The sequence below is a fragment of the Panthera pardus genome, unplaced genomic scaffold (genome assembly GCF_024362965.1).
Source record: "Panthera pardus isolate Hobbes unplaced genomic scaffold, ASM2436296v1 HiC_scaffold_3, whole genome shotgun sequence".
Taxonomy (NCBI): Eukaryota; Metazoa; Chordata; class Mammalia; order Carnivora; family Felidae; genus Panthera; species Panthera pardus.
The window spans coordinates 14,233,914-14,477,706 of record NW_026526876.1 but is presented as its reverse complement, the minus strand read 5'-3'; the positions used below and the strand labels follow the sequence as shown (position 1 = coordinate 14,477,706).

The 243,793-nt window shown below is 62.8% G+C and overlaps 7 protein-coding genes, 2 long non-coding RNA genes and 1 other non-coding gene across 26 annotated transcripts; 4 read left to right on the top strand and 6 right to left on the bottom strand.

The window, feature by feature from the left end:
• Positions 1-983: 983 nt before the first annotated feature.
• LOC109276798 (uncharacterized) lies at positions 984-2,428 on the bottom strand. The gene is made up of 2 exons (XR_002084842.2): positions 2,008-2,428; positions 984-1,328 (listed from the first exon to the last, which is right to left on the bottom strand). It is a non-coding gene; the product is annotated as an uncharacterized LOC109276798 (long non-coding RNA).
• Positions 2,429-2,568: 140 nt separating this feature from the next.
• BAIAP2 (BAR/IMD domain containing adaptor protein 2) lies at positions 2,569-65,506 on the top strand. Of its 3 annotated transcripts, none has more exons than XM_019465968.2 (15): positions 2,569-2,736; positions 16,954-17,029; positions 19,654-19,740; positions 41,075-41,136; positions 41,910-41,981; positions 42,544-42,681; positions 51,793-51,945; positions 54,332-54,547; positions 54,705-54,906; positions 55,498-55,699; positions 56,658-56,726; positions 57,088-57,250; positions 58,927-58,961; positions 61,439-61,482; positions 65,143-65,506. In XM_019465968.2, exons 1-14 carry the CDS (start codon positions 2,683-2,685, stop codon positions 61,464-61,466), a joined length of 1,557 nt encoding a protein of 518 aa, XP_019321513.1. In that variant the 5' UTR covers positions 2,569-2,682; the 3' UTR covers positions 61,467-61,482; positions 65,143-65,506. The 3 variants fall into 3 exon arrangements, with proteins under 3 accessions (XP_019321513.1, XP_019321512.1, XP_019321509.1); XM_019465967.2 differs by having other exon boundaries at positions 61,439-61,486; XM_019465964.2 differs by lacking the exon at positions 61,439-61,482.
• A 1,004-nt stretch (positions 65,507-66,510) lies between these two features.
• On the bottom strand, positions 66,511-99,208 carry AATK (apoptosis associated tyrosine kinase). 6 transcript variants are annotated; one of them, XM_053892273.1, is made up of 14 exons: positions 98,882-99,208; positions 82,622-82,755; positions 79,579-79,726; positions 77,189-77,268; positions 76,591-76,709; positions 76,307-76,472; positions 75,365-75,498; positions 73,895-73,979; positions 73,678-73,799; positions 72,254-72,403; positions 69,178-71,788; positions 68,896-69,043; positions 68,580-68,765; positions 66,511-67,587 (listed from the first exon to the last, which is right to left on the bottom strand). In XM_053892273.1, the coding sequence occupies exons 1-14, from the start codon at positions 98,961-98,963 to the stop codon at positions 67,547-67,549; spliced, it is 4,206 nt and encodes a 1,401-aa protein (XP_053748248.1). In that variant the 5' UTR covers positions 98,964-99,208; the 3' UTR covers positions 66,511-67,546. The 6 variants fall into 6 exon arrangements, with proteins under 6 accessions (XP_053748248.1, XP_053748249.1, XP_053748250.1 ...); XM_053892274.1 differs by having other exon boundaries at positions 76,307-76,394; positions 98,882-99,207; XM_053892275.1 differs by lacking the exon at positions 98,882-99,208 and adding an exon at positions 81,111-82,252 and having other exon boundaries at positions 82,622-82,734.
• TRNAR-CCG (transfer RNA arginine (anticodon CCG)) lies at positions 85,545-85,629 on the bottom strand. Its single transcript has one exon. It is a non-coding gene; the product is annotated as a tRNA-Arg (tRNA).
• Positions 99,209-109,272: 10,064 nt separating the features above from the next.
• On the top strand, positions 109,273-111,317 carry PVALEF (parvalbumin like EF-hand containing). Its single transcript, XM_019466684.2, has 4 exons — positions 109,273-109,378; positions 109,609-109,744; positions 110,043-110,158; positions 111,134-111,317. Exons 1-4 carry the CDS (start codon positions 109,273-109,275, stop codon positions 111,175-111,177), a joined length of 402 nt encoding a protein of 133 aa, XP_019322229.1. The 3' UTR covers positions 111,178-111,317.
• Positions 111,318-116,194: 4,877 nt separating this feature from the next.
• Positions 116,195-136,170, bottom strand: CEP131 (centrosomal protein 131). 6 transcript variants are annotated; one of them, XM_019465960.2, is made up of 27 exons: positions 135,956-136,170; positions 135,609-135,814; positions 133,591-133,792; positions 132,869-132,978; positions 132,286-132,400; positions 131,948-132,087; positions 127,697-127,810; positions 126,703-126,858; positions 125,315-125,432; positions 124,886-125,002; positions 124,473-124,638; positions 123,901-123,995; positions 123,150-123,446; positions 122,833-123,009; positions 122,639-122,758; positions 122,344-122,469; positions 121,848-121,964; positions 120,948-121,050; positions 120,017-120,218; positions 119,724-119,831; positions 119,525-119,642; positions 119,054-119,128; positions 118,034-118,176; positions 117,778-117,955; positions 117,535-117,698; positions 116,517-116,577; positions 116,195-116,439 (listed from the first exon to the last, which is right to left on the bottom strand). In XM_019465960.2, the coding sequence occupies exons 3-27, from the start codon at positions 133,774-133,776 to the stop codon at positions 116,365-116,367; spliced, it is 3,381 nt and encodes a 1,126-aa protein (XP_019321505.2). In that variant the 5' UTR covers positions 133,777-133,792; positions 135,609-135,814; positions 135,956-136,170; the 3' UTR covers positions 116,195-116,364. The 6 variants fall into 6 exon arrangements, with proteins under 6 accessions (XP_019321505.2, XP_053748255.1, XP_053748254.1 ...); XM_053892280.1 differs by having other exon boundaries at positions 123,264-123,446; positions 135,956-136,169; XM_053892279.1 differs by having other exon boundaries at positions 131,948-132,075; positions 135,956-136,169.
• Positions 136,171-142,144: 5,974 nt separating this feature from the next.
• On the bottom strand, positions 142,145-153,467 carry TEPSIN (TEPSIN adaptor related protein complex 4 accessory protein). 2 transcript variants are annotated; one of them, XR_002084839.2, is made up of 14 exons: positions 153,298-153,467; positions 152,137-152,209; positions 151,758-151,849; positions 151,527-151,620; positions 149,671-149,738; positions 149,431-149,509; positions 149,218-149,289; positions 148,277-148,486; positions 147,323-147,500; positions 147,121-147,234; positions 146,963-147,041; positions 146,588-146,722; positions 144,846-145,625; positions 142,145-143,183 (listed from the first exon to the last, which is right to left on the bottom strand). XR_002084839.2 is itself a non-coding variant. In XM_019465945.2 (13 exons), exons 1-13 carry the CDS (start codon positions 153,343-153,345, stop codon positions 145,113-145,115), a joined length of 1,755 nt encoding a protein of 584 aa, XP_019321490.1. In that variant the 5' UTR covers positions 153,346-153,467; the 3' UTR covers positions 143,923-145,112. The 2 variants fall into 2 exon arrangements, 1 of the variants encoding a protein (XP_019321490.1); XM_019465945.2 differs by lacking the exon at positions 142,145-143,183 and having other exon boundaries at positions 143,923-145,625.
• Positions 153,468-153,589: 122 nt separating this feature from the next.
• Positions 153,590-156,315, top strand: NDUFAF8 (NADH:ubiquinone oxidoreductase complex assembly factor 8). 4 transcript variants are annotated; one of them, XM_053892289.1, is made up of 4 exons: positions 153,590-153,788; positions 153,926-154,009; positions 155,494-155,550; positions 156,074-156,315. In XM_053892289.1, exons 1-4 carry the CDS (start codon positions 153,705-153,707, stop codon positions 156,101-156,103), a joined length of 255 nt encoding a protein of 84 aa, XP_053748264.1. In that variant the 5' UTR covers positions 153,590-153,704; the 3' UTR covers positions 156,104-156,315. The 4 variants fall into 4 exon arrangements, with proteins under 4 accessions (XP_053748264.1, XP_053748262.1, XP_053748263.1 ...); XM_053892287.1 differs by having other exon boundaries at positions 153,899-154,009; XM_053892288.1 differs by lacking the exon at positions 155,494-155,550 and adding an exon at positions 155,287-155,366 and having other exon boundaries at positions 153,899-154,009.
• A 1,469-nt stretch (positions 156,316-157,784) lies between these two features.
• On the bottom strand, positions 157,785-204,259 carry SLC38A10 (solute carrier family 38 member 10). The gene is given in 18 exon segments (XM_053892282.1): positions 157,785-159,956; positions 159,958-160,133; positions 160,355-160,516; positions 162,574-162,597; positions 163,758-163,898; positions 164,540-164,995; positions 165,298-165,465; positions 170,689-170,845; positions 182,162-182,268; positions 183,341-183,452; positions 187,235-187,417; positions 188,341-188,443; positions 191,207-191,331; positions 192,547-192,690; positions 192,897-192,990; positions 193,750-193,795; positions 198,468-198,585; positions 203,852-204,259. Coding segments are annotated over 18 exon segments (3,294 nt in total). The 5' UTR covers positions 203,951-204,259; the 3' UTR covers positions 157,785-159,077.
• Positions 204,260-204,476: 217 nt separating this feature from the next.
• LOC109276789 (uncharacterized) lies at positions 204,477-206,754 on the top strand. Its single transcript, XR_002084838.2, has 2 exons — positions 204,477-204,605; positions 206,192-206,754. It is a non-coding gene; the product is annotated as an uncharacterized LOC109276789 (long non-coding RNA).
• Positions 206,755-243,793: the final 37,039 nt, after the last annotated feature.

Below are 243,793 nucleotides of genomic sequence, written 5' to 3'. Positions count from 1 at the left end.
CCTGGGAGCTGGTGCTGCTGCTGACCTGTCAGTACCCCGCCCACCATCTCGTCTCGTCCACCACTCAGGCCCTAGGACCTTACCCTTGGTCCTCAGCCCCGGCCCCAGACACCATCACCACGTGAAAGAGCTTCCACACAAGTAAGAAAACCCCCAGAGAACACTGGTGGTCTCCTGGCGGGGTGGGGGTGGGGGGCTAAGACCCCTCCTCACAGCTGAAGGACTGAGCACGCCTATGCTGGAGACCTTTCTGGAGTCTGGTGGCTCGGAGAGGCCGCCAGGCCGGGTCCAGGTCTCCAGGTCTTAATAGGACAGCCTCGCCCGCATCTCACTCTGTGCCTGCCATCAGCCCCGTTCGCTTTCTGGGTGACACTCCACGAGAGGCTCGCTCAGTTCCACTTGTGGCAGGGTGCTGACAGCGCCCCTCCCCCACCGCTCACCTCCTGCCCAGCTGCCAGGGAGAGGGAGAGGCCCAGGATGGCTGCTGGAAGGCAGGCCAGGCTCGGAGTGGCTCCCCTACCTCAGCTGCTACCAAAGGGGAGCATGCCCTTGGGCAGGAGAACGATAGTCAAGGGCAGAACCTTCCAGAGAGTGGAGCGGTGCTTAGGACTACAGATGCTTCTCAGGAGAGGACTCTCTCCTCCCTCCACTGTCTTGAGACCGAGGGGAGCGGCCAGCCCAGGACTCTCCAGACTATACCCCTCCCCACCCCCTCCCCGGTTTTCCTGCCGGCTTCCACCTGTCATTCTTCTGACCCCAACCACGTCACTTCCCTTTGGGCAAGCAGCAGCCAGCTCTACCCCGCCCCCACCCAGCTCCACCTCAGCCCCTGACCCCGGTCAGTTCAACAGACGCTGGTCCTAGGGCCAGCGGGATGCAAGCGTGCACCACACCATGGTGGCCGGGAAGGAAAGAGAAAGAAGGGGAAGGAGACAACCCTAACTTCACAGCCGCACAAGCAGATAAATGTCCCAGTCGTCAGAGCCGGTTGGAATTGCTTTCTGTCACTTACAACCAAAAGAATCCCAAAACCTATAAACGCAGGAATCTACTTTAAAACTCTGCAAACAACAAATAAAGAAGAGGAAGCCACAGCTGGTTTCAGGAAGGAAATTCAACCAAAAAGGATCTGCCTGTGACGGAAGGCTTGCAGACAGGAGGGCAGGCAACCTCGTCCTACACGTTGCTGTCCTTTCTTCGGGATGATCCTACGAAGCAGAATGCGGTCCACTTGGGTCCTGGTAGACTGGCTGTGACTTCGGGACTTGTCTTAGTCCCGGTCTGTCGGACTGATGTCTTGTGGGGCTATGTCTCCCTGGGCACCTGGGCTTGAAGGGAAAGTATGAGTGACCATCCTGGATGGGATGCTGGCACAATGTCAGGGCTTTGTTATAAGGAAACACTCAGATCTGGTGTTTCACAACGTAAAGCAAATAATTCCTCCAAATGCAACTCTAATTTATATAAATATTTTTTCAAAGGAACTGTACTGGGATCCCTGTGCACCAGCTTGGTCAGCTTCCCCCGTGGAACCTCCCTGGAAAACCAGGCAGCTCTGGCCCCTTGATCCTTCAAGGAAGGCTCTCCTCCACCCACAGGGTCCTCCCTCCCCAAAGAAACTGCCCCCAGCAAGGGTCGTCTGCCATCACAGGGTCCTCTCCTTCCCTGGGGGTCCCCCGCCGTCCTCTCCACAGGGTCCTCTCCCCACCCCCCATCCGCCCCCTCTACCATCTTCCTGGCAAGTTCTCCTCCCCGAGCCCCAGGGTGCCCCTCCCCAGGGTTTTCCTCAGGGCCCACCCCACCCCCATGCTCACCCCTTCCAGGGTCCTCCCCTCCCAGGGTCTTCCCGCAGAGCACCACCCCCTCCCAAGGTCCAGCCTTCCCAGCGCCCTCCCCAGAGTCCACCCCCCCCGTTAGGTACCACCCCCCCAGTATCCTTCCGTCTCAGGATCCTCCCCAGGGCCCATCCTCCCCGTGGCCCGAGTCTCCGCCGTCTCGCAGACTTACCTCCCAAAACTCCGGGTCCGGGCCGGACCGTGCGGCTGCGTGCCGGCCTCTCCCCATCATTCACTCCGCCCGCGCGGCCGGCTGCCCAGGGACTCTCCCCCGCCCTGCGCGAGCCCGCGCCCCCCGCCACTAGCAGGGAGCGGCGCCCAGGGGCCGCCCCGACTCGCGACTCAGCGAGGAGCCGCCCCCACGCGCTCTCGCCCACCTTCCGCTCTCCGCCTCCAGCGCCACCGGCCCACGCCGCCCCGCCCCCAGCCCGGCTGTCGCCCGGCCCCCAGGCTGTTCCCAGGGCCGAGGCCCGCGCCGCGCCTCCGCCTCCTCCCCCGCGATCGACAGCGCTACCGGCCAATTGCTGCCCTCAGCCGGCCCGCGGGCCCCGCCTCCTCCTCCATCTCCGGAACCTACCAATGGGAAGGGCGGTGCGGGGGCGGGGCCTGCCGGTTGCCTGGCAGCGGCGCGGCAGGGCGGGGGCGGGCGGCCGGGGGCGGTGATCCGGGTGCGGGGGGCGGAGCCTGCGGGGGGCGGGGCCTGGGTGGTTATAAAGGCGGCCGCCGGCGGGGTGCCGCGTTTCTGGTCCGGCTTCGCGCGCTGCCCGCCCGTTCCTGCCGCGCCCGCCTCCGTCGCCGCCGTCGCCCGTGCCCCCGCTCCGCTCCGCGGTGCCGCCGGACCAGCACCATGTCGCTGTCGCGCACGGAGGAGATGCACCGGCTCACGGAAAATGTCTACAAGGTGAGCCCCGCGCCGTCCGCGCGCCCGGGCCCGACCGGGGCGGCCCCTGGGCCCTTGGGGGGTCTTCTCGGAGCGGCAGCGGGGACCCGGCGCCAGCCGCTCGTTCGCAGGTGGGCTCAGGAGCCCCGCGCCCCGGCAGCCCTGCGTCGCCCCCGCGCGCCCCTTCCGCGCGCGTCCGCGCCGGCGCCCGGGGGACGGGGCCCCTCGGACCGGAGTGGAGCGGGGCGGGGGCCGCCGGGGGTCCAGGGGCCGCGCCGCGCGTCGCCCTGCACCCCGGACGGCGTGATGGCCCCGTGGTGGCCCCTCCAGCCAGGTTACGCAAGCCTTTGGGCACTTTCTCCTCAACAGGCTTTCCCCTTCCGCAACTCCTTCTCGGGCAGTGATGGACGGGGCCCCAGGTGGGAGGTCGCGCGCGGGCAGGTTGGAGGGGTGGACAGATAATCCATCATCTTATGTAACCGCGGAGGAGAAGACTAATTGTGTAGGAGGCTGGCGCGCCTGCCTCTGATGTGTGTGGAGAGTGGGGTTCGCGTCCTCCTCTGCACACTGTCGCTGTCACGTCTGAGTCCGCGGAGCCCCGCGGGAAGACCCCTCGGAGGCCCCCTCCCTGGTCATTTTGTGCCTTGTCGAGGTTAACAGGCCCTTGGGTTTCTGTTTCTCCAGCGTCTGTTTTCTCGGTTTAGACCCTCACCCCCAGTAAAACAGACCCAGGCTCCCAGGGGCTCAGGGCCCAGTGCAGTCCCAGGCGGGCATTTTCTCCAGAGGGAGAATCGGCCCCGGGCGTCCACAGCAATCCTCTTACAGAGGCTGCTTATTTCAGAACCGTATCTGAAGGTTAAGTGGTAGGCTGGGAGATTCAGGTGTTTACGCCGTGGCTGCTGGTTCACGGCCACTAAATGGGATTGCAGGGCCCCCAATTGTGTTAACAATTGTGGCTGTGCCTCCTTAGCCAGTGGCCTGTGAGGCCCTCCCCCTTAGGCTGGCTCAGGCTCTGGACGGCCAGAGGGAGACCTCCCAGGTGGCCCCCTTTTCTTTCAGCTGGGTTTAGGGTGGCAGACTGTCCGGTAACGCGGCTTCTCACGGAGGGTTTCAAGTTAGAGCTGGGTCATGGCAGGAATGCTGAAGCCGGGTCGGGATTGAGTAAGTCGGCTCTGGAGCCATGTTGGAGCTGCTGGTGAACATGAGTCGAAGAGGGCTGAGGACTCGGCACGGAAAAGGAACAGCCTCTGGGGTTTTGTGTTTGGTGTCACGGAGTGTGTGGCATACGTTTCTGGTCGTGTTGCTCTGCAAACGCTGTCGGGGAAGGGAGCTTCGTTAAGTCATTAGTCATTAGTTCCGTAACCATGTGCTCGTTCTTGAAGGGGGGGGGGCGGGGAGGGAAGTGCCGGGCAGAGGGTCTCTTTCCTATTTTCCTTGCTTCTGCAACGAAACCATTAAACAGGAACTTCCATGGCGAGGATCGGGAGGGGTGCACGGCCTGGCTTCGCTCTGGGGAACCCACGATCATCCGCACTAAAACTCTCACAGCCTGGGCGGTGAGGCGTGCAGTCACCGCCGAGCGGCTTCCAGGCGGAGCTGTGATTTACCTGGAGCTCTGCAGGCAGCATGACGGCAAGGGCTGTGAACCCCCGGGAGCAGCCTGGAGGGTTGGGGGTGCACATTCAACAGGCAAGTCTGTGGCGTGTGCTGTCGCTCAGTTCACTAATGAGCTCCCGTGGGCAAGCGCGGCAGAGAGAGACCCAGGATCTGCAGGGCTGGACGCAGCCGGCTTTGGTGAGAGCAGGGCTTGTGCCCCCCGCGACCGCGACCGCTCCGGGCCTCACAGCAGGCCCGCGCTGCAACGCAGGCCAGGCGGGTTGGGTTGTAGGCGGTGCTCTTCCCGAGGCTCTGTGGCCCGACTGCCAAGTCTCGAGTGCCGGTGCTGTGTTACCCTTTTGTGTTCTGTCGCTGGGGAGCTCGGGGCTCCGCAGCAGAGCCGGTGCAGGTGGGGCGGCGGGGGCACGCCGGCCAGGCAGACAGCAGCCCACACGGAGACACGGCTGGAGCCACCCGTGTGGACCCGGCTGGCCCTCTGTTTCGGCTGGGGGCCGCGCTGCCCCCGTTCCCGGGTCGGTGGCTTGCGGAAGGGTGGCCGGGATGTGGCCCCTCTCTGTGTCCCCTGCGCTGCAGCGCGGCTGTTTGCTTTGGCCCTGCATCCTTTCAGCTCCAGCTCTGAGTGCTGTTTGCCTTGGCAGAGGCGGGAGCGGCGGGGACACTCGTCCTTGGCCTTGCTGATTAAAAATGTGAGAATAGACCGCACTCCTCCCTGGAAGAACCAGCAACACAGACTTTCACCTTTTTCTCTGTGGCCCAGCTTCTGCCGGAGCCGCGTCCTCGGGGAATTTCACGGAAGCTGAAGGGGAGAGCAGCAGAATGCCTTCTTGATGTCCCCTGAGAACTCACCCTCGGGGCTGGGCAGGGCGACAGGCACTGGGCCGGGTCCTTCAGGGGATGGGGGTGCAGGCAGCAGACCCCAGAGTCGAAGACCTGGCCAAGGGGGCAGCCCTGGGGGGTTGCCTGGAGTGAGGGACAGAGTGGGGCGGGGGCCAGCACGAAGTGCTCAGAATGAAGCCCCAACTACAGCCCTCTCGGGAGAGACCTCTGATGACCCGATGTAGGGAAAGGGGCTTCTGTAGCAGCTGGCCTCTGTTCCTGGGGATTCTGGGGAGCGACTGTCAGGTTGGTGTTCTCGTCGTCCGGTAGGCCAGGAGCAGCCGTGGCTCTCAGGTGACCTTGTGACCCTGGAGGGGAGAGGCTGTGCAGCGTCTCCAGGAATAGGGGCATCCGTGGCTTGTCCTGAGGACGTGGGAAGGTGGGAGACAGCCTGAGAAGGACGAGTTCCCAGGAAAGCCGTGGATGTGATTGTTTATGGTGTTGAGGCTTCTGGTCCTTGGTCCACACGACCCGGCCGGTCACTAGAGGCTGTCTGGTCGTCCCCACCGTGTAGCTGTTGTGGGGAAGCCGGCCCGGCCGCAGCTGCCTCGTGAAGGTGGTGGGTGAGCCTGGGGCTCCCGGAGCTGGAGTCAGGCAGGTTGGCTGCCGCTGGTGCCGTTGGTAAGGCTGGTGCAAGGTGGTGGGTGTTGGGTGCTCGTGGGAGGGAGCTGACCTGGGCAGGTGAGAGCCCGCGGCTGGCTTTTCCCATTGAGGCCCGGCTGCCCGGGCCCTGCCCACTACCCTCTGCTGTGTCCCACATTCTCCTCCAGGTGGGTGCCCGGGGGAGCCCCGGGAAGCCTTGTGCCGCTGACCCCGGGCCCGCTTTCCCTCACACACAGCTGGACAATCACGCTGGAGTGATTGCTGCCATCGGAAGCCTGGGGTCTGGCGTGGACGGAGCTCAGTGGACCCTCGGCCGGAGAAGGCCCGCTGGGCTGTGATAGGCAGCTTCCCTGGCAATGGAAGTGCCTGCTGTGTGTGCTTGCGTGTGCTTGTGCGTGCTTGCCTGCGCGCGTGTGTGAACGTGAGGACGCGTGTGTATGCGTGTGGCGTGTTTGCTTAAGAGGCACTCCCGGGGGTGCCCCGTCGGGGGGTGTCTTCTGGGGGGGTGGCAGCGCCCGCCATCACTGCTCTCCGGTGTGCTGCGGGGTGCACGTCCCGGCCTGCCACCGTCCCGCGCCCTGTCTGGAGTAGCCGGCTGGTGAGGGGCAGTTTCTCTGTTGTGCCGACCTCGGAGCTGCCTGGCTGTGGCAGCTTCTTGTGCCTAAGTCACGTCCCAGAGACTGTCGGCTCTGCACAGGCTCCTCGTTGGCTGGATGCCTGGGGCACGGACGCTGAACACAATGGGGTGGCCTCGAGGCACTGGGGCCCAGCCCTGGGGTTCTGTGGAGTCCCGAGCTGGCTCGGGAGGGTCTTGCCTGGGCTGTCCCTGTGGGTCTGGCGTCCAGCACACGTCCTGTGTCCGGGAGGTTGGCTTGGCTCACGGGACTGACCGCTGTGCGCCGGGGGCTTCAGGTCGGAATGGTGGCTGGCGCTGGCCCCGGGCTTTCGGGTGCCATCAGCAGGGAGAGGCGCTCGCAGGTGCCGTGCGGTTCTGGATGCCGCTCCCTCGGGGCCATCCCCCCTGGCATGGATGTGCTGGCTGGGCTGCCTGGGACAGGCTGCCTTTCGTGGGAGGGTTGGGTGCTGAGAGAGAGGGCCTTGTCCCCTCCTCCCGGGCTCGGGGAGGAGGGCCGCACTCCTCCTGGGTTTGCAGGTCTCAGTCCTGCTCAGGAGATCCCCGCGATGTTACCGTGGGACGTGGGGGCACTGGGGGGCCACGGACCCGGCTGGCCTCGCTGCCCACTCGTCCCCGTTCAGCCTGGCATGGCGCCCTGGACATGGGCTGTGTGCTGTCACCCTCCAGTCAGGACACCTGAGCCGTCGGTCCAGCACGGGGCGCCCTGGGCCGCTGGCCTGGCTGGCTCCGGGCCTCTTTCCTCCCTCCTGCGTGTACTGAGCCAGGGCCTGCCCGCGTTGCCTTCTTGGCCCCTCTACTTGGGCCTCAGGGTGGGGCAGGTGTCCCCATTGTAGCGCAGACCGTGTCCCCCGGACACACAACACTGGGGCGCCTTTGGTGGGGCGGTCGGTGCCAGGCTGCTGTCCGATGGCAGCCGTAGTGGCGACGGACGGCATGGACTGAGCCAGCACCCGCCTCCCCGGCTCTGATCCGCTCCTGGCCCTGACTGGGCTGCGTTGCCGGGATGGGGGTGGGGGGCTCGAGGGGCCCCGCCCCAGTGGGCACAGGTGGCTCCGGACAGTGGCCCGAGGGGAGGTGGGTGCCTAGGCTTCTCCTAAAGAGAGAACCTTTTGTCTCCAAGTGACATGCTCCCCAGTAAGGCCAGCCTTCCCCTGAGACCCAGGTGTGCTGACTCAGGACCGGCGTGGAGCCCTGACTGGGGCCTGCACGTGAGCACAGCGCTTGGAGGAACAGGCCGGGTTCTGGGGCGCCCCTCCCGGTCTGCCCTTCCGGCTGCTCCCGGAGCAGCAGCTCGGTGTCTCGTGGGTCCTAGAAGCTGTGGCAGGTCTGTGGCCCCAAGCACAACGTGTCCGTCTCTCTCAGGGCCCGAGGCATGCCGGGTGCCGCCTGGGAAGCGGTCGGTCCTGTGGCATCCTGGGCCTTGGCATTGGTCCCCACAGCAGGGGGCCACGGGCCTGTGAAGAGAGGGGCTGGGTGGGGAGGGGGGGCCCGGAACCACACCGGGCCCGTCTCTAAGAGGTGACCTTGGGGACGGGCCAGGGGGTCCGTGCCCACACTGTCCACAGGAGCCTTCTCCTGTCTCCAGCTCCTCCTGCCGACGTGCACCGCAGGAGCCCCCGTCTGGCCCCTGGGCCCCTGCAGGCCAGCAGGGTGGAGGCTCACCTGGCCTGTCCCTGCCCTGGCTCTGTGACCCAGCGGGATCAGTCCTTCTGCAGGCACCCGGTGTCCAGGGTGGTCCCAGGTCCCTGCAGGCACCCCTTCCCACTTCGGGGCCCGTCTGGGGTCTGTGGAGCCTGTCTTGAGGTCTTCGGCTACGAGATGAGCGTCTGAGGGCACTGCCGTGGGGGGCGGAGCGCAGGAGGTGTCTGGACGCGCGTCCCCGGACTCACACCCCGAACTGAGATGCCGGGGGCCGGTGAGGGCCACCAGGAGGAAACAAGGCCGCCGATCAGAACACAGTGCTTTCTTTGTGGTTGGGATTTTAACGATTTACTTACGGAGGTAGTTTTTTAGAACCATTGGACGATTTTTAGAAAGTCCTGTGTTAAACACGCGTGAAATAAATCGGTAGGGTTTGCGTGAAACTGCTTCATGTTCAGAGTCGGGCTCTCCCGAGTTTTGTTCTGGCTCACAGCCCAGTGTCACGGTGTCCCCCTCCGCCTCCCCCTCCCCCGGGGCCATCGGGTGTCGGTGTTTCCTGAGCGAGGCTTTGGTGTTTCGTTCCAAGCCTTGAGACCCATCCCGCCTTCTTTGTTGCCTTCTTGTTTCTCTGATTGAAGGTTTCCAGACAACAGCCAGGACCCCTGTTCCTTCTGAGTTGGTAATGGTTTGTGGATGTGACGTCCACGTTTGCCTGTGGCCAGCCATACCAGGGACAGTCATGGGTCGGCGTGTGGCAGGTGACGACGCGTGTAATAAATAGATCACCAAACCAGGGCACCTGTAACCAAGATGTCATAGGTGTTTGTGCTGGGAAACAAATCGATGTTTTGATGTTGGAGTTGGCGGTGAGAACGGGGTGGGGGCCCCCCATCCTGGAGCTAGAATACTGTCCAGCAGGGCACAGCCATCACCCGGGGCCACACACGGAGGCAGAGTGGACTTGCCGTTTCTGGTGGGACTTTTAAAAGAAGAGGTTGGGGCAGAAGGGCCGCTGCCCAAGGTGAAGTACACCCAGGGCCTCTCTGCACCCGTGTGAGCCTCCCATGGGGCTGGTCAAGCCCTCTCTGCCCTGGGAGACTCTCTGGTGAAAGAGGCCTGTTGTCTGTCCCTCCTTCCATTCTCTCTGCTACTCCTATGGAAGCCTCGTCTTTTGCAGTCCAGAGCGGAGGTCAGGCCATGGCCTGTCTTGCCCTTGGGAATCCGGGGCCTTGCTGGCCCCAGGCTGGAGTGGCTTGGATGCACCCGTCTGCTGGGGGCTGGGGTCAACCCAGCAGCCGGAGTCATGATTTCAGGCCCCACCTGGGGAGGGGGCTGTGAAGTCAGGTGTCTCACACTCTGTCTCTGGCTCTGCCTCGGCAGCGGGGGGCAGGCCGTGGGCCACCTGGGCTTTCCAGCCTGCTGGTAGTCGTGAGTAACTTTGACAGCCATGGGCCAGGCACTGTGTGCTGAGAGCCGTGCACCTGACCTTGCTTATCCCTCAGCCCACTGCTCGAGGGGACCCTGGCTGGCCCCGGCGGGCAGGGCGGCCTCTGTGAGGTGAAGCAGTGTGGTCTAGCCGTCAGCTGGTCAGGGCTGAGCCGGGGCTGGACCCGGGCCTGTTGAGGCCTGGAGCCGGCTGTTTTTCCATTCGAGGGTCCCGCAGATTTCAGGCAAGTTTTTTCTCCTTAACGAGTAAACGGGCCCGTAGAGTGCTTCCTAGCGTATGGAAGGTGCTGGGCGGGTGGTGGCTGTGGGAGTTCTTGAGGTAGCAGGAGGTCAGCGCCAGAGTGGGCAGGCCCAGGCGGAGGCTGACTTCCTGAGTGCTGCGTGGCCTGTGTTCCCATCAGCGTGACCGCCTCCTGGCAGGGACATCCTACCTTATGTGAGGGCAGCGGGAGGGGGCGGTTCCAGAACATTCCAAGGCTGCATCCCTGCTTGCTCATAGGTAGTTTCTCACTGGAGCCCAGCCCTGTGAAACTCCGGTCAGAGTCTTCCCGGGGACGAGGACGGGTCAGTGGCCTTGGAATGTTCTAACTGGGCAAGCAGGAACCAGACTTAGTTTTGCTGTCAGTGTTGGGCCTTCTCGCTGCGAGTGGGGGTTGTCCCAGTGTCTCCGAGGGCTCCGGCCCTGCCAACACAGGGCAGCCTCAATGGGACGCTTACTCCTGACTGCTCAGGGGCTGGGAGCCCGAGATCTGGCACGGGCAGGGCTGGGTTCTCCTGAGGCCTCTCCCCTGGGCTCCCAGACAGCCACGTTCTGCCTGTGTCGTCACATAGTTGTCCCCTGTGTGTGTCTGTGTCCGATCTCTTCTGAGAAGGACACTGGCGCCATCGGGTTAGGGCCCACCCCGATGACCTCGTGCAACCTGATGTCTTCTGTCAGGACTGTCTCCAAGGACAGCCACGTTCTGAGGGGCTGGGGGCTGGAATTTCAATGTATGGACTTAGGGGACACCAACGTGCCATTGGGCCCCCACCCCAGGGTGCAGTGGGCTCATACAGGTGGCAGGGGTCCTGCGTGCCGTCTCTCTGAATCGGGGTGACGGGTTTCCAGGCGGGTCGTATTGTGGGCTCGCGATGGTTTTCTGTCCACCCTCAATCAAACGGCAGTCGTGATTACGACACTAAGATTTCCACGGGAGCACGCTGTGATTTCGTCACGGAAGTGGTCGGCGGGAGCGTGGGTTGCAGCTTAGTGCTAAGCGCAGACAGAAAGCAGTGTGGGTGCGGGGTCCCGTTGGCACAGGGCCGAGCGGGGCGGGGGGGCAGGGGCGTGGGCACTGGAAGGTGTGTGTGGCGGGGGCCCGCTGAAGTCGAGATGGGTAGAGAGTGTGTCTCAGACAGGGGAGGAGAAGGCGGGCTGTGGGGTCCGTGTTTGGACCCTGCTGCAGGGATTGCCTGGTTCCTGGGGTCGGGGAGGGGTGTCAAGGCGTAGGGAAATTGTGGTGCCCCCCCAAGGGGGGAGCGGGGGGCCTGTGGCTCCTTGTTCTCGTGTGGGCTCGAGCCAGGGCCACCAAGTGGGCCAGAACGTTGTCTTCCGTCCCTGCGTTGCTGTGCCAGTGGCTCCTGGGGCCTCGGGGCCCCTCACCCCTCTGGGGGCTGTGGCAGAGACCGAGTTGTTACTTTATTGTAAGTTGGCGGCTCTCCCGAGAGCTGCCGGAGGCAGGAACGACTGCCTCACCACGGAGCTGCTTCTCAGCCTCTCTGACCCCTGGGCAAGGCCCACTGTGGCCGCCCTCCCTTGGGGGTCAGGAGCTCCGGCTCCGTCTATTCTAGAACAGTCTGGTACCTTGTTTGCTGCTGCCAGGTCACGTTGCTTTTTGGCGCTCTATCCTCGGGGGGCTGTGGCCAGCTCGGCCTCTCCGTGGCCCCGTGTGGCCCTCGTTTCTGCTGGCAGCTGTGGGGCAGAGGCCATGAGTGCCGTGGTGGCGGGGTGTGGCCTGAGGGGAGCTGGTGGGCTGTCGGCGGGGGGAGGGGGGGGGGTCGTGGCCCATGGGGGTGTGGGAAGGGGAGCCCGGTGCTGTTAAAGTGTAATTGGTCTGTGTGGAGTGCTGTGTGGCTTGTCCCTGTTCCCAAGGGGGCTTTTTCTGCTTCCCCTGCTGGCCTTCACTCTCCCACCATCCCCCCATGAGCTGTTTTGTTCTGGAAGCTTCCTTGTATGCAGTCATTTTCTGAACAAGCATGAACACGTTCTTATTTTCTCTCTGGTTGTAACCTAGTGAGATCCAGCTCAAGATTTGCCTCCTCTAGGAAGCCCCCCAGCACTCACTGAACTCCCCAAGTTGGTTTATTCCTTCAAAAAGGGTCCCCGGGATAGATGTCCCCATCTTTAGAGGGGAAACCTTCCACCTGCCCCCACCCCCAGGCGGGAGTCAAGCAGAGCTGCCCTGAGAAGCCAAGCTTCCTGGCTTGGCCTGATGGTCCTTCCCACCCCCCATCCCCTGCCCCTCGCGCATGAGCCGGGCCCTCCGTCCAGGGCGCCAGCGTATCAGTGCTCTCTGTGGGGGCTGCAGCGGGTAGGCCTTGCCCCCGCCTCCCCCCGAGGGGGAGGGCAGTGCAAGTGGCAGGGCAGCAGGCACCGGGCCCCTCGGTGGCTGGACGTCGTGTGTCCCGGGTTGGCAGGGGGGGCAGGCCCCCTGGCATCAGCCCTCCCGCAGGTGTGTGTCGCCTCAGCACCCCCCTAGTTCTGGTGTTGCTGGACGGGCTCGAGGGAGCAGCTGGTCCAGCTTGACGGGCATCGGGACAGCACCGAGGCCCGTGTGCAGCGAGGGGTGAGCTCGGCTGTGTGGCCGGAGCTGGTGGGCAGGCGCTTAACTCCCTCAGCCTCTCCCCGTGCGTCTGCAAAACGGGCACTGGCACTCACGGGTCAGTCAGCTGAGGGCGCAGGATGCGGGGGTGGAAGGCCAGGGGGGTCCCTGTGCCGTCTCGTCCTCGCAGGTGTCAACTGTGTAGAGGGAAAGGTGGCCTGGCTTGGCCACTCAGCACGTGCCCGTGTGCCCGCCTGTCCTTCCTTTAACGCACACGAGGGGCTGGAGGGGAAGCAGAGGCTTGTCACTTCCCTCTGTCAGCAGAGGGACTTTGCTCTCTGTGACGGCCCTGCCAGGAAGGTGCTGGAGGGGGGCCATCGCTGGAGCCAGACCTAGGGAGTAATCAGGATTCCTGAGCCGCTGAGCAGCAGACCCGGGCACGGGCACGGGAGCAGGCTGGGGCAAAGTCCTTGGGCAGAACTCCCTTCTAGAAATGTGTTGACTCCTCTCCTCGTTACCCCGCCTCGTTCCCAAGGGTGTCCCACTGCCCATTCTCCTCACTGGCCGGCAGACTGTGACCGCAGAGTAAATCTAAGTGCCCACCAGTGTGCTGGAGGCTGGGAGTGTCCCGGGGCATCCGGGCAGGAAGGCTCCCAGCGCGCTCGGCTTGGTGGGGTCCTGCGACAGCCGCCTGTGCACCGCGGCTCCCCTCCTGACTGCTCTTGTGGAAATGCGTGGCCGTGTCCCCGGGGTCAGGGTAGGGCGGCCCTGAGCTGGGGGTTCGGTTAGGCCCGGATGGCTGCGACCCCAGGGCCGGCAGGAGCGGCCAGCTTTGGGCTGTCCTGGCAAGGGGGTGACTTCCCATCATGCCCTGGGTTCACCCCTCACTTGTGAGTGTGTCTGGCAGAGACCCCTCCTCTCTCTCACCCTTTCACCGTGTGTATCTTGTGGGGTGTCCAGGACCCCCTTGCAGAGACCCTGGCAGGTCACCTGGTAACTGGAGGCTGTTTGGAGATAAATATTGGCTGAACCGGCAGATAAGCGGAAGAATACTGATGCTAACTACAGTCGATGCTTGAATGTCGGGGAGCTTAGGGGCGCCGACCTCCCATCCAGGTGAAAATCTGTGTGTGACTTTTGACACCCCCCCCCCCCCCAATAGACTACTGTTGGCTGGAAGCCTTCCCGGTCACGTGAGCGGTCGGTTACGCTTTGTATGGGACGTGTGTCACGTGCTGTGTCATCAGGACAAAGTAAGGCAGAGGAGGGGAATTGCCATCAAGGAGACCATTGGAAAGTACGTTTACGGTGCTGCACGAGTCTGCTGAAAAAACCCCCACAGACGTGGGCCCGCAGAGTTCTGTGTTGTTTAAGGGTCAGGGGAGTGGTTCTTGGCCCCCAAATCTGCCCGAGGAGTAAACGCACAGCCTCCACATACGACATCGAGTCTGAGCCCATTTGGGATGCATTTGCATAGTGCACGTGTCAGAGCTGGAAGAAAACACTGGATGTTGCTCACGTTGTGGCATGGTGTCCTGGCCGGGGTGGGGGTGGGGGGGGCGGTCCTGGAGTGTAGGGTCGTGGGGCCAATGTGAGGCCGGCAGCGCGTGGCCCTGGCTGCCCGCGGCCCAAAGACGGTGGGCAGGGTAGGGTGTCCCCGGCCTCGCTCCTGTTTTCAGCGCCCCAGGTGGGTTAATTCCCTCTCCTCGCAAAGGAGGCGGGCGGGCCCCTGCTGGAGGGGTTGGGTGCCGGGATCTGCGCTCCCTGCAGAAGAGCCGTGAAGACAGTTACTCTGTCACTTCTGAGAAAAGGTGTCCAGCGTCAGTCCCGAGTCGCCCCCTTGTGATAACCGATAGAAGGCCCTGCTGCCCCCGCCTCCATCGGCTCTGCCCCACCCCCACCCCCACCCCCACCCCCACCCAGGGCCTGGTTAGGGAGCCGGTGGTGGGGCCGGTGTAGAGGGTGCCGAGGGGGGCGGTGGAGGAACCCCATGCCAGGCCTGCAAGGTGGTCCTGGCTGGTCTACGGCTGCCAGGCTTTGCGGAGATCCAGTGACGTGAAGGCAGGTGGGTGACTGTTGGCCGAGAGGCCCGCCTTCAGGCCGGGGAGCGGGCATCTGTGTGGGGCCGCAAGGACACTTCTGCCTTTGCCATCGCCTCCGGTTGAGACCGCGGCACCTGTGTGACCAGGCCCGGTGTCCTGGCCACCCGCCCCTTCGCGGCAGAGTGGAGCAGAGGCCGTGCCCTGCCCCCTCACTCTTGCATTCCTCGTGCGTGAGCTCAGCCGCGGTGCCGAGGAAGTGAAACCTGGCGGCTGTCCCCGTGTGTCATTGGGAGAGTGTGGGCAGGCTGCCACGGTGATCCCCTCGCTTGGCCTGGGCGGCTCCTGGCCTGTTTTCTGCTGTCACTCGGAATGTTAATGGGGATCAAACGATGAGCTTGGACGGAGTGTCCTCTTATGACCGGGAGCCTGGGGGTGTCACCCAGGAGCCAGGTGGCAGTGGTCCTGGGGATGTGAGTTGTGTTTTACCATCACGTTCACGCGCACACGCGGGAGCACACGCACGAGCACACGCTCTCACACGATCTGCGGGCACCCTGGGACCCCGGGACACCAGGCTCAGGGACCCAAGCCGCCCTGAGTGGCTCAACACCCTCTGTCCTTCGCAGAACAGACGCACAGGGACCGTGTGGCGCTCTTCTGCCCTGAGGCCCAGGCAGCGGGAGCCTCAGAGCTCCCACGGGCCCTGCAGTCACCCCTCGCTGGTGAACCCCAGACCCGGCTTCCCGCTCAGAACCCTCCCCGGTGCCCACCCGTCTGCTCTGGCATCACTCTTCCGACTCCCAGGCGCTCCCTGGATTCGAGGCGTCCAGATTCCTGGGTCCCCAGACCAGGCTGCATGCCACCTGCTGTCCCCACGTCGCGGTGTCGTGCGTATGGACGGGTGGGGCCGGCCCCCTCTCCTCCTGAGGGCCTCCCCTTCTTGGATCCCAGAGCAGCTCCAACAGGGTCCCCGCATGGGCTGGCGCCCTTGGCTGCCTCCTGGTCTCCCCTGAGCAGCGAGGGGTCCCTTTGGAATGTAGTCGGATTGCATGGCTCTGCTCAGAACCCCCTGGGCTTCCTCTCCGGCCAGGCAGAGCAGGGCCTTCCCACGCGGGCTGTGAGGCGGCGGGCTGGCTACTTCTTACCTCCCCGCCGACGTTTCGGCCTGGGTGCCGCCCTGCCGTCCCCGAGCATGCCGTGGCTGGTCCCGGGGCCGCCTCCCTGTCGACCCCACTGCCCGGCTCTCCTGCCTGTGCGAGCTGGGTCCCGCTGTCGCGTTCTCGGCCCGCACAGGGTCCTCACGGTCCGGCGTGGTGTGGGCGTGCCTTCCCTCGTGGGGTGCCGGCCCCGTGGGGGTGGGAGTTGGGCAGGGTCCCTGCGGCGTCCCCTGCACACCTTAGCTCTAGTGCAGCTGTAGCAGGGCCCCTGCCTGCCTGCGGATCAGGCTGCCTGCCGGGCTCTCCCTCGTCGCACCTCGGGCCCGGCCCCGTGTGTGCCTAGGCAGTAGCCTGGATGCAGGGCCTTGTCCCGTGGACACGGGTCTCTGTTCCTGTGCACCGCGCCCCAGGGCGGGCGGATGGCGGCACGGGACCGGTACCCACTTTTCCGGCACCAGACCCCACGGCCCTCGACGCCGGCCGAGGAGGGCTGTCACCTGGGGCTGGGGCTGCAGCACAGATGTCGGGGGAGGGCGGGGGCGCCCCGCCTCTGCTCACACAGAAGCCTCTGGGGCCTGCGTGCTCTGTGGTAGGATCAGGCGGTTTCTCCCACCCCCCCCCCCCCAGGGCGTCCGTTCTCTCATCCTCGTCAGACTGTCCTCAGACAGACGCCCATTGTGATAACGGATCTGAAGACATCGGATGTGGCCGCGACGGGTTTTCTTTGGAAGTCCTGTGCCGTGTGCTCGCTGGCTGGGCCGGCTCCCAGTGCCTGTTACCCCGTGGAGCTCACATTTGGCCGTGGTTCGCGTGTGCCTGTTTTTACGCCTCGTAATTAAAACATTTATTTGGCCTTCACGGTGAAAATCTAATTTCTTCCGTCTAAGAACGGCGGTCCGTTGGGCAAACGGAGCCAGAGTCTGTTGGATTATTCATAGCGTGGTATTTGCAGATCAGGCTGTGCGTCCCTCTAATCAGAGCTGATGTTTGGTAATTGATGTGTCGAGTGAAGACTTTAGTGGGAGGGGGCGCTGGGCGGCGCTGAGCCGTTTGTGCGTGGCCGGCGGGAGGGCTTTCCTCGGCTGACTCAGCCCCGCCAGACGGGGTAATGGCACCCCGGCTGCAACACTTCTGAGCGCCGGTTGTCTGCCAGGCACCGCCACGCGCGCTCTGTGTTTACTTGTCCGTTTGATCCGCAGAGCCTCGATGCAGCAAGGTCTGTCCTCACCCCCATCGTACAGATGTGAAAACTGAGGCTCAGAGGGTCCGCTCAAGGGCAGGGCTGGGGTTTTGACTCCAGAAGCCCGAATGTGGCTTCATGGTCTCGACCCTCTGGGTTTTCTCCTCCCGTTGGGACCCTCCTAGAGCCACCACGTCACCTGGGCCACTCATGCCTTTTTTCTCGTTGCTTTCCTCAGACCATCATGGAGCAGTTCAACCCCAGCCTTCGGAACTTCATCGCCATGGGGAAGAACTACGAGAAAGCCCTGGCAGGTGAGGCCGCGGGGTGGGGGCCACGGCCTCCCAGCAGGTGGACAGCTTGTGGAGCCAGATGAGAGGCGGAAGGACGTGCTTTGTTCCGGAAACAAACTCGCCAGAGGGAGGGTGTGGGGCCGCACCCTGGAGGCCTGTGAGCCCTGGAATCTACGCCCACTGTTGTAGGGACAGCCATGTCCTCAGCCCTGTCCCAGGCTGTGGCGAAGGCACGGGGTCTGGCTTCTGTTTTAGTCCACAGCACGTAAAGACGCAGGTGCGGGTGTCTGTCCTGCACAGTCGTCTCGAAGCTGTAGGACTGGGGTCTGGGCTTGGGGCCACACCGTCTCCCTGGCTGGTGAGCACCCTGTACCTCCAGAGACCTGGGGCGGGGGCGCTGGGGGCAGGGCACTCAGTCTCCACCAGGGAGGGGACGTTGGTGCCAGGGTCTGGGCCCTTCAGTCCCAGTGGGGGCCGGCTGACTCACGCCGTGGTCCGGGACGCCTGGGGGGACCGACTGCCCGTCTCCCCACCCTCGACTGTGTCTCTCTGGGCTCGGTGTCAGTGTCACTCTAACTGTGGCGTCCTTGTGAGCAGAGCCCCCACCCCTAACAGGGACGTTGTGTCTGCAGAGCGTGCACTAGCCCCAGCCAGCTGCCCTGGGGTGTCCGCGGCCCCATGGGGGCCTTGTGGGGGGACCTCTGGTGGCGGCAGCTCCTGTTTCTTTCTGTTCCTGTGGTCACCTGGGAGCAGAGCACCCAGCAGAACTGGCTTGCTCCCGGACAGTGGCCTGGGTGGTCTCCAGGGGAAGGTGTCTGGCCACGGTCCTGCCCTCGCTGTGTCCAGGGGACAGAGGACCTCTCGTCATGCAGCAGCCCGGCAGGTGGCCTGCACCCTGGCCCTCCACCTCGGCCCTGGTCCTTCCCTCTAGGGGACGCTGCTGCAGACATTTTTGGGGGACTGGGGCCTTGACGTCACACACCAACGGAGCCAAGAACGCGGGTTCTCGCGTGGCTGCTGTGCGTGGACTGGTGGCGTTGACCGGCAGCCGCTGGCCATCTCCCTGTTTCCCTGTGGGTCTTGCACTGCCCTCTGTTCGGGGGGCACGCTAGTGTTCTACACCCTGCCAGGCTCTCCTGAGCTGCCCGGCCCTGAGCCCAGGGCCACTGCCGCAGCAAGAAAGGAGGTGCACCTGCTCATTGAACACAGGTTCCGTCCCTTCCTTGAGCTGGAACCCGGGCTGTAGGATCTCCGTGACGATGGCAGGTCCCAGGCTGTGGCGGGTACCTCTGTGCCTGCCAGGGGTTAGGGGCTGGCTTGGCCTCTGTGCAGACATCCCACATCGGGTCTGCTGCCCCCCCGGGGCTCTGCACGCAAGACAGGCTGTGGCGGGTCGTGTGGGAGCGGAGTCTGTGTCCTGTCTGCAAAGCGGGGGGACAGAGGAGGCAGGAGGGCAGGGCACAGGCGAGCTTACAGGGCACAGGCCTGGCGTGTTCCGTTACCGCAGGGGCTCCGAGCAGGGGCCCTGCCGTGCCCGTGGGAGAGGCCCAGACTTTCATCTCTTCCTGGCTGTGGACCATCTTCCCTGTGCTCTGTGGATGCGGCTGACGGTTCCCTTCAGTGGAGCCACCGTCTGTAGGACACTTGTCACCCTCACCCAGCCTCCTCGTGGGGCGACACCATTCCACTCCAGTCCCGATCAAAGCCACGCCGCGGTCTCCTCTGTGATGAGGCCGGGTGTCCTTCTGGGTCTTTCCGCCCCCACTGGGGTTCCCCATGAGGCTCTCCAGGGGACCGCGTGTGGAGCCTCTGAGGGCTGCTTCCTGGACTGTCCCATAGGACAGAGCCCCGCGGGCACGTCACCTCCGTCTCCTCCGTGCTCTCAGCCTCCCCTGCCCCAGGCTTGTGGCACCTTTGGCTTTTCTGTCATCAGTACGGAGCTGCCCACCTCTCCTGGAAGCAGGCACATGTCAGCCGGCAGGGCCGCGGGACAAACGGCCCTTCATTGAAGGCCACCTAAATGGAAGGTGACCAGGTGCCCGTTCGGCGCCCCTAAGCGGGTCCCGTAGAGAACGGAGGAGTAGATGTCCTCACGCTGCTGGCGCTGCCCCCGGCGCCCTGTCCGCCCTCCGGCTGGCAGGGCCCCTTCTCAGACGAGGGGTTTGCGGGCCCACCTGTGGGCGGGGGGCCCTGAGCCCTTCCCTGGGATGCCGGGTCCGCTTCCGACGGTGGCCGGAGCCGCAGGGAGCAGCGTGAGCCCCGCGGTGTGGCTTCGGCCTGCCGGGAGAGCTGAGGGGCGCCGTCTGCGCACCTCGCTGGGGACCTCTGAGCACGTGGCCTCCTGCCTGGCGGGGTCTGCGCTCGGCACCCCCTGCCGCCCCTTGCCAGATACAGGGTGGTGGGGACGGCACCCAGCAGAGTGACTGGGGTAGCTCTGGGCCTGACTGGTGCGCCGTGTTCTCGCGAACAAGAGGAGCCCTAACGGTCGCAACGAGAGAATTTCAGCCAGAAATGGGGTGAGATCAGTGCGGGAGGAGCGCCTTGGAGCGCGGGAGGCTGGCGTGCACCGCGGTCACCGCATTGGTGCTGAGGGTCCGGTCCGTCCCCCGCGAGGGCAGTAACCACGCCCTTCTCTCCTCTCTCAGGTGTGACCTACGCTGCTAAGGGCTATTTTGATGCCCTCGTGAAGATGGGCGAGCTGGCCAGCGAGAGCCAGGGCTCCAAAGAACTCGGTAAGACCCCTGGCGCAGTGGAGACCCCCAGATTCCTCGCATGTGCCCCGGTGGGTCTGGGGTCCTGTCCTGTGACTGGTCCTTCTTCCACTCGGATCAGGTTTTCCTTGTCAAACAAGGAACTTTTCTGAGATGACCGTGACCCTCAGAGCTGGCGAGGGCTGTGACTTACACGTCCAGCCGCAAGCGGGGTGTGCTGGGCGGCTTGGGGGTGCCCCTCAGAGTGCACGCAGGTGGGCCGGTCCCCGCCGAACGAGCGTAGCTGGTGGTGAGGACAGGTGCAGAAGCGCGTGGCTGACGTGGGGAGCCGTGCGGAGACTGGACCGAGGTGACGGCAAGCCTTCCCGGTGTGACAGTGGGAAGGGACGCCAGCCCATCGCGCAGGGTGACCCAGTTTTGCAAAAGTGCACACGGGCGTGCCTATCACACGGTAAACAGGGAAAGACCCCAGATGCGTAGCAGACGGAGCTCCGGGGACGGGTTCTTTTGTTTGTGGTTTCGCGGTTTTGCAAGTTCTCTAGCCGGAGCCCGTTCCGGCCTCGTAATCCAGGCAACACGCAATGAAGGGTGGAGAGTGTCGGTGTCCCTCACAGGCCGGGAGACCCTGGTTCGCTGGCAGGTGCGGGGCGCTGGCCGCCCGCGTCCGCGGTCCCGGGCCGCGGAGCCATCTTGCTCCCACTCTCACACTGTCTCATGCCACACGCCGGGCCTGTCCGCTGTGGTGCTTTGCAGGGGCCTCTGGCACTCCTGTGTTGGAGGAAACGGAGGCCTGTGCCCAGCTGGCCGGGTCCCCCGCAGGCCTGCCAGGAGCGCCCGGTGCCCAGATTTTCCACGAAGCCAGTGTGAAAACGCAGCTGTGTGTCAACGGACACAGCTCAGAGCTATGGCAGTTTCCAGGGCTGGGGGTAGGGGGAGCAGGGGCAGGGGGCGACATGCCGCGTGGAATGTGTGGTGACCGGGGCCAGACCCCTCACGCCGGCGGGCCTTCGTCCGCATCTGAGAAGCTGAGCTGCTCCCGGCCCCGGAAGGAAGCTGTCTGGCCTCCGTGGGCACAGGGCCGAGCTGCCCCTGCAGACCTGGGGGAGCGTGCAGGGACTGAGAGGCGCTCAGGGGGTCAGGCCTGCAGGTGCGGCCTTGCTGCTAGTGTGCAGGACACCCGGCAGGGGAGGCCCGGACGCCCCTGCGATGACGCCTCTGTGCTCGTGGGCCCAGAGGCCACACGTGGGCCTGCCTGGCGCTGCCGGGTCTCCAGGCTGCAGCTCCTACAGCCACCATCTGGGCCCCCGACCCCCTGGGACGTCCGTGTCATGCGTGAGCCACGCGTGTTTGCGCGCAGGCTCCTGCCTGCAACGGGGGCATTTTATTGTTATAGGTAGTCATGCGGCGGCCCTAGGGACACGTGTGCTGGGGGCCCCGGTGTGTTTACTGTCTGTGGTCACACTCACAGAAGGGCAGATGTCTGCCCGCGGGAAACCACGTGTGTGGCCCCAAGGCGAGGGGTGGGCTTGCGCGAAACTGCGGCGACGGTCCAGAACTTCCTGCTGGCTGGGTCCTGGGCGCTGCCCTACCACGGGCCCGCTGAGCAGCTGGGCGGCCTTGTGCGGCGGAGCTGGGCCCCGAGCCAGGAGCAGGTTGGGGGAGGACGGCCCTGCAGCCTCCCGGTGACCCACATTCGGGCATCTTCCTGACCAGCCAGCGTCTCGAGCACCTTCTCACGTGCTCGCTTCTCTTCCTTGGCCAAGTGTGCGTTCACGTCTTCCTGTCTCTTCGTCAGGTTTCTGTCCTGTAATCATGTCGTACAAATTCTCCGCGTACTCTGGACGAGCCGTGTCGGGCACCGTCTTGCACGCGTTTTCTCGCCATCTCGTTCGCCTGTCGGTTCTGTGATCCTGTTTGTCGAAGAACGGGAGCTCGTTTTCAAGTTTGTTTCCTTTGAGAAAGAGACAGAGCAACCCGGGGAGGGACAGAGAGGGGCTGCGAATCTCCACACTGTCATCGCAGAGCCCAACGTGGGGCTCGATCCCACAGACCGTGAGATCGTGACCTAGGCCGAAATCAAGAGTTGGACGTTTAACCGACTGAGCCCCCCACGCACCCCAACAGCATTTCATTTTAATGAAGTCCAACTGCTTGCTTGTTTTCCTTGAATCATACGACTTACGGGTTTTTCTTACTGTCATTGTGACTCCAGTGGTGATTTTTATTTTGACAGCTTTGTTTTTCCATTTGCTCTGTTCTCAGCGTGCTCGTGCTGGTTTGTCCCCAGTCCCCCAGACGCAGCTCCAGACTCCTCAGGCACCTCTGGGGCGCCTGGGGGGCTCAGTGCTTTGAGCGTCTGACTCTTGGTTTCAGCAGGTCGTGATCTCACGGTACATGAGCTCGAGCCCTGTGTCAGGCTCTGTGCTGATGGTGCGGGGTCTGCTTGGAATTCTCTCTCTCCTTTGTCATCTCTCTGCCCCCTCCTTCACTTGATCTGTCTTCCAAAAATAAACGAGTACGCTTAAACAAAATTTTTATTTTTTTAATTACACAAAATTTTTTTAATGTTTATTTTCGAGACAGAGAGAGACAGAACGTGAGTGGGTTAGGGGTAGAGAGAGAGGGAGACACAGAATCCGAGGCAGGCTCCAGGCTCTGAGCTGTCAGCACAGAGCCCGAGGTGGGGCTCAAACCCACGAACCGCGAGATCATGACCTGAGCCATAGTCAGACGCCCAACTGACTAAGCCACCCAGGCACCCCGAGGCGTCCCCTTTCCATCCCCGGGCCTGGGGACTGAGTTTCCTGGGTCCTGTTTCTCCCTGGGTCAGCACGTTGTCCTTTTATAAAAATGCTTCCTCGGCACGTAAGTGGGAAAATACCTGACGCCTCGTCTGTCTGCAGCTGTCCTCCACTTGGCAGAAGGCCTGGCTGACTGGAGTTCTGGGTAGGATTCGGTCTTCCAGACTTTCCCTCAGGGTCAGGAGGCCCCGCCCACCGTCGTCTGACCCCAGTGTTGCCTTCTTCCATGCTGCTCGGATGCTGATTTTTACCTGTGCGTGAATTTTTTTGTTTTTCTCCTCCCGGAAGCTTTTAAGATGTTTGCGTGTGGTGGCAGATCTCATACCGCGTCTGTGTGTGCGTGGAGGGCCCAGGCGGGGCTGGAGAGCTGAGCATCCCGCATCACGGGCTAGGCGTCGACCTCCGGGGCCACGAGCGGGGTGACCACGGGCCAGTGTTGAGGCCGCGACCAGATGTGGAGGAACGGAGGGGACCCTGGCAGGGGCCGAGGACAGACGCCAGGGGCGACGGTGTGCTGGGGGGGAGGTGGCGAGGCTGCTGGGGGCGGGGCCTGGTGCTGCGGGACGGGCTCGTGCCTTGTGAGCATCTGTCCCTGCCGTCCCCACAGCTGGTGCGTTTGCTGTCGCTACTGGAGAACATTCCATGGATTTCTCCATTCTCCCTGTCGGCAGTAGGGTTATTCCCCGTGGGTTTTGCTGCTCTGGACGCATAACGTCCACAGGACCGTGATGCTGAGCCCCGCCGCACGGTGACCTCCACGGTGCTCCCTGCAAGGGCGCCTCTGACGTGGTGCCAGGGCTGCTCTGCAGGTGGCCGCGGCCTCTCCCTGCCAACCTGTGGTCTTGCTTGGGGACAGGAGTAAGCAAGTGGCTCACGCCTGGCTTGTGAGGCTTCTGAGAGTCTTGGTGGGGTTCCCATGTGAGCGAGGCTCCCAGGCCACCTTCCACGTGGGCAGGAGCCCTGCAGGCCGCCCCGACCCCTGGGCCGGAAACCGCAGCCACTGGCCAGCTTGGCCAACCTGGCTCTTGGGTGGGGGAGGGGCAAGTCACAGCCCCAAGGAGGCCAACAGGCGACCGTTTCCACCTTGGTATGACTTGTGGTATCCAAGGGGCCTGCGTGCCAGGGGCAGGTGATGCAGCCCAGGGGGATGCCCGGCCTGGACCTGTCCCACGCAGCGACTTGCTGAAAAAGGCGAGGTCTTCTGGGCCTTTCTGAGCGCCTTGCGTCTGTTCTGTGTGGCAGAAATGTCACAGTTGGAGTCCTTTGCTCGTGGCCAAGTGTGCAGGGACAGGAGTTCGGTGGCTTATTTTGGCCACTGCTCCTGTGGAACCCTGTCATTGGGGTTTTAGGTGTTGAGGTCACTGGCCGAGGCAACGGTTCCTCAGTTCCTTGGTCCCATAAGCCTGCCAGCCCCTCGGGGGGGGGGGGTCATCTGTATGGGCTCCGCACCCCTCCCTGCAGGCTGGTTGGTCAGGACCCCGATGTGAGGGGCCCACACGTATTCCCGGCTGGCCCCGAGTCCAAGCTGTTCTGTGGAGCACGTGGCCGTGCGTGAGTGTGTGTGCGCGTGTGCGTTTGAGGAGAACACCTGTTCCCTGATTCCAGACATGGGGTTCCTTGTCCCATTCCAGGCACGAGGCTCCTGGTCTTGATGGTTTCCTCGACTGATCAGTAAACAGAGGATCCGTGCACCGTGGCCCGAGGACAACGGGCTGTGGGTGTCTCCACCTGGTTCTGGCTTTCTGTGGTCGCGCAGTGTGTCCGTGAGTGTGTAAGCTGCACGCTGTGCGGTCACGTCTTCCTGAGGAGCCGAACCTCGTCACCACGGTGGCCTTCTCTGTCCCTTTGTTTGGTGTGGAGATTGATTTCCTGCTCCTCTTCCGCCTGTAGCCCCCAGGGGCTTGCTGTTTTGCGATCATTTCCTCCCAGCAGACCTTTCCTCCCCCCAGGATGGGAGGGAAGAGGTGTGAGCCTCTGTCCTGGGAAGGAACCGGCCTCAGGGGGCGAGTGCCCCGTGGCGCCCCAGCCCAGGTGCTGGGAAGGCTGCCACCGCCTTTTGACCAGAGGTGGTTTGCAGACACATCGTCCAGACGCCCAGCACAGTGGGGCGTCGCCTGCCCTCTGGCTGCTGCCTCCCTGCCTGGGTCTGCTGCCGTGGCCCCTGGGAGCTGTAGGGTCAGGCATGGCCAGGTGCGCAGAGGCAGAGACCCTGGCCGCTCCCTTTTGTGTCCTGATGGCCCTGCCGTCCCCCGCAGAGCCCTGCACCTGCTTCCCGCCCGGCATGAGGGTCTTGAGCAGCACAGGCCTACACGTTAGCCCCACGGTGCTGCTCCGGGCTGAACCGGAAGTCGTGAGGGCCGAGAGGCTTCCCGTGTGTGGTTTTCCACTCCTGAGCGGGAGCCGCAGCCTCGTGGCGGTCCCCTGTGCTCTCTGGAGGCACTGCCCACGGCCAGGCTGCCCCTGGGCCCTCCTCTCTCCGTGTGCAGGAGGCGGGCGGCCTCTCTGCTTTGGTCCTGCCGGTCCCTGTGCCATGAGGTCCAGACCTCACGGAGGGGACCCTCTCTGTTCCGCTCTGATCTTTCCCCTGCCCCGCAGGGAAGAGACTCACTTTGATACAGCAAGCGGCTGGGGAACACGGGGACTGCCCTTCTAACCTGCTCGCCAGCAGCCGCCTGCACCTGGCCGTGTGCAGGGCCCCCACGTCTCTGCTGAGGCAGGCCCCAGTGCCACCTCCCGCCCCGCCACAGGGCGCTTCCAGGGGCGCCTTTGGTCTGCGTGTGCCCGGGGGAGGGGCGGCTCTTCCCACACCCTGCTCTGCGCCTCCGCCCGCACGGTTGCTGTGCTCGCTCAGGGCGACGGCGTGTCCAGCCTGGGCCCCAGGCTGCAAGCCCGTCCCAGTGTGTGGCCCACGGAAGGGCAACCCGACCGCATGCTTGTCCCGGGAACCTGCTGGATCCAAGCATGGCTGCCGCCCTTCCGCCTGGGTCCCCGTCCGTCTGAGCCCCTTGGAACAGCCTCCCTGACCCTGCCTGACCTCGAGCCGTCAGAAGTGACATCAGCTTGGCGTGGGAGCACGGCACCGAGCCGTGGGCATTTCCAGAACTCCCACGTGGGCTCTGTGGTGGGTCAGGTTCGCCTTGCTCTAAGTGAGGACAGTGGTTTCACGGCTGAGCGGGTGCTGGCTCCACTCAAGTGCCAGCCCTGAGCAGGACTGAGCCCAGGGGACTCAGGCGGTGGCCGGGGCCCTTCCACACTCTCCACTGTTTTAAGCTTTAAGTGACTGGACGTTTCAGTTCGCAGAAAAGCGGGAAGGTCAGTGGAAGGAACCCCGGGGGCCGTCTCGTCTGCCCTGCAGCCACTCTGCCCGGTCGTCTCTGACTTTACCTCGTTTCTCCTGTCTGCCCGCCTCCCTGTATGCCACAGGCACATGCGTGGGGCTCACAGCACATGTGTCCCCTGCCCAGGCGTGGAGCGGCTGGCTCCTGGGCCTTCTGTGCCACTGTCATGGCCACTAGAGAGTGGGCCTCGGCCCCGGGTCACAGTGTGCAGTTGTGTGTGCTGTCCTCTGCAGCGTTGGCTCCTGGGGTGCCAGCCGCTGCTCTGGGTTTCTGTGCAGGGGAGGGTGCTGTCCAGTCGGCTCACTGACAGCAGTGCCTGGGTGCTGTGTACTTGGACGAGGCCGCAGGCACACCCCCGGCTCTTCTCTCCAGGGCCACGGTGTGGCAGGGGCCGGGCTGAGCCCAGGTAGGGAGTGGGACATGGGGGCCGGAGTCCCAGTGTGCCCGGGCTCCTGGTACGTGTGTGCGGTGACTCAGGCCTTTTGTGCTGCAATCACTCAGGCAGAAGATGGTCACGTCACCTGCCCTCGGCCTTCCCTGGCTTTCTGGAGGGTTCTAGACTTTTCTGGAAGGTGGCACTACTTAAAGGGAAAGCAGCAGTCATGGGGCGCGGGGCACAGTCTCTGCCGAGCCTCCGTTTCCCCAGCGCGAGGCCAGGCTTCGTGCCGAGCCCGCCCCGCCCCGTCCACGGCCTCCTCTGGGGCCTCATCCGTGTGAAAGGCCGTTCTTTCTCTGTTCTCTGCCTTTGAAGGGGCCGCTTGTTTGTGATCCTGGCGTGTGTGTTCTTGCAGGGCCCGTCTGCCCACACCGAACCCGCCCAAGGGCAGCGGGAGCTCTGTGCTGGGCGCGGCCTGGCGGCGGGATGCTTGCTGCTGGGAGGCGGCCTGAAACCCGGCCTGCTTTGGCCCCTGAGTCACTGGATTAAGGGAGGTGCGACCTGAGCACTCCCCTGCCGTTTGGCTGCGCTCCATTTGGCTGCGCTCCACGCGTGGCCGCAGAGTGAACCTCTCGGGCCAGCTTCCCCATGCCCGCCTCTGGAGACCCCGCTGTGGGCTTTGGTGCTGCTTCTCGGCCCCGCCCTCACAGCCGGCTTTTGTCAGGCTTGGCTTCAGGCTCAGAGGGCCCAGAGGCACGGGTGCCTGTTCCTGAGTGCGGTGTGGCTGGAATGCAGGGCCCAGCAGAGGGGAATGCCCTTGACTCTGTGACCCCAGGGACTTGGAGACTATGGCTGGAGGGCTTCTGTTGGCAGAGGTCATTCTGAGACGCTGCCCTGGGCCGCCCACCTGCGCGGGCCCCTGTTCTCTCAGTGAGCGTCGCCGCCCCTCCCGCGGCCCCTGCACCTGTCCAAGGAGGGCCTCTCTCAGGCACGTGACTACGCTGAGTCTGACGTGCCACCTGCTGTCAGACCCCGACAGTAGAAAGTGCCCTTGCTAAACCCTCCCACCACTTGCAGGCCTCAGCCAGACCCATCTCACACCCAAGGGGCCTGACTCCGAGCCCCCACGCCACCCGTCCCAGCCTGGAATAGGACCCCTTCCCAGCCGGTGACACCAAGGCTCCCCCAACAGCACGTGGAGGTGGGGGCGCCCCTAGACAGAGGCAGTCGCTGGACCCCAAAGATAAGGCCGCTCTTTCCCGCTCTTCCTTGGCCGAGTGGACCTGCCAGGGCTTGACACACAGATCTCTGTGGACTCCCCGTCCTGCCCGTGGTCACTAAGGCTCGAAGCCAGCCCGGGAGCTGTCGTGGGTTGTGTCCGCTCGGCCCAGTGTGGCAGCCGAGGCCTCGGGACTGAACACAGCAGGGCCGGGACGGTGTGGGGTCCCCCTCAGGGCCCCTGGGCCAACTAAGCAGCTCTCCTGCCCGGGCCTCCAGAGTAGCAGCTTAGCCCGCCCTCACGGGAGTGGTGTGGGCCAGATCGGCCCTCATCAGGAGACGTCGGTAAATGTTAGCTGGACTGCCGTGTCCCCTGGGGCAGGAAGGCCAACGGGGGACGGCAGTCTCGGCTGGATCTCGTCCTGAGGACGGGCTGGGGACCGCCGGGCCCGTCGCCTGGTTTCCAGGGTCCCTGCTTGGAAGGCGGGAAGTGGAGCCTGCGGCCGGACTTCTGCGCTGACGTGGGGCTGGGCACAGCCTGTCGGGACCTGGCCCGGGGCCTCTGCTGGCAGCTTGTTCCTGCTCTGAGAGGGAGCGTCCGACCTGTCCCGCATCCCGGCATTTGGCAGGAGGCTTGCCGGGGCCCGGTACACCCCACCCTCCCCTGCAGTGGCACGCCCAGGCCGGCCCTGGGGCCCAGAGCTTCCCCACTATGGCCAGCGTAGCTGCAAGGTCCCCGGCCCGTGACCCCACCCTGTCACCCCCGAATCGAGGCGCGGCAGGCAGACTGCACTGTGCCTGGTATGGTGGCAGTGCCCCGCTGAGAGTGTCCGAGGAGAGCAGCCCCTCCCTTTCCCTCGAGCGGCGGCCGGTGTCCACGTGGCGGCCCAGGGCTGGCGCAGGAGGAGGGTAGGCATGTCACAGGCAGTGTGACGCTCTGACCGTGGCGACCTGGTACTCCAGTGACCGGTCCTCTCCGAGTGACCTCTGTCCCTGCTTCTGTCTTGCGAGAGTTCGAGCAAGTTGGTGCTTAGGAACCTGTCCCGGCAGAGCCGATGTCCACTTGGACAGTTAGCCAGGGAGCGCGATGGGCAGGTTCCTGGAAAGTCGCGCCCGGTGGAGGGTCCTCGGTGGCACTTGGGAAGGAGCCGAGCAGCAGCACCTCCCCGCAGCTGGGGGCACAGACTCACGTTGCTCCGGGCCAGGGCCGGGGCCTGTGTGGCTGCAGGGCCCCGCTCTGCCTACTCCTGACGAGGTCCAGGTGGCCCCCTGTCGCCCAGTGTCGGGGTTTGCTCCCTCCGTGACTTTGGTCACTGGCATCTCCTTTGGGTAGGAACGTAGGCAGAAACCCCCGCTGTGTTCACACCGAGTGTCTCCTGGCAAAGTCATACCAGGCAGAGTGAAAGACGAGGCTGGTGGGCGGTGAGCCTGCCGGAGACGCGCCCTGGTGGACGCGTGAGGTGGGGGGAGGGGAGCGCGCGGGGATACTGTCCCCTCTGCCTCCCCGCAGGGGCTGCGTCTCCCTGTGCTCACACCATGGGGTCCCCGGGGGAGAAGGGGTCAGATGGAGTCGGTGCCCCTGCCAAGCCCCGTGCCCAGCTCCGCGCCACCCGGGGTTCACACGCTCGTGTGCTGCAGTCTCGGCAGGCACCTTGAGGCGGCACCCCTGCCATCCTGGACAGATGTCCTAGGGACCCCAGTGCCCACCGTGTGCCCGTGGGACACACCTGAGGACCGTGTCCGAGCACAGATTTATTTGGCAGCAGGAGGCCGGGGGCGGGCTTGAGACTCTAAGATCCGAACAGACTCCCAGGTGCGGCTGATGCCAGCCCAGGATCTGACCCGGAACAGGTCCGGTTGGGGGCGCATAGGGCGGGGGCCGAGTGTGGTTGGCCTCACCTCTGCCGTGAAGGGCCGGTGCCCAGGCGTGGACGGTTGACGCGGCACCGACACTAAAGGGCCCCGCGCTCTCACTGTGCCTCAGAAGAGCGCATCGGTGAGGATCGCCGGCTGCTGTCATCGCCATGGCAACACAGCCATCGATTTTTCTCCTGGTACCCCCCCCACCCCCCAAATCAGCCGCTTTCCATTTCTGCCTTTTTTGTGGGCGGGAGAAGAACCCGCTTCTCCCAGGGAGGAGCTGGTGGCTTCGAGGCCAGTGGAGAGGGTGGTGTTGGCAGCTCCTCCCGGGGGCAGGGTCCCCTTGGCGACGTCTGAGCGCCGCGTCCGGTGGCCCTGACGGTGCAACGCCTCCTCAGCCCCTGTGCTGTCTTCCCCTTAAGAGAGCTCTATATTTGTGCCTTGTTCAGGCATATGCTAATTAGCTCTTGGAGGCGCCTTCCGCTCTGGAAGCCACCAGAATAATTGAGCATTATGGATATTTGGTTCAGAAGGTTCCAGAAGGTGGTGTGCGTTCACAGCCAAGTTTGAGCAGCTGACCCCTTGGCTCTGGGCCCCTCCCGAAATGACAGACACCAGAGACGTGAGCTCTCGGTGGCCTCTAGTGACCACAGGGGACGCCGTGATCTCCGAGCAGCACCGGAGCAGCCCTCCCACCAGGTCCGTCCAGCTCCAGGAAAACCAGAGGGAGCTCACGTCCCTCCTGTGTGCCCTCTGGCACCGTCTGGGGCTCTGAGGACTCGCCTGGTGCGGGGCTCTGCCGGGAGGAGGCAGAGAGCATTGGCGAATCCCGAATCCCGCTCCACCACGGTGCGCACAGCGCCCCAGGCTGCAGAGTCCTCGCCGGGTGGGTCTCTGCTCTGCTCCTCCAGGGCTGGATGCCGAGTAGCAGAGCCCTAGCAGGGTTGGGGCTCCTGGCAGGCCTGTGGCTGCCGTGGTCTTCCCCTGGGCTCTGGGTCCCAGACCCCCAGGAGAGACTGGCTGAATCACAGGTTCCACAGGGTTCCACTGGCGTGCCGGTCGAATAACAAACACTCCCTTCTCCCGAGGGCTCCCACCCTGAGGGCGCACCACAGCCCTTGCCCTCACCCCTCCCTGGCCTCAGGCTCCCTCAGGCCCCTCCAGTGAGGCCCTGGTGGCTCTGGCCTGACCAGACCTCTCCTGATCAGAGCGCGTACTCCTGCAGTCGTGTCTCGGGGTCCCTCTGGCTTCACATGACACCTGTGCTCATCAGCATGGCCTCGGATGGCACCACATTCTGCTCCGGATCCTACCTGGGCCACCCCGACCCCTGCCTTGAAGAGTCCTGGTGGCTGTGTCCCTAGGGTCCTGGAAGGGCCTTGGCTCTGAGGGCACAGCCTATAGCCCTGGGGCCTTCCTGCCTTTCCAACATGGTCACATCCAGTTCTGCCAGGGCGTGGTGCCCCCCCTACCCCCCCCCCCCCCCTCAACAGGACTTAACTGCTGGGAGGGAGGAACATCAACCACTTGAGCTTGGGGCGGGGGAAGGGCCGGGCGGGTGGCACACGTCTGCTCCCAGACCTTGTCTGGCCGGCCTCCTGTACCCTGGGAGGGGGTGGCGAGTGTGTGCAGGACCCTCCCCAGCACCAGTCCTAGCTGCTCCTGGGGCTCTGTCCGGGCTTAGTCTAGCTGGGGCTGGTGTCACAGGCTTGACTGTTCCCTGGTGCAGGTGAGCAGGTATGGGATTTGAGTAGAGGGCTTGGGGCAGCCACAGGGAGACTCTCAGAGGAGATGGGGCCCGACTCGGGCCCCCGGTGACCCAGGGCTCACATGTGAGGACCCTTCACCATGGGATGTCCCCCTCCTAGAAGCTGAGTGCTTCCTGTGAGCACCCAGCCTGGTCTGAGTGCTGATCTTCCCTAAGGGCCAGTGGGCCAGGCACCTGGTCTCGTCGTCGTCCCCACCCAGTCACGGCGCTGCTGAAGACACCCCCTGTCTTGTGGCGTCAGCTCCCCTGGCTCCTGCCGACACCACTCCTTTGTGGGTGGCTGCCCCTCACACAGCTCCTCGCGTCCACAGGGCCCTGTGAAGTTTGTAGCAGCCGGGATCAGAGACCGGAGACCAGACCGGCGGCCAGTCCCCACTGTGGGAAAGGCTCGGGCAGGCCAGCAAGGAAGATGTCTGGTGCTCGGGACCCCCACCCAGGCCTGACTTTGTCACTGAGGGGGAAGGGTGGCAGGGGTGGGAGGTTAGGGGGCGCCTGTGGTGCCCACCCCTTGACCCTGAGGGGGTGGCGGCTTCCCGCAGGCGAAGGCCTGGTTCCACAGGGAGACTGAGTGTTGTCCCCCTGCTGGGGCTTTTCCCGTCTCTTTCCCTATTTCCTTAACTGTTCCAACCACCACCATCCTGCCTAAGCAGGGAGGGGTGTGTGTGGAGGGGCTGCTGGTACCGAGGCAGTGCTGTGCCCACGTTCCTCATGGTCATTGTCGCTGTTGCTGACGGAGTCCATCGATTGCCCAGCCCGGTCCCCCTGATCGTGAGATGCACGGCCCTACTGATTTAATCACAACACCGGGTACACACATCCGTGCTTGTTAACTGTGAGAAAATTAGTTCAGCCCGGGAAAGGCTGTCCTGGAGCCCTTCCCCCACAGACTCCTTCTCTGTGAGGGTCGGTCACCCCGTAGGTGGCCCTCCCTGGTGAGCACCCCCTGCTCTGTAGACAGGCCACCCAGCAGAAGCTGGTCTCTGCCCCTGGGGCTCAGTCCCGCTGTGTGTGGCAGTGGGTTTTAGAGGCCCGGTGGGTGTCTGATCCTCTCCCCCCTCCCCCAAGTCAGGCCGCAGCCAGCCTGTGCCTCAGAGATTGAAGCTGCCTTCCTTGAGTTTCCTCAGAAAGTTAAAAATGGAACTGTCTTAACGATCCAGTAATCACACCGCTGGATATCTACCCAAAGAATACAAGAAACACTAATTCGAAGGGATTCGTGCACTCGGTGTTCAATGCGTTATCAGCGATAGCCAGGCTACGGGAGAAGCCCCAGTGTCCATCGATAGACGAACAGATGAAGGAAACGTGTATATACAATGGGATATTACTCAGCCATAAAAAAGAATGAGATCCTGGCATTTGCCACGGCGTGGATGGAGCTAGAGAGTATGATACCGAGTGAAATAAGCCAGTCGGAGAAAGACAGATACCATATGGTTTCACTGATATGTGGGATTTAACAAAAAACAGATGAACAAAGGGGAAAAAAGAGACAAATCAGGAGCCAGACTCTTAACTGCAGAGAGCACACCGATGGTTACCCCAGGGAGGTGGCGGACGGGGTGGGGGGGGAGGGGACCGGTGATGGGTGGTGAGGGGCGCACCTGTCATGGCGAGCAGCGGAGGGAATTGCGTCACCGTATGGTACGCCTGAAGCTGTCACGCTGGGTGATAACCGAGTGGGATTAAGATAAAGACAGAAACTGCCCTCCTGGGCCATCTCCACCGGAGGTCCCCAGCTTCCTCCCCGTTTCTTGGGTCAGGTTTTACGAGCGTCCCCACCTCCAGACCTGTCAGTTTGGAGGTGATGCTGACCTGGCCCTCCACGGGGCACCCAGCCCTGTCCCCTGGTGGCAGGCTTGCTCCCTTTCACCATGGGGTCGGCACGGGCCACTGTCTGGCTTTGCGGGAGCCATCCCCCAGCCGCCTCCTCGGGCCTGTGGAGCGCTGGCAGAAATTGTTCTTTTTTAAGCCTCAATGGGGTGTTAACTCATCCTTGTGAAATGGCGTCCTCACTCCTTGGGGATTAGGAACCGGCGGGAGGGCCCCGGAGGGGCTCTCAGCGGACTCTGGCGCCCGCCCCGGCCTTGCATGCATGAGCGAGCCCCGGGCCCCCTCCCCAGCCTGTGTTTGTTGCAATCTGCCAGATTCACGCTGCCGTTCAGCTCCTTGTCATTTGAGGATTTTAAGAACACTTCGTATCTTCTGCAAAAAAGAAAAGAAACAAAAACCCAGCCGGAATCTTTACAAACGTCCGTGTCGTGAAAGCGTGGGGGGCTCCCATGGATCCAAAGACCCCAGTGCCCAAGGAGGAAGACGCAACTCTGGGCACCGGTCCACGCTCCTTCCTGGAACCTGTCTCCAAGCCCGGTTAGGACACTGGGTTCCGAGCGCTTGAAGCAGCCTTTGGATACACAGAGCGCTGAGTCCCCGAGAGAAACCAGAGCCAGCCAGAGCTTAGCGTGCGGTCCCAGGCGGGGACAAGTTCTGGATGCACTCTGCGCGCTGTCCTGTGGAGAGTCTGTGTCGGTGGTGGCTCTCCTCACGGGGGCAGGGGTGTGCTGCCGTGGCACCGGGCCCTGTTCTCAGCATGCAGGCTGGGGCCACGTCCCGACGCTTGCTGCTGAATCCCAAGCGGTTCTGCAGAAGGGGTATGTGCGTGCGTGCGTGTGCATACGCGTCAGGAGCAGAGAGTTAAAGCAAACACGGCCAAACGTCGAGCACGCGGGGACCTGGGTGGTGGCGAACTGGTATTTGCGTTGTTACTCTTGCAGTCTTCTGAAGGTCTGGGAGATGCGGCTGAGGGAGCGTGTGTTGTGCTCTAAGCCACGGAAGAAGGGACTCTGAAGCCGTGGCTCGTGGCTCTTCTGATCTACCAGCGGCTCCCACTGTGTTTACCCAGGGCCGTCAGGGGAAACTTCTGGGTGCGGCTGTAGAACCTGCCTCTGACGTGCCCCCGGGCCTCCTCCCGGCCCACAGAGGAGTCCTGGGTGCCGGCCATCGCTGCTGTAGGGGCCTGGCCGGTGCTGCCGCTTCCCACAGGAGGCGGCTCTGCGCCTGTGCTGGTCCTGGGGTCCGAGAAGCTGCGGGACAGGTGTCCCTGCTGCCGGCTGCCAGCCCTGGCTGTGGCCTCTGTGCCACGTGGTGGCCACCAGGATCCTTGGAACCCCGAGGCCGGGTCCCCGTCTGCTGCCAGCCCCGCTGACTTTCTTGGCCTTCTGTGGGCGTGCCAAGCAGCCCCGCCGTCCTGGCGGCCTCCGGGAGGGGGCACAGGTGCCACGCCGAGGGCCTCTGTTAGTTGTCTCACCTGGAGCAGGTGCTCACTGCAGTCATGGGGCCCCGGCCGCAGAGGATGAAGGTGTGAGCAGCGGCCCCAGGCTGGGAGCGGCCTCCTCTACCGGGTGATGGTTCTCGTGTCAGCATACCAGCCTGCAACTTGTAGAGTTCGTACTTTTAAAAACTCGGGTACACGTAATTTTCTTAGTTTTCTGCAATCTTTTCTCTTTTCCCAAAGAGCCCCGCTTGGGGAAACCTTTGAAGGTTTCCCGGGTTCCGCGATGTCACCGGTGTGGTCCTGTGTCCCCGGACGTGTATGAAGCCGCTGGCCGAGTCCCGCTCGGTGTGGTTTGGGCGGCCCACGCCTCCGTGCTGTCGCTCTGGAGGTTCCGAGAGCATCCTGGGAGGCTGATTCTTCTGTCATCTGCTCGCGGGACACGGCCGCGCACCAGCAGGGCACTCCTTCCCGTGTCCTGTCCTCACCTCGAGTGCCAGGGCCCTCTCGGGAGCCCTAGTCCTGCTCTCGTGCCGCACATCTGCCCAGCCTGGCTGTCCTCCCTGGTGAGGGCCCGTCAGCTGGACCTCCCGCGTGTTCAGCCGCGCACTGCTGGGTCCCTCTGGGCTCCCCCTGGGCTGCTGCGGCCTCTCGCTCCTGCCTTTTTCGCTCCTTGGTGGCTGGCACCTGACACTGTGTGGGGCCGCCCAGGCCCCCGGTGCCGAGGTTCTTGCCGGGGCCCGTGCAGAGTCGTGGAGGTCCGGCAGAAGTTCTGGAGCGCGGGGTGAAACGCGTGGTAACAGTAGCGACTGGGTTCTGGCGTTCCCTGCGCTCGCCATCCTGCTGGGCGGCCGGCGGTGGCAGGGGCTTCCCCAAGGACAGCCTCCGCCCTCCCCTGCCCTCCTGCGCGGCTCTGGCCTGCTGGAGGCTCAGCTCCCGTTAGGATGCGCGGCTTCGTCGGTAGCGTCCCTGCTTCACGTTCCCAGCCGCTGGCGCCAGTCCGGAGCAGGGCCGCCGGCGCGGGCTCCCTCTGGGGTCCCGAGCCCCCGGCCCCCACAAGTGGCGGCTCTGGCTGCTGGAGCCCGGCTCTGCTTGTCTCCGCCGGTCGGGGGGCAGTCGTGCTACCGCGGATGGGAAAACCTCAGCGTGTGTCGTGAACGCCAGCGGTGTGTCGGCGGAGTTCGGGGCTGTCGGGGCGAGGGCGGAGCGTCACGGCCGCGCTGCTGGCACCTGCCCCGGGCGGTGGCCTCCACGTGTCCGGCCTGAGGAACGACAAGCCTTCGATCCCCGCGCCGGGGCAGCGTTCCCCCGCGAGAGGCCTGAGGGGTTGACACGCCGCAGCTGGATGAAGCTCAGCGAAGAAGCCACGGGGGGCGGCGTCCACGCGTCCGACTCCTCTTACGTGCCACGTCCCGGCAGGGAGATCCGTAAGGACAAGAGGACCGATGCTTGTCGGCGGCTGGAGGGGAGGGAGTGTGTGGGGACAGAATTGCCTCTGCGGGGATGGTCTCTTCTGGAGTTCGGGGTGATGGTCACTCAACGCAACGAATATACTTAACGCAGCTGCCTCTCGGGGGCTCACAGGCCCGGGCTCCCGCACCGTGTCCTCGTTGGGGGCCGGGTCCCGGGGGCTCAGGGCCCTGGCCCAGTGTCCTTATTGGGGGCCGGGTCCCCACTGCAAGGCTGGAGAGTCTCTTGTGTCCCTGTCACCCCAGGGCTGGGCCAGCACCCTGCGGTTCCAGGGCCCCCGGCCCATCTTCGGTGACACGTGGACCTGCCTACAAGATGCCCAGGCTCCCGGGTCACGGTTGGTCACGCCTGTCCCGCCGCCGTCCACACGAGAGTTAGCCACAGGAGACAAAACCGGCTTGAGTCCAGCCAAACATCCCCTGCACGTCCCCCCCCCCCCCCCACGGTGGGCTGTGCTGTCTCGTGTGCGTGCACCTGCGTGTGTTCGTGTGTGCCTTGTGTGTGCACGTGCCTGTGCACGCATGTTTTCCTGTGCACGCACGCACACGTGTGGATGTGCTGGCTGTCCCCCCGGGGGAGGGGCGTTGCTGTGGGTACCGAGCTCCACTCTTCACCTGAAGGCGTCTGAGGTCCCTGAAAAGACTTGACGTGTTCGAACTCCGAGCCGAGGGGGTTCAGCCAGAGGCGACTCACTGCTCAGCTGGCTGTGTGACCAGCAAGGCAAACACTTGGTGTGAGGGCTGCAGAGGGCGCGGCTTCCCCTCAGACACCTTTGGTCCCGTATGAAGCGTGGCCCCCGTGTGTGGCTCGCCCCTTCTCTTGTCCTTGCTCCTGAAGGCCCTCGCCCCTTCCTCGCTCCAGACCCTCCTCCCCACCTGGGACTCCTTGAGCCAACGTGGCCCCTCCGCTCCAAGCCGGCCACCAGGCTCCAGGCTTTGCTGACTCACTGGCCCCGGGTGTGGCCCGGCCGCCCTCCCCCCTCCCGTTGCGCCTGGGGCGTGGTCACCTGCCGCCTGCCACCCCTTCTGTTGACGCTTTGGAGCCCTGGCGGTTCGTCAGGCAGTGGTGCTCGGTGCTGAGCTGTCCCACTCTTCCACTGTTTGCTCTGGCAAGGTTGGGTCGGAGCTGCTATTTTAAACCCGGTTTTTCGAGTTTGGGACTCACCTGTGCTGTGAACCCAGGACATGGCTTCCCAGGGCCCCATGCGCCTACACAGAGGAGTCCACGGGAAGGTCTGCAGCCGCCTCTTTCCTGGGCAGCGGGTCCCGGAAGGGTGTCCCCACCCCATGCTGTCCTTCGCACATGGGAGATGGCGTGGAGGGAGTCGCGGAACCCCAAAATCAGACCCAGCTCCTGCGAGGGGGGCTCTAGGGACCCGCACCAGCTTGCCTTCTGGGACCTGGTAAGGGGACAGGTGAGCATTAGTGCTGACACCTCAGGTTTGGGCTCCTCCTGGCAGGGGTGAGGCTGCCCTGCAGCCAGCTTGGGGCCGGCAGCGCCCCAGGGGCCCAGTGGCTGGTGGGGCTGTTCACCAACCCCCCCCCCCCCCCGCCCCCGCCCCGTTCCTGCAGCTGCGTGTACAATGCAGTTTAAAAATTGACTGTGTGGGCTGGTTTGTGCAGCCACGGGCCTGCAGCTCAGAGCCGTGTGTGCACTGGCTGCGTGTTCCCCAGCGTGTGCACCGGCAGCTCGGCCACGGGCCCCGGGGCGCCTCTGAGTGTGTCTGCAGCGGGGCGCACAGCAGGAGCCCCCCAAGGGCTGCAGGTGTTTTCGGCCTCGGGCGTTCACCGTGGTGCTTACTGCTGTCAGTTGTTCGTGAGCTGGTGCGCAGGCTCTCCGGGAAATACGTGCTTTCAACGTGACCTTGACGTTGACTTCTGATTCCAGGGTCTAGAGCTTGGCCGATGCCGTGGACGCCGCCCTAGGCAGGAGACTTTGCTGGACCATGTGAGAACGTGGACAGGCTGCTTGCCACGTGTCTTCCTTCCGGACTTGATGCCCCTCCAGGGGGCTGTGGGGGCAGAGGAGTGTGGGTGAGGGCGGTGCCCGCAGGCTGGGTCTGGGGGCTCTCCCCATGCCCCCCAGACCTCGTGCTGTGTGGGTGCTGCGCCCCTTGGCCTCCGTTTAACCAAGTCCCAGATGCCCGCAGCCAGAGAGCCCAAAGGTGTGTCCGAGGGCCCCAACCCTCGGGAAGACCCCTGCGTCACAAAGAAAATCCTAGGTGTTTTCCCGATCTTCGGGCGAGGGGCGTTCTGGGAAACTTCCAGAAGGATGCAAAGCACAAAGAAGCAGAACGAATGTGGGGCTGCCCCTCTGGGGTCCTGGACTGCCTCTGAGCACCCGGGGGCCGGGCCCGTGGATCTGGGTTTGGGACACGTCCCCTCCACGCACACCAGATCGGGTGTGCACGGACGGAGGGCGATGCCCAGGTGCCGGTGGGGCCGCGGGTCTGCACTAGGCAGGTGGCGGCAGCCTGGCCTCCTCCGCGGGGCTGCCCTGGCTGGGGCCCGTGCGCTCCTGTTCATCCCAGTGGCTTTCCTCCGGCCAGCGCTGGGGACCCGGGCCTTCACGTCACCTTCCGTCTCCTGTGGCTCTTGGCCTATTCCCTAGCACGTCAGACTCCCAGGGTCAGGATTGGGTGGGAGTAGTGTCTCGACCTCTCCTGCAGGGGTGAGTCAGCTCAGCCCCTCGGCATGCGGTCAGCCATTGGCCGCGTGGGGTCACAGCTCCGACCTGACCATAGGAAGCCTCGGTGGAGGCAGGGCCTTCTCCCCAGGGCCGCCCCTCCCTGCCCTGCCACGTCCCACAGCACCCTCAGGCCCGAGGTCAGACCAGGAATGGGAGTAACTTGAGGACCTCTGGGTCCTGCCGGGCATGGCCCATGCCGTGGCTCTGGTGCTGGCGTCTGTGGTGGTGCCAGCACGCCGTGGCACTTGTCGCGTCGAATTAGGTGGTTTGTGTACTGGGAGCTTCTGGGGTCTGCCTCCATTGCCTCCCAGCTTGTGGGTCCTAAAGACGACCCGGTGGGACACAGCCCTGGTCTGGGGGCCACGTGCTCACAGCCCAGCCACTGAGATTCCTGTGTCCGTGGGGCCGTGGCAGCATGCAGGTCTGAGGCCGAGGCTCACACACACCCTCTCTCACTGGCACACACACGCCAGGGCCGTGGCAGTGGCCCTTCCGGGGGCAAGGGTGCCCCTCCTCCGTCCCAGGCCTCCCACAGGCCAGGCCCCAGACTGGCAGGCATGAAGGGGTCTCTGTACCCGTTGGGCTCAGTGTTGGGTGAGGAAGAGGGCTGGGTCAGCCTTGCAGGGCCTACGGTGGGACAGCGGGGGTCCCGGCTGCCGGATGAGTCAGTCAGCAGAAGTCTGCGTGTCTGGGGCCGAGCGGGCATCTGGGGACGCATCCAGTGGCCCTGAGAATCGGGGTGAGTGAGCTCAGGCCGAGGCTCAGGGCCCCGCAGGGTGGGGTCCCACTCGCTCGAGCCGAGCCTGGCAGTCTGTGCCGAACAGCAGGTCTGTCTGTACGGCTCCTGGTCCCAGCCAGTGCTCAGCGTGCCCTGTGGCCCTCAGGCCAGGATGGTGTCAGCGGCCCGTGGAGCAGCCAGTGAGCAGGAAAAGCGGGTCTCCCCGGAACCCCGCTGTGCTTCTGGGAGGGAAGGCGACCCCGGTGAGGCCGTCCGTGCGTCCAGTGGGCAGCACGACCCCGTTGAGGCTTCTCACAGAGGCCACGGGAACCGCTTTCCGCTTCTGTCCGGCCTTGCTGGGGGCCAGGGTTCCCCTCGTGACTGCCCCCCGAAAGGATCCTCTGGGTCACGTGACCCCGGGGGTCTCAGGCACAAGCACAGAGGGCTCGCTGGTGTGGGCGGCACCTCAGGGACGGGGTTTGTCGGAAGTGCCCACCCTCGAGGGCAGAGCGGGCCCCCTGCTCCATCGTGTCCACAGCACGGGGACGGTGTTTGCTCCACGAGTGGCCTCCAGGGGAGGACCAGCCGCTCAGGTGAATGCAGCCTGGCTGCCCGTTCCAGCTCTCCCCTCTGCCCTAGGTGGGGGTCCTTCGTGCCAGTGCTGGGGGGCAGCTGGGCAGCCCTGAGGGTCTTGGGAGGGAGGTGCCACTGAATGGTCTCCGGCCTAGAGCTTGTGTCCTGTGGGCACTGACTTGGGGGCGGGTTTTGGGGCTCTGTTGACCCTGGTTGTGTCTTGAGCTGCACGGCGTCCCTCCCTCCATGGCCACAGCCTGGAACGCTCAGGGCTGTGCCCCTGTCGGTCACAGTGACCACGCCTCAGGATGGAGCTGTGTGGAACCTTCAGGAGCTTTGGGAGAAGGGAGCGCTCGGCTGAGCTCCCTGTCCCCAGAGGCCTGTCTCCTTCCCCTTCGTGGAGCTGCGCGGGCCGAGTGGGGTGTTGGAGGCGCCTCGCGGCCGATCGTCTGCTACCGAGAGAGAGAGAGTTTGGGGTATGGGCTGATATCAGGTCACCCAGAAACCTGCAGAGCCCCGGCATGTGCCCTGCCTGCAGGTGGAGTGAGCCGTGTCCTTGACACGCAGGCTGGAGACAGCCTCTGGGTGACGGCCTGCGCCTTTGTGCTGCCACGTTCAGTTTCCTCGTGTGTCTCTGGAGACGGGCCCAGGACACGTCAGTGTCCCTGAAGCGTCGCTGCTCCAGAAAAGGTGTTTGGAGAGCTGTGCCACATGCTCCGATTGTCCCCAGAGGCCCTCGTGAGGTCAGCCAGGCCTGTGCACCTCGCATACCTCCTCGGGCGCCCTCCCCTCTGGGGCCTGCAGCCAGGTCTCGTGTTTGCCCCAAGTAACGCAGACGTTTGTTGGCCCTGGTGGCAGCTGGGCCCAGAGTAGGCGGGGGGCAGTTGTTGGGGGCTGTGTGTGAGAGCGAGATGCGGGATGAGAGCCGCGTGTGCTCGGGGCTCGCTCGTGGGCTTGAGGCGGCCTGTTTCTCTGTCGTGAACCTGGGCTCAGTGCCGACGCTTGGGGACTGTGACCCCTCAAAGTCACCCGGGGATTGTGTGCTCGAGGCCTGGCCTCCCTTGTCATTCTAGAATCTTCTGTCTCACTTCGCTGGCGCCATCAGGAGACACGGTGCCCTCCCTCCTGCCCCTGGCGCACTTCTGCCTGTGGGCCCAGGCGCCTGCGCCCGCCTCCGGCACCCTGGTCCCCTGCCACGAGAGGGGTGCGGGGCGGAGGGCCCGTCCCGCAGAGTGCTTAACTTTGCTCCCTTCTCTGCCTTCCTGCCTTTCCAGGAGACGTTCTCTTTCAGATGGCTGAAGTCCACAGGCAGATTCAAAATCAGTTGGAAGAAATGGTGAGACCCCCAGGGTGGGAGGGTCAAGGGCAGGAGGGCAGGTGGGCAGACGGGCAAGGGCAGGCAGGCAGGCCAGTCAGAGGTGAGGGGAGAGCCGGCTGTGCACCATGGCCACACGTCCACCTGGGGACCTTGCATAGTGGCCGCGCTCAGAAAGATGCAGATGTGCTTTAGGCCCAGGACAGGAAGTCACATGCTGGGGAGGAGGCTCGCTGTGGGGAGCAAGTACATACAGAAGGACACGGGGGCACAGGGCCCAAGTCAGACAGGATCCCACAGGGGCCAGGTGGGGACACAACGCATGACGGGCCTGGGGAGCAACATGCTCCCAGGTCATACGGGCCCAGCCAGGACCCAGCGGGTCTAAAGCGAGGGGTCACTCAGGCCTTTCCCGGTTTGCATTCAGGCCCGTGGCTCACGTCAGCGCGAGTAACTCCCCAGAGCAGGCAGGGACAGCAGGGAGCTGTTTCTGTCCCCCCCACCCCCCACTGGGAGCGGAGTCCCGAGGCCATCAAAGACCAGAATGGTCTGACATCCTGACCTCTGTTCAGCTGTCGGTCCTGGAGCCTCCCGGCTCCTCTGGGCCCACCTGTCTGTGCAGGGCCACCGGCTGAGGGATGAGACGGGCCCCTTTCCCCTCGGGGTGGCCAGTGTCCCGGGTGCTGCGGTGGCCGTCCGCCTCTCCCGGGCTCCCTGCCCCCTTCCCTGCCTGCCTCCTGCCCCGGCCTGCGCCTCGTGTGGTGCTGACGGCCGTGTGTTCTGTCCGTCCGCAGCTGAAGTCTTTCCACAACGAGCTGCTCACACAGCTGGAGCAGAAGGTGGAACTGGACTCCAGGTACCTGAGTGTAAGTAGCTCTGCCCACGCCGGTCGGGTCACCCGCGCCGGACCCCCGCCCCCGTGCACAGGCTGCCGGCTCGCTGGGGGCTGGCCTTCCAGCAGGGTCCCCGCGGGCCTCCGTGGCCCGGTGGGCGGGGGGTGGGGGGTGGACGCCTGCCTGTCCTGCTGCCCCCCCCCCCCCCCCCAGCTCACTGCTTTGGGGAAGGACAGTGGCACGGTGTTGCCAGCCCGCGGAGCCTGCACAGACTCCCCGACCTGCCGTAATTTCACCGTCGTCCCCCCCGATGGTGCCCGTGCTGGCATCACCCTCCGCCGCGGCTGTGGGGCCTTATGTGCCGGGCTCTGGTGGGTGTGTGACAGGACTTCACGCTCTGGCTCTCGGCGGCACAGGAGGGGACGAGGCGAGACCCGGTTTTCATCTCTGGGAGCAGAGGGCCCCCGAGGCCCTGGCCTCGCTCTCCCCTCTCGGCCCGCCGTCCCTCGGTGCTGGGGTGGCGGCCGCCCTGCGGAGAGCGGGAAGGGCCGGCCACTCACGGGTCCCCGCTCTGTGCTGTGTGCTTGGACCGCAGGCTGCGTTGAAGAAATACCAGACGGAGCAAAGGAGCAGGGGCGATGCGCTGGACAAGTGCCAGGCCGAGCTGAAGAAGCTTCGCAAGAAGAGCCAAGGCAGCAAGAACCCGCAGAAGTACTCGGACAAGGAGCTGCAGGTAGGGCCCGGCCGGTGCCGCGGCGGCCTCCGTGGGTTCGGGGCAGCGAGCGCCGCCCGTCCTGGAGCCGGCACGCGGCCCCCGCCCTGCTCCCGCCTCCTCCGCGGGGCACCGGAAGGCTGGCCACCAAAGGAGCAGAGACCCCGGGGACAGCTTCCTGCCCCGTTCCTCTGGACTGTGCCTCGGAGGCAGACCCCAGACTGGCAGTCTAATCAGCCTGTGGCCGCCCGGCCCCAGGACTGGGCCCGGAGCCCTCACGGGCAGACGCCGGCCGGTCAAGCGTCTCAGCGGCCCCGCCGCGAGAGGCAGATGGCACGGGAGGGGCCGGCGCTGGTGCGGCTTCCCTCACTGTTGTGCCCGGCCCGGCAGGCGTCGTGTCCTGAGCAGGGCTAGGATTTAGGACAGCACGGCCCGTGACGGGCACGGGCCCAATACACCTGATTGGCCGGAACCCCCCGGCCAGTTGACACAGATCAGGCCCAGAATACCCAACCCCCGAGGTCACACGACTCGGATAAGGAGGAGACAAAACAGGAAACCGCAGGAGAACCTGTCCCAGCTGCTTCAGGGGAAGCACCGCGGGGACGGGCATGAGCCCCTCACCTCCCGGGGCCCCACCCTTCGTGTCAGCCGTCAAATCGGCACCCCGGAGGTGCGCCGCGCCCCTGCTCTGGGGCTCCTGTGTGCGCCCACGGGGCCTTGGCCGCAGGCGGGAACTGACTGGTGGGCCGTGGGGCACGCGGGGCACGCGCCCTCCCTGCGCCTGGTGCCGACGAGAGGCCCACCTGCTCCCCGACGCGGTCCCGCCTGGCGGGGAGCACGGACCGGGCGACGGCGGGGCAGAGCCGTCGCCCTGTGTGCGAAGCGGCGCAGCCCCGTGAGGGAGGGGAGGCCCCTGTCGCAGGGCAGCGGCGGGGACAGCCCTCCTGCTGCTCTCAGCGCGCCTTTCCCGCCTTTCCCGTCTCGGGCTTGCCCGTAGCCCGTCACTGACCTGTAGGGCTGCCACCTGAGACCGTCTGGCTGGGTCCCTTGCAGCCCAGCCCTGTCGGGGGCCAGTATGAGGCTGAGGGGTAGAGAAAGCCTGAGGCCATCTGGCCGGGGGCGGGGGCGGGGGACCGGGAGCCTGCGCGCCCCTCTCCTCGCGGCCCTTTTTCCTTTTGGGTTAGTTGAGAAGTGATTCACGCGCGGAGCCGCCGCCGCACGTGGACGGTGAGGCGGTGTTGAGCGTATCCGCACAGCCGTCCCCACCCCCCGTTTTAGAGCATTTCCGGCACCCCAGAAACGAAGCCCTGCCCGTCAGCAGTTGTCCCCTCCCCCAGCCAGCCAGCAGTCAGGTCTGGGCGTCTCGCGGGAACGGGGTCACCCGGGTGTGGCCTTCTGCACGTGGCCTCTTGCGGTCGACGCAAGGCTGTCGGAGCCCGTCCGTGCTGTGGCCTGTGCTGCGCTCCCCTGTCCGGCCCTCGTGGAGGCTCTGAGCCCCGGAGGTCCTCCAAGGGTCTGCAGCACGAGGGTAGAGGGAGGGTGTGTCAGCGCCTGGGTGGTGGGAGGCGGGGGGTGGGTTACGCTCCACAGGGAGCCTGGGGGCACCGACCACCCCCTCCCCCCCCCCCTCCCTGGGGAGGAACCCGGCTGTGCGCTGAGCCTGTTTGGGTTGGTTTTTGCCTGGGGGCTGAGGTCCTGGCCCGCACAGGGAAAGGGCCCATGACTTTTCCCACCAGGATGAGTGAGACACCCCCCCACCCCCTTCTGCTCTCTCTGCCTCCGTTTTCCAGGGCGCCTGCCCCACGCACCCTGTGTTCCGAGGACCAGCTCAAGGGGCTGGGTGCTGTGGTCAGGCCAGGCTGCCGTTCACAGCACCCCCAACCAGGACACCAGGAGTTCTGCCTGGGGGGATGTCAAGGCCACAGACTCACTTACTTGCTCCCAGCACTTAATTCCTGTGTTCACAGTTCGCGGGGGGCTTTAGAGATTGTCCCCAACCCCCAACCCTAAGGAAGAGCTGGGGGAGGCAGGTGTGGGGGTGGGAGTCTGACCTGTTGGGCCCTTGGGCCTTCGTCCTTGAGCTGACAGGAGATGGTCAATGACCCCAGGGAAGGGGGGTGACCTGGGTTCCAAACACAGATGAGGCCTTTTTTTCCCTGCTCCTTTGGAGACTGTTTTGCTCCCAGGAGGCTCTCCTGTCCGCAGGACCCCTCACCAGGAGGCCCGGCCCTATGCAGCCCGCTGGGCAGCATGTGCAGGTGCAGGCAGGTTCTGCACCCCGGGACTCACACGGGGGGCCCTCCCGGGGGGCCCTCCCGGGGGTCCTCAAGCTGCACCAAAGCCCCTGTCCTGACAGCTTCCTCTCGGCAGAGCAGGGGGCTCCAGTGAGTGATTGCAGGTGTGGGTCTGCTCAGTGCTGCGGAGAGGGGGGTGGTCTGTCCTGAGCCTTGATTGCTGGGATCCCCTGGCTGCCGCTGAACCCCCAGCCCCCACGTCCTCCTTCCCCGACTTGAGCTTCGTGTTTGCAGAAACCCTCGGCCAGGGAGAGCAGTGAGGCTGCTCGCCAGGCAGGGGCCCGACCTTCGGAGCCCTTGGCAGGCAGTTCTGTGCCCTCCAGGGAGGCCGACTGGCCCAGGAAGGGCCCCCACACGCTCTGTCCTACCCCGAGGCCTCTGGGCCCGTGGCCAGGCTGGCGGCCCGAGCTGCACCAATGACAGGCCGTGCAGGAGCGGTGGTCACTGCCTGTGGAGTGGGGGAAGGTAGGGTTGCGGAAGACGGAGAGCGTCCGTCTGTCCGTCAGGGGCAGGTTCCCTGTGAGTGGGACTGGGTCAGAGCCGGCCCTTTTCAGGAACTGCTGGTAATTGAGACTGTGTTTTGGGATTTCCACGAAGAGAACTGATTTAATTATAGGTCAGGCCACAGGCGCTCGCAGACATTTGGGGCACTAAGTAGGACGAGGGCTCCATCTGGAAGCGGGGAAGGTGCTGGTGCTGTGCTCACGGCCAAGGCCACTGCCCAGACCTCCCGGCACCCGCGGAAGTGCCCGTCTGTGTGAAGGGGGCCGGAGGGCACGTGGCTGGTGAAGGGCGCGCTGTGGCGGCAGGCCTCATGCAGCCACCCTGAGTCTCTGGCCTTCCGGGCCTCAGCTGCTGTGTCCCCTCCCAGGCAGGCAGGTGTGAGTGGCTACACCATGGCCTGTGTCGGGGCCCTCAGAGCTTCTGGGTGATTCTGAAGGACAGCCGGTCCCGCTGGCCATCTGGTGGTCCCAAGGGCTTCCGAGTGAGGGTCTGGGAGGCTGGTATGAAGTGTCGTACTTTTGTCCCTGCAAACCCCGTAGGGCCAGGGTCAAGATCTCTCCTGTTTCTACCATTTGTCTCTAGCCGCAGCCCTGCTCTGACTAGAACATGACCGAACGAACACCCTCCAAGGGGTGTCGTGACTGGTAGAAAATCCGGGGACGCGTGGTGGGCTGTGGTGGGCTGGGGGCCACAGACAAGCAGTGTGTCCTTCCCAACCTGTATGCGGGCTCCGTACTCGGAGGGACGGGCTGCCAAGACCCCAGGCAGTGTCAGGGCCCCCAAGGCAGAGGTGAGCGCCCGGGAAGAGAGAACTGGAGACAGAGTGGCGGACCCCTGCGCAGGGTCACCCGCGTGTGGGCCAGAGCTGCGGCCAGAGCACAGGGGGCCGTGGGCAGCCTCGTCCTTGGAGCCCCTGATCTGGGCAGCGTCCGGCTTTTGAGGAGGGCAGAAGGGGCTGGGGGCTGCAGGGAGCGCCGGCCGGATCCCCCTCCTGTGCGATGCGGCTGTGGGAGGAGCAGTGGCTGAGGCCCGGCTGGCCAGTTGTGCTGGAGGAGAGCAGGCCTACCTCGGGAGCCCGTGGGGCAGGCTTTCCTTGGGGCCCCCGGTCACTTTGCTCCCCCGCTCACTGGGTTCGCGTGTTCTGGGAGGCACACACATCTAGATCTCAGTCTGGGAAAGGGGGAGATTTGTTCTATTTAAAGGGATGTGTAATTAACAAAGCAAAAACAAAATAACCATAATTTAGATCTTCAAAAAAGATAATGGCAGAGACTGGTCCGTTAAGATGTGGCGTTTGACGCCCTGCTGGTGGTTCAGGACCTTTATGGGTCTCTTGCTCTCACTTTTAAAAATCTCTTCAACACCAAAGGCAGCCTGTGGACGAAACCGCTGGCCTCCGCGGTGCAGGCGTTTTCCTTCCTTGGAGGTAAATCGGGGGCCCTCGCCGGGGGAAAAACCAGTGTGGGAAACAGAGACCGTGTTCCCCTGTCAGGGCTTACATGTCCAGAGGTGCAGGGGCTCAGGGTCCCCGGGACAGGCCAGCTGGGGAAGGACAGTCTGTTCCTTTGAACTTGTTGGGCCACTTCAGGCCCCACACCTCTCCCGTGGCTGCCCACTCACCCCCAGTTCTCCCGATGGAGCCGCACAGGGGCTATGGCCTCGATGGCACCGGGAGTGATTCGGAGCACCTGCGGCCGTCAGAGCTGGAGGGCACCTTGGAGAGCAGTGTTGGGCACATGCCCCCGCCATTTCACACCCCGGAATGTCTGTGTTCGGAACGTGAACAGCAGGGAGCATTGGTCTTAATGACGTGCATTGTAATAAATTCTTAATAATCTTTAAACAACACGCTCTGTTTGAACGTACATAGCACGTCACTTCGACGTGTCATCGCTGCGGGAAACGTTGGTGAGGTACGTCACGTCCTTTTCCTGTTGAGTCCGTGAACTCGGGTGTGGACTTTGAGCTGTAGAGCCTCGGTGGCTGCGGGAGGCAAGGGCTCCCCTGTTGGGAAGTGCCAACAGGAGTGACGGGGTTCGGCCCCTTCGCTTCCCACGTGGGGAAGCCAGGACCCAGAGGGCTTTGCAGCCGAGTAGGGTGACCCGGCAGAGCCGGTGCTGGAGCCCAATCTGACCTGCAGGCCCGCGGGCGGAGCTCCCACCAGACCTGGAGAGTGTGGGTCCCCGAGTGCTGGCCACGCAAGGCCATGGCTCAGGTTTGCCGAGACCCGTCCCCTTGGGTCTCCGGGACAGGCTGATCTGTGGGCCCTAAGCCTTTGTCAGAGCATCTGGCCTACTGGTGTGGACATAAGTGGCCCCACGCTCCCTCCTGGGCCTCTGGGCACACGGGACGCTGGGCATGGGGGTGCCGTGGGCATGTCGTGTGCTGGGGCAGGCACGAGCAGCTGGGGTCTGATGACAGCAGTGAGCCCTTTCGCCAGAAAACGGGAACCCCCGGGGCTCAGGGAGCCCTTCCCCCCACGGGCCTGTGGGCACGACGGTGTGGTGGCCTCAGCCCTGAGTCTCGCTCTGAGCTCTCTCGTCGAAATGAAACTTTAAGGGTCCAGCCGTGGCCCAGCAGATTGAGGCTGGTTGAGGCTTTGTCCGCTGGCCTGTGGCGCCAGGTCCATCAGCCTGGAGAAGGGGCGCAGGCCAGCTCAGCGAGCCCCAGGGCGCCGCTGGCTGCGGCCAGCGGGTCCCCCGTCACTGAACGCATCGCGGGCGTCCGATTTTTGCTGTCCCTTCCCTGAATATCACGGCCGATCGGGTTCCTTCTGGTCTCCTGGGAGTAGTAGTTGCCGGCAGTGACAGCTGAGGGCCAAGAATTCCACTCTCATTCATGAGCCGTGGGGACCGACAGGGGCAGAGTCAGGTGTTTGAGAAACGTGGGAAAGCCACAGCGCGGCCATGTCGGAGGAGGTAAAGGGAGCCGTTTGTTCTTGAGGGCCCCTCCCCCACCTCTGAGTCACCGCCCGCTTTGGAGAGGAGACATATGTTCTGATCACTTTTGTCTTCTCGGATTACAGGGCTGTTCAGCCCAGGGTGACTAAATGGGAGCATTCTGTGGTCTTAAATGCTTTCAGCTGGGTGTTTCTATAGCACTGTCACCATAGCACCGCCAAGCCGGGAGCAGGAGAGGCGGGAGTAGAGAGCCGGCCACAGCACCCACCTGCCCGCCTGCCCACGGCAGGGACAGGCTCAGGGCCATTTCCATCAGCCTGTTGCTAAGTCGTCAGAAGTGTGGGGCCAGGCCGAGTTCTGTCCTCCACCGGGCGAGCCAGAGCGGCCTGGACCCTGTGGGTGGGGCGCCCTCCGCTCTTCCCCCACCCCTGGGGTGGGGGGGGGAGGGGGAGGGGAAGGTCCTTACTTGCCCACATTTCCAGGGTCTGCCCCCGGGAAGTTGTGGTCTCTCTCCGCAAGGGGCAGCATCCTGGGAAAGGAGAGCTGGCTGTCATTCCTGGAAGGAAGAGGCAGTCCTGTGTCCCCACTGACCGGGAATCTGCCCTGGGGCAGCCGGACAGCCCAGGGGCCCCGTGGTGGTGTAGCTCAGGAGGCTGTCCCGCCTGCTCCCCAGGACACGTGGTCCCCGGGGGTGATGGCGCCCCCCGGGCAGTGCTCTCCACCTCAGTCCCGCTCCCCCTGAGGCCTGCGCTGCCCCTGGCTGTTCACGGGGCTTGATGGAATAAATGGAAATCTTAAAAATAACCCCCCACTCCCTCCCCCCCACGGGAGGCCACCAGACCCCGATAATGGGGCCAGCGCCCTGCACCGCACAGGCCCGGCGCTCGTGGAGAACACTGCTGTGAAAGAGGTACCACAGCCTAAAAACCCAGAAACCATCTGCAGGTGGGACAGCTGGCTCGAGGGGCCGCGGTTCGGAAGGAGCTGTCCTCAGCTGCGTGCTCAGGGCGAGCGGACCCAGGGGGCCCCGCGTCCCGGTTTCCGCGCTGTCCTGTGCTAACCGTTCACGGTGGCCCCTCTTTTTCTTCAGAGTCCCCGCTGGATGACAGCTGGCATGGAGGCCGGCACTCTGGGCAGCCTCCCCTTGGGCCTCCCTTCACGAGGCTGCGTGCCGAACTCCGTGCACTAGCTGTCACCGGGCGTGGGCCTCCACGTGCCTGGCTCACCCCCAGCCCACCGGCCTTGAAGGCCTGGCCGCTGCTGAGTTGGTGGGGACGCTAGAGCGGCCCCAGGGAGAGCAGGAGGTGGGGGCACGAGGGAGGTGGATTGGGGGTTTTCCTGGGGGGTTAAACCCTGATCTCCTCCTGGAACCTTGCAGAAACTTCTCCTGAGGCTGCCCCCTTATGCAGCTCTCGGGCACTGGGCTGAGTCCCTGTGTGTGGAGTCGAGGAAGGGCTTGTGGGCTAGTGGAAGCCGGTAGGGTCACGGCAGCGTCCCTGACAGGCCCTGGGGGAGTGTGCATGGGACCCTCCAGGCGACATGAGCACTGGGTGCAGGGGGACGGGCGCCTCCCCTCCCCTCCCCTCCCCTCCCGGTGCACACACCCTTCCAGCCCCTTCCATCCAGCGGGTGTTGTCTCCTGGGTCTCTGCCCCCGCCCCCCCTCACAGGCACCTCCCGGGGCCCCTAGGAGCGGGTGTGGGTGTGAGCGGTCCCCTTGGCAGGCACCCTCTTCCCGCAGTAGCCGGGTGGCGTCTGAGGAATGGCGCAGGGGGGCCTCGGCCGCCGTGTCCCCCACCCCCGGGGGCGCCACACACCTGGAAGCCTCCCGGAAGAGCCGCCATGCAGGGGAGGTCCCGCGGGAGCACGTTCCAGAACCGGAGGAGTCGTCCTGGGGCAGCCCTGAGGAACAGGGTGGAGGAGGGGAGAAGGGGGAGGAGGCGGCAGGGCTGGGGGAGCAGAGCAGCAAGCCCGCCAGGGGGGCCTCTTACCTGTGTTCAGACTTTTCTCCCAGGCTGGCAGGGGTTTGCCATCCCGGTCCCCTCCCCTTTCCGAAGGGAGCCCCTTCTCAGCTGCAGAAGTCCCTCCCAGCTCCCTTCCTCTGCTTCTCTGCTTACGGGGGGCGGGGTGGCCACGCTGCCACTCTGCAGGGGTCTCTGTAGCCCGGGGGTCTTTCCTGGAGCAGCCCCACCTCTGGCAAGAGCCATCCCAGGTCCCCTCAGTCCCACGGGCTGCAGAGCCCTGTGGCCATTTGGAGGGCTGAGGCCTACTCCTCAGGGCTGTGGCCTCCATGGGGCTGGGGGCGACGGGCTGCCCATTTTGAGGCCCATTTAAGCTGCCCTCGGCGTGGTGAGGTGGGTGGTCTGTGGGGCAGAGGGAGCAGGCCCCTGGGTTTCGGTGGCCCGGACGGGTAGGCCTTGTCGTGGGGCGTCGTGGCTCCCTCACGCTGGCCGAGCCACGCCCACAGGCCGGTCCTTGCCACCCCCCCACCCCCCCAGCTGAGCGAGGCTGGGAAGGGAGGCGGTGGCGGGAACAGCCTGTTCTGCTCACCTCCTCCGGTCGCCCACGTCAGCTCAGCACCGCCTACCCTCTCTGAGTCAGAGCCGGGCGGGGGAGGCGCCCCTGGAGGCCGGGGCTGGCCCCTACCAGAGGTGGGGCTGCTCCAGGAAAAACCCCTGGGCTGCAGAGACCCCTGCAGGGCAGCAGCGTGGCCGCGCCCCACCCCACCCCCGCCCCCCGGGAGCAGAGGAAGGGGGCTGGAAGGGACTTCTGCAGCCGAGAAGGGGCTCCCTTCGGAAAGAGCCCAGACCCCAGAGACCCCAACGCACTCACACCCTGGAGAGGGAGCTGCGAACCCTGGCGGTGTGCGTCTGGGTGCTCCTGCCTCCCTGTGACGGCTGCCTGCAGTCCTGAGGGTGCTTTGTTTCTGGAAGTTTCAAAAAAATCGGAACGTTCCCGTGTGCCCCAGCATCAAGCAGTGTCTCCTGCGTCCCCTGCCCACCCCCGCAGGGCCTGGGTGTCTCCTGTGCTCGCTGCCCACCTCTGCGGGGTTTGGGTGTGGATTAGTCATTCTTGTGCACACAGAGTGCCCGGTGCGCTTTCCCGCTCCACTGTCAGGGTGGCTTTAGATGCTCGGAATCAGCACCCACAGGCGGTGCCATGCTGCCACCGGGTCCCACCGTGTGATCCGCCAGCACGCCCCCCACGTGTATGGCTGCTGGGGCACTGAGGGGACAGGGGTCGGCGAGACACAAGCTCCTGGGGGACAGAGGTGCGGTGGGCTGGGGAGGCCCTGGTGTCACTTCTGTCCTCATCCTCTTGGCTCGAGTGAGCTGTGGCCAAACCCCAGCAGTGGGCCGGTGGGAGGTGCCTCCACCCCTAGCTGAGCCTGACCCTGTGCCGTCCCCCCACGCTCTCTCCTGTCCCCCCCAGTACATTGACGCCATCAGCAACAAGCAGGGCGAGCTGGAGAACTACGTGTCGGACGGCTACAAGACCGCGCTCACCGAGGAGAGAAGGAGGTTCTGCTTCCTGGTGGAGAAGCAGTGCGCCGTGGCCAAGAACTCCGCCGCCTACCACTCCAAGGTGGGGCTGCTCGCGGCGCAGGGGCAGGGTCCTCGTGGGCTCAAGTGGACCGGCTCCCTGGCAGACATCGGGGGCCTGTCCGCCCAGAGCTGTGATGACAGTAATTCTGTGCATTGAGGCTGCCCCCAGGGACACAGCGTTCTGGTCAGAAGATCCCCAGGGTAAACGCTGCAGACGTTTTGAGGCCTTTCTCAGAAACTGCCAGCTGCTCTTTTAGGGACAGTGGCACCAAAGGGTCTCCTCTGAGGAGGGCTAGGTCCTCGGGGAGGGCTACGGTGTGGGGAACTGCAGGCCAGCATTGCGCTGGGGGCTGGCGAGCCCCAGAGGCCACAGCCCCCCGCCCCCTGCACCCCCCCCAGGAACAGGCAGATTCAGAGGAGCCCCTGTTCATAGTCCTCAATTCAGAGCCGGGGTGGGAACATATCTGTCCACTGGAACATTCCAGAGCATTCCAAGAGCTCAACCGGTGTGGTGAGAAACCCCAGTTCACATCCTTTTCCCACAAAGGTGCCTGTGGGGCAGCAGGGTAAATGCACATTCACACACGTGTGCCGGATCTAAGCCCTGCCCTCTGGTCCCCGCGGCCTGGGCAGGGAGGAGGTAGACGCCCCCCTCTGCCTGCCCGGGCCTACGCCAGGGCCTGTGCGCAGGTGCAAGGCAAGTACGGCGAAGAGAGCCGCGTCCCCTGTGGGAGCTGGGAAGGCTCCCCGGGGCAGCCTCGCCAGCAGGCTTTCCAGAGCAGGGGGGCCACCCCGGCCTGACTCCAGGCTGCGCTGTGGCGGACGTGTGCGCCCTCTGGTGGCGGTCTGGCGGTGTGGCAGGTCAGGGAGAGCGCGGGGACGGAGGGCAGGAGAGCCACGGTCCCCGGGGAGCTGGACCCAGCCCTCCCTAGCGGGTTTAGAGAGGCACAGAGGTTGGGGTACCCGGGCAGGACCGCCCAGGCGCTTCCCAGTAGCAGGCCACCGGGCGCCTCCTACAGACAGAGCTGTTGTCACCGGTTGGGAGCCCCAGTTGGCCAGCCACCTTAGCTGTGGAGCCCTTCTGAGGGTCACGCTCAGCCATGCTGAGCCTGGGGTTGCCCCCATTGGTGCCAGGCCCCTGTTGGCCCGCCTTGTCACCGCCACCCAGAGCTGTCACCCGTTTATCTCGGCCGGGGTCCAGAAGCACTTTGGGCTTGTGGTGGTCCCACGCAGGAGCAGCCCCAGATGTGTGAGCCAACAGACAGCCGCGTTCAATCAAACTTTATTTATGAAACACCCGGCCAGCCCTCAGGCCTTGGCCCGCGGGTCCCTGGTTCAAACCAGCAGGCGATGGAGGGCAGGATCTGCTCACAGGGGCCATTTTCCAGCTTCCTCCAGCTTACCCCACAGACGCCCCCTCCCTCCCAGACACAGGCCAGAAGTGGGAGGGCGAGCAGGGAGAGGCAGTGACGACAGCTGCTCCGTAGGTCCCGGAGACAGCCATTGCCCTGAGCTGAGGAGCACTGCCCCCAGGAGCTCCAGGCTCTGCACGGGACTCAGGTTATGGCGTCGGCTGCGGGTCAGGTGGCCCATAGCGGCCACGGTGGCCTCCCGGCCCTGGACCTGCCCGTGTGTTAGGCACAAGGCCCCAGGTGGGCTACAGGGAGCCACAGGCTGCTGGCTGTCCCTCCCATGCTGGGACTCCTCACTACACCGTGGCTTCTCCATTCTTTGTTAGAGCCCTACATTTGTGGGGCTGGCGGGGCCCCGGGCACACCCCGGTGCACACCAAAGGGACGTCTGGGCTCTTGGGCCCCTGGGTGCGGGGGCAGGAACACCTAGCACCCCGCGTCTCCCAAGTGCCGCCGGACGGGACCCTGCCTTCCGCATCCTCCCCGTAGCCTGGCATGACTGCAGCTAGGCCCTGGCAGCTCTGTCCCTTTGCCATCACGGCTCCCGCCCTGTCCTTTTACCACCTGGTTTCTGGCCCTGGGGTACCCCGGGGTGACACTCTTCCCGGGACCTCACGGTTGCCCGTGAAGGCCCTGCCCATTTCGTGCCTGAGTGTGAGCCACCGTCCCTCTTTCTTTCTTTGGGGGTCCCTGCCCCGGTTGGACCTTGGTTTCATCTCAGCCCCAGCGGCCCCTTCAGCACACGGCTCACCGCAGCGTACCAGCCTCTTTCCCGGGTCGGGGTCAGGGACTCACAGGTGGCCCATCTGGCTGTGAGTCACCACCTGGTGAAGAGCGGCCCTTAGCCTTAGACAGGTGACCTCACCTGGGGTGGGACGCGTCGCCAGGGGGCTGCGTCCGAGGTGAGCGTGGCCCGGCGGGGCGCCCCCACCCCCCCCCCCGCCCCGCCCCCCGCGTGTGCCCAGCCACAAGCCTGCGGCCGGCCCTGACCCCTCCCCGCTTCCTCTGCTCCAGGGCAAGGAGCTGCTGGCACAGAAGCTGCCGCTGTGGCAACAGGCCTGCGCCGACCCCAACAAGATCCCAGAGCGCGCGGTGCAGCTGATGGCCAGCAGCAACGGCTCCGTCCTCCCCAGCGCCTTGTCGGCCTCCAAGTCCAGCCTGGTCATCTCAGACCCCATTCCGGGGGCCAAGCCTCTGCCGGTGCCCCCTGAGCTGGCCCCGTTCGTGGGGGTGAGTCCGCAGCTTCCCGCGAGCTTCCTGGGTGTGAGAAGACGGCCCCCGCCCCTTGCACCTGGGGCGCCCTCACCAGGGTGAGGGGTCTCCACGCCGGCCTCACCTGACCGGGCCCTCCCGTGACGCCGCCCCCCCCCCCCCCCCTTCTCAACAGCGGCTGTCCGCCCAGGAGAGCGCGCCCGTCATGAATGGCGTCTCGGGCCCCGATGGCGAGGACTACAGCCCCTGGGCCGACCGCAAGGCCGCCCAGCCTAAGGCCTCGTCCCCACCACAGTCACAGAGCAAGCTGAGCGACTCCTACTCCAACACGCTCCCCGTGCGCAAGAGCGTGACTCCGAAAAACAGCTACGCTGCCAGTAAGGGCTGGGACGTGTCCCTGGTTGTGCTGCACCCGCGGGGAGGTGGGGAAGGTCTCCAGAGCCCCGGGCACGTGTGCTCCTGTGCAGCACCCCTGGGCCCGCATGGAGATACAGTCCTGGACCCTCGGGCTTCGCCCGGCCCTCCTCGTTGTCTCTGGCAAGCCGCAGGCCGTGAGCGCGATAGGTGGGGCCGTGCCAGGACGCCATCGGCTCAGCCTGTGATGGCAGCATGCGGGTGATGTCCAACTGGGCTGTGATGGACAGTGGGATGCCCCCGCCCCCGCTACTGCCCGGGTCCCTGGACTGTGCCTCCCCATCCTGTGGCCGGCGGCCTGCCCCTTCCCCCAGCCCGTGAGCGCCTCCCGAGGACGGATGGGAGAGCCGAGGCCAGGCTCCGGCCGGGAATTCCCTGCAGCGGGTGGGCGGCGGTCCGTGGCTGGATCCTTCCTGAGTCTCTGTCCAAATGGCCCCGGAGGCTGGCGAGCGTCCCCTCCAGGCCCACCTGGGGCCTTCTAGCATCTCGCCACCAGGCGGCCGAGCCGACAGGCGTGCGGTCAGTCCCCTCACTCCTGCCCTGTCGTCCCGCAGCTGAGACCAAGACCCTGCCCCGCTCCAGCTCCATGGCAGCCGGCCTGGAGCGCAACGGCCGCATGCGAGTGAAAGCCATCTTCTCCCACGCGGCCGGGGACAACAGCACCCTGCTGAGCTTCAAGGAGGGCGACCTCATCACCCTGCTAGTGCCCGAGGCCCGTGACGGCTGGCACTACGGGGAGAGCGAGAAGACAAAAATGTAAGTGTCCGTAGGCCGGGCCCTCCCCGCCAGCCGTCGGGGCCTCTCGGGCCGCCGGGACTCCGATGAGCTCAGGGACACCCCCTCCTGACCCTGCAGCCTCCAGAGGTCCCGGTGGCTCTGGCTCCTTCCCAGCCTGATTATCCCGCCGTGGGCCTTCAGTCGGAAAATCTTTGTGGCGCAGACGTGACCGCGTCTCAGAACCACAGCCGTCTCTGGCCAGCCCGTCACCCTCACTGCCCACGTCACCCACTTGGCCCGGGGCCCCGCACACACACACCGCGGCCCGTCTGGCGCCTTCCCTGCTGTCGGGTGTACGGCTTCCCAGTTGGCCGTCAGCCCCAAAGCCTTCTGCTGTCCCCAAGTCTGTTTCGATCAGCCTTTGTGCTGGGGTTCTAGAAGCCACACGGTCACGTTCTGGGAGCTGTGTCCTCACGGCCTCACTGAGCACATCGTGCAGAGGCTGCACCAGCATCTCACATTCACTGCGCCTCAGGGCTGCCTGGCCGGGTGCTGCCCCCCCCCCCCCCCCCACCACTGTCATCCAGATGTTTCTGGATGCGGCTGTCGGTGGCGTGGGAGGCTCCCATCCCGGAGCAGAGTCAGCCCTGACGTTTCGTCGGCCCCCAGGCAGCCACACCATCTTGGGAGGGGGCAATGAGGAACAGGGAAATCGGTAGGGAGCCTCAGTCCCGGACACGGTACCCATCTCCCCCCACCAGACAGCTTCTCAGGTGTCGGCACCCCTGCTCCGCGTGGCTGCCTGTGGCTGTGTGGCCAGAGACCAGCCCTGCCCAGGGGTCCCCAGCCTCCCGTCCAGTGGCTCGTATGAGCTCCCTCTGTAGACGGTCGCAGCCCGGCAGGGACCCGGGGGGCCGGAACCCCTCGCCCCCCCCGCCCCACCCCCCCATGCTGGCAGCCCGGCCCTGGAGCCCTCTCACCCAGCCTTGTCTTCCAGGCGGGGCTGGTTTCCGTTCTCCTACACCCGGGTTCTGGACAGCGACGGCAGCGACAGGTTGCACATGAGGTGAGTGTGCCTTTCCCTCGCTCCACAGAGGCTGCCGTGAGAGCAGGGCACTGCGGGGGCACCTCTCTGGGCGGCCCCCGCTCTCTGCTCACGGTGCTGCCCCCACGCCCCGCACGGAAGTGTTTGAGGCTCCTGGGGTGTGTGGGTGCAGGGTGCTCTGTGAGGAGGGTCTGCGGGCCTCGGGGGTCGCCAAGGGGCTCACGGGCTGCGGGACGTCCCTCCCGCCGCCCCTCCGGGCCCCGTCCACCGGCTTAGGGAGGCCGAGGCCTCCGTAGGGGGCCCAAGGGAGGCAGGGGAGGTGGAGGGCCAGAGGGGGACCGGGGCGGCCAGGCCCCTAAGCACCACCCCTCTCCCCCCGCAGCCTGCAGCAGGGAAAGAGCAGCAGCACGGGCAACCTCCTGGACAAGGAGGAGCTGGCACTGCCACCGCCCGACTACGGCACGTCCTCGCGCGCCTTCCCTGCCCAGACGGCCGGCACCTTCAAGCAGAGGCCCTACAGCGTGGCTGTGCCTGCCTTCTCCCAGGTGAGCTCCACAGCAGGGTGGGGGGGGGGGCCAAAGGGGCGACCAGCAGGCACCCTCTACAGGCGCGGGGCTTTGATGAAGGCACGGCGGCCCCTCTGCCTGTCCTTTCCTCCGCCGGGGCGGTGGCTGCGGCCGTGATGCTGCCCCGGACCCCAGCTCTTGGGAGGAGCCTGGGCGTCAGCGAGGAGCCCCCTCCTCGAGGCTGTCGGGCTTTGGCGGTCGTGGGTCCGTGTGGATGTGAGCACCTGCACTTGAGACCTGTGCTGTGGCCGGAACCTTTCCGTGTGCGTCTGGGTCTCTGGAGACAGGACCAGGCACTCATGCCCAGGCCACCCGGGCCAGAGTAGAGCCCCTGGAGGGTGTGATGTTGGTCTCAAAGCCCAGGTGGGATTGGGGTGTGGCTGTGGAGGGTACTTGCTGGGACCCCCACTGCTCTGGTCTGGGGAGGCTCACAGGGTTAGAGGAGCCCAAGGCTTCTAGAACATTTGCTGTTGGCTGTGGTGGGAACAGGGGCCAAGCAATACGTTCTGGGTCCCGATGTCCAGGATTGAGCCCCAGCTTAAGGGTCAGTGCGCCCCCACCACCCCTCGCCCTGGACAGCAGCAGGGAGGAGAAGAAAAGTTTTTCTAAGATCTGGGCCTCATGAGTGAAAACCAAGGATCTGGGTCGACGGAGGCTGTGTGTGAGCGGTGTCATGGGTGGGTGGGGCCCAAGAAGGGCCGCGCCCCAGCCCCGTCCCCGAGCAGCCTCGTCCCAGCGAGGAGGGTATAACCGCGGCCAGCTGGGCGAGGTCGTTGCCCACCAGAGAAGCTCACTGTCGCACAGTGAGAACATGTAGTTTGAGATTAGGTTGCTGGGAAGCATCAGACTGGGGAGGTGTGGCTCAGGCTCTTGGATGGAACCTTCCAGAGAAGGTGAGACTGGAGCTGGAGCTCAGGGAGAGGCCGATCCAGCCTGGGAGAGGCACGCACCCCGGAGTCACCAGGCCAGCCTGCCCCATGCGGCCCCACCTGGCCCCCCCCGACCCCACACACAGCTGGCTGGGCCCAGGCGGGTGTGGCCCTGCTCCTCCCACCTCCCTGCTCTCTGGGTGTGGTTTTGGCCCTGAGACAGCTAATACCCCTTGACGGCCCTAGGCCGGGCCGGCAAGAGATGTGGTGGCTGACCAGCCCCCGTCCCTCAGCCCCACCACCCAGGGCCCCACACCCCCCGAGGCCAGAAGCCACAGCCGCTGTCTGGGGCTGCAGGAGCCTGCTCGGACCTTGCCAGGCTCGCTTTCCTGCCCAGCCGTCACCCCTCCCCGCAAGTGGCACCGGTTCCGTCCCTGGCGCGGCCCCGCTACCTGCCCAGAGGCTTCCACGCAGCCCCAACCTCACCTGCCTTGGTGCTCCTGTTAGGTAACCTGCAGGTGTCCTGGGGCCCGGCCCACTCACCTCGCGAGTCGCATATGGGAGGGGCCGGCACCTGGACTGTCTGTGTGTGCCCGTGAGCGTGAGCTCACGTGATCCGTGATCTGCTGGTCAGATGAGGAGATGCCCCCACGCACTTGGGAGGTCACCGCTGTGCACGTACGAGGGGGCCCTCCGTGCCCTTGGCTACGGGCAGCGCCTTGCCCTGCAGACCCCACTTCGCCCCCAGAACCCCCCAGCCTGACCTGTGTTCCTGTTTCTCCCCAGGGTCTAGACGACTACGGAGCGCGGGCTGTGAGCAGGTAAGGGGCTTTCCACGCGTGTCCTGGGGCGCTGGCGTGGGGGGAGCTGGCCCCTCTCACGGGCCCTCCGGGGCCTGCTCCGCGAGATGGGGCTGCAGACTGTGGGAGGCCCCTCTCCGGGGCCTCTCTGAGCCACGGGGGCCGCGGGGCAGTCGCGCACGGTCCTGGGAGGTCGCCTTCATGCTCTCACCCCTGGGTCGGTGGGAGCGGGGCCCTCCCACCGCGGGAGCCTACCTGCTTCTGTGCCCACCACGGCCCCTGGGCTCCCGGCCTTCCAGGAAGCCCCTCGGCCGGGTTCTGTCGCACCCCCCTCTTCCTTCCTGGGTGGCCAGGCCTGCGTCGGCCAGCGGGGTGCGGCCCGCCCCTGGGCTCATCTCCCCAGAACCAGCCCAGGCCGTCCCGTCCCCCCCCCCCCACCCCCCCCACCCCACCAGCCTGGGCTCGGCCCGCGTCCCGCCTTTCCTCCAGGGCCGGGCAGCCGGCCGACCCCGAACCGTGGGCAGAGCTGCGGCAAGAGAGGCGTGCGGCCTGGCAGTGTCCTGTGCTTTGTCCCACAGCGGGCAGCGGCACGCTGGTGTCCACAGTGTGAGGAACGCTGACCACGGGCGGCCGCCGCTCGGAAGAGTCCCCCCCATCTGTGTGGTCTCCATCGGTTCCCTCCTCTGCTCTCGTTGGTTTGTTCTCGGGTTGTTTTTCTTTCCCACCTGCCCTCATCCCCGCCTTTTGGTTGGTGACCCCAGACTCTGAGATCCCCAGGGGTCCATGGTGCTGCCCCACCTCTGCTCCCCGTGTTTACACGCCCCCCGCCCCCGTGTGCCCACCGGGCAGGAGCTGCCGGCGGGGCAGCGGGGGCAGGGCGTCCTTGCCTCTGCTCCGCGTCTGCCGTGTTCACGATGCACTGTCCCCTTTTGAAGGCTCACCACGAGCCAAGTCTAAAGTTTGAAGAAAAAGAAAAATCTAAAAAAAAAAAAAAAAAAAGAAAAGACAAGAAAAAAAAGAAAAAAAGCAAAGCAAAAACCGGAAAAGGACTCTTCTTTCCTGAACCACAAAAACATATGCATGGACTTCCGGTGTACGTACTGTTATTCTGCATCTGACTCCCCCAGCGGACGCTGCATCTGCCGGGAAAGGGAAGGCGCCGGGAGCTCCCGGAGGCTCGTGGCCCCCGCGGGCGCGCCCTTCCGAGGGCCGCGCGCACCCACGGAGGGGCTCGTGCCCGGCTCGGGGGGCCTCCTGAGGAAGCTGGACGCTCCTGTGAGGGAGGCCACGGCCCCCGGCCCCCACCCGGCCCAGCAGGCCGGGCCCCCGAGCGCTTCCTTGTCCTCGGCCACCGTCGGACGGTGTACAGAGTCCAGAGCGAGGGCGTGTGGCCTCCCCCGGCGCACTGGCGGGGCGGGGGGTCGGAGCAGGCGCCGCCCGGCCACACTCGGACATTCCAAAGACCTCCAGAGACCACCCCCACCCCCACGTGTTCTGGAAACCGCTTCACAGCCTCGTGAGGGAGTCTCGGCCCCCAGGCTGCACCGGGCAGGGTGCGGGGCTGGCCCCGGGAGGGCGGCTTTGGGCCCCCCACCCCGGCCCGCCCGCGCCCGCCGCCTGGGGGAAGCGGGCGGTCCCCGCCCCCCGACCTCCCCGAACACTCTCGTCTTTTTGTGTGTCTTGCTGACCAGAAACAGACACGCTGGGCTCAGTGGCCTCTTCACACCCCGAGTCTGGGAAGTGAGCGAGGGCACGGCCCCGCTTGGCCCTTCCGCCGAGGGAGCCCCTGTGAAGCTGTGGACGCTCCTTTTTCTGATGCGATTTAACAAAACCCTCCGCCCGCTCTCGTGTGGACTGGTGTTTGTGAGAGAAGCCGCTCGAGACACAGACGGACCCGTTTTCTATTTGAGGAAAAAACAAAGCCAGAACATGGACCCGTGTGAACAGCCTTCCGTGTTGGTGTTCTCGTTTTGCTCACAGCTCTCAAATCCAGGGGATTCCATGCTCAACGGATGAATGTAGACACAAACTGCAAAACTTGTATGAACCTGTAAAGTGCTGAAAATATTTTTCCTGTTTTCTTTCCTCTTTTTTTTTTTTTTTAAACTCTGAATTGTGCCCTGTGCCGCAGTCGTTTGAATAAAAGTTTTATTTATTGCATTGAGCTTGGTGTGGCGCCTCCTTCCAGGTCCACCGCGTGGGATCGGGGCCGCGTGCGGGGCCCGGCCGCCTCGGCAGGCCGGCCTCCAGGGAGCGACGGAGGCGCGCCCCTCTCGGGTCCTGGGCCGCGGGGTCGGGTCGGGGGCGGGGGAGCACCTGCCCGCCGGCTCGCCCCTCTCTTCCCGGCAGCCACGCGACAGCGCGGTCCCCCGCGGCCGGGTCTCGCGCTCCTGGCGGGTGTCCTCTGGCCCCAGGTGTCTCCCCACGTCCCCCTCGGGGGACACAGACCCCTTTTCCGCACCCACCTGCCCCAACTGAGCCCTTGTGTTTCCTTGCAGCGCCGATGTGGAAGTGGCCAGGTTCTGAGCCGCCCCTGACTAGAGTTAGTAAGTTGCCCGGCTTTCTCACGCTGGCCGGTCTGCCTTCCCAGCGGCTCTGCAGACCCCGCGGCCTCGGCCCTGGCGGGCGGGGACGGGGCGCGGGGGTCTGCCGAGCCTGCCTCTGCTCTGGGCTCTGGGCTTTCGCTTCCCCTTGGATTGCTCCTCGGGCTCTGGGACTTGCTGCCTCTGTCTGGAAGCTTGTGGGCCTGACTGGCTGCCCCCGCTGCACCCCAGCGCCCACGGCACCTCCCTGCACCGCTGGCCTGGTCCGGCCCCGGTCCTCTGCCTCGGTTTCTCTCTCCGGGGCGCTTCGGCCACAATCAGGGTGAGGCCCGGTGATCGGCTGTGAGGCCAGCTCTGGGCTCCTTTGGCTGAGCGTCCCCTCGGGCCGCGCCTGTGGGTGTGGGTGTGAGCCCGGCCTGGCCGGCTCCCTGGGTGGTGAGCCCTGCAGCCCCTCGGGGGCTGGGGAGATCTGGGTGGGCCTCAGGGACGGTGCCACGGCTCGTGCCCGCGTGAGGGCCTCAGGCACACCGGAGCAGGAGCACGTGCCTGGGCCGCTGGGGCAGGTGGATATACGGTGGCCCTGGTGCCCGCTCTGCCCGGACTCGCATGTGCCCCAAGGGGCGCCAGGAGGCTGCGCCAGGCTTTCTAGATCGGGCCTTCACCACTGCGTGTGGGTGCCCTTGTGGGCCTGCTACAGCCAACCCCGTGACGGCCCCTTCCTCACCGCCCTGGGACAGCCGGCACCCTGGGCTCCGGGCCTCGGTCAGGGTGGCAGTGCCACCCATCTGTCTCTGCCCCCGCCACCCCAGGACACTGGCACCTGTGTCCTTTGTAGCAGATGGTGCTCACTGGACCCCACTGGGCACCAGTGACGTGGCCCCTCCAAGGTCAGTGGCTGCTCCCAAAGGGTCCTGGACTCCCTCTCCTTTCACTGTGTCTGAGCTACAGTGTGAGGAGTTTCTGGAAGATTCTGGAGACCAGTGCTCCTGGAATTTGAGGACAGGGTGAAAATGCCTTCGCTGCCTCTAGATTCCCCTTCTTCCAGGATGCAGAGAGGCTTCCATTTCCACCCCACCCCCCCCCCCCCCCCGCCGACGCCCCACCGCTGCCCCTGCTGCCCCCATCGCTCTGAGCTGCAGGCCTGGCCTCTGCCTGGGACCACGTCCCCCGGTGTAGGACGGGGCCCCGGGGGCACGGTGGGCATCAGCACAGCGCCACCAGCCAGCCTCCCGGCCGCAGAATCAGCCTGGCTCCAAGATTCGGCTGGGGGTGGGGTGCCAAAAGTCCCCCAGGTCGGTCAAAGCACCCTGACCAAGCCTGCCTGAGGTGTGGCCCTGGGGGGACCGAACGACAAGGATCCGATCCCAGAAGGGCCGAAGTCCCGAAGGCACGGCAACCGCTTTGGTCTCGGAGGAGGAAGTTCAGGAGGAAGTGGAAATGCACCCCGGCCGCCCTCACTCTGCTCCAGGATCACCGAAGGACGGAAACCGTACCCTGTGAGGAGACGCGGCCGTTCCCAGCCGACCCGGTTCTCGCTCGGTTGGCGGATTCGGAACAATTACAGGCGACTCCCTAAACCCTCGGCATAGCGCTCCCCTCGAGATTGGAACGGAAAGGCGCTCGGCCCTCCTCGGGCTGCAGGGTTTGCAGGCGGGGGCTGTGGGCTCAGGACCCCGCGATGCCCCCAAGGGCTGCCCCTTGAATGCAGCGCCGGACCCGCCGGGGGCTTCAGCCTGCCCTGCCTGCGGGAGCAGCCTGGACAGCTCCTGTGGCCTCTGCTCGGTTCCGTCCGCTGAGTTTGCTTACGTCTTGGTGGTTTGCTGCCGGGCGTCCGCCCCTGGCAAGCACCCCAAGCGGGGACAAATGTCCCCGGGGCCAGAGACTGGGCCTTGGGTCTGAACTTAGTCCTGTTTTGCCATCTTGGTGTTGACCCGCCCAGGGTCGCACTGACACCCTCCCGTTCCTTCACAGAAGGTGGTAGGCGCCCTAGACGGCCCCACCCAGGGGCCTCTGGTCGGGGCCGGGCTGGGCGCGGCTGCAGGGGGAGGCCGGGGGCGTCTTCGGCCCGCAGTGTTGACGGTGCGTGCTCCCCGCTCACCCCGTTTGGGGGAAGATGAAGAAAGTGGGGCTCAGAGGCCAGACACCGTCTTGCGGGGAGGCCTGTCTGGCTGTGCTGCCGCCCCGACCCACCTGGCCTGACCCCTGTGTACTGGCTCCAGCCAGCACGGGAGCTGCCCTCCCTCCCCGGGCTTAGGGCCGGAGCTCCGTCCTCGGCTCGGTCCCCATCTCCAGATGAACAAGACCGGCCGAGTTCCAGCCCCCCAGGGCATCTGCCTCGACCCGGGCCGGGAACAGCCAAGGCCCGGAGCCTTGCTTCAGAACCAGAGTCTAGGCGAGGTGGCAGTCAGGGCACGGGCCACCGCCCTGTCCTGGGGGCGGATGTCACTGGTCACAGGAGGCTTGGCCTTGGGAGCTTCCAGGCGGCCAAAAAGCTGAAACTCGTCTGTACGCATCAGCGGAACAGAGCGCCAGAGCACGCGGAGGAGCCTGAGGCCCCACGTGGGGCTGCAAGCGGCCTCGAAGCCAGGGGTCGATGACTCCGAGGACCGTCGTAAGCAGTGTGCCCACACGGGACTCTCAGCCATCATCCCGGAGACGGGGACGGGGACCTCATTCGCCAAGAAGTTAGCTACTGTCTGCCGCTGCTCCCCTTAAAAGTTCAGTCCCAAGTGTCTCAGTTTTTTAGAAAACACAGGGAGGCGCCCCCGCCCCACGCGCTCTCCCTGGGCACTGGACAGAGCGCCCGCCCGCCGCGTGGACACCAGCCCAGCTGCGCCAGAGGCGACTCCGGCCCCAGGTAACGGCTGCAGAGCCGAGCGCTTCGCCGGGAGTGCGGTCCCGTCCGTGCCGGCCCTCCGTGTCCCACGTGCCGTCTGTGCCGCCACCCCCAGCCCGCTGTCCCGTGCTGTCCCTGCCCAGGCGGGTCCTCCGGGCCGGGTGCCGGCGTCCGCTGTGCTCATCTCGTCCCATCTCCACCTCTTGTCTGGCGCGTCCATCTGTCCGTCAGCTGTGGCCTCGGGGGTCACCCCCCGGGTGACAGGTGCCTGAGCCCTCGTCCACCCCTGCTGGCCTCCTTGCTGCCAGTGTGCGTGCACCCCCGTGTGTCGTCTTGGCGTGGGGCGGGTCTGCACCCAGCCACCTTCTGGGAGCCCGGGACGCATGGGCCGGGTTTGTGTGCGCTGAACTGTCTGTGTCTGTCGATGGCGTGTCTTGAAAAATGGGTCCGCCGCTGCCCTTGGGCCGATGGGAGGCGCCTCCTTGGCCTTGTGGGGCGGCTCACGAAACCTGGATGCAGGCCCGTTCAGGGCTCAGGTCGCAGAGAAGGAACCATCCTGTGGCTCGGTGGCCCCACGGCCCCCACCCGCCCCGTGAGGGTTGACGGCCGCAGATGGGGCGCACTGGCGGCCAGCGAGCACCCTTCCCGGGCTCCCCCGAGCGGCCTCCATCGTCCACCTGCTCTGAGCTCAGAGGCTGGGCCATCGGGGCCCAGGCCGGTGCCATCCGCAGGGCTGGGGGCCCCCCGGGCGTAGGGCAGCCCAGGACGGCATTGCGCCCTCACAGTGCCCCTCCCACACTAAAACCCCTCTTCTCTTTTTCAGGAATCCCTTCGCCAACGTCCAGCTGAAGCCGACAGTGACCAACGACAGGTCCGCCCCCCTCCTCAGCTGATGGCCAAGTCCCCACCGCTGCCCGCCAGGACCCTCCTGCCCCGCCCACACACACAACCTCTTTTGTAACAATCCGCGTGGTCCCCATTTAGAGAATTTTCTCCTTCACCTGCCTGGCTCTGCCCCCACCGGAGTCTGGCCTGGGCTGGACCCCGGCTGTTTTCGGAGGTGGCCCCTGGGCCATGGCTGAGGAGAGTGGGGCCGACATTGGGCCCCGCAAGCAGGCACTTGGCCCCCGCTCGTGCAGGGAGGGACGCTCCACCAGCCCCACGTGTCTGGTCAATAAACAGGCTGCCCCACATGTGCCCGCTCGTGCTCTGTCAGCCCCAGGGGGTGGGAGGCCTGGGACAGAGGACGTGGGAGAGGCCGCCACCGTCTTCGGGGCACAGATTTATTCTGAGCCCTCGACTGTGGCTCTCCTGGGCCCCACTCCCACTGGCAGTGCTGGGGGACCCCTCCATGCCCCCCGCACTCCCGTCCAGAGCTGGCTGCTGGCCCCCAGCTCTCTTCCCTGTCCCTGGAGTGAACAGCAGGCCCCACGGCCGGGGACGCCTCTGCGCCCCAGCTGCTTCGTGCAGAGATCCCCATCGTTCGCAGTGACTGGCCTTGGGGCCAGGCGCCCCCAGCTGACAAGTTCCAGGCAGCAGTCACCCCTCCCCGGCCCTAGAAGGAGGGAGGGCCCTGGAGCCCTGCTCTGCCCAAAGCCTGTCCCTACCCCTGTACCAGAAACAAAATGGGTCATGGGTGGGACACAGGCCTCTGGCCCCGCAGAAGCTGTGGAGACGGGCCCAGTGGGGTCGTAGAGCCCATGTTTGGGGTGGAGAAGCACAGAAGCCCTGGCTCCTCAGAAACCCTCTTACCTCACCCTTACCCTGCCCCGACCCCGTGCTCTGGGCCTTCGAAGGAGCTTTCCCATGGGGGAAGGGGCCTGCAGGCCCGCCACCTCGTTCTTACCTAGTCAGCACCAACTAAAGAACAGGAAGAGAGGGCTGTTGGGGTCAGTCCCCTCCCCTGCTCTGTGTAGATCTCCACCAGAGGAGAGGTAGGGCCCAAGTCACTGTCCCCCTCCACCAGGGTGCAGCAAGGACGGCCCGGGGCAGGGGGGGCGGGGGGGGGGCCGGGGGCAGGTGGGTAGGTGGCACCCTCCCGCACCCCACTGGCATTGGGCAGAAGGGACTACTGTGCCCTCCCAGGCAGAGCTGGCAGCCAGGCCCCACCCCAGCACCACCCGGCCTCCCCACCCCCGCCCAGGGATTTATGCGCAAACCCCAAAAGAAAACACACGCTTAGCATGAAGGCTTGTTTTCTTAGCTTGATTTCTTTTAAAAAACAAACAAAAAAGGAACAAGGAAATCATGGCACCAGCATCCGAAGCCTCAGACTAATGAAAACAAAAAACACAAACCCAAAACAAGTCCCCCACCCCCACCCCCAAAGCAACAGTAAATCTGACATCTCTTTGGCAACAATAACTTAAAATCACCCCGCTTCCATTTGCTCAGACAACAGCAGTTACAAAAATACTCCCTGTGCTGCCCAGCCCCCCACTTCCCTCCCACCCGCACCCCCACCCCTGCAGGCAGGGCCCCTGACGCGGATTGTGGGCGCTGCCGGGCCAGGCTGGCCAGCCGCGGGCACCTCTAGAACAGGTGTGGCCGGAAGCCCCCATCTTTTGGGCCACCCGCCTTGCCCCACCTGCCGAGGCTCCAGCCGTGGACTCAGATGGGAGCTGGCCCAGACAGGTAGGGAGGGAGGGTGTGCGGGTCCAGCTGAGTCACCGAGGGGAAATACAGCCACAGACTCTGAGGTAAGGGTGGCTGGGGACACACAAGCCCAGGGTCCTCTTCTTGCAAACCCAGAACCAGGCAGAAGGGGAGAAGGGGACAGAGAGAGGCCGTCCCAGCGGGCCTGTGTCGTTCACCACAGGAACTAGTGGGCAGGGTGTGCAAAGTCCTCCCCCCACCCCAACCCCCCCCCCCCCCCCGTGGCCAAGAGCCGGTCCCCTGGCCTCAGAAGCCAAGCAGCCCGCTAGCAGAGTCAGGGCAGAGGGGCAGCTGTACGGAGGGGACCTGCTCAGGCCTGAGGCTAGAGGGCATCCTCAGCAGGTATCAACAAACCCGTGTTCAGGAGAAGTCCTGCCCCTCGGGCAGCCCAGGACTGGCGCACACGGCCGGAGGAGGCCTCTTGTCCCGCCCTGCTCCGGGGCCCTGCATGGGGCACCGAGGCTCTGGAAGCTGCTGATGACCACCAACACCGAGGTCTCCACTCTCGGTCACCATCTTCACTGCTGCCTGGAGCAGGACTGGCAGGAGCTCCAAGGGTGCCCGCCTGGGCCTCAAGCCTCTTTACAGCTGCCCCCGGCACCTGCTACAGGGCCTGGCAAACAGGTGTCACATGAGTGTTTGGAGAGACAGCGGGGACAGAGATGCCTGAGAGGGCCCTGCCCTCTGAGGACAGCCGACAGAGTCCCCTGCCCCAGCACTCCCCCCTGACCTCCACCCTTGGCCTAGGGACCAATGACCACTGGGGCTGCCCCCCTCGGGCCCCTTCACCGCAATGGGTCTGCCTATCCGTCTAGGTGGGAGCCGGACCCTTTCTCTTTCCACCACCTCACCAGGGCTCAGGCGCAACAAAGCTCATCCAACAAAGGAAATGCCCCGGCTCTTCCCCAGACGGACGGAGCCTGCCTGGGGACAGAGAGATCTCATTTCCTGGGTGGGCTTTCAGGGAAGGCTGGCAGGAATGCAAAAGAACTTGTCAGGCACATGGTGGGGGTCAATCTGGCAGGGACGAGCCCGCCTGGTCGGAGGCTGACCGAGGAATGGAGCCTGGAGGGAGGGGTGACCTGGGCACATTAGCCACAGTCATTTGTGTCTCCAGACAAGAGCCATCGGGTCTGATATGTGCCAGGTCAGGGGGAGAGGGGCAGGCAGTGGATGAAGCACATCATGGGGGGGGGGGGGGGGGAAGGGGCTGGGAAGGTCGTGATGCGAGAGGCTGCTGCCGGTTTGGGGGACTAGGGTCAGGCAGAGGGCGAAGTGGGGGGCGCTCAGTGTCCAGCCTGGTGCCTCCAGAGAAGGGAGAAGAGGGCGAGGCCCAAGGGCCAGGTGGCATCCCATCTAGGCACCCAGAGAGGTGCTGGGCCTGCCAGGTGCGGGGCACTGCATCTCCCCAGAAGGCAGAGAGGCGAGGCCAAGGTGGCCAGGACAGACAGGCCTGGGCGTGACCCCGCCTCTCCCAGCCTCAGTTTCCCCGTCTGAAAACTGAGCTTGTCCAGAGCCTCGGCCCCTAGCAGGTAACCTCCCGGCCGCCCTCTCCACTGTCCCGACTCCGTGTCCCCCCTCCCGCCAGCCCCGCCGCAGCCTCACCTCCCACGGATCCGGCGTCCGAGTCGGAGACGTGCGTAATGGAGAAGCGGGACGCGGGCGCAGGCGACACGGTGAAGCGCGAGAAGGGGCCGGGTGCGGTCTGCTTGGGGGGCGCGGCGGGAGCGGGCCGGGCGGCCTCCGGGGCCGGCGTCGGCGGGAAGCCGTCGTCCCACGCGAGCCCTCCACCTGCAGGCCGGCCGCCCGGTCACTCGCGTGGCGTGGTCCCGCCCACCCGCGACGTCACGCAGACCCACCCACCCTGACGTCACGGCCCACCCGGCGGCCCCGCCCCCGCCGCGCCCAGCGCCCCGCTCACCCTCTTCCGCCGCGGAGCCGTCGGGGGAGCGGTCTGCCCGCCGCGGCCGGCCGGGGGCGCTGGGGGAGCGGGGGCCGCCCGCCAGGAACGCGGGGGGTGACTCCTTGGCTCCAGGGAAGGGTTCCCCGAGCTCCCGGGTGGGGCTTTCCTGGAGGAGCAGAGCAGCACGTGGCTCCCGCGCCACCAGCGGCCACGCCCACGGCCTCCCGTCCCGCGCGGGAGGGGGGGAGGGTCAGGGAGGGGACCCTCACCCCCGCGCAGAGCCCGGGGCCGGCCGCGCACCTGGTCGAAGAGGTAGACGGTGACGTCGTCGAAGAAGGACACGGCTTTCTTCTTGCGCTCCAGGTCCTCGCAGAAGGCCTCCGACAACAGGCTGGGTATCTTGAGCAGACTGCGCAGGTTGCGCGCGCTCTGGCTCTCGGCCACCACCACGGGCACGGGAGGCGCCTCCTCCTCGCTCTCCTCGCTGGGCTCCTGGATGCTGTAGCAGCGGAGCTCTTCATCCGACTCATCGCTCTCCTCGCTGTCCTCCTCTTCCTCCTCCGAGCGGCCCTCCGGGGCTGCGGGCAGTCCCGGCAGGGCCAGGCAGAGTGGGGTCCTGGGGGCACCCGGGCTCCCTGTCCGTTCCTGCTGGGCGGGTCCGGACGGCAGTACTGGGGCCTCCTGGAGCTCAGGGAGGTGGCTCTCTGAGCTCAGCGGGACCGGGGTCAGCAGGAAAATCTTGGAACCCCCGGGGCTGGGCACTGGAGGCCCTTGGGCAGGGCCCTGGGGCCAGGGAGGGTCCGGTCTGGGGCCCTCCGGGCATGTACTTGGCCCTGGAGAAAAGTCCTCAGGCAGCAGCGGCAGCACCTCTCTGGGACCAGTGCCTCGCGTCCCCCCAGCCACACCAGACTCAGGGGAGGGCTGTGCGGCCCGCAGCCCAGAGCTCTCCACGTCCAGCTCTAGCCTGGAGGTCAAGTCACCTCCTCCCTTCTCCTGGGGGCCCGAAGTGCAGTCAGGCTCTGTATCCAGGTCCGAAAAGTAGGCTGAGTCACGGTAGGGGTTCTTCTGGCCAAGGCCACCAAGAGAGGTGGAGAGCTGAGTCTCGGGCCCAGGGCTCTCCTCCTCGGAGACCAGCTCCCCACAGGCCTCGGGCTCACATGGCTCGTGTGCCTCCTTGAGCACAAACTCAGGGGACTCGTAGTTCTCTGTGTCATAGCCACTGTCCAGGGCTCGGGGCTGCCCGCCGGGAGTGCCGATACCTGATGGGCTGAAGGCCTCGCGGCCACCACCATCACCGGCTGAAGGTGGGATATCCAGGGAGTCCCCAGAGTCGGGGGTCCCCGCCTGCTTCTGCAAAGAGCGGAAGGCCAGAGTCACGTCCGGCTTCTCGGCCAGTGGGCCATCGCTGGACAAATCAGCGAAGACACCAGAAGCGGCCTCTGTCATGTCCTCTTCCTCACTGACTGGCGCCCCCGGCTCAGGGGAAACCCTGTAGCTGTCTGGGGTCTGGGCTGCCTCAGTGGCAGTCTCCCAGCTGCCAGCAGGCGTGGGCAAGGCGGGCAGGGTGTCGAGGGCACTGGCCGCCTCGGCAGGAAGCAGGGCTCCCTCTTGGGATGGGGCTGGGACAGAGGGAAGGGGTAGCTGAGGTCTGGCAGAGCCCTCAGCTTCCTCAGCAAGCCTGGGCTCCGTCTGGGGGCTGTTAGCCTGGCTAATGGCCGCCTGTGTCCGGGAGGATGTCACCAGGCAGATGGCCGGTGCCAGGCCCTCAGCAGGACACAGATGAGGAAGGCCAAAGCAGCGGCCTAGCTCCTGGCCAGAGGAGGCCCCCTTTGACCCAAGGAGAGGCTCTGTGGGGTCCTCTAGGGCCAGGGGACCGCCTAGCTCAGGGGCAGCCCGTAAGGTGTGCTCTGGGCCAGGGCAGCAGCCCACGCAGCCAGCCACGTGTCCCGGGTCCCAGGAGCCTGGTGCTCGGCTGCCACTGTTGTTGTTGGCGGACACGTTGGAGCTCCAGTGTCTGGGCTGGGCGGCCCTGCAGGCCTCGGTGGCCCCCGTCTCCTCCCTGCCCGAGGGGGACGTGCCCACTGGGTCCTCCAAGAAGGGTGGGCAGAAGGCAGCTGTGCCCCAGTCGGCGTCCTCCTCCCTGGGCCCCGCCGGCACGAGGGTCCCGGGTGAAGGCGAGCTCAGAGGACAGGACGGTTCCCGGGCACAGCTCCCATGCAGGTAGTAGTCACAGCGGCCCCAGGACCCCTCGGGGGGCGGCACGTGGCCCAGCAGGGGCTCCATGGCCGACGAGGTGGCCGCGCTGCCCTCCGAGTCATCGTCCTGGTCACCACCATCGGGGAGCAGGTCCACGGCATGGGGGCTGAGGGTGCAGCCGGCGCAGTCAGGGTCGTGGCCGGCGGCGGGCGTCGGCTCCTCCAACCGGATGAAGTACTCGCTGCCCACCGAGGGGCTGTGCGCGCTGAGCACAGGCACCACGCCCGGGGGCGCACCGTCAGCGGCACACAGCTCCTGCGGGCAAGCGGCGCGGCTAGGGCTCGCTGCAGCCCCGGGGGGTGGGAAGGCCTCGGTGCCGCGGCCCGCTTCCCACTTGTACTCGAAGTTGAGGCCGCGACTCGTCTCGGTCACCGTCAGCACGTCGTCCCCGTCCGCGTGGAAGCCGTCGCCTGCGAACTGCTCCAGCAGCGGGAAGGACGAGGCGGAGGCCAGCTCGCCCGCGCCCCCCAGAGCCAGGCCTGCCAGCCCAGGGCCTGCGCCACCCCCGCCCGGCCGCAGCGAGCGCCAGCGCCGCTCAAATTCTTCCTCCGCCTCGGTGGCGCCCTTGGCACAGAGGTAGGACAGCAGCAGGTGCACCTCCTCGGCCGTGGGCCGCTGTTCAGGCTGCAGCCAGCAGAACTGCATCACCTCGTACCTGCGGGCAGGGAGGCCTGGGGCTCAGCCCCTGCCCAGGGGTCCCTGCCCACCCCGCACCCGGGGCACCGCCCTGCCAGGACCCCACTTCCCTGCAGAAGAGCAGATCGGCCCTCCGCGCGAAAGTCTGGGGGCCTCTCCTCATACTCAGAGTTCTCCAAGGACGTTGACGAGAACTTCCAAGCTCATTACAGGAGCCCCAGCTCTCCCAAGGTGGGCCCAGAGGTTTGGGGGCCGAAGCACTTTTCCGTGAGTGCACCACCCCCCCCCCCCCACCCCCGCCCCGGCTGCAGGTGAGTTTGAGTTTTGGTTGAAAAGGCTCCTTTCTTTGTGGGCTCAGGATGGGGCCTGGAGGGGAGAGCCAGCGGGGGCTGGAAACCGAGGCGCTCACACTCAGAGCACCCTCCGTGGTCTTGACCTTCCTACTGGGGACACACTGCCCAGCCTGGCGTCACAGGGTCCTCACCAGCGGTCAGACAGCGTCAGCTGCAGCTGGGGCTTGGGGAGCTTCAGCTGCTGCTCCCGGACTGCGTAGGCCAGCACCTGCCGGTCGGAGTGGTGGGGGTAGGGCTGTGCGCCCAGCTCAAAGAGCTCCCAGATGGTCACGCCCAGGGACCTGCGGAGGCAAGGGCCATCAGAGGGGGCCGGCCTGGCTGGCCACGGCAAGGCTGCGTGGGATCTCAGAGCCGTGGGCACCACGGGGCAGCTCCTGTCACCACCCCAGTGTCCTAGGGACGCCCCTCCCAAAGGACAGCACTTTCCTTCAGTTAACTGGCAGGACGTGCCACCCGGCCAGGCCCAAGCCTGTGTCCAGGGCACCTGGGCAAATAAAAACCACACTGGTCTTTCCACAAACTCAAGTCTATTCCTTTGTGTGCTCGTTCCCTTGCTGCGGTGAAGGCCAGACACTGTTCCGGGGGTGGGGGTGGGGGCCTGGAGAAGCTCCCAGCCCTTGGGTGCCACTGGGGGCTAGAACGAGGGAGGGGCGCGTCTAGGTGCTCCCCAGCCCGGCGGGAGTGGGCCCGGGGGACAGGCAGGGCTCTGAGAAGGCGACTGGGTTCCTTCTGGTATACTTCCCCCAGCTCCTTGGGGCCCCAGGCCGTCCCGGGAGACCGGGAACGTGAGGAACAGAACAAATCTGGCAACAAAGAAGTCAGGGGGCCCGGCCCAGAACCATCTAAGAGACCCCAGTCAGCGTGCGGCGGGGTAGGGAGGTTGGGGAGATCGGTGATGGAACGGAGTGGCTGATGGGCTGCAGTTAAGCGACTCAGGGGTGCTCAGGAGGGAGGGTGGGTCTGTGGATCCAGGCTCTGAGGGCTCGCCAGGAGCAGAGGGAGGACAGGCAGACCCGGGGAGTGGGGGTTGGGGGAGGGGCTGGTCAGGCACAGGGATCCCCACAGAGGAGCGTCTGGAGGCTGCAGGACTGAGTCTGTGCCCCACTTGGTGCAGGTGCTGAGGATGGGCGGTGCCTCCACACGGCGGTCGTGGGAGATCACCGGCCCCTCCACGGAGGGCACTCGGCACCTGCTGCCGCTCCCAGCGGGCCTTCCAGCCTGCACGCTCGCTCTAACCCTGAGGTCCGTGGGCGTCAGCGGGGCCTGGGGTGGGGCGGGGCCGCGGGCCACTGGCACCGGGAAGCGACGGGTGGCCCAGCAGCCCCACCTCCTACAGGGTGACGAAGTGGGGCAGAGAAGCACGTCACCGCACGTGTGGCTCTCCTGGCCCTCACCCCCTCCAGCGCGGGGCGGGAGAGGACTCGACCCGCTGGAGCCTGCGGGCCCTGGGCCCTGGCCTGGCAGCCGTGAGCTGTGATGGCGGGGGACAGGACGAGGGCGGGCACTGAGTGCGGGGGGGGCACGCCCCGGCCGCGCCCCCGGGACCCCCGCTCACCACACGTTGCTGGCCTTGGTCTGGTCCACCACCAGCAGGTTGCAGTGCACCTCGTCCACCAGCTCGGGCGCGATCCAGCGCAGCGGCACCCACAGCTGGTCGGCAGTCACAAAGTAGTCTTCCTGCAGGCGCGGGGCCCAGGGTCACCCCAGGGTGCTGGGCGGCCGGCCCTGACCCCCCCCCCACCCCCGCCCCCCGCGCGGCCCCGCCCGCTTACTCTGTATTTGCCGTGGGACAGGCCGTAGTCGCCGATCTTCACCGTCAGGTCGGCCGCGAGCAGGCAGTTCCTGAGGGCCAGGTCACTGGAGGGCGGGAGGGCAGGAGGGCGGGGGTCAGCGGCAGCGCCGGGCTGGGGGCGCTCGGGGCGCTGAGGGGCCGGCCCGCTCGTGGCCAAGGGCATTGCCGCGAGCCGGTGGGAAGGGGCGTCTGAGAGGCGGCCCATCCACCCGCTGCCCCGAGCCCCGGGTCCCTCACCCAGCACGGGGCTCCCCGGGGCGTCCACGTGGACAGGGCCTCGAATGTTACAACGCAGACGAGGAAAGCGAGGCCCAGAAAGGGCCGGGGCGGGCCACAGGGCCCTCGTGAAGGCACTGCCCCGCCGTTACCGGACCCCTCTCCTGACCCCAGCGGCTCAACGTCTGCTGACCCGTCCCGGGCACGAGCCAGCCAGGGCCGCTGCAGGCTTCCTTCCCGCCCGCTACGCCCTCACCCTCAGCTCCCCAGGAGGCGGGCAGCGGCAGGGAAACGGAGGTCCCAAGTGTCCCAGGGGATCCTGCCCCTGCCCTGCTCGCACAGGGCTGGGCACCGTTTCCGGCCCAGGGCAAGGTGGGTGCAGGGAGTGACCGCCTGCGGCCCCGTCGGTACCCCCACCGGGTGGCCTTGGGCTGCGGGCTTCTGCCCTGCCCGCTGGGTGGCCACAGGGGGTCTGGGGGCACAAGGCACTGGGGCAAGCATGGGGCCAGCGCACGTCCACCAGGGCCACAGACAGGCCTGCGCCCGTCGGGTGTGCGGGGGCCTGGGGCTGGGCGGGCCCGGCGGGCAGGTCAGGAGGCTGGCAGCTGCCCTCTTCAACAAAATCACTGATGCTGGAGTTGTATGTGTCATCACTCAGCACCAGGATATTGTTGGGGAGGACGGCCTGGGCAGAGTCCGGGAGCACCAGCACATTGTAGGGGAGGGCGGCCCGTGCGGAGTCCGGGAGCACCGGGACATTGTTGGGGAGGACGGCCCGGGCAGAGTCCGGGGCTGGGGGTTGCCGCTTGACTGTTACCACTTCTTCTGGGCACATCCTCCTACGCTGGGCACCCTGGTCCACCCCTCCGACTTCCAGGGCCAGGGAGGGAAGCAGGACAGAGCCATCCCCCCCCCCCCCCCCCGCCGGGGTCTAAGGGAGACAGAGGCCAGCAGGGCCAGTGTGGTGGCTCTGACCCCCTGGAGACAGAGGATGGGCCTTGGGCCCCCCCGGGTGCTGCCCAGGCCGGCCAGCCCCCCCCTGCAGAAGCAAGCATCCACCTCCCCACACCCTCTCTGGTGGTTTTTCTTTAACCAGATTCCTTGGCACAATGGTCCCTAGAGGCTGAATAAATAAAGCCAGCTAACCCTCACACAAGCCCCGAGGCAGGGGCAGAGGCCGCACAGAGAGCTCAGGGGGACCCCCCGGAGAGCCGCCAGCCCCGCACCCCCTCACCTGTGCACATAGTTGTTGCGATGCAGGTGCAGGACGCCACAGGCCACCTCGCAGGCCATGCGCTGCAGGGTCAGGGGATCGGGCGCCATGGACTCCGCCAGCCGGCAGCTTCGCAGGTAGCCCTTGAGGTCCCCCTGCCGAGAGGGGCAGCACTGTCACCGCCCAGCCCTCCGCCCAGCCCCTCCCGCCCGGGGCCTGCGGACTACGTGGGGGTGCAGCTACCCAGAGGAGCCACCAAACCCGCCCCCTAGTGGCCGGCTCTCAGTAGGACAACCCCACAGTCAGAGGGCGCTTTCCCCACTGTCCCTGCAGACCCAGGCAACCCTGCGGGGCCGGGAGGACCACGTCCCGTGTGCAGACTATCAGGGCCCATAGGCTCGCCACCTCACTGCTGGCAAGCGGCACACAGGCCATCTGAGCAGTGACGCCCAGCCGGGTGGGAACACAGGGCAGGCAACCGGAGGGTCAGCTGGCAAATCCCTGAGGAGGGCCCAGCCGTGCTGGGGGAGCCCCGGGGGGTCACGGCCACCGCCAGGGGTCCAGAAACCAGACAGTGGGGGCCTGCACGCTGCAGGGACCCATGTCTGCCGAGGGCCGCTCAGAGCAGGTGCAGGGCTGTCTGGGGGGGAAGGGGCCCTGGGGGCATCGTGCAGGAGGACACGCCGGTGAGGTAAGCGGGACTCGGGAAACTGGCTCAACTCAGCAGGACAGGCGGCTGGGCCCGCCCCAGACCCAGCAGCCACCCTCCTAGTGACCTGGAGCCCCCCTCCCCCCTGCAGGTGTCTCTGCCCCGGAGAGCCCACCTCCGGGGGAACATACGGGAGGGTGAGGAGGGGTCCCCAGCTCAGCAAAGGCTCCTCTGTGGGGAGGCTGAGCCCTCCTAAACATCCTGGACAGACGCTCGGGGCGGAGGGGCTGGAGGGCCAGGCAGCGGGGACTCACCATGGGGCAGAACTCCATCACCAGCAGGTAGGGGGTCACCTCCGCGCACTGCGCCAGGCACTGAAGCAGATTGCTGTGCTGCAGGGCCCTGCGGGAGCCAACAGGCTGCCCCCCTGACTCGAACTCAGGGCAGGAGGGGGCGGGCGGGCGGGGAAGGGGGCTGGCTCTGCAGGGGTGGGGGAGGAGCAGGGACAGCACAGAGCTCGGCTTTGTCCACGGGGGCCCGGCGCCCCGCGCCCCCAGCCCCCCCCTCCCCGCCCCAGCCGGCCCCGGGGGCCGCCCACCTGTAGGGCTGAGCCTCCTCCAGGAACTGCGTCTGCTCCTGCACGCTGGCGCTGGCCTTCAACTCCTTCACCACCACCTGGGTGCTGCTGATGCCCGAGTTCACCTCCCCCAGGAACACCTGTGGGGGCGGGCGTCACCGCGGCCCCCCGGGCTCCGCCTCCAGTCCCTGCTCTTCCTCTCTCCCCTTGAACCCGAGCCCGGAAGCCTCGTTACGCTCATCTGCAAAAGGGCTTCTGGGCCCCTCCTGGGTGGACCCTCCCAGCTGAAACGTTTGCTCTTGGTGGTCACCCCAAGCCCCCCAGCTGTCCTCAGCTCTCTGGGGGTCTGCAGGGAGGAAGAGGGACCTGTTGCTGCCCCACCCGGGCTGGGGATCAGGGAGAAGCCAGGACTGAGACGCTGCCCCCCCACCCCCGCCTCTCAGAAGTACCTCCCGGCATCTGACAGCAGGGCTCCCCCCCCCCCCCGGGAGGGGACCCCAGGGCTGGGGTGGCTCCCAGGAGAAGCAGGCCTCCACCCTGCCCCTCTGCCTGCCAGGGGAGAGAGGGGCCCACGGGGTCAGCCCCTCTCCCCCACCCCACCCCAGGGTCAGCAACTCACCTTCCCGAACCAGCCGTGGCCAACCTCCTCCAGGTACAAGAGGCTGTGACGGCCCAGGTCTGTGGACTTGAGCAGCTGCACTATAACAGGGTGGGGGTGGGGGTGGGGGGCTCAGGGACCCCAGCTCAGGCTGTCACTGCCCCGATCTTCCCTCACCCGGCGGCCCCTTCAGGGGTTGTCCACTTGGCCTTTTCTGGGGAGCTGCCCTGAGACCCCCAGAGCCGGGGCTGCAGCCGGGGGCCGCCACCAAGAACAGGGTGCCTGCCTCCCAGGGGAGCTGCAGACCTCCAAGTCACGTCCGGGCATCTTTCTCCTGGGTCTGCAAAGGCTGTGCCCCTAGGCCACCGGGACGAGCCAGGCTGAAGACAGCAGGGCCTGGAGCCAGGACGGGCGCACAGGCAATGCCAGGCAGGCAGTGTGGCCGGGGCCCAGCCCGTGGGGAGGAGGGCCCCGGAGCAGCCCGTCCCCTCACCCCTGCCACAGGCTGGCATTCCAGCACCAGGCACGCCAAAGGCTCCTTTGTTGGGGTCTGCTTGGCACAGCCCTGCACGGAGCACACAGGGCCCATTCTCCTACAGGCTGTGCTGGGTGAGGTCAGTAGGGAGGAAGGGTCAGTGGGGGCCCCAGAGGAAGGGCCAGGGCTGCTGAACCCACTCGTGCCCTGCGCCCCAAGGGATTCCCCGAATTCTGCTCCCACGCCAGCTGTCCTGAGGGCCCAGGGGACAGGGCTGGGCCTGGGATGCCAGGAGAGCCTCGGGGGTGGGGGGCTGCTCCCGGGGAATATTGACCTTGATGCTGAGCAGAACTGAGGGTGGGGGTTGCACGGGCCCCGAGTCTCGGGGCTCCCGGGCCCCAGCCTGCGGGCTCCTCCACATTCTCCAGGTCCAGGTGATACCTGTTACTCAGGGTTTCAGCCCTTGACCCCGGCATCACCTGACGTCTCTCCCGTCCCCAGGGACAGGGAACCCTACAGAACTACACGTGAGCTACAGAAACGGAGAAAGCCGGCGGCGGCCGCTCGCTCCTACGCCCCGGCCCCCCACCCTCAGGGACGGTCCCCTGAGGGGTGGGAGAAGCCAAGTCTCAAAGATTCTTCAAGGTCCCCGACACTGCTTGCAGGTGACAGGCCCAGGCTGGCGGGGGGGCTTGCAGGTGACAGGCCCAGGCATGGGGGGGAAGGGAGTGTCCCCTGGGATGACCCTTGGCTCCCCCACCAGTTACAGTGTCCAGGGTCAGCACAGGCTCAGAGGGCCCCACGGTCACCCAGGAAGGTCGGGGGGGCCTCCTACAGCAGGGTGTCTACCTTCAGGGTTTTATGGGGTGTTGATTCGGGCCAGTCAACAGATGTGCACATGCCTTGGAGCCCCAGGCCCTGGCTCCTGCCTGACTCCGGCTCGGGGGGTGGGGGTGGTGATACCCATGGAACCCTGGGCCCTCGGGCTGAGGACCCAGACCAGTGCCTTGGGGGCCCGCAGCCCTTGATGAAGTCTGGGCTTCAGGGTCACGGGCCCGGGAAGGTGTGGAACAGAGCGGGTGGGGTGGGCCAGCTCATGACCACAGCGACAGGCTGTCCCCTTCCCCCCCCACCCCCACCCCGGGGCCTGACAGCCTTCCCAAAGTGCCCCTGGAGGAGCTGGGGTGGGCACCGGCCTTGCCTAGGAGGCTCCAGGGAGACGACTTGAGATCAGGCTGCCATGGAACCGAATGAAGCCAGGGACCGTCTCCCACCCCAGGCTCCAGACACACTTGGGGGCTTCCACAGGGACGGCCTCCAGCAGGCAGGTTCAAAGCCCAGCTTGGATGCTGACCTATAACCTCGCAAGCTCGGGCCCACATCGGCCCTGTGGGTGGTCACCCTGGTGGGGAGACCCCAGGGTGGGGAACAAACAGGAGGCCAGGCAAGGAAGCTACTATGGGAGGAGGCCCCTGCCTGCACCTGCACCACCCCCAAGGCCTGAGTAAAAGGCCCATTCACAGCCCCGCCCACAGAGGGAGCCCCAAAGAGCCCCTCCTCCCCGAGTGGGTGGGCCCCACCCACTGGGCACAATGGGGCCCATGTGCCCGCGTGGCCAGCCGGAGCTGAGGGGGTGGTCCGGGGTCAAGCGTCCAGGGACAGCAGAGGAGCCCCTCCTCCCTGCACACGGGCAGCCCATCCCAGGACCAGGGCAACAGGTCCCTCGCCCCCGTGGCCACCCCTTCGCACAGCAGCCCCCAGGTGGGGGAGCTGGCGGGCAGGCTGACCCAGGCCTGCCCGTGGCGCCCCCGGTCCCAGCAGAAGGGGGCACACGCCAGCCCTTTGCCACCCCCGCCCGGGGGGGGCGGACACCGGCTGCTGAGGCCCGAGTCGCACCTTCTGCACACCAGCTGGGCCTACTGGGGGGCTCACTCACCTGAGCGCCCCGGCTGCTTGGCCATGGGCAGGGAGACCTCGGTGAGTGGCAGGACATACACGTCTGGCCCGTTCGGAGCCCCTGAGGCAGGGGAGCCCTGTGCCGAGAAGCCTGCTGCGTACTCTTCCCCCTCGGCATTCTCAAACTCCTGCAGCGGTAGGTGGGCGCCAGGCTCGCGGGGATCGCCAGGACTCCGGGGACGAGGGCAGGGCAGGGCAGGGCAAGGGAGGGGACGGTCACAGGGCACAGGACAGGCTCAGAAAGGACCGAGCTCTCACCTCCTCTGGACCTGGGGGTGGAGCGGGCTGGGGGCCTGACCTAGAGTTGGGGCACCTGCCGGCTGCCCCTTGTACCCCTCCTCTCGCTCCTCAGGGCAGAGGACACGCGGCCCTCCGAGCCCCTCCCCCTCCAGGGGACCAGGGACACCAACTGCCCAGAGGGCTGCTGTTTGTGTTGGTTGGTTGGCTGGTTGTGAGGAAAACCAGCCTCCCAAGGCCAGAGTCTCAAGCCTGGGGGGCCATGAGCCCCAGGGCAGCAGCGCCTGGCCCAGCCCGGTCCACCCCAACCAGCGACCAGCGACCAGCGATCAGGGGGGGCGGCGGTGGGGCCAGAGACAGGAGACCGAGAGGCCAAGGCCAGCTGCCCCTGCCCATCCAGTCAGCCCCCGACTCCTCTGTCTGCCACCCCTCCCCACTGCAGCCCGAGCCCCGCCCAGCCTGTGAACTCAACCTCAAGGTTAGGGCTGGAGAGTGGGGACAGGACGGGGATGGGGGGGACCTCACCACCCCCCCCCACCCCAGTGGAGGGGCATCTAAGTGCCCCTACCCCTTCCAGACAAAGAGCCTTCCTGAGTGCCCAGAGCAGGGAGCCCACCCCCACCTCCACCCCCAGGCCAGGCACCCTGCCGCCTTCCTCAGCCGTCCCCCTGGACCTTGACCCAGGTGGGCCTTTACCCGCTCCCAGGGCTCCTTAAGAGCCTGGCCTGGGCAGCCCGGGGCTGGGCCCCACCTGGCTGGCTGCTATTTTGAAATGCCGCTGCTGCACCTCTCTGTGGGGAAGACCCCTCCCCCCAGGTCCAGAGCACATTCCAGAGGAGAGCCAAAGTCTCAGAAATCCAGAGCCTGATGCAAAACAACTCCTACTGAAACAATAGCAGCTCTCCTCCCTGGAGCCCACAACCGGACTGCCCAGGTGGGGAAACTGAGGCCTGGAGGGCCCCACCCATATGGACAGGCAGCTGGACTCGGAGCCAGGGGGCCTAGGTTTCTCCCTCAGTGCTGCGTGACCCCAGGACCCTCCTTTCCCCTGGTCTCTGTGTTCTCAGCTTCCAGGGGTGACTGGAGACCCCCTGCTGGTGTCCCTGTGGGCCAGCCCCTGTCCTGGCCCAGAGAGGACAGAACATTGGGGGCAGGGGGAAGGGGCTGGTGCCTGCGACGACCCCCCTGCCCAGGGCCCTCAAGACCACCCTCGGGGCCCTGGGATGCTGCAGCTGTAGGCCCACACACCCCACCGGGGCCTGGCCCAGCCCATACCTGATGGTGCTGCCCGACAGCCCGCTGGATGGTTCCGGCACAGCGGGCAATCAAGTAGGACAGTGTGAGCATCGCTGCCCGGCCCCTTCTCCCAGCAAGCTCCACGGGGGTGCCCAGCCCTGGGCCCCCAGAGACCAGGCAGGAGCCCCCGGTGTAGGCAGGCCCTCCCACCAACACGTACTGGGGCTGGAATGTTCTGGGCACCATGTTCTCCAGGAGGTGAGGAGGGCAAGGGTAGGAGGGGCCGAGGCTGGCCCTTGTTTGGGGCCTTGTTCTCACAGTACCCTGAGGAGGGGCTGACCTATACAAGGCTCCCCCGCCCCCCGCCCCCCCATGACCTCACGGCTCTGGCCCCAGGATCCTGCCTGGCCCAGATGCTGGGTGCCCGAAGGTCAGGGAGACCGTCGAGCCAGGGCAGGGTGCAAGGAGCCACAGCCCTGCCACGGAGGCACTGAGGGGCCTGGAAGGGTGGCCTCTGTAACAGGCAAGTTCCTCGTCCTCACCAGGCAGGTGGGCAGCTCCTGCGGGCCCCCACTCCGTGACATGCCATACCAGAAGGGGGGGGGCGCTATTTCTCTAAAACGGGGTGTGGGCCACTTGGTGTGGACACTGATGGGTGCCACAGGACGGCCCCTCCCCTCCCCAACTCGCCAGGCCCAGGAATCCGACCTCCAGCCCAGGGCAGGGGGTGAATGACCACAGCCCAGCCCGCTATTTGCTAAGTTGGCAGGAACTCGACCCATGTGGGCAGGGTGGGGGGGGCAGCAGGGAGCCTCTGCTTGGGGTTCTCAACTGCCAGCTTCTCCCCCTGGTCCTCCCCGCTCAGAGCTGCAACCAGACATGGCGGGGTGGGGGGGGACAGCCCTCCAGGGGGTACCCCTCAGTCATCATCCTCAGGAGGGGGCCCCAGAATTCAGCCCAGGACCCTTGGGAATTTAACTCTGGGGAGCGGCCGTAGTGAAGACGGGGCCGTGCGTTTAGCTGAGGCTCCGTGAGTAGCAACGACCACTACCTCTGTGCATGGTCACCCTGATTTCTGGCTCCGGCACACGATCCCCACCTTGTGGGGTAGAAGATGCCCCAGGTCCGGCTGGCAAGGTGGTTTTGGTGCAGGGAAAGCGTGTCTGGGTGGCTTTGGTTTCCTGTTGTCGGTTCGAATGAGCAGGAACTTGAGGACCGCTGGGCCAAGAGCCCTCCTCCTCCACTGGGGAGTCAGGGGCGTCTGGGGAAGCGAGCCCCCTCCCACACCGGCTCAGGAGCCCCCCGTGAGCCCTTGCAAGGCCCATCCTCACTGTCCCAGAGTGCCCAACCCATGTGCGGCACTGAGTGGCCTGGCCCTGAGCTGGGACATGCCCACACAGAGGGGGTCCAAAATGGGGGAGACAGTGGGCTGGCCTCCACGGCCCTCCTGTAGGCAGCCCCCCAGGGGAGGGAGGCTCAGTGCCGAGTGGGCACAAGAGAGCCCAACCCTTGGGATCCCGTCCGCATCCCCTTGGGCCCCCGGCCCTCACCTTGAACCCGATGCCACCCTTCTTACAGCACAGACAGGCCAGCATGAGGGCAATGACAGTGAAGAGCCCGGAGAAGGACACGGCCACCACAGCCAGGGAGGACGACCAGGAGAGCTCACTGAGGGGGGCGCCGTCTGCCGAGGAAGAGGGGGTCACAGGGCAGCCTCCAAGGCTCCGGCCCCCCAGGTTCACCCTGTCCCTCCAGGTGCACCCAGGGCCCAGCCAAGCCCCTGACTCCCCAGCCCGCCCTGACCCTTGCTCTGAGACCTGCCATCCACAGGCACAGCCGCGGGGCTCAGGGCAGAGCGGCCGCCGTGGCCCGGAGCCTGCAGTTCCGCGGACGGCCACTGGGTGCCGCTGCGGCCTCACTCAGAGAACACGGAGCCGGTAAAGCGGCTGGAGCCTTTCCCAGGTCCCAGCTGTGGGGGTTCACGGACGCCCCTCCACGAGGCCAGGGTCTCGGGGCTGTGGGAAACTGCCCTCCACGTCTCTTCCAGACCTTGGTCACCCCACCTCCCCTCTCCGGAGCCTGCCCCAGGGGCTGTCATGACCCCAAAGCTACGAGGACAGCACCCGCCAACACTGTGGGACCCCAAGGGCAGGGAGGGACCCTCAGGGCGCGCTGTGAGGGAGAGGTGTGGGGGCAGCCACGTGCCAGGCTCTGTGCCGCTGGGGGCCAGAGCCATGAGCCAGGCCCGTCTGGCCTCTGAGGCACAGGGACCCCACTGCCCCGAGAAGGTGGCGCTACAGCCGTGGGGCAGCAGAGTCCCCCCATGTGGCTTGGCCTTTCCAAGTCACCCTCTTGCTGAAGCGCCCAGTTTCTGTCCTGGGAACAGCAGTGACCCCTCGTTCTGCAGCACCTGGTCCACAAGGGCCCCCTCATGGCTAGCCCTCACCAGATGGGGAACCTGTTGTGCCAGGATAGCATCACGTGGCCCCCCCCAACACATACAGGTGGCCCCCAAGCCAGGGCTCTGAGCTACCCCCACCCCCCCACCCCCCCCCAAGCTCTGCTCATCTGGTGTCCACGGGCCAGCACGGCAGGGCCAGCCCGGGCGTCCCCCAGACAGAGGCGGGCACGGCAGGCCTGCCCCTCCTGTCCTGTCACACTGCACCCCCTTCCCCCAAAGACCTCTGTCTGTCCATCCCCGATTTGGCCCCTGGAGGTTTTCTGCCCCCAGTTCCTCTGCACACACCAAGCATCCCCACCCCTCAGCCCCCAGTGGCTGATCCCCCAACCCGCCACCCAGCCCAGCACACCTGGCATCCCGAGCCCATCAGTTCAGGTCAGATCCAGTCTCAGCAGGGCCTCGGGGGTCCCAAATGGTCACTGAGGTGGCCCTCAGGCCTGACCCCGATGGACAGGAAGAAATGAAGGCTCCGTGAAAGTGAGGAGCCTGCCTAGGGTGGCAGAGCTGACCTCCGACTGACGTGCCCCTGTCCCCGTGCCTTCTGTGCCAACATAAGAACCCAAGCTAACGTGGCATCTGGGAGGGCTGCCTGGAGGCAGTGTGAGCCTGAGGGCCTGGAAAGATGGCGAGCGCAGCCTGGACTCCCGCTCAGGTCTCCAAGCTCATTCCCCACACAGAAGATAGAGGGGCCCAGGGAGCAGGGGCCGGGCAGGGCCAGAGAGCCAGGAGGACGGGGCCACCGTGGCAGGGGAAACCGGCCGGGCCTGCACCAGGAGGAAACCTGCGTGGAGGGCAGCCACAGGCCGAGTCCCGGTGCCCCAGGGGTCCAAAGCGGACACCCTCCCAGGGCCTCTGCAGGCCAAGTCGGGTGTGTGTGTTGAAAGTCGTGCACTGGGCTCCAACACCTGATAGCACACGGCCCACAGGCGCTGGCCCGTGGCGTTTCCTCCCGGGGCTGGAGATCCCCGCACCCCCAGGGAGCAGCCAGAGCCCTCAAGGCCGCTCCCCTGCCATGGGGACCCACTGGGCACCCAGCACGCTCCTCTCCAGATGCCCCCACCTGCACACGCAATCCTGCACCTCCCTCTCCTGGCTGCTCCTGCAGCCCGGGGCAGGGCTTCCGGCCCGCTGGGTCCTTGAGGAAGACAGCAGGCACCGTGGTCCAACAGCCACCCACCCGGCAGGCTGCACAGGCTGCTGCCGGGCACAACTACCTCAGGAGGCCCAGCTTCAGTCTCTGCCCTCAGCCTCCACCCTCAGCCTCCACCTTTAGCCTCCACCCTCAGCCTCCATCCTCAGCCTCCCCTCTGTGTGCAGAACTGGGGGCAGGGAGCAAGTTCACTGAAAACAGGGTTGGAACACTGCAGGGCCTGGGGGTGGCCGGAAGCACAGGTCGAACCGTGGGCCCAAACCCCTTGAGGGGCGGCTACAGCCTGGGGGCAGCTGTAGGAGGTGGGGGTGGGTGGGGGCGGGGGTGGTTCTAGAGGAAAACCCCAGGGGGGCCTCCTAAAAGCAGCAGCTAGAGCCCTCCCTGCCACCTTCAGTGCCCTGCGGGGTGAACAGGTCACAGTTGGGGCATAAAAGGGGCTTTTCTGTTGTCATTAAGGTCCTGCTGTAAGCACGTGAACCCACACTGAAGGGACCACAGAGTATGGCTCCTTCACGTGAAGACACGAGACGTCAAAGCCAACACGTCCAGGAAATGGACACGCCCGTGAGAAGGGACAGCAAAAGCTACCGCGCACACAGCAGGCACCGTGTCATCGCGGGCGCTGGCTCTGCCGACCAGAACCGGCCAGCATCCCGGCCACCCTGTCCCCGGTCCCGCCTCTGCACATGCCCTCCTGCAGGGGCCGTTTATGGCACTGGACCGTCTTTTGCCAGTTACATATTTTTTTTAATGTTTGTTTATTTTTGATATAACGCGAGAGACAGAGTGCAAGCAGCGGAGGGGCAGACAGAGGGAGACACAGAATCCGAAGCAGGCTCCAGGCTCCGAGCTGTCAGCCCAGAGCCCGACGCGGGGCTCGAACCCACGAACCGCGAGACCATGACCCGAGCCGGAGTCGGACGCTCAACCGACTGAGCCACTCAGGCACCCCGCCAGTTACATTTAAGAAAACACTTCCATCCACTGCAGAAGCAACACAGAAAGTGAGGCAGAGACCCCAGGTCCTGTCACCGTCCACGGGTCAGCCTCCACCCTGCCCCGAACGGGACGCCTCCTCGATGGCCTGGTGGCCCGGGCACCACGGTCCAACGCGGCCGGGTCTTTCCCAGAGGAGGCACCGCGTTCTGGAAAACTGTACGGCCACGTTTAGGAGCAGTGCCTCACATTTATGGGGCACCTGCTGTGTACCGAGGTCTCCCAGGTTGCGAAGGGGACAGAGCATTTCTCGGGAGCTGGGCGGGAGAAGGGCAAGGCACAGGTCAGAACAGAACCAGGTGCCGGGCTGGGCTTCCCGTAAAAGGAAAATGTGACCTGTTTCTGCCATCAGGTGGGGACAGGTGTCTGGGCGGGACTGTCACATGACCTAGATCACCGCCCCCACCACCAGTCGTCTGTCAGCGAGTCCTGTGACCCTAAGGGGGATGAAACTCTAACCTGGTGACAGAAACTACAACAAGCAGAGAGAGGGGGTGGCCGTGTGTCTGTGGCTGATGACACGTGGAAAAGTGGTGATTGTCACCAGCACGCACGTGCTGCTGCGGGACGATGCGGGGAGCCAGGGCCGGAAGGGACAGCCCGGAGCCAGGCCGGCCGGCCAGAAGACCCCACACAGAACACAGGCGATGGCGGGATGGAGGGGCCGTGCAGGGGAAGAGCCACGTCCCCACACACCGCAGTAACTTCAAACTGACGTCTGGAAGTCAAATCACAGCACCGGAGAAGAAAAGAGGGAGACACCAGGCTTCTTTGTGGAAAAGAACGTTTAAGCTAAGAGCAATGGAGGGAATCACAAAATATCGATGGGTTTCGCTCCATAAAAACGTACGTTCCATAAAAGCCCCAAATTCAAGGCGCATGGCAAACCAGGAAAAACGATTTACAGAACACCTGTCACAAGACTGGCAGCATTACTCTACAGGGCCCACCATCAGCGAAAAAAAAAAAAAAAAAATACGTTAAGACCCCATAACACAAACAAACAGACTAAGCAAAGCCCGCAAGGAAACGATCAGCCTCGTCCGTAATCAAAGGGGCGCAACTCGAAACACGAAGTCCGCTTCCGGCCTGAGCGAGTTCCCAGGACCCCCCGTCCTGGCTGAAGCCAGGGCACCGGAACCAGCCGCCAGGCTCCCCGTGCGAGAATCGGAGAATCAACTGGAAAGCGGTTCAGAGATGTGGGTGCAGCTCCTTGGGGACCGAGCTTCCCGTTGGCCAAGTGATTCCTTGTCTGGGAATTTATTTATTTTTTAATGTTGATTTATTTGGGTGGGAGGGGCAGACAGAGGGGGGGGGACAGAAGATCCCAAGCAGGCTCTGCACTGTCAGCACAGAGCCCCGTGCGGGGCTCGAGCTCACGAACCGAGAGATCAGGACCTGAGCTGAAGTCAGACGCTCAACCGACTGAGCCACCCAGGCGCCCCCACCTCGTCTGGGAATTTCAACCAAGAGACTAACCCGGAGGGCGCACAAGTCCTGAATAAATGAACGGAGGAATGAGAGCGCTGACTCCGAAGACAGACACACGTCCCACGCATTCGCTACGGTGACGGTTCTCAGAATAACAAAAACGTCGCAAGAGTCCACCAGCGAGGAAGGATTGAACAAAACGGTGTATCTGCCAAGGAGCCAGAGAAAGTGAGTTGAAGAAGTTTTCAAAGTGGAAATCTCAACGTGACGCTACTCAGAAGAAGGAAGACACACGAGGACACGTTTGGGCGCCGGGCAAGTGTCCGTCACGTGACTGTGCGGCCAAGGGGTCGTGGGGCCCCCCAGACCACGCGCGAGGTCTCCCGAGGGCCAACCGTCAACGGGCGTGGTTGAGTCTATGTCAGTCACACGTCGATAAGGTTGAAAGCAAGAGGCAGGACTGCTCCTAATGAGTCACCGTTGTGTTAAAAAAAAAAAAAAAATTCACCTGGAAGAAAATCTCTCAAACCGTGAGCGGTGCCCGTCTGGGGCGGCAGAACCCGCGTACCGCCTGCTCGTTGCTGGCACATTCCATACGGTCGCTGCCGAGCACGCGGTCTCTAGAATCTAGTGTGCGTCATCTCCCGTAATTATCACTCACAACCCATCGTTCCGTCTGGAAAGACCCCCACGGCCGCAGAGCACGCAGAACAGGGCCCCGGCGTCACCGAGTCCTGGGCTCGGCCCCCCACACCCTGTCCAAACTTGGGGGAGCCACGTGGCCAGAGGTCAGTGAGGTCTCCCCCGGGAACGATGGGGACACAGAAGGAAGGTGGAGGTGGCCTTCATCAGGCAAGAGAAGGGGCAGCGACCCTGGTTCCGTCCTCGAGTCTGTGGACTCACTCCAGGGACTTGAGTTTTGGCCACGCCGGCATCGTACAGAAGGGACGTGGGCTGAGCCGCGTTCTGGGCCCCGGGGCGGCCCTCCCGCACCTGCCCCTCTCAGCACCCACCTGGCTGTCCCGGCCTGGACCCTCCTCCCCAGCCCCGCCCAGGCCGCCAGGCCGCTGACACAGCGGCCACCAGCAGAGCCAGGACCCTGTCCAACCTTCAGGGGTCTGAAGCTTCCAGGCCGTTCCTCACCCAGGCGGGCGCCATCTTCAAAAGCACCACCCACCAATGGCCCCTCTGAGCCATCCACGCTGAGCCCCACTTGCCCACGGGCTTGGCGTGAGGGGACATCCCTGGGGGCCTGAGACACAGGCAGTACTCGGGCGCCATGCTGAAGGAGCGAGGGCGGGGCCCGTCAACCCTCCAACCTCGACGCCACGTGCCTCGGTTTCCCCAGTCTCCTCTGGAGAGGCCACCCCCTGCTGTCCACCTGGCATCTGCTCTGAAGGGTAAGTGAGCAGTCTGACCACTAAGATGCCATGATTTTTGTTTAATTTTTGTTTATTTTATTCTGAGGGGGAGAGAGAGAGAGAGAGAGAGAGAGAGAGAGAGAGAGAGAGAACTCGTGGGGGAGGGGCAGAGCAAGGGGGACAGGGCAGAGCCCGACATGGATCTCGAACTCTCAACCCATGAGATCGTGACGTGAGCCAGGGGCAGATGCTCAGCCAGCTGAGCCCCCCAGGCGCCCGATGCCATGATTTTTTAACGGGAAGTAAGTGTCGTGAGGCCCCACAGGTGTGGAGTCTCCAGAGCAGCAGAAAACAGGGGGTGTTTGCCAGGGGCCGCGCGACGGGGAGTGGCTGCCGGTGGCTCGTTGTGTCGTTACGGGGTGAGGAGAATGTTCTGGAACCAGAGGGGTGGGTGCACGACACTGGGCACTAAATACCCTGCATGGCTCACTTCCAGACGGTCCCCTTTATGTTACGAGAGCTTCAGCTCGATTTCAAAGTGTCCAGAGAGCACTCAGACGCCCGTGGAGGCCAGGTCAAGGGTCACGTCCACAACAGAGAGTACTGTCCATCGAGGCCTGATGCCCTCTGCTGCTCGCACCACGGAGAGCTCACTCCCCAGCAGGAGCAGCCGAGGGGTCCCCAGCCCAGCCCAGTGCGCCCCGGGCTCCTCACGTGGCGTGCCCAGGCTGCCCAGCCCACGGGGACTCCAGCGCGGGGATCAGCCGCAGGCCCCGGGCGGGGCCTCGGCCGGGCGTCTGAGGACATCCTGGCACCAGTCCCCCTGCCCCCATGCCCGGTGACGCAAACGGGGTCCTGCACAGGAAGGAACCACAGCCAGGAGGGCGTTCTGCTGAGTTAACAGGATGAGGCAAGTGAACAGTGTTAAGGGTGGCAGTTTGCGTGCCCAGGGTGTCAGGGGCCAACGTCCCAGGGAGGCCCCACTGACCCCATCGTCTGCCCCTGACACCCCCATCTCCCAGCCCCCTGCCGAAGCAGGCGGGAGTCAGCAGGATTCTGGGGTTCCAGGGGCGGGGGGGTGGCCGGCAGGAGAGGTCCCCACCCCCACCAGCCGTCCTGGGAGCAGAGCCAGTGCTGGGGGTGGAGGGGGCAGAGGTTCTCCACGAAGGTTGGTCTGTGGGCCCAGACGTGGAAGTTTTCCCTAGAGGAACGGAATTCTGGAGCGGGGACACGGGCGCCCTCCACCAGGTCTGGGCCCTCATGTGGCCGGGCGCCTCCCAGGGGGACCCAGGCTCGTGTGTTTCCTCCCTTCTTCCCCCAGATTTCAGAGATCAGCGGGAAAGATGACAGAACGGACCGGGGATTGAAACCAGAGCTCCCACTTATCTGTAAGGGGGGCTGCGGGCTGCCGGGGTGGGAGTGGCAGCCAGAGACACACGTGGGCCCCCCCGGGACAAAAGCCACACCTGCAGGAGACACCCCACAAGAGCCGGGACTGCATCCAGAACCGTCACGCACGGCCCCGAGGGGCCTAAGAGAGCCTAAGGGGGGAAGGACCTGACCACGTCCTCCCCACCTCAGAACCCGACTCTGGGCAGGGTCGCAGCTGCCCAGCCTCCGCCCCCCGCAGGTGCGTCTGGGTGGGGAGGCTGTGGCCCACTGCTCCCACCCCAGAACCTTCCAAACCTCTCACCCCCGAGTCCCGGTCTCCTGCTCTGTGCAGGACAGGGGGCGGGGGATGTGCACACAGGGCTGGACGGTGAGCAGGTGATCTGAACAGTCGTGCACCCCAAAGACAGAGGTGGGGCCGTGAGGGGAAGGGACGCCCCCTCCAAGAGAGAGAAGCGCGAGTGTCCACCTAGAGCGACAGGCCTGGAGCCGGCGGTCACGGCTCAAAGCCCTGCGGGTGCAGACGGCCTGCCCGGGCGGCCGTGGCCAGGGGCCAAGTGGGGTCACGGCAGCCGCTCACCCGAGAGGGCTCTTTCCGGAGCCCCCGACCACAGATCCACGGAGGGCGGCCCGGCAGCTGGCGTGGCCAGTATCAGCCCCCTTCCTGCTGTCGCTGTGGGTCGGGACCTAGAACCTCACCCAGAGCCTAAGAGGGGGAAGCCTGGGTTCCAGCTCCCCGGGGGCAGGATACCTCCACGGGGGCCCTGGGGACTTCTTTCCGGAGAAGGGGAGAGGGACAGCACACAGGTCCCCACGTCCTCACACACGGGCACTCACACGCACGTGTGCACACACACACACATACACACACTCAAGTACGTACACATTTGCTCCCACGCTCACATGCTTTCATGTGTTCAGTCTCCCACCCACGCACACCCACGCACACCTCTAGGCCCTCACATGCACGCGCACGTGCCTGTTCCCTGATATGTGCACACACACTCGCACGCTCACACCTGCACACACACGCACTCCCCGCCATTACGCGCGTGCTCTGGAGCGCACACGGGCGGTTTGGGGGGGGGGCACACCCCTGGGGGCTCCCTCCAGGTTCTGCCCCAGGACCGAACCCCGGGGCCAGATGAGCAGCCGGCCAGCTCCGCCCCACATCAGGCCAGCTTGTCACAAACACAGGGACGGAAGGAAGTTCTGCAATCTGCACACTGTCCAGTGACACATGAGAAAGCCCAGGCCTGGCCACCACCCACATCAGAGCCCCCTCCTGCACCACGGGTGCACTCTCACAGCTGGTCCTGAGGAGGGGGCCTGGGGGTCTGGGTGAGGACCGCTAACACGGGTGCCGCGGCCTGCCTCTATGCTCCCCTCTGGCTGACACACGGTCCCCTCTGCACAAATGCTCCTCCCACTTGGTCCCCGGCCTCGTCCTCCTGTCCTCCTGAGACATGCAGCACGTCCAAGGCCCGCACTCCCCCTGGGGGCCTGTGGGTGACACCCCGGGAAAGCAGGCCCGACTGTTCTGTTCACCTGGGGACCCCGTTCTGACACACGCCCGGCACGAGGCCGCCCCGAGGGGCCGGAGCTGGATAGATGAGTGCTTTCTCTTGAGCCCGGCGGGGTGGGGGCTGCTGGGGGACAGCAGCTTGGTAGAGGCCAAGGGCCCACCAGGCTCAGGCTCGCCCCAGCCCCAGATCTCCTGCCATCCTTGCCTCCAAGTTTCTGCCTGGACCCCATGCAGGGCAGAGTTGGGGTGAGGCCGGCTAGGGAAGGAGGAAGGCAGGGACGTCGCCCAGGCCAGGGGCAGCCTCGGCCACGAGCAGGAATGCGCCCATGGGCCTAGCAGAAGGAGCCCAGGCCCCACCGAGGACCAGGACAGCCTCTTCCAAGGCTACGCGGCTTTGATCTGAGCAAGATCGTTCCTTTGGGTGGATCATCCGCGGGCGCTAGAAGCTGCCTCTTGGGGGGGTGCACAGCCCGTTCAGAAGCGCGAGCGCCACGACACCTGTGTCTGGCCAGGAGCTTGGCCCAGGACGCGTCCACACCACGCCCGACCGATGAGGGAAAGGCTGTAACGGGCGTTCACAGAAGAGACGTGCAAACGGGCAACAAGGCCCCGGAAAGGCCTCGAAGGCACCAAGTGGCGGGAAAAGGCAAGTAAGGCTGCCGCGGGGCGCCCCGGGTTGGCGGCCACCACGCGCTGGGCGGCCCGCAACGTCCACTGCGGCTGCCCCCACCCCGAGCGGCTCCAGCCGCTCTCCCAGCAGGGCCCTGACGAGTGTATCGGGGGGGACAAGGGAGACCCCGCGCTGCGCGACTTGTGGACGCGAAATGTGCACGTGAGGCCAGCCCCTGGAGGCACACGCGGTGCCGGTGGGGGGCAGGGAGTGGGGAGGGCCTGGCGGTCAGCATGGGGACACCAGCGTTCCTAACCCCGCCGCTCAGATGGTTGCACGACTCCATGAGTGCAGTAAACACCACCGGAGTACGCGCTTCACGGAGGTGAGTCCGGGGCGCCTGGGCGGCTCAGTCGGTTGAGCATGTGACCAGCTCAGGTCATGATGGCGCGGTTCCTGAGTTCGAGCCCCGCGTCCATCGGGTTCGCTGCTGTCCGCGTGGAGCCTGCTTAGAGCCTCTGTACCCCCTCTCCCCTCCCCCTCTCAGAAATTAAAGAAAAAGCCAGGGGCGGGGTGAGTCCCTTGGAATGTGAATTCTATCTCAACAAAGCTGTCATAGGGAAGTCGGGGACAGAAGGCAATGGCCGTCCACACCAGGTCACCGGCGGAACAGTGCCATCGGCGTGAGTGGGACGGACACCCGACAAGCAACCCACCCGCCCGGCCTGAGGCCAAGCAAGAGCCACTGAAGGCCCTGGGTCCTCCTACTCGGGGGGTCTGAGCCCCCGCACCTGCTGGGGACCACAGGCAGCCCCGCAGCCCCTTGCTCAAAATCATTAAGAATTTTAACATGGCACAGCATGAAGCCTGTGGGACCCTCCCCGGAGCCAGACCCCGACGAGGACTCCCCAAGTCCCCAAGACGGTGTCCCCAGAACCATCCTGCTGCCGGGCTCCCACACCGGCCTCAGCACAGGGGAGGCCTCGGCAGAGTCCAGAGGTGGGACCCAGGCTCCCCTGCTCCCGGCCCGGCTCCCACGGACGGACAGCTTGTCCCCCCGGCCAGCCCAAGGCCAGCGGCCAGGGCACCTTGACCAGCAGGTGGGCACACCCTTCATGGCGAGGGGCACCACCGCACCCTCGCCGGGGCTGAGCAAGGCCAGGTCCGGCCACACCCCACCGTGGGAGGTGACCTCCCGTCGCCAGGACCCCACTGCCTCACGCACACGCGACGACCCCTAGGCCGCCCAGCCACTGCACTGGCCCTGCCCACTCCTGTCCTGCCACTTCCTCCTCCCCAGAGCAGGGGCTGGGGCCTCGCGACCACAAGCCCCCGTCCCCCAGGGCCCGACGGTGGAGAGCGGCCCCTGTCCTCCCAGAAACCCCCACTTACCCCGCTCTGGGCGGCTGCTCCCACGTGGCTCCGACCGCTGGTCTAACCCCAGAGTGACTCTTCGGAGACCCCTGACCCTACTCGGGGCCCCCAGGCGCCCCGCCTCGGCCCTGCCACTGCCCGAGGAAGCCGGGCGGGGGGGGGCTTGGCATGGACACGGCCCAGACAGGCCGCCTGGGAACTGGCCTCCGGCCCTGCGTCCCCTGCCCTCGCTTCCTCTGCTGCTTCCTCTGCGGGGGGCGGGGAGGCCTCGGGCCGCCGTCCCGCTGGCGCCCCTTCCCGTGCGACAGGCAGGTCCTGAGGATGCCTGCGCGTGGTCGCCTCACTTTCTTCTCAAGGCTCCACCAGGTGGGGACGGCCGCCCCGTCTGCACAGGTGGCGGAGGCAGGCGGAGGGCGGGAGGCAGGCTCAGAGCCACCAGGGGCTGCCGGACGGCACATCACCAGCGGGGACGGGGCACAACAGCGCTGGGAGCCAGAAGTCCTCGGTCAGGGCCACGCTCCCTCGGGGTCCTGCCGGCCTTTCCCAGCTTCTGGGGGTGCCAGGCGGCCTCCCGCATTCCCGCAAGGACCTCAGCCACGGGACTTAGGCCCACCCTGAACACTTACGAAGACTCCCATCCTGAGGCTCCAGATGGACAGGAACTTTGGTGGGGGACACTATTCCCCCCAGGAGCCCACTGTGGCAGGGAAGATGGGGTACGCGGGGGAGTTTCCCAGATAAAGGACAGGCACGCGCCCCCAGGAAAGACTGTGGGTCGAGGGGCCCACCCTTGGGAAAGGCTCCGTGGCCGGGGGACAGCAGAGGCAGCCTTTGAGGGCCAGCCACTGGGACAGAGAGCTCTGGACCCCGGAGCCCCAGGCCACCTGCTTCGGGCACAGACATCCCTGCCCCCATGACTGCAAAGAGAGCAGTGATGGAGCTGGGGTCCAAGGGGGAGGCGGGATCTGGTTCTCCCCTCAGCCATGACCCCACCCAGGATGCCCTAGTACCCACCCAGGCCAGTGGAAATCAACAGCAGAACGGGGCAGTCGGTGCGACAACCAGGAGGTCACGGCCCTGGCGGGGGCCTCATGGGCCGGGACCCCCAAGGACAAGGTGGTGGCAAAGTCCATGCACAGAAGCCAGAGGCAGTAATATGCCCGGCCCAAGGTCACCCAAGGCCGGGGAGATGGTCTGGCCTCGGAGGGATCAGGTCCAGGCCAGCCCCAAGTTCAGGTCAGGGGCAGGCCGGAGCAGCACGGACGGGCAGCCAGCGGGTCAGGAGGCCACACTCAGGGCTAACTGCGCCCAAGGGACACTCTCCAGCCCCAGCAGGTGACCACACATGTTATTAACGGGCAGGCTCTGCCCCGGCATGTCCGCACGAGGTGCACGTGTGTGTTCATTGGTGTGAAGGGGCACGTGTGCAGGCGTGCACCTGTACGTGCGTGTGCACATGAAGAGTGTAGGCGTGTGCGACGGCTTATATGTGTGCACAGTGTGTGACCACGTGCGTGTGAGCACATGTGTGTGTGTGTGCACAGGAATGCGGGTGTGTGCACAGGTGGGTGAGAATGCACGTGCGTGTGTGTGCACATGACTGCAGGTGTGTGCGAGGTTTATATGTGTGCACACAGGTGTGTATGAGCACGTATGTGTGCGAGTGCACATGAGGAGTGGGGGGTGTGTGTGTGTGAAGTTTATATGTGTGCGCACAGGAGTCTGCGTGAGCACGTGCGTGGGTGTATCACTTTCACTCATGGGAGGGCATGTGTGCATCCGTGAGTGTTCACGCGTGTACGAGTGTGTGTGAGCCTCTTGCGTGGGTGCAGGGCCCTGTTGGGGAGAAACAGCCCAACTGAGGGAAGGGCAGAGCCTGGCTTCCCGGAGAACATGCGGGAAGCAAAGAAACCGGCTCCCCTCCCCCTGTGCCCGGAGGGACATGGCTCCCCCTGCTGGCCCACACCCCGCGGACCCACCCCGGAGGGCACAAGAAGGCCTGGTGCCTGTGTGGTCCCGGAGGGGCCTGGGAGCGCCTGCCTCCGGCTCCGGCCAGGCCTCAGGGCAGCCGGGCTTGCAAACTGCTGCCAGTTCCCCGGGCGCCCCCGGGGTCCTCAGCTCCCCTAGGTACACCCCTCCTTTCGTCCCCTCAGAACCCCCCCCACCAAGGCGTCACCCTAAGGCCCTGGCTGTGCCCAGCCCTGTGCTGGGAGTGAGCTCCCCGTGGGCCAGGCTTGGGGTGAGGATCCACCAGGGGCACGACATGAGCTGAGAGGCGGGGGGAACCGGCCGGGGCTGCCTTGTCTTCCAGGAACTTTCCCACACCCCCAGTCCCACCAGCCAGTGCACAGGACCCCTGCCCTGGGTCAGCCTCGACCGGCGTGGCCAACACCTGCTTTCACGCCACCGACCCCGTGAACCCTCACGTGACCCCCAGAGGTGGGCACCTTACAGCTTAGGAAACTGAGGTGGCACAGAGAGGGCCACGTGGTCAGGGAGGGGAGCTCTCGGGGAGAAGCCAGAACCTGGAGGCGGCCCCTCAGACAGCCCCAGGCCCCCCGGGATCAGGGACTCATAGCCCTGCCCAGAAACGCAGCACGGTGACCAAGGCCGGCACCTGCCAGACACCTACTGAGGTCCCTCAGGCCTCATCCGGCCGGGTCCCCCCTCGGGACACTCCTACAGGAGAGGGGACCCTCACTCTCTCATGGCCACACCATCCTGTCCCTCCCGGCCCCGCCCAACTGCTCCTGACCCTCCCTGTGACACACCCATCATCCCTCGGTTCGCGCCTCCCACCTGGTCTCTCCAGGGTGAGGTTTCACGTATTTGGGACTGAACCTCAAGAGAGGTCGAGTGTTCGTTCGGCCCAAGGCCACACGGCACTGAAGTCACACGGCTACGTCTACCAAGAAATCCCGCACCCTCACCCGTATCCTGGGAAAGAGGACCCCAGAAGTGGCAGCCTGCACAGGCCCAAGGTGCCCCAAGACCACACATGCACGCCTGCCCCCCCCCCCATGGCACCTGGCCCTGCCCATACCTGAGAGCTGGTGGTGGCCCAGGCAGGCACTGGTTTAGGCGGGGTCCCCAGGTCACACTTGAGCAGATACAGCCTCAGCCTCAAACTCAGTCCCCTCTTCTTTGTTTTTTTCTTTTTTTGGTTAGTATTTTTTTTTTAATTTTATTTTTTTAAATTTACATCCAAATTAGTTAGCATGTAGTGCAACAACGATTTCAGGAGCAGATTCCTTAATGCCCCAGTCCCCTTTTCAATATAACTGCCACCGTCACTGCCTCCCGCCCATAGGGACCACCACGGAATCCCAAGAAAGCCACATGGCCTGGCCTGGCGACTTTATGAGGGACTCCCTGCACGGGCCTGGCCTCTCTGTCCACCCCTGACTGCTGGGCAACCACAGACACAAACTTCAAGACGGCCAAGAACTCGGGTCTTCCCTGCCCTCCGGACCATGCCCCCAGCATGGTCCCCCGCACCCCCCAACACGTGCAGCCCTCAAAAAGAGGCACCTCTCTCCACTCTTGGGTGGCGCCATGGAACCACCTCTAAAATAGCATCTCTGTTCACTAAGCCCCAAGTTTTTTCCCCAGGCACTTAACCTCCACGAGGGCCTGGGGGTAAGCACTGTTATCCCATTTTACAGATGAGAAACCAGCCCCAGAGAGGCGGGTTTGGGCAGAGAGACCCCAACGGGTGAGAACTGGGCTCTGAACGCTGGGCGCTTAGCGGGAGGCCAGGGGACCCCACCTTTCCTCCTCCCCAACGCTCCCGTGGGGCCAACACCCTGCACCCCTGCCCGTTTACCCACCGCCGCCGTTCAGGGCAGCCCCTCTACGCGAGGACACAGCTCTGCCCTTCACTGACCTTGCAGAGGAGACCTCCCCTCAGCCTCCCCACAACTTTTTTCCCTGGAAGTCATTAAACTGACACATTGTAATTACACTGATCACAGCTGTTTGCACTGTTGTTTCTCTAAAGTGGGGGAAGGGTCTGTGCCCAGGACACACCCGAGTGTAGGGAGGGGGTAAGTGAACCCCACACAGGGCAAGTCTGGGCTCCACAAATTGTGCAAGAGGGCGGGTGGGGGCAGGGCTTCCATCCCGGGGTCAGTCCTGGCGTGCACACACACACACAAGCACAAACGACCCTGCTACCAGTTCCAAGGCCGGCACTTCCTGAAGCTGGACCCCCGCCTCCCAGAGGGCACGCTGCCTGGAGCGCTGGCCTGGAGGGGCCTGGATGCCTGTCCCTAAAGGCTGCCCGGGCACAGGGCTGCTGCTGTCCGCCCTCCGGGCCAGCTGCTGATGACAGCGCCTTCTCCAAGCCCTGGGAGTTGGTTGCCTGGGAAGTCTTTTCTGAGGGACTGACACCCACACCCTAAACCCAACAGACAGACTTCACGTCAGCTCCCTCCTCCCAGGAGCAAAATGCCTTCAGATGGGGCCGTGCCCAGGGGACCCCGCGCGTGGCTGCACACACCGGGCCCTGCTCCAGGGAGGGAGACCCAGGAGAGCCTGTCACATGTGCTCCCGGCTTTGTTTTGGCTGGATTAGCCTGTGCCAAAGCTCCAGTGACATGTGGGTGGGACTCGGGCCCCTGGGCCATGGCTCCAGGGCAGGGATTTATCTCTCAGGCTGGTGGAGGAGGCCCGGAGCTGGGAGGGACGGAGGGAAGAAAGCCTACCACCTCCTGGTGACGGATGCGGGCCTCCAGCTGCCCCCGGCCGCTGGGCCCACTGAACCTGCCCACCGCCGCCAGGAGGCCAGGCAGCCACGGGTAAATGTGGTGCCACCAGGCTGGCAGAAGAAGAGGCTGGGTCCCAGGGCCCCTGCAGCCAGCTAGATGGTGCTGCCTTGGCTTCCCCCACACTGTCCAGGGGGCCCGGACACCCACCGAAGCCCATCTCTCCCGAGCCTCTGCCCAGTGGGCCGTCCTGTGGGTGGCCGCTGCTCCCAACTCCCTATGCAGGCTACTGGTCAGCCAGGCAGGGCTCCCTAGAACCTGCCCCCAGCACCGACAGGGGCCTCCCACACCAAGACCATGGGCGGGCAAGGGGCCATGGGGGCCTGGGACCCAAAGCAACACTCCCACACCTCCCCGGGGGGCCCTGGTCCTGGCCACTTCCTCCCCTGGACACCTGGGGCCAATGCAGGCCTCCTGCCCCAGTTACCTGAGCCTCCGCGGCCCACCCCCCTGCCAGAGGCTTCAGCTGTGCCAGTGCCGGCACCACGGCCTGCCCACCTCCACCATCAGGCCCCTAGGGGGTCCTTCCCAGAGCAGTTCCTCCCGCGGGCTCTACTCAGGGTGGGGAAAGGGTTAATTTCCATGCAAAAGAGGAAACCGCGGCTCAGGAAGCATCATGTCCGCAGTGGGGGGGGGGGGGGGGACTGGACTGGAGGTGGGGGTGGGGGGTTTGGCGGGCTGGACCGGCAGGTTGGGGGCAGCCGCAGCGGGCAGAGGGCTGGCCCAGGGGCGCGGCCAGCGGACTCACCGGGGTCGAAGTGCGAGCTGAAGGCGAAGCTGGGGTTGAAGAAGGACGACGACATGGCCAGGGCTAGCAGCGCGGCGGGCATCCCCGGGCTGACGCTGCGCTCAGGACGCCCGGGGCCCCGGGCCGCGCCGCGCCATCGCCCGAGCGGCCGCCGCAGGTGCGGAGCGCGCCCTGCCCGCCGGCCCGCCGAGCGCCCACCGCCGCAGCCGCGGGGCCGGGGCGGGTGCGGTGCGGGCGCGGGGCGGCGGCGGCAGACGAGGAGCCTCCGCCCGGCCGGCCGCGGCGCCGCGGGGCTCCGGGGCTGGTGCAGTCCGAAAACACTGGCGGGCGCGCGCGCGGGAGCGGGGGGGGGGCTCCCTCCCCGGCGGGGCGGGGGGGGGCACGGAGCCGCGCGGAGGGGGGACCGGGAGGCTGGGGGGGGCGCCGGGACGGGGCGTGGGGAGGAGGCGCGGGCAGAGGGGACGGAGAGACGCAGGGTGGGAGACCCGGAGACGCGGGGGAGGCACGGAGGCAGGAGGGGGCACGGAGACGCGGGAGAGGGCACGGCGGCACACGCGGGGGTGGGCACCGTGGCGCGCAGGAGGAACACGAAAGCGCGCGCAGGGGGGCCCGGAGGCGCGCGGGGGGCCACGCGCGCGGGGCTCGGGGCCTGGCACGCGGCCCGCACACGCAGGTTTCGGAGGCGGCTCGGGTCCGGCCCCGCGCCCTTGGGGCGGCGCCCGCGCTGGCGGGGGGTTATTTTTGCACTGGCCACCCTCGCCTGTGCCTCGCCGCGACGACCGTGGAGGAGGAGGCGGCCGCCCCCACCCGGGAGTGCACAGCGCCCGGCGTTTGGGGCGGGCGCGGCGGCGGCGCCGGGCACCGAGGGACGGTCCCCTCCACCCCCACCCCCCACGCCGCGCCATCTTGCACCGCTGCGGCGCCCGCTGCAGGGGGCCCGTGGGGCGCGGGCGGCCGGGGTTGGGGGGGCGGGGGGGGGTGCTGAGATCAACGCCCCTCCCCCTGTGGGAGCCGGGAGAGTTACAGTGTAGTCGGGTTCTGGGTTTTATGTAACCTGGGTCACGCTGGTTCATCCATCCATTCATTCCCCGGCCGATGAGCAAAACCCCTTGGCAGGGCCCCGCTGGAGGGCAGGGGTGTTGTGGGAGGCAGGAGGGGGCACCTACTGCCCTCAGGGCCTGCGAAGGCTTTGGGGAGAGCAAGGACGCGGGCTCCCGCTGAGAAGTCAGCCCCTTAGGGAGAGGGTGCCGGAAGGTGGCCTTCTTCTTCTAAGGGGTCCCCTTGTGTAGAAAGTGCCCCACCAAGGGGTGAAGGAATGGGTGAAGGAATGGTCCCCTCCTTTCCCTTCAGACCTTAAGGGTCCCCTGCTATGAACAGTCCCGACCCACCACGGGCCTGTGGGAGCGAACAGGGTATCCAGAACCTTCTGACCGACCCTGATTGTGTGGAGGCTGCTGCTCTAAGTAGCTTTGACCCCACAGGCCGCTGTTGAGGATAAAGGAGCCACAGGTGGAACAGCCAGTAAGGGGCCCGGTGGGGACAGGTGCTCAGATCCCGGGGGCGAGCAGGGTCAGAGGCCACCAGTGGTGAAGGTGACTGAGGGCTGTGATCTCGGAGTGTACCCAGGAAAAGGGGCTGGGTCCACAGTCCGCGACCTCCCCTCCCCACCCAGGAGGTCGGCCCAGCACTGCCCGGCCCCCATAGGGAGGGTCCTGCCTCTGCCCACCCAGGAAGGTGCCCCGGATACCTGGACTCCGGGGAGGCTCCTTGAGGGACAGGCAGGGGAGATGACGGGTGGCCATCTCTGTCCAGACCCTCTGCACCACTGTGGCTGGCCTCAGTGACCAGGGTCAGAAGACAGTTCCCTGTGGCACGGTTTGCCTGTGAACACACATGTGGGCACACACTCAAACGCAGGGGTCACCCGTAGCGGAAGCCTCATGCAGAGGGTGGGTAGATCTTGGAGCTTTGGGGTTACGGCCCTTCCTCTGGGGTCCAGGCAGGGCAGCGAAAGCCCCAGGGCTCCAGCTGCAACACTCCCCCCGCACTTGACCACAGTGACGCCCCTCCCCCCCCCCCCCATCCCAGGCAGCAGGGTCTTCCCAGGTTTTCCTGGAGCCCTGCTGTGTCCCAGGCATGGTAACCATCGAACTTGAGGCATTCCAGATCCCCCCCCCCCAGGGTTCTTCTGTCCCTTGGGCTGGTACTTCCCACGTGGGGCCAGCCGGCAAGCATCACCGTCACCACGGTGTGGGGCAGGAAGCCTGGCACTGGAATTTAGGGGAGGGTCTGTCTGGATGCTCCCTGGAGTCAGAGCCAGGAACCGCTGTCCTGCCGGGGTCTCCTGAGCCCAAGGGCCCCCGGTCGGCACGAGCCTGACCCTCTGCCGGCATGAGGCCCACTGGGCACAGGCGCCGCAGCCCTGTGGAGGGCAGAGCTGAGCTGCTCGGGGCTGGCCAGGCTGCCTGGGACTCTTTCCCTGGCCTCTGGGCTGAGGTCCAGCCCCCTGACCTCTGAGAAAATACAGGGAAGACAAAGGATCTGAGCACCAGCAGCAAATACAACACCTTGTGCCCTGGGGCACTTGCTTGCCCAGTGTCAGGGGTGGGGGCAGCAAGACAGACAGACAGGTCCCAGTGTAGAGGGCAGGCAGGGATGGCCCAGGGCTCCCGCAGTTCTGGCTTATACCAATCCCAGGGTGGGGGGAGGTCCCTGAAGACATGCCTCCACTTCCCCTGACCTGGGGGGAGGCCGGAGCCCCAGAGCCCTCCACAGCCAGAGCTGGGCCTAATAAAGGTGGGGGTCAGGGTGCCACACACCTGGGCGACCGCTGCCCAAGGGGCTGGCTTGTCACCCGTAAAGGCCAGGCTGGCAGGTGCTGTTTCCCTGGCTTCACCACAGGACCCACAGGAAGTCCTAGGCCACGGGGATCAAGGTCACGGCCAGGAGCCTCTGGGCCTACAGCACGGGGTCACAGAGGCATCTCGGGCAGATGGTGTGAAACACTGTTCCTGCCTCCCCGGTGCTTGGGGTGGAGAGGGGAGGGCACCTGTCCCCGGAAAGATCCAAGGGGGCCGGGCCTCGCCGGGAATGGTGTCTACAGAGGGAGTTTGGGCCTAGAGGAGACGCGGGAAAGCCCGAGGCTTCGGCAGCATGTGCAGGAGCAGTGTGGGGCCGGGCGGGGGGACGGAGTGAGGCCGCTCTGTCCCTCAGCAGGTGAGCGGGTCCACGTCCCGTGCAGGAAAGGGATGAAGCGTCACACCTGCGGGGACACAGGCCGGCCCCGGAGGCGTGCTCGGCGAGGGAAGCCCCAATGCACCAGGACAGAGGCTGTGGGCGCCCCCCACCCCCCGTGTGAGGGGCCCACGCTGCTCCCAGCCACAGAGATAGGACGCAGCCGGTGGGCCAAGTGCCCAGTGAAGTGACCGCTGAAGGGGTGCGTGGCCTCTTTTGGGGTGACTAAAGTGTCCTGTGATGCTCATACACCTGCAAAACCCAGAATTGTGCGTTCTAAAACAATGACCTCTGTGCTGTGTGAATTATTTCTCAGTAAAGCTGTCGCACTTAGGAATCGGGTAACTGATATTTTGAAATTTTTTTTACACTTACTTATTTTTTTGAGAGACAGAGCACGAGTGGCGGGAGGGGCAGAGAGAGAGAAGGAGGCACAGAATCGGAAGCAGGCTCCAGGCTCTGAGCCGTCAGCACAGGGCCCGACGCGGGGCTTGAACTCACAAGCCGTGAGATCATGACCCGAGCTAAAGTTGGACGCTCAACCGACTGAGCCACCCGGGGGCCCCGTGGGTAACTGATATTTTAATGCAATACCTTAAAGGGTCAAAATCAATGAGGAAATCCGCAATGAGCAACATACCACGATCTTGATTCACAGGAGCAGGAACAGAGCCGTCGGGGGCCTGAGACAAAGGGATGTCTGCCCGTCAGCCTGGCACCCCTTCAGTCCACACCCCAGACGAGCCCCTGGTCTGGCCAGCCTGGGGGGTAGCAGCCTCCTTTGTGCCCCTTGGGAACACGCAGGCCCCCTTTTAGGCCCCTAATAAAGGGAGGGGGCCTGCTCTCCATTCTAGCTGGGTCCGCACCTGAGGCTTGGGGAGAGTGTCACAGTGGGGGACAGGCCTGGGGTGGGAGAGAGAGCAGGAGGGGGAGAGCATGAGAGGGTCAAGGGGAGGGGGCTTGTTAAGTGTCCTGGGGCTGCCCTGACAAATGACCACGAGCCGGGGGGCTCAAAACAGCAGAAGTGTGCTCTCGTACAACTCCGGGGCGAGGAGGGAAACTGACGGTTGGAAGGCACATCCCCTGAAGGTCTAGGGGAAGCGTCTCTGTCCTCTTCCAGCTCCTGGTGGCCCCAGGGGTCCCTCGACCCGTGGCCATGTCACTCCAATCTCTGCCTCCATCATCCTGTGGCCTTCTCCCCTCCTCTGGGTGTCTCTTGTTCTCATAAGGAACCCGTCAGTGGCTTTAGGGCCCATCCCAATCTACAATGATGCCATCGTAACTGGGCACACTGGCTAAGACTCTGTTTCCAAACAAGATCCCATTGACGGGTACCAGGATTCGGGTGTGGGCACACCTCTTGGGAGGCCCCCTCATCCCGCTACAGAGGTGGAGACGGGGCAGGGCCAAGGGCACAGGGACAGCATCTGTAGAGTCTCTCCTGTAATAATGAGACACATTGGCATTTCTGCACAAGGTTGCCCGTGTGGGGACGGGCACCACCGTGGGCATTGCAGGGCCCCAGGGACACCCTGCCTGCAGGGGTTTCACCCCCAGGAGACTCACGGCACCCACAGCCCCAGACCCGCTCCCCTGGCCCACCCCTTCCTGCTGCACCAGGAATGTGGCCACAGCCTGGGGGTGGGAGGAGGGGGACAGGTGCCTGTCCCTGCCTGTGTGTGTGGTGGGCAGGGGCAGCTGCAAAGGGAAAGGCCTGTCTCCCTCCCCCTGAACTTGCCCCAGACCCAGAAGAACTCTCCTACAGGAGCCTGCCTCCCACTGTTGTTCTTGGCAGGGGGATGACAGAAGGGGTTCTGGCATTTGCCAAAGAGGCAGGACGCAGTCACCGAGAGTGCCAGAGTTCCAAGCCAGCCTGGCCCCCACAGCACCTCCAGGGGGACAGGCCCTGACCTGGGAGGAGTCTGAGGCTTGCACCAGCCTTGTCCTTATGTAAAAACGGCTTCCTGTGAAAGAAGGGCTGATTCCCCTCATATTTGCGGGCCTTGGGGCAGGGCTGGGCTGCTGAGGGCTCTGCAGGGGGCAGGAGAGGGGGTGCGGAGACCAGGCCCGCCCCTCTCCCCCAGCAGTGGTTCCAGGCAGGAGAGGGCAGTGCCTGGTGTGCCCGTGCATGGGGACAACACTGTGCCCAGAGCTGTGAGGTGGCCCCCATGACCCATCCAGGCCAACTCAGCCCAGAGAGCGGGCCCAGGGCCGCAGGTGAGGGGGTGCGGCCTGACTCTGGACAGAAATGAAAGCAGAGGGGCCTTCCAGAAGCCAGCTATCTGTCCGCTCAGGGCAGGTGCTGGTTCCAAGGGCCCGTCCGTCCGCTCTCCATCCCGGGAACTCACCCCAGGCTTCCCACCCCTTACCTGCAACCTAGGCAGAAATGGACACAGACCCGGCCTTCTGGAATATGCAGGGGCAGACGGAGCGGGGCTCAGCACTGGGCCAGTCACACTGCGAGACCCTTCACTGGTGCTTACTTTTTAGGTTTTCTCTCTGATTTATGCTTCATTAAAAGCATTGTTTTGGGGCGCCTGGGTGGCTCAGTCGGTTAAGCATCCGACTCTTGATTTCGGCTTAGCTTGTGATCTCACGGTCTCACTCCCTTAAAATAAATCAATCAATCTTTCTGTAAAAAAGCATTGTTTCCCATTCTACATTAAAAAAAATTTTTGTTATGTGTATTTTTCACAGAGACAAAGAGACAGAGCGTGAGCGGGGGAGGGGCAGAGAGAGAGGGAGACACAGAATCCCAAGCAGGCTCCAGGCCCCGAGCTGTCAGCACAGAGCCCGACATGGGTCTCAAATTCACAAACCGCAAGATCATGACCTGAGCCGAAGTCGGACACTTATCCAACTGAGCCACCCCAGGCGCCCCCAAATATTTCCTTTTTCTTATCGAGGTAAAATTTGTGTAACATAAAACAAACCATTTTAACATGAACGATTCAGTGGCATCTAGCCCATTCATAATGTTGTGCAACCAGTTCTAGAACGTTCTCCCCCACTCCAAAATAAAAGCCTGTTCTATTTTAATTCCTCACTTCCCCCCCCTCCATCCCTCAGCAACCCCCAGCCTGCTGTCTGTCTCTACGGATTTGCCAATTCTGGATATTCTAGACAAATGGAATCACACGCTCCGTGGTCCTCTGTGACTGGCTCCTGTCCCTCACGAGTGTGAGGGTTCGTCCAGCGTTTCATTCCTTGTGTGCCGAACAGTGTACATTGAGGGAATGTCAGCACTGCCTGCTGGGGACGAGACATCGGGGTCCGCGTGCACGTGCAGGCGTGCATTCCACACGGGCACGGAGCAGACCGGGCGTGCCGGGAATGTTTAGGGCAAGAACGTGGAACCGTCCACAGTTTGTCCCAATCATCCTGCTCTTGTGACCGTAGCCAAGGAGGAGACACTCCCCTGGACAGAGACACGCGTTGAAATAGCATTCTCTATGACAAAAATGCTGGGATCTGTCCAGGGTCCAGCAGCAGTGGCCAGGGAGAGAAGTTTCTGGAACATCCCTTAGCTTGCAGGCCTCACATGAAGTTGTTACACAAAGTAACATGTGTGAGCGACTCACACAGAGACGGCAGATCTCAGAGCTGTGTCCGCGCTGTGCACAATCACCAGGGAAACCCACGCAGAGGAAAGCTGGATTTGGGGCTGGGAAGGGGCTGTTCCGCATGGCGTTATTGGGGCCCAGCTCTGTTGGTGAAGCACACGGGCCCAGAAGGCCAACGGACATAAGGGTCTCCAGGCAGACCACAGCCAGGAAGGGTCACCGGGGTGCAGCTGTCTCTGGTCTCCCTGCTCTCAACCTGGTGACGTCCTGCGAGGAGGGCCCTACCCAGAGAGAGAGGCCAGCCCTGCCTAGGGTCCCACAGCCCTGGTGGGAGGCCACGTGGCCTGACAGAGACTTCCCTGACCCCGCCTCACCTTTATGGCCAGCCCTGACATGGCTCCCTGGCCCCCTACAGTGACCCATGCACACAGGCCAGCCGCCCGGCCTGGATGCTCACCGGAGGAGGTCCCATCATTGTCCAGTGGCTTCCGGTGGCTTCTCGGACATGCTGGCCAGCCTGCACGCCCTGGGTGACCCTGGCAGGCCCAACCAGCCATCTCCTGGACCCCTCCACTCCCCTCAGCCCTATGAGGCCAGCAGGCAGGGTGGGACCTAATACAACAGACATTTGCTGTCCACTCTCCCCGCCCCCACCCCGGCTTGGGGAGACCAGGCGCTGCCGACGGTCAGTCTGCCCAGCCCAGTATGGATGTGCCAGGTGCCAGCGAGCCCCTGGGGGAGGCCAGCGCCAGGCTGGAGTGCCCGGGAGGGGCAGGGAGGGGGGACAGGTGCAACCCAAGCCGTAAACAGGCCCAGGGGTTGCAGGTATAAAAGCAGACTCTTAGCACCCCCAGCCTGACCTGCCACCCAGAACCCTCAAAGGAAGCCAGGCGGAGGTGAGCCCTGCCCGGGGAGGGGGGCATGGGCTCTGGCCCCAGCCAGAGCGTCTGGCAGAAGCTGGGGGCCTCATCTTCATCCATAGGACAGGGGGAGGCCCAGGGGGCTGAGGAGACTGCAGGGAGGTCCGGGGGGAGGGAGGAAAAGGAGGAGGAAGGGGAGGGGCAGCCCCAAGGGAGCCCCAGTCTAAAGGCAGCTGCGTGTGCCTGGGTGGGCACGTGTGCACACTCACGCTGGTGTGGCCTCCAAGAAAGTGTTATTATTGGGGAGCAGTGTGGGGAGGCTGAGACCCACTCACTCACCTCAGGGCCCCAGGTGCTGAGTGGGGGGTCAGGGAGCCTGGGGGTGGGGAGGGTCCAAGGCCAACAGACCCGCTGACTCTGGCAGGCACGCTAAACCAGCTCTGGATCCCCTGGGACCCAGTCCCCATCCAGTGGGGCCCCTACTTCCATCACCCCCACCCCCAGCCCTCCCTGGGACCCAGTCCCCGTCTGAGGCGACCCCCTGCCTCAATTACCCTCCCCCTCCCCCCAGCCCATGCAGCATTTTTTCTCATGTCAGCATCTGAACTTGGTGACTCACTGGCAAGTGCCAGAGGCAGAACAGCCCCCAGGGGGGCTCCGCGGGTGGTCCACAGGGGTCTGGGGTGGGGGGGGAGGTCCCTGCCAGCCTTGACCCCTGCCAGCCTTGAGAGGATGTTCAGGACATAGCAATGCTGGGGACATGCGGGGGTCTTAGCCAGGCTTTAAAGCTCCAATCCTGCTTTGGCGGGGGAAGTCAGTGAGGTGGGAGGGAGGGAGGGTCCTGTTGGAGGACAAGGACGAAGCGGGTGCCTTTCCAGGCACTGGGATCAGCCCCGGAGGCTGGGCAGGGGGCCCACGGCACCAAAGGGCTGGCTCTGTGTGGTGCCCCACAGCTCCCACCCCCCAGCTCTAGCAGGACATAGCCTCCTTCCGGGGGTGAGTGAGACTCCATCCCAGGCCTTGGGTCAGGGCTATAAATACACCACCAGCAGCCTGAGGCCCCAGGTCCTGTCCCCCCTCTGGCTCTGATCTCAGGCTCCCCTGCCTTCCTGTGGGGGGTACCCTCAGAGCAGTGGGGTGGAGCGGGTGAACGGACACAGCCCAGGGCGCCCACCAGGCTCCGGAGATGGGACGCCACCCCTGGCTCAGCCAGACCTGGCCTGGAATTTGGCCGAGGCCGTCCTCTGTAAAGCGGGTGACCTTGGCTCTGGCGGGGCCCCAAGTGGCAGGCAGGGCATCCCCTCCCTCCAGAATGGAGTTCTGAGACTCCAGGGTGGCAGAGGGGGAATCGGAGTCTCAGCCCAGGATGTGGGGTGGTGGGGCCTGTCTTGTGCGACTCTGTGGCCCAGGCCTGCCCCTGACCGCAGCTGACCACCGCCCCCCCCACCCCCGGGCCAGCCGCAGAAGTTGGCTGTTAGGGTTGACGCTTGGGGGCTCAGCTCCAGGCCCGCTCCAGGGCCCAAAGCCCTTTCCCCGATGTCTCCCTTCCCTCCTGGTTCCTCACACGACTGTGAGAAGGGGCAGGGCGGGCAGGGGTCGCCCCGTTTCACAGATGAGGAGCTCGAGGCCCGGATCAGCTGTGAGGCATGCCCAGGATCAGGAAGGAGGATGTGGCTAGGGGGCTGTGTCCAGCACTCCCTGCCCCCCGGGGCTGCCAGGGTCGAGGTGCAACCTTTGACCTGTGGCTTCTTTATTGGGGAAGAAGGTAGAGACTCCTCCAGTCACTGCCCAGCCCCACTCAGGACACACGGGCCACTGGCTGCCCTTCCTGGCCATGGGAGTGTGTTCCAGAAAGTTCTGTCACCCCATGAACTTTCAAGAGGGCCAAGGAGCCTCTGAAATAGCTGTTTTGCCACAAGCTCCAGAACCCAACCCCCCCCCAGGGACGGCAACCCGAGAGCCCGGCGGGTCACAAGGCACCGCCCTGACCGCAGGACAGCCTGGTCCCCACCTGCTGGCCCCTCGGCCTGTGACCAGACCCCCACCCGCCTGACTGGAGTCCTGGCCTGCCTCGGTGGCTCCTGCTTGACACGGGCTCTCCGCGAACGGAGGACAGTGACATGCGTTCCGCCACGGGCCGTGGTCCTCCCTGCTCAGGACACCTAGGCTCAATCCACAGCCGGCCTGAGACCGGCCTGCGCTCAGCACACCTCACTGTGGGTGGTCAGGTGCCGGCCAGAAAGACCAATACCTGCCCGTCTGGGGTCTGGGGAGCGAGGCCGGGGCTGGGGGCCCCGAGTCCTGAGTCCTGATGGAAAGAGGTGGGGCTTTAGGTAACCACGAAGGCTTCCTAGAGGAGGCGGCTTTGAGATGGGCCCGGAAGGAGCGAGGGAAGCGGAGTGAAGGACCTTGTGATCGTTACTTACCGGACGCAGGCCTCAGCCTCTTCTGTGAAATGGGTGCGGTACCTCAAGGGGGCCGGCTGGCATGAGGCAGGTCTCAGGCACACCTTCCCCGAGGGCCCTGGACCCGGGAGTCTCTGTAAGGCCAGGGGCGCCAAGGGCCTCTGTGGTCAAGGGCAGCCGGGGGCCTGGTCCAGGCCCCTGGGGACCCTGCTGGGAAGGCAGGAGCTGGCACCAGGCAGGGGAGGTGTCTGCTCTGGTCTGAGCAGAGCGCCCCCCACCCAACCCGTGTGCACCCACCGAGCCGGCTCCCTGTCCGCCGCAGGGCCAGGATGGACGAGGACTTCTCCTCCCAGATGAAGAAGATGGCCTTGGCCATGGGCACGTCCCTGTCAGACAAGGACTTAGAGTTGCTGCCCACGGACATGAGGCATCACGGTATAGCACACCCCTCGTCCCCAGCACCGTGTCCCGACCCCGGGCCTGGCCCAGCCACGGCCAAGGAAGCAGCGGACACAGGAGCCCGTCTGTGAGCTCCCCCTTCCCCGGGCTGGGCAGCCTCGCACACACAGGGGTGGAGGGAGGGGAAGTGCAGGACACGGCAGTCCCCACCCCCAGGGCAGAAGCCTCCCTCTGGGCTCCCCGCGACCTGCGCCTGGCTGTCCCAGGTTCCTTCAACTACCTCAAGTTCTTGGAGTACATGCAGAAGTTCCAGGCCTCGGGGCAGCTGGACAGCGCCATCCGCCAGGCCTTCCAGACTCTGGACAAGGACAAGAGTGGCTTCATCGAGTGGAATGAGATCAAGTAATGGCCAGTGGCTGGGGAGAGGGGTACTGAGCCTCGGGCCCCGTGCCCAGTCCACGGCCACCGCATCCATCCCGGCCCAAGACCTGGCACCCCCCGTTGGGCCCCAGCTGGCCTCGTGGGAGGTGGGGCGGCCGGAAACAGCCCAGGTCCACAGCACTGGGGCCAGGCCCAGAGACGACTCTCCAGCCGGGCCTCAGTTTCCCCACCTGTAAAGTGGGGAGTGAGCACCTTGCAGACCATCGGGCACCGGCCAGACACCCCCTTGGCTCTGACCCGAGCCCCCCCCCGGCTCCAGGTACATCCTGTCCATCGCCCCCAGCAGCACGCCCACCGCCCCGCTGACGGACGAGGAGGCAGAGGCCGTGATCCAGGTGGCAGACACGGACGGGGACGGCAGGATCGACTTCGAAGGTGGGTCAGCACAGACAAAGGGGGCAGAGGTGTCTAGGGACCTTCCTGGCCGGCCGCTCCCAGACCCCACGTCGCGAGGCACCCAGCTCGGGGCAACGCTGAGTAGGGCTGCCCACCCCCAGGCACCAAGCGAACAGCCTCCTTCTTAGGGGGGCACCGTCACCCACCACAGATGGGAAGCTGAGCGTCAGGGAGGCTGAGCGGGTGGGGTGCTCACTGGACGGAGGGGAGCCGGTGGGGGAGAGGTGGGCTGAGGCGGCCGTGGGCAAGGTCAGCCAGGGCGCAGCAGCGGTCCGTGGTGCAGGGGACGGAGCGCGGTGGTCTGAGATGGGCAGGGAGGTTTGAAGAGCGGGACCGGGGCCTCGGGCTCTCCATGGCTACCCTGGGGTCCGGGCATCTTGCAGCCCCGCCCACCCCCCCACCCCCAAGTTGCTGGCCCCGGGGCCGAGGGCAGAGGGCAGCAAGGTCACCCTGAGAAGAGTCGAGCAAGGCTCAGAGCCTCAGACAGACGGACCTCCAGACCCCACTGCCAGCTGTGAGCCCGTCCTCACCTCTCTGGGCCTGCAAACCCTGACTTACGGGGTAGCCCCTAGAATTAACAGAGGGGCAGCCTGGCCAAAGGGTTCGCTTCGGACTCAGTGCCCCAGCCTCTCTGCCGGAGAAAGGCAGGATGATCTCAGGAACTCTAAGGGGAATTCCTGAGGGTCTCCACAAAGGGGACCGAGGGTCCCAGTCCATCCTAAACCCCCAAAGGGGGCTGGCTCACCTCCACCAAGCAGGCCCTGGGTGGGGACACAAGGCACACAGCAACTGTGGGGGTCAATCCTGCTCCCCAGGGCTCAGGAGGGCTGGATGCAGGGTCCCCTCCCTTGTGAGACCCCCCCCCCAAAGGGGGCGTGTGTTCCCGTTGGGTCTGCAGGACTTGAGGGGCACAAGGCAAGGGATTGTTTACGAGAAATCTGTCTCCTATTCTAGAATTTTCTGACTTGATCAAAAAGGAGAAAGTTCCAAAGAAGTAGTGCCACACCCAGCCCTGGGCCAGAGGAAGCTACCCCACGGGGCATCGCGGGGTGTTTGTGTGCCCGATCAAGGAGGCCGTGGGGGTGGACACGGCATGTGCCAGGGAAATGGAAGAAAAATGTCATTAAATGAACAATGCGGCCCGAGTGTTTCTTGGGGGGCAGTGAGTGAGCTGGGAGAGGATCATGGGTCTAGGGGAGAGCTGGGGGGGGGGGCGGGACAGGCGTATGGGGTGTAGGGGGGAAGACGGGAGGCTGGGCTGGTGGGTGCATCCAGCCCCTGCCCCTTCTGCCTCCTCCTTGTCCCCACAACCCTGGGGACACCTGCAGAGGGGTTCCACGGCCAGCTTTTGCTGGGCCCAGACCCCTGTAGGACCCCCTTCCCCAGCCCCAGCTGCACTCTGCTAGGCTGCCCTGGGTTCACGCAGCAGCCACGTGAACACAGAGCGGGGACACCTGAGACCCCAGGGTCCCAAGGGGGCCCTGGCCTGTGTCCTGCGTTGTCTCCTGGCTCTCTCCTTCCTCTTCTTGATGACCCTTCTCCCCAGCCTCTTCCTGCAGAAGAGAAGCCCCTCCCCCTTGGGGCCTTGCCACCCCGCCCCCCCCCCCCCCATGCTTGTCCTCTGGGAAGGGCGGGTGCTCCTGTCCTGCGGTTTAAGTACCACCTGGTGGCCAGGGCTCCCATATCCCACCTCTTCCCGTGCCCTGACTCCTGTGTCCATTTTGGCTTCCCGACGCCCCGTTTCATGGGAAAAGGGCATCTCAAGCTTAGAGCCCGGGGCTGAGCTCCGATTCGCCTTTCCCAAAGACTCGCCACCTGCACCTTCCTGTTTGTGCTGCCTCATTCCCGGGGCTGCTCAGTCCAGGAGCTTTGAGATGTGCACGCAGAGGGTAACGGCTGCCCTCCCCCTCCATCCTGGGGCTGGTCCCGGGGAGAGCACTGGGCCCCCTTCCCAGCCTCCCCTGGCCACGTGTGGAGGGTGAACACAGGGGCATGTGTGGCTTATGGTGAGGTTTACGGGAGGTGGATTCTCTCTTCCAGTCTCCATGGGACTCCCCACCCTCCAGGAAGGAGGGGCCAAAGGTGGCTGGGCCACCCTGGAAGTGAAGGCGCCCCTCCGGAGCACCCTCACTGGGCTGTGGCAGGAGCAAGGGCCTAACTCACATCTCATCTTGCACTCCTCCCCTTACCCACCCTTGTGGGGGTCCCACTGGCTCTGCCCTCAGAAAGCCCAGACGACTACCACAGCCCCCCAATAAGATTCCCACCTGCCACCTGACAATCGGTTCTCAGCACAGCAGTGGGGAGAGCCTTTAAAAATACAAGTCAGGGGCGCCTGGATGGCTCAGTCGGTTAATCGGCCGGCTTCGGCTCAGGTCACGATCTCGCGGTCCGTGAGTTCGAGCCCCGCGTCGGGCTCTGTGCTGACAGCTCAGAGCCTGGAGCCTGTTTCGGATTCTGTGTCTCCCTCTCTCTGACCCTCCCCCGTTCATGCTCTGTCTCTCTCTGTCTCAAAAATAAATAAACGTTAAAAAAAAATTTTTTTTTAATAAAAAAAAATACAAGTCAGATCTGGGGCTCCCAGCTGGCTCAGTCGATAGAGCAGGAGACTCTTGATCTCGGGGTTGTGAGTTCAAGCCCTGCATTGGGCATAGAGCTTACTTAAAAAAAAAAAAAAAAAAAAAGGAAGTCAGATCCATTGCCCCACTCAGAACCCTCTAGAAGCTCCCCTGTCAAGCCAAGTCCTTGGAATGCCCACGTGTCTGGCTCCCCATGCTCTCTCTGACTTCAGACCTCAGCCCCCACTTCAGCCACACTGGCCTCCTCACTGCTCCCCCTGCACAGCCGCTCTTGGGCCTGGCATGCTCTTCCCTAGAATTAGATCCATGTGACTAACTCTGCTGCCTCCTTCAGTGTTTCCTCAAATGTCACATCCCAAAGAAGCCAATCCTTACCCCCCTGTTGTACATCACACATGCCCTCCCCATGCCTTCGTCGTCTCCTTGCTCTGTTATCGTTCCCCGTAGCACTCACCAGCCCCTAATACACTACAACATTCACTTACTATGTTCATTGTGAGGAAAAAAAAGCACCAAGGACGTGGGGTCTGAGATCCCAGGGAAGGACGGCTTTGAGCTTCACGTTGGCACAGGTTCCCTGCCAGGCATCTGCCAGTTAGTAACGGTGGCCAAGAGGCTGGGCAGCTGAGGAGGGCATCTGGTGGCCTCCTGAGTGTTTGGTATCTTCCAGGGAGGAGGAGGGGTTTTGCTTAGGGCCCTAAGGGGCTGGAAGTGAGGAGTGAGGACAGGAGAACCAAGCCAGTCCTCACAGAAACTGGAGACCAGCCTCAGCTAGCCCAGTCCCTCCCCTCAGTTCCCCTCAGAGCAGAAGAAATCCCTCTGGATCAGGGGCAAAATGCAGCTCCGTACAGGCCAGCCCTGGCCATGCCCATTAATTTGCATATTATTTGTGGCTGGTTTCAAGCTGTTTTTAACTGGAAGGGCACGGAAAGCCTGGAAGTACGAAGAATCGCAGAGAGACACCATGCAGACAGTATGGTGAGAAAGCTGGTACAGTCACCACTGTCCGATGACAGAGACCGTAGGCAAGAGCGCTGCTAGACAAAGAGGCCATTTCATAAAAGTGAAGGGTCAGTCTGCTAGGAGAACACACAGCTCTAAATGTGTATGCGCCCACTAACACAGCCTTGGAATTCCTAAAGCAAAAATGAGCCAACTAAGATGATAAAGAGGTGATGCATGACCACAGGGGCAGATTTTACCATTCCTCTTGGGGACTGATAGAGTGAGGAGCAAAGAAAGCAGTAAGGATATGGAAGACTAGAAACACAAAGAGTGAACTCAACCCAAACGATAAAGATCAACTCTGCATCCAACAACTGCATTCTCTTTACGTCCACCGATAGAGCGGTTACCAAAATTGACCAAACGCTGGCCATAAAGCAAGTCTCAATGGAGTCAGAGAATTGAAATAACATAGAACACGTTTTCTGACCATGGGTAAGTCAAGTGAGAAAGCAAACCCAAAATGAAAAGTAATGCGGTGCTAAACAACCCACAATTCACAGAAAAAATATTTTGAACCTAAGAATAATGAAACTACAATAAACCCAAGTCTCGTGTTGCTTGGAGGAAAATAGAGTGTTTGCTGCGTGGGCTCGGAAGGGAAAGGCTGACCATCGGCGATCTAAGAACACTTCTTGAGAAGTCAGAGAAAGAAAAGAAGATCAAATTTAAAGGAGAGGGAGGGAAGTAGAGGAATTCTGAAAGGCCAAGGCCCCTGCCCTCAGTGCCCTCAACACCCCATAGGGCAGGCTGTTGGTTTGTTTTGCTCATGGTTCTGCCTGGCACTGATCCAACAGGAACTTCGGGGATTCATTTGTGCTGTCACTGGTCTCCAAAAAGGCACATGGTCAGAGGGCCACAAGTGCCGTGGGCCTTGGGACAGGGTCTGGGTGGGGTGGGGCCAGAGATCTCCCCCTCCAAGCTGCCCCTATGACCCACAGCCAGCTGGGGAAGGGACTGTGTCAGAAACTCAGGGTGTCCCCGCCATCCTGCCCATAGGGGGCTTCGAGGAGCTCCTGCCGGGTGGCGCCCGGTCCTGCCTGGGCTGGGAAGTCAGGCTGCCCCAGGTTGGAGCAGCACCTCTGCCCGTCTGCACAGGTTTCCTGCCTACCCCCGTCTCTGGCCCCCACCCTGTCTGTCTTCCCACCTGCTGAACACCTTACTTGCAAAAATACATAGCTTAGTAATTTACAGCGGCTTCCCCCTGGCAACTCCTAATGACAGCTTCAGACAAAAATACCTTTTACAGGAGACAGGGGGGAGGTCCGAACCATTCTTCCCCCGTGTCGCCCCCACCCTGCCCCTGGGAGCCGGCCCGAGGGCAGCGAGTGGCCGGCTCCTTCTGGCTGCAGCTGTAGCCCAGGGAGGGGTCTGAGCTGGTGCCTGCCGCCCCTCCCCTCAAGGAGCCCCCACCCCTGGGGCCCAGCCATCCCCCCTTCTCGGGACTCGAGAGGACGCGTCTGGAGGTCAGCCTGACTCTTAGAACTGCAGGTAGAGGGGCTGAGCTCCGGGGCAACACTGGCCCCGCGGGGAGGAAGTGGGCCTGCAGCCCCTCCGCCCCTCAAGCCCCAGACAGGGCGCCCCAGTCACACACGCCAGACGGCCACTTCTTCCCATCCAGCATCTCACAGGACGAGACGGCCCCACGAGGAGGGGACGTGGACGGCCCCGAGCAGACGCCCCCGCCCCGGGCAGGGGTCGGGCCAGAGTGGGCCTGTGAGTCTCCGTGCTGCGTCCCGCTCTGGCACCAAAGAGGAGAAAGACTCTCCTGTGCAGATGAGGGAACCGAGGCTGGACACACCCCAAGGAAGGGAACGGCAGCGACAGGGGACGGTCCAGCAAGTGAGCGCCCTGCGAGCTGCCTCAGCCCTCCCCCGGGGCGGCCCTGCCACAACCCACGTGCAGGAGGTCACCCTGTGCGAGCTGGAGGGACTTCCTGGCCAGCACACGCTCCCCAGTGCGCCTGGCAGAGGGAGGGGAGGCGCGTCCTGGAGAAGGAGCACCCTGTCCGTGGGCCTCTCACCACCCCCACCCTGACTTCGGGGCGGCCTCACCCTCCTCTTGGGCACAGTCTGCCCAGTGCCCACCTCTCAAGGGCTCCAGGCTGCACACTTCCAGGGGGCGTCCCCAAGCGGGTGGGAGGAATGAGAGGGTCTCTGCCACAGGGGGAGCACAACCGCAGCTGGGGCATCCGAAGAGGGCGGGGGAAGAGCCTCCAAGCTCCTTCGGAGGGCAGGGCCGGCCAGCTAGGGAGCCCGGGAGAGCCCAGGCTGGAACAGACAGACATTCCCTGTGCTCGGGGGCTGGGACTCAACCCCCAGGGGCTGGGGGGGGGAGGGGGGAGGGGACAGGCCGGGAGCACAGACACTAGGACTGAGAGCAGCGCTGGGGACCCCGCCCAGGAGAGAGAGATCAGGCAGAATCACACCAGTACTAAAAACACCTCTTTACTGTTAAAACGCAGCCCCGGCTCTAGCCTCAGGATGACCTGAGCTCGGGGCGGAGGGAGGGAAGGGGGAGGGAAGGCCAGGGCCTGACGGGGGCCACGCCCCGCCGGGCGCCCTCAGCCCTGCTGTCCCCGCCGGTCGGGGCTGCTCTCGGTCACTTGGCGCTCGGGAACGGCCGCCTGCGCTGCTCCAACAGCTCCTCCAGCTGGTCGGCCCGCTTCACGGCGGCCTGCAACACGCGGGCCACCTGCGGTCAGGCCCCAGCCGCCCCCGCCCCTGCCCCCCGCCCCGGCCTCGGGGACCCACCTCGTGCTGCTTCCGTAGGCCGCGCACCGCCTCCTCCTTCTTTGCCAGGGCCACCTTCACCCTGCGGGGCGAACACGGACTCGGGCAGCTGAGGGTGGCAGGGCGGAGCCTCCGTCCCCCGAAGAGCGGGAGGGGCAGTTCTGCTGCCCACCCCACCCCAGCCCTGCCGCCCGAGGGCACCGGGCCGCCTGGAGGGGTTGACGCCTGGCGCTGTGACCCCCACGGCTGGCCCCGGGCCGCTGCCCGCAGAACAGGCCTCGGCGGGCCAGAGCCCAGAGCGGGAACCCTGGCACCAGGACCGCTCCCTGCGGCCCTGAGGACAAAAGGCCCCGCCCCCAGCCCCGCCTCTCTGGAAGGACTGAGGGGCCTGCGGGGCTGGGGGCGCTGCCCGCTGCTACCCCCGCCCCCACTTGGGACTCCTCCCACACGTGAGCTGCTGCTGCTTCACCCAGGCCTCTCTGGAGGCCGCGCTCCTGGGGCAGGAGGGGAGACCCTAGTCCCGCTGGGACGGCCGGGCCCTGGGGCCGCGCCTCACAGGGAGACCACAGCAGCTGCTGACGGGCCCCATTCTGCCTCAGCCGCAAGGAGGCTCCCCTTTCTCAGGCCGAGCGTCCTGTCATTTGCAGCTGCGGGACCCTGCCCCCCTCTCCCCTCCCCCGTGCCCCCCAGGGACCCCGACTCGAGCCTGTGTCTCCCCCTTCCCCCTCCCCCTCCCCCGTGCCCCCTAGGGACCCCGGCTCCAGCCCACGGCCCACCTCTCCCCCCCCGCCAAGGATGCCGGCTCCAGCCTGTGTCCCCCCCTTCCCTTTCCCCGTGCCCCCTAGGGACCCCGGCTCCAGCCCACGGCCCACCTCTCCCCCCTCTGCTCCCCAAGGATCCTGGCTCCAGACTGTGTCTCCCCCTTCCCCCTCCCCCGTGCTCCCCAGGGACCCCGGCTCCAGCCCATGTCCCCCCCTTCCCCCTCCCCCGTGCCCTTCAGGGACCCCCCCCCCCCCTCCGGCTCCAGCCCGCGGCCCACCTCCCGTGCACCTCCTCCAGCTCCGCCTGCTTCTCCCGGGTCAGCTGCTCCAGCTGGGCCCTGGCCTGCCGGGTCTCCTCCTCGGAGGCTGCCAGGCGGTCGGCGAACTCCTGGCGGAGCACCTCGGCCAGGCCGCTCCGCTCGCCGACCAGCTGCTCGTTCACCTGGGCCGGCACGGGGCGGGTGTGAGCGGGGACCCGGATGCACCGGGGCCGCCCGCCCGCCCCTGCCCGCGCTGCTCACCGCCGCCGCGTCGGCCAGCTCCCTCTCCTTCTGCCGCACCAGGCCCTGCAGACGCAGGTTCTCCCCCTCGGCCTCCCCGAGGCGCCCCTTCAGCTCCGCACACCGTTCCTGCAGCTTCCGCTCGGACTGCTCCAGCTCCGAGAGCTCCGTCTCATACTTGTCCCGGATGCGCCTGACGCTGGGGGGGCCGGCAGGGCAGGGTCAGGGGGCTCCGGGGCCGCGGGGCCGCGCCGGGGCCGCCGGGAGAAGGCCTCACCGGCTCTCGGCGGCCCGCTCGCTCTCCTCCCTGGCGCGCGTCATGTCTGCCTCCAGCCGGCGGATGACCAGCTCGATCTCCTCGTCCCGGCCTCTCCGGATTTCTTCCCTCAGCTCCCGTTCCCGGGTCAGCAGCCACGCCTCCTGGGGGGGGGCGCACGGGGCTTGGTGGGGCTGGCCACGTCCCCCCAGGTCCAGCCCCCGGTACCCGGCAGCTCACACGGTGGATCTTCGGACCCAGGGCGACCCAGGACGGGACAGAGCAGGGGCACACGTGGAAACATTAGCGGTGCAGCCGCAGTCTGCTGCCAGACCCGCCAGGGTCAAAGGAGGGACCAGATCCTGGTTCTGAGAACAGGAAGGGACACCTCCAGGCCTGGCGAGCGAAGGCCCAGACGGGGCAGGCCTTTGGAAGGCAATTTGGAAACTCAGGTCAGGTTTCACGCCACACGCCCTCTGACCCAGCTGCCCACATCTGCAAACACGCCCCACAAATACAGTGGCCGCTGTGCACAGCTACGGGGCACGCAGGGAGGCTGCTTGGCCACTGCTGAGGCCTTGTCACTAGGCCAATGGGCCATCGCCTCATGTGTGGCCCTGTGCACCTGTCCACCACAGCCTCCTTCCGGGACGGGTGAGCCTGGTGGCACAGTCCGTGCCTGTGGAAGGCACTGGAAGGGAAGGGGGGAGACCGCCTCCTAAGTGTTCCCCTTTTGCTCGCTGGCTGAGTGTTAGTTAACCCTGAGAGCAGCCAGCTGGAGGGCAGGGGCGAGGAACAGCCTCCCCTGACGTCAGCCGGGTCTGCCCCCCCACCCCCCACCTCTCCCGCCTCCTGGCGGCACTCAGGTGCTGCACACACACACTAGCACAATGCCACCGACCCCTGAGCTGCCCGACTGTGACACCGTGACACCGGGAACCCTGCCCTCGGCGAGGCCACGGAAGCGCGGAACCCCATGCCGCCTGCTCTGATGTCCGGGGTGCGGGGCAGGAAGAAACACCGCGGCTTCCCGCTCCCCACCTCCTTCTTGGCACAGCTGGCCTCCCACATCTGTCGCTCCACCTCCAGCTGGTCCTTCAGGGCCTTCATCTCCATCTGGGGGGGTGGGCGACACCGTGAGAGCAGGCATTGAAGCCCCGCCCCCCAGGGCCAGCTGGGCTGAGGGTGTGCAGGGGAGCAGGGGAGACGGTCTGCGGGATCTGCCCAGCTCTCCAAGTGGCCGCCATTCTGGCAGGTGGGGTCAGGCACGGATAGTGACCCTGACACGGTGCCCCCACGGTCCTGCAGCGGCTGACGGGGTGGGGATGCGGGGACGCCGGAGCGCGGGGGCGGAGGGCTGCGGAACGCAGGGAAGAGGGGAGGGAGGAGGGGGCGACGGGGGGGGGGGGCGTGGACGGGTGCACGGGGACGCAGGAGACGCAGGGGGACGGGGGAGGGGGAGCGCCAGGGCAAAGGTGCGAGGCGGGCGCCGGCGGTCGCGGGCTTGCCCACCTGGTGCCGGCGCTCCTGTTCCTCTCGCCCCTTCTCAAACTCGGCCCTGAGGGCCCGGCCCTCGGCAGCGCTGCTCTCCTCCAGCTGCTGCCTCAGCTCCTCCAGCTCTGCCCGCTGCCTGGGGGGAGGGGGAGGTGAGAGGTCAGCTGGGTGGGGGAGTGGTGGCGGCCGTCGGCGCCCGGGCCCCTCCCGGTGGCACCTGGCTGCCTGCTGGCCCAGCCGCTCCTTTTCCTCGGCCACCTCGCCGTAGAGCCGCCGTCGCTGCTGCTGCAGGGCCCGCTGCTCCTGCTCCACGTGCTGCTCGAAGCTGAGGGAGGAGAGAGCCTCAGCTGGGGGCGACCGCCACGTCTTCGGCCGGCCCGCCCCCGCCCGGGACACCGCCGTTTTCAAGGGGTTTGCGGGGAGGCCACGCCCCCGGCGCCAGCCTCCGCGTCCCCCGCCCTCCCCGGCTCCGCTCGGCATCCTCCCGTCCCGTCCCCGGGGCCCACGCACCGCTGCTGGGCGCGCTCCCGCTCCTGCTGGCCCAGCGCCTCCTTCTCGCGCTCGAGGTGCTCCCGCAGCTCCTCCACCTGGCGGCCGTAGCGCTGCGCCGCGCGCGCGTCCGCCTGCAGCAGCTCCGCCTCGTGCAGGCCCTTGAGCTTCTTCAGCTCCTGCTTATGCTTGGCGATCAGCTTCTGGATCTCCGGCTCCAGGCCTGGAGGGAGGGCGCCGCTGTGCAGGGGCCGCAGAGGAGCCCTGACCTCTGCCCACTCGGCTGCCTACAGCCCTGACCCTTGCCCCCAGTGCTGTAGAGGACCCCCCATTCTCGCCCACCGTGACACCAGAACTGCAATCCAGCCAGGAGATTTCCCCCCCCAGGGGATCCCCTTCCCCCCCCCCCCCCCCCAGGCTCCAGTGGAGGCGAGGCTGAGTCCACCTGGGCCCACGACCATCCGTCTCCCTCCGGGCGGCCCTGCAGCCTCCGTGGAGCTCTGGCCCAAGGGGTCTCCCCTTGGAGGCGACTGTCACTGGGGAAGAGAGTGTCCTAGAGCAGGAGGGCCGGGCGCAGGCCAGGCGTGGTGGGTGCAGCCCTCAGACCTACTCTCTAACCAGGTGGCAGGGAACCCCGTGTGTCCCCCATGCTCCCACCTGGCTGGCACCCCCGGAAGGTAAAAGAGTTCAGGCGGCAGAGGGAAGGCAACGCCCTTCCTCTTGGACCCACCCTTCGTCCCAGGTCCTTGGCCTGTGTGGCCAGCCCCCTCCCTGCCTCCTCCGGGCCTGAAGCTGGCTGGACGGCAGCACCTGAGGCCCCGTAGCTGCCCTGGAAGGTCGTCTCTACTGCGGGCATAACCGAAACTGCTGTTCCTGCTCAAAGGCCCCCATGCCTCCCCCTGGGCCACGTGGCCTGTCAGCATCTGACCAGCGAGGTGTGGCCGGTCCCCACCTCGGACTGTAATTTCCTTGATTTTTCGGGTTTTCTCATTGATCCACTTCTCTCTGCGGACTTTCTCAGTGGCACTCATTAGTTCTTTGAGTTTCTTAATCTCCTGCCAGCAAGGAGACAGGAAGTCGACAGAGACCCCGGCCCCTCAGCCACCCCCCACCCCCGCCCCGGGGGCCCTGCACTCGCCAGTGGTCCTATTCTGCCCTCCCTGGAGGTGGAGGCAGGATCCAGTCTGGAGGCTTGAGATGGGGGAAAGTAATCGGCCTGCAGAGGCCCTACTGGGGTACCCCGAGTCCCCACTTCTGTGTGACGGAAGGCCCCCCAACCCTGGCTGTCCCCTGCGGTCGCTGTGGGGGAGGGGGCTTAACAATGCTGATACTCCCCCCTCCCCCAGAGCCAGCTCTCGGCCTGGGGGCCATCGCCGCCCACACCGTGGGAAGTGAAGCTGGGCAGGGGAGAAGGCTGGTGCTGCCAGTAAAGCCCGATGAGGCAGGGCCCGGGCCTCGGCGGCAAAGCCAGGAAAGCTAGGGGAGGTCCCTCTGCCCAGGGGCCCAGAGCTGGGGCAGTTCAGGCTCCCACTCAGCCAGCACTGAGGGCAGGTGGTGGCTCCTCCCAGCCCCGCCTCCTTGTATGTGACACGGGAGGGGTAACCGGCTCCGCCCCAGGGTCTAGCACCCAGCGCAGCTCCAGCCCAGAGAGGGACGAGCCTGGGCTGGGGCGGCACCTCGTCCCGGGTGTGGGGCACGGGCCCGAGCCTCCACGGTGGGCCCAGTGATCTTGCTCTCAAACCCCCCATGACTCCCCTGCTCTGAGGCTGTTCCCCCCCCTCCCCACCGCCCACAGGGCCCGAGAGCTGCAGAGCTGCCGCTCCAGCCGCGGCCGCCCACCCGAGGGGCTCACCAGCTCATGCTGTTCCTGCACCTGGGCCTCCCTGTCCCTGCGCCTCTGGTCCCCCTGCTTCAGCTCCGCCACCACGGCCTCGCACCTCTCTGCCAGGGCCTTCTTGTCTTCAATCAGCTGTGGCGGGTCAAGGGCCGGGGCTCAGGTGGCTGCCCTGAGACGGGGGCCTGCCCCTGTGACCACTGACCTCCCCTCCCCTCCCCTCCTGGGCTCCCCTGGGGCCGAGACTGCAGGAGCCAGCGCTTGTGGACAAGGGGCGTGGCCGGGGGACGTGGCCTCCGGGAGAGCACCCAGTGACGCCCTGGGCTGGCCCGTCAAGCAGCTCCCACACGGAAGATGCTGCGGTTTCTACACAAGGGAGCAGCAGGCCTGCCAGGAAGCCCCGTGGGTCTAGAAGTGTCCGTGCGGCCCAAGCCAGTCTGGAACCCAACGACCCCCTGGGCCCAGCGGGTCCCGGCCCCTCTTCCCCGGTGCCCGACTGCCTAGGCGGTGGCACCTGGTCAATGAAGGACAGATGCCGCTGGATGGTGGCCTCGTAGTGGTCCCTCTGCTGCCGCAGCTGCCGGCCCAGCTCCTTCTCAGTCTCCTTGACCCGCCGGACGGTGAGGTCCCGCTGCTGCACCTGGGGGGGTGGGGGGAGGAGAGGTGGGACACTGGGGACCAGGGGCAAAGCAGTAATGGCCCCGCAGCGTGTGTGAGGATTTGCCAGGGTGGTGACGGATGACGGCCCAGGACGGGGACAGGGATGGGGACAGGGACGGGGACGGGACGGGGAACCGGCGGGACGTTACCAGGGCTTTCTGCAGCAGCCCCACTGCCTGCTTCTTCTCTTCCACCTCCAGCTTCAGCCGCATCACAGACGAGCTCACCGTGGACGTGGGCTCCAGGCGCCCCTCGTCCGGCACCAGCCCCTGGGAAGGCGGCGTGAGTCAGGTGATGGCCAGGCGGGCGATGACCTGGCGCCCTCCCCGGGGACCCTCCGCACCTGAGGGGCTGAGGCCGGCCGGTCCTGGCCCGACTTCTCCATCTCGTGCAGAAAGCTCATGATACTCTGCAGCTTGGCCTCCGAGAGCAGAGTCCCGTCTTCGGGGGGACTGGCACACGTGCCGAGCCTCCCAAACCTCTCCAGGTTGTCTGCTGTCAGGGAGCTGGCATCGTCCTCCTACAGGGGAGGGGGCACGGCATCAGGGGCTGAGGGGCGGCCGAGGACGCTGGGCTGGCCCTCCGGGAGCTCCTCAGGGACCCCCGGGTGGGAGGCAGGGGTGGAGCGAGTGCAGGGACGGCTGGGGAAGGCGGCCGGACCTGGTCTGGAAGGAAGGGCCTCTCAGCCTGCCCGGATGCTTGCGGGGCATCGCCCAGGGGCGCGCTGGCGGAGAGGCGGCACCCGTTCCCCACTCCTGGGCAGCCCGCGGTCACCTCGTCGGTCCAGGAGTATTTGTCCTTGTGATAGGCCCTGGGGTTGGGCAGCGGCTCGGGCTCCTCCTCCAGTAGCCTTAGCGTGGCCAGCAGCTCGTCCAGGGTCGCCCTGGACTGGGCCTTGCCCTTGGCGGGACCCACCACCTCCACATCCTCACTGGCCACGTCCTGGGAGCCGGCATCCTGCAGCAGACAGGCAGGAGGGACAACCGCTGAGGCCATTAGAGGCCGAGACCCCCAGAGAACTGTGCAGGCGGGGAGAGGGAGGCCTCCTCTGCATCGGCCCACGGCCACTCAGCCACATGGATCAGGCGCACCCCGACCCACCTCCAGGAAAATGAGAAGGGTGGCTGGGCCTCCTCGCCCCTCGGCCCGGCGGCTTCGGCCCACACCCAACCTCTGAGCTTCCTGCGCTCTTCTGTGGGCACGGACTTCGGGCCCCACCCCAGGGCGTCTGTGAGAGCCCAGCCGGATTCGAGGGCCATCGTGAGACCCCCCCCCCCCCTGCCCCGCCTTAGGGCAACAAGACCCATTCCGGGCAGCCTTTCCCAGTCTGAGTGACCCCACAGCCACGCAGGGGCGGGCTCGGGCCACCCAGGCTGAGGGGGAGGGTGGACAGAAAGGGCTGTATGGACACCTGAGGCTTGTTCTCTGGAAACTGCCGGGGCTCTGGGGAGGAGTTGGAGGCCAGATGGCAGGGGTCCTCTGCGCCTGCGGAACGGAAGCCAGCTCCTGCACGACAGAGCAGAGCGTTGGTCACGGGGGCATCGCCCCACCGGGGGGCAGCAAATCTGGAGGGCCCCTTGAGAAGAGACCACAGGCACGGGAGGGAGAGCACGTGGCAGCGGGGACCACGGCAGACTGCATGCGGAGCAGAGGGAACATTCCGGAACCCTGACCTTCTGGGGTGAAAGGTCAGGGAAACTGGTGCAACCACCCCAGACACCCTCGGCCTGACTGGTCGTTAGGGTCATCGTGTCCAGCTTCAGAACAAGAGGGGCGGCAGTGGAGAAGCGGGAGGGGGCTGCACAGCCGAGGCCCCTCCTCCAGGGCGGAAGCAGGCGGGGCCAAGGGACGGCAGCAGAGGCCACGCCTCCTTCCTGGCCGCTGCCCTCCCAGAGGGAGGGGGCGGGGCACGGGGCAGGGCCATGACCTTGAGAGTGCCTAGAGCTGGGAGGCAGAGGTGGGGCAGGCCTCTGTTGGGCTCACCCGCACTGGTGTTATTGGCCTTGTGGGTCCGGTGGGCCCGAGCGGTGCTGCCCGGCCTCAGGGCGGACTCTTGAGCCGGCTGGGGCTTCTCGGTCTCTCGCGCTTCCTTCTGCAGCCCAGGCTCAGGGTCGCCTGACTTCTGGGCTCGCTTCTGCTGCTGGAGCTCCTGCCGTGAGGGGCCCCTCTGAGCAGCCTCGCCCAGCACAAGCCGGCTGCCCTGCCCTTCCCGTCCCCCCTCCCCCCACCAAGCTGCCCCGAGGCCCAGCGTCCAGGGGCTGGGGGCAGGAGGGCTCAAGGAAGGCAGCAGGCAGAGGTCCCCCAGGAGCACAGTCTCGCTCTCAGGCACAGGGGGTGTACCCAGCAGTTGTCTGCTGACTCCGCCCTGGGCTTCCTGCTCAGGGCACCCCAGGCACCTGAACGGCCAGTCGCCTGGCCTGGCGCGCCTTCTCCTCCCGGACCTTCCTCCTGGCCGCCTCCTTCTGTTGCTGCAGGTCCGGCACGTTCCTGTCTCCCAGCTGCTGCCGCTGTTCCTGTGGAACCACAGCTGGTTTGATGGCGAAGGTGGGGTTGCTCGTCCAGACCTGGGTTTCCACGGGACCCGCCCCCCAGCCTGCCTCCCTGCGGGTGGCCAGCGGCTCCTTCGAGTGGGGAGACAGCTCTGCATCTCGGAGCAGGGGCCCTGACTCAGGGCAGGGAGGAAGGGAGCCCCCACATGGGGTGTGGGCCCATGGGGCAATTCCACGTTTCAATCCCGCTGGTCCCAGAAACCCCACTGTATGCAGCCGGGACCCCTGGGATTCCCGCCTGCCTCCTCGGGGCACAGCTCACACACCCCCGCTGACCTCTCGCTTCGGTGTGAGCAGGTGCTCCCGGCAGGCGGCTCTGGCCTGGCGCCTCTGCACCTGCTGGCGGTACCAGCGCTGGATGGTGACAGCAGCCCGGTTCACCTGGTGGATAAACCTGCGGGGGCAGGAGGACGCAGGACTGAGGCAGGGCCCCAGGCAGCCGCCGACCCGAGTGAGTGACGGCCTCTCCCCCCTGGGCCCCCTGAGGGAGTGTGCAGCCGCACTCCCCAGGGGAGGTGAAAACGCCCATTCGCAGGCTCTGTGTGCAGTCACCAGAAATAACCCAAAGGCCCAGCGCCGTGCCCGGCACACCCGGCTGTGGGTCTGTGGGTGGGCGCTGCGGTCCTGACGGTGGACGCTATTCACCAACAAAAAGCAACAAACCAGAGACCTGGCCGGGCATGACAGGCCACAGGCTGAGTGCTCGGGCCATAGACTATTCTAGAAAAGGCAAAGCCCTAAGGGAACAGATGGGTGTGGCCAGGGTGGGGTCTGGAGCTGGATAAAAGCCCTCCGGGGGGTTCTGGGGGTGACGGACGTCCTGTGTCTTGGTGGCTGTACCTGCAGACCACAGGGCTGCATACACGCGCCCGAACTCAGCCAGCAATACATCTAAAACGGGTGCATTTTATCATACATCAATCACTTTGACTCAGTAAAGCTGAGTAAACTCTAAAAAGCCTTAACCCCGGCTCTAAGGACCACCTGCCGATTTACTCAGCCAAAGCCCTAACGGAGCATCCAGGACATGGATGGTCACCGGCTTCGGGACAGGCGCACAGAGGGGCCTGTACGCTGATGCACAGCCAGGCGGGAAGCACCTGGCTGCCGGCTCCTCCCACGCGCCCACCCCCAGGGCCCCGTCCCCAGGCTCCCACGGGACAGCAGCGGTGGCCACCCACCAGGTGTTGGCTCCCACACTCTGACCAGCACAAGGTTCCTGACCGGCAGCGACACCCTGGACCGGGGGCCCCGGCGGAAGGTCCGGCTGCAGCCCACCCTCATCGCCCCCCTGGAGCGAGATTCAGGGGACGGGGCCATAAGGCTGTTTGGGGTGTTTTTAGTTTTATGTCTTCCTTCCAGTTAATGCTTTTTTAACTAACAGTTTTAGTGACGTACAATTTAGATACCATAAAATCTATCCATTTTAAGTATACAGTTCAATGGTTTTTCATAAATTTACAGGGTCGTACGACTGGCAGCGTGACCCAGATTCAGAGCATTTCTGTCACCCCCGGAAGGACCCCCTCCTGCAGCCACGGGCCCCAGGCAGCTGTGGCTCTATTTCCGCCTTCTCCAGATTTGCCTCTTCCTGACATTTTCTTAAGTGGAAATTTCTATCAGGGGAGCTTCAGGCTCCCTCCCGGCCCCCAGCCCGCGGTCACCTCTCGGCCTCCTCCTCTGTCACCTCCTTCCGTCTGAGCAGGCCCGGGGTGGCCCCGGCGTTGTTCTGGGCCACGTGGTTGCTGCTGGAAAAGTTCTTGTGTGGCTTCCCGGAGCCGCCGCTCTCCCCCTCACCGGTGGCCGCCTTGAGGATATTGCTAACAGGAAGAGAAGAAGGGGCTCGCTGTGCCGGCCCAGGCCCACTCACGGCCCCGGTGGGCAGCTCTGCCTTCGAGAAGCGGGGCTGCCTCAGCCCCATCCCAGGGCCTTGGGCCTGGAAGGACACACCCACAGAACATTGGGGGTAGGCATGGCCCCCGGTTCCCACACGCTAGTCGATCCCCAGGACCACCTGCCCCCCACACAGGGCCCACGTCGTGGGTTACTGGGCTCTTTCCGTTACAAAAAGCAAAGAGGTCTGGGGCATCTGGTAGCTCAGTTAAGCATCCCACTCTCAACTTGGGTTCAGGTCACAATCTCATGGTTCATGAGGTTGAGCCTCGTGTCGGGCTCTGTTGATAGTGTGGAGTCTGCTTGGGATCCTCTCTCTTTCTCTCTCTCTCTCTGCTCCTTCCCCCAACCCTGTGCACATGTGCACATGCCCACAAGCACATGCCCACGTGTGTCGCTCTCTCTCAAAATAAATAAACAAAAAAAAAAAAAATAATAAAAAATGAAAAAGCCTCAAAGTCACAAGATTCCAGAGCCAGACGGTGACCCACGACAGCCGACGGGCAGTCCCTGACTCTGGGTGTGCCGGGCAGGGGGGTGGGGGTGACAGGTCCGGGCTGCTCTGGCCTCAGCCAGGGGGCCGGAGACTCGGGGAGAGGCTACGGCTTCCTCGGCAGGGACCCCTCACCGGGGGTGATCGCCCACCCAGGTCTGGTGTCTCTCTGCCCCGGTGCCCCCCGCTGGCGAGGGCCGCAGCTCCGGGGGCGCCCGGGGTCCCGCCGCGCATCAGCTCCTGGACCTGCCCCAGGCCAGAGCCCGCCTTACTTGAGGGAGGGAGCCGTGTGGTTGGAGCTCTTGGGCGGTGGCGCCTTCTCCGAGGGGGTGTAGCGGTTGTGCAGCATGGTGGTGACGCGGTTGCCCACGGCACCCTTGTTGCTCCTGCAGGAAGACACAGGGGTGGCGTCAGGCTCCGGGAGGCGGCACAGCCCGAGTCGTCTCACCGCGGCACCGTCCAGTTGTCCCTGGGGCCCCACCGCGGCCACCACACCAACAGTAGGGGGCCTTCTCGGGACCCGGGACAGCTCCACCCAGGGACTCTCACAGAGCAGGACCCGAGGTGTCTGCTGACAGCAGAGACGTGCTGCAGGGAGAAGGTCAGGCCATCCGTCAACAGAGAATGGGCGTCTCTGTGCCAGGGAAACACGAGGGGAGGCAGACACCGCTCTCTCCCTGCCCCTCTCTCACCCACCGGAAGGAACACACGCGGTATAAACACACAGGGACCAAGGGAATGCAGGAGGAGGCTGCCGTGAGGACACGACTGCAAAGTTTTAGCAGGATGAGAAGGGCCAGTGGTAACTGACACATGGAGGGACAGGGGAGAGGCCCCGAAGCGGCTGGTCTGCCCCCCTGGAGCCCCAGGCATGAGCCGGAAGTGGGGGCGCCCGGCTCTTCCAAAGGAACGCTGCACCCCAGATCCCTCCTGCACCCTCGCACCCAGGCACCAAGCCCACCCTGCGCTCCAGACCACAGGCTGGCCTTGCAGGAGAAGCAAGGTCTGTGCACTGAGCAGGACACCGCCGTGCCCTCTCCCGCTGGGCCCACAGCAGTGGCGGGCAGGTACCTAACCCCGAGGCAGGAGACCAGAGAACCGCCCCCCCGCTCCCCGCATCCAGAGAGGCTGAGCCGCCCAGACACTGATATGTGCGGACCCCCAGGACACCAGCCGGGTTCCTGCCCGGGCACCCCCAAGTGAGCCACCAGGCAACTTTTAGGGCCCCCCTCTTAGATGCTGCCAGAGCCAGTATTCCAGACGTTTGAGGAACAACCCGCATGCTAGAGGCCAACAAACAGGATGTGGTGGAGACGACACTAAGCAGAGGGAGGGTGTCCCAAAGAATCCATGCTGATGGCCGGGCCGCATGGACAAGCGTTACCAGCCCGTTCTCGGCAGGAAAAGCTCGGACTTGCAACGTTTGTCACCTTCAACATTCCCAGCACGGTGACCTCAGATGTCCCTGCGCGCAGAGGCGGGACGAACAGCCAGCCAGCCCCCCCCCTCCCCCCCGCCCGCCGCAGCTGGTGCAGGTTGCCAGCCACTGTTCCCCGCTGTCGTCAGAGACGCAAGAAGGAAAACCACGCGCCCCGAGCCGGAAGGCAGGCAGACGCCCTCGGGAGCAGGAGGCGCTCGTGGAATGGAGGGCTGCACGGGGACGGAGCGGAAGGCAGAGGAGACAGGAGCGGTGCCCGTAGTCGGATCCGCTCAGCAACCCCAATCCTGGGAATAGCGGCGCAAAGAAAGGGAACAACTGCGCACAGTCTTGAAACTTCTCCCTGCCCAGCACCCTGGCTCCGGAGTCTGGCGGAGGATGTGCTCACAGAAGACAGAGGAGGCGGAGGTCGCACGGGGGGCGGACAGCTGGGACCTCGGGAGAAGCCAGGCTCCTGGGACAGGAGGAGCCCCTGCTGGGCTCCCGGTGCAGAGGCCAGTTTCAGCCTTCTCTTGTCAAGTCTGGGACAGGCGGCCGAGACACAGACAAGCAGCTAGGGAAAAAGGAGCGATCGTTTCTAGCTCTGGGAAAGACAGGTGCACTGCGCTGCTCTAAGAGGCTCCCGGCTCACCCGTCAAACCCTCCTGACCCTGTGGGGCAGACACAATGGAGGCCCCTTAGTATAAATGAGCATCCTGGGGCCCAGGGAGGTTAAGTAGTGCTCCCAAGTCCCACAACAACAACAACAACAAAAAAAGTTGTGAACTCAGAACTCGGACCGGGAAGAGCCCCTGCGCGATAGCGTGGCCCCGTGGCCCAGGTCTGACGGACTCAGCTCTGCCAGTGTGGAGGGACAGGGGAAGACTCACAAGGCGGCCACAGGGGAGCAAAGGCCCGCCTGCCACGTGGATTGCATGCGTCCAAGGTCGAAAACAGTCAACAACGAACACCACGAGCACGCTTTCATAACTGTTTTCTAGAAAATACTAGAAGAAACTGCTTGAAAGTAGCTGCTTCCAGAAGCGCCTGGGAGGTTCAGGCGGTCAAGCGTCCGACTCTTGATTTCGGCTCAGGTCACGATCCCAAGGTCATGGGATCGGCCCCCAAGGCATGGAGACTGCTTGGGATTCTCTCTCTCTGCCCCTCCCTGCACGTGTGCTCACTCTCTCTCAAAGCAAATGAACATTTTAAAAAAAAAAAAAAAGAAAGAGGGGCGCCTGGGTGGCTCAGTCAGTTGGGCGTCCGACTTCGGCTCAGGTCACAATCTCGCGGTCCATGAGTTCGAGCCCCGCGTCGGGCTCTGGGCTGATGGCTCGGAGCCTGGAGCCTGTTTCGGATTCTGGGTCTCCCTCTCTCTCTGCCCCTCCCCCATTCATGCTCTGTCTCTCTCTGTCTCAAAAATAAATAAAACGTTAAAAAAAAAATTAAATAAATAAATAAATAAATAAATAAATAAATAGAAAGAAAGAAAGAGGGGCGCCTGGGTGGCTCAGTCAGTTAAGCAACTGACTTCGACTCAGGTCATGATCTCACGGTTCGTGAGTTCAAGCCCCGCATCAGGCTCTGTGCTGACAGCTCAGAGCCTGGAACCTGCTTCGGATTCTGTGTCTCCCTCTCTCTCTGTTCCTCCCCTGCTCATTCTCTGTCTCTCTGTGTCTCTCAAAAATAAATAAACGTTAAAAAAAAAAAAAAAAAAAAAAAGGAAAGAAAGAAAGCTGGTTCCGGGAAGCAGGACTCAGTTCTGGGGGAAGGGATAGTGGGTTTGTTGTTTTTATTTTAAGTGTGTGGTGCTGCTCTGCTTTAAAAGCATTTTTTTTCATCTTTATTTATTTTTGAGAGAGAGAGAGCAAGCAGGGAGGATCAGAGAGAGAAGGAGACACAGAATCCAAAGCGGGCTCCAGGCTCTGAGCTGTCAGCACAGAGGTCGACGCGGGGCTCGAACCCACGAACCATGAGATCATGACCTGAGCCGAAGTCGGACGCTCAACCGACTGAGCCCTCCAGGCACTCCCACTGCTCCGCTATTTAGCTGTGTGCATGCATCACTGACAGAAATTAAAATCTAAAAAGTTTTTTTTAGAGAGAGGGAGCGCGCATGCGTGTGAGCAGGGGAGGGGCAGAGGGAGAGGCAGAGGGAGAGAGAGACAACTTCAAGCAGGCTCCATCCCACGACCATGAGATCGTGATCTGAGCACAAATCGAGAATCGACTGATTCCACCCAGGTGCCTCCAAAATTAATGTTAATTTAAATTCTTGCACCAAAAGGAAGAATCTTCCCGTGCTGACTCTGGTAGAGGATCCAAGACTCTTCCTCTGATGCATGGCTCTGGGCGTTAAGAAGTTCTTTCTTGCACTGAGGCACATGTATGTCCTTGTCCCTCTGCCCACCGGGCCCCCTGAGGCCAAGAGCGAGGGGGACCGGCTCTGCAGCCGAGGGCGGCTGTGCCGACCCTGAATTCCTCGGCGGCTTCTCCAGGCCCCCTGCCCACCCTGACAACCACCGGCCACCAGCCCCACCACCAAGGCCAGCTTGCCTAGCCCTCTGCAGACCCCAGCGTCGTGGCCATCCCTCTGCACGTGCTTGCTTCTGTCCTGCCGTGGGCGGTGCGGCCTGCACACCAGCCAGCTCTCGGCACCCAGTGAGCAGGGCCCGCCTAAGGCCACCTGCTCCACCCCTCCCGGAGGCCCAAGAACCTCCCCAGGGCCTTACTCCGACCTCTTCGAGAGCTAAGCCGGGCGTCTCGGGTCCTGGGGAGACAGGCCGCTCCACAGAGGAGAGGGCGGATGGAGGCCTGCAGGAGCCCTGGGCGAGCAACCCTGGGCCAGCAGAGCCCCCGGGTGCACGGTGCCACCCCATGGCCTCCCTCCCCGGGCCCCTCCCTGCAGCCTCCTTCCCCAGGTGCAAGGTGCCACCCTGTGGCCTCCCCCCACCCCCCCCCTCCGGGCCCCTGGGTGGAGAAAACCAGTCACTTGTGCCCTCAGTCATTCATTCCAAAGCACAGGGCACCTGCCACGAATAAGACAGTCAGTCCCCAGGCGCTTCAGCGGTTGGGGTCCCTGTGCGGCACCCGCCTCAGGTCCCACCTGTTGTTGGCAGTGAAGTTGGGGGCCAGGGGAACGGTGCACTCTCTCCTCCGTGGGCCCACCGGCGCGCTGAGGGTGCCAGGACTCCCGGAGTCGGGTGGCGGGTCGAAGGCCCTGGGGTGGTCATCCTGTCGAGGACACTGACGCCACCTCAGACCGTGATGTGCTGCACAGGCCGCGGACCCCAGGCCCCGGGCAGGTCCCCCACTGCCTCGCACACGGATGGGGAGCTAACACGGACCCCCTCCCTGCGGCCGGCCCCTCCCACAGGTGCGGCCACAGCAAAGAACCGGGTGTCACTCTTGAAGGGACACTTAGACTCAGCCCCTGGCCCTTACCAGGACATTCCACGTGGCTCCCCTCTCGCTGGGGGCCTTGCTTAGACCGGTCAGCCTCTTTTTCCCACCAGGGCTGCCCTCAAAGAGTGTCAGGAAGTGGGGGTCCTCGGCTGGCCTGTGTCGGAGACAGGATGCCAAGCAGGGACAGTCACTCCGTCTGGGCGGGTCGGCTCCAGGAGCACAGATGGGCACGTCTTCCGAGGGGCCGGGAGGGGCCGGGTCACCGGAAGGGAATTCTGTTCCCAAGCCAACAGCTTAACTGTCGATTCTTAGCCATAATCTGACAACCGTGCCTGAGAAAGATGCTCACACCCTGGGCCGCGGCCACCCCGACACCCACGGGAAGAGTGCAGCAGGGACAAAGGGAAAGAAGCAGGTATGGGGGGCGCTGGCCTGGGGTCCACATCTCTACTCGCAGACATGACGGGTCAAGACTCGGCCCGCCCGCCCAGCGCAGCATTGGCCTGGGTGCAGGTCGCGTCAAGCCCCGCTGCCCAGCCTGTGGCCAAGCTGTGGGCTGGAAGAAGGGCTGACGGAGGCAGGAGAGGAGTGTGCTGGGGGTCACCTGAGGGGGAGGGGTCACCTGAGGGGGCCGGTCCACGCCTGGCCGGCTGGTGGCTGGTGGACGTGCGTGGCGCTGTTAGATCTGCGAAGGTTGTTGATGGTTCGGGAACCTCCGGGCCCTGTGGCCTCCTGTAGAAAGGAAGAAACAGCCGTCCCCTGGGTTTCAGACACTCACCAGTTCACCCCGAGCCACACCAGGCCTGGAAGAACAGATTCAGGGCGAGCGGGTGGACGCGGCAAGAAGGGTCTCCCGGCTCTCGTGGACGAGAGCAGTGCAGGGTCCCGGGCATGGCCGCGGGAAGCCTCTAGAAGCCCCGTCTTCCTGGATGAAGTGGGCACCCTTCACCCCTGGCTGGTGAGGGTCCGGGAGGAAGTGCGTGAGGCTTGGCCTGGGGGCTTCGGCAGAGGCTGCCCGGCCTCGTCCTCCGGCCTCGTCCTCCCCACCACCCGCTACCCAGGGAACGTGGTAGGCTCGCTTCCGCCGCAGCGCCTGCCGCCCGCCTGCCCACCGGGCTTTCCTCAAGGCCACCGGGGGCTTATCTCCTCCCCCCACCCCAGGTCACCCTGCTTCTTGAGGACCCAAATCCTAAAGCTGGTGGAGCGAGAGCGGCCGAGAGGCTGGTGACTTCGGTTCTGCCTCAGACCGGCGACCGACCCTGGCCTTGACCTCTTGGGGAGATCGCTCCGATCTGTGAGCTGGAGCCCCCGCCGGCCCTGGACACCTCCGGCCCCAGCACTCACCAGTGCCTTCCTCCTTGGCTCACTGCCCGAGACCGCGGAGAAGGAGCGGGCGATAGGCTTGGCGGCGGAGGCGCTGTTGGGGCGCCAGGACACAGGCGGAGGGAGGCCCGTCAGGCTCAGGTTCACACCTTCTGGGCTGCCCTCGGGGGGGCCGGAGGGAGCGCTGGCGGCCCGGGAGCCCTTCATGGAGGCTGCAAGGGCCCTGAGCAGGCAAGAAGAGGTGCAGGGGGATGCCTTCTGAGGAACCAGGCCTCCCGGCACACCACCACACCACCGCCACCCTCCTCACTGGGCGGTGGGGCTCCTTTGTCGGGAAAAGAAGCCACGTGGCAGAGCAGGGCTCCGGGCCACAGGGACACCTCTCCGTAGGGACCCTGCCTGAGGGTGGCCTGAGGCAGCATTTACCCCATGCCCCACCCCAAGACAGCTACTCCACCTGTCTGAGCCTCACCTCCTTCATCTGTAAAATGGGTATTGAGAAAGTGCCTCTTCCTGGGGTCGTCCTGAGGTGTGGACAAGGCGGCTACGTAAACACTCAACACGTTCAAACCAGGACTTGGTCTCATTGACGCTGCCCAACCCAGGGGCCACAGCTTGTCTGGCCACGGAACCCCTTCCGTTTCCTCGGAACCTCCAGAAACCCATGAGCTTCTGCGATGTGACATCTGCCCTCTCGTGTCCAGGTCCCCCCCCCCCCCACCTCTCCTGGCACCAGGCACCCTTCACAGCTTTCCTTGTTGCCCCCCCCACTCCCACTTCTGAAGTCGGAGGGCCCCTAGGGCTCAACCCCGGCCTCTCCTCCACCCATCCTCTCCCCTGGGGGACCTCGTCTGGCCTCCCGGCTTCAGTCAGCGGCTGCCAGCTCCTGCCCCCCTCGGTTCCCTAACTCCTGGCTCATGACCAGCCGTGCATTTGGCGCTTCAGCCCCAGAGAGACCAAAACAGAACCCTGACTCCCACCTCTGGCTGCCCCCTCCCCAGGGGTCATGCTTTGTAACTGGCTCAGGCCAAGGACCTCGACCTCATCCTGACATCTTCCCCTTCAGCGCCACACCTGCTCCCTCAGCAACCCAGCCAGCTGTGCCCTCTCCCCACACATCCCTCCCCTCCACAACCCGGATTGAGCCCCCTCTCCCTGAACCCGGACAAGCGCACCGCGCCTTCCCGGCCCCTCCCCGCACGGCGGCCGGGGCTGATGTTTCCCCACCAGGTCTCAGATCACACTGTGTCCCTGCTGAAAACCTTCTGAGGGTCCGCTTGGCACAGAGAATAAAGTCTAAATGCCCAACACCCCTCAGATCTGACCCTGCTCTCTCTGTGACCTCCTCACTGCCACCCCTCGCTCTGCTTCAGCCAAACCAGCCTTCCTGCAGCTCCTCAAACTGGGCCAGCCAGTTTCCATCCTGCTGGTCCCTCTGCCGGGAGCCTCTTCCCCTGGGATGTCACGAGGCACCCCCTTTATTCAGAGGGCCACCGGGCCATCACTTTGCTCCCTCGTCCTGCTTTATTTTCCTTCACCCTGCCTCATGGGCGGTCTGCAACGTCCGACCCCCTCACAAGAACATTAGCTCCGTGAGGACAGGGACCACGCGGCCCTGGCATGTGGCAAGCTCTCAAGCAACAGGAGTGGACGAGTGCACGAGCCGGTACCACAGGAAGAGGCAGCCCTCCCTGCCACCGAGGACTCTGGTGGGCCGACGGGCACACGCCATTACCACCCAAGGTCAGTGCCGCGGCCTCCTTCAGCCCCCCAGCCCCCTCACACACATGTGGGGCGCCCCGTGGCCAGGTGCCCCTGCCTCTCCGGCCTGGAGCACAGAGCTGTCCTGCCATTCACCAGGCCGGTGTCCTCAGGTATGCATTTCCGGTCGTGTGGGTGAAATTTAACACCCTCCTCTCCCCAGGGCACTGGCCACACCCAGCTGGACCCAGGCTGGCCAGCTTTCCCAGCCACGGGAGCGGCAGCACGCGGGATGGTAAACACAGCCTCTCCGTGGAAACCTCCAGGCCAGACCTCACCTTGCAGACAAAGATGTCTCTCCCAGCAACCCACGGTGGGTGTCCAGGGCCTCTGCCCAGACTCCTCAAGATGGGCTGACCCAGGACCCCTGGCAGCTTCTCCACCGGGCAGCTCCCAGTCTCCCAAGGATCTGGCTCAAGGTGGTGGGACCTGAGACCTTTGATTGGACTCCGCTCACCGGTGCAGGCCCCCCACCCCGACACACCTGCACGGGGTAGGGGACAAGGGGGAAAGACTTCACCTGCGCGGGCCCCGGACTCCCTCATCCGCGCGAGCCCCTCTCATCTGCGCGGCAGCCCTCACCTACAGGGGCTGGGGCCCGTCACCTGCGCGGGGACCCCCTCACCTGCGCGAGCCGGGCCTGGGGCGCGGAGCCTGCGAGGCCGGCCCGCGGGGGATGTGCGAGGCCCTCCGGCGTGGGACGCCCGGGGCCCCGGCTTCAGGCTGACGACCTCGCACCCTGGCCCTGGCTCCGAGGCCCAGGTGACAATGAAGCGACCGGGCCGTAGTGTGAGCGGCGGCAGCTAGCAACCAGCAACCAGCCTGGCACCTCCTCCCCTGTCCGTCACCGAGGCCCGCCTTTCCTGCCCGCGCCGCCTCCGGATTGGCCGACCGGCTGCCCGCTCCGGCCGTCCCGAGAGCCCATTGGGCGCCTGGCTGTCCTTCGGGACGTTCAGGCGTGGGAGGAGCCTCGGGGAGCGGCGCATCTCCCCGCCCCCCGCTGGTGGCAGCGGGCCGCCGATTGGACGCAGTCAGAGGAGGCGGGATCTCTGCTGGTATGGGGCGGGACCTGGGCGGAGCCTCAGGGAGAAGAGGCGGGGAAAGAGAAAGGACCGAGGGCAAGGCGGGGCGGGCAGCGTGGCGCTCCGGGCCCCTCTTTCTGAGCGACCCGGTCGGCCTGCGCTGGCATCCTAGCGGCCCTGGGCTCCCACGCGGTCCCGGTTCCCACGTCCTCCCCGGGCTCCCACGCCCTTCTCGGTTCCCACGCGGCCCCCGAGTTCCCACGCTGTCCCCAGGCTCCCACGTCCTCCTCGGGCTCCCACGCAGTCCGGTCTTCCATGCTGCCGTGGCCGGGCTCCCACTCCGTTGCTGGGCTCCCACGCGGTCCTGGCTCTCTCCCCACTGCTGCTCTGGACACGTGGGTCCCGCTGCGCCCCTTCCCTGAAAAACTCCACTTAGGGCCCAGACCTCCCAGAGACCCGCTGGCTCCCTTCCTCCTGCAGCCCTGCCCCAGGACCTGGTCACTGAACCTGGCACCCAAGGCCCACCTCCCTTCATCTCTCAAGACCCCTGGGTGGCACATGTTTTGTTTTGACTGTCCTCTCCATTCTTCTACTCAGGGTTTTTTGTTTGGGTTTTTTTTTTTTTTTGGCCTCCTTCTCCAAAGTTTTAGTCACCCCCACCCCTAACGCCACTAGTCTTTGCCTGGGAGTTGTTTCCACCTGTAACCCCAAGTCCAGACCACAGGCCCTTCCCTCAGTGTCCTGTGTCCCAAAGCGGGCACTGCACTGCCTTCCCTGCCCTGCAGGTGGAAGCCACAGGCACCTCGTGCCCCTTCACCTGTCTGTGCTCCCTTCGCCCGGGAAGCCCCAGTCCTGCGTCCCCTAACATCCAACACAGACGCCCTCTCCATGAAGCCTCTGGCCTCTACAATAAAAGTTACCCCTTAAACTATAACACTGCACGTTGGCTGGTCTTTACGGCACTTATTATAAAGTAAGTGCTTTTTTATTTTTAAAAACACACATTTACATACGAAGAAATTCACACTTTGGGGGCTGCAGTTCTGTGAGTTTTGACAGATGCACGTAGCTGTGTCACCACCACCATCAAGGTACGGAACATCCCTCGACAAAACACCCAGGGGCTGCCTCTTTGAAGCCAGCCACCCCCTTACCTAGGCCACCACTAATCTGTGCTCTGTCGCTACTGTTTTGTCTATCCCGGAATGTCACAGAGATGGAATCCTACAGAATGTAGCCTTGGGTCTGGCTTCTTCTACTCAGCACTGTGAGATCGATCCATTGGCGACTCGATTCCACCGCGTGGTGAACCACGCTCTATCGGTCATCGATTGAGGGACGTGGGGATTGTGTCCAGCTTGGGGTAATTATGAATGAAACTACTGTAAACATTTACTTTCAAGCTTTTATATGAACATGAGTTTTCGTGTCACTTGGGTAAAAACTTAGGTATGTATTTATACTTGCGTATATATATATATACGTATATATATACGTATATATACGTATATATATACGTATATATATATATGTAGAGAGACTGTGTGTGTGTATACATATATAGAGAGAGAGGGAGGGAGGGAGAGAGAGGGAGAGTAGATATGTGTTCAACTTTATAAGAAACTTCTAGATTATTTTCCGCAGAAGCTGTACCATTTTATGCTCATACCAGCAGTTTATGAGAGCTCAGGTTGCTCCCCTGCCCCCCCCCCCATCACCCTCAACATTTGGTTGTTCAAATGTTTTTATTTTGGCTTTTTTTTTTAATTTAAAATTTTATTTTTTGAGAGAGAGACAGACAGACATAGCTCGAGCAGAGGAGGGGCAGAGAGAGAGGGAGACACAGAATCCAAAGCAAGTTGCAGGCTCTGAGCTGTCAACATAGAGCCCGACGTGGGGCTTGAACCAATGAACTGTGAGACCATGACCTGAGCCGAAGTCAGATGCTCAACCAACAGCCACTCAGCCATCCCTGGTGTTCTCATTTTTAAAAAGTGATTCTAGGGGTGCCTGGGTGGCTCAGTCGGTTGAGTGTCCGACTTTGGGTCAGGTCATGATCTCACAGTCTGTGAGTTCGAGCCCCGTGCCGGGCTCTGGGCTGACAGCTCAGAGCCTGGAGCCTGCTTCGGATTCTGTGTCTCCCTCTCTCTCTGCCCCTCCCCTGCTCATGCTCTGTCTCTCTCACTCTCAAGAATGAATAAATGCTAAAAAAAAATTTTAAAAAAATAAAAAGTGATTCTAATTATTTAAATACTGATCACTTAGGTGTGTAGGGGTATCCCATGTCCCTATACTGATGTCGAGAATCTATTCCTAGGCTTATTTGCCATATATTAATATACCTTCTTTGGTGAAATGTTTGTTCAAATCTTTTGCCCACTTTGTAAATTGAGTTGTTTGCCTTAGGAGTTTTGAGCGTTCTTTACACGTTCTTGATAACAAGTTCTTCATGAGATACGTGGGTTGCGAATATTTTCTCCATCTGTGGCTTGTCCTGCTGTTCTCTTAACTGTGTCATTCAAAGAGAGGTTCTTAAACTTTGTGGTTTGTGCTTTTTGTATGTTGTAGAAGCCACGGCCTGACCCGAGGACAGAACATTTTCTCCTATTTCTTCTAGAAGACTTAGAGTGTTAGGTTTCCTATCTAGGTCTGTGGTTCAGCTGAGATTTTGTGTAAGGTGTGAGGTATAGGGTGACATTTAAAAATTCTTTTTCTTTTTTGTACATGGATGTTGAATTATCCCGGTACCACCCGTTGAAAAGCTATCCTGTCTTCATTGAATTACCTTGACACTTTTGTGTAGTTTAAGTGACCATATTTGTGTGGGTCTATTTCTGAGCTGTCTACACTGGCCTATTGATCTGTGTCTGAACTTTCCCCAATACCACACTGTGTTGATTAGTGCTATTCCACAGTAAATCTTTGAATCAGGTGGTGGGAGTCCTCTTTGTCCTTTTTCAAAATTACCTATTCAATTTATTTGGCTCTTCCTATACTATTTAGTATCAGCTTGTCACCATGTACAAAAAAAAAAAAAAAAATCCAGCTGGAATTTCGATGAGGGTATGTTAAATCTGTAGATCAGGGGCGCCTGGGTGGTTCAGTCGGTTGAGTGTCCGACTTCGGCTCAGGTCACGATCTTGCGGTCTGTGAGTTTGAGCCCCGCGTCAGGCTCTGGGCTGATGGCCCAGAGCCTGGAGCCTGCTTCCGATTCTGTGTCTCCCTCTCTCTCTGCCCCTCCCCCGTTGATGCTCTGTCTCTCTCTGTCTCAAAAATAAATAAATGTTAAAAAAAATTTTTTTTAATAAAAAAAAAATCTGTAGATCAGTCTGGAGAGAATGACGTCTTAACAATATTGTTTTCCAATCCATAACCATGGTATACCTCTCCATTTATTTAGGCCTAATCATTGATATCTTTCACTAGTCTTTTGTATTTTTCAGCATACAGTATTATTTTTAGCATACAAAAATACAATTGGTAGTATAATTTACCCTGTATCCTGTGTCCTTGCTAAATTCACTTATTAGTCTTGGGGATTTTTGTGGATTCTATGGGAGTTTTCACATAGACCATAATGTCTGTGGATAATAACAATTTCTTTTCCAAGGTATTTGCCTCCTTCTCCTCCTGTTTTATTGAACTGGCCAGGGCTTTCTGTACAATACTGAAGAGAAGTGGTTGGAATGTGTATCATTGTCCTGTTCCCAGTCTGGGGGTGTGGGGGAAGCATTCAGTCCTACACCATTAAATATGATGTTAGCTGTGGGATTTTGCAGCTACTTTCTACCAGGTGAGAGAAATTTTTATATTCCTCACTTGGGAAGAGTTTCCATGAATGCAATGTTGAATTTGATCCCTTGCATTTTCTGCATAAAATAGGATTTTCTTCATAAATACGTTAATTTGGTGAATTACACGATTGACTTTCAGATGTTAACCCACTAGACAAAAAGGCAGTGGTAGCAAGGGAAATGAGACAATATTCTGGGGGCTCCTGGCTGGCTCAGTCAGTACAGCATGTGACTCTTGATGGCCAGGTCATGAGTTAGCCCCATGTTGGGTGTGCAGCCTACTTAAAAATAAGATTAATTTTTTTAAAAAAGAAGAAGAAAATACTGTTTTTCCCGCATTATATATACAATGTTTAAAATTGATTTTTTAATTTACGTCCAAGTTAGTTAGCATAGAGTGCGATCATGATTTCAGGAGTAGATTCCAGTGATTCATCCCCTATGTATAACATCCAGTGCTCATCCCAACAAGTGTCCTCCTCGATGCCCCTTGCCCATTTAGCCCACCCCCCACCCACAACCCCTCCAGCAACCCTCAGTTTGTTCTCTGTATTTAGGAGTCTCTTATGTTTTGTCCTCCTCCCTGTTTTTATATTATTTTTGCTTCCCTTCCCTTATGTTCATCTGTTTTGTCTCTTAAATTCCTCATGAGTGAAGTCATGTGATATTTGTCTTTCTCCGACTAATTTTGCTTAGAATACCCTTTAGTTCCATAGGTGTAGTTGCAAATGGCAAGATTTCATTCTTTTTGATTGCCAAGTAATAGCCCATTGTATATATGTACCATCTCTTCTCTATCCACTCATCCATCGATGGACATTTGGGCTCTTTCCATACTTTGGCTATGGTCGATAGTGCTGCTATAAACATTGGGGTGCATGTGCCCCTTTCAAACAGCACACCCGTATCCCGTGGATAAATGCCTAGCAGTGCAATTGCTGGGTCGTGGGGTAGTTCTATTTTTAATTTTTTGAGGAACCTCCCAACTGCACCAGTTTGCATTCCCACCAGCAGTGCAAAAGAGATCCTCTCTCACCACATCCTCGCCAACATCTTTGCTGCCGGAGTTGTTAAGGTTAGCCATTCTGACAGGTGTGAGGTGGTATCTCATTGTGGTTTTTTGTATTTCCCTGATGATGAGTGATGTTGAGCATTTTTTCATGTGTCTGTTGGCCATCTGGATGTCTTCTTTGGAGAAGTGTCTGTTCATGTGTTTTGCCCTTTTCTTCACTGGATTATTTGCTTTTTGGGTGTTGAGTTTGATAAGTTCTTTATAGATTTTGGATACTAACCCTTTATCTGATATGTCATTTGCAAACATCTTCTCCCATTCTGTCGGTTGCCTTTTAGTTTTGCTGATTGTTTCCTTCTCTGTGCAGAAGCTTTTTATTTTGATGAGGTCCCAGTAGTTCATTTTTGCTTTTGTTTCCCTTGCCTCCGGAGACGTGTTGAGTAAGAAGTTGCTGCGGCTGAGATCAAAGAGGTTTTTGCCTGCTTTCTCCTCTAGGATTTTGATGGCTTCCTGTCTTAGGTCTTTCATCCATTTTGAGTTTCTTTTTGTGTCTGGTGTAAGAAAGTCGTCCAAGTTCATTCTTCTGCGTGTCGCTGTCCAGTTTTCCCAGCACCACTTGCTGAAGAGACTGTCTTTATTCCGTTGGATATTCTTTCCTGCTTTGTCAAAGATTAGTTGGCCATATGTTTGTGGGTTCTCTGTTCTGTTCCATTGATCTGAGTGTCTGTTTTTGTGCCAGTACCATACTATCTTGATAATTACAGCTTTGTAATGTATCTTGAAGTCTGGGATTGTGACGCCTCCGGCTTTGGTTTTCTTTTTCAGGATTGCTTTGGCTATTTGGGGTCTTTTCTAGTTCCATACAAATTTTAGGATTATTCTAGCTCTGTGAAGAATGCTGGTGTTATTTTGATAGGGATTGCATTGATTATGTAGATTGCTTTGGGGAGTATCGACATTTTAACAGTATCTATTCTTCCAATTCATGACCTATGTATATATATTTTATTGAGACGTAATTAAAACATTTACTCCCTCCAGGTTTACTGAGATTGAGTTGACGCATCGAGTGAATTGCCACATAACCCTGTGTGAGTTTAAGGGGTACACAAAGGTGCTGATTTGATATTTATAGAATGCAAAAGGGTTACCGCCGTGGCGTTAGCCGACGCCTCCATCCTGTCACATGGCTGTTTCTTTGTGGTGTACATAGTATTAGAGTTCTGTGTCTTTCGAGGAGTTTGTACATCCGGGTAACCACCAACCTAATTAAGACATGAAACGTCACCATCCCAAGAAACGTTACTGCCTCCTTCTGCTCGATTCCACCACACGGGCACTTTATGTCTTTATTCTTTCGCAGAGCAGAATGCTTTTGAAATGCATCCGTGTTGTGTAGATCTTCTATCGGCCCCCTGTTTGGCATCATGGCAAATCACGGTATGTGGCTTTTTTTTGTGTCTAGCTTCTCTCCTAAGGTTCTTGGTGGCGACGCAGAAGCAAAGAACTAGCAGGGAAGCCGGTGGAAAGAATCTGAGATCCCTAAACGGGACAAAGGGAGATGTTAGGATCTTGGCGGCTGCCAAGGTGGACTGTTTGGTGGCCAACAGGATGGTCTGGGGGAGCCTTCAAACTGGGGCACGTGCAGGGTTGGAAGGAAGGTATTGGGCGATCTGCGTACACCGAGGAAGCAGGGTAGGAGCGTATTTCTCCAGGAAGAGCCGGTCTTGACTCCCCCCAGCGAACTGCTGTTGTCTGGGTTCTTGTTTTTGCTGCGGATGCTCGTATTCAGCTTTCCTGAGTTTCGCTCTCTGGTTCTGGAACCAAACCTCCAGGGTCACGGCCACTTCTTGGTTCTGCAGGCTGGGAGGGGTGTGGGTTCTGACTGGACAAGAATTCCAAATCTGCTCGTGGCTTCTCCGTGAACATTGTTCGCTTCCTTTGTGAATGCTGCTAGTGCCTTCCTTTAGGAAGGTCCCCTGGGTCTGACATCCTGAGATCCACATGTGTTCCCATGCTCTGCTCCTGTGACCAAAAGAAGAGAACATTCTGAACCGAATAAAAACAAAACTGTCAAAGTTCATGGGATGCAATCAAAGCAGTGTCTAGAGGAAAACTGATAGCATTAACATTTTTGTTAGAAAAATAAAGCTCTCGCGTCAATAATCTAAGCTTCCACCTTCAAGAAACTAGAAAAAGAAGAAAAATAAACCCGAAGCAGTAGGAAGAAACTAATAAAAAGCAGACAGCAATGAAATACAAAACATGGAATGGTAAGAAAAAAGGAAACCCCAAGGTTTAGTTCTTCGAAAAAACCAGTATTAACAAACTTCTAATCAGACTAACCAAGAAAAAGAGGGGAGAAGGTTACCAACATCAGAAATGAAAGATGGAATACCATTATAGACCCTACAGAAATTGGGTAATGAAATTATGTCATAAAATATTCTATGGTCATATTCAACTTCTGTGAAATGGACCGATTTCTTGAAAAATACCTTCCTGAAACTCACCTGGGAAGAAAGAGATCACCCAAATAGCCCCACACCTACTTAAGAAACTTTGTAGTTCAAAGCCTCCAATTAAGAATATTAAAGGACCAGATACTTCCACTGGGGAGTTCTTTCGAACATTTAAGGAAGAAATAACACCTGTCCTGCTTTTAGAAAAGAAGTTCTCTAAGCGTGTCCTCATTAATGCTATCTTCATTAGCACACACGCGCACACACACACGCACAGGAAAGAAAAACAGCAACGATGCAGCTTTGCGGGAACAACCGTGTTTATTTCGGAAGCTCTGGTGCTGTGACCCCTGGAGCAGCCGCGACCTTCTGAGGCACCAGAACCCTTGCCCCGAGGCCAGCCCCGCACAGTCTGCAGGGACCAGACACAGGTCGCACCGGGATCTGGCAGCAGAAACAGCCCGCCCCCCGCCCCAGGTGGATAAGCCGCTTGGCCGATTTATGACTCCCTGCGAAGGGAGAGCTCTGAGCCCCAAAATACTCAAGCCGTGCTTCCAAATCCACACAAAAAACCCTTGTTTCTGAGAGGCAGGCACGGGTCTCCAGGGGGCCCCTGAGGTCAGTGTTTCCCAGACCCGCTGCTGCAGGAATCCAAGTCCAGACAGCTAGCCTCTGGTAAGGGAGACATGGAGGGGAAACTGAGGTAGCCCCGAGCCCTCCTCCCAGGGTGGCAAGGGCCACGGCCCAGACTGTCTCCTCCTGACTCGTCCCCACAGAGGGGGCCGGGTGCCCTTCTCCATGGTGTCTGTGAGGACCCTGGGAGCCCCAGACAGATCCAAGTGAGGAGCCAAGCCTCTGCTCCTGTCCCCTCCAGGCAGGCCATGCCACGCCCTCTGCCCCGGTCCCCCTCGCAGTCCTTCTGGCTGCCGGGAGAGCGGCCTGACAGTGTCTGCGGATGGGGCCCCTGGGACGGCTGCAGGGCGGGAGACCCAGCAGTCGGTCCGGGGCCCCAGCCACCACCCTGAACAAGCAGCTCAGTTCCTAACCCTGCCCAGAAACCGGCACGGCTCGGTGCTGGTCCTGTTTCTCCCTCAAGGTCTCAGGCTGCCCCTCCGGCCATCACGCCCACAGGAAGGGCCCGTGCACGAGGGGGGTCCTGCCTCATCCACAGGAAACCGAGGAACCCGCTTTCGGGTTGGGAGCCGACCCCCGTGCACGGTGCCACCTGGCTCTGCTGGCTCGTGGACCGGCGGCACATCACCCGGGGCTTGATCAGCGGCCGTTGTATTCGCTCTGGTCAGCTGCCCGGACCGTGTCCTCGGTGAGTGAGGGGGGGACGCTGGAGGGAGGGCGGACCGGCCACACACACCCGAGGGGAACCACTCCTCGGGATGTGGGGGCTGCGGGCGAACGGGACAGCACAGAGTCACAGAATCCTGGGATTTACAGGCCGGGGCCACGGTGACTCCACGTGTGGCCCAGGCTGGCAAGGTCACGAGTTTAGGAAAGGGAAAGCAGAAGGTTCCGAGCCGGGAGGGGCTCCTGCTGCCGCCGCCCTCTGTGGTGGCGTCCAGGGGGCCTGGGGGGCCTCTTCTGTGGCGGGCCCGGCCCCCAGCAGGCGGGGACAGGCCACCAGCTCCATGCCAGCAAACAAGGAGCTGCAGCCCCCGGGCCCTGGGCAAAGTTCCGGCGCTCCCTTTGGGGAGCCCGTGCCCGGCGGGCTCCATTCGGGTCCGGCCCCCTCCTCTCTGGAACCCACCAGGCCGGCCTCGGCCTCCCTGGGGACTGAGAGCGGGGAGCCATCGAGGGGAAGGGGGTGCGCAGGGCCCTGGGGCGGGAAGAGGGCGGAACTCAGCGGCTGCAGGAAGGCGTGGCTCCCGGAGAAGGGCACGGCGTCGGTCAGCAGGTCGGCCGGGCCCCCGCGGCCAGCCACAGGGCCCAGCTCGACCGGGGGCCTCTGGGCGGGGGGCCGCTGTCGGCAGGAGGCTTCAAAGTGCCTCAGGATCTGGAGGAGGAAGCGGAGGGGACCGGCTGAAGGTCCCTGTGTGCCCGGGAGCACAGAAGACACAGCCCCCCAGAGAGCAGGTGGCTCGTCCCACCTCCTCCTCCTCCGGCCACCCCCTACCGGCCACACTGTGTGCGCCCAGACACGGCGAACCTGCTGCTCTACAAATGCACACGTTCTCTGTCCCCGAACCCGGCCCCGTGACGAGCCAGCTCAGGGAGGGGGGGGAGGGGTCCCTCGCCGGGTGCCAAGCAGCGCCTGACACAGATGCTGAGGAAACGAACGTGCCTCAAACCCTCCGGTCCTTCCAACTCTGCACACACGGCCTCCTCCAGCCTTCACGTCCTCAGAGACACCGTGATGCCTCGCTGTGGCGGGGTCACCGATTCTTTGACAAAGGACAATTTAAAGACGCGCCACTGAGGATCCGAATTCTCAGCAGCCACAGAGGAGCGCAGAAGCCGGGGATGCCAGTGGGCAGGTGGAAGACGTGCTGGGGCCTGGCTGAGGGGAGAGGCCAGCAGCCTGTGGGGGCTGCCCAGAGGCTCCCCAGTGAGGGAGCCGGGAGGCCCGCGCACAATTCGAGCATAACTGGGAAACGGACTCGTGTGAAAGAAAACACTTCTGCCCTCCAGGGGCCGAGCACGGACTCCTGAACCGTGACCCCAGGTGGCCAGCAGAAGGATAAATGGACCTGGGCAGGCAAGGAGGGCTTCCCGCAGGAGGCCACCCGTGGGCTGAGCCAGGCGGGATGGGGAGCTGCCTGCAGAGCAGAGCTGCTGAGCAGCAGGGCAGGGGAGAGGTCCCAGGAGCTGGAAGAATCCACGGGCCAAGGACCCCGGCTGTTCTAAGGCCCGGCCCTTCCCGGCCCGGTGGCGAGGGGCAGGAACGTGGAAGCGGATCTGGGAACGGCTGGAGGAACAAGCGTGCGACTTCTCCTCCGGGTCCCGGCTGCTGCCCACCTTGGTGGCCTTGTTGGTCACGGGTCCAGGGCTGCCCGCGCTGAGCTCCTGCAGCCGCGGCCGGGCGAGGAGCAGGATGTGCTCCTGGGAGAGCAGGTCGGTGCAGCCCAGGGACGCGATGGCGCCCAGGGCCCTCTGCCGGGCGGACAGAAGGTCAGCGCGGTCCACCCCCGGAGGGAGGCCCCTCTCACAGCTCCGTCCTCCTCTCGGCCCGACTGCAGCCCCAAGGTGGGGGAGCCCCGGGGGTGGGCCCACTACCCCCCCCCCCCCCCAGGGCAGGCCCCGGGTGAGGCGGTCCCGGCCAGCCCCGCCCGCAACCCTCACCTGCGCACACCCATGCCCCCAGGCGCCCCCCAGCCTCGGGCCGGCCCTCACCATCTGCACGCGCTCGCTGGTCCCGTCCAGGCGGCGGGTCAGCAGTTCCAGGACCGCCTCACAGTTGAGCAGCCCACACCTGCAGGAAGGCACAAGCAGGAGGTGGGGGCCGGGGCCGGGGCCGGGGCCGGGAGCGGGGAGCCGGTGGGGGGACTCACTCTTTGATGAAGCACTGAGCCTCCTCTCGGCTCAGAAAGGCACGCGGCCCCCGTGTCACAGTCTGGACCAGGCTCTGCTCCTGCTGGCAGTCGCTCAGGGTCACGGCCTCCACCCTACCGGGGGCACAGCGGTCAGGGTAGAGAGAGAGACTCCTCCGGGTCAGGCCCCAACCCAGGGTGGGACCCCAGAAAAGGACCTCACCGCTCTGCCAGGTCGCTGGGTGCCTGGCTAGCCGCTGAGGGGCTGTCGCTGCCCGACCGACTGCCTGAGTCTGAGACCTTGCCTGGGTCACCGCTCTCCCGGGATGAATTCTGGGAGCTGGAGCCGCTGTCTGGCTCGTCCCAACCCCCTCCTGCCTGCCCGGGCTGGGGTCTCGTGACTGTGACAAACAGGACCGTGGGTGAGATCGGGGGCGGGGGGCCGTGACTTGCCTCATACACCCCTCCCCGGGGCACCTCGACCAAGAAACACCAGGGAAGAGGTGACACGGGACAGAGCAGGGCACCCCTCACACAGAACGGTCAGGGCGGGGACCGCCGACCTGTGGCGGCAGGGGCAGTGCCGGACCCCGAGGCACAGAACTCTCGGGGAGTCCCGACAGTCCTCCTTCAGGCCAGGCCAACTCCCAGGAGCTTGGGCCAGAGCACCGCGACGCTGCGGTCCCCTCTCACCACACACCTCGCTCGGGGATGGCCCTGTGTCAACATCCCCCGACTAGAACGCACGCGCGTGGAGGCTGGCCCCCGGCCCTGGCCTCGCAGCCGTCCCGGCTGGACCGGCAAAAGCCGGGCTGCGGCCCAGCTCCCGATCCAGGTCTGTACCCGAGGTGGCGGGGCCCTCCGGAAGCCCCCGCCCCCCTTAACACCATACACCCCAGCTCCTACTCGAAGCAACTGGCAAGAAGCTGGCAAAACAGCATCCAGACGCCGCGCGATCTTTGAACGGCACAGAGGCCACAGCGAGTGCACACGCAGCCACGGAGCTGGCGAAAGGCTGTGCCGGCCCCCCCAGGACACACCACCTCCTTCCCCGGCCTCTGAGCCAGGAGCCTGTGCCCCTTGCCGGGAAGGTCCTGTCGGCAGCTCCGCGGCCCCCTCTCGCTCCAACACACCACGGGGACAGGCCTGCTCACCCGGACCCCCAGGAGAGTCTCACCGCTTCCTCGGGCGCCCGGGAGAGCTCCGGGGAGCGGCTTCCCGGCACTGGGGCCACCACGGCTGGCTGTGGGCGTCATGGCGGGCTGGTAGGCGTCACCCCGCGGGAGGGGCCTCCGGGTGCCGGGGCTCTCGGGCCCGGGGCGCACAGCATTGGCCACCACCTCTGCGGCCTTCTGGATGGTGGAGAGGAAGGCTTCGCCCGCAGAGCCTGCGCCGGAGGGAGAGGGACAGGGTGCCAGCCCTCTTCAGTTCTGCCCACCCCCGAGAGGAGTTCAAGAGGCCAGCACGTGAGCCGTAGTCACACAGCGGAGCCCACGTGGGGCACCCAGGCCCTTCCGGAAGCTTCCCCAGTGAATGCCGCTTCAGTGCGTTCCCAGGCCCGACAGAGCCTGGCGCTCCAGCTTACGGCAAGGCCGTGCCCCCAAGTCCCCCGGCCCCACGTGGGAGCAGGACAGCTAAGGGGATCGTCAGAGAGCTCGGTCCCCACGGCGGCTCACGTCCAGTACGGGTGCAGGGGTGCGTGAGTGCCCTGACGGGACCAACCACCCTCACTCCCGAGTCAGGAACAGGCAAGGCCTGCGAGCCAGGCCTGCTTTAGGAATCAGTGCTCCCGAGGTACCGGGGGTCTGAGAGCCGAGACCAGAACCGGCAGCACCCAGGCCGGCTGCGTCCACTCACGACGGGCACCGTCCCCACGCCACCGCCCTCCGCCCTCCGCCCCTCTGAGGGACCAGGGCCTGGGTGCACGCGTACAGACCTAGCCTCCGCCCGGCTTCTCACCTGTTGGTTTCGCAGACTGGCCCTGCCTCGTTCTCCCGCGGGCCCGAGCAGAGGAGAGCGCGGTGGCAGGACACCGGCCCCAGCCGTGCCACCCGCCACGCCTCCCAGGCCAGATCCGCCAGACCCTATGCCCGCGCCCCGCACCCCCGCAGCACTCACCTGTGGGGCCCCGTTCCTTGCTGTAGCCGAAGCCCTGGAGGGCGCCCTGGGGCCTGGACTCGGAGCCCATGCCTGTGAGCAGGACCCACGTCAGTGCCAGTGTGGCCGCTCACGCTCAACCCTGTGTACCTGGGACAGGGGGTCGGGGGGGGGGGGGGACCTCAAACCCTCCCCAGGGTGAACACCCAGCGAAGGGGATGGGCGGTCGCCTACCTGCCGGAGGCAGGGCCCTGGGTGGCTGGGAGGGAGGCGGGGGCGACAAGTTGTCCGAGAACAAGGCGCTCCCCAAGTCCTAGACGAGGAAGCAGAGGGCACTCGGCTCGCGGTGGTCCGGCTCTGTCCCCCCGCCCCCCTGCTCTCTCGGGGTCCCACAGCGAGGGCAGAGCCAGGGCCCCGGGTGGTGGAACAAACGTCTGGCAGTCTGTCCCGGGCTGCCCCGAGTGCTGGACTCACCTGGGCGGCCGCCCGCACCTTCTGGTACAAGCTGTTCCCGTGGAGAGGGTCTGGGGGCCCCGAGAAAACTGCAGGACGGAGGCAGATGCGCAGGTGAGCCGCAGCTACTGACACTCAGAGGTGCGGCTTTAATGCCCCCCCCGGCCCTCGTGGCGGGCACCCCCCCGGACCCCTGGCAGATGACCCCGGCACCCCGAGGGTCAGGGGCGGCCTCCTGAAACACAGGCCTGGCCTCCAGTCCCCGGGCGACACCCCTTCCAGGTCAAAGCCCCTATAGTGGCGGCCACCCTTCGGCACCCCCAAGCCCGGGAGCCCCCAGATCCCCCTCATCCGGGACCCACTGCCCCCACGCTGCTTTTCAGAGATATACCACCCACTGGGCCTATGGAGGCCGCACCCCGGCCGCCCCCTCGCTCATGCCCACAGAGCGGAGCCCCCTGCCGTCTCTCGCCGGGGTCCCTGCACTGGCCGCCTCGCTGTACCCCCCTCAACCCACTCTCCACTCGGAGTGAAGCGAGCAATCAAAGCCCCACGGAGGCTCTCACGGCCCTGACGATACCACCTCCCTCTACGTAACAGCTTCAGCTGTGACAAACGAGTTTTTCCTAGAAGGAATTGAGTGACACCCCCGTTCCCAGTCTCTTGTCACAAATGCATCTCACTTTCTGCCCCGGCAGGTGGCCCAGGGTGCACGCCCATCGGCCAGCCGGGAATGGAACCACCAGGGAACCACCGGGGTGGGGGGGGTGGGGGGGCATGGCGTGAGCCTCCCTGCTGTTCCTGCCGCACAGGACCCCCCCCCCCCCGCCCCGGCCCCTCGTGCCTGAGCTGAGGCCGTCGTCTGCGGCCCCCCCCAACCCCAGAGCCACCTCCTCTCGCTACCCCACCTCCCCGACAGCCTGTGGCACGGTCCCCCGGGGTTGGCACTCAGAGTACAACGGACTGGGACCGGCCCAGCAGAGACTCTGGTGCCAACAAGGACCCGCTGTCTGCCACATCCCGTGCTGCCTCGGCTGCGCCCTGGGGTGGAGGACGGCGGTGAGGACGAGGTGGAGGACGGAGGCCTCCAGTGAAGAGACGGCCGCGGTTTCGGGGTGTGGGGGTAGGCCACCACCTGGCAGGCAGGCAGGATGCTGGAAATGCTCAGGATCCCCGAGGAGCACGCGGTGGCCGAGAGCAACTAACTGGGCCCCCCTCCCCGGCGCTGCCCTCTCGGGGACCCTCTCAGGGACAGCTCCGTGGGCGTGGTTCTTGCCTGCGGGCCGAGCCCTTCCGGTGTCACTCAGGGCGGGGTCTGCTGACGCTGTGCCCGAGACCCACTGCGGCCAGGACTCCTGCCTTACCTGAGGGGAAGGCCTCAGGCCCCGTCCCCCCAAATCCCAGTTAGGGAAAAAGACATGGGACAGCCCCAGGCCCGGCTGGGGAGTGAGAGATGGAACCCCACCCCAGACCCAGCTGTGCTAGACCTAGACCTCGACAGGCCAGAACCCCGCCTCTCCCGAGGGCCTCCCACAGACCTCCCTGTCTCGGTCCTGGGGAGCAGTCCGGGGGGGAAGACAGAGCCCCTCTGGTGTGCCGGGCACTGGAACAGGCAGGACGGGCCTGGGCTGCCCAGGCCAGGCAGGGCACACAGGCAGAAGTAAGCCACCGTGCGGCGGCGGGCCCGGCGACGGATGGAAGGGAAAGCCCGTGACAGAGTGAAGGCGGTGGCTGGGGTGCGGGGTGCCGGGGAGAAGACGGCAGCGGGCCGGGAGGCGAGTCCCGCCGGTGGGAGGGGCGTCTCTGTGAGGGGGCGGTGGTCAGCAGAGGGACTCTGTGCAGCCTGCCCTGGCCGCCCCGCCCCAGCGCCCGGATACCTGCGGCTTCCTGGATGAAGGCAGGGTTGCGTTTGAGGATGAGCAAGGACGAGGAGGAGCCGTGACCACACAGGTGGAGCAGGATCTTCAGCACCTGGGGGACAGTCGCAGGGGGCAGCACAGGCCCAGAGGGCAGCCCGCACGCATCCCGCGGCGACCCTCTCCCCGTGCTTCGCCACCCGCTGGCCCGTCCCCCAGCGGAGGGTCTGCGGGGGCCGCTCGGGGACTCACCTTCAGCTTCACTCGTCCAGAGCCGCTGTGCAGACGGTTCAGAAGGTACTCCAGGAGGCACTGGCTGCTGCCCAGGGACTCGTGTGAGATTTCTGGCAGGCGCTCGGGTTAGGGAAGGAGCGAGCTGACCCCAGGCCACACGAGGCCACGCCGGCGGGGGAGAGAACCAGGCCTTCCTGCCACCAGACTTCTCCCGTGTCTTCCCCGCCAACACCCACCCGAGGCCCTGGTTTCAGGAGCTTGGGCCTCTTACGGCCTCCTGGGCCCCGCGTCATCAGTCGTGTGGCTTTTGGACCCACCCACACTTGGTCCCTACAGTAAAGGAGCTGGGGGGCCTCCGAAGGACAGGCCCCTGGACGTGGGTGACGAGGAAGGATACTGGCGATCTCCTCAAACAAGTAGCCCGGACACGGGACATCATCGTCCGACGTTCCCTTCAGGAGAACCGGGAGCTGAAAGGGAGCGCGAGCCCCTGGCATGATGAGTGGGCGTCACAGGGAAAAAACCCAAACACCCATTCCCACTTGGCCCAGCATCTGGGCGTCTGGGGAGCGTGAGCCTCAGAGCAAAGACAGGACGGGGAACCTCAGGGACACTCACGGGGACAAGTGCGTGGACTCTGCTGGGTGCTCACCACAGACTGACTACAGTTTGAAAGGGCAGCGGCCTGACGGCACGAGAACATGGGCCTGAAAGTCACCTTATTTATCCAGCAAGGCCCAAAGGGGAGCTGGACAGACGTGCAGAGCCGTGGAGGCCAGGGCCCAGAGCGGAGTCTCTGCACTAACGCAACCGAACCGACCGGCGGCTTCACCGGCGGCCCAGCCCCTGAACACCTGCCTGGCGACGCTCAAGGCCGCCCGCTGCCTCTGCTTTGGCTCTGGCCAACACCAACGACAGGCCCCGACCTCCGCTTCTCGGAGCATTCGCCACGATGAACTGACGATGGTGGACGTGGGTCTCCCACAACTCGGGAGCGTCCTTCCCTAGGACCTGAGGGCCCCGGTTTGAAACGCAACCATTAGGAAGGCCCGGGCCTGGCTCGCACGCCCTGTACGGGGGCAGGACCCCAAGTCCCGAAAGGGCCGGCCAGCTGCCGAGTTGCACGGACACTGCCCGACCCCCGCCTCCCTCAGTGCTCCTGCCACAAATGGGAAGGGGCCGGGGCTGCCCGCGCGGGCGTCCGGCTGTGCCGTCTGAGACCCCAGCTGTCTCTTCCAATTCGGGTTCTGTCCGGGGGATGGGGGTGGGGGGGATGTGAAGCAGAGGTGGCGTGCCCCGCCCACACGGCGTCGGGGATCGGGCCCCGACCCTGAGGCCACAGCGAAGAAGGGGACCCAGGAACGAGATGCAGGGGCAGAGGGGACACCAGGGGCCCAAGAACGGCCGGTGGGGCTCGAGGAGGAGGACGGGCACGGAGAGGGCCGGAGGGAGATGGAGGCATCTGTGAGCCTGGGAGGAGGCCCCAGCGGGCGCCGAGCAGGGCCGGGGAGGGGGACAGCTCTGGCCCGGGGTGGGGGCCGCGGCCGCCCGCACTCACCCGGTGCAGGAAGCTCAGGCGGTCCCGCAGCGGCGGCGTGGACGCCATGATGCCGGCCACCTTCCGGCCCCGCCCGCGGCCGCGGACCCCCTCCAATCACCGCGCGGGCCTGGACTAGCTGGCCAATCGCTCGCGCGGGGCGGGGCCTGCAGTCTATGCCGGCAAACAACCTGAGCCTGAACCAATCCGAAGTCCCAGATCAAAGACAGACAAATTCACGAGCCACTTGCAGGGCTCGGAGAGGCCCGGCGCCGTTCCGGAAGCGAAGCAGGGGCTGGAGCCGAAGCCTAGCCAAACAGAAAGCGCAGGGAAGGCGATGGGCGGAAGGCGCGCCTATCGAGAAGCTGGGCGCCGGAAAAGGACGGGCCTAAGATGGCGGCGCCCATGGGTGCCAGGAGGAGCCGCTCATGTCGGGGAACGGAGCGGTGTGGGGACGCGTGCGAGGCCGCCTCCGCGCCTTCCCCGAGCGCCTTGCGGCCTGTAGGGCCGAGGTGAGAAGGTGTCGGGCGGGGAGGGGGCGGGGGCGGAATCTGCCTTGGGTGACCGGCGGGGGGGTGGGGGGCGCCCTCCGCGACCCTCGCCCGTCCCCGTCCGCCCCCAGGCCGCGGCTTATGGCAGGTGTGTGCAGGCGTCCACGGCCCCGGGCGGCCGCCTGACGAAGGACCTCTGTGTGCAGGAGTTCGAGGCCCTGCGGAGCTGCTTCGCCGCCGCGGTAGGTGGGCGCCGCCCCGGCCTCTTCCCTTGCCAACCCCAGCCCCGCCTTGGGGAGGGGCACCGGGCGGCGGGGACCCCGGCGTCCCAGCGCTGGACCGCTGGTCGGCCGCCCCCCCTCCCCGCCCCCGCCCCGCGTGTTCGGTGCCAGGCCGTACCTCCTGCCCGCCGGATCCCGCCGCCGCGGAGCTTGTGTGCCCTCGTCTGTCGAGCGAGGGGAACACCAGCCTCGTCGTGAAGATGCTGGTGGCGGTGGTGGCATGTATGCGAAAACTCTCTGTGACTGCTGCTGTCGCTGGAGCCTAATGCCCAAACGAACTGCAGCCCAGTAGTCCAATGGGCACCCGCTGTCTTAGCTTCCTTGGTGTTTAGGACCCCGCGTGTGTACCGCGCGTGCAGTTATAACCATAGGGCCACCCAGCACACACTGAGAGGCACCCCCGACTTCCCCCAGACAGCAACCCCATTTTGCAGAGGGTGGAAGGAAATCTATAGGCCACTGTCCTGGGTTTGTCAGAACAGGCTTCCAGAGGCTGGTAAGTCCTTAGCCTAGCTGCACGGGCTGTTCTTCACTGGCTGGGAAGTGGGCCCCGCTGGGAACAGTTTGCGGGGTGTTTTTGGTTCTCGACTGTAACCACTCAACAGCGAGTCCCTTCTCTTTCAGAGGCATTTTTTTCTGATCCCTGTTTGGTCAAGTGTTGAGGCAGCAAGAGTCTCGTGAATATCACCAGCGCTTTACAAAAATGAAAAACTAGTGTTGTATTTACACATTTTCGTAAAAAACGTGGAATAAGTGGGGTTGGAGGACGTAGCCGTGCCCAGAGAACCTCCATGGGGAGTTCGACAGCATGAGGAGAGGGCTGTCTGTGATGAGGGTCCTGGGCTGGTGCCCAAGGCATCACCACCCAAGGTGCCTCCATTGGGTGGGGCTGGGTTGGGCCATGATGCCAGCCATCAGCTCTGTCCTCCGGAGCTGCTGGTGCAGTTGGGTGAGCTCGGCAGGATTCACGGGACCCGAGGCTGTTTCCTGATGTTCTGGGACCGTCTTGAGCAGAGTGGCTAGCTGTGGCTTAGCCGCTTCTCCAAGGAGAGTGTTCACGTGTGTTCCCAGAGGGCTCAGGTCTCCTTGGACCTCTCTTTGCGATTATCATGGCCGAGAGCCTTTGGCCTCATCCTGCCCTTGTCAGCAGCCTCAGATCTGACGTGGGCTGTTCATCCAAGGTTGCACCTGTTCCTTGGACTTGCTTCCTGCTTCTCAGCAGCTTCCTTGTTTGACAGGCCTCCCCAGGGGACAAGATGAAGCTTCGCTGTGTGATTACTGGTTGGAAGAATTTAAGTGCAAGATGAAGATCAAACGTGTTAGTTATGCACAGATTTTCTGTCCCGCCTTTTGTGGTTAGGCGTTGTCTGTTGCAGGCATCTGATCACCTGTGACTGTTTTTTTTTTTTGCTTTTCTACCCTGCTCACTTGAGATGTCCCCACAGTGTGCGTGCTGCCCTCAGGAGCCCTCTGCTATTTTAATGTGCCATTCTTCACGGAAGGTGACTTACCTGCAGACCCTGGGCCCCAGGCACTTGGGAGTTTGGGACTAGGGTGCTCGAGTGTCTCTCACCACGAGGCAGCATGCTGCTGAGTGCGTTTCCGCCCATCCTGCTCTCGTCCCTGGCACTCGTGCGGGGCTGCAGGAGGCCGAAGGGACGTTGGGCTCCAGACCAGCTTCGTCCCAGGGAGCCCTGTCCCTGGGCCAGTGTTTCAGCAGCTCTGCCTCAGCGTTTTCTGTAAGAAGTTCCTGCTGCCTTTCAAGGACCAAGTGGTGTGCTGGAGGGGGGGAAGGTCTGCACAGCACCTGGTCCAGGGTGGGCTTGGCTTTGGGAGCACGCTGTCACCAGCAGATTGAGCCCCTTGGCCCGTGGCAGCTCCGAGCAGCTGGGCCCTCTGCCACGCATCCACAACCAGGCTCTCCCACAAAGTGTTCGCTAGGAGATGGCATTGGGGGGGGGGGGGGTTCTGCCCTTTGCGGTCACATCTAACAAGCCCATTCAAACCAAATCTTTTCTCTTCCAGGCCAAGACGACCCCAAGGGGAGGCCTTTAGGATGGACAAGCCTGCACTACATTTGTGTTTGCTGCCCACAGCCTTGAGGGACAGACGCCTGAGACATCTAAAGCTTTTAAAACTAAAAGGACTGCACGCTCATCAGGGCAAGACGTGGGCAGACGGGGGATCTGGTTTTCTTGCCTCGTGTATGTAAGGTTTCTGGTTAGAGTAAGAAACGACAAAGCAACAATACAGACTGTGGCAGACCACGCCGGGTCTCTGTTCTTTTGTACCCAGAGTGTGCGTGGGCCCTGGGAGTACACTTGTCAAAGAATTTGCACCCCAAACATGTTATTGGAATCTAACAGAGCCCCCAAATGTAGTTACCGGTTTACAGGATGTACCAAAGGACATCAACGCTGTGAGGAAAAGATTCAGGCGTAGGGAAGGAAACTCAGGTGCTTTTTCTGGACTTAGAGGCAAAAAAGGAGGGGCTGCCCTTCTAGAGGCTGGGAGGGTGAGGCACCAGCCAGCCCAGAGAGGGTCTGGCCTAGGAACCCAGCAGCAGTGACAGCATGTGGGGCGTCTGCCCTTCTGCGGCCTCCTCTGGGGTCAGAGCCCAAGCCCTCTTGACCCCACCCTGCAGTGCTTACGTGCAGCACACACAGCCAGTAGGACCCCCAGTGCCTGTGGCTGAGGATCCCACGGGTCCTGAGTGCCACCTGCTGGACGCTTGGGGATTGTGCTCCAAGAGCCCTTCCCAGGGGTGTGGCGGCTGTGCTACCCCTGGGCTCCACCCAGCCCCTGGCCTCTCAAGAGTCCCCAGCATCCACATGCTGATGGGGGGGGGGGGGGGGAGGGGGAGAGGGGCAGGTGACTACGCTCTGCTGACCCCACACACACCCCAGGGGCCTGAGGGGGAAGGGGCGGGCCTGGGAGCCGAGTGATCCTTACCACAACCCCCACCACCATCACAATGCTCCTCATGGAGCCTTGAGGGTTGCTCTAGACCCTTGCACGCTGTCCCAGGTCCTGACAGCCTCTCGTGCGGAGTGTGTGGGTGGCCACTGGCCACTGGCTCAGGCCCTTCCAGAACCGTCCTGCCAGGTGCCCTCCTGCCCCCATGCCTCCCAATTCTGTCTCGTGCTTCCCATGTGTCCCTCCCCTTTGGGCCACACACCAAGATCCCTTCCAAGTTCCTTGGCCTTTGTGTTTGCTTTCTGGCTTCACTAAATTCGCCCCATCTTTAAGACTGTGTTTATGGAGGGAAATTCAACAAAACTGGCATCTGGATACGGCTGTCATCACACCCAATTCCTCGTATGCCTCTGTACCGGTCACTGGTGGTAGCCCTCGGGTGGCCCTGCCCTCAGATGGGAACCTTGAAGGCAGGATCCTTCCCCACTCGCTCAGGGCAGCTACCCACGAGGAGGGGCGCCCACGGACGGCTGTGCTTGCTGCTTCAGCCAGACTGCCCGTCGCACCTGCTTGGCACCAGCGATCAGTCCCCACCCCCCACCCCAGCTCTCTGCAGTTCTGGCAAGGCGGCCCCACCCAGAGGTCCCAGGTTCTTCCCCGAGGGCTGTGGACAGGGGAGGAGGTGGAGGTGAGAGCCAGGAGGCAGGGAGAGTGTGGGTGGGACCAGGACCAGAGTATCCAAGGGCAGCACGACCCTGCCCCTGCCCTGGAAGGAAGTTGCAGGATGGCAGGACCTCCAGGAAGACGCGAAACTCGGGTCTAGAACGTACCTGGGTGAATATGTTTGGAAATAAAATCCCACTCTAAAAACTTAACGGAGTTCGGATCCTAGGGAAACATCCAAAAGGTGTCTTCCCACTGAGCGTGGTTTGTTTGGAATTTTTACTTAAAAAAGGATAGGAAACACCCAAGACCCCTCCTCACCCAAGGCTCACCAGGGGCTTTCCTCTGAAGAAGCAGTGCTCCTCTCCCTCCCCTCCTTTTATTACTAATTTCTGGTCCTCAGGCCGTCCAAGGACAGAAAAAACTACACGATTTCGAAGGTGCGGGGGAGGACAGATGAAGCGACGGCTGGAGCTGCCTGGGCAGCTGTGGTCCTTCCACCGCCCAGGCACCCCTGGCCAGCTGTCAGGGAGCAGCCGCACCCAGGGCCCCTGCCCTCGGAAGGGGTGTGGGGCATACACGTGGGACGGAGCTGGCACAGGCCTGAGCTTGAAGGCGGGCAACCCACCACACGTGCCAGTCACACCTGCCCCCCGACCAGCCTCCGAAAAGCCGGGGGCAGCCTTGGGCTTCTGTTCCCTGAAAGTCTCCCCCAGACACCACCCCGCCTGCTCACAGGGTCTTCCCGGGGCTGCATGGGGTCCAGTTTCCGTGTCAGCCGTGAGGTTTGGTCAACGGGTTCTCCGGCCGCCTGTTGCAGCTCTATGCTGGCCACAGGGGCTCCTCGGCGCCGGCCCCGCTAACCAGACATCGCGCCGTTGGTTATGTTTAAAACCACTTTCTGGTTTGGGAAACGCAGGGAGTGGAGCACGCAGAGCAGAGCTCGAAGGGGCAGGGGCGGGTGTGCGCCCGGGCAGCTCTCTGACCCCGTGGGCAGCCCAGCCCCGTGCCCGGTGCCCCACCGACACGAAGCAGCGTCCACTGAGCAGCCAGGTGGTGGCAGTGTGTATTAGGGTTTTCCACAACACTCAGAACATCGCGTGAGCAACGAACAGTTAGAGCAACTGGGAGTCGGGCAGACGGGGGGCTCTCGCTCTCCCCGAGCCCCTGTCGGGGCTGTGGTCCCCGGCCGGCCTCTCTCGAGGCCCCAACCGGACGCTGCATCGTCGGAGTCTTGGCGAGTGGCCGTTTCTCCTCGAGGCCGCAGCGAGCTCAGTCACTTGGACGAGAGGCGGGATAGCACAGGCACAAGCTGTCTGGAAACGAGGCCACAGGGAGAGGTCTTTCAGACTCCCACCCAGGGTGTGAACTCTGGAACTCCGCGCCCACGTGGTCCCGGTGTGGCTGGGTGACACCAGCCAGCCAGGAGGACGGTGGCCATCAGGGGTGCTCAGGGATCCTCCAGGGCCTCAGCCAGCTGCTTAATCTGGCGACCATGGACCACCCGCAAAGCACCCCCTGCAGCCTGGCGGAGCTGGGTCTCTAGGGCACTCCGGAGATCGTTGACCTGCACATCCGGGAGAGGGTTGAAGCTGATGATGACCCTGTCCTTCGGGGCTGGGGCTCCCTCTGCCCCAGGAGCCACATCCCGCCGTCTCCTCCGAAGGTCAGAACCGGCCTGGACTTTCAGGTCTCGGTTGGGTTTGGCGTAGTCTGGCTTCTGGGCCCCGGGGATGGCTGGTTTGGGCCCAAGATCTGGGTCTGGCCTCTGCTCAGGTTCTTGGACGGCAGCGTCCTCCCCCTGAGCAGGCACACGGTCCCCGCCAGGGGCCTCCTTTCTGGCCTCCAGGTGACCGGCCTGCTGCCCAGCCTGACCCAGTGCGGAAACAGCCCGGTGCCCCAGCTGCCGGGTCTCGGCCTGGGCCCGGGGGGCCGCTCCTCCGGGCTTGCTGGCCAGGCCTGCAGGCCCCTGGTCTCGGATGACTGGCTGCGACTTCACACGCGGGTCCCTTATCTCCCTCGCCTCCAGCGCATCTGCCTCCTTCCGAACCCCGGCACCAGTGGCTGCCACCTCTTTTCTGGATTTCCTCCTTTCGCGGGAGCCTCCGCCAAAAACGTCCTGACCCTGCTCCGGGAACTCGCCGGCGACGAGCTTCTCTGGGGTCCTGGGCGCCTCAGCAGGGCCCGGCACGGCCACCCGCTCCCGCATGCCGGCGCCCGCTGCCTCAGGCACGACGCCCGGCCGGCCCTCCCTCGGCTCAGCCGGGGCAGCCCGGGGCTCCGCGTCGGCCGCGCCAGGAGGACCGGCCGGAGCTCTGCCCGCGGCCCCCCACGGGCTCCTCCGCGGAGCGCTGGCCGTGCCCCTGGGGCGGAGCGGGGGGTCGCCCCGGAGCTCCGAGCGCGGCTTCCAAAGGCTGTTGGGGGGGGTGCTCCACGGTCTCCTCGCCGGGGGCCTCCAGCTCCTTCCCCCTGGGCGCGGCCACTCCAGGCTCGGGCGGCACTTCAGCTGCAAATGAAGGAGGCCACCGGTTTGGCTACAGAAGTGAGAAGCTGCTGACGAAGGGACTGGAAAGGAGAACTGGCCAGCGGAGCCGTGTTAAGAAACACAAGCGCCCAGGGGGACTCTAGGCCCTGGAGCCACGCACCCAGCCACACGGGGACACGGGGAGACGCTGCCGGCATCCTGCGTCCGGGGACCACCCCCTTCCCGACCCGGCCCCGACTTGCCCTCCTCGCCGTCCTGCCTCTGCTGGTGGATCTCCTTGTGCTGCTCCTCGATCACCGCCAGCAGCTTCTCCTGCTGGTCCAGCAGCCGCTTCTGCTGCACCTGCTGCTCCTTGATCACCTGCAGCAGGACGGCGTGGTCCAGCATCTCCGCCCGGCCAGCTTCTGTTGGGAGAACGCGCGGTGAGAGCCGGCCCCGCCGCACGGGGGCTGTGCCGGCCGGAGGGGAGTGCGAGACGTGCGGCCACACCACCGGGTCGCCTGCGGGGGGGGGGGGGGGGGGGACACACCCCAGCACACCCTGCACCGGTGCTGGCTCATGTGGGCCTGTGGTTTAGCCACGCCCGGCGGGGTCCCAGCTGCTTTGATTGTCACTTGCTGGGAATAAAGGCTGAGAAAAGCCCCAGAGAAGGTTCTGGGCCACGATGGCAGTGACGGTGGCCTTCTGGGCTGGGTGATTTAAACTGCAGACTGTTCTACGAAAACAATACCAATTCTCTAAGAAAGCGTCTGTCAAGTTGAGAACTTCAGAAACAAACAGAATTTGGGGCTCCTGGGGGGGCTCAGTTAAGTGTCCGACATCAGCTCGGGTCATGATCTCACGGTTTGTGGGTTCAAACCCTGCATCGGGCTCTGTGCTGACAGCTCAGAGCCTGGAGCCTGCGTCAGACTCTGTGTCTCCCTCTCTCCCTGTCCCTCCCCCGCTTGTGCGCTGTGTCTGTCTCTCAAAAATAAAGATTAAAAAAAAAAAAAAAAAAAAAGGCAAACAATTGCCTTCCTTTCCAGCAGGGACCAGACCCGCGACCTGAGGGACCAGAGGCCGGCTGCTGGCGCACAGGGGTCCCGACGCTGCCCCTGCCTGCCGCTCGGGAGACGGGCTGCAGGCCGGCCCTAGAGGAGTGCCAGGCTGGAATGGGAGGAGGCCAGAGCAGCAGGTGCGTGTAAGAGGGCCCGCCGTGCTCTCTTTGTACCACCGACGCAGAACAAGGGCCCAGGAAGAGGCCTGGAGTCCGAGCGCACCGGCAGCCACCGGCGGGCACACGGGAGCTCGTGTCCGCTACAGATGCTTTGGCGCTGGGTCAGCTTTTCGCAGCGAGCAGCCACAGCTTATGCAACTTCTACAACACGCGTGTCTCTACTGAGGAGGCCGTGGAAGATGATGTGAGCGGTTAGGGCCGGTCGGGGGGAAAGTTCGGAACGGAGAAAAACGTTCCGTGAGTGGTCACGCAAACATCCCGACCGGGCCCCACGGCCGGGCACGCGCAGAAGTGCTGGCCCGTCCTCCCCGATGGTGACCTGTGACGTGCTACAATAGCACGGGGTTGGCCTCCTCCCAGGGGCCGCGGTGGCCTTCCCCCAGAGGCCAATGAGGAGTATGCTGAGCCAGACCCTCAGGGAGGACAGGAGGACCAGGTGACACAGAAGGCAGGGCCAGGCAGAGGACAGGGCCCCTCAGCAGCCCCCGCTCCCCAGGCGCCCATCCGGACACCCTAAGGTCATGAAGACGCCTGCCCGAGCCACATTCCATAGACCGACGCGGGGCTCCACGCGCCCCGTTTGCGTGAAGGAAGTACCCCGCGCCATCTCCACGGGGCTCTAGACCAGCCACCTGAGCCGTGGGCCTCGCTGTCACCCTGGGTACCTGTGGCTCATGGCCACATCACGGTCAACGGTACAAGGACAGCCCCACGTGCTGCCCAAACCACCCGTCCGCAGTGCTGGAGGAGGCAGGCCCCATCCTGCGCGGCCCCTTGGGGGACCGGACGGATGCTGGAAGAGGAGTGAGGTGACACCGTGTCACGTCCAGCCGGAAGCGACACACGGGGCAGATGTGAACCGGAGTGGTGGCGGGCCGTGCCCACAGGCAGAGCCCGGCCCCCGGGACCACGGGCACCGGCCTCGCGGACGCAATGCAACAGACACACAGATTCACGCGGGGCCACGCACGCGGCAGGAGTCGCACATGGGCCCCGTCCTCAGGGGACGCCGGAAGCCAATGGCACTTACAGACAGCACCCGCTGCCCTCCAGGGCCGGGCCGCTTGTGACAAGCCGTGAGTCGGGGCGCCAGGGGGACCCCAGCTACGGGGCTGGGGCCGAGCCCGGGGGACAGGCTACGTGTGTGGCCCCCGGGGTCTGGCTGTCACGGGCGGCCTGCCTGTGGCATCTCTGTCCCCTCCGCAAGCAGGCTTTCTATCAGGACGCGCTCCTCTGGGTTCGTACCTGCTACTATCTTTTTGATTTCAGCTGTTCATCCCATTGAGAGGCGTACGGAAGAAAGGCAGAATAGGAAACTGTGAAAATTCTCTTTTCAGAAAGAAAAACAAATCAAAAGCATCAAACAGGTTTAGGCAATAGATTAGAAGGACCGGAATCAACAAACACAGGGAGACTAAAACCAAAGACAAAGCAACACGTGTGAAATTCCTAAAGCACCCCCCGAACTCCAGGGCCTCTTGGTTCGGGCGTCTGGCTGTTCAGAGGTTCAGCAGACATTCCCAGGCTCAGTGCTTGGAGCTGGCTGACCCCACAAGACCCGCTGGGAAGCAGCTGGGGTGGGGGGGGGGGGGGGAGGCGAGGCATGCGGACCAGGAGCTGCCCCCAGTGCTGCTCCAGCGAGATCCCCGCGCAGACCCCGGGAGCACAGGGAGAAACGTCCTCGCAGGGCTCACGGGGGCCACGCCTCAGACAAAGTCGGTGAGGCCAGGGCTGGGTTCTCACCGGGCGAGCACATGCACAGAGGGCCCCCGGTCACCAGGAGATTACGAGCCGGGAAGGCTGCCCCCACCTACGCTACAGAGGCAGTGTCCAACGGGGAGGGGCCGCTAGGAGGGGGTCACCCCCAAAGAGGCTCGAAGGTCGAAAGGGAGATGACCCGCTGGAGGAAAGCACGACAGACTCTTGTTTTGGGACAGGTGCCAGTCTTCACTGCGGGTGGCACAGATCTCCCCCCGAGCTAAGGGCAACAACAGCCCCCTGCCCCACTGGGTCATGGGGAAGACACATCCTGAAAATGAGCCGCGTCTGGGCGCTCAAACTCGCCTACGCCTGGCGGCGCTCGTCGCTACACGCGCGTAGCTGCTTTCAAGGAGCTACAAATGGGAACGGAGAACCGTGTGACAGGGCGACAGATGTTCTCTTAAGGGGAGAAAGAGACGTAAAAACCGTGCCTAGGGAGGGGCCCGAGAGAAAGCTGCTGGTGGGAGGGGGTAGTTCGAGTCTCTCCTCAGGGGGACACCAGGATGGTACCGAGGTGGGGGATGGGCTGGGGACGCCTCGAAAGGACCCCCCAGGAGGACAGGCACCTGCGGCGGCGGCTCCTTCTCCGTCATCGCCGTGGGTCTGGCAGGGAGGGGCAGACGTCGCGGGGCCCCGGGGAGGACGCGGCAAGAAAGCGAAGGCCTTACCCTCCAGTTTGCTGCCGGCGTGGCCTCCGCCCTGGCCCGCGCCCTGGCCCGCGCCCTGGCCCTCCGCGTTCCTCTGTTCTCGCAGCTCTGCCTGCGGCCCAGGCTCGGGGGCCAGCTTCACCGGGAGGGGAACCTTCCCACCTGCACACACGAAGATTCTGGAGGTTTGCAAAGAGTTCAGAAGGAAGCGGCAGGCGGGTGGGGAGGGGGTGGGGGCAGAGGGCGGCAGAGGAGGGACAAGGAGGGGAGCTGCTTCCTAAAACCCCCCTCCACGTGGCCCCTCTGTCAGCAGGCTCATACCCAACCTGACGATTACCGGGGAAGTCGTAAAAACATATTTAACAGGCTCACGGGCTCGTGGCAGGGAGCCAGCGTTAACCACCTTCACCAATTAACATGCGAGAACCGTCCCGGCCAGCACTCAGACGGCACTTAACAACGCGGTACCTGTCAAGCACTCCCCGCCCGTCCCCCGTGTGCGCCCACACACACAGGCACAGCGCGGCACCTGACGTTTAGTGGTCCGGCAGACAACTGTGTGACAGATACCACGGTAGCTGTCAAGCCACCAGACTCCCAGGTTCCCCAACAGCTGCTGAAGGGGCCGCTACGCTCACTTACTGACATGCCGGTCTCGGGAGCCGAGCAAGAGAGTAGGGACTACGGTGACGACAATCAATCCCCACGGCCCCGCCCCAGCCCCCCTCCCCCCCAGCGGGGCCCACGGCACGGGAGCCTCTCGAGGGAGAGGAGTCTGCCGAGACAAGCCCACTGACACCCACCGGGCTGACTCTTCTCCGCCAGCTCGCCCGCCGCCCCTGCAGCCCGGCCTGGCAGCGGGATCCCGCCTGCTCGCTCCCCTGCGCCCGCCGCCGGGGCGTCCTGCCCCTCGGGGAGCACGGCCTGGGGCCCCGGATGCAGACCCCTGTCTCCTGGCCCCCGGTCCTCCTTCACAGGCTCGACGGCTGGCTGGCCATTTTCTTCTGGAACCTTCTGGGGCTCTCTGGGGAGACCACCTGCTGCCTCCAAGCCCTGGTCCTGTCTGGGTCTCTCTCTTTCTGAATCTGGCAGAGGTGGTGCCATCTGAGCCTTGCCGCCCACAGCCTTTTCATCCAGGTGCTTGGACGGACGCTCCTTCTCCTCTGCTTCTTCTTGGTCCTCCCCCTCGTCCACCACCACCTTGTCATGAGGGACGGGGGGCTCGTGGCGGTGGGCCTCGCCCATCGGGAGCACAGCGCCTGGAAGGAAACGGGTGTGTCGAGGAGCAGGCGGGGGAGGGTGGTCTCCATCCTGGGGGTGGGGGTGGGGGTGGGGGTGGGGAGTGAGTTCTAGTGCCCGACGGTGGCACACGGGCTGGCAAGCGCCACCTTTTACGGGTCGGACTTTTGTCCAAGCGCTGATACTCCTCCTGGAAAACTACAAAAGGGGCCCGGCTGCTGCGGCCGGGGGAGGAACAGCCACCTGGATCAAAGAAGGAAGGAGGCCGAAAGGACCAGAACGGAGGCAGGCCCCTCCCCCGCCCTGCCGGCGCGCGCCCCACCTTGGCCGGGGCGGTCCAGCTGCACCTCCTCCTGTTTGTTCTTGGCATCTTCCCTCGGGGGCACGTTCACAGGGCCCTTAATCTGGGCCTGCTCCGTCTCCTCTTTGTTATTCGGCAGCTTCGGCTTGTCTCGGCCGTCCTCGGCCACGTCCACCATCGGGTTCTGGCCTGTAAGCACGCGCAGCTGATTGAGCAGGGTTTCCACATGGCCACACCGCCAATCGGCACGGGAACTGGGCGGTTTTCCCTAGATTGTAATCACATTTCCTGGCCGAATAGCAGAGCCTCGGCAGTTATCTTCCTCCTGCTCCATCGTTAGCAGCTAAACACAGAAAGCCGTCATTTTTCACGTGTATTCATAACAAAAATAGCTCAAGATGCAACTTACACCTAACTGGGTACAGAAGAGCAACACTCTGCGTAACGCTGGCCGTCACCACCAGATGGCAGCACGAGCCCGCGCTTCACCGGCATCGGCCCAGGGTCCCCCTTTCTCCGGAACCACCACCCTGCCCTAACTCAAGCCCTTGCTGCAGGCCAGCACGGAAACGGGAGATGCTTAGGGAGGCCGATGTGCCATCTGTCAACGTCGTACTGCAGACGGTGAAAATTAGCGTCCAAGGAAGACGAGGGCAAGCAGCAGAGCCTGGGAAGAGGCACCCCGGCCCGGCCTGAGTGCCGCGGCCTGTCCCCACACAGCCGTCCTGAGCCACAGCTCACCTGCACAGCAACCGTGGGGCCCACACGCCGGGGCCAAAACGGAGCCTCTTAGGAAATGGTCTCCGCTGAAAACGTTAGGCAGATGTGGCAGAAACTAAACACCCTGGGAAAAGAAACTTCAAAAAACCCCAAAAAACCCGCCATGTCACCCTCTGCTCCCCAACTCGTCCTCTGCGGGCAGCAGTGCCGCTGGCCTGAGCAGGGTTGGGGGGAGGCGAGGCGGGGAGGCTGGGGTCACAGCAATCCTGTTCAGACGGGGCCCGGCCTCTCCCGAAGGAAATTACCCAGGCCGACCCAATGCACCAGCCAGAGGAGGCACGCTCACACGACAACTTGGGATAGCGCCCTCACCGAACTGGGGCCCTGCCAGGTGGCGGGGGCGAGCCGGCAGGAAGCAGACTCCGAACTCTACAGTTTAACCAAGTGGCTGATAACAGTAAGCTTGTGAAGTCGCCTGGGCAGGTGAAAATGTTCTGGTCGCCGGCACACAATTAACCCCTTCCCGGGGCCCCATGCTCCAACAGGAACCGCCAATAAATCAAGGTGTCTGACCAGTGGATTACAGAGCTAAGAAAAAAGGCCAGGAGAGGAAGGAAAAACACGGGAAAGCAGAGAAAACCGCCGTGCTAGCACGGGACCGAGCGGCCTGTGCGTGGTCCTGTCTCAGCAGGGAACGAGGTGAGTCCGCCACGAGAGCAGGGAGGGCCTGGCGTGGTCTGGGCCGAGGGGAGCCCTGTGTGGGCACCCCGCCCCCAGCTGCTGGCCTGACCCCCGGCATCACTGTCCACAGCAACAACCAGTCCTTCCTCACCTAGAACGGGGCTCTTCGTAGGGCACAGCTTGCCAGCCACGCCTCCTGGCGCAGCAAACCAACCCTCGGAATCAGTGACTGAAAAGCAGCCCGTGCTCACCAGTCTGCTGGGGCCGCACACACAGGAAATGGCCCAGTGAGCAGAGAGGCACCTTGGCTTCTCCAGCGACCCCGTCACTCAGCCTCAGGGTTGTGGCCCCTGGTTACCAGCGACCACTGACGACCCAGGAAAATCCCGTGTCTGTGCCTCATGCTGCCCGGGGCGGGGACGGGCTGGTTCTCAGGGGCCTTGTGCCACACTTAGAACTGCGCCGCCTGGTGGCAGGGACCCGCGCACCCTCCTGACTGTGCTGCGGGCTGGGAGCGCCCCAAGACGGGCCGACAGATGGTTACTCGTCAGACTTTCCTTTCCAGCGTCCAGCATAGGCATCGAGTCCGTGATTCTGGCTCAGTGAGCTGGACGCCAGGAGCTCCCGGAACTGTGCCCCGGGCTCTGTGTTTGGAATCGGGGACGCAGTCTGGGGGGGCACAGCCCCCAGAGCAGCCCTGCCCCCAGGAAGTCTGCACTTGAGGACCAGGGACTGGGGGTGCCTCCTTGTTGGCTCTCCCCTCCAGAACCCCGTTCTGAGTTGGGGTACACGCTGCTGATCACCGGCATCACGGGCCTGTCTCCGAGCACTCAGTGGTCAGGATGGAAGGCAATCACCTCAGACCATCAAGCACCAAAGTAACGGGACCTTTCCAATCACGCCCGAGTCCACAGACACAGGGTCCCTGTCAACCGGAGGGGAACCCCGATTCAGGACACGCACAGGGCCCCAGGACCACGTCATAAAGCAAGAGCAGCTGCCTGACGGTGCTTGAGGAAGCCGGGCCCCGCTTTTAGGGAACTTTCTGGTGACCGGTTTCCAGCGCTCCTTGGAAACACCTGCCTGGACGTTGCTGTGAGCGGCTTAGCAAGCGCGTCTGTCTGAACCGCACTGTCCTGGACTTGACCGCGTCGCGATGACGGCCTTCTCCCGCCTTCCCAAGGGTGCAAGAAACACCATGGGCCCGGTTCTCCCGGGAGAGCAGCTGGAGGGGGGACTCCGAGGGCAGGTCCAGGTCGCTCAGGGCCGCACACTGGGGGCAGTGCCCTCCCTGCCCCACGGGTCCCCCCTGAACCCGGCACAGCGGGGCTGGCGGAGTTATCTCACTGCACACTGCCGTGTCCCGCCGCGGGCAGAAACCATGGGGGCAGCACAGCGGCCGGGACCCGGGAGAGCCGAGGTGGGGCCCCGCTGCCCCGGCTGAGAGAAGGCGGACGCGTGTGGAGCCACGTCCCCCTCACACGCACTGGCATCTGTCACAGAGTGCACACGCTTTCGCGCCTGTGTGCAGGGGCGAGTCCTCGGGCGAGAGGGCCCAGTGGCGAGCTGCCACTCGGGCCGGCGGTCACCCTCTGCCACCTGAGTCCACAGGCACGGCCACCGTGTGGCCCGTGCTCCGGCCCAACACCCGCAGGGCCCGTCCTGGCTCTTCTTGTTCCTCCCCCACAGAGCAGAAGCCAGCCGTGCCCCCGCAGGGCACTGGCGGGGACAGTGTGGGCCATGGGGGCTCTGACACATGCACAGTGGGGATGCGGGGCGGGGAGGGAACGCTGGGAGGGGAAAGAGGAGAGGGGACGTGGCACATTCAGAGGAGGGAGCCAAACAAGTTACAGAACCCGACCTGCCCAGCCAGACCCTCTAGGGTGCCATCAGATAGAGGAGATAAATGGCCTAATTAGCCTTTTTAACAGATAATTGCCTCACGGGAATCAGCAACCTCGTTCCTCCACACTCGCTGTTTGCCACACCTGCGCGTCCGGGGCTCTGCTCCCCAGGGGTGCCCGGCCATGGGTGCCGGTTACGTGCGTCCCCAGCAGGGCAGGACCGCCATCATCTGTCCCGGGGCCCGCTTGGGGCTCTAAGGAAAGCCGGCACCATTCTGGCCTCTCCAACATCAAAGAGACCAATAAAACCCCACTCCGGCTGACGGGCAGAAGTCCGACAGGGCGTGCACACGGACGGGGCAGGGCCCGCGGTCCCAGCTCTGCTTCAACGAGGCAACCCATCAATTACGGGGGAGGCCGGGGCGAGAAAAACGGAGAACGCGCTAAAAACAAACGGCATGTGGTTCCAAGGGGGGCCATGTGTTTCGTTACAGCCTCGTGGAAGAAATGGAAACCAGATGTGCCCTCGGCGGGCTCCAGGTGAGCCAAGGGCCCACAGCCCGCCTCCATGACAGGACGCAGCTGCTGACACAGGCCGTGGACTACGGCGGCCACGGGGACAGGCAGCCGGGTGCTGACGGATGCTGGAAAACCCACAGCCGGCTGAGATGGGGACACCGGTGCCCGAGTCCAGTTCTGCCAGGATCATCCCCAAAGCACCCAAGATGCCTGGTGGTGAGAGACCTGGCGGGCCGTCAGCGTGGCAGGTGCAGGCCACCCACTTCCCTCTTCAAGTGGACTTTCTCCACCCAAACTGCCCAACCCGTGCAACTCGGGGCGGGACGCTCAGGCAGCTTCTGGCCACCCTGATTTGTTTCTCTGGCAAACGCTGCCATTCTCAGCAGAGCAGCTGTCCTCTCCGCAGGGATCCCAGAAGGGGGATCTTTCCGCCGGCCCTCGCCACCCCAAGAAGGCAGAAGAGAGCAGAGCCGGCTCCTCTGAGCCCCAGGACGGACTGTTCTCCCGTAGGGGAGTCTGTGGGCTGCGCTGACGCAGCCAGGGGCTCTCAAGGCCAGAGACAGACACGGCAACACATCCAAGGGCCGTGTGCCTTCAACTGCTGGCAATTCTCTCGCCAGCCCTTTGGGACCTTCTCTTTTATCAGTCACGGGAGGGGGGGAGACCGGGGCTCCCACCTAGGGCAGGCACTCCTTAGCTATCGGCGTCGACAGACACCTGAAACCCACGAGCAAACGGCCTCCCGTAGGGGGCCACCTCCCGAGGGGTAAGCCTGGCAGGCAGCCTGGCGAATCTCAATCCAAGTGGGGGTCTCTTTGCAGGGGAGGGGAGTCAGACACGCACAGGCACACTGCTAGCGCGGATGCATACAACTGTCGCCAGAGCAGGAGCCCCCAGAGTGAACGCTACCACGGAAGCACAGCCCGCCGGTGCCCAAGCCTGACGCCGTGCAGGGCCACCGCTGGGGGTGAGGGCCCAGCACGGAGGAGGTCCTCCCCGCACGCCTCCCAGCTTTGCCCGGAAGGACCACAGGCTCAAAGAAACCTCTTCTCTTCCAACCGACTCCGGACACAATGGACCCCCTTCTGTACCCTGGCAAGTCACGCTCAGAAACCACCCTGCACCCCATGGGCACGGCCACAGGTGGGGTGTGACAGAGCCACAGCCCAGCGGGCCTTCCGAGGCCGGCCCGCGGATGTAGCAGGCCGCGTGGGTCATCACCCATCGACGTCGGGGCGGAGGCGGGGGTGCCGAGAGCAATGCGGAACATCAAACAAAGCCAAGGGCATTGCTGACTTTGTCCAGGCAAGACCTGGCTCGAACCCTACAAACTCACAACAGAGCAAGCAAATGTGGTAACACCCCGCTCATCCGCTTACCTGTGGGCGCACCGAATGGTGGGCAAGGAGATCTCAACCCTGCTGTCTGCTGCCCACCATCTGCCATCTGTCCCCTGGCAAGCAGGTGGCCGTACCCTGCCCTGGAGGCCCCCTGCCCCACTTACCACCCCAACAGGACAGGGGCAGGTGAGACAACCTGGAAAGCGCCTTCTGCACACCACGACCCTGAGGTGATGCCGCCAGGGTGCCCCGAGGAGGCTGCGGGGCCGTGTGCGCCCCTGGGAGCCGCGCCCCTGGGAGCTGCATACCTGGGAGCCGGGCTGCCTCTGCCTTTATGATGCCCTCGGCCTCTTCCAGCCGGCCGGCCGGGGCTTCCTCGGCCAAGTCCACAGGGGCCTCCTCGCTCACGGACAGGGTAGTGTGTGTGCTGACCACCAGGATGCCCAGGCCAACCCAGAGCACCACCTGGACGAGACAAAGACCCAAGAGCAAAAGGGGTCAGGCAGTTCCTGCGGCCCTGCCCTGCGCAGGGGAGGAGGGGGCGAGTGGGCACAGCACACAGCAAGAGGGGCTGGGGAGCACAGGGCACACGGGCCATGGTCCCGCCAGCCTGCCGGCCACTCACGCCGGCCGCTGGGAGACGGTGGTTCCTAACTGGTGAACGCGACCGAATCGTCAGCGAAACCGGCTTGAGCCATGTTGGCGGTGGGGGGAGGGCGGGCTGGGGGCCGCGTGAGGGCAGCTTGAGGGCGGCCTGCAGACAGCCGACCCCCAAGCCAGACCCGTGCACCTGTGGCTGCAGAGGTGAGGCCCCGTCACCGACCTCGAAGGGGGCGCCTGCGCCTCCCCACCCCTCAACCCAACGACCTTGCAGAGGGCCCAGGCCCCTGAGGGCCTGGCTCCGCACAGCCCGGGTGCGATCGTCCGCCTCGAGCGTCACCCACTGAGATGGACGAGCCCAGGGCCGCTGGCACAGACGGAGAGAAAGCCATGGAGGCGGCGGCTCCGCGACCTCTTCAGAGGAGGGTGCCATCGGGGCCGCCCAGGTTGCGGTGCTGGAGGCGCTGCTGACGGCTGCGGGGGGGGGCCTCGGTCCCCGACCCCATCCCTCCCGTGAAGGAGCCGCGGCTCATCACAGACGCTGCCCTCAGTAATTCGGTACGACAAACCCCACATTCTATGAGGCCGTCTCCTCCTGCAGCTGTTTTCAGACGCGCACAACGTCGGACCAACGCTGCGGTATTTGTGCCGCCACAGCAGTGGATGCTGCTATTTCTGCCCTGCCTGCGGCCCGGCCCACCAGGCTCTCCCCGGGGAGCAGGAACTCTGGTCCGCAGAGTCCGCGGGGGAGGAGCCCGCGGGGCGACCTGCCCCAGGAGCCAGGGAGAGCCTGCCACTCACCTGCACGCACTCTGAGCCAGGACTCAATACCTTTTTCTGAAGGGCACGTCCGTCGACTCTAAAATGTATCCGTTCAGAATAACCAGTGAGCCTTTCTGGGTCCGACACGGCTGGAGAAGGGGCGGTCCCAGGAGGAAAGGCCCCACTCACCAGGGTGGGCGAGAGCGACGGGAGAGTCCACCTCTGCCCCGCCGCTCCAAACACCCCCGCTGGTTCGGCGCTCACACAGGCCAAGTGCAGGCCATGCTTCCGAGGTCGGCTGTGGCTCGGGGGGGGGCCTTTGGATTCCCAGAGCCCCCCAGAAGCGACCCCCCACCCACCTGCCGCAGTCGGGTGCAGTGGGGCTACCCGAGGTACGTGCAGGATCTGGGAGGCAGGAGAAGCCATCTGCAGACTGGGGTCAAGAGGGCCTGACCGTGACCTCGCCCCCCCCCCGCCAAGTATGCTCATACCCTGCTTGAGTATGCTCAGCTTTAGCACACGACATCTTTCCGGGAAGGTAAGATTCGTGGAGCAAAGGTGGAGTCCAGAGACGACCAAAGTCATTTCCCCCGTGACCTTGGAAGGACTTACTGTAACACTCTGCTTTCTAGGCTTAAAAGAAAAATACCCCACACAAAATAAAAAACATGGGTGCCTGGGTGGCTCAGTCGATTAAGTTTCCCACTTCGGCTCGGGGTCATGATCTCACAGTTCGGCTCGTGAGTTCAGGCCTCCCGTCGGGCTCTGTGCCGACAGCTCCGAGCCCGGAGCCTGCTTCTGATTCTAGGTCTCCGTCTCTCTCTTCCCTTCCCCCATTCGCACCTTCTCTCTCTCAAAAATAAATAAGCATTAAAAAAAATTTTTGGGGGGGGGCACCTGGGTGGCTCAGTAAGTTGAGCATCCAGCTCTCGGTTTCGGCTCAGGTCATGATCTCATGGTTTCGTGAGTTCGAGCCCCACGTCAGGCTCTGCGCTGATGGTGCAGAGCCTGCTTGGGATTCTCTCTCTCCCTCTCTCTCCCTCCCTCCCCCTGCTCACTCTGTCTCTCTCAAAATGAATAAATAAAAAAACTTAAAAAAAATAAAAAAAAATTTTTTTCTTGAAAAAGATAAAAACCAAAAACAGAAACATAAAAATAAAAATAAAAAAACGTCACCTCCACCAGTACCGGGAGACAGCCGAGCTTCCCAAAGAAGACTGACAGGCGACAACTTAAGGTTGCTTTATAAAGGAGGGGCCTGCATGGGACCAAGAGGTTCCAGAGAACAAGCTCAGCTCCACTGGGTCCCAAGCAGATACCTGCCCCGCCACCGGCCTGGACGTCCCAAGTCCCCCCCTCGTAGGACATGGCCCAAAGCTCCACCCACGCTCCCCACCCAGCGGCAGTCACCGAGACCCCGCCCGTCTCCTGACACACCTGGGTTTGCACGCCAGCCCCGGGCCCTGCGGGGCACTCGCCAGCCGACCGCTGTCCCCAGCGTGAGCAGCCCGCGGGACCGGCCAGAGGCTCTGTGAGGAGCCACACATCTCAGCTCTCCACCCTCACCTTTCCTCTGGAGAAACACCACAGGCCCACAGAAGCCCCCGGGGCAGGGAAGTCAGAGCCTCTCCCGCTTCGGGGAAGCCGCGAGATTAATGGCACACGGGTGCCAGTGAGGACACTGGGGGACCACACCGGACACCAGGCGAGTTTTGGTCCACAGGGTGATGGCTCACGTGGTGACCAGACCGCCATCTGCGAGCAGGAACGTTGGAGGCAAGAGTCGGCCGGAGCCAAAGGAAGGAGCAGGAACACGGCCACACGACGGTGCCGGGCGCCCCAGGTGGGCCGGGCACTGGGAAAGGGCACAGGTGCCGCCCAAGTCCCCCGAGGCAGCCATGACAAGTACGTGCTGACCACAGGCCCACGAGCACAGCCTGGAGCTAGCTCTACGAGGCCCAGGGCTCCCGGGGCCTTTGGAGGCTGGATACGGAATGTGCAAACAGGAATGATGGCGGTGCTCTAAAGTCCCGGATAAGGGGCCCTGCTCCTGGAGGAAGGAGCCGAGCTCTGTGCCATCCGGGCCAGGAGCAGAGAGACAGGGAGCAGCGGTGTAGGGGCGCACGGTCTAAGATGGGAGTAGGGAGTTCCAGTCCCTGGAGCTCAGCCTCAGCCTGGAAGCCCCAAGCCCAGCCCCTTCCGGGTCTAGCCCTGTGTGCGTCCAACAGGATAAGGCTCACAAGTGTGCCCAGTGGGCCAGCCTTCTGACTTCACAGTCCACTGCCGGGCCACCAGGAGGAGACAGACACAATACATTCTGAGGGCTTGGGGCGCCTGGGTGGCTCAGTTGGTTAAGCGTCTGACTTCAGCTCAGGTCTGATCTCACTGTTTTGTGAGTTCGAGTCCCGCATCCGGCTCTGTGCTGACAGCTCAGAGACTGGAGCCTGCTTTGGATTCTGTGCCTCCCTCTCTCTCTGCCCCTCCCCCACTCGCACTGTCTCTCCCTTTCAAAAATAAACAAACATTAAAGAAAAATTAAAAAAAAAAAAAAAAAAAAAGACATTCTGAGGACTCGGCCCAGGCTTGGCAACAACCAGGAGCTTGGCCTGGGGGCCACACGTGACATGATGTCCCGGAGCACCCCTCAAGCGGTGACCTGGTAACCTCCAGATCTGCTGAGGTCCCGGACTCAGAGAGAAAGGCACCCAGGGGCACGGAAAAGGTTCCCTTTGCTTCGCACACGGAAGCCTACGTGAACAACACACAGGCTCAAATTCTGCACCTCAAGGATGAACACACACCTGGAGACGGGCTCGGGCCAGCGTGCGGCCACGCGCCCCCTGGTTCTGGTCTCCGGGTCAGCACGGCCAGTGTCTGACGGGCACTCCGGCCCCAGCCCACAGATCCCAGCCGGAGGGTCTCCGGTGTCGGGCTCCGGTCGAGGTCAGCAGGCAACGTGGGGTGACTCACTGGAATCCAAGACTCGGTGTGCATTGACTCACTCGCGCCCTTCCAGGAGCACAGAGCCAACCTTCCGGCCCTGCCTGGGTCAGCTGCCACCCGCTGGGCGCCCGGAGAACGGCTGCACCGGTGAGCTGCACAGGCCGTGCCCTGGGCGCCCGCAGAACCTCTGCTCTCTTCCGGGGGCCCCTCCCATGGCTCCTGAGCCCCTGCTGGCTTCCAGGACGCAGCGCGCCAATTCCAGAACCCTCCACCTAGGTCAGGACCGGACAGACACTCTAATGTAGTCTCTGATTCTCAAGATAAAGAATGAATGCACTATGGCAGATAATGTTCCTTTTCGATTCACTAAGGGCTCATGGTGTTTGCACAGTCCTTGCTCCTCCTTCCAGAATGTTTCCCAGGACACTCCTTCTCTTGGGACTTTCTGCAGCCCTGCCCCGACACACCCATCACCCACGCACCCCCAGTCCAGCTCCTGTCTAGGCCGGTGTCCAGGGACAAGCACTGTTGTGTCAAGGAGCACTCAGGTGGGCTGGGGGAGAGCGGACCCTGGGCCCGATGTCCAGTCTGTGCCTTTGACAGGAGCAGCACCTGGAGCTCCTGGGACAGAAAGGAGACGGGAGCCAAGCAGGTGCCCCCAGGGCCCCAGGTCTATGTGCACCGACCTCCAGCCACATTTCCAAGTGTGTCCCTTGGGAGATGTTTTCCTCAACATGTGAAAGCTACATGTTCGGAAATAAAACGCAAACAAAAGGCAGCAGCAGGTGAAAGGTATGCCACGGTCAGATGGTCCACTCCAGAACTGACTTGCGATACAACTCACCAGGGCGCTAAGTCAGAGGGAGAAACTTAACCACCTTCTCCACAAATGGTTAATACAGTTCAATGTGCTCTCTAGATTTAAAAAACCATACCCTCCCCTACTTGCTGGCTCTCTCTCTCTCTCTCAAAAATAAATAAATAAACATTAAAAAAAAATTTATCATGATCTCACAGTTCGTGGGTTCAAGCAGCACATCAGGGTCTGTGCTGACAGCCCAGAGCCTGGAGCCTGCTTGGGATTCTGTCTCCCTCTCTCTGTGCCCCTCCCCTACTTGTTCTCTCTTTCTCTCTCAAAAATAACTAAATATATAGATGTTAAAAAAAATTAAAAAAACACGGTAAAGCAGGCACAGAGAGGGGCTTCTCTGACACGATTCCGTGTGTGTTTATGTAGGTGTATGTGCAGAGGTGGGTGAATGTATGGAATTCTCCATGCACGAAGCCACAGCCAGCACCAGGCTCACCAGTTAAAGACCAGGAGCTGTCCCCACTGAGGGAGGTGGCCCCTCCCACTGCCAGCCCCTCCCACTGCCAGCCCCTCCCACTGCCACTCCTCCCACTGCCAGCCCCGCCCACTGCCAGCACCACGGCCAGAGGGGCAGGACACGCACACGAGGAAAGAGAAGTCGTAACCCCTGGAAAGGAGGAGGTGAGGTTATCAGAGACCCTGTACGGTGGGTAAAGAGCTGACATGTGAAGGGGACAGGCCCCTACACACAAGCAGGGAGAAGAGCTTTTGCAGAAAAGGAGATCCCGGTGGCGCAGACGCACGGGACAGCCTGGGAGAGGCGGACAGGACACCACACCCTGGGACGCCCAGGAAGGCTGCTCCGTACACACTGCAGATCAGCTAGAGCGGAAAGATGGCACTTTCCAAATTAACCTACAGTTTCGGTGAATTCCAACTCGACCAAAAACCAAAAAGCTGGATTTAGTTTTGTTAAGAGTCAGATCGGCTAATTCGAACATTCATATGGAAAATGCACAGGCGAGCACATCCAGAAATGTCATTAATAAGAGTGAGGACAAGAGATCAGAATTAAAACGTTTCCAGGGCAGGGTGCCTAGCTGGCTCAGTCAGGAGGCCACGGGGGTGGGCATGTGACTCTTGATCTCAGGGTGGTTGAGTTCAAGCCCCACACTGGGTGTAGGATTACTAAAAATAAATACGCCTTAAAAAAATAGTTGGATCCAAATTTTAAAAAAAGTCTCCAGAACGATGCGTCACAGTGCAGGGGCCCCTGTGCTACCAGGGGCCATGGCAGCAAGCAGCGTGGATGGCTGCACGACAGGGCAGGCCAGAGATACTTTTTTGTTGTTTTTTAAAATTTTTTTAATGTGTATTTATTTTTGAGAGATAGAGAGAGAGAGAGTGCACGTGCACATGAGAGGCGGAAGGGCAGAAAGAGAAGGAGACACAGAATCCGAAGCAGGCTCCAGGCTCTGGGCTGTCAGCACAGAGCCCGACGTGGGGCTCAAACTCACAGACCATGAGATCATGACCTGAGCCGAAGTGGGAGGCTTAACTGACTGAGCCACGCAGGCACCCCCACCAGCGGTACCTTTGAATGCAAGTCCCACGTGAGGCCCATGCACACGCAAGCATCTATATACGTGGGAGCAGTAACATGGCACGTCGGGGACAGAGCGACAGCTAATGAGTTGGCTTTGCTTCTTACCCCAAAATAAGACACAGATGATCAAAGATTCAAAGGGGAAAAAAACGAAGTCATGACAGTACTAGAACCGAGGAAAAGAATTTTTAAAAATCATACTGAGAGGTGGGCCTTTCTAACAATGACTTTTTTCCCTTATAAGAGTCTGAGGGACTAAAGCTCTGGGACTTGATGAAGGAAAAAACGTGTGCAATCTGGCAGTCATGGGCTAGTTAATTCCCAGAACTCACTAAAATCACCGAGTTGAAGATAGCGGCAGACAACCTGGGCCACTGAGACTGCCCGTGAGGATGGAGGCCAGCACAGAGGCCCCAGCTCCTCCCGACCCGTGGCACTGAGCACCAGGCAAGAGAGCAGCAGCCTGGAGCTGGCACAACATGCAAGGCGGGCACCAGGGGCTAGGGGTGTGGGCGCTCCAGCATCCAGAACTCAAGCGCCCCCATCCTTGGAGAAGGGCACCCCATACCCCATGTGCAGTTCTCCCCAAGGCACATGCCAGCTACCAGCTACGCAGAGAGGCGCAAGGAGCACCTGCCAAGAAAATCAAAGCTAAGCGGAGAATTTAGCAGTGTGAGGGCGATGGCGTTGAGCTGAGACCCTGGAAGGGCTGTGCCCTAGGAGTGAGGCAAACCACAAACAGACTCACCTCAACTGAATACGGGCCTCCTGCCCATCCTCTGTCTGCTGGAAGGCAGCATCTTTCAGAATCTCTACCAGTTCTCAAACAGAAACTACCAAGCACACCAGAAGACAGGACCAAGTGACAGAAAACCAAGAGGCTGCAAAGGATCAATATAAATAACACTGACAACTTAAAACAGTAACGGTATCTTGTGATGTTTAAAATGTATATGTAATTAAAATACACATAAAAAAGAAGTTTTAAAACTAAAATACACAAAAACAACAGCACCAAAGGCTAAAGGAAGGTAAACCGAGGCAAAATATCATGGGATACTTGTCTTATCCGGGAAATGGTAAAAATAATTTATAGCCAACTCTAAGATCCATATTAAACTGCCTTGTATAACCATTAGAACAGAGATGTACAACTCCAGCTAAGAGAAAAATAAAAAGGTGAATACTTAAGGGGCACCTGGGTGGCTCAGTCGGTTAATTGTCCGACTTTGGCTCAGGTCATGATCTCGTGGTTCAGGGGTTCGGCCCCGCATCGGGCTCTGTGCTGACAGCTCAGAGCCTGGAGCCTGCTCTGGATTTTGTGTTTCCCTCTCTCTCTGCCCCTCCCCTGCTCACACTCCATCTCTCTCTCAAAAAAATAAACATTAAAAAATTAAAAAAAAAAAAAAGACGAATACTTAAAATGCCTGACTTATCCAAAAGTCAGCAAGAAAGAAACAAACAAAAAAAGAACAGATAGGACAAATAAAAAACAAAGAGTAAGATGGAAGTTTTAATCCCCCCCAAATCAGTAATTATATTCCCTATAAAAAAATCTTGGGGTGCCTGAGTAGTTCAGTCAGTTAAGCATCCGACTTCGGCTCAGGTCATGATCTCATGGTTTGTAGGTTCGAGCCCTGCCTCAGGCTCTGTGCTGACAGCTTGGAGCCTGGCGCCTGCTTCGGATTCTGTGTCTCCCTTCCTCTCTGCCCCTCCCCTGCTCATACTCTGTCTCTCTCTGTCTCTCAAAGATAAATAAATGTTAAAAAAAAAAAAAAAATCTTACTCTTTTTTTTTTTTAATCTTAAATACTCTTATTAACAAACTGGATAAAAACAAAACACTACAAAAGCCAACTACATGCTGTTATCTAAGACATACCACAGATATAAAAAGCATAGAGAGATCAAAAAAGGATAGAAAACTATACTGTGTAAATATTAATCCAAAGCAAAGTCAAGTTAGTCACGCTATATCAGACAAGACCAACTTTAAGGACAGAAGCAGTCCCAAAGATAAAAAGAGACGTTTCACAGGAAAAAGGGTTAGTTGGGCTTAAAAAAAAAAAAAAAAAAAAGTTAAATATTTGTTTATTTTTGAGAGCACAAACAGGGGAGGGGCAGAGACAGAGAGGGGACGGAGGATCCCAAGCGGCCTCTGCACTGACAGCAGAGAGCCCGACGCGGGGCTCGAACTCACGAACCTCGAGATCATGACCTGAGCTGAAGCTGGCTGCTCAACTGACTGAGCCACCCAGGCGCCCCAAAAAGGGTTAGTTTTAACAAGAAACAACCAGCCTAAAACGATATGCTCCTAATAACATAGCTTCAAGATAAAGAGCAAAGACTGATACACCTAAAAGGAGAAATAAACAAACCTACAATTACGGCCTGACTTGTCCTATCTTTCCCTTAACTGATACACGAGGTCAAAAAATGAGCAAGACCACGTAAGATCTGAAAATCGCAGTCAGTAAACGGTCTAACCACCCACAGGCCCTGAGCATCCACTGGAGAAGACCACGTGCTGGGACACAAAACAGGCCTCAGAAATGTCAAAGCGCTGAAATTCAAGTTCTTCAGCGTATGTTCTCCGACCGCAAGGGGATCGTGCTTGAAAACAGTAGTACAAAAGGTTACCAGGAACCCCAAAGGTCTGGAAATCTAAAGAGAAACCGTGGGCAAAGAAGACAGAACGAAAATGAGGAAACGCTGTGCCGTGAAGGGCGGTCGCGGTTCTTGCGTCTATGGTTTGCTGCAACCCCATCGAAACCCAACACGGCTGTGTGGAGGGGGCTGAAAACTGACACAGAGACAGCGGGGACCCCCTTGCAGAAGAACGAAGGAAGGAGCTCCCCGCTGCCTGACGTGCAGACTCACTGTAAAGCCCCCGCACTCGGAGCAGGGGCCACGCCAGCACCAGGACAGCCGGACAGACCAGCCCCAGAGGCGTCCCCGGCAGTCCCCTGAGGGCACAGGTGACCGGTGATAGCAGGGCCACCTCAGTGGCGGGGACAGAGGGTGCAATCAGCTAGAAGCCCTCACCCTACCTCCCCATCCGTTCCAGACAGAGTGTGCGTCTGAATGTGAATGATAAAAGCTTCCAGAGTCTAACACGGGAGGCTATCCGTAGGACCCTGCAGTGGGCAAACGTTTCTAAAACAGCACATAAAAAGCACCCAGCAAAAGAAGGGTGACAAACTGAAGTACACTAAAATTAAGAACAGCTGTTGGTCAAAAGGTATCATGAAGAAAGTGAAAAGGTCGCCAAGAGCGAAAACATCTGCAGTAGGTATTTCTGAAAAAAGATTTAGATCCGGAATCTTCTAAGAACTTCCACAAAATCATTAAGAGAAAGACAGCACGCCTGGGTGGCTCAGTCGGTTAAGCATCCAACCTCGGCTCAGGTCATGATCTCACGGTTTGTGAGCTCGAGCCCCGCTTCCGGCTCTGCACTCTCTCTCCCTCTCTCTCTGCCCTTCATGGGATTCTCTCTCTCTCTCTCTCTCCCCCTATGTCCCTTGTGCCACTCTTTCTTTTTCTCTCTAAAATAAATAAACTAAATTAAATTTTTAAAATAAAAAAAAAAACTGTTTATAAAAAGAAAGGCCAACAACCCACTAGCTGAAACGGGACAAGACGTGAAAGGCAGTCACAGAGGCTCCCACGGCGGACATGCCCACGTGAGGGGGCTCAACACCACTAGTCATCTGGGAACTGCAAATTTGTTTTTTAACTTTTTTGATGTTTATTTATTTTTGAGAGAGAGAGAGACAGAATGCGAGTGGGTTGGGGCAGAGAGAGAGGGAGGCACAGAATCCGAAGCAGGCTCCAGGCTCCGAGCTGTCAGCACAGAGCCCGACGCGGGGCTCGAACTCACAAACTGTGAGATCGTGACCTGAGCCAAAGCTGGTCGCTCAACTGACTGAGCCACGCAGATGCCCCATGGGAACTGCAAATTAAAACCCACACGAGGTGCCACCGCACAGCCCTCGGAAGGACTAGCATCTGTGACCAGGACAGCAGATGCAGAAGCAACTGGAATTCTAATGTGGGGCCAGAAGACCACTTTTGGAAAACTGGCAGAAGTTTGGCGAAAGCTGCCGAAGCCGGGGGGACGTAAGCCCGGGACCCGCTACCCCTGCCTCAGTGAATCACCGACGTGCTGCACGCACATCACAGAAGAGTCTCGTGGAGGGTCCCACCGTCTGCCCTGGGGGAACCATGCGATGTCACGCAGCAAGAAGAGGCAAGCTGCCCGACCCCGCGGCGACACAGCTGGCCACAGATGTGACGCTTGGGTAAGGAGGCCAGACGTACACAAACACGCATTGTTAGACTCCATTTACCCCAACTCGAAGACACGCAAAGTTTTTCCAAGAGGTCAGAAGACAGACGAGCAGTAACCTTTGGAGGGGAAAGACTGTGAGGCAGCCCAGGGAGCCTTCGAGTGCTGGAATGTTCTAAACCTGCCACGGACGGTGGCTCTGTGGCTGGGTTCACTTAGCAAGGGGTCAGGCTGTGCGCAGAGAATTAGGGGCTCTGCTGTATGCATAGTACACGGTACTCCTGAAACAGTCACCAAACCACACCGGAGGGGAAGAACTCAGCAAGCCCCTACCAGGTTGGCAAGAGGCAAGTCTATCCCAGCACTCGGGCACACACACAGTCGTCACAGTTGTCTCCACGCGGCAGAGGGCACCCCATCACGCGGTCCAGGGAGACAGTGGGGGCGCCGCGGCGGGGGAGGGGGGAGCTGGGGGACGGGTGCGAAGCGTGCAGCACACACGCACTCACGGAAGCGCCACTCACCGTCCAGACACACGGTCGCACAAAAGCACTCCGGTATTCGGCGCTCGGCTGAGGAAGCCGGTGCGACACACACACCTGGCCCCCGGGAACCTCCCCACGTCCGCATGGCAGCGGTGTGTGGCCTGACCCTGTGCCTCCTGCGCCATCCGGACCAAGGACCTCGCCTCCTGAGAAGCCCTCGTGGGACAGCACGACCCCCCGCCTCGCCCCGAGCCCAGACCCAGCCCGTGGGGCCGAGCCACACTCACCTGGGAGGAAAGGGCGTTCTTGTGGATTTTCTTATGGATCAGAGCCGGACAAATGAAGCAGATGAGGCTTCCCATCGTGGCGCCCGTGAGGCCCAGGATCGTCTCCACTGGGAACAGGAAGCAACAGGGAGGGGTGAGGGCCAGCGGCTCCGGCAAGGGACCGAATGAAAGCTCTCGGCAGGCCCAGGCGAGCAAGCCCCTTGCCACGAGGCCCCTCCACGCACGCCTCCAGAACACGAGTGGGAGTGGAGGCACCCCTCCCGTGCCCACAGCCACACTGAAGGGGACGCCGTCCGAGGCTACAGGGGGGCACGGCGTGGGGCCGGCGGCCCCAGGAGAACCAGAGGCCAAGAGGCCACGCCTTCCCGGCCGTGGAGTCTCAGCCTAGCTCCATGCTGCCTGCACCTCAGTTCCTGGCCAGTGAAACGGGGCCAACGCGGCTCCCTCCCTCGACCGCGTGGGCCTTGGCGAGGCAGGGGCGGGCGTCTCTCCGTAGGGTCCGGCCCAAAGCGAGCCCCGAGAGCACCGCCCTGGTTCCTCCCAGAGCACGTGGGCGTCCAGCAGGGGCTTCTCGGATGGCTCATCTTAAATCACCACCCCCTCCGCCTCGCTCGGCGAGAGACGGAGCAGGACGGGTCCTCGGACGTGTGTGGGAGCCAGGACGCGTGGAGGGCGGACGCCTGGCCGGTTACCTGGGGGGAGCGCACGCAGGCCCCGCCGGGTATCCGACGGCAGGAAGCTCTGTGTGTCCGGGAGAACGCGTTTGAGAGCTCAGACCCTGCTCAGGTCCTCCCTCGGTGATGTGTCATCAAAACCGGGAGTCAAGAGCACAGGAGCTGCCGTAGCCCCTCGTTTTCACAAACCGGGCCCGCGTCCCCGCACCTCCGTCTCCACCCAGGGCTCAACTGCTCAGGTTTCTGCGTGTGCTTGTGGTTCCCTGAAGCTGAGACGTTCATCCCACGCTTTTCTTGGGGTGCCAAAGATTCACTGAGTGTCTAGACTGTTCTAGGACACCAGGGAGGGTGGCAGGAGACTCTGGGATGTGTCCTGGTTGAATGAGACTCCAGGCAGGGACGGCTCCGGGGTCCCTACGCGTAATACAGGGACGCAGGAGGACAGGGGACAGGCAGAGGGCCGGCAGGAGATCGGGCCCCGGAGCAGCCTCCCCCCCACACTCACCGTTTGGGATCATGATTCCACCGACCATGGTTCCAAACACGACAGAGAGGGTGAGCGCTTTAAACCGCAGAGGGGGCATGTACCCCCCAGCGGTAAAGGTGCCATCTTTCTGCTGGGTGAAAGAAAACAAAAACAAAGGTTTCGAAGTGACTGATCTCCTCCCCGCGCTCCAGCCAGGACGCCCTCAAAGGGCCCTGCCTTGTGTCGCCGACGGGCGAGGGCGAGGACGAGGCCGCCAGCCGCGCTCCAGACACGGCCGGGCCTGGCTCGGCAACGTGACTGGGAACCGGAGACCCAAACCGGCGAGACGCCAGGAAGGCACAGGCTGCGCCTCGCGTCCGGCGGGGAAGGGAAACTGGAGAACTCCGTTTCTCGACACGTGAGCGGCAAATCCTTCCGTCTTCCTTTAGAGCAACCCGCGGGAGAGACGGAGAACAGCGCCGCGTGGTAGCAGCACGGACACCAGAGCCCAGCCCCAGCCCCGTGCACACCGGCTGATGGCTTCAGAGCGCAGCGGGAGCCCCGGGGCGCCCACTCCCGGCACACCCTCGTGCCACCCGGTGCCACCCACTGTCCCTTCCAGGCGCTGGACACGCAGCCCGAGAGGAAGGAAAGGACGCCGCGCAGTGTAACCAAGGCCCGCGCACCAGAGCAGCGCTGGGCACACAGGAGGGGCCGACCGCGGTTCCCGCTCGTGGGCTGGGAAACACCTCTCCGGGGGAGCCTCAGAACCTTCCATAACCAGAAGTTCAAAGCACCCGATTTCCAGAACAGACCTTGACGCAGGCGGCTTTCTTAGGACGGCCGCAGCCCGACTTTCTGAGCGGCTTAGGAGGACGGCTCGCACCTGGTCTGGCGAGGGGGAGTGTTAGGGCTACCCCTCTGGACCCGAGAACTCCTGCCTAGAAACCTCCCCGGGACTCCAAGATGAGGGGGGGAAGGGGAAGCTCCATGTGCGGAGGAGGTCGGGACAGAGTCACCCCCGAGAGGTCACGCGTGAACGCCCCGCAACGACCGGAGCACCCACAAGAGCTGGGACCCAGAGCAAGGGCGGGGAGGTGTTCGCGGTTTCCACGGAGACACGCACTCGCAGAAGGGAGCGCACTCAGGGAAGGACTCTAAAGAGACACACGCTTGCCACGTCATCTGTGGGAGGACGGAGAGACACAGATGAAGTCTCTTTCTTCATTTTTGAAAGTTTTATTTTTTATTTTAGAGAGAGAATATGCGAGTGGGGGGGAGGGGCAGAGAGAGAGAACCTTTTTAATTATTTATTTGTCTTTATTTTGGGGGGGGGGTGTGAGCACAAGCCAGTGAGGAGGAGAAAGAGAATCTCAAACAGGGTCTGTGCTCAGCATGGAGCCCAACGTGGGGCTCGATCCCACGACCCCGGGATACTGACCTGAACCGAAATCAAGAGTGGGATGCTCGACCGACTGAGCCACCCAGCCACCTGAGTTTTTTCCCTTGATTTACCATTTCCTCTACTGCCACCATGGATTTTACTTCTTAAACGATAAAAATTGGGGTGCCTGGCTGGCTTAGCCGGTCAAGTGTCCGACTTTGGCTCAGGTCACGATCTCACTGCTCGTGGATTCGAGCCCCGCGACAGGCTCTGTGCCGACAGCTCGGAGCCTGGAGCCTGCTTCGGATTCTGTGTCTCCCTCTCTCTCTGCTCCTCTCCCGCTCGCGCTCTGTCTCTCTCTCAAAATAAACGTTAAAAAAAATAATGTAAACGATAAAAATGCATTATATACAGAGGCACAAATGCCGCTCATACACTAAGCGGGTGTTGGCAACAAACCATGAAAGATGGACGCGAGCAACTCACCGTGCAGAGGTGGGGCGGGGAGCCGACCCAGCCACCACCCCCAAGGGACAAAGTGCGACGTCGTGCCATGCCTGGCGCCCAGGTACCTGAACGACGGGGGGTGAGGGGGACAAACCGGAGGTGGAAGGACCGCCAGTCCTTCAGGACTCAGCCTCTGCCACGAGGTGCTGTCTCTGGTGGCACCACCGGTGGGGGCGGGGGGTTGGGGGGGTGGCCGCCTCGAGCGCATGCCAACCACGTGGACAGCAGGCCCCACTCTAGCTCTTCTGGAGGCCCCGGCAGCCCGCCCTCCCCAATCTGGCTACTGGACCCCCCGTCTCCTGGAGTTCAAGACCCCAAACTCCCCACCTGCTCTGCGGCCTCGGCAGTTCACGCGGAACTTGTGCGGCCACCAGGAGTCCTGGCTGACACCGCACACCGGACTCAAGGACCTCAGGCCAGAGTCACAAGACACGGCCACGGAAAGAAGCTGCGAAAGAAGCTGCGAGGCTGTGGGCTCCCGAGGACGGGGACTCCCACAACTTGGGGCACGAACTGTGACACAGAACTTCTGTTTTTGACTGGGCAACACAGAGCCGAGAGAAACTTCCAGTTCCAACCCATGCACGGGAAAACGTCTCATAAAGGGCTAAGCAGGGCCCTGAGTGCACACATGAAAGTGAACGAAACTCAGCCTCTTCTGGAAGCTTCTGTCAAACTGCTGAAACTTTAAGTTCCACCAGCATGGAGAGCACCGGGCGCCGACCCCAGTGCCGACCTGGCCATCGTCACAAAGTGGCTCTTCCACGTTCCCACACATTCCACAGCTTCAAGGGCCCAGTTTCCTGCTGCATCGCTGTTTCGGGGATGACAGCAGGGGGCTGTACAGTCACGGGAGCGGGCCTTCGCTGTCCACTCTCCACGCGCCCCACGTGAACAGACCCCTTCGTTCCAGCTCTTCTCTCCAAAGTTGGCTTAAAAAAGTAATAGTAATAATAATCCCAAGGTGCCTGGTCGCTCAGTCGTTTGAGCGTCCAACTTCGGCTCAGGTCATGATCTCCCGGTTCGTGGGTTCGAGCCCCACATCAGGCTCTGTGCTGATAGCTTGGAGCCCGGAGCCTGCTTCAGATTCTGTGTCTCCCTCTCTCTCTGCTCCTACCCCACTCACGCCCTCTCTCAAAAAAGAATAAACATTTGGGGCACCTGGGTGGCTCAGTCGGTTAAGCGTCTGACTTTGGCTCAGGTCATGATCTCGTGGTTCGTGGGTTTAAGCCCCGCATCGGGCTTTCTGCTGTCAGCACAGAGCCTGCTTTGGATCCTCTGTTCCCCGCTCTCTCTGCCCTTGCCCTGCTTGTGCTGTCTCTCTCAAAGTAAGTAAACCTAAAAATTGGTTTTTTTAATTAAAAAAAAAAAAAAAGAATAAACATTAAAGAAATTCCAAGGTGCCTAGTGGCTCAGTTAGTTGAGTGCTGACTCTTGATTTCAGCTCAGGTCACGATCTCACAGTTCGCAGGATGGAGCCCCGGTCGGGCTTGGTGCTCACAGCACACGCCTGCATAGGATTCTCTCTCCCGCTCTCTCTGCCCCTCTCCTGTGCACGCGTGTGCCTCTCTCTCAAAATAAACATATAAAATATATAAAAATTATTTTTTAATTAAGGTAAGTCCCTATAAAAGATTTCACTTTAACCAAAGCTTTTCCATTTTTTTAATTTAATTTTTTTTGAGAGAGAGAAAGAGCACGCGCATGTGCAAATACATGAGCTGGGGGGGGAGGGAGAGAGAGAGACAGAGAGGGAGGGAGGGAGGGAATCTCTAGCAGGTTCCACGCTCAGCATGGAGCCCAATGCAGGGCTCGATCCCATGACCTGGGATCATGGCCCAAGCTGAAATCAAGGGTCAGACGCTCAACCACCTGAACCACCCGGGTGTCCCAAAGCTTTTCCATTTTTAACTAGGAAAAGCTCCCCCTACCACCACCTAGAAAAGAAAAGACCGAGCAAAAGCCAACAAAAGAGAACACGATTCAGATCAGGAAAGTATTTCCCTGGCCAAGTGCGGTCCGAAGGGCCTCGAGAGCCTTACCTGCTGCTCGAAGAGCAGTGTGTTCAAGGCCTGTCGGCACGGCAGGATCATCATGGGGAAGCCCACGGCCACCGACATCATGAAGCCCACGCGCATCATCTCCGTCACCAGGTTGGAGGGAAAGTGCATCAGCACGTTGCCCGCGGTGGCCTCGGTGAAGCTCACGTAGCCGAAGAAGCCCACCTGTGGAAGGACAGCGGCGGAGGGCGGGAGGTGGGGCCGTGCTCCCCACCCCCGGAGGCGGCCACAGAACCCTGCACAAGCAGCTCCGGCAAGCCCATGGCGCACGTCGGACTCTGGCTCGCAAACCGCCCCCCCGCCCCGCGACCGGAAGGCTCAATTCTGCCGAGGCTCCGGGAGCTTCCCGCGGGGACAGCAGGCACCGGGGAAGCGGAGCCGCCCCAGCGGAAGGAAGCCTCCGGACGCCCCGCAGGCCCCGCACGGCGGCCGGTCTTCATCTGGTGCAAAACCGAAACCCGGGAGCCGTGGGGCACACCGTGCTCGCCCGAGGACGGACACAGCGGCCGCCACGTGGACGACAATCTGTGTGGACCATCTGCAGAAACCGACACGACGCAGAGGCCGCGAGGCTCGGGGAAACAAGCTGGGATCTCGGCACAGCCATGATTTTGTGTGCGATGCGAAAACCAGAACAAATGGGAACACTAAGAAGTCTGGAAAAAAATCTACCGAAATGTCAACTGTAACGGCACCTGGGGGCTGGAATCGGAGGTTATTTTCTTCCTCCGCGATTTTACACTTTCTAGTTTCTATTAACAGACATGCCCCCTTCCACAGCTGACCGGCAAAGGTCTCGGAGAAGTCGAAGGAGCCTCCCAGCCAGTGCAACCTGGGAACGGTCCCAACGCCCAAACGCCCCCCGGAACAGGAGCGACGGCAGCGCCGCCCAGGGCAGAGCGGCCTTGCGGGTGGCCGTGGAGCCGAGCTGAGGGGGTCTGTCCCGTGGCCACCGGGCACTGGGTGGGAAAGGAACAAAGGGCCAGGCTGGTGGCGGGTGGGGGGGACGGGAGGATGGGGGGGAAGGGGCCGAGAGCCAAGTCCGTTCCTGACGCGGGAGACAGGAGAGGGCGCGAAAGGGCTCCTACCGTGACGTAGAAGGTGGTGACCACGTTGAGGGAGGAGGCGAATATAGAGCTCATGGTTTTCACCGACGGCTCGTCCAGGCTGTCGTAGGTGGGCAGAACCTGGCTGTAGAAACGCAAGCCACTTCAACAAGCAGATTCCAGAGAGATACGCCCCGTGGCTCCCTAGTTCCCAGGTCCACGGTCGAGTCTCCAGCACCTTCCAACCACACCCGCCACCACAGTAAGTCGGGGCCACGGCTGACCACGGTTTGGACGGCGGACTGCAGCCACTTGCACCCGGAGCGCACCCCCCCCCCCCAAACGAGCTCTCTGTAAACATTTCACAAGTGCCACAGGATGAAAGGCCATCTGTCCCGCTGGAGCAGGAGTGTGGCCCCCGTGCGGAGTGCTGGGCTGCGCTGGAGAGCACGCGCCCGCAGGAGAAACAGGAAGCGGTTCAGGGCACTGCCGTCAAAAGAACAGAAAGTTAAACAAACATAAGCGGGGCCGGTCCAAGGGCCAGGAGTGCAGAGCTGCTGGGTGTGAGGGGGACTCGTCCGGGCTCCGTGCGAACAGAGAGTCACTGAGGGAAGCAGGTGGGGAGAGGCGGGGGGGACAGGGAGGTCTGTGTGTGGCCCCAGGAGGGGAGGCTGCAGGGCGGGGGGGGGGGGGGGGGGGGCGGCGTCCAGACAAGGCAGCAGGGATGGAACTGTCCTGGGGGTGAATGACGGAGAGGCGGCCACCCTCCATCCCATGCACTGTGGCGTAAGGATGGGGGCAAGGGGGCCACGGCCAGCGGTCACGAATGCAGGATGCCAGCTGGCAGGGGTGCGTCGGGACACAGAAGATCGTCGTCAATGAATGGACAAGCAGAACGGTCAGTGGAGCCAACCCCCCAAACCACCTTCAAGAAAGCGAGAGGAAACGTCACCGAAAAGCCAGCGGAAACCAGTGAGAAGGCCCGGCTGGAGTGCACCGTCCCGTCAGGGCACCCACGGTGGGCAGGGGCACGCTGTACGGCCGCCTTCCCCTCCGCATGGCAGAGGACACGCGGGGGCCACCACACAAACGTCTCGGCACCGAGCAGCTCCCGGGCCGGGGCGGGGTCCACACGGGCGAGTGCCGACTCGGGGGAGCGGGGTCAGACCCCCGGACAGGGACCTCCCTCCCGCGGCCCCCGGCACACACCAGGAGCTGCAGGGACTGTGCGGAGGGGCTTGTGCCCGGCACGTGGGCACGAGCAGGTGTGGGAAGGCCAAGGCGGTGGCCCCTTCTGATCCCGCCTGTGCCCCAGAAGCCCCTGGCAGTGGGAGCCACAGACACCCACGGCGCCCCACCTCGGCCCTCCGCAGAGCGCCGAGACCGCCCGCCCCGCCAAGCGGCCTCCACGGGCTCCGGGCCTCTCCGTGCTCAGTGTTCTCTCGGCTGCTTCTCCGGGCCCCGGAGCCTAGTGGTGCGGCACCAGGTACTCGTTACTATGAAGTCAGACCAGAAAGGGCCAGACAGCAAGGGCCAAGCAGAGACCTGGCCCGTCCCTGCAAGAAGGAGACCAGTCACACAGGAAGGGCCTGGTGGTCCCCTAGCGGTCACCTGGCAATGGCGGGCAGGGGCCCCCGTCCTGCACGCGCTCCGGTGCACAGACGCAGTGAGAGGGGAGAGCTCTATCTCTGCCCTTGGCAGACGCACGTGTTGTTAAGGATGGGGACGTCGGCAGATTGGTCACGCCGAGCTCTCAAAGCGCCATGGACCCCCCCCCCCCCCCCGCCCCCCAACAGCCGCTCACTACGGAGAATGTGGGCGTATCTACAGGCCGCCGCCCTCTGCAAGCAGCAGAACAAGATGGGGGCCCACCACCCTTCCAGAACCTACAATCTGACCTAAGAACCAAACCCAAAGGATGTGCGCTGGCTGCTACGTGGCCATCACCAAAAAGCCCAACCACGGGTTTATTTTTTAAAAAGCAAACTCACAGACAAAAAGGACAACCGGTAACTAGGTACGCGGTAAGAGAACGTAACTTCTGTCACCGGTTATAATGGGGACATTAAACAGCAAGCGTGGAGCACGTTCTGGTGGGAAACCGAGCTGCCAAGAGAGACAGCAAGCGGGAAGTGACGATTTGGATCCCGCATGTGGTGTAAACACAGCAGCACGAGCAAATTTATCTGCCACGTTAGTTTACGATTGGCACAATACATGCCCAGCGGAGCTACGGGGGGGCGGGGGTGGGGGGCTGCTCCGCCAGCCCCCCACCCCCGCCCCCCCACCCGTGCACTGATGGTCTTTTCCCGTCCGTGCCGGATTTACGCCTCTCTTTTGAGCGGGTTACCGTTCCGACCGGGCATGAATCACTGGCTCTTGTCATCCGGGGAGGACGGTAATGCTGCTGGAATTCTGGAAATCGCCTGATCTGCATTCACAGAGCCCCGTGTGCCAGAGAGAAAGCACGCTCGCGCACGCGCACACCCCTCCGAAGGCGCCCCGGCGGCAGTCGGAAGTCAATGTTTGTGCAATTTCCTTTTAAATATTCTCACACGAACAGCTCAGTTTTGGCAAAATGCTTGGGACTGTGTGAATCAGATGGTTTTGGGCTGTTCTGTGTTGCCCACAGCCAACTCTTCGGGGAGGGGGGTGGCGAACTGGGCACTGTCCCCAGTACTGCCAGCAGCACGTCTCAGGAATGAAGTCGAGTTCCCTCTCGATAAAAATACACACAGCTCTCTCCCTCAACTTGGAGGGGGGACAAGTCACAGCGAAACGAGGCATCGCAAGCTGGTGGCCCGCGTCACCAATTACAGAGCGCAGACGACGCCCACTTCCTGCATCGGACCCCCGCCCCACGAAACACGCTGGCGCCTGGGGCCCCTTGGGAGCAGACGGCACTTACGACTGGCAGGCGAAGGACATGCCGAAGATGGGGATACAGCGGAAGACGCCCTCCCAGCGCACGTAGCTGACCCGCTGCAGCCACTGCCCACCGAACAGGCCGTGCTTGAGGGAGGACAGCACGATCTGCACGAGGACGAGAAGGGAGGGCTCAGAACACACGGACGACCGAGACGGGACCCGGGACCCCCGGGGCCTCGGCCACGTGCTCCCCTGCAGCAAGAGCTGGCGTGGCCGGCCGGGGCCCGGGGTCCCCAGTCCGCTGCCCTCCGCTGTGCCACGGGCTGGACGCACGCAGCCACCAGGAGCTCTTGCTGCAGGACCCGCCTGGGCCTCCGGGCGGCTGCCTGCACTGGGGACTCGGCACAGACGGGACACGGCGAGGCCCAGATGGTCCCCACAAACTGGGCGGGTCCCTCCTTTTTTTTTTTTTTTAAAGTAAGTCCTACACCCAACACGGGGCTCGAACTCACAACCCGGAGATCAAGAGCTGCACGTTCCACCAACTGAGGCAGCCGAGTGCCACCCCCGACCCAGACAAACCTGGGGCTCCTGGGTGGCTCAGTCAGTCAAGTGTTTGACTCTTGATTTCGGCTCAGGTCGTGGCCTCAGGGGTTCGTGAGTTTGAACCCCATATTGGGCTCTGTGCTGACAGCACGGAACCTGCTTGAGATTCTCTCTCTTTCCCTCTCTGTCCCTCCCCCGCTCGTTCTCTCTCTCTCTCAAATACACGAATTTTAAAAAAGAATAAAAGACAAACCCATAGAGGACAGGGCTGTCTGGAGAGCAGGGGCGACCATCACCGCACTGGCCCTCACAACTGGGGGTGCTGGCCGCACCCCCCCCCAGCGCTCGGAGTCCCGAGGAAAACCCACTGCAGTATTTCCACCCCGTTCACTCAGGAGTGGGCGCTTCTGACCTTCGCCGTGAACGGGCAGGTCCGGGGCTCGGCTCCGAGGGGCCTCCGGGCACTCATAGGAAAGGAGCATTCTAGGCGTGAGCTCCACACCGGACCCCCCAGAGCTGGCCGGCTGTACACGGTCATCGAGAAAACAACTTGCCCCCTCGTGACTAAACACTGGCGCCAAGCCTCCCGATCCCAAGCTACACAGAAAATGTCTTTCCATAAAACGAGGAGCATCCACACTTTGTCCCCTGGGGAGTCGGCCGCACCCCCCGCCCTGGAAGACTCCCCTCCCCCGCCATCGACGGCCCCCGAGGCCAGGCGGCCCGTGTGCCCCACCGGGGCTCACGAGGATAACTCTGGCTGCCAACCACGTTCCCGTCGTCCCCAGAAGGCAGCGGGGGGCCAGCCCGGAGCCTCGGGCGGCCTCCACTCACCACGAACATGAACACGGTGTAGAAGATGAGGGCCATCGCGCTGAAGGACTGGATGGAGGCCATCATGTTCCTCTGCAGGCTGAGTGGGAGCACGATGCACAGGGACACCGCAAAGAGCAGGAACACGCGGAAGGTGCCGGTCACCTAGGGGGGAGCCGAGCATGCCGGGAAGGCCTCGCCCTGGGGGACCCCCAGCGTTACGAACCTGCGCGCCTGGAACCGACCCTGGCCCATCCCGCCGGCCCTCCCGTCCGCACGGGGCTGAGCAGTGGCCCCACAGGGGCGCCACGCGGAACCGCCACAGCAGCGGCCACGGACCCTCCAGGGTACCGGGCCCGGGCGTGTCTTACCTGAAACCCGAACAGCCGAGCAAAGAAGTTGGACCCCAAGTCGCCAATCACAACGTAGAAGGCCATGCAGGTCCCCAGCATCAGCCCGATCATGCTGCGGAGAACGCGGGGGGGTTGAGAGGGCACCATCCTAGCAGGAGGCCAGGGGTCGAGCCCCGGGAGTCCCCACCGATCACAGCTGGCCGGCGACCGCCCGGAGCCGGGCCCCATGGGAGACGCGGTGCCCAGCGTTCACCGGTCTGCGGGGCGGGGGGGCGCAGTGCGCCCTATCACACGCGACGCACACTGAGCAACTAGACTTCCCTCCCCACGGGGGGCTGCACACACCTTCCGGAGCTACCAAAGCGCCCCGCGATGCTGCTCAAGTTAAAAGAACAATCGACTGCTTCCAGAGAGACTTGTTCTTCTGCGTTCACGATTCCCTGGTTTAGAAGTCTACAAGGGCAATTTCCTGGCAATTTTTTCTTCTCGCAAAACTTCACTCCAAAGGGAGAAAGATAGGACACGTCCAATCTGATGCCGCCCTGAGGCGACAGCGTGCGGGGCTGGGGGCGCATGGGCTTCGGGAGGGGTGCCGAGGAAGGGGCCCCAGCCAAGCGAGCGCTGCTGCGCTCTGTGTTCCGAGCTGTCCGGTCCTGAGGCTTAAGTAAGGCTTTCACCCTCGACTCTAATCATTTCAAGAGAACACTAACTTGAACTCTCAGCTCGTTAGTAGGCGACACCTCAGAACAGGGTAGCCTTCTAAACCAACGCACGTCTGAGGCACGTGGCTCACGCAGCAGCTGTCCCCCGGCTTCTCAGCACGGGCGACGAAGGGCAGCGGGCGTCAGGTCGGCGAGGCCGCTCCACCTACCTGGTCTCCACCAGCATCTTCCCCGCTTTCCCGTAGGCGTGCAGCGCTAGGGCGGAAACACAGAGTCAGCTCCCGGCCAAGAACACGGAAAGCGCGCCGCCCAAAACGCCTCTAAAACGAGGTGAGGACGGCCATGTGACAAGGACCCGCGGTCTGGAGTTTCACGGGCGTGAGGAGAGCGTGCTAGGATTTTGGTTCCGTGCTGCTTCCGGTCTACCATCAAGGAAAGCACAGGAAAAAGAACAAAGCAAAGGAAAGACACAGGCAGTCGGCTTTTCTCATTCAAAACAAAACAAAACAAAACAAAACAAAACAAAACAAAGGAAAGCTGTCCCTGCAAAGTGGCAGTCTCCCACACGCAGCCCTGAAGGAGGCCGGCCCGGACCCGAGGCTGCAGGTGCACACGGGCGGGGGAAGGGCGGGGACAGGGCGGACAGTGCCAGGCGACCTCGCTTCCCCGTCACCCCAGAGCGCCGGTTCTCCAGGCTCACGCCAAAGGGACCTGGTTCAGGGCTCTTATGTTCACTCTCTGTGATTTCAGAAGAAAACTCTGAGAATCCTTTCTGGTGGGGCACTTTGGGTGGGAGGGGACAAGAGGTCTCAGACCTGCCCCTTTTCAGGACGGTGAACAGCGTGTCCCACGGTGGAGGGGAGTTGCCTGTCCTTCCTTCTTGGCAACAGAATGGCTTTGAGCAGATGAGAGGTTAAGAGCTGGGCTCCACAAGGCCCTTCCCAGGACTGAACAGCGGTCCGGGAACCCTGCATCCCCCGCCGTCCAGGCAAGTCCCCATCCCCCAGGGGCAACCGGAGAGGGGGTGTGAGCGCACAGCCCAGCTTCCTGCTCCGAGGGACTCGGAGAGCAGGAAACATGCAGGCCAGTTGGTGTCGATGAGTCCAAACAACACTCGTCACTTTTAAATGACTTCAGAAGAGGCACAGGGCCGCCAACAGCAAGGGAGCTTGGCACAGGCGACACGGGCTACGAGCGGGCCTCCCTGGTTTGTCTGACTCCCCGCCGGAGACTCAAGGCCAAGTTGAGGCCTTCACGAACGAAGGACTCCAGACGGCAGCCAGTAGCTGAAGGTCTGCTGTCACCAAAGGGAGGTGCTCCAAGGCCCCCAAGGACGGCCGGCAGGCAGCACAGCCCTGGACGTGACCCGGAACTCAGTGCCCCGCAGAGGTGGCCCCGTTCCTGGCCCTCCCAGTCCTTCTCCTTCTGCACAAGGAGACGGAATGTCTACAGCATACTCCAAATGCTCAGAGCAGCTGCCAGAAAAAATTCCAGAACGCGCCCGCATCCTGGACAGCAAGAAAATGGAAGGCACTCTAGGAAGCAGAGGAGCACGGTGGGAGGTGACCCTCTTCACCCAGACACTCAGAATGACATCCTGACCGGGCCGTCCCAGTTCCCGGCCTCCCCACTCACTCCTTTCTTTACCTACCCCGCCCCTGCTTCAAGTGCAGATCTCTCAGCAACCTCCAACCCAGAGTCTCAAACAGAAATGCCCAGCAGCCCCCAAGCCCCAGCCTCCCGCCTGGCACGGTGCTGGAAGGGCAGAGGGGGCCTGGGACTGCCCCTCAAGGGTGGAACCACAGTGCCAGACCGGCCCCATTGGGCTGGCAGGCGTCCACAAGAGGGTTTCTGAGCAAGCCCCATCTGGTCTGGGTGTGGACCAGAGCTAAGCCAGGCCGTTCCCCCCCTCCCCCCGCCCCGCCCCACCCCTGCCGGTGATGGGCACTCTGCAGCTAACAGGCCGGGCCTCATGGGGACAAGCAGTAGGCGTGGCCCCGTACCAGCCTAAGCAGTGCACTCGTGCGGAGCTAGGACTGGTGCCAGGAGGCTCTCCCGGTCCTTCCCTGGGAGACAGGGTGGCGGCTCCTCCTGGGGGCCACTGCTCGGCCCAAGGCCCTGAGGCTGCCACGGACACAGAGCTCTCAGACCACCGGGCTCAGTGCGGGAGGCGGGCCGCGCTCCCGCTCTCTCCGCCAGCTGTCCAAAGCCTCCTCTGGACCACCGCCCGGCATCAGCAGGGCAGAGGAGGTGGTGCGCACACTAAACTGTGCCGTTCAAGACAGGACGGCGACCGCAACCCGGCCATCCCCGGAGCCGGGCCTCGGACTGCATTTGATTCCCCAGTGCCACCTGCACAGAGGACAATAAAACATTTGTTGCATAAATGAGGGTGTAGAGACCCCTGGGCATCAGGAGGCTTGGCTTTATAGCCCTCGTGCCCAAGCCGCGTACCCACACGTGTGGGTCACACATCTGAAGACAGGCAGGGAGAAAACTGGCCGGACAGGCCCCCTGCAGGCCCCACCCCGGGCCCCGGAGCGGGCAGCAGGCTGACCAGGCCCCCGGGAGGTCGGACGACGAGACCACGGACACAGCACCAAAGCATCTGGTGCTCACAACGGAGAGCTCGGAAGCACCGGCCACACTCCACGGGTCGGGGTGCGGGCTCAGGGTGGCCTCACGGGGGCTGAGGCCACTGGAGGAGGCGCACTGGCCCGCAGGTCTGTCTTCTGAAGGCAAGGTTTAGAAAAGTCTACGTGAAGCAGGCTACACAGGGCGAGGAAGCAGGAGGTAAGAAGTGGATGAGACTCGCCAACACGGCCCGTGAGCAGCCAACGCCACAAACACACAGAAGTAACAACAGCAAAAACCGCCCGGCGCTCTATTTCCCGACCAGCCGAGCTCCCTGTCCAGCAGCCACCTTCACACGGGTCACGGGGAGGGGGCAGCATGTGACCACCGCGGGGGATCACCACACCGCAAAACCATCGTAGACTCACGTCTGGGCGAGGCAGACATACCCGTGAAAAAGGCCCGTACGCGCCCCCCCCCCCGCCAACAGTCGTGGAGCGTTAGTGCCTCAAACGGCCTATTTGTTTGAGCTTCGCCCCCGCCCCAGCCCTGCACGGTCTCCAGGTCTGGCCGAACGCCATCTGTCCACGTCCCTGTCCCCCACGGCTGCCCGACGCCCACGGACCCAGCGGACGATGCACGCCGGGGCCAGGAGGTCTGCTGACAGAGACGGTCCGTCCTGACCCCGTGGCACCGGGATGCGGGGTGGCACCGGGATGCGGGGCGCCTCCTCGAGGGCCACCCTCTCCAGCCGTGGCGCAAGCTCTCACGGTCTCTTCCCAGAGGCAGAGGATGGAGAGAAAGACCCTTCAGTAGGTCTCCGCCCAGGTGTGGGTCCGAGAGGCACTCTTCTCCTGTCGAGGACTCCTCTCTGAGTGGCGGGGTCTCTGTTTCTGGGAGACGGGGCCAGGCCCGAGGCTGGACACCAGGCGGCCGACACCGCAGGCGGGAGCTCACCCAACTGAGCCACTTTGCTGAACGAAAGACACCACCCACAACCGAAGACCGGTGGTGGTTTGGGGCCTCTTCTGCTTCTAGCAGCGGAGCTGCAGTCGCCCCAAGCGCGTAGAGGGGGGGCCCAGGCAGCCGCGTAGACGGGTGCCCACTGTCCGATTCCCTTTCGGCCTCTCATGTGCCACCACATCGGTCTGCCTTCTCGGGGACTTTCTAAGAATAATCAGACGGACCGCCGTCAAACCCGCGGCCTTCCCGGGCCTAGGGTCACACGTCCTCTTTCGGGGCACAGCCAAGCACCTCGTGGGCCGTCTTCTTGGGAAACCCCGCCGTATGCAGACCCTCAGAGAGGAGAGAGGGGACCCCGAGGCCAGGGCCCTACAGGCGGGGGAAGGGGTGCCCCGGAGCACGATTCATCCCGGCGTGGTCCGTTCACCTGTCACTATCCCTTCCTCAGGTGGCTCCGACGACGATGACGGCCTGAGAGCACGGCTCTCTTCGGGGAGGAGAGAAGGAGGCGCCCCTTCGGCTCGGAGGTCAGAGCGGATGCTGGCAGCTTGGCGCCGACGCAAAGCCGACGAACTGGAAGGAAACCCGAGGTGGAGCCGCCAAGAGCCCACGCGCGGACCCCGCAGATGCTTTTATTTCGTTTGGCCCCTGGAACCCGCACGCCGCTTCCCGTCGCCGCCTCCTCTCGGCCCCGGCGCCCCGGCCACACGCTGGCGGGAGATGGGGGAGGCCGGGAAGGGGCTCTGGTCCGGAGCCCGGGGACTCTGCCCAGCTCTGAGATCCCCCACGCCAGACATCCGCGGTGCGGAATCCACACCAGCCCGAGGACGCTGGGAAAGTAAGGCGCCCGCCCGCGGAGCCAAGCGGCCTAGGAAACAGTCCAAACCACAAGGAAGCAGAAAGCGCAGCCTCCTCGTCCTCGCCCTCACCCTCGCCCGAAATCCAAGGAAGACAGAACTAAAGGACACAAACTTACAACCGTGAGCATCGGGGAAACAGCACCGCTAGGGAGACAGGTGACGGGCCCGCCACCGGCCCAAGCCCATGACCGTCTCCCCCATGGCATCCACGGCGCGGAAGCACAGCAGACCCCGGGCCTGAGGACCGCGGGTCCCGCCGGAGTTCGGAAGGGAGACTCCCCACGGGTATTTGCACAAGTCGGGGGCGGCGGAACAAGGGTCCCCTCGATGGTAACGCACGTGTTTCCGTTAACGGTTTTTGAAAACCGAGTTACGCTTTACGATAAGGAAAAGAAATGCCGTTCAAGGAAGCATAAAGTGGACGAAAAGCAAACAAACGAGGGAGAAAGGGCCCGGCGCCAGAGTGCGTGCTGCCTGCCTAAGAAGGGGCTTCGGGCTGGGGCCACCGCGCCAGGGGCCAGTGCTCTCACCCAGGCCGGCGTATGTTCTCCTCTTGCTCAGGCTGGCGGACTTCACCAGGAACATGCAGGACTGATGTGTCATCCAAGAGCAGAAAACCAAGAGCAGGGCCCCCAGGACAATGCCACACTGGAGGGTTGGGAGAAAAAGAGACAAAATAAAACCAGCCGGTACTGTGGCCTCACGCGCGTGGCTCCCGAGAGCCCTCCCCGCCTCCCTCCGCTCTTGCTGATCCAAGACCCCGGCTCTGCCTCGCTTCTCTGCCCACGGGTGACAATTCCTAGCGCTGACAGGGACCGATTCCCCACATGTGGCGGCCACACGCGTTGTGGCCCTGAAAGAGTGCCACGGACGCCATTTCCTCGGTGGCCTCTCCGAGTCTTAATGAACAGCCAGGTGCCGCCAACGAGCGGCCCCCCCAGTTCTCCGCGTGCACCCCGCAGTTCGCCACCTTCTAGCCACTTACATCAGCAGCTATGAGTGGTGACCACATTCCGGAAGGAAGAGATTAAAAATGACATTGACACCTTTCTTACGAGTTCCAGAGTCACCATCTGACCCAGCGATCGCACCCCCCCCCTCTATTTTCCTGGGAGAAATGCACACATACACGTTCATTCCAAAACCTGCATGTATGGAAGATTTATCCGTAATCGAAAGCTGAAGAAACAGCTTCAGGGCAGGGACTAGGAAGCCTTGGGGAGCGTCTAAAGGGCTAGAGCATTTTTAGAAATAAACACAAGGTCAAAACGCCTGGGTGGCTCAGTCAGTGGGCATCCAACTCTCGATTTTGGCTCAGGTCATGATCCCAGGGTCATGAGATTGAGCCTCAAGTCCGGTTCCACACTAGGTGTGGGGCTTGCTCAAGATTCTCTCTCTCTCTCTCCGCCCCCTCTCTGCCCCTCTCCCCCACTCGTGGTAATAAAAAAAAAAATTTAAGCAACTGAAATAAACACAGGGTCTTGGGACCGGGTTTTGAGGTTGAGTTGAGAGCAGGGGAAACAACCCGAAGGTTGGTGCCCCTACAGAGCAGACCAGTAGAGAACCTCCGTGACTGTATCTTTGTTTTATCCAGTCGTCTTTCCTCTCTGACTTCCGGGTCCCCCGTGTCAGGTGAGGTACCAGGGGTCCCTGTTACAAGTCAGGAGCCCTGTAGAGAGAGCCCTCCTTTCTTTCGTACAAGTGCCTGAATGCTGCAACGAGCAGACTTTTGTAAAATTTTCTATTAGTTCCTAACGTCAACGGTGACTTGGTTCCTGGGGGCTACACCCAGCCTCGGACTTTTGTAAGAATTTCTGGGTGACTCACTTAGATGTCGTTTCCTTCTCACTCCCTTTTTTCCGCTGTGTAATCTAAGCGCATTACCCATATTTGCAGGAAAAGAAAAATAAAACAAAAAAATAAAAGCTGAAGAAACAAGTGTCCTACTGGTGTCGACCGGAGACGAACATACAACATACCCTACAATCCAGCGATTCTACTCGAAGATAAACACCCCAGAGAAATGCACACGTGCCGGCAAAGCCCGCGCACAGGTGCGCACAGAGCTCCAGATGCAGGGAAGGGAATGAATTGTAGCGTATCTGTATAACAGACATTAAAACGCACAGGTAGGTAGGTAGACATTAAAACGCGCATAGCAGGGGCGCCTGGGGGGCTCAGCCAGTTGAGCGCCCGACTTCAGCTCAGGTCATGAGCTCACAGCTTGTGAGTTCGAGCCCCGCGTCGGGCTCTGTGCCGACAGCTCGGAGCCTGGAGCCTGCTCCGGATTCTGCGTCTCCCTCTCTCGGCCCCTGCCCTGCTCGTGCTCTGTCTCTCTCAAAAAATTTAATTTAGGGGCGCCTGGGTGGCTCGGTCGGTTAAGCATCCGACTTCGGCTCAGGTCATGATCTCGCGGTCCGTGAGTTCGAGCCCCGCGTCGGGCTCTGTGCTGACAGCTCAGAGCCTGGAGCCTGCTTCGGATTCTGTGTCTCCCTCTCTCTGACCCTCCCCCGTTCATGCTCTGTCTCTCTCTGTCTCAAAAATAAATAAACATTAGGGGCGCCTGGGTGGCTCAGTCGGTTGAGCGGCCGACTTCGGCTCAGGTCACGATCACGCGGTCCGTGGGTTCGAGCCCCGCGTCGGGCTCCGTGCTGACCGCTCGGAGCCTGGAGCCTGCTTCGGATTCTGTGTCTCCCTCTCTCTGACCCTCCCCCGTTCATGCTCTGTCTCTCTCTGTCTCAAAAATAAAATTAAAAAACGTTAAAAAAAATTTTTTTATTAAAAAAAAAAATTTAATTAAAAAAAAATTTGTTTTTAATTTAAAATGCACATGGCAGGATGATTCTGTGTCCATAACGTCAACACAGAGGCACCACCCACGGACGGCCCTAGAGGTGAGAGGGTGGGCCGCCCGTGGAGGGGACAGTGCTGGCAAGGCTGTGTTCCTTGACGCGGGAGCTAGTTACCCGTGTGTGCTCACTTTCTCACAACCCGGCACGAGGACACCTGAGAGGGTGTTTCTTTGTATGTATGTCTTGCTTCGGCAAAATGTCCATTTTTGCTTAAAGGACCCGACTTACTACAACCAGACCAACAAAAAAAGCCCCAGACCAACTTTTTTTAAATGGCATGGCTGTCGGACACTAAGCACACACATCCCCAAAGTGCCCGCTGGCCTCCTGCTGCGCTCCAGCCGAGGGCCGCCCACGGAGGGGATGCCACGGCCAGACGAGAGTGGCTGTCCCAACCCCGCCAGGCCCTCAGGGTGGGGGAACCACTTGCGGTTCTGTGCGTGCACGTGGGCCTCCGCCACTCAGCTGTGAGCTCCCCCTGGGCCAGTGAGTCTGGCCCACGTTTAAATGCTCTGGCAGGGCCTCGTGCCCACCCCACAGCAGACTCGGGGACGGCTGAGTCACCCGGGTCCAAACGCGTGCCTCGCCAGAGCCCTGCCACGGTGGCGCCTCACCGACCGATTTCAAGGATGGCAGCCGGGACTTGCAGGCACGCAACCACACGTGTCCCGGGAGGCCGGGCCACGCCAGGCAAGTCACAGTGCACGCTGGGATCTGCATGGGCGCCGTGGGCTCTGCAGCAGCAGGTGCAGCGTGGCCTGTCACCTCGGCAGGCAGGGCCCCTGTCCTCCCGCCCACGTGTCTGTCAACAGATCAGTAACCCACATGGGAGCTCTAAAGGAATGCAGGCTGGTAGGCCCTGGGCGGGGGACCAAGAATCTCCAGGGGCACCTGGCTGGCTGGCTCAGTCGGTAGAATGTGCACTCTTGATCTTGGAGTCGTGAGTACGAGCCCCGGGTTGGGGCGAGAGCTGACTTTACAAATAAATAGATTGGGGCGCCTGGGTGGCTCAGTCGGTTAAGCGTCCGACTTCAGCTCAGGTCACGATCTCGCGGTCCGTGAGTTCGAGCCCCACGTCGGGCTCTGTGCTGACCGCTCAGAGCCTGGAGCCTGTTTCAGATTCTGTCTCCCTCTCTCTCTGCCCCTCCCCCGCTCACGCTCTGTCTCTCTCTGTCTCAAAAATATAAATAAAGGTTAAAAAAAAATTTTTTTAGGGGCGCCTGGGTGGCTCCGGCGGTTAAGCGGCCAACTTCGGCTCAGGTCACGATCTCGCGGTCCGTGAGTTCGAGCCCCGCATCGGGCTCTGTGCTGACCGCTCAGAGCCTGGAGCCTGTTTCAGATTCTGTGTCTCTCTCTCTCTCTGTCCCTCCCCTGTTCATCCTCTGTCTCTCTCTGTCTCAAAAATAAATAAACGTTAAAAAAAAAAAAAAAATTTTTTTTTAATTTTTTTTAAATAAAAATAAAAATAAATAGATAAAGGGACACCTGGGTGGCTCAGGTCATGATCTCGCGGTCTGTGGGTTCGAGCCCTGCATCAGGCTCCACAGGGACAGTGCAAAGCCTGCTTGGGATCCTCTCCCTCCCTCTCCCTCTGCCCCTCCCTCACTCGTTCTCTCTCTCTCTCTCTCTCTCAAGATAAATAAATAAACATTAAAAAAAAATTAAATGCAGATTCAGGGGTGCCTGGCTGGCTCCAGTCAGTAGAGCATGTGACTCTTAATCTCAAGGTCGTGAGTTCAAGCCCCATGTTGGGGGTGGAGCCTACTTAAGAAATTTTTAGGGGCACCTGGAGGGCTCAGTCGGTTAAGCATCTGACTTCGGCTCAGGTCGTGATCTCACGGTTCGTGGGTTCGAGCCCCACGTCGGGCTCTGTGCTGACGGCTGGGAGCCTGGAGCCTGCTTCCGATTCTGTGTCTCCCTCTCTCTCTCTGCCCCTCCCCTGCTTGTGTTGTGTCTCTGTCTCTCAAAAATAAATAAACACTCTTTTAAAATTAAAAAAAAAAAAAAAGAATCTCCAGATTAAAAACATAAATGTGCTATTTTTATCCAAAAGATGCTCAATATGAAAAATGCAAAGTGTCTGTTACTCCAAAATCAAACTACTGATGCCCACTTTCAGTTCCAGAACGTCATTTTATTTTCATTTTTCTACCTATTTGGTTTCATCACGCAAGACTGGTATGTGTGGCCTTGTGGGCCACCTGCCCTTTCCCTCCTCTCCCCCCCCCCCCCCCCCCCCAAGGAAGCAGCTCTCTCAGGTGGGCAGGGAGAGCCGCAACTCCATCCACCGGGCACTGAAGCTAAGAAGTTCATTTTTAGGGAAGAAGTTGCCCAATTGACAATTTCACCAACGTTCCTCTTCTAAAGTACCAAACACCTATTTTTTATGCGTTATTTAAACAGAAGCCAAATGAATCCACATCTCAAAAATGGTGACTTTTTTCCATCCGGTCGTTAATGCCCGACACCTATTTTTAAATAGATTGCCGATTTTTTCAACCGAGGTAAGATTTACATATGGTGACACCCACAATCTAGCAAATTCTGTAACGACCTTGGAACCAACACCCCAATCTAGTTCCAGGACCGAAAGACTTGACTTGTGCCCCCCCCAACACACACACGCCCCCATTACAAATGCAGTCGGGTCAGAGTTTTTAAAAATAATAATAAAGAGGGGGCGCCTGCCTGGCTCAGTTGATCTCAGGGTCCTGAGTTCGAGCCCCAGCACCCAATCTCTTGGGTGCAGAGATTACAAATAAAATCCGCAAAAAAAAAAGTTATAATCCTAAAGAGGGATAACACCGAATCCTGTGGCCACTCCCCACCCGGGAAACATCACTCCGCTTTGCCACGCTCTGCACTGGGGTCTCAAGTTGTTAACCGGGAACTCTCGGGCCAAGGCCGAAACTCCGCCACCGCGCGCCTTTTACGGAGGGAATCCTCTGGGGCTTCTCCCGCACATCCACCCGGCCCTGGCTCCCCGCGCCCCGCCAACAGCGGACCCTGGGCCGGGTGAGCCCGCGGCGGCGAAGGGGCGACCCCTGTCCCGCTGGACTCACCTGTTTGAAGCAGAAAGGCATGGTGAGCACACTGACCCCTACTATGCTGTTCACTATGTTGGTGATCAGCCCCCAGTTGGAGGCGGCGGCCGCCGTCATAGCGCGGTGTCTAGGGCCCGGGGGCCCCGGTCCCAGGCGCTGGACGACCGCAGGATGCGAGACCCCGAGGGGAACGGGGGCTGCCTGGAGGCGGCGGCCTCACGGGAAGGCGGCAGGGACAGTCAACCTCCAGACCTCGCCAGGCTTTCCGGCTGCCTCATGGCATCGCCCCCCTCCCCCACTAGCTCTCGGGGCCGCCTCCGGGTCCCCGCGCCCACACGCGGAAGAGTAGCCAGGCACCAGCCAGGGACACCTCAGCCCGACTTCACGGCCGCCTCTGCGAGAACACTTCCGCCTTCCGCAGCCTCCTCTGCCCGGAAGTGACGGCAGGAGGCGGGCTCTGAGGGGCGAGCACCAATGAAAGGCGGGCCTGGAAGGGCAGGCGGTGTCTTGCGATGCTGGCGTGGAGGAAGAATCGACGTGGCCTGGTGGGGCGGGCCTCGGCGGATCGTGAGCCAATGAGAAGTGGGTGCGGGCTTCCGGGGCGGGGCCTGGGGCCTGCGGTCGGCGGGTTGCAGGCGGGGCCTGCCGTCGGCGGGTTGCAGGCGGGGCCTGCAGTGTTCGGGGTGAGGGTCCGCATCCGACCGGAGCTTCAAGCCGCTTTTCCCGCGGATCCGGTTTCTTGAGCCTCGCCTTGCAGGGGCTGGAGGACAAGGTCAGTGGCGGTCAAGAGAGAAAGGGCAGCGCGGCGCCTTTCGGGGAAGAGCGGGGCTTGGGGGGTTCAGTTTCAGCGATTACACTTTGGGACCGATTTCGGGGCGTGTGCTGGGTACCCCGGCCGCGGGGACCGGGGCTTAAGTGTTGGAGCTGAACACCGAACCAGTGTGGAGGAGCTAGCACCTCCGTTTTACGAGTGACACGCGGAGGCACAGAGAGGTTTGGTGGACGCACAGCTGGTAGGAGAGGGCGTGGGGATCTGCTTCCTGGGCCGGCGCCCTTTAGCACTACACGCGGATCAGTGCAAAGAGAGAAGCTAACATTGTAAAAGGAGCAGAGGAAATACTGTGAGAGGACAAGAGAGGTAGAGACCAATAGGACTCCTGAAATCTAGGCGGGCTTCAAGAAGGAGGTAGCTTCTAGGCCTGGCCTTGAGGGACAAACAGGAATGGAAGACTAAGGGAGAGAATGGAGAGAGGCCCTGAGACATCTGTGAATTCCTGGCACCTGGCGATGCTCACTATGTGTCTGCTGACTGGATGCATAGAGACAGGAGGGCTGGGAAGGACCTTCTCAGGAGGAAGCAAGAAAATCCAAGCAAGGTGGAGCTGTGCACAGGAAGAGTTACCAGCTGCTGGGAGAGGATATAAGGCGACCGCGTTTGTGGACACACCAAGGACCTTCTGTCCTAGAGCAGAAGCTGATTCTTCAGCTGCACGCAGGGCAGCCACTAGATAAGGCTCTCCCCCCGCCCCACCCCACCCCAGACACGAGAGGAAGAAGAGGGAATACCGGGTAAAGAGTACTTAAATTCAAAGTCAAAACAGGAAATGCCATTTATTTTCCTTTATAGAAATCATACATACATTCTATAACCTTTTTATTACTTACGTAATTTTTGTGAGATGTTAGCATGCAAGATAGGATATGAAACTCAAATGTGTGTTTTCACAGAGAGTGATAAATACTCATGACCCCACCGTTCGGCTTTAAGACAGAATACTAACTTAGAGACTCCCTTTGGCCCCTTCCTGTCCACTTCCCAGCTGTGGACACAGCTTTTCGGGATCATCACTATCCAGATTTTATCATTTCATTACTTTTCCTTTTTTTCAATAGGCTTCATGCCAGGCACAGAGCCCGACACAGGACTTGAACTCACCACCTTGAGATCAAGATCTGAGCTGAGGGGCGCCTGGGTGGCTCAGTTGGTTAAGCGTCCGACTTTGGCTCAGGTCATGATCTCACGGTTCCTGGGTTCGAGCCCCACATCGGGCTCTGGGCTGACAGCTCAGAGCCTGCAGCCTGCTTCAGATTTTGTGTCTCCCTCTCTCTCTCTCTCTCTCTCTGCCCCTCCCCTGCTTGTGCTCTGTCTCTCTCTCTGTCAAAAATAAACATTAAAAAAAAAAAAAAGATCTGGGCTGAGATCAAGAGTTAGATGCTTACCCTACTGAGCCACCCAGGCACCCCCTCATTACTTTCCTTTAAAGGTTTACCACATATGGATATATCCCTAAACAATTACTGGGAAGTTTACTATTTGTCTCTTAATATTCATTTTTTCTGTCTCCCAAATTTCGCCAGCACATACGGCTGCCTAGGATAAAGAACGCACTTCCCAGCCTCCCTCGTGTCTGGTGACGCCTCATCCTACTGATTGTAACATAGAGGTCACGGGCGGAAGCCGGCTCGGGCCATGCGGACCGTGGCAGGAGTGGAACAGCCAGCTGCAAGGAGCCTGGATCCCTGGACAACATGAGATGGCAGAGCCATCATCCCAGCCCCTGACTGCCTCCTCCACACTGCTCCACGGAGTGGAGACAAACCTCCCGTTTAAGCCATTGCTACTTTGGACTCCGTTGCATGAAGCCCAAGTTGTAGCCTAATTCAGCAGCGTACGGGGGTAGAGCATTTGGGCCTTTTTGATGTTTCTACTCGTGGACTCACATGTGTGTATTCTTCTGTAACTTCCCTTTTGACTCAACCGTTGGCAAGATTCACCATCATACTGCTGCTCTGAATCATTCCTTCTTGCTGCTCTATGGAAGTCTACTGTTCAGATAGCCCAGAATACATGTGTTTATGCTCCTGCTGAGGGCACCTCACTTGTTTCCAGTTATTTGCCATTATAAACAGTGATACAGTGACGGTATTGTCTCTTTCCTCTGTTAGAGTTTCTCTAGAGCAGGTACCTACGAGGGGAATTGTAGATTGAAGAGTATGCGAGCCTTCGATGTTCCTAGATATGGCCGAACTGCTTATACTGTACTTCAAAGTACTTACAAGAGTTCTTGCGAGTTTACATCGGAGGCTGGAAAACTTTCCTGCAAAGAGTCAGGTAGCAGATGATGTGTTCTGCTTTGCAAGCCATGTGGACTCTATCCCAACCATTCAGTTCTGCTGTCGTAGCTCAAAAGCAGCGCTAGCCAATACGTAAACAGAGAAGTGTGTCTGTGTTCCAATAAAACTTTATTTACAAAAATATTGGCCGGCCCCATTTGGCCTGAGGGCCGTGCATTGCGCTCCCCTGCTCTGAATTGTCACCATCACTTGGTATCCTCAATGTGGTCAGTCTGGTGACTAAAATGAAATCTTCCTGTGGTTTTAATTTGTTCTCCTTACTTGTAGGTCAACCACCTACTCGTATTTTTTATCGTCCATTCGTATTTCTTCTGTGGAATGCCTGGTCCTTTTGACCCATTCTTCTAATTAGCTTATGAATTTTGAGAAGTTCTTTCTATGTGCTTGATAACTAACCCTATGTCCCTCATACTGGGCCTGTCTGATGTCTTCTCATTGTATTAGTTCTCCATTGCTTTTGTAGCAAATCACCGTAAACCTATCAGTTTACCCAACACAAATACCTTATCTTACGGTTCTGTAGGTCAGAAGTCCAGTATGGGTCTCAGCAACCGAAGTCAGGGCCTGGGCAGGCCACCCCCTTTCCGGAAGCCCTAGGGGAAAATCAGTTTCCTGCTCCTGAACGCCCACAGAATTCACTTCCTTAGAGTGGTAGGCCCAATAGCCCTGTTTTCTTGCCAGCTGTAAACGGAGGGCCGTCCCCAGGTTCTAGAGGCCACCTCATGGTCCCCTTCCTCCACTCTCAGAGCTTCAACGGAGGGAGGGGTCAACTCCCCCTCAATGTGCATTTCTCTGACCCAGCCAGGAAAAGTTTTCCCGTTGTAAGGAGTCACATGATTAGATTGAGCTCATCAGATAACCCCGGATAATTTTCCCATCTCAAGGCCTATTACCCTAGTCCCTTTCTACCAAGTCCCCTGGGCCAGATGAGCCCATTCACAGGTTCCAGGGGTTAAGGGGTGCACATCTTTGGGGAGGCCTTTGTGCCTACTACACTCATTGCGAGATTTAAGTTACGTTTCTCTGGCAGGAATATCTTAGAAGTGATGACCTGTTTTCACTGAATCCTAGCGGGTGCTGCAAGACTTTGCTTTGTCCAATCACGGACGATGTTCTCTTTGATGGCCTGATTAGGTAGGCTTCTCCACCGTAAAGTTACCTCTCTCTCGTTTGTAATTAATGAGTGCTTTGGGGGCAGGTAATTCGAAACTAAATATCCCGGTCCCTATCAAACTTCCAATTTATCAACTGATCGATATCCGTGCAGACTCGTGGTTTCCTATTTTATTCAGTGGGTCGTAATCCGTGACTATCACTGGTTTTCTTCCCCGTGTTCTAGTTTATCCCAGATCTGCACTGTCCCTCGGTGTGTCCTCGTCATGATCTGAGGACTTTTGCTTTCTTGCTCAGTAAGATGTCCCCGGCTCATCTCGTACTTCTCCTGCAATTAGTCATTTCTCCAAGGATCCCCGATTCTTTCCGATGGAGAATGGTAATAGAAGCAAAGATCTGGGCCCCGGGTGTGCGCTCAGCCGTGGGATGTCCCTGCTCCCGGGCCACTCAGTGACAGAGCTCGGAGGTCTGGGGGCATACACCACACGCTCACGGCCAGACTTCCGCGTAAGCCCATCTGTGCGTGTTAAAAGCCACGAGTTCGTGGCAGGACCTCCAAACGCCCGTGGAGGTCCAGGGCCATAGTGTTCATTCTAGAAGACCCCTTCGGCATTAGCAACTCCCTGGCTTACGCCCGCCCACGTCCTTCGGGCTCCAATCCCCTGCCCCCACCTGGATCCCCTCCCCATCCACGTCAGTGCTGGGTGGCCTCCCCACCATCCAATCCCTGCTGGCACAGACACCCAGCTCATCCTGCCCCACCTGAAGTTTTCAGGACGGAAGTGAAAGCCAGTGGCCATTTTTGACCCTGTGCCCCCTCCACACTCACCTCCCACACGTGAGATCAATCACCAGAACAGACAGGGTGCCGATGTCCCGTGGGAGACCTCTGTGGCTTCTCCAACACAAAGGCTGTGTGACCTCAGGCACATTCGTGAACCTCTCTGAGCCTGCTCTGGGGCACCCACCGCTGAAGTGGCAGCTCTAAGGGCAGCAAGTTTCCATAAGTTTGCTAGAGACGACAGCTGTGGGCGCCACCTAAGGAAGGAAGAGACCACACATGGGTGGGGAGAGGGGGTGCTGACCCTGTCCGTGGTGAGGTGAGGATCCTTCTTCTCCCCTGCTAGGCAGGGGCTGCTGCTTTGCCAGGGGTGAGTCTGTCTCACCCCATTCCCCTCCAGATCCCCCCGCCTCAACCATCACCGAAGAAATGCGGGGGCCCAGCCTGGGCTCAGTCCACATGGGAACCGCAGCCACTTCTGAGAAGGGCTCTAGGGGAGCCGGTGGCAGGCAGAGCCCGGGCCAGGGAGCAGGATCTGTCCTGTGTGTGAGTGGAAATGGAGCCGATGACCCCACCTGTACACGTCCAGGGAGGGCTGGCCCCTTCTCTCCCAGAGAGCATCTTTATCAGGCAATTCTCTGCTTTTTCATCTGGGTCTCCAGCTTCCAAACTGGAGGCATGATGGGAGGCCAAGATAGCCCCTCGGAAATGAGTGTCAAGGACCCCGGTGGGGCTGGGGGGGGGGGGAGGAGCCTGGGCTATGTGGGCGTCAGGGAAGCTTGCATGGGGCCTGGCAGGCAGGGGTTACATGCTCACTCCAGCCCAGTGACCGCACTGTCCAGAAACGAGTTTCCATCCCCCTTTCTGGTTGGTGCTCCCCCAGTCAGACCGCCTGCATCAGAGCAGGGCCTCGAGGCTACCCCAAATCCAGGGACGTGTCTGGGGGGGAAGCCCAGGGCCTGGTGGCTCCGTCCCTGCCTCCCGCTGTTTATACAACCCCACAGCCGTAAACCTGACAACAGGTCCGGAACACAGGAATAGATCTCATTTAGCATCCCCTAGATGGGTCGCCACTGGAACCCACCAACCCCCTACCACAGCCAGACACGCCGAGGGCCACGTCACAGGGGTAGCGACCACATGAAATGCCAGCTGCGCAGGGAGTCTCAGGATGCAACCCCCCAACACACGCACTTGGCCTTGGCTTCTTGGGTGGGGGCAGGGCTGGGGGCAGTCAGGCCTCGATGAGGTTGGAGAAGCCAATCGAATCTGGTCCCTTCCACCAGCCCTGAGTGTTTGTCCACATACTCTCCTCCGACTGTTTCACTGGCCCCCTTGGGAGGGGAGGGGAGACCCAGGCTGGCCCTAGCGTGGACACATGCCCTCCTCCTCTGTCAGGATCCCCAGCTTGGAGCTACCTGGGGCCAAGATGGGGTTGGGTGCAGGGGGCTGGGTGGGCTAGGCGGGCCCAGCTTTGGGGGCCCGTCCTTGGGCCCAGATCCAGAAGCCACTACCCAAGGGTTTTTCCCAGGCCTTAGACTGTGGTCACCCCCTGGTGGCTCAGATACAGGGAGGGGGGCTACGGGTCGAGGCTCAGGCTGTGCTGAGCAGGCTGGGCTCCCGGGGGCTGCTCTGGACCCCTGTGCTTGGCAGGCCTGGGAGAGCCGGGAGTGGGGGCACAGCAGCAAGGTCTGCCCTGGGTCTGGACGCTGATCACTCTGCCTCCAGAGACCTCTCACTGGAGAGGGGCTGGGGAGGGGCACCCCATCTCCTCGGAGCCTGGCTCCTGCCGCACCTCCCCGGCTCTGCCGTCCCCACCCCTGGCCGCCTTAGCTGCCCAAGCCAGCTGCAACTCATGCTGGGCTGGGTTCACACACCACCTGATTGGCCACACTCGCCCTGGAGAACCCCGGGGATTTGCCTGATGGAAGCGTGTGCAGAGGAGAAACCTGCCTAATTCCAGCAGATGCCTGCAGGTGAAGAGGGTGGGGAGCCCACCACGGACCCCGGACCCCTCGCCTTCTCCCCCTCAGCTCTGACCTCTGCTGCTTCCCGCCGCCCCGCAGGTGGCCACTCTGATCCTGGAGCCCCAGACTCTGTCCTGCCCTTGGGGGGACCCTTGGCAGGAGCCTAGCCTTCTCCAGCCTCTCCTCCTTCCCTCTGCCCTTCTCTGCAGCATCCGCCGGCCCCAGCGCGCATCGGTCCCGTGGATGGATGGGGTCCCTGCCTGGGCTCCCCTCATGCAAAAGCACCCTGGCGATCAGAGGCCCCAGAGCCCTTTTGCCCAGGGAGAGGAGCTCACAGGGCTCTCTTCTCCGGGAGCAAATTCTAGAACTAGAGTGCTCACGCCAGGGGCGTCCACAATGGCAGCCTCCCGTGTTCTCAGAGCTTTCTCGCCCGCGCTGCTCATTTCCAGGTGCACGGCGTCTGCTCCAGTGGGTGGTCTGGGCAGGCGGCAGGGGCTGCGGTGACGGGAGCTCAGCCCTGGGACTGATGTATGGAGGCAGCCCCTCTAGACTGCTTGGGGGTCCGAGGCCATCACTGCATGGTGGCCCACAGTCTTCGCGGGGGGAGAGGTGGGGACAGGCCTGGTCAGGACAGCACAGGGGCCGGGGACCCACCTGCCTCGCTATCCCCCCCCCCCCCCCAGCACAGGTACACCGGGCAAACAGGACCCTTCCCTCTCAGCTGCTGGACGGCAGAAATGAAAGTCCCCTCAAAACCTCTCATTCCTTCCAGTGCCCCAAGAGTGGAAATGATGCTGCTCCTGGACTCGGGACTTCTGTCTGGCTCTGGGTTCAGCGGTGGCAGGACCCTGGGTAAGTCACGCCCTCTCTGGCGGCCTCAGCTTCCTCACCGCTAGAAAGGCCATCAGATTAGAAGGTCCGTGCGCTGGGAGCCACCCGGCAGCTCACGCTCAGTGTCCCATCCCGGTTCGCCCAGGCGCCTGGGTGGCTTTGCAGACAAGCCCACAGCCCTGCCATCAGACTCCCTCCCTCCCCTCTGAGTGACGCACGGTGCTGGCCCTTCCCAGAGGCCCCATCCACGGGGCCTGCCGCCCGGCCCGCGGTCGTCAGTACCCACTGGCAGCTGACTCTGGGCTAAGTGTGCCTCGAAGTGGCCCTCTGACCTGCATCCACGCCCCCCTTTCCTTACTAGCAGCGTTCCTGTCATTGCCCACAGAGGGCAACCAGCTACAAGATTACTCTTCCCTTTTTCCCTTTGCGGCCAGACGTGCTCATGCGACTAAGATCTCACCCACGTTAGCTGAAGGGTTGAGCAGATTTCAGGAAAGGCTTCTCAATAGTCCTTTTTACCTCCCCCCTCCTCCCTCATCCTGCTGCCTGGAATGCAGACGTGATGGCTGGAACTCCCGCAGCTACAATGGGGCCATCCTTGGCTTCTCCCTTTCAACACATCTCTCCCATCCAGTCTGTCGGGAAACCTTGCTGAATCCATGTTCAGACGGTCTCACTTTGGACCACCTCTCACCACTGTCTCTGTTTCCACCACGATCCCGGCTACCATCATCCGTCTCTCTCCTGGGTCCCTACAAGGTTCCCCTCGCTAAGGAGCTGCTACCCTGGCCTCCCCACAGTCTGCTCTCCGCACAGCGGCCAGAAGGTCTGACCTTACCTGCTTCTGTTCAACCCCTTCGCACTCAGAGAAAAGCCTAGGCTCTCACTGAGCCCACACGGTCAGCGCCCCACCATCCCCTTTCCTCACTGTTCCCTTGCAGCCACACTTCTCCTGCCGGGGACACCCCCCCCCCCGCCCCCCGCCCCCCAGGCCTTCGCCCTGGCTGTCGCCTCCGCCTGGAGCATGTCCTCAGATACCCCTAGGCTCTCTTCTCTACCCCCACGCTTCTATCCATTCCTTGCCTCCCTGGAGGCCATTCTGCTCATCCTACTTAAAATGGCAGCGGCCATTTAAGGGCCCTCTGCCGAGCCCTGGGTCATCCCACGGAACCTCCCGCCTTCTGACACACCCTTTAATTTACTACTATTTATCGTCGTAGTAGGGGTATCGTAGAAGTATCATAGAAGTCTGCCAGCTTCCAGACCATCTCGCCTACTAAAGGGCAAACTCTATAGCCATTTGCTGAGAAACGTATGATGCTCGGACCCCGAGGAGGGAGGCCGCGGGAGGCGGGCACTGCCCAGCTCGGGGCCACCCACCACTGGCAGAGCCTCTGGTGTTGAAGCCACTTGTTTTGGGTCTCCGGATAGAGGCAGCCAACAGCAACCCGTTAGCCGCTCCACTTTACAGATGGGGAAATTGAGGCTCAGAGAGGCAGAGCAGTTTGTCCGAGGCCACATCACTCCTGAGTGTGGGGCTGAGATGTCGGACGCATTGTTGTGGCTCCGGGGTCCCCTGCACCCCAGGGCTGTTCGCCTCTGCCCCCTGCTGAGCTGAGGGCAGTTTCTTCCTGCTGATGCTGGAGTCCAGCACAGCGCCTGTGGGACTAACCCATGGGGACACTTCAGGACACGTTAGGAGAAAGAGGGTACAATGAACACTATGACGCACGCTAGACCTGACCCCTGGCCGCAAGCTTTAGGAGCCTCGTGTGGCCCTCACGGGGCCCCCCTTTCCCTAGCGTGACCGGGTCCGGTCCAGCGGCTAGTAGAGGTGCGTCCCCAGTCCCATCAGGTGTGGCCAGGCTGAGGAGGAGGGACAGCGTGAGCCCTGTGAAGTTCCCCAAAGCTGCAGATTGTAGTCCTGGTCTGTAGGAGGAGACTCCCCCGAACCTCATTATCATCTTGTAATTAGAAGGGTTGTTGAGATTCAGCGAGATGAAAAACCTGCCTCTGTCCGTCCACATGCTTTTCCCTTTCCCGAAAATTCCAGGCCCGAGGGTGGCGCCGCCTGGATGCACAGGTGCACAACGCCCGCCCCGGACGAGGGAGCCGCGTGCACGAGCCGCGGGCGCGCTCTCCGCTCTGCGAGTGTGGGCCGGGTCCTCCCTGCAGGTCCCGGGGGAAGTCACAGGTCGTGCCCCTTCCTGTCAGGGCAGGAGGCAGGCCTGGGGGCACAGGAAAGGCGGGGGTGACTTCCGAGCACGTTCTCCACCTGATTTCATTCTCCCGAAACACCAAACGGGTCAAGAGCTGGCGCTTGACCCCAGGCACCTGACCCGTAACCACCAGGCCACACAGCTGCCCCCGTCTGCTCTGGGCCTCAGTCCTCCCTAAGCCGGGACGGCCAGGATGTCCCGTGGCCGCATTCTGCCCAGCCTCAGCCCCGTAGTTTGGGACAAAGCCGGGCTGAGACCCCCGCACTGCTTTCTACCCCAGGGACCCTCTGCCAGGCAGGCCGGCGAGGGGGCACAAAGCCTCACGCCTGCTCCCCAGGCTGTGTCTAGGGAGGGGTGTTCTGGCAGCAGATGGGTGGTCCCCAGGCTAGCCAGGGTGAGATCCCCCGAGGCTCTGAGAGAGAGGAGGGAGAGGTGTGGCCTGCAAGGGCCCTAGTCTGGCACCTCCTGGTCCTGGGGGCCCCCTGCCTGCCTTCCTCTCCAGCCCCGTAGGTGGGAGCCGCCCTGTCCACACTGGCCCACCTGGGCCAGCCTCCGAAGTGGGGAGACCTCCCCAGAACTGACCCTCCCCCAGGGCAGCCACCCAGGGATCAAAGAGGTGTCACTGTCCCCCCTGAAAGGTGTGCCCCAAGTAGGGTTTGTCCAAATACCACAAAGCCCGGGAACCCTGCCCAAGGTGACTCACAGTGGAGGAGGGGCGACCCTGGAAAGTCACATGGTCCTGCCTCTCCAGGGACATCCCCCTCCTGGGAAAGGTTTCCCTTGCCCTCAGGATACCCGAGCTCCTCCAGGTGGCCCCAGTGGACCCCGAGTGATAGATTACTGACTTCTCTCTGCAGGTTGGAGGATGAGGCTGGGGGGGGGGAGGGGGGAGGGAGACACAGCTGGGAGCCCTGGGGCACAGTTGGGCTGTATCCAGGCTCCCCATCCAGCAGCTGCAGCCCCCCAGGCTCCCCATACCCGTGGCTGCCCCACAGTTGAGCAGGACAGTGGCCACGGGGAGGTATGCAGGAATGCGACATGCCCAGACGAGGGAGGGACAGAGCTTCTGAGAGCGTCCCCAGCTGTGCAGAGGCCAGGGCAGATGGAACCCAGGTAATTAGAGCCTGTGACAGCCTAGGGGAGAGGGAGACAGGGAGCACGGGTGGGGGGTGTAGGACAGGCTGTCCCTGGGGGCCTAGGGGACCTGGGGGGGTGGAGGAGGGATGGGGCCCGGTTCAGGTGGGGGGGGCACTTCAGGGGCATGGGAGGGCGGGGCCTGGACAGGCCCTCTGTGTGAATCCTCAGGTCCCTCCCGTGGCAGGCTGTGGTCTGTGCCTCTGACCTGCCGCAGGACCCCCGCCCGCGTGGGGGGAGGTGGCTCAGTCCTCCTCTCCGACACAAACGGCTCAGAAGGACGGCACGTTCCAAACAAGGTTCAAATCCTCTCCCCCAACATCCAGCCAGCAGTCTGGACCAGGGACTTCACTGAAATGCAGTGCTAACCACACCCCCTCCCGAGACTGAGGCAGGAAGTTGAGTGTCACAAAGGGCCTGGTACACAGCAGGTGCTTAATCGACAAGGACCCCCGCTCGCTCCCTGCACTGCCCACCCCTTCCTCTGCAAGTGGCCACAGCGGGCCCCGCTTCTAACTCTGCCAGGGAAAGACCATCCTCCACTTGCTGGAGCGTTGGTGGCTCACGGGCGCCCTGGGGATGCAGAGGGCGGTCACAGCACCTGCCATGTCGTGTGTCCAAGGTCGAGCAGCAGGAGTGTTCCGGACGCGGCCACCATCACTGCCACCTGGTGTCACTGTCGTTGTTGGGTGCCCAGATGAACACAGAAGAAGTTTTCATATAACACGGGTGGGTTCGTGAAATCCCAGGCCGGGGGGTGGTGGTGCTGAGGCCAAGTTCAGGCACCCATGGCACAGCCAGGGCCCTGCCAAGGTCAGGACTAGTAACAAAGGTCCCCCAGACTCGGACTCCCGGCCCAAGCCCCTCCAGCTGTCCTCACCCTCCTGGTGCAGAAGGCGGGTGGTCCCACCCACCTGGGGGTGTGTCTGGGAAAAAGAGGACCCCTCCTCTTCCCCCCATGCTGTGCAGGCCTAGGTGTGGTCACCAGCCTGGTTCAACGGGCAGGGGGGTCAGGGTGCCCACCCTTTTATAGGGCGCGGTCCAGCCCTGTGCCTGTCCACTCCACGCCGATGGCTAGTTACCCTGGGCTGGGCATTCTGGGGGCCTGGCGGTGAGGCCCAAGCGGGCGAGTAGCCCCCGGCTCTCCTGGGGACGACAGTCACAGCATGCGGCCGCAGGAAGCTTCCCCCACCCTTCCTGGGGGCCCCCAGCCTCTAATGGGGGGAGGATATTAAAAGAGGCCCTTTGTGTGGTAATCTCCTCCCTGGGGGCTGAGCCACAAGGTCACCTCAGTTTCTCAGCTGACGAGGGATGGAAGTCACTAGAATTCAAGCCTGTGGATGGGTGTCACCCCAACAGGTGGCTCCTGAGAGGTGCCCAGACCAGGACTTCCTAATGCTCCCCCCACCCCCAGGCCAGGCCTGTCATCTGTGGGACCTAGTACATACCCTGTGGGGCCCGGCACAAAACGAGAACATGTGCCCCGTTCAAAAGGCTGGGAAAATGCCCCAAAATGTATGAGAGCATGAGATGAGCTTCCTCTTCCTCCGTGGTTCCCCATTTGTCATGGTGTTTTTATTTATTTATTTTTTTTTTATTTTTAAATTTATTTTTAATGTTTTTATTTATTTTTGAGACAGAGACGGAGGCAGAGCATGAGCAGGGGAGGGGCAGAGAAAGAGGGAGACACAGAATCCGAAGCAGGCTCTAGGCTCCGAGCTGTCGGCACAGAACCCGACGTGGGGCTCGAACTCACGAACCGTGAGATCGTGACCTGAGCCGAAGTCGGACACCCAACCGACGGAGCCCCCCAGGCGCCCCTGTCATGGTGTTTTTAATGGCCATTTAATGTCATTCCAGTAAAGAAAAGTGCAAAGTAATGGCACACGTTGTCCCGGTCACCGTCATGCTGGGCGATGCCAGGCTGCACCCTAAATACAGACAGAAGCACTGAGGTCGCTCAGTCCGCACAGGGCCGCCGGCACAGGCTCCTGGGTTTGGTTATTAGCAAGAGAGCGCAGACTATCTCCGTCCGGGAAGCAGGAAGCCGGTGGGGGAGGGCCTGGGTGCGGGCCTGGCGCCCGGGGGTCCCTCCCCTTGCCCAGACCAGCAGGGTTTCGGTGGGAGGGCTGGGCTGCCGAGGACACCAGCGAGCGGGGGTGCGGTGGCTCTATCGGCGGGTGATGCTTCTCACAACACGTTTGAAGGGGTCTCCGGTTCTCAGGGAAACGTGGCCCCTGGAGGCTGTCGGTGCCCCCCACCCCTCACCGCTGCCTCGCAGGGGACACACCTGTGCTCGCTTTGGGGCTCCCGCATCATCGGCCCCCACATCTGCTCACAGGACTTCCTGGACTCAGCCTACAAGGCTCACGGCACAGCTGGAGACGCACATAGGGCACCTGTCACCTCGACTCTCGCACACGCTCCATTGTCCCACGCACAAACACAAATGGAAAGATGAATTTACTCAGAATTTCAAGACAACGGTAAACCACGGGCTCTTCTGAGCATGGGGCCCCCCCCCCGGCTGCTCCTCCGTGAAGCCAGCCCTGTCTCTTGGTGACTTTTGCTAAAATACCTGTTTTGGCCGGTGGGTTGGGGGCCCGGCTGGCAAAGCAGGGGCCTGGGGCTGGAGGAGGGGCTCCCGCTGGACCCCGGGAAGTCCCTTAGAGCTGGGTGTTGGGGCCCCTAGCTGGTGGGTGTGCCCCATCCTATCGGATCCCCTTCTCCTAGTGCAGCAGCCACAGCCACCAAAACACGAGACTTTGTGCCTCTCCCATTTGTGGACAGACTGGGCATGAGCCCCACCTCCCCTGCTCTGCGGCTCCGGGCCCCCACCTCTGTTCCTCGGCTCCTTGAAGAAACCAAGCCTACCTGGCTTCTGCCTAGTGGGCCCATCTTCCCCACCCATCTCAGAGCTCCGTCTCCTCCTCCTGGAAGCCTCCCTGGCCCTCTCCTTCCTCCAGCTGGGTCCTACGTGCCCAGGGCCCCCCAGACTTACATGCTGTTGTCTCTTCCTGCAAGGGCTCGTGTGCCCTTGTGGCCTTGATATCTAGCACCCTGTCTGGAACATCACTAGAGCCCTCTTCAGGAGGGTGGATGACTACGGATAGGAAGAGATAGATAAGGATGGATGGGAGGACAAACGGACAGACGGATGGACGGGCAGGCGGGCGGGTGGGTAGGTGGATGGATGTGTGGGTGACTGGACCAGCAGGGGGGTCGGTGGGTGCGTGTAACCTGGACGGCAGTCCCCTCCCAGTGGAGTCTCAACTCCTAACTCTCTTAGCCTCATCTTGTGGGTCCTGTATCAGCCCAGAGCTTTCAGAGATGAGAATCAGGAGGCGCAGCCCGGACAGGGGACCTGGGCGGCCGCACCCTGAGGACTCTCTCTGTGCCTCCACCTGGTGACCTAGTCAGGAGTCAACGCCCAGAGCCAAGCGGAGTCTGCTGGCCAAGGCCTGGGCTGCCAGGGGGGTGGAGCCCGGCGGCTGGGTTTCCCCATGGGGACGGAGCCCACAGAGCTGCGTCGGCCAAGAATTACGCGTGGCCCCTGCTAGTCTCGTGGCACAGAGCCCACCGCTCAGGAGTGGGGTGTGCCGGGGAGCAGTCTGCCCCGTGATGGCCCCCCAGAAGGCCGTGTTCGCATCTCCACCTGGCAAAACCATGCAGAACTAGTGGGGATACAGAGGAAGACCCCAGGGTCCCAGGGTTCTCTTTGGCGGGGGTGGGGGGGGGGGGGGGGGAGGCACAGTGGCAGAGCTGGAGGCGGGGCAGGGGCCACGTGACATCGTTTTTGCTCGGAAGGTCCACTGAAAGCTTCCCAAACGCGGTCTATGCCACTTCATAGAAGATTGCAAGCTCCTCCCTTGTGCACAAAAGACCCTCTTTATTTCAGGCGGCAGCTGCGAAGGGAACGGCTCCCTCCTCCAGAGGGGACCTGGTGAAAACCGACCCTTGTCCCCAGGTGTCCCGTGAGACCTCAGCTACAACATCAAAGAAGAGCTCAGTTTGAGAAACAAAAATGGACTTAACTCGTAAAAGACACAATTAGCCCAGTCACTCGTCCCTTCCAAATGGAAGGTCACCTGCCAAGGGACAGCCCCTCCCCCCAGGTGTGCCCCGCCCCCCCCCCCCCCCCCCGGAAGCTACCCCCAGGAGCAGGTGGAGAGGAGGATGTGGTGCCCACGGTAGCCCTTCCGCCAGGGAATTCACACTCCCCCCCGGACGACAGCCCCCCTTCACAGTGGCCGGCTGGTTCCACGTCCGCAGGTGAGCCCTGGGAGTCAGCCCCCCGGCAGGGGCCGATTATGGGAACCCCTCCCGGGAGGAGACGTCCTCCGGCCAGGGCCTGGACGCCCAGCACAGCCCTGCAGAGGGCAGCTCGTGAACAAAGACCAGGTAAGGACATAAATCAGCCCCTGGATCACATTTCCTGCTCTGAAAGGTTCTGTAAAACATGGGAGAAAATTGACCTGTCAGGGGGGATAGATGGGCCGCGATAGTGGCCGCCATCTGGGGGCCCGTTCTCCATCCTTGGGGGATCCCACCTGCACTGGCCGCCCTCGTCCTGCCAGGGGCTGGGCTTCTGTGGCCTGGGCAGCCCCTGGGCAGAAGCCAGGGAGGGGAAGGGGTGGCCCATCTACCAGGCCACCCTGGTGGCGGTGGGAGGGGAGGGGTTGGCTCCTCACCCCTACCCCCGGCACACCCTGAGGGAGGAGGCCCACTGCCTGAGCCGTCAGGCTATAAAACGGATGGAGACCAGAGACGGTGTCGGCAGACAGCTAGAGTACCTTTTAAAAAATGTAATCTCTTTTTATGTCCCCTCCCCCTCCCCCCAACCTCCCAGTCACCCCTCCCCCTTCCTGCAGCACAGGCTGGCGGTGACCTTGATGCCTGGACCTTGGCGTGGGACAGCCAGAGCCCTCAAGGACGCCCTCATCACCTTGGGGGGTTCTGTGGTGGAAACAGGACGTGGGGCTGGAGTGGGCAGGGGCAGGGGGAGCACAGAGCCCGAGCAGGCTGTGGCCCCGTGGCCAGGCGCCACCCCTGCCGTGGTGACCCCAGCACCTGCAACTCCCACAGGCCGGGGCTGAGATGGGACCAGCCTTGGGAGGCCTGGACACCCCAGACCTCGGCGTGTGGCCGCCTCTACTGTCCCCCCACGGTCCTCGGGGTGTTGGGGGCTCCTGGTCTCCTGGGAGCTGGGCCTCCTACACAGTTACAGCAGTAACTGTTGTCTGAAGCCCCGGCTTTGGCTCCGGAGAGCTCCAGGGCTCACCCGGGCTTGGGCCGCCCATCTGGCCCCTTCTGGTGCCAGACCATGGCCACAGAGCCCCCAGGGTCTGACGGCCCCCCTCTGAGGGGAAAAGCCAAGAAAAATTAAGGGAGGGCCCTGGAGCCGAGCAGGAGGGAGAAGACAGGGGGAATCAGGTCCAGCAACAAGCTACTGAAAGGCGCAAACACCCCACCTCCAGGGGCGCAGCGCCCAGGCTGCGGGGCCAGGATCGTGGACTCGGGGGCCGCAGCCTGCATGGCTCTCGGTGGGGTGACCAGGTGTCAGAGAGGCAGCCGCTGGAGAAGGCCAGGGAGCAGGTCAGGGTGTGGGGAGGGGGCGTGCGGGAGCCAGGGGTCCGTGCAGGCGGGGACTGTCAGGTGAGGCACTTGTCCTCTGTCCGCTTCGGCGAGGACAGGCTGCTGGGGGCAGGATGGGAGGGGATGCATAGGTGGAGAGATACCCAGAGACGGAGAGAGACACAAGGAGAGAACATGGGGACCAAGGCCCCACAACACAGAGCATGCAGGCCACACGACTGTGGGGCTGCCCGGGGACGTCGCCCCCCTTCCCAGCTGGACCAGAGGCTCCGGGGACTGCGGCCCTGGACTCACCACACAGGGGATAAGGGGCTAAGAACAGGGAAGGTGGCCTCTGAATTCAGGCCTCACTCAGGCACTGCCCTCTCCCGGGTCCCCACTGGCTGCCCAGGCACCACTGGCCCTGAGACTGGCCCAGCCTGGCACCTGGGCTCTGACCCTGTGTGGCTGGCTGACAGCTGATGGGTCTCCACACCCTTCCAGAATCCCCTCTGGAACAATGGCCCTTTCAGGCCACTTGCTGGCAAGGGTAGGCCTGGCTGGAGGCCTGTGGCCTGGCAGTGAGCAGACAGATGACTGATAAGGAAAACAGGGCAAGGAGACACCCAGATCCAGTCCCAAGGGAGGTGGGGTCCCCCCAGTTCCCCGGCTCCCGGGGATGCCGGGCCCCTGGGGGATGGAGGGCTGCTAGGCAAGGCCGGCTCATCCTCTCCCTCTGAGCCGTTCTCCATCCTTAGGGCTTGGGGGGCAGAGAGGAGGTCCCTGAGGGCTGCGGTGGGGGCACAGTGAGCCTGAGTGGCCGATGTGGTGGTCAAAGGGCACGTGTGGGGAGCTCGTGGACGGGCAGGGCTGCGGGTGTGGGTGGGATGCCCCCACCACCTCACAAAGCCCTCTTTGCAGGCTCTCCCCTAGCACTCGCCTGCCCACCTCACCCCTGCACTCCCATCGCCTGGACGCTGCCTCCCCCCCAGCCCCCTGTCTCCCCTGGGAACGCCCACCCCTCGCTGTGGCCCCAGCTTTGGGCGCCAACTCTCCACCCTGGGATTCTCCAGCCTCAGCCCTCACCTGCGCATGCACTTCTGGGTCCAAGAGCACACACGGCCCCGGCCTCAGGCTCCCCGGGGCGTGGGGGTGGACAGTGGGAACGGGGTAGACGCCTCCTCTTACACACGCACACACTCGTGCACACATATGTCCGTGCACACGTTCCCTCCCACCCTGTGGATCCCTTACCCCAGGCTCTCAAATGGGGGGCTGAGAGTGGCCTGTCTGGCAGCCGCACGGGCACAGCGAGTTTGGGGTGCTTGTGGACGATGGAAGTTACGAGAGGCTAAAGTTCACACCAGTGTCCCCACGGTGCCAGGTGTCATCACCCCCTCCTCCCTCCAGGTCACCAGGGCGCATCTCTGTCTCTGCGCCTTCTCCCTTCTCCCTCGTTGCTGCTGCCCCCACGGCCCCTGGCCAGTTCGGGAAACCTGCGGGGGCCAGTCCGTAGAGCCTGTCCTGAGAGGGTCCCCTCGCTGCCTGGGTCTCATACCCCCAAATGGCAGACAGGGGTTGATTCTTTGGGGCTCTTGTCTGAGTTGTCTAACCCTTCACTGTACCAGCCCTAGAGGGGCCCTGGATTGCGCCTCAGGGTGTCTCCCACAGCTCAGCCTGAGTCTCTGCTGGTTTCGTATTCTCTGGCCTGGGGCCTGGCCCTGTGTCCCCGGACGTCTTGCCTAGTTACATCCTGTCTGGCGGCCCCTCCCCCCCCCCCCCCCCCCCCCCCCGTGCCCCAGCCTGCCTCCTCCTCCAGTCTCCACCTGAAATCTTTGATATTAAGAGCTAGATCCCGGTTGGCCCAGACACAGGCTTAAGTAGGGCAGGCCTCGGCTCCCTGGGGGCAGGTGGCAGAAAAGCAGGTTACAGCCAGCGAGGGTGGAGGGTGGAGGGTGGGTGGGCTCTGGGCGGTACGCGGGGCGGGGTTTTCAGGGCCTCCCCAGTCCCCCTGGGCAAACAGAAGGGCGGCCCACGGTTGGACAACCACTTGCCCAAGGTCACTTAGGGTCCCCACGTTCAGGGACACTGCAAAGGGCTACCTGAGGGACAGGCATCGAATATATCCCCATTTAGTCCCCGGTTTTGATGGTGATTTTTTTTAAAAGCGACTTTATTTTTCTATTTCTCAAAAAAACTAACTTTTCCAACTTGAATGAGACAGAGAAAGCTCCTGGAGCCAGCGAGGTTGGGTGCCCACTGTGGAACTGTCCACGAAGGGCCACCTGCTGGGCGAGGTGGAGCAGTCAACACAAATGCAGGGGTTGGGGGCAGAGGGGGCTGGGAGGCTGAGACCACCGGGTCCAGGGGGCTGGCGGCACCCCCTGGCTGTTCCCGGTACAGCGCATCGGGGGAGCCTGCGGGTTGGGGGACCCCTGTTTTGCAGGACTGGGAGCTGGATGCCCTGTCCACCCCCGCCTCACAGCTGACCCCAGCCCCCCAGCCCCCCTGGAGCCGGACAGCACCACGGCTCCCCCTCCGCAGACACACCTCTCTCTCCCACAAAATAATTTAATGCAACTTAATGGCTTGAAGTTGATGTAAAAATTACAGGCGTGTGGGGGTGGGGTGGGGTGGGGGCCTCGTAAGAAATCTTTTTGAAAATATAATTGAGTTAATGGAGCCATAACTGTGTCTCGTTTTGGGGGTAATTGGCCTGCTTTTTGTCACTCTGTCCATTTACATACTCCTGTTTTCTTTTCTCTATTGATTTTTTCTTTATAAAGTGGGCCACTTTACTGCAATTTTTAAAGCCCCAGTGATGAATAAAAACCTTATCTTCCCACTCATTAAGACACAGGAATTAGCTGGGCTCGGAGCCCCACCAGCCAATTTGTGTAACAATCCTGGGCTGCCTTGTTTTGGCTGAGGCTGGGGGGGCTGTCTGCCTAAGGCCAGGCCGAGGGGTTCAAAGGCAGCTAGGCTGGCTGAGCCAATTTCCGGGAGGCGGATCCGGGGTGAGGGAAGCCTCCAGAGGGGGTCCACATCCAGAGGAAAGAGGCGGAGGACTGAAGGCCTCCCAGGAATCTGGGTCCCCTAGACTGTGACCTTGAGACGCCCTTCCCCGGCCCCTGCTGAAGCGGCCTTGGGCCCCTCCCTCATCTGCACCTGCCTCCTGGTGGCTGAAACCCAGAGGCCCCACCCACCTGCCTTTGACTGCAGACCGAGGTCACATTTCCTAAAGGAAATTTTGTTTCAATTATAAAATCTATACACACACAAAATAAATGAAGCCAATGGCACGTGGGGCACAAAGCAAAAGCCGCAAACCCCCCAGCTCCCCTGGTCTCCAGAGGCAACATCTAGGAGCCGCTGGCTCGTGCCCCCTGCAGCTTGGCTGTTTTGTTGAATCTCACTCACTGGGGGGTTTCCCGGGACTCGGGATTTTTCAGTCCTAATTCCGGGACGGTCCCGGGGAAACTGGGACAGATGCTCAGCTTATGTGAATTTAGCCAACCTCCCGCTGCTGGACGTTTGGGCCGCTTCTGGTGTCTCAACGTAACAAATGTTGCAGCAGAGGACATCTCTGTTCACACATTTTTGTGCTCTTGTGCAAGCGTCTGGAAGACACAGTTCCTGGAAGAGAAGCTGCTGGGGAAAAGGCAAGCGTGTTTCAAAGTTCGATTGCTATTGCCAAATTGCCCAGCAACAGCGGGCCAACTTACACCCCTACCAAGCGTGAGAGCTTCCTTCCCGCCATCGTTTTGGCCTCCCTCATCCGACAGGTGACAACTAGCATCCAGTTGGATTTTTATTTTGATCAGTTTTATTGCTACATGATTTCGATACAATAAAAGGCACACAGTTTAAAGGGTACAGTTCGATGAGTGTGGACAAACGTATAGAGGCATATAACAGGCCCCACAATTGAGACAGAACATTCCAGCACCCCAGGACAGTTCCTTCGAGGCCCCTTTTCGGTCCGTCTCACACCTGATGGCAGTCCCAGCGGCCACGCCACGGATTCCCTTCCTGTCACCCCGGAATGCTTTCAACTTTTCTAGAATTTCGTACAAAGGGAATCATGCGGAATGCACCGAGCCAGGCGACGATCCGCTCAGCACCACGATTTTGAGACTCGTGAGGATCGTTCGCTCTGTGCACGCTCTTATTGCCTGGCTGGACCGTGTTTGTGGCGTCCACTCTGGTTGGACGCTTGGGCTGTTCCAGCGTGGGGCTCTTCGTGAACGTTCGAGTGTGAGGCTGCAGGTGGAGGCGTGTCCTCACCTGGCTGCACACCGCGGAGAGGAATGGCTGGGCCACGCGGGGCTTCTCCCTGTGCTGCGTCCCGTGGGGCTGGGCCTCGGGCACTCCCAGCAGCCTGGCTCCACGCGGCCACGCTGGGGGCTCTGTGGCCGCGTCTCATTGCAGCATCTGTGTTTGCCTGATTAGCCTGCTGCCTTTTGACATTTGTTAACAACGAAGCTTTTATCATGCAGACATTTCAAACGTTTTGTGTAATACATTTCTCCTTCTGTTGGTGGTTTTGGGTTTTATCAGTCTCCCTTTAGACCCCAGTTGTGATGCCTTCGTAGCCATAAACTGGCCCCTCAGGCTGACCCTCACTTACCCTTAGGTGTTTCCAAAGCACAGGAACACCCCCCCCCCCCCCCGGCCACCCGGGCTCATAAAGCCCATCTCCCTCCTCTCCGGCCACACTGGGGTCCACCAGGAGCTTATTGGAAAACAGCACAGAGACGGACATCAGTGCCCCCAGGGGGACCGACACCCACACCGAGGGTCCTGTCCTGCGTCTGCACAGCTTGGCCTGTCTCTATCACCCCCGACCGCGGGCCTCAGCCCCAGGTCGAGGAGGCTGGAAGTTATGACTGTAAGCCACAGCCACCTGCAGCGTGAGCCTGCATGCAGGGGCGTCGCCCAGAGAGACTGCTCAGCAGGACACAGAGTGAGGTCCCCGTCACGTCAGCCCTGACCAGGGAGCCAAGGCTGCCTGTTCCACCGGGGCTCAAGGAGCCCCACATCTGTCCCCTCTTCTTCCTGGCACACGGGTGCGGCCACGGTTACCGTGGGCCGTGTCCGGTCAGCGGTTTCGGCTCCTTCTGCGACCCGTTCCCCCTTCCCAGCCGGGCCCCCGCCCCACTGCCAGCCAGCCCCCCAGGGAGGAGCCCTCTCTTCTCGTCACTCCTCTCGCCACATTTGCTTTGCCAAGCCTTTCCCTCCAGCTCAGGGCAGCTGCCACCCAACTATGCCCTGACCCGTGACAGCGCTGTCACTGACTGCCCTGGGCCGAATGGTGTGTCCTCCCAGAGCCTCAGGATATGGCCTCCCGTAGAGTAAGGGCCTTTGCAGGTGTAATTAAGGTAAGGATTTCGAGACATGATGGAATAGGTGAGCCCTAAACCAAGTGTCCTTTTAGGAAGAGGACAGGTCGCACCTCACGGGGGGGGGGGGGGGGGGGCAGAGGGGAAGGCCGTGTGGGGATGCACCAGGGGGGCTGCAGTGATGCAGCCACAGCCAAGGGAAGCCAGGGATGACTCGAGGGGCCCAGGAATGGGGCAGGGCCCTCCCTCAGAGCCACAGGCGAGCAGAACCTGCCGACACCGGCCCGGATCTGGGCCTGCTGGCCTCCAGAGCCGGGAGAGAATCCACCGCTGTGTTTGTGGTCCTTTGTTATGGCAGGTCCCAGGCCGGGGGCTCCCTGTGCTTCCCCCTAAGCAGGGCCCGAGACAAGGGCCCCTGGGAGGTGACCCCAGAGTGTAGGAGTGAGAAGGTGATGAAGGAAAGCCCGATGCAGGTGCACCGACAGGGGCTGCACGTGGGCAAGTGGGGCCACACCCCCCCCCCAAAACGTGGTTCAGAAAGGTCCCACGAATGCTCACGCTCGGGGACACCGGCGGCACCTATGCGGGAGGACCTCTGCGGGCCCCCAGCCCAGAGCGCACACAAGCGCTCCGGACGTCTGCACGTGGTGAGCCGGATGGTCCCGGGGACTCAGTGGGCCGACGGGTCTCAGCAGCCCCTGCCCCCGCGGGAATCCAGCTCCTGCTCTGAGCCCCCAGTGTGCCCACCCCGGCAGCGCCTCGGTTGTCAAGCTGGGGTGCCCACCAGGCAGACAAAGAGGTGTGTGGAGGGCACCGGCAAAACCAGGAAGCCAAAACTTCTCGGAGATAATCCGACACGCAGTGGTTCCAAAGGGCACCAAAGCACTCACCTCGGCCGGGCTCAGCCAGGTTCTGATGGGGGAGGGGGGGGCCCGGCTCAGCCAGGTTCTGATGGGGGAGGGGGACACCTGAGCTTCCAGGACCCCAGTCCCTTGCCCAGTGCCCCTGCTGGGACATCTCCCAATGGCCTGTCCCCAGGGGTTCACCCCTGCAAGAGACACCAGCTCCTACCTCTTCTTCTGCCCGGGGCTCCTCTGGATATCCTTGCCCTCTGTTCTCATCTGTCCCTCTCACGCGGGCTCCCCCAAAGCCACCACCTCCCGTGGACACCACCTCCTAACACACACCTCAGCTCACAGCAAGAGCCGGTCCAGCCTCAAGTGTGGCCGGTTTACAGGGAGGGGTGAGTCCACCCGGGGTGAGTGACTGAGTCTGTGATTTTACGCTTCCCCAGAAGCAGCCAGTGTCCCAGTGTCTGCTGTTCCCGCAGTGAGGTGGGGGGGCGGGGGTGGCGAGCCTGCTCCCCACATGGGTTGTGGGCAGTGGAGGCAGTTAACGTGGTGGGGGCTGCCCTGGGCGGCCTAGTGCCCCCGTCCCCCCTCCACTCGAGGACAACCCCTCCCCAAGTTCCCCCCTCCCCTCCCCCACCCCAGACTGCCCCAGGCTGGTGGGGGAAGGGTGCTGGCCCAGGGACACCCGCAGCCACAGCATCGAAAGGGCGCGTGGCACCAACTTTCTAGCAAAGAAGAGTCTGTAGGACGAAGCAGCGTGAGGACAGCGAGAGGGACCCAGGCTAGAGCTTGGGGTGAGCTAGGCACTGGCAGAGGAAACTGGGGTGCCCTCCTTTTTAGCTCTGGGCAGACCTTTTTGGTGAAAGTGGCCCTCCGCGCACATTTAGGAGGAGCCCCAAGGGTCCGATGTGCAGGCCGGCCCTTTGCAGCCCCGCTGGCCCGTGACGAGAGAGGCCCTCGGACTCTCAGGACGTACGGGCACCAGGGCCCTCACGGTGCCAGGCCCCCTCCTGAGGGCGTCCCTCGCGCTTGCTCACCAGGAACCCCTGCGGCAGGGGGTGGGGGCGGGCATCACTGGCTCTCCCTACAGACAAGGAAACAGGCACAGAGAGGTTGAGTGGCCTCACCCAGGGCACGCAGCACCCGGCCACACAGAGGGTGGTGTGGCACCCATCACACCCGGCCCTGGCGTTAACCCAGCAAAGCAAGGCAGAGGCATTGGAGCCCAGTTCTCAGTATTCGTTTCTCCAACATTGCAACTGTACATGTAGTTCCCCAGCCCAGGGCCTCTCTTCTTCTTCTTTTTCTTTACTGTTTATTTATTTTTGAGAGAGAGAGAGAGAGAGAGAGAGCACGAGCAGGGGAGGGGCAGAGACAGAGGAAGACACAGAATCCGAAGCAAGCTCCAGGCTCTGAGCCGTCAGCACGGAGCCCGACGCGGGGCTCGAACTCGTGAACCCTGAGACCGTGACCTGAACGGAAGCTGAATGCTTAACCGGAAGTTGAATGCTTAACCGGCTGAGCCCCCCGGGCGCCCCCACCAGGCTTCCCTTCTTACGAACTTACAGATGCGTTTCAGGCTGGGTCATATGAGCCCCAGGCGCCCCACCCTCTTCCTGAAAGGACCTTTTCCTGGCAGCTCCTTCCAGGGTCTTGCCTGACGCAGCAGCTTCGGGAGGCCCTGCTGGCCGTGCCACCCAGGGTCTCACCCCCAAGCAGGCACCGCACCAGCGGCCCGGCCCCAGAGCTTCCAGGTAAGCAGGTCCGTGCGCCAAGGTCTCTGCGTTTCCAATTCCCAGCACTGCTTCCGGGCGGGGGGGTGGGGGGTCCCGGGGCCACGCCGAGAAGGCAAGTCTACCCTGGTTGTGGCCACCAGGTGTTGCCAGGAGCTGAGCCCACAGCCCAGACCCACCCCAGCGCATCACGTGACCAATGTGTGGCCTGCTCGGATTGGCCAGCGTCGGCCGTGCACCTGCCCCACCCGCATGACACCCTGAAGTTGAAGCCTGAGCAGAGGGGCCGGTGCTGGGAGGTGTCCCCCGGGCCTCACTTTGTAACCAGAAGGAGAGGTGTGTGTGTGCCTCAGCCCCTTCCAAGCAGGCAAGACCCACACTCTCTGAGAGCCTCCCTTCCACTCTGCACGGGGGGGCCCTTGGTGGCGGAGTGAGGACTGGCGAGGGCCTGGGTGTCCCACGGCGTCACCCTTGCCTGCATGAGGTCCCGGGCTGTGAGAACGTGGGCCTGTGGCTTGGGGCCTGTCACAGCACAGCTGGGGCTGGAGGGAGAGCGTCCACTCCCAAGCAAGGTCACCGGCTGCCAGTCCAAAGTCCCAGGGCTGAGGGGACTCAGTTCCCAGGGGACCCCCACTTGCAGCTGAGGCTGGTTGCACCTACGGGGGCCTCGCCACCTTTCCTGCTTCCTGTCCCACACCGGTTAGTGTGAGGTCACCCTGGGGGCACCCAAGGTATGTGCACGTCCACAGACAGCGTGACAAGCACCCGTGACATCTACTCAGGTGAGGCCCTGTCCGGGGCTGGAGGCGGAAGGAGTTCTTATGTTGGGGGTCGGGGCTCCCCACGGTTCCAGACACCCTGGGATGCCTAACGAGGCTGCACGCCAGCGTGAGGGCGCTGGCCAGTGTCGGCCCGGAGCCATTGGGACGGGGCTGCTGTCACCCACGATGGCCGATGCGGCAGGGAGAGGGGACCGCTGACTTGGCTCTCAGGGCCTGAGTCCAGTCCCAGCTTCAGCACCGCAGGTCTGGTGACAAGGTGGGTCTCAGCGCTTCCTACTTTGGAGCCGGGAGCCCGGCTCAAGTCGGGGAGCAGGTGTCTCTCTCCGCCTCCCAGGAATCCTGTGAATGTGTTCTGCCCGCTGGGTGCTGGGGCTGTAGAGGGCCGTGGAGATCTCCTCCGGGGAGACCCGGAGAGGGGGCAGCTTGGGCCGGCCTCTTGTCCTCACTGTACCTTCCGGAAGTAGAGCAGAGAGCCCCAGGGAGGAAGGCTGAGAGGTTCCTGCCCACCGGGGACAGGGGCCGAGCAGGACGTGGTCAGAAGCCATTCCCTGGCCCTCACACCCCCTCTCCCCTCTTCACTCCTGGGCCAGGACGGGGGCTCCGGTAGGACACAGACACAGAGACTCTGTGTCACTCTGAGAGACACTCATGGGAGGAAAGGCCCAGAGATCAGAGAGGCCTCCACAGCACCAAGCCTCCAGCCCCAGAGCGAGGCCAGGCCTCCCAGGATCGAGCCATGGGGAGGCCGAGAAGGGACAGAAGAGGGGGACTGGAGGGGAGAGCTGGCGTCCCCGTGTGTGCCGCGGACCTGCCAGGCGGCCTCCCGGACATCAGGCACACCTGAGGCCTGGGCCCCGGGAGCTGTGTTTCTGTCTGGTCCCCAGAACTGGCCCGTGTCCCAGAGTGGAAGGCTGGCTGGACAGAGCCTGGGGTCCCAGGGAAGGAAGAGCAGGGGCTAAAGTGGGTAAGTGAGCAGAGCTCCAGGAAAGTCCCAGTTGGAAAAATTACTCGTAAGTGCTCAGGAAGCATTAGAACATAGAGACTGCTAACAAGCCCTACTGAGATTAAATCAGGAGCCCGATAAACACTGTCATCTGGTTGCAAAGGGCAAATGCTCTCCTTACCATGGTTCTCCTGGTGTCGGGGGAGGAAGGGGGCGCCCCACACCCTCCCATCTCTGAAGGGGTCCTGGGAGGCCTGCAGGTGTCTGGGCCAGGGGTCTGGCCCCTGGGGCACCCCTCCAACCCAGCAGGCTGAAAGATCCTGGCCCCAGGAACACCCACCTGTCTGAGGGCTGAGAAGTGGGGCCCAGGGCCCCTCACCCACCCCGCCCCCATCCCAGAGGCTATCCCAGAACGCTTTGGGCTGGGGCTGTTGCCCGAAGTATGACCCCCAAGCTTCTCTAGAAGGGAGGGAAGGGTCTGAGCCCCTGAGGCCACACCTCCACCCCCATCACCTCTCATCCTGTACAAGCACCCAGACTCTAAGTGGACTTTGTTTGTCTTGGGGTAAAATCCCCATCTACAGGTGCCATTGCTGTTACCCTGGCCCTCCCCAGGGGTGCTGCTGGCTGTTCCTGGAGTGAGGAACATGCCTTGGGTCCCACTCTGCCCACCTTGTGCTCAGACCGTATCAGCCGTCCCCCTTCCTAAGCCTGGGCCTGGCCTTAGGGGTCCCCTTGCAGCCCCCGCCCGTTATAGGACGGACCCTGAGCCCCAGCATATTCCCAGGGGGTATGTAGGAAGCAAAGTCCCCTGCCCCCTGTGGTGAGAGGGATGGCCTGGTGCTGGGCTGGGGGCAAGACTGCCTCCTACTCTGGGGTCACTGGGTTTGGGACCTGCGTCCTAGAGCATGCAGTCTAGGGGTGCGTCGACTGGGGCGGAGAGCAGGGCAGGGGCAGGGTTGTGCTGAGATCACGTCTGGGGGAAGCGGTGGCCATCCAGCCTGGCAGTCCCACCCGGGGCCCCCCAGCTCCCTCCCCTTCCCCTGGGAGACCCACAGCACTTGTTTTCCGGAGCAACTGGAGGCCGAGGTCAGCGGGAGGCCAGCGGGGAGAGCCGGCTGGGGGTGCGGATGGGAGGCCCGGCCCCCGTGCCCGGCAGCCCTGGGGCCCCAAGAGGGACGGGGTGGCCCGGCCAGCCCAGGAGCCGCCAAGGGCACACAGAGTGCAGCGCTGGGGCGAGCTGCCAGCAACCCCCCGACAATGTGGTTTCAATCTAATTGTCCCAAAATATTGTTACAACACGAACCACGTGCCATCCACTCACCTGCAACTAATCAGCAGCAAAGCTACCGAATAAATCGGTTCCACACCCGTGGGGCTGGGCAGCCCGGCGCGCGAACCCAGGCACTCAGGCCAAGGCCGCTGCTGCCGGGGCCCGATTCTCCGGGGGTGGGGGGGGGGGGTGGGGGGGGAGTGAGAACGGTCAGGACAGGTGGAGGTGGGGGGCACCCGCAAGGGCTCCTCCTCCTCTGGGACCCCCCCCTACTCTGGGGGGCAGAGCTGGAAGGGCCAGCCCCTCGCGTCACGGCCCATCTGGGCCTCAGAGGATTGGCCGGGGAGCTGGGGCCACACTGGGGCTGAAGCCGGGTCAGCCGAACTCTGCCCGGGGTCTGAGGGCCCAGGGAGTCCTCAGCGCCCTCTCTCCAGCCTGTTTCAGCCTCAGACTGTGTCCCGCGGGGGATATGCGTCCGCTCACTGCAGTAATAACACATAACCTTCAAAGCCCCCAAGGCTACGTGACTTGAGTGATTCCTCCAACACTCAAGTGAGCCCTACTGCAGTCGTGGGCATCGGGACCCCTTCCCAAGAGCCTGCACGGCCCCCGCGGTGGCCCTAGCGCTTGGCCTTGAGGGCGAACAGTGTGTCTTAGGCAGGAAACATGGCGGAACAGTGGGCTCCCCACACCCGCCCTCAGTTGTTTGAGCCTGACCTGACAGAGATGCTTTTTCCGAAAAAGATCACACTCGAAGGTTCCAGGAGGACTTCTCTCTTCGGGAGGATTGGGGTTACCATTCCACCCACGGCACAGAGAGAGCCTCACCTATGACCCGCCCTTGAGAGGTCATATTCCATAATCAGGGTGCCATACAGATAAGCGCTTTTCCTACACTACTTTGCACATTTCTGGGATGTAGATACTACCCTCTACTTTTTAGTAAGGAAAGTGAGGCTCAGAGATGTTAAGCAGCTGACCTGAGGCTGCACGGCTTGGGAACAATGGAGTCGATTCAAACAAAGCCTGTGCCCTGCCTACAGCACTCAGTAAAGCCTGAGAAGTGACACTGGAGGCTTTGTTACAGCAGGAGCTGAGTACCAGTTACCTAAATGCCACAGAAGGAGGAGTCACGTCCCGGAGCCACCAGGAGCCCCTATCCCTCACGCGGGGGGCCATTCTGTGCAGACTCAGTGGCCCAGGAAGCCCGTGGAGTACCCAACAGCAGACAGCTGCCGGTGTTGGAACAAGGGTCTAACTCGGGCTCACATTCCTGCAGTGGCCCGCAGGCCGAGGGCGGCCCCTGACCGGCCTTCAGGTGGTGGCCAGCTGACAGAGAAGGTATGAGACTGGACAGAGAGGACGACAGCACACCCCAAAACCCTGCCGTGGGGTTCCCGCCGCCCATTCCGTGCCCCTGTTTGTGCCAATGGTTTCGCCCTTCCCCATCCATCTTTGAAGCAAAACAAAGTGGACAGGATTGCTTCTTGTCTCCCGTTGAGCTGGGCTCGCCTGTCAGGGAGCCACCAAGGAGGTGGGCTCGGGGCTTTGACCCTCAAGAGGGATGGTGCAGGGAGGGGGAGGCCGCCGGGACCCCCTATATGCCTCTCACTGGGCCCTTTCCTTTTTAAACCATTGTTTTATTGGGGCAAAAAATATATAACATATAGCCAGCCATCGTGACCATTTTTAAGTGTAGAACTCAGTGCCTTTGACTGCATTCACAAAGTTTGCAACTGTCAGCACTATCGATTTCCAAAATTTTCATCATCCCAAACAGAAACCCGGTCTCCATTAGGCAATAACTCTCCATCCCCCTCCCCCCAGCCCCTCGTAACCTCCACACTACTTTCCGACTGAATTCGCCTGTCCTACACGTTTCGTAACAGCGGGTTGGACGTTTGTCCTTTTCTGTCTGGAATCTTCCGCTTTACATGATGCCATCAAGTTCACCCGTGCTATTCCTTCTTTTTTTGTTTTTAATTTAATGTATTCATTTTTGATATATATATACACACATATGCGAGAGAGAGAAAGTGCGAGCCCGAGCAGGGGAGGGGCAGAGAGATAGGAAGACAGAATCCCAAGCAGGCTGTGAGCGGTTAGCACCGAGCCCGATGTGGGGCTCGAGCCCACGAACCAAGAGATCATGACCTGAACCGAAACCAAGAGGCGGACACTTAATCGATTGAGCCACCCAGGCGCCCCACGTCATTCCATCTTAAGGCTGAGCACAGGTCCCTTAATTACGTGGATGGGGCACACCGTTCAAGGCCTTGCATTTGGTTCTTTGGGGTGCAGACCCAGAAGTAGTGTGGCTGGATCTACGAACCCCCCCTCCTCTTTCAACCCATTTTTAGTCTTTGGAAAAAAAAAAAGAGGTTCTGTCTCCCTTCCCTCTCGTGGACCAGTGGCAAATCTGTGGAGGTGGGAGATGGCCACACAGCCACAGACACAGCCAGGCCGGCGGGGGGGGCGCCCTGCAGGCAGCAGTGTGGACCTGCCTGCCTCTCCATCTTGGCTCTGACACTCTCCCCTCCACCCCTGCCCAGCCCAGCCCAGTGGTGACTCATCACCCTGTGCCTTGGTTCCCCCATCTGTCGAAGGTGGGTAGAACAGCATGCCCCCGTTGGGAGGCACTGAGTGTGGAGGCAGGCCCGGCACGGAGCCCCGCATTGGTCGCCAGTCACCAGTGCTTGGTAACGTCCGTCTCATGACACGCAGCCTCCCTCTGGGGAAGATGGGCCAAGACAGGCTGGCCCTAGCCCACCCAGACCGGCCCAGGTGTCTCGGGGACTCTGTCAACACTGTCCAGCTCATTTGCTCCCTCTAAACTGTTCCCAAGGGACCCCGGGCAGGGTAGGCCTTCCAGCAGGCTGGGAAGTGGACCTAGCAGCCTGGAGGAGGGGCCCCGGGGAGAGGTGGAGAGCAGAGGGCGCGGACCTCCCCCCTTCCTCCCTGCCTGACCCACTGGGCTCACTCATCTGTCCCTTGTGAAAGAAGGGAGCAGGGCTATGAGGGCTGCGGGGTTGGCCAGCCGCCCAGGGGAGGAGGCTGGGTGCGTCCCGCGGTTCTTTCCAGCAGGGGGCGCCCTCTGCGTTCCGCCCTCACGCTTGCTTTTTCAGCAGGGCACCAGGGATTCGGTCCTTAGCTTAAAGCGCTGGCTCTGGGCCTGGGCCTGGGCCTGGCCAACGGTGTGCGGCTCCCCTGACCTTCAGAGCCCCGGACAAAGCTGGTCATGTGGCCACGCTGGTATCTCCGAACCGGGGTTCCCAGGGACGGAGGAGGTCACTGGGGTTCTCTGCCTCACCCTGGGCGAAACGAAGAAGCGCTTAGAAGGGGGGGTTTGGAGATGACTGAGCAGCCCAAACAGGTGATCTCAGGGGAGGCGTGGGCGTGTGTGGGGCCCATGGGGAGCCTGCTTGGGATGCCCTGGCCTTCACACTGTTCCCAGGGCGGAGGGGACCCCAGCTGCCCAGAGAGGCTGATTCTGAGGGTCCGGGCCTGCAAGGGCGAGGCAAGGGGCTCCAGACTGGACTCGAGGCCGGGGCCTCCCCGCTCTGGGGCTGTCCCTTGGGAAATCCCTTTCCCAGATCACCCTCTCTGGGCCCTGCGTTGCCAAAGGGGGGATTCGCCTTCCCCCAGGCTGGACTGCCTGACATGATCCACAGATGGCCCCGAAAACATTTTTAAATGCATGATTTCTTTTGCATGTGTTAGGGAAAACAACACATCACGCCTTCGATTTCACAGATATTAACGCCTGGGACGAGATCAGGTAAAAGAGAATACTGTGAAAATTAGAGGAGGCGTGGGGGTGAGCAGCGGCACGGGGTCTGGGGACAGTCAGGCCTGCCGTGACTCAGGTTTGGGAAGTGCACCCCCTCTCCCACCACGCAGGGGCCTGGATGGTCCTGAGCCACTGGGCTGGAGCAGAGGGGAGGAGCCAGCTGGGTGGGGAGCCGCCCCTTGGGGGCCCGAGGGAGCCCCTCCATCCTGCCCCGCCTGCAGGTGCAGTGAAGATGCTCCCAGCCCGGCCCCTTCCCGCAGGTTTTTCCTGTCCGTCAGGAGCCCTGGCAGGCAGGCCACAGGCTGGGCGGTGACTCAGAGCTGGCTAGGGCCCATGTGCCCCTGCCCTGGGGTGAAGTGAGAAACCTGACCAGGCTCCAGCACAGATGGGAAACCCCACCCCAGGGCCCGCGGCGGGACAGGTGTGGCTGGGCTCCCTCCCACACCCACACAGGCCTGGGGCCAGGGCGGCCGAGCCCCGCCTGGCAGCTGCCTGCCGCTCCGGGCCCGGGATCCAGGCCGCGGTCCCAGGCACTCAGCTGGGGTACGGGGAGCCCCTGGAAACCGGCTCCTGCTCTAGTTAGCCGTGCGGCCTCAAGTGAGCTGCTTGGCTCTCTGCGCCTCCGCATCTGGCTTTGGGGGGCCTGCCGTTCAACAGGCATCACAGGTGACCCCGAAGGCTCCTGAGACCGCCCCTCCCCTCCCCCACCCCCATAGTTTGCTCTCACCTGGGGCAGAGGGGTGGAGGCTTCCAGGGCCTGGGGGCAGGGATCTGGTCAGTCTGAGCTTCTCACACCCTCCCTGGTGGAAGGGGCCGGGACCACTCAGGAGTGTGTGTGGGGGGGTCTCCCTCCCAGGGGACCCCTCCTTTGCGAGCTGCCTTGGGGAACCCATCGGACCCTGGTCATCCAGAGTAGCAGCATCTGATTCTTCTTCCCCTTCTTCCATCGTCCCCGGTGCCAGGCTGGCTTTGCTGCAAGAGGTGGGGGGATCCAGGCAGCAGCAAGAGGGGCCCGTCCTGCCAGGCCAAGGGGCACAAGGACACCCGGCCTCTGGGGAGCTGGCTGGGGCCTCTCAAAGGAGACGTTCTTAGAGCCGAGGAACGAATTCCCAGCCAGAGCAAAGAGCAGAGGCTCTGGGCAGGACCATGCAGATGGGGTCTGGGGGACTAAGATATAGGTCGCGGGGCCGTGAGGGGAACAGTGTGGGAGACGGCCAGTGCCTGCCGGCATTGGGGTGCATCAGGGCTGTGTCCTACACCAAGCTGCCCTGCCCGCCCCTCTCTCTGGCCGGGGGACTTCACTCCCGTATTTTGACCCCACAGCAAGGTGGGGAGGGCAAGGACCAGATGATGGGCAGAGGGCTTAGAGTCTCCCGGCCCCCAGCCCAAGTGCTGCTGAAAGGCTGAGATCTGAATTTACAGCCAGAGTCCTGGATTCCAGGCCCACCCAGCATCAGAGAAATAGGAGTTGTCGTCTTGAGCCCGCTGACCGCTGGGAAGGGATGTACACACGGATACCGGGGTGCCTGCTGGCTCCAGGGGACCAAGCCGAGCCCCCTGCTGTGGGCGAGGTGTGCCCAGGAGTGGAGGGAGGTAATCCCTGGCTGGACCCTGGTGGGCCTGGGGCCGTCGCCAGCCCAGAGGGGCCAGCAGTTGTGACCCAGCTGCCCGTCCCTCCCCCTGCCTGGGGCTTCCAGGCCTCAGGGAAAGCCGAGGCTGCGGAGGGTGAAGGGGCCAGGCCTGGAGGCCGGACCCAGAGCCCAGTCCTTGCCCCTGCCCCCACCCTGCCAGGACCGTCCGGCAGCCGCACTAGGCCCATTGTCTGCTCGCCAGTGTAGGATCTCACTCGTGCACGGGAAAAGAAATTAAAGGAGGAGGAAAGGCAAACTGGTGAGCTGGGCCTGGAGGCCTCGTGCAGCCCGGGAGGAGGCTAAGGGGGGCTCATCAGGCTCCGCTGTGCAACTTGCCTCATGAAAATACAGAAGGCCCCGGGGGTGCCTGCACCTCAGTGGGCTGATTGTGCCCTCCTCCCAGGGGCGGGGACCCTTGTCCTCAGTGGAACAGAGGGGACTGCCCACGCCGTGGAATGCACCCCTGCAAGTGTGCGGGCGCCTGGGTGCGGGGCGTAGTCTGAAGGCATCCGTGTGGGGAGTCTATGTCTGCGTAGCCGCAGGCCTGGAGCTGGAGGCTGGTGTGGACCTCATTCATCCCCGTCGCCCCCAGAGGCTGCTGCAGGGGAGAAGCAGGCAGGGAGGCTTAGGGCTGCTGCCCGTGGGGCCTGCCCGGCTCCCCTCAACTTTCTCATTTGTGGAACGGGAATCAGAGTAAGACCTTTCTCCCCGTGTTGCTGTGAGGGGCAGGCGAGGTGTGCCACGTTCCGTGGCCTGTGCGTAGTAAGGTTTGGGTCAACTTGAGCCACTGTGTCCCCAGCTTCCCCTAAGCTTTAGTCTTTCTTGGCCTCAGCTTCCTATTTAAAAATGAGTTAAGGGGGGCACCTGGGTGGCGCAGTCGGTTAAGCGTCCGACTTCAGCCAGGTCACGATCTCGCGGTCCGTGAGTTCGAGCCCCGCATCAGGCTCTGGGCTGATGGCTCGGAGCCTGGAGCCTGTTTCCGATTCTGTGTCTCCCTCTCTCTCTGCCCCTCCCCCGTTCATGCTCTGTCTCTCTCTGTCCCAAAAAATAAAATAAAAAACTTTGAAAAAAAAATTTAAAAAAAATAAAAATAAACAAAAAAAAATAATAAAAATGAGTTAAGGGGCACCTGGCTGGTTCAGTCGGTAGAGCATGCGAGTCTCGATCTCGGGTTGTAAGTTCGAGCCCCATGTTGGGTGCAGAGATTACTTAAAAATAAAATCTTTAGGGGAGCCTGGGTGGCTCAGCTGGTTAAGCGTTCGACTTCGGCTCAGATCACAATCTCACGGTTCGTGAGTTTAAGCCCTTCATTGGGCTCTGTGCTGACGGCTCGGAGCCCGGAGCCTACTTCAGATTCTGTGTCTCCCTCTCTCTCTGGCCCTCCCCAGCTCACACCCTGTCTCTCTCTCTCTCAAAAATCAATAAACATTAAAAAAAAATTTTTTTTTTTTTAATTGGATGCTCAAAGGGGCTCCTGGATGGCTCAGTCGGTTAAGCATCAAACTTCAGCTCAGGTCATGATCTCACAGTCCGTGAGTTCAAGCCCCACGTCGGGCTCTGTGCTGACAGCTCAGAGCCTAGAGCCTGCTTCCGATTCTGTGTCTCCCTCTCTGTCCCTCCCCCACTAGCACTCTGTCTCCCCCTGTCTCAAAAATAAATAAACATTTAAAAAAAATGTTTATTTTTGAGAGGGAAAGAGCGTGAAGGGGGAGGGGCAGCAACAGAGGGAGACAGAGGATCCAAAACGGGCTCCAGGCTCCGAGCTGTCAGCACAGAGCCCGACACGGGGCTCGAACCCACAAACCGTGAGATCATGACCTGGGCCGAAGTCAGACGCTCAACCGACTGAGCCACCCAGGTGCCCCTAAAGATTCTATTTTTAAGTAATCTCTACACCCAACGTGAGGCTTGAACCGATGACCCTTAGATCAAGAGCCAGTCAGGGGGCGCCTGGGTGGCTCAGTCGGTGAAGTGTCCAACTTCGGCTCAGGTCATGATCTCACAGTGTGGGTTCAAGCTCTGCATCAGGCTCCGAGCTGATGGGGCAGAACCTGCTTGAGATTCCCTCTCTCTCTCTCTCAAAATAAATAAGTAAATAAACGTAAATTAAAAAAAGAGAGAGAGCCGGTTGGACGACTGAGCGAGCCAGGCGCCATGTTTAAAAACACGCCATGGCGTCTGTGCTCTTTCCTCCCCTTAGAGAAAATCTCTGAGCCACATGGGAGTCATTCGCAGATGCCATGACACTTCGCTCCAAAATACTTGGGCATCGAGCGGGTAGGCATCTAACAAGTGGGCATCTAATGTCCAAGAAGGATTCTCTTACATCATCACACCCAGGAAACGTACCTGGCACAGTCTATTAGGTCCTACTCTGTCCCTACACAAAATCCCTGCTTCTGTCCATGATCCCTTCGAGCTGACCCCCAATCCTGGGGGTCCAGGACCCTACCCGGGCCTTGCACTGCAGTTACTCGTCCCCTCTCTTTAACCTGCTTTCCTGTAAAACAGGCACCCCATCTTTCCATCCTTTTCACCACTGACCTTTAGAAAGCCTCCAGAGTGGTTGTTGTGTAGACCGTCCTTTGGGATTTTCTTTATTCTTCCCCGTAGCTCAGTTCAGGTTAAGCATCCTGGGCAAGAGCATCACACAGGTGACGCTGTGAGCCACTTGGTGGAAACTGAGGCTCTGAGAGGTGGAGTGAGTCGGTCATGGCCGAGGCCCATCTCCAAAACGCCGCTGGCCTCCCTTCTGCCCTTGCAGGGGCTCCAAGGGGCTCTGTCTGCCACACCCAGGTCCCACAGCAGCCATCACTCATACATCTGTCCTTATGTGGACCCAGGGCTCCTCGAGGTGGCACCTGCCTGTCGTGTCTCCTCTGAGCTGACCTGTGGGCCAGCGGGGAGCAGACAGGACCTGGCTGGCCAGAAGTGAGGGGCGGAGTGCCTGAGGACCAAGGAGCATGGGGCTCTGGCCGGGGTTCCTCGGAGGGCTGGGTGCAGAGCAGCACCAGGAAAAATCCAGCCGGGAACTTCACGCCCTTTCTCTAAGCCGGGTCTCAAGGAAGATCCAAAGTGTGTGGGCCAAGGGCTCCGGGGTGGGGGGTGGGGGGGTGGGGTGGGGGGAGTGTAGGACTACAGTCTGGCTGTGTCCGGGAGGAAGGTGGGAGCAGCCTGGATTCCTGTCTCTGCAGCTGCCGGTGCCCAGGAAGGAGGGCGGTGGGCTGAGGGGGGTGGGGGAGGGAAGGTATCCTCGATTTCCCAAGCTCTTCTCTGACAGATCCCAAAGGTGCTGTGGCTGGAGGAGAAGGGAGCCCCACTGCCAAGGGGGCTCTTGGCCATCAGGTCAGTGTGTGCTACGGATCTGCTGGGGCCCTGCAAGGGCCCCCCAGAGGGAGATACGGGACACTCTCTGCAGGGCTGGGGGGGCATCACTCTCCTGGGGAGGGAGGGACGGGAGAGAAGGCACTCCTGGAGCCCAGGGAGGGTGGGAGCTGGGAGAATTGTGCCCGAGCGGGGTAAGGGGTGCACAGCCCTCTTGTGCACCTCCTGTCCTCCTTAGCCTGTGCCTCCCCGGCCCCACCCCCGTGGGGGTGCAGGCCACAGGACCAACAACCACCCCACAAAGCAACACACAGCAGGGTGGGGGCAGTGCAGAGAGGGGGTGGGGGCAGGGCACAGCCGGGTGGGGCAGTGTCTGCAAGGGGCCCATCGGGCCCCTGTAGCTCAATCCATAAACAAGCATAGAACAAATGCCATCTCAATGAAAGCGTCACCAAACAGCAGATTCCCAAGCCCCAGGATGGGGGTCCCAGAGCCGATGGCCCCAGCTGGGCCTGCTCCTGCACCTGTCAGGGTCCACCCCGGTTGCCGGGTCCCCCCAGCTGACCGGCACCGCCCTCTGAATGTCCACTATGGGACATGGGGAAGGCCATCCTGGGGCTGGGATGGGGCCAGGGAGGACAGAGGCCTGCTAGGCCTGGAGCCTGGAGGTGGTTCGTGGATTTCAAGGTTCCTGGCTGTGTGTGGGTCTAGGATGGATGAGGACCAGTGGGGAGAAAGGCTGGCCCAGGGAGGCCAAGGTGGGGCAGTGACACATAAGGGACTAGGGTGAGAGAGAACTTCAAGCTAGAGACGCGACATCGGGGGCAGGATGGGCAGGACTTGGTGGGAGAAGGGACCACTGGAACCCTGGAGAGAGCTCGAACCCCTCTGCTCCCATGCTTCTGTCCCACCTCCACCCCAGGATGCCAGGGGATGTCCTCAGGGTGGGTGACTTGCCAGGATGGCTCTATGTGCAAAATACCCCTAAGCCCTTAGAGGCTTCTCCCGAGCTTTCCCGAGGCCGGGACATCATTACCTGCAGTGACTCAGGTGGGGCCAGCCCGGGTGCACTGAGGCCTCAGTCGTGGTGCGGTGGGGGATGGAGGGGGGGGGTGTTGGCATTGAGCGGTATGTCCTGTGCTGACCTGACCTGAGCAGGGCACCTGATGCTGGTCTGCGGGACAGAATGGTCTGTGTGAGAAGTGAGATGTTCTCCCGGAGGATGGCACCCCCTTTCCTAGCAATGTGCCCGAGGTGGCCCCACCCCCCCCCCCCCCCCCACACACACCCTGGGCCCTCTCCAGGCCCCAGAGCGGTGTGGCATGACCCTCTTCACCCTCAGAAGCAGCCTGCCCAACCTGCCCAGCCCACACAGGTCAGCTGTGTGGCTCAGGGCCAGGGACACAGTCCCAGGTGGGAGGAGGGACCCATCAGGTGCCCTGCGGAGATGATAATTTTAATTAATCTGCAATATGTCATGTCTTGGACAAAGGCAGGCTTCCCAGTCAGACGGGCCTGGCTCAAATCCTGCTGTGTGGCCTCGGGCAAGTTACTGACCCTCTCTGTGCCTCTTGTCTTCAACTTTAATGTGATTTCTACAGAAGGGCCAAAGCTATAAATGTAGCGAGTGCAGGCGCCGGGAGAGTCAGTCCTCCCCCCCTCTCTCCTAGCCTGTGTCCTTGTGGCCTCTGGACAAAGCAGTCTGGCAGTCCTGTTGGGGTGGTGGGGTGGCGGTGTGGTGGGCCAGCAGAAGCACACCACGGTCAGCACTGCTTGGGGGTAGACAGAGATGGCCGAGGTGGCCACGGCTGGCCTCTGCACCTGCCAGGTGAATAGAAGGCCCTTCCAGCAGTGGCAGCCGGCTGGGAGCCTAGTCCAGGAGCACAAGGGGGGATTGCTGTGTTCTCGCTGCCGCCCTCCGCGGCACCCCTCCACCTCCCTCCCTCTCCATTACATCCTGGCCCCTCTGGGGACATTTTGGTCCCACTTCAGCAGCATGGAGGTGCCGGGTGGGCGGGACCGTGAGGTGGGCCACATCCCGGGCCCTCCGGGCCCTCGCCCAAGATACGGGGCAGAGGCTTTCTTGTGTCTCTGCAGGGAAGAGGCCAGGAAGCCCTCTCTCCCAACTCCCCACCCCTGTGTGCCTCCCTCCGAGCGTGCTCTGACCTCAGGTTCTCGGAAGAAATTTTCCAGTGAAGCCGGCTCTGTTTCCCATAGGCAGCGCACACCCGCACCGCAAGAGTGACGAGGAAACCATCCTGGTGCCGGGCAGACCTCACCATCCATCCGTCCGTCCGTCCATCTTCAACAAACACTTCCTGTGGGAGGAGCACCCCCCGCCCCCCCCCCCCCCCCCACTGCCTCCCAGTACTGACCCTGCGGCCCATCCAGGCCTCCCGGGTGGTAGTTGGACTGCCTGGTCAGAACCATCCAGAGTCCTTGCTCGTCACACCCACTCCTCCCAGGCCACTCTCCAGGGTAGGACACACCAGGGACACCAGAGAAGCCCTGCATCACCGCATCTCTCAGAAGGTGCCGAAGGCCTAGCAGAGCAGCCAGCACAGCGGCTGGCTGCGATGGAGCTGTGGGGGGGACCCTGCTGTTGGCGCTGTGCCCTACCCACTCCTGGGGCTGCAGAGACCCGGGCAGAGGCCTGCTTGGCGGGAGTGTTAATTCCCCCACACCGCCCAACAGGACAGGCCCTGTCCAGCCTGAGCCCGTGAATTCGAGGAAAGGGACTATGCCTCTTTAGAGGCCGGGGGTCCCGGGGCGAGGTCTTCAAGCACCGGGTTACCCTCTGCCTTGACTGGACCAGTAAGACCATGGTCACTTGTCTCCAACAACCCCAGCCCCCCGCCATCCACTGCATGGAGGTCTCTGGGCTCCCCCCTTCTTACACCTCTCTAGTGAAGGCCTCTTCCTTGTAAGGGACCCAGCTGGAAGCACCCCAGAAGACCCCATCAGGCCCAGGTCACATAGCAAGAGAGCTGGAGTGGGGGTAGGGTGCAGGGGTGGCTTGAAGCCTTCCAAAGCACTCACACACCTGTGGTGGCTATGCTGGGGCACTGGGGCCGCAGAACCCCTAAATTGCGCCAGGGACTCCTGGCCCCCCAGAAGGCCTCGTTCATGCTAATGGCTTTTCAGGGGTCCTTGTGCACCAGCCCCCCCTTCTCCCGGCTGGCACGATCAGCAATGAGTTCAACGCCAGGAAAATTATTAATTTCCATCCTCAAGTTTACTTCTGGGGAAGTTTGCCAATTAACTCAGCAAGCCGAGGCGCCCAGAGTAAGAGGGACAGGCGGGCAGAGACCCAGCACAGTCCTTGTGAGGGGTGTGCGGGGAAGCCGTGTAGACTCCATGACCCTCAAGAGCTCGGAGGGCCACAGACAGAGGAATTAGGAGGCCACCCCCAGCCCCTACCCACCCATGGCTGCTAGCAAGGGGTAGGAGGGCAAGGCCGTCTGCTCTTCTAGGCCACGGTGGCTGCTAAAGCATGTGTGTGTGTATGCGCGTGTGTGCGCATGTGTGTGTTGGGGG

Bases quoted from the DNA above. Each gene is read 5' to 3' on its own strand.
- AATK (XM_053892273.1), bottom strand. From the start codon at position 98,963: ATGCCCGCCGCGCTGCTAGCCCTGGCCATGTCGTCGTCCTTCTTCAAC. The intron at 75,499-76,306 runs GTGAGTCCCCGC...CCCTCTCGGCAG, and splicing joins TGATGGAGTTCTGCCCCATG to GGGGACCTCAAGGGCTACCT. The intron at 67,588-68,579 runs GTGAGGCTGCGG...CCTGTTTGCCAG, and splicing joins GGACGCCGGATCCGTGGGAG to GCCCTGTAGCAGGTGCCGGG.
- NDUFAF8 (XM_053892287.1), top strand. From the start codon at position 153,705: ATGTCGGGGAACGGAGCGGTGTGGGGACGCGTGCGAGGCCGCCTCCGC. The intron at 153,789-153,898 runs GTGAGAAGGTGT...GTCCGCCCCCAG, and splicing joins TTGCGGCCTGTAGGGCCGAG to GCCGCGGCTTATGGCAGGTG. The intron at 155,551-156,073 runs GTGACTTACCTG...TTTCTCTTCCAG, and splicing joins TGTGCCATTCTTCACGGAAG to GCCAAGACGACCCCAAGGGG.
- BAIAP2 (XM_019465964.2), top strand. From the start codon at position 2,683: ATGTCGCTGTCGCGCACGGAGGAGATGCACCGGCTCACGGAAAATGTC. The intron at 2,737-16,953 runs GTGAGCCCCGCG...TGCTTTCCTCAG, and splicing joins TCACGGAAAATGTCTACAAG to ACCATCATGGAGCAGTTCAA. The intron at 41,137-41,909 runs GTGAGACCCCCA...GTCCGTCCGCAG, and splicing joins AAAATCAGTTGGAAGAAATG to CTGAAGTCTTTCCACAACGA.
- PVALEF (XM_019466684.2), top strand. From the start codon at position 109,273: ATGGACGAGGACTTCTCCTCCCAGATGAAGAAGATGGCCTTGGCCATG. The intron at 109,379-109,608 runs GTATAGCACACC...TGGCTGTCCCAG, and splicing joins CACGGACATGAGGCATCACG to GTTCCTTCAACTACCTCAAG. The intron at 109,745-110,042 runs GTAATGGCCAGT...CCCCGGCTCCAG, and splicing joins ATCGAGTGGAATGAGATCAA to GTACATCCTGTCCATCGCCC.
- CEP131 (XM_019465960.2), bottom strand. From the start codon at position 133,776: ATGAAGGGCTCCCGGGCCGCCAGCGCTCCCTCCGGCCCCCCCGAGGGC. The intron at 125,433-126,702 runs GTGACCGCGGGC...CTGCCCCCGCAG, and splicing joins ACAGAGGAGGAGGCCGAGAG to GTTTATCCACCAGGTGAACC. The intron at 125,003-125,314 runs GTCAGCGGGGGT...GTGGTTCCACAG, and splicing joins TGCTCACACCGAAGCGAGAG to GAACAGCGGCAGCAGCTGGG.
- TEPSIN (XM_019465945.2), bottom strand. From the start codon at position 153,345: ATGGCGTCCACGCCGCCGCTGCGGGACCGCCTGAGCTTCCTGCACCGG. The intron at 147,235-147,322 runs GTGAGGTCCTTT...TGCCCCCGGTAG, and splicing joins CCCAGCGACCTGGCAGAGCG to GGTGGAGGCCGTGACCCTGA. The intron at 145,626-146,587 runs GTGGGCAGCAGC...TTCCTCCTCCAG, and splicing joins TGACCAACAAGGCCACCAAG to ATCCTGAGGCACTTTGAAGC.